At 39.2% G+C, this 288358-nt stretch overlaps 1 protein-coding gene across 3 annotated transcripts; it reads right to left on the bottom strand.

The window, feature by feature from the left end:
• Positions 1-8201: 8201 nt before the first annotated feature.
• On the bottom strand, positions 8202-205265 carry lingo2 (leucine rich repeat and Ig domain containing 2). Of its 3 annotated transcripts, XM_047585686.1 has the most exons (6): positions 204729-205265; positions 204578-204640; positions 173474-173546; positions 143147-143253; positions 86552-86641; positions 8202-11128 (listed from the first exon to the last, which is right to left on the bottom strand). In XM_047585686.1, the coding sequence occupies exon 6, from the start codon at positions 11114-11116 to the stop codon at positions 9275-9277; it is 1842 nt and encodes a 613-aa protein (XP_047441642.1). In that variant the 5' UTR covers positions 11117-11128; positions 86552-86641; positions 143147-143253; positions 173474-173546; positions 204578-204640; positions 204729-205265; the 3' UTR covers positions 8202-9274. The 3 variants fall into 3 exon arrangements, with proteins under 3 accessions (XP_047441642.1, XP_047441641.1, XP_047441640.1); XM_047585685.1 differs by lacking the exon at positions 204578-204640; XM_047585684.1 differs by having other exon boundaries at positions 204578-205265.
• Between the last annotated feature and the right edge of the window lie 83093 nt (positions 205266-288358).

Genomic DNA, 288358 nt, shown 5'->3' on the forward strand with positions numbered 1-288358 from the left:
GGGGTCAGGATCAATGAAGAAACCACCAACCATAGGGGGTTGAGTACACCCAAAGGGGTTTACCAAGAGTGTCCTCTCTTTTTCTGCATTCATTTGCACCACCAAGCAGAGCTCTTTTAAGTTTCCCACCACCCACAATGTATTTGTAGATTTTTAAATTAGACTGTCCAAAATTCTTGTGACAAGGCCAGACTGCCACCCCAGTGGATCTGCCCCTGACTGTCTATGACTCAGAAGACCTTGTTGTTGCTCATCTTGGACAAGGCTCTTCTCAGTTCTTGCCCTGCAATGGTTGAATGAACTCCCCACTGAAAGAAAAACAGCAGAGGTGATGTCAGTCTACTGCTGCAGGGTAAAAATAATAAAAAAAAAACAATAAAAAACAAAAACGCCTACATATCATGCCAGTGCTTGCTAACATCTTATTTTCTTATAAACCAAGTCAACATCTATTATAAAATCGATCACACAAAAGCACCAGCAATTATGAGGGCTTTTCAGTGATCAATGCCAAAGTGAAATGGTTAACTTTTAACCCTCTCATAGCAGTAAAAGGGTTTAAACTGTCTCATACTTAACTATTACAAAGAGACTAACGAGAGACAAGACAACCTAAGTGAGTTTGTTAACTTAATAAATAGTAAGGAGGTAGATCTTGAATGATGCTGGGGGGAGGGATAATGATCAACTAATGATACTGCAATACCAGAATCCTCTTTAGAAGACAAGTTACAAAGGAGTACCTAGTGATTTAAAACATCCCAAGGCCTCTGTTGAAAGTAAGGGATGAGAGAAGTGCTAAAGGGAAGGGTAATCAGATTCCACTGTATCATGCAGTGTGTGGGAAGTGAACAGAGTGCAAAGAGAGTCTGATGAGGAACTATGTACAGAATGAGAGACTTTGAAGGGAACAAAAATGTTGTCTCTGGTTTACAGTGTACTTTGCACTCAAAGTTGACAGCGCTTAATAATCTAGGTATCTGCTTTGTGAGGACATGGTAGGTTAAAAAAGACAATACCTGATTGGGGAAGTTGGACAGCAAGGAGCTGGGGCTTGAATGAACCGTGTACAGCATATGGTAGTGGAAGAGTAGGGTAGAAGTTTCCCCGTTTCAGAGACTGGAATCTCTGGCTGATAATGGGTCATTACAGTACCACTCATTGAGAAAAGCAAAACTGGATCAAAAAGGTTTCCTTCGACAGTAGTTAAGTATCTGGTCATTAAGAGACCCTTGCCACCTGAGTTTCTGAAGGGCATGGATGTTTCTAGTTCAGCCCCAGCTGGATGAGTGGCTAAATGTCTTCAAGACACTCTACAAGCCCAGCTGGCCTCATTTCAGCTTGACTTTTGGATATATTATGACTTGGATGACTGAGAACCCTCATAGATGTCTTACACAGAAGAAAATACCACCAGAGAGATGTGAGGCGCTAACATTGTTTACTCAGTGTCGTATGAATCACCCTGTAGTTTAACAGAATGCTTTACCATTGTAGTTGGAACTCCCTTGACACCCAAAAAAGTCATAATTTCCTCCATGGGTTGTCTAAAACACTGTTCTGAGATTTCAGCTCATGATGGCATGACATACACCATATATAATATGTTTAATTTGTCTGCCGTACAGGAGTCTGAGAACCCCTGCCAGCCCCTCATCCTCCCCCTCCAGTCTCCAGTCTTCAGTTCCACCACATCCCAAAGGAGCTCCATACTTTGTTCAGGAAACAAGTCTAGTTTTATGACATGGCGTATCATGTTGGAAGTGAGGGTCAACTCTGGCCATGAAGAAATGCACATTGTCAGCAACAATTTTCAGATAGGACTCAAGGCTATAAAGGAGCCCAGAGTTCAAGAAAACATTCACACCATTAGGACAAGGCAGGTTGGGTCCATATAGTCAAGCTCTTGCCACCAAATTCAGAACCTACCATGTGAGTCTGCAGAAATTGAGATTCATCAGAGCAGGCTAAGTTTCTTCCAGTCACTGAATGAGCATGCACCTAGTGCAGCCTTAGATTTCTGTTCTGGGCTGACAGGAGTTTAACCCGATGTGGTCTTCTCCTGTTCTAACCTATCGGCCTCAAGGTTTAACATGTTGTGCATTCAGAAATGCTTTTCTGTTCACCAAAGTTGTAAAAAGGGGCTATTTAAGTGAATGCAGCCTTTCTGTTAGTTCAGACTAGTCCGGTTATTCTCCTTTCTTGCTTTCAAGATGTTTTAGTCTGCATATCTAAATGAATGAGTAAACCCTAGAGACTGTTGTGCATTAAACATCTTATAAAATGTGTAAGTGAAAAACAAAAAACAAAAACGAAAAAACAAACAAAAATGAAAAATGCAGAAATATGGAAAAACTCACATAAGAACACATTTGTGTTCTAATGTTCCCTTTCCTTTTGCTTGAGGCCTTTTGAATTTTCTTTTAACTCTGATAAACTAAAGTAAAATCTTTCAACTAAGAGGAAAACAAAATGTTAAACTGCAGCTTGACCTCATGCTGTAAGAAGGCAGCAGAAAAAAACTGAATAAATTTAGCAGGGTCATTAGCAGTACTGCTATCAAAGATGTGTCATCAGAGCAGCACCATGCTGTGGCAGACAACAAAGAGGGAACGGTGACATGACATGAGATGCTAAAAAGTCTAGATGGAAGGCAGCAAATAGGACATGACAGTTCTGCAGTTACTAGATGGGAGGGTATTTGCCTCTTCAGCAGATGAGAACTACTCGTTGTGACATGTAAGTAGAGATGTGCTACCAATGTGATGACACATCATACCATATCATTACGTCAATCTTTCATTATTTTGACCATATACTACTTTATCTTTATCTAAAGCTGATGTACTGTAATCAACTGTAATGAGAGGTAGTCAGAAGCATGTGGAGTGAGTGGCTACATTATTTTCCTGGAATTAGTTTATTTTTAATTCTCTCATTATTTATAATTGAATTCATTAGTGTATTGTATGTGATATCAGGAAACACTAACTTTTTCAGGACACTTTTTAATTACCTGCTTTCCACAGAGAGCGACTTGCTGAATCCATGTTCTAATTAAATGATGGTAGTCCGATCATGATATTCCTCTCAGGTGGAGCAGCTGCACTATTAGACCAATTATCAGTACTGTACTTTCCACTGGAAACAGTAGATGAATGCTTAGGTGACTTTTAACTTTAAGCCTATGCGAGTACAAGCATGAGAGTTTGTCATGAGGGCTGAAACCTGCTGGAGTTTAAATCTCACCTCACGATATAAGGAAAAGTCTGCCCACATTTCTAAAAATAATTTTACTCTAGGTTTCAGCAGTGAGTTTTAGGTATTCACGTTTTTGAATAATTCATCAAAATATACTTCTGGTAATAAAATGGCTCATATAAAATTCATACTTGTAGATGATGGTGCCACTTGAACAGTATAAGCAGCACAAATAATTATTTTATTTCACTGAGGAAATACTGTGGAGAGGAGGAATGTAAAGCCTTCTGTCTCTTTGCTCCAATTTATAGGCCCATTCATCATTAAACAATTACATAGGCAAAGAATTCAATTTCTCTCCCCTCATCTCTTTGTTTCATGACCATGTTTCTCAGAAAGGGCAAAAACATAATTACAGAATCCAGCAACACATTAACAAAGAAATATTGACTGCTGGCTTACAGGCGAACATAGGGTGTGAATTGCGAAGGGGCTTTTGTTGTTTTCACAGCTTCCTTGCAGTTAGACAAGGGTTTATATTTTTTAAAAAGAAGAAAAAAAAACTCTTTTTTTAATCCCATAAATATACATTTGTTTTATGAGCAAAGACAAAAGAAGCTCGCAGATCAACAACGAGCAGGAGGCAGCCGTATGAACGCTTTTTAACACGTGCCAGTGAATTTAAGCATTGAACGCTGTCTCTCACTGGAACCGTGCATTCATTCCAGCCTAATGAATGTCTGAATGTGCGCAGAACATGCATAGCAGCACACGCATGTCTTCCTCTTTTGCAGCCAGCCACAATTTCTGGACGTCAGGTTGGAACTAGAGTCGGCTCACCAGGGAGCTCATTTGGCAGACCAGCCTGCCACCAGGGAGCGTATGAAAGCTAAACCTAATGAAAGCACACACAGCCAAAACCTGCCGGCTAACATCTGCCTCAGACTTCAGCTCAACTCAAAGCGAAACCACATAGCTCCCATTTTCTAGCCTCTCCTTTTCTTACTTAAGTTGCAGATCTATATGTTTCATGTGTTGCACTCTGTGGCCTGTGGAGCTTGGATATCTATCAGAAACTTTGTGTAATTTCAAAACTACAGGGATCTCAGTGAGCACATTCTGATTTAGTTCTATTTCTGAGAGTTGTTTTGCAGATATGTTTTTGCACAGAGATACACACTCTTTTTCCCTGAAACAGGTTATTGATTCATTCATTCTCAGCCAATATATCATGCTTACAAGATTTGGTAGTGGAGAGGAGTGTGTGTGCATGTGGAGGTGCACTTAGTTCACTCTCTACCCTTGATTCCTTTGAAGTAGCATATGAGGATTTTCATGAGACACCTACTCCTACTGTTCCAGAAATATTATGTCTACAGATTTTTGTTCTAGCAGTTTGGCTCTGGGGACAGCTTTTCCTGTAGTTGCTCCATAAGTTTGACATTTTTTGATTGGCCTCCCCACTCCCTCCAGCGCACTTATCAACTAATCAAAAGAAGTGGTGAGTTTGGATCTAGCCCTATCGGTGAATCGCAAAATGTTTGTCAGTACATGATTTTGGACTAAATGTCTCACAAACCATTAAGCAGGGACGGACTGGCCATCTGGCGTGCTGTTTGGTCCAATTGACTCTGGACTGGCCCAGTCATTGTTGTTAAACACCAACCCCTTTCACTTTGGTCCTGCCTGCACTATGCATTTGGCAAAAAAAAAAAAGGTCAGCGCAAGAGTTTGTTCCTGAACCACCAGCCCGTGACACACGCCCCTCCTTAAGTCCAGAATACATCAGGTCTATGGACTCTGGTCACATAGTGGAGCCCAGAGTTTGGACCAAACAGGGTGAAGCAGCATTTAGCTGTGTTTCTGCACACAGACGGAAAAAAACTATCAACAGGAGTGAAACCAGCTCCAAGTGTAAATGTTTAAATCCAGGCTAAAAACTTTTCTCTATTCAAGTGTTTATGGGTGGGCTCCCCTAGGCCTGGCCTTGCCTCCCTTTGGCACAGTGTTTCTGAGAGCCGGCTCTTTTCTCTCAAAGAAGAGACGACATTTTGGCTCCCAAACGGCTCTTTGTTCAGTATCGTTTGTAACCTAATATTTTTGCCCAATACAGCGAATACGTATGATTTGTGTGTTAATAAGCCTTTTTGCATTCAATGTTTTTTATGAGAATCATAATAACTGTCTCATATATACAGTTATTCTGTTATAAAAGCATTACTTTACTTTATGTACTCTACTTTTGTTCAATATCAGTAAAATCAGTAAAAACAAAAGCAAACAGATGAACAAAACACTTCAATCAAATCCACAAAAGCAAAATGGAGCCAAACTCAGTAAACAAATGGTATAAATGTCCTCAGTGCCTATTGGCATCGAGAAAAATTAGAAGCCTCCGCTTTGACAGCATGATGCGATTTCTTCTCTCCGTGGGTGTCTGCCCTGTTCACTGCTGTCTGATGTCTAATAAGCAGTTTAGGCTTCTGCGTCAATTGGATGGCATAGCTATGGTGAAAAATGCCGTAGCTGATGCACCTCCCCAGAAATGTAACTATGCGTCGCGGCGATGCAGGCCGCAAGAGTTGTGGCTAGTGTTAGAGTGGAGTTTTTACAGAGCGAGTCACACTGACGGGCACACAACAAATAAATGGCTCTTACCGTCGTAGTTGTGTGTGTAGGTTATGGCGTCCATGTCCTGCAGTACTCTAAATGAGCCTTTAGTGATTTAATTTGTAACTCAGTCAGCCGCAGTGTCTGTCCCCTTCATATTCACATAATGGTATGATCCTAAGTACACATAGACACATGCAGGGAATCTGTATCTGCATGGCTGGAAAAATACAAATTTGAAATGTAGAGGGACATCATAGTCTTCTGAGCTTTAAGGCACAATATTTTATACTTTTATTATGATGTTATAAAGTGGCGGAAAATGCAGCAAACTCATGTTCTGCACATATTTTAGGAACAATTGTTTGTGAACTTTTAGAAACACTATATCACTTTAAATGACTGCCATAAACTGATTATCTGACAGAATGGTTTTAGTGACATGTCAGTCTCAGTATTTTTTCAATCACTGTTCTGCTTTAACAGAAGAAGCATTAGCCATTTTAGGCGGGGATTCCCATCTGTTTTGCTCACTAATTAATCTGAAAATAAGAGTGGCCGGTTCAGTCAATAATTGATAAGAGCTAACAGCTTTTCAGATGCAATCGAGATGCACAAGTCAAATCCAAAAGTAGTCAATTAGTACAAACAGATACGGATAGGACCACATCATAGGATAATTCTGAATGCCACCATGGGAACACATTGTACATCTGTGTGCGTTTGGAACACACCTCGTGCCCGGAATAAAATGGAGTAACGTGTATTCCAGCAGTTTACTTATAAAAGGCTGAAATTCACATTAAAAAAGGTATGATATGTTGAGAAAAATAGGTATTTGCGAGCTGCTGTATATGTATATATGGTGCCACTCTAGCAAGCTTAGAGCTTATTATAAAAGAGGAGAAACAGGAGGCTCTACTTTAGAAGCCTTGTTTGTGCGTCAATGCAAAATCGTGCACAAGGGTTGTGTACGGCGAAGGAATTTCATACAATTTGATGAAATGAACACACTGGACAGAAGCATCACTGACCTACAAAGTTAACCTTGTTTCCTTTGTATTTTTGGAGGAGCAGTAGCATTTGGTGCTCTGATTTCTGAAGCAGCCCAGGGGACTGCAGGCTCTCTAACTACAGCGTCTCTGTGGCCCTTAATGAGACTGCACAAATGAGGGACAGCAGAAGATATATGTGACTTTCAACAAAGAAAGAAAAAAAATAGAAGAATCCAATAATTTTGGATGTGTCATACAAGTAGACCATGACATTAATGTAGGCTGGAAGTAATTATTGTATATTATCATCACTGCAGTTCCTTACCAAGTGTGCTTGTAAGTATGCTGTGTTGCTTGCTCTGCAACGGAAGCAGACCTGTCCTCTAACCTAGGTTTAAAATACATTTCAATTCAGAAGGTCCACATTTCATTATGAACAATGTAAGGAACCATGATGCACTCACCGCTTATTTTCAATCTTTTCTAAGTACGAATGTGAAGATTTGCCTACTGAGTAAGTTACGCTTATCAAATCTTCATAGTACCATGACCAGCACTTAATATCTGGTGTGCATTCACCATAAATCTTTGACTCTTTTAATGAACTAGTCAAAAATAAAATAACGCTGCCTTTGATTTCAGCTTCTCTGTTGTTATTTCAAACATATTCATGGAAAACTTACTATTATACTGTCACAACAACTATCAGGTGTTTTCTCACCATCTGTGGTACCGCCACTTGCTAGCATAGTCTCTGTGAAAGAAAGTGATAATGACAAGTGTAATGCTATTGAAAGCTGCCTTGCGGTGAGGTGTTGTCTGAGGCTTACCTGAAGTTTGTGTTAGCAGCTAGCTAAAGTTAAGCTGAGCTGGGATTGGTACAGAATGATAGTGGGGTCGTAGTTAACAGTTTTCACAACAAACAGATGTAAACTGTCACTCGATCAGCAGCTTATTAATGTGCCAGTTGTGTAATTTAGCATAGTAGGGGGCTAGTCAGCTTGTGTGAGGACATTTAGATATAGCACATTTAAATATAGACCTAGTAGTGCAGCTCTCCATCACTGTATCACTTTAAGCTATTCTCATACTGCATGTGAAAACGTTTAGCATAGAGGTATGTAAGAAGTACATGTAGTTCTGTAAAAGTATCCATGTCTTACCAAACAGTGGCTTTGTCATTTTGCTTGTGAGTATTTGTAAAGATTTTAAGATGACGTCTTAACAGTAACAGCATATTTCTGGTTTCACCTTTGCAATCGTAGAGAAATGGCTGCACTAATGAAAATATAAAAATGTCCAGTAGTGAATCTGAGGAAAAGAAGATTTCATTATGTTTTAGTCATTTAGTCAGACTCATTGATACAAATACATCTTCATTTATTTTCACATACATTTTTTTTTTTAATTTTTTTTTTTTTTACTTTTACTTTTGAAGTTTTCACAATCTAAATGATTCACCAACAAAATGAAGAACTACCACAACAAAGTCCAAATTTCCTACTGGGGAAAATGATGCAAATGTCACTGTAGAAGAATTGACACATGTAGTTTGCCAACCAGCAAAGGTACAGTCAAAGGAATAAAAAGAGACAAAAATGGGACAAAGAGGTGCTTCCTGTAGGTACAACCAATGATCAGTCATCTTTATGATAATCCAAGTATTATGTTAGATCCTGAACAGCTTTTGAGGACTGACTTTAGTAGTATTCTTAATATTTTTTTTTCATAAATAAAATCTTTTTTTCTTCTATTTTATTGTTAAATAATATATATTTATTTATATTTAGAAATCAATTGGGGGAACAGGGACAGATAATCAACCATAGAAGCCCTTCCTGAATCAATGGAAACTTCAAAAGTCTGAAGTGTTTTTGCTGAACATGTGGGGTTATATCAATTTTGGCTAATGCATCCCATGAATATTGCTATGAATAGTTCTTTTGAATGGATATGTACATACATGTACATAATGAAGCATTAGGTACACATATGCCAAGTATTGAACAAAGTAAATAATGGTCTATTTCATTGATTCGTTCAGTGGATAAGCATGGCGCAAGACTAAACAAAGTAGGTTAATAGCTTAGATACAAATTTGTACTGTACATGGTTCAGTTGAGTCAGTTCAGTAGAGATAACCCAAAACAGAAGGATTTTTTTTGGGCATATAAACTTCAAAAAGCTGATAAATGACACCTATTCCTTCCAGGTTTCCATGGCAGCAACTGTTTCCCCTCCTCATCCGAGAAGTTGTCTGCTGGCAATTAATGTAAGAGTTTACAGGTACTTTTCATATTTGAAACACAGTATCCAAATGTTTTGTCAAGATCCGGGATTTCATCATGTTATGATGCCCCAATGTTTCCAATGCCACTTTCCTTAGCAGTAGCAGTGAAAAGTTCAGTCTTCCTTACATCATACTTTAGGCAAATCCACAAATCAGATTCTTGGATCTACAAAACAAGTCACATCATTTTCATGTTAAAACGGCGAGGACCAGCTTGTCCTTCTGCCGAGTCAACATTAGTGCCGTTAGACTTTGACCGAGGCACATACTCAACATCAATGTTGTTTTTATGTTTTCCTTTTCCTCTGCTCCAAACGAAAAGGAGCAGGAAACAAAACAAAACCACTCCCAGGAACGTGAAACAACCCATTGCTGTTGAGACTAAAATAGTCTTGAGGTCCAAACCGAGGGTCACACCGGTCGTTCCATTGGCAGTTGTGTTGCTGGGATCTGTGTAGTACTGGGTCCTGTTAGCATACAGTGATCCCAGACTTTTCACCGCCAATGAAGTCATCAGGGTGTCATTCCCAGCAGTGTTAGAGGCAAGGCAAAGGTACACTCCGCTGTCTTGTACTTCCGCTGATTTGATCTCTAGTGTACCATTGTTGTGCACCATCACTCTACCATGACTCCTACTTGTCAGAACTCGTCGACGCGGGGACAACCATGACACAATGGGTCTTGGTGTCCCCTCAGCACTGCAGCGCAACATCGCATGCTGGCCCTCATCCACGGTAATTGTTTGTGTTTTATTCTCACGGATTTTTGGCTTGGTGCATGTCACATAGTAAGACAGGAGAGTCTCCTTAAATTCCTTAAAAGGTCGGCCACGAATACCTTCAGGTGTGCTGCATTCTGGTTGCAAATCCCCAAAGAAGATTGAGTGTCTTTTCTGTAGGATCCACATGAGACGACAGTCACACACTAAGGGGTTGTTGTCAATCAGAAGAACCTCTAGAGCCTCTGGAGACTGAAAAACACCCTTTTCCAGTGTGTCTAATCGGTTGTGAGAAACATTGAGAACTTTGAGACCCCGCAGGCCCTGGAAAGCATATGGTTCAATGCTGGTCAGTTGAGCTCCCACTAGGTGTAGCTCTCGCAGTCGAACCAGTTCGATCAGCATTCCCCCTTCAATGTGCTTAATACGATTATAGGAGAGGTTGAGGTGCGTCAGGTAGGACAGATGCTTCAGGGCTTGATAAGGAAAGGAGGACAAATTGGTGTTAGTTATGGAGAGCGTTGTCAGGTTGAGGCCATGCAGGGTATTAGCTGGCACGTGGTCTAGTGAAGGCCAGTTATCAATTTCCAAATGACGCAGTCGGAACAGCTTTTTGAATGAGTATGGATGCAAAGTACTAATGCTGAGGTATCGTAGATGGAGGCTGACCAGGTTGTGCAGGTGAGAAAGGGCCTCAGTGGGTACAACCGTAAGGTTGCACCTTTCTAAGGTTAGTATCTCCAGGCTTAGAAGTCCACTGAATGCGCGGTGAGAAATGTAAACCAGTTCATTGTCACCGACTTCCAAAAACTTTAGATTGTGCAAGTCCTGGAACATGTAATCCAGGAGGATGACGATCTTGTTGTCGCTTATATCCAGTCGAGTAAGATTTGTTAGGCCTGCAAAGACGCCCAGGGAAATAAGCTTTATACGATTGCTCTTGAGACTGAGTGAGTGCATGTTAAACAGGGCATTAAAAGCTCCAGGCTCAACATAGCTGATAACATTTCCACTGAGGTCCAATTCCTCAAGTCCAGGAAAGGCAATAAAGTCATCAGGGCTGATCATTGTCATCTTGTTCTTACTCAGGTCCAAGATCCTGGTTTCAGTTGGAATGCCATCTGGGATGTTGGGCATGCGCTTGCGGTGGCAGACAACTGCCTTGGTCTGCGCTGAACACTCGCAGCGAGAGGGACACCCCAAGGTAGAGCCTGCAAAGACCAGCACAAGGGCCAGTCCCAGGAATGGCTGCCAGCATGAGACGACCGTGTGCAGCATGACTTTGCTCATACAGTCGACCATTCTGTCACGGTTCTGCAAAACAAGAACACAGAGGGGTTACTGACTATGGTTTTGTACAATCAACTTATAACATGGATACATAACATGTATAACTAACATGGAAACACTCTACTATAGGTCCAAGATGCTCAAGATGAGAACAACATGAAAAATTTATGAAATGAAACAGATATCATGTAGCTTGCTTCACAGAAATAGTTAAATCTTAAAACTTCTCTTCCCATCTAGGAGTTAATCAAATAAAGGCAAGTTGGGCTGGGCTGCCAGTGTCTGGTTCTCCACTGATCTCCAACTAATTTAATGAACTTTTAATTCATTTTTTTCACCATCAGCTGAATCTATCTGTCATCTTTTCCTTCCTTTCTTTAGTTAGATGCTCCATCACAGCACAACAGTGCTGGTTAAAATGTGTCTTTGTGTACATAGTCAGTTCAGATTCTTCTTTCAGATGAATATAAAATACCACTCTTAATAGCCACTCTATGAGGTTACTCATATTTATGCGTCTAAGATAGAAACATACATCAGGAATGTTCCAACATAACTAATTTGTTTTTACACACACACACACACACACACACACACACACACACACACACACACACACACACACACACACACACACGCACACACTTTCTTACAATTTTACTTGGACATAACAGCATTCAGAAACATCAATAGCTTCAACTAAGAGGCACAGACAGAAACAAAGAAGTCACTAATGAAAAACTGCAGTTTATGCAGTTCATGGACGAGCGTGGCAAAACCCAATCAACAAGTAAAGACTGTTGCAAATCATTTAAGGCTGGCAGAATATTTTGATTGTGATAATAAGCATAGCCACAAAAACACATAAACAGTGTACACACAAATGTCTCATGTTGAATGGTTTTTAATCCAATTTAAAAATTCATTCAAACACTAAACAAACAAGTCAAAATAAATCAATTCAAATAAATCTAGTTTTAAAAGACTCCAGAACCAGAGTTGTGCAACGTCTGGGAAAATTTACATTAAAATACAACCTGGTTTATCTAAAATGGATTTCTGTATTCTGTTTTTGAATCCTACTCATATACAGTACATGTCATAAGCACGTGAAGTATATACTAGGGGTTGTACCGACTAGTCAACTTACTGCTGTACTGTAGCGCTTTAAGCAGGAAGTCGACTAGTCGCCGATCCCATGACAAAAACAACACAGATGCCTCCATGAAGACACGTGAAGAGCCTGGTCAGTCATTGCAGCAAACTAGCAGTGGTTCATCAAGTGTGTGGAAATACTTCACCATATACAGTATACAGATACACAGATATACTGCATTATCCTATGTTGCAACAAGCTGTGCAATTAAACTCTACTGATGGTGCAATACATATCTGCAGACCACAGTACTGATAAGATCATCAAGTTCTACTGTGTTCTATTAGTTCAAATTGTTGCTGTTGGTCAAGCATTTTTTAATATTTTTTTTTTATATATATATTTTGCCAAGTGGGAGCTGCATATTAGAAGTATCAAACTGATGGTGTTTATGGTGCTGACGTTGTATACGGCTGACAGCAGCCTGTGTTCAAGGTTCAAGAAACTTGCACAAAAGCCTCTGTAGCTTCCGTTGTGTGAGACGCTACAATGTGTTCAGTTTAGTAATATAGATTTCACTGTAGAAAGGATTACTTTCTATTGTGTTTTTATGTGTGACGTCATCGACTAGTCAACATGGCTGCAATGATTGCAAACCGTCCCTGCCTCATGGTGGTGTGCTAAATATAAATGATGACAATATGAGCATCTTCTACTACCACTTAAGATCCTTCACACATTATTGTTGCTGAGCCTCTTTGCAAATCCTCGAGGTGACATGATGTGGCTGACTGGTGGCCACAACAAAACAATAAGTCGCAGGAGGCTAAACACAGGTGATAACTGTTGACGCGCACACTAAAACTGTTTAACTCTCCTTTATTCTACATTACAGCGCTGCACAACCAACTTTGCTTACAGCTGTTTCCATGCATCCATGCAAAGAAAGAAATGCAAACAATCTCAGAAAAAACATATCAACAGAAATTTTCTCTCCCGACGTTCACCCTACCTACCCCATGATTAAAAGCCAGCTCAGGTAAACAGGTGGGTGCAATTGCTTGTTAACTTCTGTGTACACACCAAAATTGTGTACACACCAAATTGTGTACACACCAAAGTGTTTACACACCAAAGTGTGTACACACACGCCATCTACATGAATGTTCAAGACTCACATGGATGGCTCCTGCAGGAATAGTTCACCTTGGCTACTGTGGCGTGTATGTGAGAGAGAAAGAAGTTATTGATTTTAACAAGCAGTGTAAGCGGCACTGATGTTTACATGAACTACAGCTCGCCTTCACTGACTCTACTGTTACTCTGGTGCCAAGTGTGGAACGCAGAGTGCACAGGTGGAGGGAGAGGAACAAAGAAGTGGGATGTTCATGCAAATAAAGCAGTCAGAAGTGAGTTGTTTGTGCTCCGGTACTGTTTTAGTATCTGTTGTCCACAACTGAAGCTTCTCCTTCAGTTCGTTTTTAAATCAGAGCCATTAAACACAACTGTTCATTGTGTTTACACACAATGCATGAAACCGTTTTGTATTGTAGTAGTATAGTGAATATATTCAGTCCTGTGGATTCATGCCATGTCGCAACAACAAGACAGCAGGCAGTTTCTGGAGAATCGAGGTATTAATGTATTAACCAAATTAAGTGTTTTATGTTAGTAGCACTGATATTGCACTTCACCAGTCTCGGCACTCAAAACTTGACTGACATACAGCACTATCAACTTTTCTAGACTGAATGACCACAGCATGAATGCTTAGTTTTTGTTAAAATGAAATGTCCGAGATGTCGCAGCTATGCCACCATTTCTTCTGTTGGTTATTTTGACCGAGCTAGGTCCGAGACTTTGCAGAAATCAAAGTGTGGTCCAGACAAATAATTGCATCCATGCAACTGTGTTGGCACATACAGAGTTTGATTCTCATCTTCCCACATGATATTTCAACGTGGCTCTTGTAACAGGAAGCTACAGGAGCTACACACATACAGACGACCACCTCTCACACTCCTGCATCTACTCAGGGCTCCAGCTCTGCCTCAAAGTACAAGTTCTCCATATCTCAATATATCCTGACATGTAACCATTTTAATGACACAGCACACTATTCCTGAACTGCAGGAGGGTCACCACTGTAAAATCCACTTTCCCCTCATCTCAACATTGCAACTGTGGGACTCCAACAGCAAAGACTACACTCAGGCTAATGTTACACAAAGTCTAAGGTTGGGCCAAAGATTCTTGTGTGTCTGTCATCTTTTTTACCCAGTTTTTTTAATGAGGTTATCTGTAATAATTATTCAACGATATCCTGTCATTTAAAGGTGGCTTTTAGAAAAGTACGGTAAGTACAAAGACTGCATTATGTGTAAAGCATTATATTGTTCAAACAGAATATGAACGGGCAGAATCATTTGTCTTTCTTATAAAGACAACTCTCGAAGTTTGTTATTGTCCATTTATGATCTGAGGACTCTCAATGGTTTATACTTGTGTGTTTGTGTTTCATCAGAGTCTTCGCACACAATAATTGCCTCAAGCACACACACGCTGTCCGCATGAATTGAAGCACCATATGATTCAAGGGTTTACTAAGAGGGTGCCTAATCAGGATAATGACTGGATTTCTTAGCAACGCTGTGTAATCAGAGGAAGAGTAAGTGTGTGATGTGACCCCCTCACCTGTGCACTCCTGAATTGAGAGAACCATAATGAAAGTGCATCATCAGTTGCGGCTGCTGAAGTGTGTTCTGAACAGGAGCAAATGCTGCATAGAATTAGACACATGCCCTGAGGCAACATCCACAAATAAAATCTCAGCTATCTGCTCACGCAGGATGGATTTCTATGCGTTAATGTGCCCCTCACTTCTGGGTGCATTGCCTGTTTCCCACATTCCCTTCATCATTTAACTGGGAGCAACATGTAATAAATGTGTCCCATGTTCTGAGCTGTTTTTGCAGTGATTGTGTGCTGCTTATTCCTTACAGATACAATTTTTTATAGTTTTATTACTAATTTACTGATTTATTACTAATTTATATAGATATATTTTGAATGGTCTTCTTACCGTTTTTGCAAACATTTTTATTTCATCCAATTATTCTGGATACTGGCAGAAAGAACCGTTCAGTGGCAGAAATCCTGCAATGCACTGTGAGATAAGACTGCACCGTAAAGGTGTTTCTATAACGTGGCCCCTGACCCACATTAGTGCAGGGTTGGATCCTGAGAGGGAATTGATAACAGCTAATGGTATCTGACTCAGCATAAATCTGTTAACGGCCATTTCATAGGGGCGCTGAGGTCGCCTGTTCAATGCCATCATCCCCAGAACATGTACACAAGGGGCCTAATTTGAATGTGAGCCTTACGTAATACTTCATGATGTATTCCTTCACTTGGATGAATGTACAAGCGTTAGGGTAGGGTTTTGTCTTAGCTCATTTTTCTGCACGCATACAGTCTTCTATTGCCATCTCAGCCTAATTTCCATATAAATTGTTGAAAACATGTGGGGCGCTTCCATCCCATGTTGATGCTCTTTACTTTTCACCACAGCCTGGGGCTAACCACTGAAAGGATGAGTAGAGATGACGTCTGTCTTTCCCAGGGAGGCAAAACACGGTCCTGCATGCGCTTTTAGTCATAATTCCTCTAACGTGCCTGTCTCTGAAATGCTTTCTGTTTATATTTCAGCTGAACAACCATACGGTAAATAAACGCTTTTTTGCACGCATGTCAGATTAATGGAGGTTACTGAAGCTCGGAACCCTTGACTTCAGTGTTCAGTAAGTGAACGCTACAAGAGGGTTTATCAAAAAGGAATCTAAAGGTGAGATTGTAGCCACTGTTTACAGGGGATTACCTGAGGCTGTCCACTGATATCTTCTTTGGGTTATCTCAGATGTTCTGTGTCTTCCTTTTGTATGTCCTCACTATGACACTTTATTTTTACTTCCTGTGTACATCACTCTGTATTGCTGTTTACCACTATTTTGTGCATGTTTGCAATCAGAACGAGGCACAATTACATCAAGAGATGATGATGACATTTAAAACAAATGTAAAGCAGGAACATTTGAGTTTAAAGGTGATTAATTATCATACTTTGTACAACATAAAACTGCCACAATTCCCTGAAACAACGGCTAGATGATGTTTACAGCAAGGAAACAATATATTAAATACCGTGGTGATTAAGAAGTAATTATTTGTTTACTTGTAAAGGTCACTTGATGACAGTGACAAATGGAGTAAATGAATGTGTTCATTTTAAAACTGCAGCAAACAGTGAGATCATTATTATCATCAAGTTTGTATAATTAGTAGTGATTTCAGGATGAAAAGTCTGGCATTTATGTTAATTCATGAAGCCGTTTTCTTCCACGGGGAATAATAAAATAAAAGTATGTTTTCTTTGCATTTATATAACTAATTAATATTCTGTAATACACAGTGACTTCAGAGTCTACACGTGCAGACTATCGCCAGAACCCAGAGCAGATAATTTTGAGCCTAGCTGAGTGAAAACACCCCAGTTGATTTTGTTTTAATTTGACCAAATTGAGTCAAGCAATCAAGGGTCAGTTTGCTCATCAGTGTCTCTTCCCCCGTTGGGCTGAGTGGACACCCACTAGCCATGTTTGATTTCAGATTATTTACCAACTAATTACCCCCGCAGCTCCAATATGGAGCAAATGTAATTATGCAAAATGATGAATTAAATCACGTAATGGCAGATCTGAATGTACAGGAAGTCAACTGGTCTGACTTCCTTTTCCTTGAGGAAAAGAATCACTAATTCAAACCGCCATACTATATACAAAAACTTCTTTCAAAGATTTTGGGTTTATTTTGAACATGAGCAGCAGTTTGTTATGAGATTAGTCAGTTAAAGTGAAAACATTCTTCCTTTTTTTTTAACACTCTTGCAATGACACTGTATGTCACTGGTTGACTTCGTAACCACTACTCTGTTTCTTAAGCCGTAATCCTGGAAAACTGTTGGTTGTAAACACATCCCTTCAGCATTTATCTGAGGGGTAAGTTTGCACACCCTGAATGCTCACAAGGCACTTCTTATTTTGCCCAAGTAGTTGGAGGATTTAGATAACAACTTGGCCTCTGTGCAATCAACCAATAAAAAGCCATTTGTGAAATTGGCCTGCCTCTATCTCCTCTGGAAAGGTTTTCAGACTGTGTTTGATGTGGCCCCCAGGCACTGATCATCGCACAAAATGTGATTCCTCTTCACACTGAAAAGCCTCCCTATGTTTATGGTGCATGGTGGGAGACAGTGGCTTTCTTTACCCAGCAATTATCAACACCCCTTAAAAAGCATAATCAAAGCGTCAAATTTTGATATTTTGACTTTGGAAGATGGCTCGGAGGAAGAGCCACTTTGGAAGGCAGGAAAAGGAGGGAAATTAACTCTGAGAGCTCAAGCAAAGCCAGAGAGGAAGAGAGATGTGTGAGGAATAAAGCAATAATGAAAGCAACATTAAGTGTAATCATGCAGGGAGAGAATGTGCTACATACTGGGTGCAGCAGTTATACAGCAAGCTCTCTTGTACATTAGCATCTGACATGGCTGCCCCTGCATCAACGGGTCCAACTCATCGTAATGTAATTGGCTGTAATAAGGAATGAATGTGAAAGAAGGCTCTTTCAGAAAGAAACAAACCAGAAGGCTCACAATATTACTCCAATCCATTCAAGTGAGAGAGAGATCCATGCCACCACTGCATTTTTTTAATGTACAAACTACACATTTTTGATGCTGTGCTGAAGAATTGCTCAAGTTTTGCTTCTGAAAATCAGCAGAGAACATGCAGAACCCCAGTGTTTGATATCTTAATTTCCCCATATAAGTACAAAATAACACCATATCCTCACAAGGGTCATTGTAAGGGAGAGTTATTAAATCATCATTTTATTTTAATGAGCCTTATATCTTATAATGATGCTACCCTGAAGGAAAGATGTTATTAACTTGCAGGTTAGTTCACAGTCAGAGTGTGCAATTAACCCACCTTTTCAAAGAGCATCGCCGAGTAATCAAATGGGATCATAATGAGAGGGAAGAGACTGCAATACTCTTTGACTTATCCATTATTGAGAGGATCTTTGTAAAGGGCAGCGAGGCTTTAAAGTGAGCCTGCCAACATGCAAAATGACACTGTAGTCCTTTAATAAACCACTGTCAATCTGACTTCTCATGGAACAGAATGCCTCCACAGGATGTGACCTGCATGCGATTAAACGACACTGCCTCCCTCAATTCTGCCAAACACAAATAATGAAGGTGGAATGCAGCGCTACTTATATTAGTAAGAGGACGAGAGAAAACAAAAGAGCAATGGCAGCAGCGGTCTCACTGATTCTTAATGCATGCACATGGTGGGGAAAAATCAAAACGCCCATGTTAGTAATTGTTCCATTTTCATGAATATAATTTGGCAGAATTCATTAAGAGACAAGAGAAACATGATCATAGTCACATGACTGAGGGCTTTGGGACCTGGAGCCCTCAACAGTGAGGATCAACAGCCTCAGGGCAATAGGCTTCTATGCTCAAATTACCCTTCTGCTTGGCTTGCAGAGCGAAGTCAAAGCTCAATTAATCCGTGTTAATTAGAGATAAACTTGGTAGATTAAGTCAGTTGCTGTTTTTTTGTGTCTGATAACCCCTGGTTTTGGGGAAGAGTCAAAGCAACCGCATCAAACTGTCAGATCTCGATTCATCCCGCTGGAAAAAGCCTCTCAGAGGTGAGAGTTAATCCTCTATGTCTAATAACTATTAAAATCCGAAACTTTGGAGAACAGCAAGCGCTTGTAAAAAGGTAACAAAACTTGGTAATTAAATGTGGAGGATAAAAATGAAACGGTGACAATATGGGCTTAATAAGATGTGTGGAACACGGCATTGTCATGTTATTGCATTTGTGACGAGTGAAACAGAAAAATCAACCAATTTGTCAGTTCATTAGAGCACTGTGTTCTGAATTGCGGGTTTTATGGCGGTATTATGTCTTTTCTGAGTTAAGTGACACCCACTTTCCATTTCCATTAGAATACAGAATAAACATTAATGCATCTTTATATTGGTAGTGAAGTGATGCATCCTGCTTTATTTTACCACTTAAGCAGGTCTCCAGAGGGAGGTCTCCATTCCTTCATTCATTTGACCAGGACATTCAGGACTCATGTTTAATCTCACATTAAGAGAGAAAAATAGTCCACAGCACAGTTATAGAAGTGATTTATGAAAGGTGCAGAAGACGTTTCTTAAATAAACGAGACATCTAGAGATCTACTCATGTCTTGACAATTAATCGTCTTTTTTGTTTGTTTGTTTGTTTGTTTTTTAAAGATGGCCCGAATGATTAGATATATGATTTGGAGTGGAAGACTTTTTAGCATGATCAGTGGTAAATAAATCAGATAGCTTTTGGCAAATGTATTATTATATGGGCTAATGTTGGAGTTAATAAAGTATACAGAGATGTGATGCTGTTCACTGAATCTACTTGAAATTCCTGTGTTAATTGTCTTTTCTCCAGGGGCGATGACAGGAGAAAAAAATAAAATTGCTTGTTATGCATTTCCTAACCTCACCTATTATATTACAAATTAATGATCCACACACATGCACCGCTATCCTCTGTAACATGAAGACAACTGAGAGATATACCAGATCAGATTATGCGCTTCAGTAAGCACAGCAAAAAAAAAAAAAAAAAACATTAATCATGATATTTTAAGATATTAAAAAACAGATCTCTCTCTCTCTCTTTTTTTTTTTTGTCTGCATTGGCCCTCATAGATTAGCACTAGCTTCCAAGGAGGGCTGGTGATGGTCACACACACTCAATTAATAAAATATTTAGCTGCAAGACTATGCCTGGCAGACCAATATAATGCAGAATATACACTAAATATGTGCCATGTAATACATAGTACATTCTTCTGCACAGACACTACAAATTACACGCACCTCACTAAGCTGCACTAACTCTATTGAGTGAAAATGAATACCAGCTTACACATAAATAAAATGTTATGGCTATATGATGTTCCAATGTGAGACTAACAACAAATATGATTCAGGTCTGACATTTTTCCATTTCACTTTTCAGGCAACACTGCTGCCATAAGTCACTGACGCCTGGAGGGATTGTCTTTTTTCCACCTGCTGCTCCCACAGAGAGATTAGCCCACAACAGCAACCCTGAAGCTGTGAATGAAGAAATGATGTTTCTTGCTCAAAGGTACAACCAGCAGCGTGTGTACTGCTTGCCAACAAAAAGACTTGAACCTGGGTGCTGCGGGGGCTAGAGACCTGCTCCCTATAACATGCCAGACACTGATAAGTAAGGAAAGTATAAGAAGGAAGTCAGGCAGAAGGAAGGAAGGAAGAAGCGCCTTTAGAGTTTTCCTTAAGCTTCGCTTTCCTTTAATAACTTCATCATAAACTTTCATAACAGAATCTAATTTTCTTCACTGATCTCTTATATTTTCACTGACCCAGACTGTATTTTTACTCAGCCTCAAGTCTAAAACGTATTTTAAAAGTGTGAGCGGAACCATTGATTGAATGTCCTCCTTCCCTGGCTTTAAACCAAAAAACGAGATAAACTGTGCCGACTGATTAAAATGCATCTATGACTGCCATTAATGCATTGTGTGGGCTCCCGAGAGCCCTTGTGTATTTGCTTCTTGGTGCCCACCATTCCTCCACGTGTGGACAGCCTACATCAGGTCTGAGTCAGGGGATGTTTCATCTGTACTCTGACTCAATCTATACCTCGCAGTTAGCGGTGCTTGGCAAACCCCTTTACCCTTCCACCCACACACATCATTCTAGCCTATATTTACATCTAAACACTCTGATCAAAACTAAATATAACAGCCCGAGTCCAGAGACTGAAAATATTGCATGGTCAAAGTGACACTACAGTCATATCAACAATCAGCTATGAAAAAGCAAAACATGGGACTCTAAAAAAGCCTGCAGCAAAAATTGAGAAAGAACAAACAGTATTACGGCTGCATAATGAAAGCATAATGTATCCCATTGCCAAAAGTGTATCAGTTAAGACCAAGTACTGTGCTGAGGGATGGTTTTCAGTGTTACAATGAAACAGTGCAAATACGAAGCTTTGGAAATTCCTCAAAGGAATCACAGTTATTTGACAGCATTTCACTGTTCATCACAGGCAGCACTGTCGACAGCACATCTACATGAGCAAGTATTTCATGGACAAAAACAAGCAAAGAAATGCAGAGATAAACATACCCACGCATCTCTGTGATGTCCCAACAGTTTTTCAGAATACCTGACAGGGAATCTTGTACAAAGATCTGCGAGACATCTCTCCATCTCTTTTTCAAAATCAAAATGGATTCCCACTTTCTTCTTTTAAATCTCATTCTCTTGTGCTACTGCTTTCAGTGGACGTGTTGTTGGTTCCTCTGCGTATCTCTCTCCCTTCTTTTTTCCTATCCCCTCTCCTCGCCCAATCAAGAGATGTGACCTCTGACTTTACAGCTCAATGCTATTAAAATCCTTTCGGTCGTGAAGCTTGTAGTAAAAGGCATCATTGCCTTTTGCAGTCCTTGATGATATTAGCATATATGTATGTTTTTCTTTATTTTTGGTCTCAATTACAGTGGTGTGGAAAAGTGTTTGCCCCCTACCTGAGTTCTTACCCTTTTCTTCTTTTTTTTCACACAAACTAAATTTTTCAGATCATCAAACTAATTTAAATATAAGACAAAGATGACACAAGTAAACACAAAATGCAGTTTTTAAATGAATGTTTTTATTATTTAGGAAAAAGAAAATCCAGACCTACATGGCCCTGTCTTCGGCCCTCCTGTTAAAACATAACTTAACTGTGGTTTATCACACCTGAGTTCAGTTTCTCTAGTCACACCCAGGCCTAACTACTGCCACACCTGTTCTCAATCAAGAAATCACTTAATAGGAGACAAAGTGAAGTAGACCAAAACATCCTCAACAGCTAGACATCATGCAAACATCTAAAGAAGTCATAAATAAATGAGAAAGAAAGTCATTAAGATCTATCAGTAATCAATAAAGCCATTTCTAAAGCTTTGGGACTCCAGTGAACCACAGTGAGAACCATTATCCACAAATGGTAAAGTGCAGCAACGACTCATCCAAGAGATTACACAAGACCCCACAACAACATCCAAAGAACTGCAGTCCTTACTTGCCTCTGTTAAGGTCAGTGTTCATGACTCTAGCATAAGAAAGAGACTGGGTAAAAATGGCCTCCAATACCAAAGCCACTGTTGAGCAAAAAGAGCAGAAAGGCTCATTTCGGTTTTGCCAAAAATCTTGACGATCCCCAAGACTTTTTGGAAAATACTCTGTGGACTAATGAAACAAAAGTTGAACTTTTTGGAAGGTGTGTGCCCCATTACATCTGGAGTAAAAGTAACAGCACATTTCAGAAAAAGAACATTATTGCAACAGTAAAATCTGGTGGTGGTAGTGTGATGGTCTGGGGATGTTTTGCTGCTTCAGGACCTGGAAGACTTGCTGTGATAAATGGAACCATAAACTCTTCTGTCTACCAAAAAATCCTAAAGAAGAATGTCTGTTTGTGACCTCAAGCTCAAATGAATATCGGTTCTGTAGCAGGACAATGATCCAAAACACACCAGCAAGTCCACCTCTGAATGGCTGAAGAAAAACTAAATGAAGACTTTGGAGTGGCCTTGTCAAAGTCCTGACCTGGATCCTATTGAGATGCTGTAGCATGACCTTAAAAAGGTGGATCATGCTGGAAAACCCTCCACTGTGTCTGAATTACAACAATTCTGCAAAGAAGAGTGGAACAAAATTTCCTCCAGGTTTTTTTGTTTTCCCTTAATAATACAAAACTTTCATTTAAAACCTGCATTTTGTGTATACTTGTGTTATCTTTGACTAATATTTAAATGTATTTGATGATCTGAAACACAAAGTGTGGCTAACATGCAAAAAGACAAAAATAAGAAATCAGGAAGGTGACCAACACTTTTTCACCTCACTGTGATGCTGGTGTGAGGTATTTGATGGAAAAAAATATATACACAACATAATTATTTAGTTTCTCACTGGCATTTCAAACAGGAGAAAGATAATTATGTATTGATTAATTCCAATGTACCAATTGTATGTTCATACAAATGGAAATCTCAAACAAACACACATTACCAGCAAAGGCTCAAAAGATTAATGGATTGGTATTAAAAAGACATGTCAGAGTTTAGCCATCAAATTCATTGCAGGACTGTTTCTGTGAACATACAGTACAGTGTGTTTGCCCTTCTGTCACTATACACAAGATCTATGCATGTTTGTTTGTCAGGTATTATGAGGTTTCATAGATTGTAAAGCATATTGGGTCCCCTCACTAAAGGTATATATTATCTTTAGGAGGAGCAATGAGGCAACTGCAAATATTATAAGACGTGTAAGATGACATTACAGTGTCAACACTTCATGCATAAATTTAGCATGTTACAATGTTTATACATTAGACAAACATTGATGTGACAGTGCTGCAGATTCAAGTAAAAAAAACAAAAAAACATCATGCACATAAAAGCATTGCCTTGAGAACTACTCCCCAGGGAATTCACACATAGGGCTAATCTGACTGCAATTACAGCCAAAAACTGTTGACGAAGGGTTAATGACCACTCAGAGGACAAATCAAAGGCGGTGTTTGAATGATTAGGCTGTTTTATAGCGTGCCATTATCACCCATCTAATATGGCTCTCCTGTGGGATTATGGTCCATGCAAGGATCACAAAGCCTTATTGGATATTGATCAGGTCACATGATTCAGTTGTTGTAAAACAACAGCCACAAAATAAAATAGAAGATACAGCAGGTGGCAAAAGATAATGTCCAAAATGATGGTCCTGCTGATTCTTGTCTGGAACGCCTAAGTCAATACTGCATTAATGGCCCCTCATTCTGTTCAGTTTCACTTCAAACACCATGGGACAGGTTTCCTAAAGCTCCCCTCATGTTTAGAATATCAATGGAATGGTTTGGCATTATAAAAAGGAATATGAAGCCAATGAAGGAAGACAAGCCATTATTCAAAACAATAATGAGACTTTAGTTTAATAGTGTAGTATACAGTGAGCAGCCACATTATTAAAACCACTGACAAGAGAAGTAAATAACATTGACCATCTTGTGACAAGTGTTCTGCTGGGAAACCTTTAAACCTGACATTCATGTGGATGTTACTTAGACATGTAGCACCCTGCTAGGCCAGACCAGGCACCCCCACCCAATAGCAATGACACTCCTTGATGGCTGCAGAGGCCCCTTCCCTCAACCCATAGGACCCAAACTTTCTGTCTCCAGACACCACAGGACACCCTCAGGCCATGTCCATTCTCCGATGAGTCTAAACTGTTGTCTAATCGCTGTACGTGAGTATGATTTATAGAGGTGGCAAAGCACAGCTTAAGACTGACAAGTACGTTTTCATTCTTAGCTTTGTTGACAAATTTTCAGCATTAACATGTTTTTACTTCCTACCGTTGGAAAATACATTTTTCAACAAAACTACATGACGTGGTAAAACATTGTAGTCACAGTTCTGCTGAAATAGTTTTCTTATGTATGAAGATTAAACAACAATAATAATTAGATAAAAATACTCAGTACTGTTATCAACCACACAAATGAATAAAATAATTAATGTATATCAAATGTCAATTTCTTTTTTTGTCTTACAGAAATTTTTGAAGAAATTACATTTTAGTTGCAAAAAAAATTGATGAAGAAGGAAAAGAAAATGGCAACTATCATTTGATGTCATCATTTTAAGACTGTGTACTGCAGACATTTTGATAACATTATTTTAAATATCGAAACAGCTAATTTGTTTATCAAAATGTGTAACAGAGAGAGTACTAGAGAAAGTATAAGGACAGCAGACCTTCTGGGTCTGTAAAACTAAAAACTAAAACTATCACAGGCAGAGCTTTTGTTTGTCATTATTCATGACATGCTACCGTGCTGTGATTTCCCCCAGACTCGCAAATTTATTGGCTACATGTAAGAAGAGACATACTCTGAGTCGAACATCAAGTCTTTTGAATGCCTCTGTGACTGACACAGCTCTGATAGTGTAACTGTATGTATCGCCTCCAAGAAACAAGAAAGTTGAGCAACAAAACCCACCCCTCTTCTATATTTACTCGTATGATTAATTATCCTACCACAACACTTCCCCATCTCAACCTTCTGAATAATTCATGCAGGGAATTCTGGGTGGTCTAGCTATATCTTTTACAAACCTCCCATTTGAAATTATGTATGAAGACAAGTGGTGGGAGTGAAAAGGAAAAGGATGCAAAAAAGGAGATCAGTGAATTTTAATACACATCTGTCAGATCTGCTTGTCAAAGGTAACAGCCACAGGCTGCATGCAGTCAAACATGTGTGAGCAGGATTGTGTTTGGATTGCCAGTGGGTGCTCAGGTAATGTCACTGCTTAAACAGTGTTGACAGTACAAAACAACGTGGTAGGAACTTAATCAAAATAAACATGTTCAAGTTTAATTAAATCGCATTCTCCGTTGCAGATTGCCTCCAGTACAAACACTGGAATAAGATTAACAGACAAGGTTCGAGTAACTTTGTAAAAGTGCACTACTGTAAAAGAAAAAAAATATGCCAGCTACATTAAATAACTTTTGTTTCAAAGAATCTCTGCTCACATTTGAGACAAATGACCTTCCTCAGGTAGCAGGCTGTCATCATTAGGGTAAACTGAACCACATTTCCTGCTCTGTTGACTCCCTTGGGTGTTGGCTGAAAGAGGCAGGGGAACATTTTATGCACTAATCACTAGAACATGCTCCCAGTCCCTCTCGGATCCCGTGATTATAGTAGAGAAATATTACTAAATTCTTTGAAGTTATTCTTAAATGATAAAAACAACACTTTTTAATAACTGAAGCTCAAGTTTTTAAAAAAATGGGACAAATATATTTCTTTACTTTCTGTCATATAATGTTGAAATTCTCGTTAAATGCAGCCAAATATTCAAACTGGTTCAGACTGGTTTGAACTTTTGATTTTTGATCATTTTGTGGCAATGTAATGTTAGTTCATCACAGGTGTCTTTATATGATTATCTGTTCAAGGTGCAGCATACCCACGATGTCCAGTTATGGCCTACTTAGTACCAAGGAAACTCTCAAAAGCCAATCACTTGAATCCAATTGAAAATCTAAGGAAAGAACTAAAACTCAGAGTTCATAGAAGAGGCCCACGGAACCTTCAAGATTTCTCCATACAGGAGGCGCCTTGAAGCTGTCATCACCAGCAAAGGCTTTTGTACAAAGTATTTAATAAATATCAGTAAGCATGTTCAAGTAAGCATGTTCAATACTTTCCCTCTGTAATTTTACATTATTACACATAACTTAATTTCTGACCTTGGTTTCTTTCTATGTAAGAATTACTTGGGTTGTTACCAACACCTGCTGAAAATTTCATGTCAATAGCACCTTTAGAAATATGTTAACTATGAAAAATCGTGATGTCTTCAGTACTCATTTTACCTGCTGTATATTTACTGTTGTTGATATGCAGCAAACCTTCTGAAACAAATACAGCACAGAAATGGTACCATGTTTTTGCTAATTTCTCAGAGTTAATGTTCCAGTTAGTGCAGTTCTTGCTTTAATATACAGTGTCAAACAGGCAAATGACCTCCACCTTCTTTTTCCTTTTATTCTGTTGATTCTGTTTTATGTCTCCTTGAAGTTGCTTTCCTAGTGAAGGAGGAAGGATCCACCTAGGGACAGTGTGGCTTTCTACACAGCAGCGGTTTAGCTAACAATAGCTCTGGGTGATTAGTTTAAGCACCAGGAAGGAAGAGGAGTGGGAAACTAATATTTTAACAGCAGGTCTGCCAACGCAGAAATGTTGATGCACACTTTTTACCTCAAATTACACACACAGCTGCTCAATTTCAAGCAAAAAGTTCCCTACAGAAAGTTAAATACTTAACTCTGCCCACACACATAACACAAATAAGATACAGTTAAAATAAAAAAGGATTGAATACAAGGCCAAACAGACTCATAGATGTCATCCAAAGAACCTAACTGAATACGGCTGAAAGGTACTCTTTCCCAACGATGGGAAATCTGTAGGTTGCTTACTTTAGAGAGGATGAGTAGAGTTGTTTTCGTTCTGTGGATAATTTACTAAGTAAAACTAAACAAAAAGCGTCTTTCTCTATTGGCTATACAATTTACAATGTACTCTGCCAGTGTTTTAACTGCAGGAACTAGTAGACTGAAAACAGTCAACTGAGTGCAGTTAAATGTAACAGCATTTTAAAAGTTGGAAATGCATTTTATTGGTTAGTCAAGTGAATTGCAGCATTACAAATGAAGGCTATTCCATTTTATTTAAGGATGTGTTTACACATGGTAATGATAGGGCATAATTCACTTCTAAACAGAACGTTTCTCTGGAACATCACCCTCCCATTTGACTAACAGACTTCTGTACTGGCATGTTAGGTTATTTGGAAAGAAAGGCTGAACAGAATCTATGAACAAGATGAATGTTTGCAGCAAGAAGAAACGGTTTTAATGTTCACATGGTCACATGCCTGTTGTTTGAAGGCACAACCTTGAAAAATGAACTTATTCTTTAAGCTTGGGAAAATTCACCCAGCAGCTCTGAGGGTAGCAGCTTTGAAATATCTCAAAAATCTTATCAAGGAAGCTCTTGACACACAAGACTTGCCTGGTGTTGAAATGTGTGTAAATCCAGCAGCAGCCGATAGCACGTGACCGTAAGTATATACAAGAGTTCAGTGAATCAGATTCTAAAATGGTATCAAATGCCAGCATCTCTGTAATCACAGTGTTATTAATTTGGGACTCGGGTTAGCAGTTTTGAATTTTGCTCTCATTGGAACACAGGCTTGAGCCAGCCCAACTAAAAAAAACAACAACAAACAATTAAGACTATTTTTAATTCATGATAAGATGAAACATTAGAGAGACAGAAGGCTAATCTCCTTGACTGAAAGTGTGTGCAGGTTTCCTGATTCATTTTGTCTTCTGTTATGTTATCTACATATTTCCAAAGTGACCATGTATGCTTTGAGAGACAAATAAAAACACAGTACAGAAGAAAAATACTATGTAAGACCAAACAAATAAACCAACACTTTCCGTGATAAATAAGTGAACACTACTTTGTATTTATCAGTTCAGAGGTTGTGATAATTTGTGGCCAAATTTCTCTTGGGAAATATTTTATAGATTTGGAAAAACGTACCTAAATATCTCTGTATTCATACAGTAGATTCTTTAAGGATTATGAGTTCACACAAACACTTTCTCACATTAAGTTAGTTGCCACCTGGCCACCTGGGGCGGGTTTCATCAGGGGTCTGTTTGCTGGAGATAAGCGGAAACCAACTCTACTGCAGACAGAGCCTTTTGCAAAGTAATCATTAACATGGCCATTTCTCATGGCACTTCACCGATTTCTCCCACCGTTGTCAGTATCCTGAACACTGACAGCGTCTACTTAACTTAATGACTTTCTTGACTGCTTCCAGGTAAGTGATTGGGAAGTGTCTAATCTTTTAAGACGGCTGAAAGGTAATGCTTAAAGGAGGGAATGGCTAATAATGTTTTAATATGAAAACAGTTTAACATAATCATTGGATTAATCAGTTGCTCTTTGGACTTCCTCACAAAAACCTTATTATACTACCCTCACAACACTGCAGCATTACTGAGACACTCTATCAGCATGCAAATTGCTGTCCATGCTGCATTTGCTGAGCCCATAAAAATGATTATTTCCTCAGTTCTGATTTTATTTTTTAACTCACTGACGTCAAACATTGGAATTAAAAACTCAAGGATGCAGTACCCCAGGTAAACGTCTGCAGAGGAAGGATATGGATCCTGAGTTCTGAGCTTATCTGCCACGGCAGCTGTTTTATAACTCAGCCACATCGTCTGGCCTCAGTTCGGCCAAACCTCACCATATCTCGCGGTCCATCTGGGGTGTCTGCTAACAATGTTTACTCGCTTTAAGATTTAAACAGACTGTTCTGTAACAGTGACACGCAGACATTCTACAGCAAGTGCAAAATATTCTCCAACAAAGTTTATATTTGTCAGCAACTTTGACCTTGACCTATGAACAAATGCAGCAAGGCTCCAAGCAATATGTCACTGAGTAAACCTAGCAATACATTTGGAATCCAATGTACCATAATTTATGATGATGTAATTTAAGTTCTTTCATATCTATATATAGACATCCAACACAGTATTGCACAACATCGCAAATCAACCTGGAACATAATTCTTCTAACCTCTTGTTTCTTGGATTTTGAAATCTTAAAAAACAGATATTGAAATGTACAGCCAATGCACCGAAATAGCTGTAAATGAATGGAGTGTAGTGAGTGTAGATAGATAGATAGGCGTATGGCTTGGGGCAGGAAAGATTTCCTGTAGCGTTCTTTGAGACAACAGAGTTATCTGAGTCTCTTGGAGAAGGAGCTCCATTGTCTGTCTATCATCTGTTGGAGAGGGTGGTCAGGGTTATCCATGATTGATAACAGTTTGTTAAGTGTCCTCCTCTCCACCACCACTTCAAAAGTTTCCTGTGTGCAGCCAATGACAGAGCCAGCCTTGCTGATCAGTTTATTCAGTCTGTTGGCATCATTGGCTGCAATGCTGTTTCCCCAGCAGACCACAGCAGAGAAAAGGGTGCTGGCAACAACAGACTGGTAGAAGATCTCCAGCATCTTACTACATACATTGACATCAGTGCTAACCACACTGAGTTGCTGCGCCGACTGTATTACTTTATTATTATTATTTCATTATAATGGGACATTAGTCCAAAAAGAATAGAATACCACAATTTGAAGCTATGTGAATGTTACTTTTTAGGCTTATGAGTTTGTTTCTCTTGCCCAACCTGTAAGTTCATATAAAATAACTCTATGAATGGATATTTGCCTTTAATCCTTCACTACTGACCCCATTCCAACCCTTTTCATCAAGGTTTCAGTGCATGTTGCTACAAACACCACTGCCAAAACAGCACTACAAAGCTGTTCCAAGGTGCTTTTGAGGACACTGTGTCATTACGGCGATAGAAAAGTTCAGGGGAAAAGGTTCTTGTCTCCAATCTGGTGGTGGAATAAAGAAAGCATGAGGACTCTAAACTAGAGGGCACTACTGTGGCCTAATTATAGTCCAGATGGTCTGAATAGGTAGGACTTCCAACAATTAATTACTGAATGTCCATGTGCCACACATTGCCAGAATCCCCCCAAAAAAGCTTAGACAAACCATTCTTATTAAGCAAAGTATATGAGATTATTTATTTGTTTTTTTGGTCCATACAATTAGAATTCTAAAAATAGAAGTTAATATTTTAAAACAAAACCTATTTATGCATTCCTCTTAATGTATGAATTTATGTCTTCCATACTCATCTTTATCATTTTATAACACAAAATAATTCCTTTTTTTTTTAATTGTGACCACACTGTACCAGAGTCAATGCACAAAAATTAACTGATTATACAGTGTTTCCGAAAAGACAATTAAAGTGTATTCTGAGGAAATTTAAAAGACATGACTATGATTTTAAATTGGGATTACTGTAACATTCTGGCACCCTATTTGTGAGATGACAAAAAGAGAGCTCTGATTTTCCCTGGTCAAATAGTAGAAAGTTTCATCCTCTGTTTCACACAGAGTTGGACAAGTTTCCTCCCAACAATATGAAGATGATGTGTGGTTTTGTCTTGGCCACTGGCCACAATTTTTTGATGCGACAATTAATTTGATATATATCATGTATGACAAAGCCCAAGGGCCCCATTATAACATCCAGGATATCCAAAGGGTCTTGTGAAGACACTTCAAACCTATCTTCTTTCGACAGATACAGTACACTCCGTTCTGCTCTAATAAGAGAAGTGAGCTGTCTGCGTCTTCCCCTGCAGAAGTCTATTTTTATTAGTTGGTAGCATGCTCCAACTTGGAGAACGCAGGGTACACTAAACAGAGGGTCTGAAGTGCAGTAGAAGACAAGGAAGGGAGGGGACAATATAGAGTTGTAGCAAAGGAAAACAGCACAAGGCACAATGGGCACATAGAGTCAGGTGTTTATCAGTGTTTATCAGAGTTAAAGGTTTATCAGTGGCGTTAACATCTTGCCTTGTGCAACAGAGGCTATTTCCGATCTGATTTTAAGGGGATGCATTACATGTGTCATCCATTGATTCAATATCATTACTAGATGCTAAGCATAAATTAGTATTTAAATGACACATACGATACAAAAGCAAAACCGCAAGAGACAGGAGTAGTCACAACATCCCTTCCACCTCCATGTCAAGATGATCCTTAACTTAACTGAATGTGTATTGTGAGCCGTTTCCTTAGATGCACAACTGCTGTAAGTGGGAGCCGGCAGTGTGCTGCCTTTTAAAAATGTCATAAATTACATTATCTGAAGCCTCAGGCATTTTTTTCCTTTTATTAATGCATATGAAAGCAAAATTAAGGACTCCTGATGTCTAATGCATTAAAGGTTGTTCACGCCCCACAGCCTTCACTTTTGTGTTTCCACATTGATGCTGTGATAATTCACTTTCACTGTAAGAGTTCGGTTTTTGCTCAGTCACTTGAACAAAAGTCTTGACTTGACTCATCAAATTCTCAAGGTGCAGCCGAAAGCAATTACAGAGCCTCTGGGTGGAAGAGCTATAGCCAAGGCCTTTTTATTTATTTATTTTTTTGGCTCTACCCCTAATAAAGGCTCGCCTTACAAACAAGATGAATCATGCGCCTTTTTTTCCTTAAGCCTCAGCACTTTGTTGAAACCTCTCAGACTAGCATTGTATGCTCATTACACCTCGCTGCTCAAGACAATAATGGCTCCGATTTCCACACCGTTTTAGCAGGAAGAAGATTAAGCCTAGAATATAGCTCACTTGGAAGCACCATGAATAAGATGCTCCTGGAAGGCTCTTTGTCGCTTTCTGAGCTTTGACACGTTTGGATGGTTTTAGTTTGGAGTGTTTGAATCTCTGGATAAAAGTCATTTATGGTTTTTCTTTAGTCACATGAGTGACATGGTAATACAGGATGGAAGGCAAGGATTGCGGGTTCTAAGGTATTCATGTAATAACTGACGATTCATGTAGAAAAGATGAATTCATCACTCACTACCATTCTCCCTTGATGTAGCATCCCATTACTCATAAGCTTCACATGAAAAGATGAGTAATAGGATAATAAGATGGGTAGCATACACAAAAGTTCTGCTGTAAGATGGATGCGTCTCAGTAAAGCAATGCACTGCAAGCTGTTCCGACTTTCTAGAAAGGGCATTTGGCATCACGGCTTTCTGAAAGGTTTGGTAGCCCTGGTACAGATTTTATGGGATGCCATGGATTTCACACCCATCTGTGTAAGAGTCAAAAATAACTATTTGTCTGGAGACAGAGACAATCTCTGATTGACAGAATGTCATATCACCTCCCAAATCTAAATTAGGCTGCTGAATGTTTCTACCTTCTGACTGAATGCCGACATATGTACACTCCAACAATTAAAAATAAATTCAGCCTTAATAAATTAAAGAGGATTACATTGAAATGAACACAAATATGACTCCCTCTGTCCTCCCTCTCAGTTTGTTGGAGACCATCGACAGATGAATTAATATGAATGAATAATATGAATAATATAAAAATACAGTGTATTTATACCTGAGTCTGACATATTTAAGTGGCAGACTGAATATCAAATTCTTAACAAGAAGCTGAAATAAAGGTGTCTTACCACATTAAATCAGAGAGTAGCCCACAGATACTGATATGCTTGCAGACGAAGCCGGGAAAAACAGTCCCTGAGAAAGCAGAATCCTCAGTTTCATCTTGTGTGTTTTCCTCTACCTCAACTAAAAAACAATCTCTCTTGAGTATAACAGCTGCAGGAAACCGCACCACAACGGACTGACTGGACATTCTTATTAGACGGGGAAAAAAAAATCTATTTACTCTTGTAAAGAAAAAAATCTGTTACAATTTGCAAACACTACCTAATAGAAGCAGAACACAGACACAGAAGACTGGATAGGTCTGTTTGTCTGCTAATACAAGTGGAGGCTGCTAGCTAGTTACCTAGTCTGGTTAATTAACCCCCAGAGGTTTGGAGAGAGCAGAGGCTGCAATCTCAATAGGCCTACTGGGCTCAATCAAGACCACAAACTGAACATTGTATATGGCATAAAAGTGTTGTAGTAAACACATTCTCTTCCCTCTGTCAAACCCTGGGGAACTCTTAATCAAACCACAGTGCACACATGATGGTGCCTCCGCACAAAAGGAAGAGAAGAATGGAGAAAAAAAGACTTAAAAGTGAGTGAACCAGCAGGCCCTTGGCCCTTTATTTGAATTCCTGTGTGACATTTTCTTTACTCTTCTCCCTGTTGAGACTATTTTGCCAAACGATGGGAAGAAATCACAGTATATTGTCAGAATGATGATTTGTCTTTAATTATGTGCTTCACCTTGCATGGTACTGTTTCGCAAAGAGTTAATGCAATTAAGGCAGCTTCACCGATTTATGTTTTGTCTCTGTAAACACAGACTGTGATCATTAACAGTCTGTTGTTATGTTCTATTCTCCCATTTCAGTCTAATGTTACAGAAGTTATGTGTGTAATCTGTTCAAATAGTATTTTGTTGCAGAAAAATTGCAGTGTATTTGTCTTTTGAATTCAAAAGAATGTAGGATTTCCTTTGTTATCTATGCTATATGCATGTTTGTATATGCATATGCTATGTTATATGCATATACAAATATAGCAATATTCTATTGAATTTTGATGTTTGACACTTTTTAACATACTTAATGGAAAATCTACATTTATACAGCTCTTTGTGGAAAAACTTGATTAATTCAAAGGTAAGACTGATGAACAAATGAATGAATAATGTGTTTGCATTTACTGATCTACTTCAAAGAAAGCTTTGTAGTGAGATATACTGCTGCAAATGTGAGTTTAGTCAAATAGGCTGAACACTGGTAGCTTTTACTTTTTGTTCAAGTATGTCTTCCATAAGGAAGAGAGCACTAAAATAGCCAGAAGGATACACTTGTTTCTAAAATTATAACTAAAAGAGAACAGGTTGAAAGGAGCAAACAGCAAAGGTTCCAATCATATTACCAGGGCAGATATTTATCATCCATCGCGGCCCTCTTGTAAATCATGACAAGGTCTTGCCCTCAAATTACCCAGGACACAGGCAGAAAATAAATAATTAAAAGGCAATTTTCTGACGTGAGGTTCCTGAATGATAAATGATGAGGCTTGGACAGTGCCGATGAGGAAGTTCTCAAGTCCTTCAACACTTGGTTGAGGTGAAGAATAGGGTACAGAGCAGTGACGTGAGCACAGGAGGTCCAGTCTGACTGGAAGGAAGGATCGTTTGAATCTGTCCACGTTTATATGCCAAAAATACATGGGTAACAAAGGAGCAGAAAGGAGAGGGTATACTATCGTTATTTCTGAATTTAATGTGTGACATGTATTGGTATGAATCATATTGGATATTATTTTTTTTTTAAGGAAAAATAAATCAGCAGTGCCTGGAAGCAATGCAGAAGAAATGTCTTTCCTTATCTTATGTCTATTAAAAAAGAGAGAGGAAACAACATAACTGTCCAAAACTCAGATTTATTGTTATTTATATTATCTGTATGAATACACACCTTCTAAAGCAGTCCTCTAAATTTCACATAAACATAAAGTGACTAGTTGTTAGACAGCAGAGGTGTTTAAGACTTAACAATGTATTGTAGCAATGTTGTGTCAAAAAATACGATCCAGTGTTAATGTGCATAATAAACACAATCACACCTATGAGGGTAAAAAAAACAACAACAAAAAAAAAATGTCATTCATGCTGAATGTGAGAACCAAAAGGGGTGTTCTCAAATTGGGTTATCTATTTCCTTCTCAAACCAAGCTGAGTCCTTTGTTAGCTCGTGTTTTTGCAACTTTACACCTGACACGATGAATGTGTCAGAACCTCTAACAGCATCAGGAGAAGAGAGGGAAAACTGATGTGACAGACAGAGACAGCGCTGATGTGGGTGAGCCAGAGAAAGGAAGCACACACTTCGGACAGAAGGAGAGAAGGGTGAAGCTGAAAGTCAAGGTTATTTAGACATCTGGTCTTTTTTTTGGAAGCTGACAGCAAAGAAACGCTTCATGTAAGTATGTGGTTAGGATAGTTGGGTTTTCACTGCTGGTAGAGGGTGGATATTACTGATGCACAGCAACAACTATGAGAGGAAGAGAACGTGTGTAACATGCTGTGTTGTACCTTGTGCTAGCAAGAAACCATATCATAGCAGCAATATTATAATATTATAAAGAGCTTCATCCATGAACAACGGTACATTAAGAAGCTTATGCCAAATGTGTAGAATATAATATTAGCTTGGTGTAGCCAGATGCAATTATTATCAGAATGTAAATCTGGTACCATGACATTTGGATTTGATTAGGGGCAGTGTTTCTACCTTGCAAAGAGAAGAAAAAAAAGCTCTGCACACAATTATAGTCCTACAACCAATCAGAGGCATTCGATTGTAAACACATTCAACTCCATTTCGCTCAGATGATGTGTATGACCATGTTGCTGTTACTTTTCTATCACCACATGAAGCCCATTTGAGTGTTTTGATTGGCCAAGCAGATCTGTGCCAGGAAATAATCAGTTCCAACAGAGCAACTTGTCAGTTGGTATGTTGATGCACCAAAATGTTAGTGTGTGTGTGTGTGTATGTGTGTGTGTGTGTGGGAAGGGGGGGGGCATATCCCTCAATAATAATAATAATCCTCTAATTTTGCGTGTGAGGTTTACTACCAAGCACCAGAAAGGTCATGGCAAAAATACTGGTAAAGAGGAGTGGTAAAGCAGCTCTCACTAACTAGTCTGATTATGACTGCAGCCATGGGATTACTAGGGCTGAACCCACGGCTGGTTGGTTACTGCAGTTCCGGTGTCAACATATTTAGAACACTTTGCGTGCAGTGTTTGTGTGCACCTACGGTTCTTGTGGGCGACAGTTCTGTTTAAGCTACTGTAGTCCTCAACTCCTGTGGTGTGTTAGTTACAGAACCGTCACAAAAGCACTTCAGGTGCAAACAGTAACAGCTGGATATATCCATACATTGATTCATAGCAGCAGCCGAAGTTCGAACAATAATCATATCCAACCACAGCTTCTCCTGTCACCAGACGGAACAGATGCTCAAAATCAACAGACGTATACTGTCGGAAATCAGCCTTTTAAAATTAACAACAAGCACAAAATGCTTCACGTAAAGTGTCACATCATTGTGGCTTTCTCTAGTATCTTCAGATTGTTCCCTTAACAGGCAGTGCATTACAACTGAACTGGACTAAAACAGATGAGCCAACAGATGGATCAGAACGAACATAAAACATATGGTGAGGGACTGCATAAATATTGCAAGGTAACACAAAAGTTATTTTGAGGTAAAGCAAAAGTTGTCCTACAAAAAAAAAAAAAAAAAAAAAAAAAAGCTTGGTACCACATGTACTGGTATACATATACAAAGCTGACAATTCACAGATTGGACATTTCTATAACCTCTAACCTTAAATTAGATCATGACGCTTTCTCCAATAATTTCCACACATCGAAATATGTCATTTCTCATAGACGACATTCATTCATGTCCAGGTTTGTTTGTTAATCTGAAACTGAGCAAACAGAAATCTCAAAAATCTCATCAGAAGTGACATATCTAAACCCATGTAAGCACACGCACCTCATTAAAAACACAACAAAACAGACAAATATAAAGTTAACAGTATGAAACAGAATCGAGACAAACAGTGAATACATGATTTTTTGCCTGTTTCGTTTAAGTGCAGTTAGAAGATGACTTACATAAGACCAGAGTTAGACTGGTTGCTTGTACCTGGTAATCTAATCTTATTGCCATGTGCATCATTGAAAATGTGCCCACAGTTCACTCATGGAGCTTCATAAGCTAATATTAGACCAATCTTAAAACTGATATGGACTATTTTGGAAAGGCAAACATTGAGAATTTAGTATTTAGTGATGGGTAATTGTAGCTGTAGGCCACAACAAAAATCAAACACTGTCCACGGGGCTAAGATATCATAAGAATTTAAGCATTAGACACCCAGAAAGGTCTTTGTGACAATGTATAGTGTATATTTGAAGGCCAAATTCAAAATCAGGGTAAAGCAGAGTTCAATACATTTTTAAAAGCTCTCCATCATGGAAAACGTGAAAATAAACACAAAGGTGTAGCATGAGTTCAGGGCACAGCCCCTATCCTTAGTTTATTGAGCTTAGTTAGAGCCAGGTTCAAGAATACATCTCTGGAAGCCTTACTGTCATTTCCCACCAGCTAGATGTAAAAATACTTTCTTCTCCTTTCTATCATCATGCACCTTTCAAGACGTAACAACCTTGGTCACTGGCAAAAAAAAAAAGAAAAAAAAAAGAAATGTGATTTTCAGCAACCACCTGCCTGCAGATTTGCACTCTACAGCATTCATTGGATCACACCTTCTGTTATCAGCTCTTTGCCCATGCTGTTGTCACCTCCAGGCAGGACCGCTGTGATGCTCTCATTAAATGACTCTATTCAATGACTTTTTGACTATTACAGCTCAGCCCGACTCAGACCATTGCTCAACTGTCCATTTCCCTCCTGAGACAAATTAGAAATCTCTAGAAATCTCCTCAAGATGTTTGTCTCACTGTGATGCAGTTCCATCACAACAGCAAGGTCATTCTTAGTTCTGAAAGATGCCAAAATGTTACATAAACACAGAAGCCAGAGCTTTCTTTTTCTTTTTCTTTTTTATTGTGGACCAAAGCCTTAAGCTTTCAAAGTCTTTCCATGAGTGTAAACTCTAAGCTGAGGACACCAGTTTCCTTTTGCCTGTAACAGCTTTGGGATCATAACATATTGTAATATAAGCCAAGATAAAATGAGCCTCAATTTTCCTGTCTTAGTGGCCCTGCTGTATGTGATTCCATCAGCTGTGGCAGAGAACACTGTGCCATATTCACTCCTAGAGATGAGATTAGGTCGCCACTGAAACATGTACACAACCACCCGCGAGACTTCTCATTATGTCACTGTGACACGAGAAAAACTTCAAACCATGAAATGCTTAGGCATTTTGTTGTGATTGCTCACTCCAGAAAGCTTTTCCCATTACTTTGTAGCACTGAGAGAACTGTTTTTTTTTCCAACATTGAAGTCAATTCTACAAGAAGACTCAGTGAATGAATCAATGCCTAATTTGCCAGACAAGTCTTTGTGATGTAGAGAGTGACCACTACATGAGCCGCAGCAAGAACTCACAATAATTAGTTTAGGCTCTCACATAAAGTAAGAGATAAATGTTTTAAATAAATTGGGGGAAAAATCCTGTGACATGCGATGTGAGATAGGTTCTTTTTGTACGACAGTCAATGTTGATCATGTAAGTGGATTTAGAGTAATAGTTGAGTGTGAACTATGGACTGCATAATGATACAATGACATAACCTTGATGGCCATCGGCTCCATACTCACCTATGTATGAAACATCTTTAAATGCATGCTTTCCTTTTTTCTTCAGTATAATCCAAGGTTACTAAGGATGGGAACTGAGCTGCAGCTAGAGCTCTCAGATGCAGCCATCAAAGATGTCTCCTATGGCGTGTTTGGTGTACCCAGGATAAACAACCAAATAACTTGGATTTTTTTTTTATTATTATTAATTTCAGTTTAATTCCCCATGGCAATAATGCACCTGTACCTAAAATTAAAAATTTTGAGTTTTTAAGATGAGGCGTATGTGTGTACTTAAGTGGAAAATGGGTAAGTATTTAGGCAAAATCATTGAATGCCAAGATTAAGGGATAGGCTTAAGGTATATATATGTGTCTGACATTCATGGATCTATTTAATTCTGTTTTCCAATCTGTGATTGCCATGCTTTCTCATTAGATTGTTGAAGACTGTGGAAACAGAACAAAACAACAAAATATCACTAACTCAGACAACACAATAATATAAAAACATCATGTCAAGGCAATGTTAACATTCAGTGGCATTTATGTGATTAGTAGACGTTGAAATTAGCAGCTCTGCCTGCTGCCTTAAAGTCGCAACCCAGCTTAAAGATCTTTCCCATTTAATTTAATGCCATGTTGCTATACTATTTGCCTCTGCTGTTCCGGGGCCGTGCATCAACTCTGCTTTCTCACTGGACAGGATACTACAAACCTAGCCGAAGATGGGTGACCACTACCTCCCACCCTACTCTGCCGCTTCACTTAGCTCAGATTTAATTAACTCCAACCAGCCTTACTCCTGCAGTGATGGCTGCAGGGAGCTGTCCATTGAGGGTTTCCTATCAAGAAGCTCACAAGAATACAAACTAGGACTTCAAGCTGAAGGAAAACTGAATCAAAAGCTGGTTATGGTGATGCTACAGATAGGGAAGTGCATAGAAAGCAACACTAGGATTATGTTCTGTGCTATGGGCCGAATCTTTTCTCTACACACCCAAGCCTTTATTCTATTGGCATCCCTAACCATCTTCCTCCAAGCTCCCTCTCTGATTTTTCACTCCTGTGCTTAATTAGGCCCTACAGTTAAACAATGCTCTCCGCTTGTGAGGGTCTAACTTTACCAGTGTTGAGAGCGAGCGGCACAGAAGAGAAGAGGAGGTTCATATTCAGCTCGTATAAAACTGTAACACAAAAAACTCTGCTGACACTCCATATTTCACCCCTGACTTTGTGGCTCGCCTTGTGGGTGGAAGCAACTGACAAACAACACATGCACACACGGAGGTTGATAATACATATAATACATGTTTGACATAGTGGGGTGGTCCTGGTTCTATTTAAAGCCATGCGAGAGTGGCATCTCCATTTAAAATGACTCGTCCGTCTGTTCTGGCCTACGTTGCTCCTAGATACCAAGTGATCCATGAGGACTCCTCCACAAAGGTGTCAGCAGCACTTGACAAATGTGCTAGCCCTGCAAAATGCTTGTACAAGCACAAACATATCTGGACTATTTATCTTCCTGCTGGGAAATTTATCAGAATACGAAAGCATATCAACCGCATCCATTTTGTTTGGAATCAAATGTGACCATAACAGACCTACATTGGGAAGATGATAGATGGCAAAACGTAGAAGGAAAACTGAAAATAGCAATTTCACACTAAAATTATTTCATTGCTTAATATCCGGTTGGTTTCCTTCAAGCTATTTACATTTCAGTGGCGGAAAAGCAATTCTGAAGTTTGACATGCAGAGAAACAACTGTGGTCAGAGATTCATCACTAACTCAAATTCAAAAAGAAAAAAAAAAAAACCCTATGGATTACCTTTCATCTGTATTATCTCAATAAATATACAATTTAACGGTATTTTATGTATGGACCAAGATAAGTTTGAGATTCTTATGTTTGTTTCAGATTGTTCTAATCCATGAGTCCTGGGAATAGTTTATTGATCAAATTTATCTTTATTCCGAATTACAATAGATACACAAATAAAAGTGGAGAGCACAGCTGACTTTAGACTTGATTGTGATTTTAATTATATCATGTCAAATTAAGCCAAAGGACTGAAGCAGTTATTCATAGTTGCTTGTAGGCAGATGTTGATGTTGTTTGTCAGTTCTTTACAGAGATGACAACTTAGCCACGCAGTTTTGAGATTTCAAGCCTTATGCATCATTCACTTTTCTACTTTAACAACAAAAACCTGCTAACTAACTTGACTAACAGGGATTTGACAATTTCATAATTAAGTTGTTTTGTGACCTACTAATTTTTACTCACTGAATTCAAACTTCAATTCAAATATCCTCCCTTCCTGGATTGAAATGAGCTGGGAGTGATCATGCACCTTGATTATCATGATTCATTACTTCACCCCTCTGCGCATTATGTCTAATCTCACCTTGACAACAACGGTGGTCCCTCTGTTGCCCATATCACAGTGATGATTTCTGAATGACAAGAAAATCAAGGACTTCTTCCTGACCTGACTGAACGTTTACTGTATCTCTATACTATACTGGATTGAGTCAGTGGCACATTTTTCACTGTGTCTGCTCTCGGTGAACAGCTTGAAGTCTTGCCGAGCACATTAATCCTCTGGGATGAGGCCCTTTAGAATCATTTATTCACAGTTGGGGGTAAAGCGCAGCGGAGTCAAAGGTCAGTACTTGGCCATTCATATCACCACAACCCTTGGGCTTTTCCATCAATGTTCCCTCTCCATCTGGGTGCGACACCATAAAGGTCGAGACAGACGTTTTGAGCGGTGCTTTCCGCAGTTTTCTCGTCACTGCTATTTTGAACAATGCTGTCGCAGTTGGATTAGCATATCCCATCTGGTAAAAGTTGTTTACAGTAACATGTGCCAACAACGCAGCATTGGTAGGCCTTTATGCAATACAAGGTTTATATTAAAATCTATTGCATTTTCACATGAAGATAACATCGGTGATCAAGCTCGAAGTCCTAGTTTGTATGTGATAAACAGTGACACTAAGAAAATATGGACCACATAGACGGAGGAGGTAAATTAGAGCAAACAAAATATATGTATATTTAAACAGGCTCTAACGGCATTTGAGTTAGTCATTACAGTAAACATCAAAAGCCTCCAGCAAAAAACAGAAATCCCATACACATTCAATGCTATTTCTTCTTCAGGTCAAGCACTGCAATGCACGATAACTCTAAGGCTAAATGATGACTGCGTACTGCCAGGATGCTTCCTATTCATAAACAGGAAAACAATAACAGCATGACACAGTAGCAGAATATTTAAATAGCCTGAAGAACAATTCACATGATTTCACATAATTACTATCCATGGTTGTTTATTCAACATGGGAGCAAATAACTGCTCCTGGCAGAACATGAGGAAGAAATTAAATGTTTTTCCTTATAAAGACAGGATATTCAGCAGCACAAATCCGTTTTTGTCATAACATCGGTTCACCAATGTTCTGCACTTTTTCAAACGAGTCTTTGCAAAGTTTGGAAATTTAGTGATGCGTTCAAATTATTTATAGACACAAATAATGCCATTTTAACTGTTTGTAGGTCATGCTATTAATTTGTGCCAAATGCTGCACACTGATCCAAATTCATCTCTGTAAAACTCCTGATGGGTCCCGATGGAAGGATTGATAAAGAGGAAGAAAAAGACTGGCACAAAGCTTAAAGGGCCTAGTTAGGCTCCCTGCCATTCGGGTTTCACATTTACCTTGTACACGTACTAAGAACTTTCACAGCAAGATGAGATGCACTCCTCAAAAATCCTGTCAAGAGCAACAAAGTCGGTGGTGCTGCTTTTGGGGATTTTGTCCTCTTTTCACCCAGCTCTAAAATGCACCATCACAGTGGCAGTTCTGTCTCTACCCATCCCTCATATTTGGCATTGTTTGTGCTTTCATTATAACAACTCATCTTCATGTACTCTCAGTAATTTGCCATTTGCAGTTGCCTGTGGGGCTGTAAAGCAGCAACAATGATGGAAATAGACGATGATAACTATGGCTGGGATTTTGTCTTGGTCCACAGAAGTGTGCACTGAGGCAGATAAAAGGATATGTTTCTTCTTTAAAGTAATTGTGACTGCAACTGTGCGTCCAAATGAGTGAACGAATCTTCTGGGAATGGATTTACCACTGTCCCTGTTGAATGCAAATGGGGCAATTTGTGTAATGGTTTCCCTCACATTCTTTCAAAGTTTATTTTTCTAATTTTTTTCATCTCAAACTTGGAAAGACTATTGTGGTGGATTTAAATTGAGTCTGACTAACAATCAAGTCACCTTGCCATTGAAATCAGAGGACTTAACATGTGACCCAGGGTGGAATAGAGTGAGTCCTCAAGTCACACACTCACAGTTGCTTCTCCAGTTTTTGTGGCTAATTGAAAACAAGAGCTGAGTGCTTTAACAGTCAGACATCCAAAGGACCAAAGAACAACCATTTTCATCTCATGATTCAACAGAGCTATAGAGTGAGAGATGACTGCCCTACAGGACAGTTGAAAGGTCTTTTAGTGGACAGAAAATGTTAAACGATAATGGCGTAAGGTGTAACATAGGTGCATGTATAGTACTGTACATTAAAGTGGTTGGGGTTCTTAAGCTTCACGGTGAACCCTATACTGATGCTCAGGTACAACATAAAAAGGTCTCTCTGGGGATGTAATATACTTGAATTGCACCCTTGACTTTAGAGAAAAATGCATCATACAACAGTCCATCACATCCTCATAGAGGCGAAACCGTAGGAATACAGAAAATCTCTCAAGTTGATTTTCCATGTGTAAATGCTGCCACATCTCTATCACTGCATTATACCTCTGGCAACACCCTCACTCTCTCTGTCTGACTGCAGTAGAAATCTTAAGTGTCAGAGGACTAAACCTCAAAAGCACCCATCCTTGCCTTTCTCAGCTTTACTTACCCTCCCACTTTTATATTATCATTTAACATTCATTCCTTTGCTCAGATAAAACAACAACAACAATAAAACGTAAACAGGAGTTATTTGAACTCAATCACAAACCACAAACGCTTCAATTGGGGATAAGTCTTTCACTATCATAAAGCATCAAAGGTTGATATTTCTCGCACAGTTATTACCACGGTGCAACTGAGAGGTGGGTGTGGGTAAGCAAAGATGAATGTACTCAGTCAACACTCCACCCCACCATTCAATTCAGTGGAAGTGTCCTTGTATGTGTAGCAGCACTTGAAGGATATGCTTGTCTGAGTTCTGAGGCTACGCACTGAGGGAACAGTGCAGCAAGCAGACAATCACAGAGGAGCTGAGTGCGTCCATTAAGGCTGTCAGTTAGCAAGGTCCTTGATTAATTGCACGCTGCATACTAGCAAATTAAGGTAGATCTCAAGCCAACCCTGCCGAATAATTAGGTAAGAATAGATTGCAAGAGAGAGGAGGGTGAATACTGGATGCCTAGTGTCACTCGGTCTGTCTTATGTGTAATAAAAGGTCTTACACTGTGTGAGCAGCTATTGTGCATGTGTGTCAGAGAGTTATGTCTGAATTTGTGTGGATGACTGCGGTTTGTGGGAGTGACTGAGGAAGGACGGAGCTGATGGTGGATACATTTATGTCTGCTCTATATGGCGCTTGTAAACTTGTATGTGTGAGGTACTGTATGTTTATTAAATGTGTTTCATTTGCTTGCTCCTTTACTTGTAGTTTACATGTGTGTTTGTGTTGTTATAGCATGGAAAGAGCAAATCCAAACCAGCAGTATGCCACAAGTAACAATTTTTCCATGTAGCCCTGCAGCCAACATTACCTTATACTGGTCTTTACCAGCTGCCCTTTATGTAACTTCACTGCAGCTCTGGTTACGCCTGTTTTCACTGTTAAGTTTATCATCTGGTCCTGACGGAATGCATTTACCGTCACGTCTCACAGTTCCTGGAGAGGATGTTACAACCAATGAGTTTGGTTACAGCCTGAATCTCAACAATGGACTCTAGGGACAGGTGAACACAATTTAAGCACAATCTAGACATTCGTCGCTGTGGTGTCAGCAAAGCCATAGCCCACAGTCATCCCCAGCTCCCTGAAACAATTCCCCAGAGGTAACACAATCCCACCAGTTGTGGCCTTGATCTCAGACCCACAGTCTCCTCTCTTACTGCGGTGTTACTAAAAACTGAGTCTCTTTTCTCCAATCTACTACTCTACAAATGACACTGTTATGCCAGCACCCTGTCTCCTGTCTATCTGATGGAACTAATTCCCTTCACTTTTAATCAATGTAGCTGTCTTCACTAACCACATGACAACTCAACCTGACCAGTTACATATTTAGATTTAAGACTCATTATTCTGATATATGCTTATACACATTGTGATGTGGGTATTTGCAAAATGCTATTAGTACTGTGGATGAGCAGATCTTCTATGGACTCATACATGTTGACCTTTTGATGCTGATTGCAATACAAACCATATGTTGCTGTTGCTGAATACTATTGGAATCCATATTTTCTCTGCAGTTGAAGCTCCATTCAAATTTAGCAAATACATAGAAATAGTTATGATGTATTAAATGCAATGGTGCGGAAGTTACTCAAAAAACATAATTAGTTATTTATTGCTAGTTACTTCTGTAAATTGTAATGATATTACTTTACTAGTTACTGCATTTGAAAAGTAACTTAACTACTTATTACTTTACTTTCCCATTTTTTAATTTACCGAGTAGATACATGGACAAACATCATGGCCCTATCATCACATGTCCTGTTGGACATTGGCTTGCGAGTCGCGGGTATTTTATCTTTTATTTTTTTAAACTGATTCAATAGTCGACAGGGGAAGCATGTCCTCTACCATGAGCCCAGCAACCAGCCTGTTAATGTCGTTCTGTGTTACCCAGTTGCGGCTGGTGGAGTTTTCTCCAGTGGGACTATAACTCCAAAATAGACATATAACAAAAAACAAGCAAACATATACTAAGGTATCATACCAGTGTATTTACATGAACGGAAACAACAAAAGCAACATTATAATGTCATGTAGCCAAACAGTGCATTTTCCATGTGGATACCAGATTGTTCATGCTTCTTTTACTTTTTTGCTTTAAATCAGTCATATCTGTCTTAATCCATGCTGGGTCAGGTCCTGACATTTGAAAAAGGAGGCAAGGAAAGCAGAATAAAGCATTAGCCTCGCTACATGCAGTTAGCCTAGCCTTGTTGCTAAACCAGGTCCTGGAAAAAGACCGAGTGTGCTGTCTCCCTCTGTCTTTGGTCTGCTGATTAACTGTGATGTTCGGTTGATCAGGTCCAAGCTCATTCACATCGAGCTTCTCTTCTCAAAAGGTATTGGTTTAGGTGACCTCACTTTATTATTTAATTTCTCTTTCTCCATTTTGCATCTCTGTCCAATCGTCTTCAACTCCAGCGGCTCGACCTGTCAAATCAGGCGCACTTTATGACGGACGGCTGTGACGTCGACCCTGACGTCGGCCCCATGGCGGGAGGGTGGTGGTATGCAAATCAATGCGCAGGAGAGGTGCGCCCCAGCATGGTCCTATCTTTTGTGTTGAAGAGGAGTTACTGCGCATGTACAACTTTTACATCAATGGGCAAATATTTTTGTGCCCCAGGGCGGAAATACGTCACCAAAAACGATGAACGAAACAACTTTACTCATCGTTAACTATAAAATATTATCTTGTGGTGACCCACAGTAGTTAACGCAGTAAAGACATTCACCCAGAGGGCTTGTACCTTTAAGAGTTAGAGTTTATACGGTTACTTAGCAACCAGAGCCTTACGGTTTCAGCGTATTTATTGTGTGGAGAGTAAACGGACTCAACTCACCTCAGTCTCCGGTCTGATCATTGTTATTTACATCTCCACAATGTTGCACTGAAAATCTAAAAATATATATAAATATATTTCTAAATGTTTTTATTTTATTATTTCATTTTTATTTAAATTTGTTATGTCTTATTCAAGGTAATGTCGTGAGTGTTGAGAGGTGGGGCGGCGCCCTAGCGCCCTCTATTGACCAGCTACCACTGGTGTTACCTGCTTCTGCGCTCCAACACTTGAAAAAAGCTTTGCGTGTTTATGCGGAGTCGGCTGCTCATCGACTCCTCCAGATGACCGGCGAGCAGGATCTTTCGTCATAAGTTTTGTATTGCCACGCTAGGCTGACAAATGCTTGGCTCATTGACTTCGCAGCAGTTGAAAGAAACTTGTCGCCTGGGCACAGAGTGCATTTCACTCGAATATTTTTGTCCCTTCGACCTGAAACTGAAAGTAATGAGAATATCGCCACTGGCTGAAACCCCAAGTCTCCGTCTCCAGCAACGTCACTCGACTCAAATCGATCTCTATGGCAACGTGCTCAGGCAAGTAGCACGCACACAGGCAGCACGCACACATGCCTACACCACTTAAACAGATCAGAACTCTACACACAGGCAAACACGGCTTGGCTAAGTGCGTTCATATAGTCTAGTAAAGTAGAGTAGTTACCGATATTTTTAGTGTAATCCGTTACTTTCCTTCGTTACCCAAAAAAGTAATATCGTTACAGTAATCCGTTACTTTGTAACTCTACCCCCAACACTGATTAAATGTCTTAATTATAGTTGTCTTTGTTTGTTGATCCTATATATGATTTTGACTAATGCAAATACAAACATGCATCTTTTCATGTGTAGAATTCTTCTGCCATCTAGCTAGAACGTGTAGTTATAAAATGATACTGCATGCACTGGTATGTGTATATTAGGACAGCTTTGGTATTTACTTCAACAGTGAAAGAGAACTAGGGAAGATGGCTTTTTTAATACGTGTTGATCCTGCAGGGAACGACACTGAGCCTTTTCCCGATCGGGCAGCTCTTAATCTTCTTACGGGAAGGTAGGGGAGTCCATTAAAAACAGTGTCGCCTTTTTACTGACAGACCAACCACCGATCAGGCTGCTGACTCCAGGTGGGGTTTGTAAGTGTGTTAGAGCAACACAAACAGACAAGCCAAGACAAAAAAACACAAAGCAGGTATGTGAATAAAAAGAATGAGTGTACATTGTCATAGACTATAGTGGGAAACAGAGGGGATGGTGCTCTGGAATCTCTTTACATTGTTTTTCTGGTACGACATCTCAGAAGAACAGCGGTAATTAACTTGATCAAATAAACACCCGCAAATTCTCATTTAGTCTCTGTTCTTTGTACCTATTTTTTTTACATGCCCACATGTCCTATGTGACTGGTAATTTTAAACAATAAACAGGAGTTATGTGTTGCAATCAAATTACATGAAAATAGATGACTGATTTTGTCTTATTATGTTGTGCAAGGCTGCAGTGACCTAAACATATGAGCATACACAATGTGCTTTTTATACATAGACTATGCATAAAAAGCACAATTGTTATTTGTCAGTTTTCAGAAGATAAGGATAAATTTCTGCTCTGGTGGAAATCTACATAGCACATTGTCTGCAAAGGGTCTTAGTTAAGTCATCCAAGTCATTCAGTGCGTTTACATGCAGAGCTTAATGGAGCTATGCTCAAAATTCAACTTTCTGATTACAGTCCTTGTCCTAGTTTACATACAGCAGAGAAACTCAAATAACAGTTCTCCTCCTCCACACTAGGCGGCGATATGTGTCTTTTCAGTGAGTTAATACCATGTTAATACGGCTCGCTTTCCGGTTGACCTATTATGTCATACAATAAACAAGAGTCGTTCATGCGGCAGACCAGCATTTCAAACAACCACCAGACGGATAATACAAAATTTTTTAATCTGGTACGTAATGTGCGCGCTACTTCTGGTGCAAGTAAGATATGTGCTATCCCTCAGACGGTTCTTCTACGGGCTCTGTTTAGCTTTCTTGGATGTTTTTGTTCCGGGGTCACACGCCAGCCCAACGGTAGTGGAGCCTGCGCGCACGAATTATCCGATTTAAAAATGTGATTCACTTCATACATGCTGGAGAAAATCGAATTCCAATCGCATTATCTGGGAGTCTTAATAGGATAATGACAACTCCAATTTTAATCGGAGTAATCCCAAAAACAAGGTGAATTAGGGGCAACTGGGTTTGTGGAGAGGTCGAAGATGTTTCACCACTCATCCAATAAGTTTCTTGGAAGTCGGCGGGGCAGACTGTAAATGCTTGTAGTCGGGGGAAAATGTTTTAATCCTGCTTTAATGAATTGTACTCTAATGAGCCATTATCGTCCAGAGACACCAGTCTCAAGATGTGAACAGTGAAAGAGGTGAGACTTCTTGGGGACAGATGTTCAGACTGTATTGTAAATTGATGGCAGATTATATCTCAGTCCACCTCCTCTTTCAAACCATCTGTCTTCCCTGGCTAAATGAGTACTGCACACTAGCTCGCTAATGACTGATGTATGGTCACAGAGGCAGAAAATAATGCTGCAGTCGAAGAGATAGATGACAAACTCTAATTATATTCACCCGGCAGCTAGTCTCTGGTTAGTGGTTGGTCAGAAAGCTAAAGGTCAAGACAAATCACCACCTCTGTCCTCACTGTCATCTTCCTTGAGAGGCTCCATGGGGGAAATTCTTTGAAAATACTCTGCCCTGACATGGCTCAGTGGAGATCAGGCTGGGGCAAAAGAGTCAAAGTCTGACAGAGAAGTAAAACAAAGCCACTCTTAACAGCTGTCAATTGGAAAGAGGTGCTCAAAAAATGGAGACAGTTGCAGTGCTGCCCATTTATTGAACTAGGGAAAACCATACTGACATGACCTCATGGCACCGGTTTCACAGGCTCTACCGATTCATGCTCTTCGGTTGATGAACATTTTCAGATGATAGGACGATGAAAAATGTTTTCTGCATGTGTTAACTTTCTTTCGCATCATCAGTTTCTCATGCACTGGTTTACAAAGCTGATCAGCCAATCAGAGTGGTCTCATACTTTTTTACTCTTGTACATTTTTATTCTTGAACATTAACATTTTTCCTCCATCTCTGCTTTGGACCCACTACCCGACATTGGGTTGGATCAACCAGTATTAGAGAGGCCTGGAATTTGTGTCAAACATCTACTTCAGGGACAACCATTGAAAGGCATACTGATGAGAGTCAGAGCTGCCACAGGTTTTTGAATTGGGACTTTGTCATGTCTCTTTCACTTTCTCATAAAACAACAAGCTATTTGCAACACAGCCAGAGTGTAAATATGATTGTCAGCAGATCTCAGCACGTGTTTTTCAAACATTGATCAAATGGCTTTTGAGATGTGGATTCCCTAGGAAGTGTACATTGTTTTTTGTTACCTAAAGTGGGTGTAATACACCTCAGCATATAAATGGAATTATCAATGTCAACAGGAGAAAAAATAAAATCTCATATTGCGCCACAGAAAAAGCATTTGAAGGAGAGTAGGGTGAAAGTGATGTAGTGTGACAAAACAAATCCTGAAGATATGCCACAAGGGAGCACTCTAATAAAAGAACTGCTGAGGAGAGAGTGAGAAAAAATGGTTTAGAGTGAATATACTACAGTAAGACTTGTGTGCAAGTGTATTTTGTGCTTGCATCGGTGAGCCAAGTGGTGTGTACTTGCATGTGTTAGGTCCTGCTTACAGGGTCTGAGCCAACGAAGATGCAGCTTGAATTCTTGTTTCTCGATCAAAGCCCCTGGAGTAATCTCTCATAAGAACAGAGAGGGGGCAGGCAGGAGGATGCCCATTTCATTCTGAAGTGTATTAAATCCCTACACTCACAAACCAGTATACACCAGCGTGGCAATGTAATTTTGGAAGGGATATGGATACAACAAGCGGAGTAAAAGAAAAAAAGTATTCATAAGAGTGGTGTTGACACTAAACCAAGATTGGAATGAAGAATAAAGGATGGCAACACGCCGCAGTGATTGGCCAGTGAAGGAACTCCCCTGTGTCCGAGTAGATATGTCTCTCCTTCTCATCATGGTGGGGCAATTTTGTCCTGGTTATAGCTCCTCCATCTTCTCCCAAGCTACTCCTTATTTCAGCATTTCAATTTCCTCTCTTGTGCAGGCACTGAGCACTAACCTACTTCAGATATTCTCTCAGATGAGAGAGAGAGAGCAGCAGGGACCAAGAACTGCAGGGCTCTCAGTCCAGTCCGGCTTCCGGTTTCCCAAAGGTATGTGATGCAGGTTCAAAGAGAAAACACCTAAATGTGATCCTGTGGTTTTGATATGTGCCTCCAGAACCACATGCACCCATGCTGCCAACATGCTGTTCCCACGCTCCTCTCCTATATTTCCTCTGTTTTAAATTGTACGGCACTCAAAGCTAAAACTAAAACTAAATAGAATAAACAATAGAATAAAACAAATACTTAGCTATGCAACTCTAGATCTACAACTTCTATTGTCTTTGTACACATGGCAGTGGTGCATAATTGCATGTATCTGTAGCTAATGTTACAATGATACCCGTATACACCCCTGGTAAACAGATTGTCATTTATCATTAATTAAGTCTGTTTTATTGCTCTGAAAAGATCAGCAAGTCCAAGTCCCACTTGCTCACGACCAAATCAGTTAAAACCAATCTGCTGTCAGTTTACTTGAGCTCATTGACATCCTACCTTTGCTGTCACCAATGACTGTCTTGTCATTTAATCAGATAATGCGAGTCACAGTGGAAAAGTCTCTGATGTAGCTACAGAAAACATCCTGAAGGCTCGGAGCACAACGGAACTTTTTTCTCCTGTATCTTTTTACCCTGACATGTTAGTGCGCACATTCATCATTTTCATTCATCTCCTATTCCATAATATGCTCATCATCCTGCTAGAATTCTTGCCTTCTAACTTTCCTTGGTCTCATCTTTCCCAGTTCGTTTCAGTAGTCCGTCCTCAATAACTTTGCATCATTCTCTCTCTTTTCATTTTTCTATGACCTGCAATGGATCATATCCTCTTTCACCCTTCTCATCCACTTCGACACCCAGGAAATTTTATTTTTCCCTGTTGCCCAATACAAATGAAACATTTATCCACTTCTGAGATGAACCCTGTACCCAACCAACCAGCCCCTGGGGTTCCCCTTGAAAATGTCCTTCAAAGGCTTCTGCATAAGCTCTCCTTGCTGTCTTAAAGTGTTCCCTAAGAAACTATAAGTGCCAAAATGGGGAAAACCAGGAAACAGCAATACAAATCTAAGGCCAATTTGAAATTGTAATATCAGTGAAGACTAAATGTTATTAACATGTTGAGAAATGCGGCCTTAATGCAATATAAATGTTAAAATAATCTGTTCAAGCTTAACCCTTTGTGAATTTACAGGGCACTAGTAAAACTTACAGCTTTATGTCTTCATTTATGTTTTTATACATTAAAGAAACCGAAGAAAGGATTTACTGTCTAAAGCATCTGTAGAACAATATTCAACTGTACGTGAAAGGAATAGACTGTACTACTGAACAACCTTCAACTATAAACATGAAAACAGCCAGTTAAATGTGTAATGTATGCTAATGATAATCTAAAAAAAAAAGCTCATGCATTTAAACATGATGCATGGCTTTGTGAACTCATGTTGTGGACTGCTGTTTTAAGGGGAACACAATGCAAGGTGTAAGCAAGTTCCATGCTCTGTGGGCTGAACTCCCTTTGGATGCAACCCTGCACCTCTATCACTTCATAAGTGTGATGCATGAGACGGGAGGAAGTAAGATGGAGGCCACTTCTCCGGATTCTACAAAACCATTTGGGACTATGAATGTCCTCATACCTGCTGCCACCTCCTCCGAGTGGTGCCCAAAGTGATGTGAAGGTACTCCCCCCTCCTTTACTGAAAGTAGGACACTGCCATTCCCCAGAGAGTGTAAGCTCCCAGCAAGTGCCTGCTTGCTTTTCCTGAGCTGTAGTGTTTCCCAAAGTCTGCCCGACAATTAACGGATTTGGGCCTTCAACTATGGCTTCAGCCCTGAGTTTGATCTAGCCCAGGGCGGTTTGGGTCAGCCTCCCAGATTAAGCTTGCTTTGGGGAGACACTGCTTGCAATAAGGCTACAGAAATTCAGGTACTGCAAATAAGTCTTTTTAGAAGTTTCTTGGACTAGATAGAGAGCTATGGAGCAAGGGTCTGAATTCATTACTGGCTAACAGATGCTCTATAGCTAGTATTATGCTCCCAGTGGGAGTGAACTCAGTCTCCTTCCCTCATTACTGTCTTAACCGTATTTCCACAATTTAAAAATGCATTGCCTGTAGAACACCATCAAATCAAATATGTGATTCCATAAATGAAGAAAAAACTCCTTCAACGCCTTGAATGATCATCTTGTGGTAAATATGAGAAGGAACTACACAATGGAAAATATAAAGCAGGTGAGGGGAAAAGGTGCAACGTCTATCCCTGAAAAGCCCGGTCTCAACCCAGGCTTACATAACAACACGACAACATCTCTAACATCCACCTTTTTCCTTCAAAACCCATTGGGACATACTGAAGCAGCTCAGATCAAAACTGCACAGAATCCTAACGACCTCTTTGAGCCGTACTAGACTGAAACTACACTACACCACTCATCTAAGTTACAACTGAGCCAATCCTTGTTCAAACTCTGAGCTCCTCACTAGCCTCTTAGGAGTTCAGTGTGTTTCCACATCACCAGTCACATTTTTAGAACTGTAAGCTCATAACCTTAAGCTGAGGGGATGGATAGGTGTCGGATTTTTATTACAAATTAAAGATAAATGATACTGAGAATGTATTACATATTATTAATTGTAGTGGTTTGTAGGGATTCAAACACAGAATTAAGCTGCGATAGGAACAAATGCCAAGATCTCCTTGGCAACACAAGACTAACTTGTGAATCAGAGAAGGAGCACATACTTTCATAAACCTGTGACTACAATGCCACTGACACCGGATTCATTCTTGTGTGAGTGACTCAATTAAAGCCTCAAGATTATTATAATTTTTTTCAACTGAAGTACTGTATGGCTCAGGGAGTGTGTATGCATGTATGTGATTTCCTTTTTTCCAAGCTCTTTCTAGGCCCTGCAAATTGTCCTTCCTTCTTATAGATTGCAATTCAGATAAAGAAATGGATGAATACAGAGGCACACACAGTAACATTAATAATAAAAAACACTTACCTACATCAAGGGCAGCAGAAAAGGAAAAAAAAGAGAGAATAATATTAAAGCCTCTGGGAATATATTAAAAATGCAACAAATAGTGTTACCTTTAGTCAACAAAATCTACAGTATTCTCACTTGTTAATTTATGGCTAACGCCTCAGGAAAAATATATAGACTAATCAATGCGGATACACACAGGTTCCGATTACCGTTTTTTCTGATGTAACACCTTGTGGTGTTTTGTCAGTGGCAACACACAGATCACACTGTGATATTTTTGTGTGTTTTTCGGTATTATTGTGGTAGACTCCTGACTGGATGTTGTTAACTGCTGATGGAGTTCAAATACTTGAAATCAGACCACAAAGAATATTTCAAGTGAATAAGTCTGAAATCCCTTTCAAGAGAGTCATTACAAATATGCAAGTTAAAGCCCACAAATAAGCAACTGAAAGTTTTAATTGTACTGTACATCAGAGATGGTTCTGTAATATTCTCCCAGAAAGCTCTGGGCAGCAGGAAGCGTATGCATCATGTGGATTTACACTCAACCATTAAATATATAGGTGCCTTGGATCACATTTTACAGTGCAATAGCTTCCCTGGCCCATTCGGCCCAGCCAGCAACCAATGTGAGGAGAGGAAAGTGAGTGGATAGGTTGAAAAATGACATCCTCATACTTGTTCTCCCCCATACATCTTTCATGGGGCAGTTTTTCGATGGAGTGTGAAAGAAGCAAATGGAGACATTGGGTGAAGATGGTGTGTATGAGGGGTGGTGGATTGGCAAGGTTCTGCATTGTGATTCTCATGAGCTGTACCATCTACTGAGCTAATATCCATTCTTCAGGAATGAGACTTAATTACTACTGATTATTGGAAGTACTGAATTTTCCTTTCCCACAACCAGGCGCCACAGAACATTACCTTCAAAGGTCACACAGATAAGCCAGAGTAATTATTTAGTGGGTTTTGCACACGATAAGCACCTTGCATGTGACTCCAGGCAAATTCAATCAAACCAATCGTGGACGATAACATAACAATAACAACAATTAATCAGAAGAATTATTTTGAATACTAAATGATGAGGCACCGATTGTAAATTGTGTGCAAGTCCTGCATCCTAATGAGGATGAGCAGTTCTCAGTCTAATTCAATAAACATACACATGATAAATAAACAATACAAATGGTGAAAAATGTTTAGTCCCTTGGTGCTACCTCTTGACATCACTTTTATCTAGCCCATTCACCTCACAGTGTCACTGAATTCACATCGCACTCCCAAGACTTTAGTTTCTGAAAATACTCACAAATGTTTGTTTTTTTTTTATCTAAAAATGCTTTTATTTCAGATTCCAATTCAATTAGCTTCCTCCTGATGTGATTGACTTTACTCGTCTTCTCCACTATCACAAAAGAACAACAGCATGCAACTCAGAAAGGCAGTGCCAAAATCATAATTGCCCACACAATAATAATATTCGAATGGTGGCAGTCGCTGCTGTCCTCTCTTCTCACTCGTGAAACTATTTTGCAAAAACTGAAATATTTAAAACATGTTAAGATGCTGAGAGTAAAACGAGTTAGTTTGGAGGGACTGTGTGATCAAAGAATAGGGAGTAGGCTGCAGTAATTTCCAGTAACACAGCACCAAGTCAGCTGAGGAATCGCCTTCTGTGAAAAGCCTCCTGTGGTCCAAGGGAGCACACGACAGAGCGTTAATTACCCTGGCAACACTGGAGAACAAGGTAAAAGGCGTGTTAATGAAATACTAATAAGGTTCCAATTTGAGGCCTTCGGCTTTGCCATTCTCTAAAGTGATCTCAAGGACTCCAGTTCCTTTCCGTAGCTTGTCTCTGTTATTGCTAATTACTATCGCTCATATGACAGAAGGCAGTTTAAAAACCATTATTTCTAGGGAATGAATCCTTTGTGTGTTGTCCTTTGATGGAGGACACCAAGACCCGTTTACTTGATGTCAGAATTGAGGGACAGTGGGGGGAAGAAAAAAGGAAAAGTTAAACCCCTTATACTGGATGGAATGGGTTCATTGTCTGCCACACATTTTGCCTCCTCCATTCCATCATTGAACAGTTGGGGAGTAACCAACTGTTCAACTGTTCTCAAAGCGATAATGTTTATGGTAGTTAGCGATTCTAATTATGCTACTTTGCTGCTGTAGTATTTAGAAGGAAAGCTGACTCTAGTAACTGTGTTCCTATTATGCCTGCCCTTCCACTGACCAATATATATTTAACTTTTGGTTCTTATATGTTTATATATGAGATTTCTCAGTTATTGTACATGAAGACACAAACAGGAAAATCACTGGGGTAGACTGTGATAGAAAATACAGTAAATAGTAAAGGCCTTGTTCACCTGATGAAGCTATATTATACGGCGATTAGCCACAATATTAAAACCACTGTCAGGAGAAGTAAATACCACTGACCATCTTGTGACATGAAGCACCCACCTAGACCAGACCAGACACCCCCACATCAATAGCAATGACACTCCTTGATGGCAGCAGCCATCCCCAGCAGGATGTAGCCTGACACAGACACACACACAAATGCTGTTGGAGCAACTAAAGAAAACATAAAGAACAAGGTGTTGACCTGGCCTCCAAATTCACAAGATCCCAAACTGATCTGTTAGATGATCCACAGAGACCCCTCCCCTCAACCCATAGGACCCAAAGACCCCCACTAACAACATTCTGTTACCAGACACCACAGGACACCCTCAGAAGACTCATGTCCATTCTTTTAAGAGTCACAACTGTTTAGGAGGCACAAGGGAGACCTACACAATATTAGGTCATAATGTTATGCCTGATTAGTGTACATGCAGCATATTAATGGAATTTGTTAAGTTTAATGTGTATCTCTATATATACACACACCCATTTCTGTGTATTTTTACACTTTAATACATGTAATTTAGTGGTTCTGGAATTTTTACAGTACTGCCAGACTTGAACAACTGCAGAAAATACTTGAGCTCAGGAAGTGTTGTTAAGTCTTCAAAGTTGTCTAGTAACTATAAATCTAAGGTTAAGATCTTCATGAAAGGTAATGGAATTTCCACTATGGGCATCCTGCAGGACCAAACTGTCATTTCACAAGACTGTGCACCACAATGAACCACAAGCTGATAACATACGTCAAAAGGAAAACTCTCCAACTGCTGGAGTGTAGCAAGTAGAGGAAAAGCAGACAGAGATGGGAGGTATTCTCAAAGACATTTGAAGATACAGCAATTTCTCCGAGGCAATCATTTGATGCCCTCATCCCGTGATGGCTGAGTGTCACTACTTTTGCACTCCCATCACTCAAGTGCATCCAGCACTCCAAGAAATTGATTGTTGGAGGATATGGCTGGAATAGTGCACACATAGAAAAGTATACATCCACCCTGGAATAATACTATGTCTTTCCGCACTGTGAAGCTCTGCCCATAGACAGATTTCTTGCCAATAGTTTCTGCATTAGCTAAGCACTGTAATTGCAATGTTTCTATGCATTCACAGGTTGAAACAATTGGCATAAATTACCATTGTTCACTTGTTAAAATCAATAGAGCAAACCAGTGTCACTAAGGAAAGGTGAAATAGTCAAAAAGACAATTCAGATAAACAGCAAAATCTTGCAGAGCACTTGAACAATTGTCTTTGTTTTCTTCCACTCCTGTCTTACATCTAAACTGAAAGCATATATTTTGTTTCTTTAGACAGATTCAGAGATTAAAACATTGATTTCTATTTGTATATTCCCAAGTCTGACAGAGCCTTTACAGCTCCCATAGTACTGTATCTGCTCATATTACACAGAAGCTAAGCTCTCTGAACTGACGTCGAGTACAGCTCCTCCATATCAGGTATAGAAACGGATTAGTTCAGCAGATTATTTGCCTTCTCAGAGCAACTCCCCTATAATCATTCCACTGCAATGATTGTACCGTAATAGACTGCATCGCCACAGGTTCCATTTTTTCCTGATCTCAAACGAAACATTTAAAACATGACAATACACCGAAGAGACTGAAGGTCAGATGGGATTTAGTGTTAATCAACATCCTCCTCTTATTACTATGATTCCAACAGAAAATGGTTTTAAACAGATTTATTTCTCCAAAGCAGGAGCATGAAAGGGGCATTAGATTCAGACTCAAACAGCAAATGCAGAAGCAGCTCAGGCTAGTACAGTTTCTGATTGTCATGATCAATATCATATATGTGTTTGGAGGAGATGTTTGGTAGTCTTGCTATTGTTTTGTCTCCCCTTCAAATAAAACAGCAATGGCAGTTTATTTTACTACTAAAAATTCTTTGGTTATAAAAGTAGCCTAATTGAATATTTATATTGTAAATATAAACTATGTTGCTGGTACTCCTTTATCTTAAAGACATGTTGTAACCTGTAAATATGAGTTAAAAAACTCAAAGCTTTCCATTAAACCCATTCTTCCTTCCGTCTCTTCTATTTCAGATGAGTATTGGGTAGTCACTAATACTTTCTAATAGATAGAAAATAATGTTTACCAATAATTTGAGAGGAATACATGTCAAGCCATCATCTTATCAGTCAATGCTAAAGAATTACAAACTGAAAGTCAACTCTTAATATATCTCCTCATGTTTTATGGACCATATGAGGAATCTATCCTGTCTATAGTTATAAATAATAGTTCTTCTTTCTCTACTGCATCAAGGAGCTAGTGACATGAAGAATAAGTTAGCCCATCTCCCAAATGCATCTTAAGGTTACAAAGGTTCTCAAAGTTCTCAAAACCTTCTATAAACCTCAATTATGAGGGGGTTTCCACAAAGAGCTGTAGCTGCAAAAATGTAACTGAAAGTAGTATTCACTGAAGCAGGCGAAGCTAAATTTATCAATGCAAATAATTAGATGAAACAATTGGCTTATGGCATATACTAATAGTTGTTTTTATCAATATAGCATATTCTTTTTCAGAAAAAAATGTGTCTGTGATGCTTAAAAAATATATTGATTTATTTTCAGTAGAGGACTGTGACCAGACTGGACGTAATAAAATTGTCCAGACAATGTCAAATAAAGAACCTCTCATTCTTGAACAGCTCATGCAAGGCCTTTAGCTCAGTGACATGCAATCTGTTTTTGTTTTGAGCGATGAACACTCAGAGCACTGTGGATTATTGAAGTGATGCTGCCTAAATTGTTTGTCAAACCAGAGGGTGTTGTGTTAGTTTGCTCTCTAAGGCATTTCTCTGGGGCTCTCAGCCCGATACAACAAGCTGATGCTAGATTTATACTTCTGCAAAGTCTCCTTCAGGCTGTAAAGGAGAAAGAGTGTTCTGTGTATGCCTCCCAAATAGAGGAAGATCATGCAAGATAACAACCTGATTAATCATCTGTAATTAAACTGACATACATATAGAATACAATAACATTTTACCTAAATATTACAGAGCTGAGAAACTCTGTTTGAGACAGACACTTCAAAGAAAAAGCATGTTATCTGCTCTAAAAGGCAATACCGCATTTTTGCTATAAGCTACATCTTGTGGAGTCTTATCCGCAAATTCACTTCAAGACCAAGAGCAGCTCTTGCGTGAGGACTGCAGCAGCATCCTAAATCTAGTGTCTAGTGTCTAGTGCAGTTTTTTGCCGTTCCTAGAGAGTTGGGAAGGAAGAACTGGGCATCCGCCTATTTGCATTCTGCACAGGCTAAACGATTCAGGGCCTGTCAGGCAAGAGCTCTCTTCCTCTGAGGTGCCTTTGAGAGCTTGGGAGAAAGAGATGCATGTGAGGAGTTCTGAAGTGGGGTGAACTTCACACTCGCCTAATCTCTACTCTGGATCTGTCTGTCGTTCAGCGGAAGCACCAGCTAGCGGACCTGGCACTAATTCAATCACTGATTCTTGATTGGCAAGGGAGCAAGCTGTAGCCCAGGGGAAGCAACAAAAAAGTCCCTTTTGTCCTTAAAGAAAGATAGCGAGCAGAAAGGCTGTCTCCCTTTAGACTGAACCCGACCAGTGGCTGCCATCTGTTGGAGCAGGAACTTAAAAGATCAGGCTCAAGGAAGAGCCGACACTATAAACAAATACAAGTCACTGTACAGCTTTATCTTCACGGTGCATCCTCCACATCCTTCTCTTCAGTGTTCCTTTTTTATTTAAGCTAGCCCTAAAAGTGCATTTTATCATTTGGAAAGTTGAAGAGTTTTCTCTGTTTAATCATGTCTGAAGGATGTGAATGTAACTGGCAACTCGATTATGTATGAAAACCAGCATTTGCTTTTCGACCTTCTGGGTCTCTGGGCACTAATATCTACTATCTACTAATATACTACTAATATCAGTAGTGAGAGCAGATGCCATGGACGATCTCCTGTAGTCTTCTGCATGTCTGAAAATCTGGACTACTATCTTGCCATGGTCCTCCAGACATTATGTGTTCAAGCATGAAAACTGCTTTTATACATATTCATTGGGTTGGGAAAAAAAAAAAAAAAAAAAAAAAAAAAAAAAGGGCATATTTGTGGTTGCAAATTAGTCTCATCTAAACTCATTTCCTAATTGGCTGGAAAATTGTATACAATGGTGTCTCGCAAAGAACAGCTCTCTGCAAGAGAACATATTACCTTTTTGCTCTTAAATACCTTGTTATGGCAGACAGCCCTTTTTATATTCATATGTTTTCCTCCTTTTTCTCCTCCTTGCATGCAATACACATCCACTGTTATGTATAAAAAAGTTCAAACATACATTTTAACTACAAAACAATCTTAAAAAAATAGAAATTAAAAAATCATCCAAACCTAAAATACTGATAAATACTGATCAACAAAATTTACAAACTGTCCCTCATGTCCCACAATGTGAAAATATAAAAGCATACAATAGTTACACCTTCAAAATAGTTAGACACTGAATTACGTCAAATTGTTATCTCTCACTCCATTATTAAATTTACTTTGACGCCTCTCCAGAGAGTGACAATATTAGGAGAGAGATAATTCCATCTGAATGAATAATTAACAATAAAGTTATCAATCTTTTTTTCCCCTTTTTCGTCTCTTTAATCTCATAAAATCTGAATTATAAATCATAGGGGCTGTCGCACTGCTCATGTGCAAACTGTGCCATCTCCATCATTTGTCTGAAATACTTCATTATGCTGACTGATTAGAATTTATATTCATGTACCACCACTGGATGAAAACATTATGACAGACAATTAAGCTATGGAAGAAGTTGAAATGTAAATGAAGACAATATTACATCTGACAAACACAAATCAATCAAACTATATTTATGCAGAAATATCTACATATTATATGACAATATAATACTACCTGAAACCTGACTAACACCCAGAGGTGTTTTAAGCATTAAGGATTTACATGAAAGTTCAATTATTTAAAACACTTGAGGAGATACATCAGGGAGCAAGGTGAAATGCTGGCATTTGAGGTTAAAAGTTTCATGTAGAGGGAAGATGTGACTGAGGAAAGGTGCCTTACATACTGTATGACACTGCATCATAATTAGAACACAGCCTCAGGCTTAATTTTATTTAATGTTATTTTCTCCATAATGCATGATCAGAACAGAGGTCATTTAATGTTACCTTTCCAGTAGGACAGGTTTATACCTTGTTCTTTTATTAAATAAAGTAAATAGCCGTTAACCCGGGGGAAACACTGGACATGCCTGTACATGTTGCTTTGGCCAGAGAAATACACTATGTGGTTACTTTCACATTTCTTGCAGAACCTGTTGCTGAGTGTTCTTTGAATGAGCTTGAGGTATTGCTGCCACATTTTCTTGACACCACAGATCCATATCCAGGATGTGTTATATACGGTGGAAATGAACACGCATGGTGTATCTGATGAATTTCAAAGTCATCTCCAGAATGTAACCCATTTCACAGATCTCTGTGTAGATATTTGACATGTGCTTAATAAATAAATAAATAAAAATCAGTTGTTCCACTATGAGCCGATTCAACTTTTTCTGGCATTTTATATTGTACTATTCCAGAGACAACAATGCCTTTTGGTTACACAACAGCCTGACATTCCTTGGCAGTGTCTTCAAAACTTTATCTCTGCGCTTGATACAATAAATAGTACAATAAGCTTATTATGCCGGGCCTCCAAATGGTGAAACATGAGCAAATTAATAAGCTGTTTTCTCCCACAAAGCACATGCTGTTCTATTATGTAAATGGTAATAGATAAATACATAATAGAGCAGATGGAAGACAGAGTTAAAGAGAACCACTGGAAAGGAAGTAGGGGGCTGTGAGTGGAACGACTTGTCTAGTACTTCTGGTGATAAGTGAACAGTCACTCAAAACAGTTCAAACATTGCACAGTTGAGGAAGCAGAGTATCACCTCCATCAGGTGGAGAAGCCATCCTCAGGACTATAATGGGATATGGACGGGTGATAACACAAGTGATAACACACCTCTATGTTGAGGCTTACGTTAATGATCTGAAGTGAGGAAGACTGAAGGAGACTGATGAAGGTTTGTGTCAAAGGAAGTCACACATTTTTGGTTTTTGTCATTAGCATTAGTTGCAGTTAAATATTTTTTCTATGTACTCTAATAGAGTCAAAGCAAGGGTGATACATCTGCTATTGTTCTTAATATGTAATATTTATTATGTTAACTGTTTGAGCTAAGCCTGTGATCAAGACATAATGGCTGCATATTTCGGATGCTTTCCTATACATTTCTGTGGAACAGCTTAGTACAACTCGTTTAACAACAAGAGAGCACAACCTGATGGACGAGTGGACAGTGTGTCTATGGCACGTTGCAGGTTCTTTCATCACTGACAAGCTACAGATTTTAAATGTGCTCCCCGTATGCGTCATGACAGAGAAATTGCCGTAAGACGTCTGCTCTGCTTTCACTTCTATACAAAAATACTATCCCGAAAAGAAAAAGGAATACATAAAATGTTAGATTCTCAAATATGTACTGTATATGCTGGATTTATGCGGAAAGCATTGCCAGTGTTGCATAATGTATTGCACTTGGCTAGTTTAAGAAATGCAAATTGCTTCAAGTTGATGGAATCCAATCAAGTTGATGGAATCCTTCCACAGGCATGGCTATGAAATATTTCTGATTCTCCAAATGTTATTGAGGCAGGGGAGGAAAATGACACAGAGCGATAGATTCAGGTAGGGGAGAGAGGCGGCGAGAAGAAAGGAGGAGAGAGTCATGAAAGAGTAGAATGAGTAGAAAGTTTTGTCTCGTGGAATATGACACCAGCCGTTACTGACTCTTCCTTTGTGTTTAAATAAGGGATGAAAAATGTGTACTGCCGTGAGTACATGTTAAATGAACTCAAAGAAGCCATCTTGCAGCATTCATGCAGGGCACTGCTCTGATGTCTTTCAGAAGCATGAACATTTGGTAATAAGCGCCAAGCCCCTGCTAAAAAAAGAAAAAATGAAAAAGAAAAAAATAGAAAATTGACTGTGAGCATGGCTTGGCTTTTAAAGCCTCAAAGCTGTGAGTGCAGTTTCAAATGCTTGCTGGAACACTATTATCCCTGTAGTGATCTAGTGGACTGAAAGCAGTCTGTGGGCTCTTGAATAGAGGGGAAGTCATGTGTCTTGCAGATCTATTAGGCATCAGTTCAACATAGGGGGTCAAAAATACTAAATTATGATTTTCCTGTTACAAATTCAATTAAACTTGTCTGCCTGCCTATGTGCAGCAGTCCATAGTTCTGATCTCTTTCAGTTAGAAACTATCAAGACATCTTTATCGATCAGAGGCCACAATCCATCTTAGGCTATTTGGCATTGTCAGCTTTCTGCGGGGAGTGCAAAGGCTCACATGTTATTCCAGTCAATAACTTTTACAACCGGTAGTGAACTTCAAGTTATATTTGTATCAATATTTGTGGAAAAACATAATGCAGTACATTATTTAGAAATCAATGGCTCTAAACCTTTATCCTGCCATATTACTGCCACTGTGCAGACCCCTGCTGTTGCCATACAGATTCTGACATTATTATACTTTAGTATATGACACTATATTACAAAATAATATGAAATGGTAAGAGGCGGTCCTTCAACAGCCTCTGTAAGAGCATTTGATCTGTTGACTGCTACTTGACAATTTAGAAAGAATCCCTCACTTTTTGAAGCCCCTCTAACTGGGGTGACAGGATGAACAGTCCAGTCATCTCTTTGCATTGAGACTGGGTGACAGCGACTTCTTTTGAACATCAGCCCTGGCGCCACCCAGAGTTTTAGCCTACTAGAGAGAAAGGTTCACACAGCTGAATCGATAGCTATTTGGGGCAACGTTCTTGTCACTTCCTTCTCCTTCTCCTTCATCTTCCAACACTTGGACTGCACACTTGGAGACAATTTGCTACAGGACATGACTTTGATAGTACAACAAAGAAGGATGAGGACAAATGGCTCTTTGGAGGGGACTGGTGGAACAGTGATCAGACAGCCCAGTGATAAACATGTTCCATGTCACAGTGTCTAAAAGGTTGCACGTTTTCTCTCTTGCATCACAAGAATAATTTTCAAAAGAGTTTGTATATAAAGTATACACCAATCAGACATAACATTATGACCACCTTCCTAATATTGTGTAGGTCTACCTTGTGACTCCCACAGATACTTGATCAGTTTGGGATCTAGTGAATTTGGAGACCAGGTCAACACCTTGTTCTTCATGTTTTTTGAGTTGCTCCTTAACCGTTCTTGTGTGTGTCTGTGTCAGGCTGTATCCTTCTGGGGGTGGCTGCTGCCATCAAGTTGTGTCATTGCTATGGGGTGGGGGTGTCTGGTCTGGTCTAGGTGGGTGGTACATATCTAAGTAACATCCACATGACAAGTCCAAAAGTTTCTCAGTAAAAAATTGACCTGTCACAAGATGTACAAGGTTGTACTTCTCCTGTCAGTGGTCATAATGTTGTGGCTGATTGGTGTTTTAATTTTTGTTGTCACTGACCCGGTCACAGCTCACCTATTTGTTTTGCATGAACAATACATAGAATGAAAATGTTTTAAAGTATAATATTAATGTTACATATACATGGCATTCAAATTTCACAGAGTCGAACCACCATGTTGAACCAGTCTGACTTTCTTGCTGTAGTTGGCTGCTGGAAGCTGATATTTAAATATCTTTGTTGAATCTGCCATTCTGTCTCATAGAGCAGAAATTGCATGGCCCACCTCCTAATCCATCACACCATTATCTACAGAGTGTCCTGCGAGAGTAAACTGAGAATGAGATTCCATCATTCACCTGGCATCTCCCCCACATCTTTTTATTTTTTGCTTTACTTTTAACTGTCACGGGAGCATACAAAGAGTGAGGTTGACTAAAGCAGCTTTTATATAATATAAAATATAAACAGGCTCAGGCGTTTTATTCTACGTGCTGAATTAATCATGACGATTATCACAGGTCTGCAAGAACACAGTTCACTGCAATATACACTGTATTGCCAAGAGTATTCCCTCACCTGCCTTTACACACATGTGAACTTCCCATTCTTAATCCATAGGGTTTAATATGACATTGGCCCACCTTTTGCAGCTTCAACTCTTTTGGGAAGGTTTTCCACAAGGTTTAGGTTCGATTACCAGATGGAGAAACCGGATCCCTCCAGAGAACGTCTCCACTGCTGTAGAGTCCAGTGGTGACATGCTTTATACCACTGCATCAGACTCTTTGCATGGCACTAGGTGCTGTATGGCTTGGATGCATCAGCTCAGCCATGTAAACTCATGAAGCTCTCTTTGCTCTGTTCTTGAGTTTGAAGGTCTGTAGCAATTATTATTTAGTGACCTCTGTGCACTATGTGCCTCAGCATCCGCTGACCCTGCTCTGTCATTTTACGTGGCCTGACAACGACTGGACAACATAACATCAGTCTAGTGTTACAGGACTTGAGACTGATTTTCAAATATACATATCTGCGCTCTTTCTGAAGTGCATTAAAATAAGAGGAAGTTGCAAAAGAAAAAGGCAATAAAATATTAAAGACTCTCATGGGCAGTGGCACGCAACGACTCTGTTAACCTGACCCAACTACTTGGCTGTCGCCAAATACAGCTCCACAGCACTGAAATATTAACTGCCTGCAATCTGTGACACACGAGTGCTGAGAAGCCTTGGTGGGGCCAGACAACTGGTCCACATGTCACTGAAATGTAGATATATTCCTTATTATAGCTATCCTGTGCATGTTCAATAGATGGTTGTTTTTGTCCATAGTATGAGCTTTACTTTAGTATACATCATGAGAGGTTTCAATGAAATAAAGGACATCTTATTTTCTTTCATTTGCTTCTGTATTTGAATAAGCCTGTGATTGAGAAGTGTTTGAAACAGATTAAATTCCTGAAAGAACATAAAGTGTCAAAAAGTGTCCACGGAATAAAGCTGTGTAAATAATGATGCCTGGGGGCACTTTTATTTCCAAATCTGATACAATAGGCTAGTAAATAACATTAGTCAAAGATATTAAAGAACAGCTGTGTCTGAACTGCACAACTTAAATATCATTTAAAATGATGCCAGTGTTGCCATTTCCTATTTGAAGTAATTCTAACACATATTTAGCACATCTCTTTTTGCACATTTGTCATGTGTCATGCCAAGGCATTTTAGGCTTTTTGATGCTGTTTGTGGCCATCAGGGCTACTGCAATTTTGGGTATTTCTTTGTTGCCTTTTTCAGCTCCACTGTGGACAGCAAGCGACATGACTTGACCTATTACTCATAAGCTGTTAGCTGATATTTTAGGTTGCATAATCATAGAGAACACAAATCATATTTTAAGAATATCACTTTAATCACACACGTATACGCAGTTCCTGACTTGAAAAATAATAATAACACGCAGTTAATGCACACCCTTTTTTATTTTTTAAATTATGACTTTGACCCAAACTAGTTTGGGGAAATCAGGAAGTGATCAAAGTATAAGTAACACAGCAGTAACAAAAATCCCTAAAGAATCAGAAGAACAAAGCAAGCAGAAACAAACCGAAATAAATAAAAAGATCCAGAGACTTTTGTATGGCAAATTCATCTGTAAATTCTCACCAGTTGGCTCTTGTAACAAAACAGAGCTTAGCTGCATTTACTGTTATGAACTGAGCATGCATGTTTCTGAGCAGCTGAGATATTGATAAGATTAATTCAAAGCTGAGGGGGGAAAAAAATCCCTTCAAAGTACATTTACAACAGACATAAAGAAAAATGTGATTAATTTGTATTAAAACCCATTAACATGAGGTTAGCATGGAGAAAGGATACAGGAATAGGCAATTTAGCATTTTAAATTAGCATTTAAAAGACATTTTGGTTCCCTTAAACTTTCCACAAACAACAGCAAAAGTACAGATTTTAACCCTGTGACTACTGAACATGGACTTAGGACCATAGGGGCATGTTGTTCAATACACAGTCATATTACAATAAAACTAAGCACTTACTACCTGGCTTTAAGTAGAGTAGCCCAGGAATAGATCAACAAGGCACTACATCACTGGTAGTAAAGGGACAGATTAAAGTTATGCAATATTCAGCTTGTAAGGTAAGCATGAGGACCATTTAATGAGATGTCATTTCAGCCTGCAGATTGCCTCCCTTTCTCAGGAGGGTTTTGTAATTTATTGCTCTGAATGTTTTAAGAGCTCAGTACGGATGGCTCTCCCGCTCACCGTGGAGACGCTGTCCTCTTTTCCTCAACATGCTCAAATAAATACAGAACTGATACGAAAAACAAAAAGCTAAACAAAACATAAAAATGCCCTTAAAATAAAACATTGTGCGTTGCATTAAAATAAAGAAATAACGATTTGTCACATGTCAGTATTTGCCTGTAGCACAGATAATGTGGGCTGAGGCTTAGCTTTGTTAAAACTATCAACTGCTCTAGTGTGCGTCATTGTGTACAAGACAATTGTTCAGCCTACTCCCTGGTTGCCAAATTAAAGATAAGCAGTAAACCTACTACTGTGGGGTTAGAACTTTATTGTTACTCTTTTAACATTCGTGTCTGAAAGAAAAGGAACTTAAGCTATATGCTATATGTTTGTATTGCAGTCAATACTGTATTAATCCTGGCTTAATGAAGCGCTGCCCCTCTGTCTCCCTAGCCCTGTTCATGCTTCAGTAAAACTTTAGGCTCTGGGCTAAACAGATGATGAAGTTGTTATTACTGTGATCTGATCATCGCACGACTTCACAGCGAATGTAAATCAAAATGCCTTTTCATTTGGACTGCTCAATGACCATTACATAGATTTTCACTTGGAATCCTCCATGAGAGCTGGAGTGCGACTGTATTCACTCTATGTGTGCATTTAAGCAATTGTAATCACTGACATATTATACATTTTTCAAAGATGTAACGGATTTACTATGTGTGAGAGCACAGAAACAACTTCTCATTTGAGTTTTATGTGAGAACATATTATGTAGGGACATGGCATGATTGAGCAGGTTTCCGGTGATTTTGTTTTAATAGACAGGAAAATGTCAAGATGGGGACATGGAGAAGACCTCTGCAGCAGGATATATATCATTTTTCTTTTTCTTTTTTTTTTTTAAAGAAAAACTTGCCCTGAGGAAGGCTGACGAGATGAAACCAGACTGAACTCTGAACAACAAGGGCTTCTGTTAGGGGACTGCTCTCTGACTCATCCTCTGCAGCTTTAACAAGCCATCTGCAAAGGGCCATATCTTTATCCAAAGCAAGGCAGCCTTCACTGCCTTCATTTCCCTCCTCCTCTTGTTTATTGTGTGTCTCTTACATATGTTCTGACTGCCATGTTTCAGCCACGAATGCGCAAAAAACAACATTGACACGAGCGCAAAATAACACTACTGTGAAGTAGTCACGTTGGTTCTGATATTTGTGTCTTTTCTTTTCTCTAACTGACCGTCACTGCTTCTCTGAGACTCACTCTCATCTCAGTAGTCTGTGCTTTTACACAAACTACTACGGTATTACTGTTTTTACCATGTACTAATTGTTTCGGTTTTTATATGAATGAGTTTCAAATGACTCCTTTCATTGTGGGAGAGCTTCATTTGTTTCATTGCTAGCTTGACGTTGCTTGGCCTCTTACTGTGGCATGGCCAGCGCCCCTAGTCAGCTACAGTCACTGGTAATCTGTCAGGGTTTTACACTTTCGTTTTGGCCGGACAGAAACATTATCACTGTTTGCATTCATAGCTGGTCCATGTGGATTTCTGACAATCCTGTAAACAATGCTCTCAATCCTGCCGAAGACACAAAGATAAACAACAACCAGTCGCAATGACACAGTGCCAGGTCAAGTCGGGCTCCTTTCCTCGTTTTTCCATTTCCTTTTTTTCTTCTCAGTAAATACAGTTAAAGACACTGAGGTGTGCTGCCAAAAGCCTTCATTTCTTAGGAGAATGGATTTGACTCAAGAGTGCCAAGATGCCTTTCCCCCAAAACTCATTATCTTGTCCTCTTTGTCACAAAGAGCAAAAAGCCACATTTGTGAGCATTGTTTAATCTCTGACTAGAGGTCGTGCTTCATTAACAGGTCAGTCCTGCAACAGGGAACAAGTGCACACTACATTTATGCAGATGGAACAGGCTCATTTTCAGCTACACAAGTATGAGATCCTGCAACTGACATAGTGAGAGATTGCAGAGTAACTGGCAAACATTGATTATTTTGTAATAAATCACTGGTTAATGATAGAGTGATGAGGGTCAGAATTTAATCAACTGCACCACATAAGAAACAAACAACAGCTGAGATAAATGGATGTTTCCGTCAAAGCAACTCAGGAAGTTAATTTAGCTGGAGGTGTTTGGTATCTGCTTATTAAAGAACATTCTTTCATCAGCAGTTCATGAAGATGTTTATGCACGGACTGGAGAAGTGAAAATCTCACTAGTGCTTATAGTTTCATGCACAGCACCCATCCATCTGTTCATTTTTCCCCAACATACATCAGCGTATGTCATGTGTATGTGACAGATAACACTCTGGACATTATTTCTTTTCCCTCCTTTTATTTCAACTCACTTATTTCCATAGTCTTGTAAATACTGTGTAAATAGTAGATTGTTTTTTTTTTTTTTTTCCTGTTATATAGGATGTTGTGAGAGGTGTGAGTGGCTGTACACTGCTGCTGCAACTGCTAAATTTCCCAGTTTGGGATGAATAAAGCATCTATCTATCTATCTATCTATCTATACATACAAACAGTCAGGAGATTAAAGAACAATCACTGCTAGAGGCTGTTTTCTTTTTAAGACGAGTTCAGGTTTTTCTCAGAAACTGCTCACTCACCAATAAAATCAACCCCCACCACTTTAATGCAAATCACCAATTATTTACACAAAAGACATGAAATACGTTTTATTCCCTCCATTCTGGCCTCTTTCCTTTCACCTCCAGTGTGATGAGATTTCTCTTTACAATGAATGGAAATGTCTGGCTTGGAACGTTCCCCCACACTTTACAACTCGTTTCCCCACATATCAATGTACGCCACGGCTGGTGCTGTCACGGGGGTAATGAATGGCACCAATGAAAAGCAGCGGAAGTAAGATAAATAAAATAAAATATTGCTTTGTCACCGGATTCGTTCACACCGCTTTAACTGGCACACACATCTTCCTGCTGTCAGCGCAATATCAGAGCGAGGAGAGGTAGAGCGCATTATCAAGATATTAATCATCAGGTCGGATGTTAACGCATGCTGGAGGCCCTCAATCTCCATTCAACACTGCTGGCCCATCCAAATTCCCTGGGCACATTGCTGCTTATCTTAAAATCCCCCTTCTGTTTGTTGTGTCATTACTTTTCACCACGTGTAATTGCCTGTAAGCCCCTCCTGTTTTCAAATAAGTGATTTCCGGCGAAGCACGTTTCCAGCCAATCAGCATGATCCTCCTTTATTATGTTCAAGGACCATAAAAACACACTTGACCTGCCACATGGAGTTTCATGGAGGGTTTAGTACATGCGATATAAAGAAATATCACTCTCAGATTTTAGGATCTGTTATTGCTTTTCTTAGCAAGCTTCATAGCAAAAAGGGCAATTATTGTAGTAGTTATTGCAATAGTAATATCTTTCAGATATTTTCACTGACCCATCTTACATTCAGAATATAGAGTCTCCACATGCTTCAAATCCAGACTCAGGACTCATCCTTTTTTTTTGTTTTAAATAACTTACTTAAATTAGAAAAATATGTTTTAAATGTGCTTTTATTTTTTATTGCATTGGATGTTTTTTTCTTCGACTGTTTTAGGGACTTTGAGTGCTCTAAAAGCCAACCACAAATACAATTATTATTATTATTATTATTATTATTATTATTATTTAAATCCTCACCATACAGTGTGACATATCTTTGGTTGTTTAACTGAAGTTGGGTCCACAAGATCACTTCCTGAGCGTGCCTCTTTGAATGTCCAAGCCCAAGTTAAAAGAGCTATTTCAATGCAAGTTGGATCTGCAGCGTAAAGAATCGATCTCAGATCAATATTATGCAACTTGAATATAAAAAAAGACTTGGACTGTCACACCAAAAATGTCACATGAAACTGTGTCTGCATCTAGTCATACAATCAGGTCTTTGAACCAGTTCAGTGACCCCTGTGGTCCATTAGTTAGTAGCTCTGGATTCCTCCCACATACAACACTACTGGGATCAAACCAATGTACTTTCATAGACCATTATTGTATTTTTACTTTGTCAATAAAGGTTTTCTGCTTTGATTAGTTTGGATTATGTCTGCGCTAAACGTGTCCTTTCACATAAAAACCTTTTAAAGTTATAATGCAACTTGATTAAGTGGAAAGTCTAACTGCTTACCAGATGTTACACATTTGAAACAAGTCAGAGGTCTCCTGGGCACTAGCTTGAGATCCTTTTTAGTTTGTAGTAAAAGGCTTTCTTTTTTTTCTAATCCGTGGAGCTTCAACAGCCTCACATTTCCTAGTGTACATAAGATATCTGTTAAGCAGCCAAATAAAAAGAAAGAAAAAAGAGAGATCTCAGCAGGATCTCCCATGACAGGCGTCATTTCCATTTTTAATCAGGTCATACATCAATTAAGAATGTATTTGAGAAAAGTAACAATTCAATTATTAAAGACCTCTTCCATATGTGAAGACAACAAGTTAATGATATACTTTGAGTTGTATTGGAGGAAAAACACTTCACATTGTCAAAGTCAGCATAGGTTAAACCTGCTGTTTCATAAACACATTTTATTCACTGAGTCACCTTAAAATGCCAGCGCCAACAAGTCTGCATGATGTTTGGCCCAAGCACAGTTTGAGCCACCTAAGCTTCCCAGCAGGGAAACGGGAGCGTTTTGGCAGACTTAGAGCATAAAATGAAATAGAATTCTGCACAGAGTGGCTCAAGCATCGCCCCTAGGCCCACAGTTACTCCCCAGAGGTACAGAGAACTTTTAATATAATTAAAACAAGACTGGGAAAGACAACTTTAAAGATAAGGGAGCCATAGAGAGTTGGCTGCTTGGCACCACAGCTATTCATCCTTCTCAGTGGCGACTAAACCTAGTTATTAATTCCTTGAGGGCAACATGTGTGCAGTCAGGAATGGTTCACCAAGTGACAGTATTAAATAGAAGCTCAGTCTGACAGCTGCAATTTTATCCAGATTGACAGCACAATCACAACAGTGGGGCTGACAGGAACGGCCAGTAACCGTTTTTACTGTTTCATGCCAGACTGGACAACAAAAACACAAACAAGCCAAACTGCACGCGCAACGCAAGAAACACCTACACTCTTAAGTTATTCTTATGTTGGAAGTATATCAGAAGTGGAAAATAACAGCTGCTGGGTGACATGGAAAAGCAGTAAACACCATCTCCATTATGCCCACCATATTTTCCTGCTCCACATAAAGTCCGAGATTCAAATTCGCATTGTGGTACTAATAAAAAATGCACCTGCGCTTCTTATGTTTTTTTCTGCCTTCAACCACGTGAAATGTTTTGCTTGTTGGTGGTGGTAAATGAAGTGGAAGTACATGTACATGGTGAACTATTCCCTCCTGAACTCATATCCCTAAAAACAAAAACACTGAGCTCATCATTTTTTCTGGTGGTAACAAATCTTTATTTGAGTTATTTATGTTTGACGAGTCGGCCAGGACCAAAATGAATCGTAAAAGCTTGGGATGAGGACTTTTTATAAGCTACATATAAAGATGTGTTTCTGCCTGCAGACAGATGTATGTATTGATATGACGCTATAAAGGAAAACCATACCCAGGCTAAAAGCTCCTCGCTGATGAGCCCAACCCTTATGTTGCCGAGACGAATAAACAGAGACCAGCAAAAAAAAAAGTGCTGCACATAGCAATATGTGAAGTACATGCTGAATTTTGTTATTGGGAGTTAATCATACTTAAAATTATGCACTTAAAATAAATATAAGAAGGTAATGTATTGTAATTAGCTATGGACCGTTGAGCACTGTGTTTTGGTTTGGATACATTTTACTGGCACAGGGCACATAGGCATGACTACGGGTAACTGCCTTGATTATATTAGCAATGCTTGGGTGAATACATTAAAGACCCCTAATAAAAAAAAGCCAATAATTAGAATATATGGTCCTAATAATCTTGATGGTCGCTTAATTGACAGTGTTTGTGTTATGGACTACACAGACTTTATTTGGCTTTTCCTGGCTTTCACTATTTTCCTGATCATGATATTTATCCACATTCAAAGTAAAGTCATTCATGCATTAATTTTCTCTAACTGTATGTCCTCTGGAGGGTTGTGGGGGGGTTGGGGCTTATCCCAGCTGTCGGTGTGTGAGAGGCGGGGTACACCCTGTACATGTTTCCAGTCTATCACAGGACTAACACAAAGAGACAGTCAACCATTCACACTCGTGTGTCTTTGGACGGTGGGAGGAAGCACACAAAAAAGGCCCCAGTCAGCTGATGAATTCAAACCCAGAACCTTCTTGCTGTGAGGCATCAGTGCTAACGACCATGCCACTGTGCTGCCCCTGAATGAAATTAAAACATCAAAAAGATATTCATGGAAAAAATTGATATTTAAAGGGGGATTGCACGCACACCTTTGGAGCTTAGCGACAGCGTTTACAATGTACAACAATATTTGGCAATACAGATTCTGCAAAGACTCATTGTTTGTTTTTTGCTTCCACACTCTAAGATGCTCCCAAGCTGTGAAAGTGGCTTTCATGTATTGCTTGCCAGGAGGGCCGTGCGCAGCAGGTAATAATTCGTCTACAGTTTGCGATAATAATTAGTAATCTTCAGTGTGCAGCTGCGGGTTGTTTGCTGTCCCATCAAAAAATCCTCCTGCTTTCTGACATATCTCATTATGATACTCCCACATGTTTGTGAAAACAGTGGTAACAAGACCTCATGCGGTTACTAAAGCAGTATGGAGGAATATAAATTAGCTGAATGGTCACTAAAGATGAAGTGTCTTTAATCGTAACGTGGCATGCGCAACTATTTTTGGAGGGGGTGTTTCTTCTACTGAGTCAAGCACTCACCATGTATACCTCAATATAAATGAAATGCATGTGTATAAAAAGCAATAAGGGTCTATCTAAATAAACAACAAACAAATCATTCACGCATTGCAAATTTAATTAAGAAGGCTACGCACAACAGTGCTTATACGCCCAGTGCCAGTTAAGACCTTTTGTGACACAGAGCAGAAGCAGCACGTGTCGTTCTATAAAGGCTGATAGTGGATTATGGTGTTCATTTTAGGATCATGCACAGTGACTAACTCTCCATGTACTTCTCATGTGCACTGTGAACAAGACAGTGTCTAGTTTAGTTTATTTCCCCTTTGACACCGCTCCTGTCATTTTCAGACATCAAATTCTTAATTATGATGGCGCTAGTGATGATATTCAGTTGTCCCGAAATGAAATAATAACCACGGGATATCATCAGAAGTCCCGTGGCTTTTCATAGGAGCTGGTATCAGCTACAGTGTAACATCTCAACTCCAGTCAATTACTGTGCAGTTTGCAAGTTAGATAGTGACCTTATCCAGGCTGACAAATGGCCAATTTCTTCACACCCTCCTGCATCCGAGCATGCGTTGCCTTCTCTTATTTACTGCACAGTTTCTAAATGCCACATTTGTTGCCATTTATTCCCCGCAGAGCGTTCTTCTATTTCGTTTTATTCTTTCATTCTGCTGCTGTTGATTTCATTACTATTCGCTGCAACAAATGTCCATCAAAAATGTCCTTCTCTCTGTGTATTTATTAAAAATAAAACCAAACAGAGAGCTCTTTACCTGAAACACTTAGCCTTTCAGGTAAGGGTTTTTGGTGTCTTTCGAACATGATTAAAAAGTGCTCTAACGTACTATCTCCATACTGTCAGCGCTGCGTAGTGGAACAAAATGTAGTTCAGGATGAGTGGACTCTATGATTTTCACGGTAGAGTAAACCATAATCACCTGTACCAACAAACTGATAATGGCCTCAGCCTGGCAGTGTACCTAGCACATCTCCTTGGGGTAATGACCCCTCAGAGCCACTGAACTTGCTGTGTATGCTTATGCTGCACTGCTTAGAGTTTTACCTTCTTTTGAGTCCACATGAGGGGGCAGGTTCACCTTTAGTGAGGTTTTAAAATGAAGTCCTCTCTCTCACCAAGCCCATCACTCAAGACCATTCCGACTCCCAACTGAACACATAAAATGTAGCCTTATGAGCTATCTGCATCGTATAGTTCCCTGTAAATGGACGGAGGGTCCATCTACAACGGAAGAGGATTCAGGATGTAAAATAGGAAGGTGAGACAGCGAGGTTTCCTTTCCTGTGACAAATCCAAGAATACAATATACCATTATTGTCTTATTTACCATATCAGGGGACGCTGCAGTATTTGTAAGCCGCCGTGAACTTGTATTCATCAATTCTGTCTGTTGTAGTTCAAGGATCAATCTCTTTGCATATCCTTCTGCTTCATACATACAAATGGATGTGCATTTCATCAGAGGGATCAGAGTCCAGGGTCAGTCGCAGTGCACTGGCCCTGGAGTCGCTGTGTGTGGGGGGGTCAGTCACTTGCTCAAGGGCAGTCGGATGTAATAACCTTCAGCTATAAGGTCAAGTATGAATCCATCTGACACTGACAGGAATCAAACCAGCTACCTGGTTGACTTGCTTGAAGGCATTTGGGCCCAGAGAATCTAGCAGACCATTAGGGCCTAGTGAGCTTTTATGCCTGGAGGGTAAAAATAAAATTATTTTTGGTTTGTACTTTGAAAAGTATGAGCATAATAAATTTACAGATTACTGCTTAATGCAATTTTTATGCCAAAGCTGTTAAAACTGGTAATGAGGACGATAGCTTGAATGATCGTGTGTCGGGATGATCAATGAAGAATCAGTTGTTTTAACTGTGAAGCACAAGCTGCCCAAATGTTACGGTAATATAGTAATACATCTAAAGGATTTAATCCTGGCCAATGCTGTGCTCTGAACTTATCCTGAAAAGCAAGCAGAGATACAAACTGTAATAACATGGTGGTGGTGTTGTCATGCAGAGTAAAAACAACTATTACTACTACCACTGCTACCTGAAGTCTCTTTTTAGGAATGCTCTAGTTTAAAGGCCTGGTAACATACACTACATTCTCCCTTCAGGATGTTCGGTATCCAGTACATACTTTTCCTGAGCAGCTCCAGTGAAGCAGAGGTCCTTAAGTGCCTTCTCTCACCTTGTGTGTGTGTGTGTGTGTGTGTGTGTGTAATTCTTGGACAGGGGCCATAGGATATGTGAGAAAGAAGGTTGATGGTCCAGTGCTCCTGCCCAGGCAACCGCCTCCCTTTCAATCACCTCATTCAAAATGCCGTTAGCTCGTTAGGTTCAGTATTGCTCCTCTCAGTCTAATTTCCTGCATGACATAGGATTGTTTGTTCCATTAAGGCTGCTTTATTGCCCATTTACTTATCAGCATTTTCATCCAGTCATGCTGTATTCACCAGCACTGGGTTTCTTTACATTGGAGTTTGTTCTTCTGGTGAAACCTTAAAACAACAGTTGATTTAAAATCATGCCTATCACTATAAACTCTAAAGTACTCTGAAGCAGGAATTTTTCCAGGTGCCGTTTTGAATTCAAATCACAAATGGTCTAGTCAGCATCATAAATGCTGGCCTCTTCTTTCTGCATTTCTTCTCTACTTCTCTACTAATATGTGTTCCGCTCTGTTGCTTTTGTTTAGCTGGAGGTGATCTGGGGTCATCAACTTTACAACATGGATTTATTCGTGCCATATGGCTGTAGTATTCTTTGTTTTATTCAAACTCAATAATACCTGCCTTACAGACCAGTTGCAGTAGGAAATTATGGAATATTTACTCTGATGTAGGTTTACAATACAGTACATGGGTTAAAATTTTGACTGATCTTAAGAAACTCTAACGTGAGCACCTTGACAACATATGTCCTTGTCTCTTAAATATGTGTTCACTAAAACCAGAATGTCACTTCAGTAAAAATAAAAATAAAGAATTCCAGTTGCTGCTATCACCAAATGACAGTAACTCCAACTACACTTATTGGCCACAACATTATGACCTCCTGGAAACATAATGTTGTTAGTGGGGATCTTTGGATCCTCTGTGGATCATCCCACAGATACTTGATCAGTTTAGGATCTAGTGAATTTGGAGATCATGTCAATACCTTGTTCCGTTCTTCATGTGTTTTTTTAACTTGTTCCCAAAGCGTTTTTGTGTGTGCCTGTATCAGGCTGCATCCTGCTGGGGATGGCTGCTGCCAACAAGGAGTGTCATTGCTATGGAGTGGGGGTGTCTGGTCTGGTCTAGGTGGGTGGTACATGTCTAAGTAACATCCACATGAATGGATGTCAGGTTCAGAAGTTTAACAGCAGAACATTGGATGGTCAAAAGATGGTCAATGTTATTTATTTCACCTATCAGTGGTTTTAATGCTGTGGCTGATCGGTGTATGTAGCCAAACCTTTGCTATTTGAAACTGCAATACCCTCTTGCAGTAACTCTATCTGTGGATAGCCAGATACCTTACTACTATTGATCTGTATCCCCTCTCCCTTTCAACTGTGTTGTGAGAAAATATTCCATGAAATATTTATTTCCCCTGCATTTCCCCCCTCTTCATCCTTCACAGTCACACCTGCTGATCCAAGCCATTTTTCTGAGGCGTGGATTTAGCCCTCAGTTGCCTCAGCTTAGTGCATAATATTCAGCTGGTTAGAGCTGCATCGCTGCACATTAAAGGTTGTGGTGGGGAGAACGTAAACATGGCCCTTTTGGCCATTGTAGGCAGTGGTGTCATGGGTGTTGTTACCACATCCATCTTCACAGGTCTGATTATCATCTGCCGCTGAGAGCTAGGGAAACTATGGGGACACATTTCTGAGTGAACGCGGCTGATTGGGAACGACTTTTTTAAAGGGGGACAAAATTGATCTCCTCATTTAGAATTCATTCATTGCTTTCAAACCAATGTAACATGGTTTTGGCCTTAAATTGGCTTCGGTTTGTAGACATTATTTTCAAATTCAGGGTAAACCTCTGCAAAACAAACATAATAAACAATGTCACCCTAAGTTTAAAGCATGCATGTGTGTGTATACTAATGCCTGTACATGCATAATGTGGATGCATAATGTAGTACACTCAACAGGAGACTGGAAAAGCAGACTGGAAGAGAGAACTGCCTGACAGACCAATTCTACATTAACAGAGCTCTTTTTCTGCTGGCTGTGCACTCAATATTCTTCTTTTCATTTTATTTTATATTTCTTTCTCTCTTGTCTCAAACTCGCAAACACTGCACAGACCCACAGCCTGCATAAAACCCAGTATACACACAGATCACGGCTCCATAAATAATAGAGCACACATAAATTAAACATTGAAGTTGAGCTTGCGATAGCCGCTCACAGTTGGCCGACTAAGACGCCTCATTCTCCTCCTGCAAGACTTAATTAGAAGCCTTGCATTTCCTGTGTGGAAAACAACAGAAACAAACAACAACAAACAAACAAACAAACACAGGGGGGAGGCAAGCCATGGTGACCGTACCCTCTTATTTCCCACAATGCACTCTGTTATTACAGAGTGCAGTAATTGTGGGCTTTATGAGAGAAAAGGAACATCTAAACACCTAGTTTCTGACCTCTTTCATTCATCCCTGCAATCTTGAAAGGTTAGCACTGCCTGCCACTTCCTTACAAGCCTCCGATCCTGTTGTGCATATCAGTTTGCATTTACAGATACTGGACAGATGCCGCACAAATTGCCTGGTAACCACAGATAGTGGCAACTCTGAGGCCCAATGAAGAATTAGTTGTCAGGATACATTCTGCGATGTGGTTGTCGGTCTGATACACACCAGTCAGGCATAGCATTACGACCACTGACAGGTGACATAAATAACATTGACCATCTTGTGACAGTTCTGCTGTTAAACTTTTGGACCTGGCATTCATTCATGTGGATGTTACTTGGACATGTAGCACCCACCTAGACCAGACCAGACACCCCCGCCCCATAGTAATGACACTCCTTGATGGCAGCAATGTCATATGTGGTATTGTACTTTTTCTCTGGAAAACCTATTTAATGTATATCAGATTCAGTCTGTTTCAAACGCATCATCACATTGAAGGATCAAGGACTATCCACTAGCACATCCTTAGTGTAATGGTGATGTGATACTTGGAAAATTGCATAATGGAATATTGGCTTCTGTGAAACCAGAGGAAACAATCTTGCATCATTAACAAATTCCACTGACAACCAACTTACGGTTACAGTCGGCATGCAGTGAGTTCGATTTTTCTTTTCTTTAAGTTTCTATCCATATTTCAGGACTCTCCATCAGTATCACCACACGGACTACGAAGTTACCTGACTAGGGATACAGATCCAACTTTTTGCACAGCCTTTTGGTGCTGAACTCATCAGAAGTTGTGGCAGTTTAACCTCTGATCTCCTTGATATGACACAGCCTATCTTGCTTGGACACAAAAGTACACGTCCTTCTGCTAGTTCATTCTTAATTACGGCTTTGCTGATATCGAGACTGACATTTAAGATCCCTTCACGCCTGCGTTTTTGTGAAAGACCTGAATGAAGCCCATCTGGTCTAAGTGGGGCACCAGGGATGACAGTGTGCCAGCGTGTTAATATGTTCTCTCAGGGATGTGGGGGCTGCTGTGTTAAAATGATGATGATGATGATGATGGCGCTCCCAGTCACGTACACTCACTTAACAAACACTGTCTCCTCTTGATCATTCTTGACAGTAACAAAAAGGGTGAATATTCTCTAATCAAGGCCAGAAATTCTGATCGCTGCTGGCATTTTCCTAATCAGTCCATAATAGCATTTTGAGGACAGCGTCAGTGGATAATGGAAGGTTAGTCATACTAAACTATAAGAATGGCAAATTTATTCCCTGAAAGATGTGACACGGGCTCAAAACGAACTGGTGGCACAAAATTAAATGACATTAGGGTACATGGGGAACTCTTGAACACTGATGCCAGCCTGATGGGAACTGAGAAATTCTCATCATATCCAACTAATCAGGTAATTCAACAAACGACTGGTACTCAGGGTGGGTGAAATTCAGATGAGAATAAACACAAGTTTTATATTTTATCCATATACTACACTGTCTGGTGTGGCCTAGGAGGGCAGTACATGTATAAGTCATGAATGCCAGGGCCAAATGTTTTCCAGCAGAGCATTGAATTATCACAAGATGGTCAATGTAATTCACTTCACCTGACAGTGGTTTCAGTGTTGTGGCTACTGGTGTATAAGAAGGTTACAAAGGCAACCAGAGAACCCACTGTTGACTTTTATGTGTGTGGCCTCCAGCATACTTTTTGTGTGTTGTCTACTAATGCCAAAAAACTATTTGACCTCAAGTTCAAAGCAAAAATGTAGTAAGACATTAGCCTTACAGTTTATTTTCCAAGTAGTAATATGACAGACTTGTTTTTCCATTTACGTTGATACTTATTCATAATAATATATTCAAATGTGTATATTTTGGTTATTCAGAGTTTTGTACCAAGTTAGGAGAGATGTCCTTGTCCTGCCTTGCTGAAGATGTTTGACATAGTGTTCAAGTTATTTTGTTGTGCAGCCAAATTTCCGCAAAATATATCCCATACAACTTAATATTCTCAGAGATATATGCACACAAAAACAATATAGCCTCATTTAGCATAATTCGAAATGCAACCAGCAAACTTCAAATGACATGTTTGGAAGGGAGGGTTGAGGAAATAATGAGGATCAATAGACTTAGTGGAGTTGCAAGTCTATTACCAAGAATAATGAGGCATGTGGGCAGCAAAGAAATTATAATAGAGTGGATGAATCCATCTATTGCATATTGTATGCTATTCACAGTGATGTCTTACTGAAAAAAACCCTGTCCATACAACCAACGGTTTATGTAATATCTACTTAGAGAAATGAATTTGAATTTCTGAGGTTCCATATTAATCAGTTGGGAGTAAAACAACGAAATGTACATCATGGGTGTACACTATATATATTTTTTTCTTATATATTATCTCCTTTGCATCTTTCCATGGTGATGGCAATTATCAAGTATCAAGTGGAAGCTACAAAGCTACAAGAAAGAGTTGCATGAAATTTTATTTTCTATGTAGGTCAAAATTAGGTACAGTATAATGAATTAAACAGTCTTGTTGGTTTATCTCAGTCTTCTATCTGCAGTAAGCAGGCTTCCTTTTCCGAACCAGTCTTCTTACTGTGCTCTTGCTTTGAAACAGGAGCCTGGCTTTCCATTACGTTTCAGTGTGCTGTCAGGGCCTACCTCTGTCACAGAGATTATTTTTCACTTTCATATCTCAAAGTGTGCAGCCAGATCTAATAATACTGTATCCAATTGATGTTCGGGAAAATGTACCACTTCACTGTAGAAAAAAAAAAAATGCAACAACACATAAAAAACCCAAATCATGTCCTCAATTCGCAAATGTCACCACCGGCATCTCTAATCCCAGAATAAGCACTTGTATTTTTGCCTTAGCTATAATTAATAGCTCTGTCACTGTGTTTTCTTTGTGGCAAAGGAGAATGTTGAGGGTCACTCTTAAGACATTGTGAAATCCGTCCCCACCTGCATACAGCTAACCCTTTCCCAGGTGTGAAGATGGGAATGTCCTGCAGAAGTTTCCAGAAGTTGTGTTGTGATGAAGTTCAGGTAGTGCGTTCGCATTTCAGCTTTTTATGAAAAATGGGGAACAACAGAAGTAACTGATTTAAGAAGGTGGAACATGTTCAGGTCAGAACAAAACAAAGATGATGGGATGCAACGTGCTTTGACTGATGGACTGATGGGCACCTTCTCTGCTGTGGGTTACATGAAAAATAGTATCTTCAAAGCACTTGTTCACTTCACAGTGAGGAAGTCATTAGCAAAGCGTTTAACTCCTAATTACTTAATGACGTACTCCAATCAATGAGACAGATTTGAGCATTCATTTTATGTGCAGAAGTGGATTTTCTACCTAATCTTTAATTTCTAGAACAATTTGCGGCCGAATACTTGTGAATTTTTGAGGTTGCTTGCAGAAACGACTGAGTACGTCATAAGGAGAACATTATATTAGTTTAACAAGTATTATTCGCTTCATTTGTAACAGACTACACAGCATACACTCATCAACAAGTACTGTGATGGTGTCACTGAATTAGTGTCGGAAAAGAGAGTATTCTTAGAGTATTCTGTGTAATTGCTGGTGTAGATGAAGCTTGTGGAATTGACCCCCCATGATGCAACCTGCTGAAACTTCCACAGGGGGGTGAAAAATTTTCTGCACAGCTCTGTCGTTTTGTTTTCTCTCTTTCTTCATAATTGATTAGAGATATTACCATTTATGAGGCAACTGCTTTTAACAAGGCTTTAATGCAAACAGCAGCAGCTGGAGGATCTGCCAGCGCATCCAAATGTATGTGAAGTTAAAAACAGACACATCAAACTTTGTCTCAAGGAAACACTCAACACTGAATTAACAAGACATCTTGATTCAGATGCAAAACACAATCCCATGCTTGGCTGGCTCCTCCCACGAGGGGCCGGGAGATTAAGATTTAATGGTGATAGTGAGGGAATGACACTATCTGTCTGTCGACTCCCATCTATTCACACAACATCACCTCTGTTGCTTTTCTATTTCGTTCTCTCCCTCAAACAGAGATATAGACGCACCTCCTAACACAGCCGTGCAGACACTCGGGTTTGGGCATGCAAAACACGCACACACGCAAGTATGTGTGTGCGTTACAGATGACTGTTCGCACACATATACACACTCACACATACAATCTAAAATCTGACAAAAGCTCAGCTACAGGCAGATGAAGTCAACTGGAGTTTGACTTGTAAATTAAAACTCTTGTCAAGATGATCGTTTTGTTGCGTGAATGGTGGAATTGGCTTAGGAAATGATGGATCTTCACTCATCATGTCTGGCAAAGCAAACATGCCTGAAGGGGATGCTCTGTTCTGAGCCATTTAACATTGGAGATTGTCATCAAGACTGCTTTAAATAGTTTTCATATGGCACATAAAATGGCAACCATGCCCTGTTATGCATTTACTTTAATCTATATCCACTATCAGTAGATACTGTCAAATTAAATTACTGCAACACACAATTGTAGGCGTCTAAACCATCTTTACTATGTGCTGACTAAAGGGGGTAATATAAATGTACAATATAGAGACTGTCACTTATCATAGCCACACAAAAGAATTGCATGTCTAAATTATGGAGACCCCTTTAAGGATAGTCACCTTCACTGAATACCATGAATTAATGTCCTAATGGTATGTGGATCAAAAATGTATCTGTATTCACTTCCTTCCTTAAACCACAATTCTTCGTCCCTCGATATCCAAAGAGACATTAAGAAGTGAAATTAAAGAGGGATAGACTTTCACTTGGATTCGCAGGTCACCGTAGTTCATGAAAGAGAGGGTGATCTCATGGTTTACGTCTCGTATCAGGCTTATATAGCATAGTGCACTCACACAGAGCAAGCAAGGCTCCTTGGATATTAAGTTTCTTATATACATATGCATTTATGTCATGCTACAATGACGGTATCTTAAAATGCTAACATTCATCCAGTACAAACCACGTTGCACATGTCAGTAACAGTCACACTATTGATAACACAGGTGCATTGATAATAACTCCCACCCAGATGTGATTGCGAATGAGCCCAAAGACGAATAAGAAGTCAAAATGTCTTCTATTCAAATCTGATGTTTACATGTTTACTTGTGGAACAGCTGTTTTACAGACATGTGACATGTGCAGATCCATGAAAACATCATGTGATTGGTGCGTGGTGTCTTGTCTAATTAGCAGTAGTTGCTATTGTTTTTAGAGTTTTATTATTAAAGCAACAGCTTGACTGAGAAAGTTTGCGGGGTCATACCCACTTTTGCTACTGTGTTAGCCTTATAGTAGCTGGGCTAAGAGGTTTTCCAGTGGTTCTGTGTTTCAGTCTATCACGGCTTCAGTGACTTTTTGATGGACCTTTTCAAACAGTTCGATATTTCTATTTTTTCTGCCGTCTAATGCAATAATGTATAGTTCTTATTATTACTGTTATCAAAAATAAGCTCTCTGCGGAGCCGCAGACCAGTTGAGGAGATGTCACTTGAATGTCACCATCCATTTACGTCAAGACAGAGCATGCGCCTGACTTCCGATCGGTTTGGAAAAAAGGAATATTCTACTCCAGTGAAACTGAATGAAATTGCATTCAGTTATGGCCCATTTATTCCGAATGAAGTGTTATATGAAGCATATTCATTTGGTTTGGGCTCCTAAACGGATTGTAACATTGTAATATTTTTCTCCAAGTTAATCAAGGTATTTATAAATCGTTGATGCCTTCTTTAGAAGCTGTGAAGAGTTTATTGACTGATTGTAAATTTAAAGGATGCTCCCTGTATGACAGACAATCCTGGTTGACAGCCACATCCTTTTTTCTCAAATGGCACACACCCGCTGTTTTGACCCGCTTGTCATGACTGCATTGATGAGAGATCAAGGCATTATATAGCGATAATTTGTGGTTCAGCGGTCAGAGAAGCTGCAGCAAAGGACCATGACTCCACACTGCCACAGTGACATGAAGCACATAAAGCCAAGGAAGCTGGAGTCATGAACAGGTCCCGTGTCACAAATCTAAAGGTGTAGGTCAGGACAAAAGTCAGAGAGGTGAACGCCATTACCATATGATCTAATAGAATACTTACGCCTTAAAAAAAGACACTTGAGGACTTGGGTCAAAAGAATAAAATTTACACTTAAAAATAAATTAAAAATAAAACTTTAACAACTGTCATCCACTAAAGTTCAAGGTGTTTTCAGGTAGTGAGTAACATAGAATATGTTGCCTCACTGCAGCTGGAAGAAGCCACAGAGATTTTTTTTTGGCTGGTTGCCAACACTCAAAAAATGGGTAAAAAAAAAAAAGGATCCATTACTAGGATGTCATTTCCATCAGAAAATGAGCATTTTTTAAAGAGTCCCGGACACAAGCAATAACAGCCAGAGGGGACGCAAACGTGTTCACCTATACAACAAACACATAAAAACAATGAAAAATATAAAATTGAGCAAAAACAAAAATATAATTTATTGTTGAAGTTCATAAGCAGCATTATTATGATGTCACAGTAATACTTGAGAACAATTTAAATGCGCACTTGAGTTAAATAATTTTGTAAAAATGGTGATGGCCTTGGTGCAATGTATTGATTATATTTGAAAAAGCACAAGCTGTAAACAATGTGTACACATGTGGAAAGTCATGTGGAAAAAAAAACAAAAAAACCTAGTGACTGGGAGTTTGACAACATGATGGCAATCAATTAAGGGTAAACACCATCCATCTTGTGTGGGTGAGACAGCGCTGAGGAAGCTGAAAACTGTTTCCACTCAACCAACTTCATTTATCAAGACTCTGTTCTCATCATAAAACTCCCCAAAGTAAGGATTAGATATTTTTGATTTATTTGCTTATGTGATCAATCTAAAAACCGTGCGATCTAATAGAAGACCACAGTCTGGAAACAGATGTAACCGGTGACCCAAACAATGCACTATTTTTTGTTTGCACATCCATCGGAAATCAGGCCTGAAGTGAATCTTTAGGTTTTACATTATTGGAGGCGGCTGCAGGAGTTGAACTAGAACCTAACTGCATGTTTACATGCTGTCATCATTATGGGAGGATAGTATGAGCTTATAGAGAACTAAAGAACTACTTAGAGGGCAAAAAATGGATGAAAAAGAAATGGATGATGGCTTTTTTCCAGCGTCACACCAACCAAGTCAGTGGAGAGACTCTAAATGTCTGCTGCTTACCACTTTGAGAAGCAATCATCCCCTCAGCCATGGCCTATTGTTTTCTTTCTTCTTCTGTTGGTATGGTCGTCCCTGCTTTCTGTCTTTTATCTGCAAGAGAGGGAAGAATCAAAAAAATAAAAAAGATAAATCGAGGGAAGATTCATAAGCCATCATCAGAATCGATACCTAAAAGATCCCAGTTTCAGGCATTGCAAAACACAGGGAAATAGACGGGCACAGACACTGGCAGCACTTTTAAGAGGCAATGATAAATGGTGGCTTTTTGCACATTACTTTCAAATAATTACTTTTATGCAGTAGCTATCAAAATGATTTTGGTGAGAGGGCAAGAGTAGGGGAAAATGGACAACGGGAAGAGTTGAGACAGGAGCTTCTATTGATTATGACTTCCATTATGCTTTTTTTTTTTTTTTTTTTCAAAGCACCAGATCATGCATTTTAGTATTCAATGGCTGTGTAAAAAATGAAGGTATATAATTATAATTAATATAATTAATAATTATAATTCAGGATAAAATTAAATTTAAAAAAGGACCTTGGCTAAGTTACCTTTTATATTTTAAGTCTTGCAATGACGTAATAATTGTGTCATAATAATGAGTGAATAATTGCGTGTAAAAGTGTTTAAAGCAGGAGAGTAAATCTGTTTACATTTATCTCTAAATAAAGATGTGTAGTTCTTATAGTATCTGCTTCCCAGAACTGATTCACACAGTCTGAGCCACACAGCGCTACACACATTCGATTGGCTGATTAGAAATACTTATCAATGGTGCATTAAGACTTAGTTATTTACCACTTTGTTGAATTCTATTTAAAAAGCATCTTGGTACAAACACAGCTACATCATACACAATGTGACATGACAATACAACAGGCTTGAGAAAGAGTAGATTAAAGAGTCTTGATTGATGACCACCTTCAGAGAGCTGTTGTGTTCAGTCACTGAGTTTCACTCTTTCCAGGCATCATGCCCTCAGACACACACGAAAAAAAAAACAATATGGCGATTTTCAAATCACATGAGGCAAGTCACAATGTAGACCTCTTCTATTATTTGAAAGTACTAAGTAAGGGTAAGTAATGTGCTGAGTCTATGGGTTTTGTATAAAGACGTTTTAGGAATTACAGCAAACAGTGTGACCTGCAAAACGCACACTGGCCTCCGCTTGCTGCTTTCCCTGCTATAATGAGTCCCTTTATCCAAACTGCAAGAGGAAAGACAAAAGATGGTGATTATGCAAAAAGCGTGCCTGAGTTGGTAATGTGATGATGTGGCGAGAGGGAAGAGGGAAGGAGAAAAGGAGTTCTCTTGTGCAAGTCCAGAGGCAGATTCAGGAGAGATTCAAAAAAAAAAAAAAAGTTTCAGTTAGGACACTCTTGTTAAAATCGCTCTTGACACCCTGCACTATTAGTACGCCATTAAGAGTTCAAGGACAATAGCTGTCGTGTTTTTTGATCTCTTATCCCTTGGATCCTCTCGTTAAGCACGGACGGTCTCCTCTGCAGCGGTCGCAGAATATTGATGGGCTGTGAAAGGATGATTTTGCTGAATTCATAACAATCCCCTTTTTGCATGCCCTTGATGTAACAGATGAGAATGTCTTTGACATCCCAGATTGAAAAGTTAATTGCCTGAAGTTGATCCAAGTCTCCCAATAATATTAATACAGTATTAGACACAGATGATTGGTATTAAATTGTGGCACAAGTTTTAGTCATTTGCTGCAATGTCAACTACTGGATGGACATTAACTGAATCTATTAACACAATCAGGTCGATGTTTTCACATGCTCATTAAATTATCTCAACAACTTAGGGATAGTTCGGTACAAAGTTTTGGTTTTCCACCAGGCTTATCATGACTTTCTGCAACTATGAGAATGATCTAAATGAGCTAGGCTACTTGGTGGAATTCTAATGTCATGTCCTTGTGTCCTTTTCAGAATAAATTGGAAGAGCTTTGTATTTAATATATTTCATGTTTACGTTTCTACCTCTAGTGCGCACTGTCCTTTTATGAAGGACGACCAATATGCTGCTGCAACAATGCAAATTTCCCCACTATGGGATAAATTACTTCTCGTGTTCTGTGTCACTACGTAAACAACGTTCACTCTGTCTATTCAACAGACCTAATTACGATGTTAGCAATGTTAGCTAAAGAAAGATTGTGAACATAACGCATGCGCACTAGTGCTTAACATGTCTGTAGAGAAATCCAGATTCAAAACTATACTATACCATCACACATAATGGCACTGAATATCCTTTCCTAGACAATCTGTCATACTCTTGGCCTTGATTCACAAGGTTGCATTAGCACACCATTTGCCACCTGGAATCAAGATGCACACCAATCATGGCAATAGCCTCTCCCTTTAATTATGTGACCATAAAATGTCTTAATATGCAAGAGCACCTGGATGCTGTTAGAGACATCAGAGCTTCATCAGCATTTGTTTCTAAATGCCGTAGCCCCGACCCAGATAAACGCTTCTTTAATTTATAATATGGGTTAGAAAATGGTTCGGCACAGATTGGAAAGGGGATTCTTGTTTTCCTTCTCATTTTACTGATCAGCTCAAAGTAAACAAGAGGCGAAAGAAAAATAAGCCCATTGTGGAAATGCTGCATGCATATAAAAAGGACGTGATAATCTCATTGTTCAAAGACTTTGTATTTTTATTTGTCAGAAATTCAAAATATGTTGTCTTTTGAACCTGGCAATGTCTGGCAACGTATTTTCTATGCTTGAATTCTTGAATAAAACGGTTCAGTGGAAAGCCACTGTTCTTGACATTTTTCTAAAAGACTTTCACAGTATCATCTCAGAAGAAAACTAAAAAGTCATTGCAGTGGGATACCCATTACTGGCTTCAGCAAGATGTTCAGTCTTAGAGTTTATCTAGCAACTTGGAAGAAAATCTAACTACTTGCCAAAATAGCTCATCTCCCTGATCTATAAGTCGTTACTTTCAACTAATGATACACAGCTGATAAAGCAGAACCAATTACTTTGCACAGTTGGACATCTTTAATATGTTGCTCTCATTCTTGAGCATTTGGCTGCTTGTAAATACACGCCTGATTTATACTTCTTTACAGTGGAAAACTCAGTGGGCCCAATGACAAGAAAGCAATTAATCACATTATTATGCCAATTAAGGACTTGGTCTGCTCCACTGAAGGTAGAAAAACATCAAGGGAATTGAAAATGTAGGAGTGAGGCACTTGAGGAAGTTAATGTGAGCCATTGCATTACTTCCATCTCTGTACATGGACACGATTTCACATGTTTCTAAGTCCTGCTGCCCTCTTGTTCATGCTCTTACATAACTCTTTTTGCTGTAATTTAATTAATGTTCACATGTCTGCATGTTGTGACCAAACAAGCAGAAGCTGTACATTAATCCATTTCACAGTGAAATCGTAAAGATGTGGGGTGTGAAAATAAGGGATGTTGCCGAACCTGTTTTAGAGTGTTGACATCTTATCGGCATTAAATCCAATTCAACTTAAACAGAGCTCCTGTTTTCACGTAAGGGAAACTACACACCTACAGCTTTCAAGCCTATGTGGCCTGGGTAAAAACACTGATTTGTGAAGGCTAATTAGAAGCAAAGTACCTTTGCTAACATGGACCCAATGAACCCTCAAAACCGCTGATGTCAAGGAGGAGATTTTTATGCTAAAGAGTTGGTAGCCTAAATGTTCTTTTTGAAAATCAATAACCAATAACTAGCAAAGTCTAACATTTGCCATCTCTTATTGATTGGCTGATGGCAGCTTGGCACTGATAGATCACAGAGAGAACAGAGGGTGTGCTTGTATTGTTCTTCCATATTCACTGCTGCCAATGCAACAATTCATAGAATAGCATGGAATAGAATAGAATGCCCTTTATTGGCATTATACAGTATATAGACCCCTTCACGGTTTGTAAACAATGTGACGTTTTTTGAGGGGCGGGGCTTAACTGGATGCCAAACATCTCAAACAACTGTGGTTAGCATATTTCAATGGACTGTTTTGGCAAGAATGGACGAGGGAAACGGACAATTTAGAGAATATGCCAATACACTCAGTCTCCGAGACCGTGATTAGTAACTTTTTAAACTAACACTCACGGTGCATCCAGTTAAGCTCCGCCGTCACGTTATTTACAAACCTTGAAGGGGTCTAACGTGTTTGGAAAAACGCAATTATATACAAAATAGTGCAAACATTTGTATACTAAAACATATTGAAAATATACAAAAATTATAAAAATATATTTAAATAGCAGCGCACTCATGCTACTTGATGCCATTTGTGATTCTCACTTCGGACAACTTGGAAATAATGACAATGCTCGTCTACTGCTGCCTGTTTCTGCTGTGGTTGGTTGCTCGCCAGAACAGTGGATGGGTATCCTGTTTGCTGTCAGACCATTACCAATCTGTCAGAGGTCTATTCACCAGACCTTGACTTGCCTCGATGTCTGGAATGTATCTGCTGCTGTGTTTTTGATTCGACTCAGCACAGTTTCCTTGGCAATACCAGAAAGCCTTGATCTTGTGCTATTTCAGTACATACTTAATTTGAGATAAGGATAAATTAGTGATATTTACTGCTTAAGCTTGTAGGTGCTTAGACGTGATTTCTACTCTGCATTTATTTACACTCAGTCAATATTTTCATTTGTAGTTAGGTATAGTTAAGTTGCTGAGTGCTGAGGTAATTTTTTGATGTCGCATGTCACCTTTCTGCGAATTCCCGAAACGATAATTGGAAGTCTCCTTTTAATCACAAGGATATATTCACATTGTGGTTTAAAGTTGTTTTGGGGGTTCTCCATCAGTTTATGGTTGCCATTTACCTCATTATAAGACAACATTTCATTAAAACGCATTTTATGATGGTTCATATCCTGATGGAATCCATTTTATTATCACTTGTTGCTAAATTAGTGGGCTGCAGGAGAGGAGAGAGGGTCTGGCTTGCAGAAAAGCGTGTGCTTCTGTACATAAGTTATATTTTAGAATATTTATTTTGCATCAGTTTAAGCGCCTTAGGTTCAGTAAAGGTAATCAGTGTTTTAGTTATACTCCCTAGAAGGGATGGTTTGGTAGAATTCTAGGGAAACCGCAACACGCATGCTGTATTTTCAGTGGGTTTGTCGCAGTGGCTCTGTTGTTCTGGGGGGTCCTAATGTGCTCCCTGCTAATACTTATTAAGCAGGGAGCAATAATTTGGCTGTCAGGGATTAGCTCTCTCAGCAGAATCCTTGTTGCTGCTCAGATTAATTGAGAGCTGCCTCTAACGGCAGAGCCACCAAACGTAACTCTATAAGCATTTGCAGTAGCTAATATTTTTTAAAAGTATTAACAAAGGTTACTTTAAGGGTAACTGTTTCTCCCCCCTCTATCCTCAGATTCCCTCTCAATTATTACGGCTGTTTACTACAACAGGTGCTAAATGCTTGACATTAAAACAAAAGAGCAACAATTTAGAAAACAATTCATTATTACTGCTAATAACAACAAAACCTCAACTTATTATAGCCTCTCACCTCAAATTACGGCAAATGATGATGGTATTTTAACTAACCGGACTGTTCAAGAACCCAGTGCAGCTTTTATGTTCCATTAGATGTTCTGTGAAAACAAACTGCCCCCAGGGCAAACCTCTGCGTATCAATCTTTGTTGGGTAGTTTCAAGAATTTGTGGGGTTTTTACAGGCCTGTTATCTACCACCTGGCATCCCAAATTGCAGCAATGTGTCAACACCAGCAGCAATTGAAGGTGTTACAAATCTAAAATATGAGTTCAAGATGTCGAAACACAACCCACTCTACAAACAAACAGACTAATAAAAAAGGACCGTCGTAGTGATTCAATAAAAGATTATCACTGTGGCAAACACTAAAATAAAGAAAAGGACCCCTGAGGCAGAAGCAGCATAACTTTTCTCCTTCATCTACATCAGACGACCGGCACTCATAAGGTAGCCTCAAAAATTCTTATATAACTAAAATATCAAGATATTTGTTGAATTATATTTAGTGTCCGTCTCTTCTTCTCCACATGATTACAATTTTTTCTGTAATACCAAACCTAAATGTGCATGCATTTCCCCCTATCTACTCTATTTTCACACAGGGAGAGATCGCATTTTGTGCCTGTGTGCATTTATTTTGACAGCGGGCTCCTTAAGGGCCTTTGCGTCAAGTGGAACCATTTTGACTGGCCTTGACTCCAGGGTCCGCAGCATGACTCCAGACAAGAAAGAGCAGAGCGGCAGCGTTAGCGGTGAAGGAAACTACACCACCACATGCTCTCTATCCATTCCTCTTAGCCGGCTCAGTGGCCCATACCTTGTCTTAATGAGATGCGGCAACACACACAGACACATGTAGCATGTCTGCTCTAATTATACCAGAAAGCTTTGTCGTCTCCTGCACCCCCCTGTGGCATCATGGAATGATGGAATTTTCTTTCTTTTCTTTCTTTCTTTTTTTTTCTAACAAGGCCTGCACAGTACATGTACTGTAACAGTGCTGACAAAATAAAAGCTTGCAGCTCTGGAGCACACAGTATAAATAGAGTTTGTGACTATACCTTGAACGTTCTGTGAGAGACAGATACAGCTCTCTCCTTATCTTTGGGCATGTGTCCTATACTTTCACTGTAGGAAATCAGCAGTAAGTAAGTGATCAAATATCATAATGCAGTTTATATCTCATTGGCTTAGGGTGGTGAAAATACTGCTCAGCAGTCTACAGCAACTCCTTGAGCTGCCCTTGAGTTCAATTGCTATTCGTCATTAGAAATGTGGTGTTCACGAACCAACCAAATCTACTGCTGGAGCCTATCCCAGCTGGCATCGAACGAAGGCGGGGTACACCCTGGACAGCTCTCCAGCCTATCTCAGAGCTAACACATAGACAAACAACAATTCACACTCACACTCACACCTAGGGTCAATTTAGAGTCACCAATCAGCCTAACGAGCATGTCTTTGGAGGTGGGAGGAAACCGGAGTACCAGGACCTTCTCGCTGGGAGGCATCAGCACTAACCACTGAGCCACTGTGCCGCCCCAGGTGTGAGCTATTCTGTCTTTTTCTGCATTTTCTGTGTTTCACACAGAAGCTTCTACTTTATTTGAACCAGTGTTGGTGACAGAGATAAAGTGGTGAGCAGAGCAGGGGACAGGGGTTCGACTCCTGGTCAGCACAAAGGTGTTCGGATTTGTCACGCGATCTGTCTCTTCTATAGTTTAGATATAGACAGACTCAGATATTCCACCGAGAGAATGTCTGTTGATGCGACGTCTACATTTGAATGTAGACGTCCCATCTTTACTTTTTCGAGGATAAAGTAAGTTATTCTATCTTAAAAATAATTAAATATAAAAACGAGCCAGTCTTTTGAACAGCTCTTTGAAAGGAAAGGTTCCGCAACATCTGGCTCCCTTCAAAGAGCCCAAATCACATCTCTATCTATCATTATCTATGCTGATTCACAACTATGACATGATCAAAGTCACATTTTAGTGACACTTGTTTTTATGGGTTTGTCTTTGTCTTCAGTTTAAGCACTGCCTTAAAGTCAGGGCGACATCACTCGTCCACATTTCTTTTGCGGAACACATTAAAGATATTATACCAGTTTAACTGTTATAAATTAGTTCAGTACTTAATTATTGTTAATTAAATTACACACACATAAATAAAAAAAGAATAACATGGTAATTAAACACATTTCGCTTCATGGCACAATTAAGCTCTTAATAAAACAATATGAGGAATGTTAATTCAATATGCAATTTAGTATGCCATTTCACTATTCTGTCTTTGCTATGAATGCATTACCAACTTTCTAAAATGATGTTTAAACAATTTCAAAAACAAAATCATAATTCAGCTTTGCTGGACAAATACTGGTTTTCTTGCATTTCCTGTTATTTTTCCTTTACAGAAATGGTTCACTGTTTAACTGGACATACACTTTGTAACAGTTGTCCTATAATTAAGAAGACAAGTCTAGAAGTTAGGAAAGGTCAGGATAGCAGTTGCGAAATGAAAACTAAGTAGAAAAATATATAAATGAAGATACTGGTAATTAAGCTGCTGCAGTGTACTAAGGCATGTATAGACTTTATTTAACAACGTGTCATGTTTGGTTTCATGCTACTTTTAAGTGCTCATTATGCTGCATGATGTGCTACATTTTTTGTTCTATACTATGCTGTTTGATTACGTTATTAGTTGCTCTCTGTATCCTGGTAAAGAGCTTTGAAGGCGGATTCTTGACAGGTTGATTTTCATACTGAATAAAGCCTATGAACAAAAGTAAGATTGTGTACTCTTCAGTTCTAAAGGGTTTGATGTATACTTTAGCAGTGTGTCAGAACCTTGACTCCATGTGGTAAAACACCTATATATTCATGTTAATTATATTCAAAGCGGTGACAAGTGAATAGTCAACATTTTGACAGGCAGAGAGTCACAAAAAGAGCATCTTGTTGTATAACTGTAGCATCCAGTGTCATTTTATGAGCACTTCAAACCAAGCTATATATAGACTGCCAGGTACACAGCAGCCAAAGCACCTCTACTCCCCTTGGGGAAGCTCTCTACATTTGCTCTCCCCCCACTCACCCTCACAGTTACTGTACACCAGTTCTACAGTCATCTACTGTTGAGCAATTGTAATCATGTGGCCTTGTGTTTCTCTGAAGACTATGAAATGAAGCATTTCAGTATCTATTCTTCTCCTCCTACTCGTGAATGTATATATTGGTGATTAAATGGTGTAGGGCATGAAATAGTGCGGGATAAATGTGGACTTTTATAAGGTGCTGATCATCATTCGACAACCGCAACCAGGTGCAGCCACAGTCCTCTCGCTGCCTCCCCTTGAGCTATCCATAGTGGTGACTATGAAATATGGACAGCAGCAAATTGAGATTCATCAGGCACGCCTGCCTTGCTCACTGAAATCTATATTCAATTTTGGAGCATCTGTCATGGCAGTGGCAGGCTGAGGCATGCTGGGATTGAGAATCACTTAAGTGTTCTGAAATTGTATGTGGTGGAAAAAAAGGCTCTCCGTCTTTCTCTCTGTCTGTGTATTTGTCTGCCATTCTGCTGCCTTTCTTTTCTTTTCTTTCTCTCTAGGTAAATTGATGTAGGACAATTCATTACCTGTGTGGCAACGCTTGTTTTCCTTCTGCATCAGATTAATGTTTCTGTGTATTTCAGTCTGCAAAATTCAAAGGAATCCTCACACTTCATTACTTAGTGAAATCATCAGTGCAGTTCTTAGTGGTAAAAAAAAAAAACATCTCAATTCAGATAACGCAGCAGGGAAACTATATATCGCTTACCCTCAAACAATATTTCCATCTTTCACTTGAAACTGAAATCATTTAAGTAGCTTATTTATATGACACAAAATACAAGTGAAATCAGTAATTATTTATCACACGTCCACAGTGTGGATACATGCACAGGACAATGGCATGAAATCCTCCATTCTATGACTCATCTTGTTTACAAGAGTTCACGATTAAGAGGAAACAACTCGCTAATTATCAGCAGGTTTTCTCTGCAGGGTTGGTTTCTGCTCTCAGAGGAATGGGTCAAAGTGAGCTAAGAATTCTCACTATAGACCATCAGACATACAATCCACAGTTTAGGGTTAGTGTTGGGGTGCCGGTAGAGCTCAGCGTCTTTCACAAGGACACTCGCATGAGATTGAACCTGTGTCTTATTTGGCTAAGGACCTGAACTCCTACAACAAGGCTCCCCTTATTACACGCACTCCTTAATCTGACGATCCGGTAAATAAAAAAGCCATCTTTCACTATGTTATGAACCTGTTGCTGAATGAGCTTGAAAACACAATCCAGGCAGAGAAAAACGGTTTGAAAGTTGGTACAGAAATATAGATTTTTTGCAGCAATTTTTGTGCAACAGGCACACAAAGTACTGATGTTAACAATTTCCTCTAGTATATACTATATGCTGTCTACCAAGAAATGGATACTTGTAGCAGGCTGATTAGTAATAAAAATCTAACCATACTGTATATAATGGCACACAAATGGTTTGAAAGGATATGAATTGTTGGTTCACTAAGGGAATTCAGTGAGTGAGATTCTGAGATTCTGTTATCTTGTTATTGTTTCATGTGAAATGGCTTCCATCTTAAAGGCTTGTCATCAGTCTGTCACCAGCCACAATGAATGCATAATGACACCAGTGAGGCTCTTTATTAGCCCATGGTGAGCAATGCGTCATGTCAGCTGAAAGAGAGAGACCCCCACTCATTCTAAAACAGTGGAATCCAAGGAGATAGAAACATCAGGCCATGACGATCAATAGAAACGTATCATTTGGTTTATAGTGTGTACATTGAGTCACACTTTTCCAGCCACCTTATGATTTCTGTTGGCTTGTCATGTAGGTCGGGTACGACTGAAATAATGTACACACATCAGGCGTTACTTTCAAACCACTGACAGGAGAAGTGAATAACACTGACCATCTTGTGACAACACAATGTTCTGCCAGGAAACTTTTGGACCTGGGATATGTGGGTGTTACTTAGACATGTAGCACCCACCTAGACCAGACCTGGCAATATCAGGAAGGTGGTCATAATGTTAAGCTGATGTATGGACTAATTTTTCATATTATATATGCAGCTATCATCATGTCCTGTTTTTCAAACAATTTATAAGACTAATACTCTGGATGAAAGTGAAATGATAGGCGTGTTCTTACATTTCACATTTGAATGCTGCAGTTTGAAGGTTTTTTTGTTGTTGTTGTTGTTTTTACTGAACTTTAATTGGAGTGTGACAGTCAAGCCGAGCGAGGTGTTTGCTTTTCTGCCATCAGCTTATTTTAATATATCACACAACTGTGAAGTACAGTCTCATCTGTCCCCCGGCGGTAACATGCCACATCAAATCTCAGAAAACACCTTGCACTCTGTCACTCAGCTCATCATCACAGGTCCTACAGCACACAGCGTGAACATGAGCCCATCAAAATACAAACTCACACAAACTCAGAATTACAACATCTCTAAGAAACGGAATCAGAATTAGTGTCAAACACTCACAAATGTATAAAAGTATTAAACATGTCCAATCTCACAGTCCTTGCGTTGTTGATTCCAAAAATGTACAACTAATTAAAAATACATGTTTACATCCCTCACCACCTTATCTCTGTCAACTATTTTTAAACATGCAAAGTGGTTCTGCCAGGTGTAGAGCTTTGAGTGGCCCAGAACAGCCCAAACACTTTACTCATAGTTTCCACCCCTCCTGGAACATTTTCACCTGAAACTAACGTTGGGAAAACAAGTGAAGAAAGACACGTGAAGACGTGTGTACTGCTGCTAAAAATGGCGAGATGTTTCTATCTTTTGTACAGTGTTATGCTGTCACTTCCAGTTTGACCTGATGGAAACAGTGTTGTCGCACCGATGCAGCAAACGCAAAAATACAGAAGTGTGTCTGTTTGGCTTAACGTCACAGTAACATGGCGCCACTGCAGCTGACTTATAGGCTTATTTCTATCAAGAATCTGCTCATTTCAGAATCGGAGCTCATGACTGAATTCGCTCGCGTTGCAGTAGCCTTCAGTGGCCTCCTCTGCAGTGATGGTATTTGATGAGATGCCACATTGTAATGACAAAAACCATCTAACCATCTGTGACTAGTGATTACTGTGCTGGCTAATTTGAGTTTGTGCGACGTTACAGTGGGCTGAGATTGTACACACATAGCATACAAATGAACTTAACTTTGTATAGACCCATTATCAGAAATTAACTACAATATTTTTTGTTAACCTGTAAAGGCTGTAAGCATTATGGTTTTAATAAATGTCTAGATCCTCAATAGGGGGTTGCTGGAGCCTATCCCAGCTGACATCAGGTGAGAGGTGGGTAGAGCCTGGACAGGTCACCAGTCTATCACTGAGACAAACAACCATTCGCACTCACACTCACAGCTAGGGTCAATTTAGCTTTAACAAGCATGTCTTTGGAGGTGGGAGGAGAGAACATGCAAACTCCAGCCAGAAAGGCCCGAGCTGGACTCGAACCCGGACCTTCTAACCACCGAGCCACTGTGCCGCCCCCGTCTAAATCCACCTCTTTACAAATTCTCTACGTTTGTGCGTTTTAAACATGACAGACACATTGATGATAGATAATAATCATGTGCTTGATGAGGTAATTTTTGAAGTGTGCGTGTCACACCTGCCTATGTAATGTTCACTTTACCATCAACGTGTTAAAGATAATCAGTCCATCATTTATGAACTATGCAGAGATCAATTTCTTGACTGTTACGCTTGTTAAAGCATGGGCTAGGTCACAGAATATATTGGAAGTGATAATTCTTAATGGAAGGGAAGATATTGTACCACTCACTGCTTTTTCTGTTGAGTCTTGGCTATTCAGTGGATTAGAAACCGCATGCTTTCATTCTGTATGCACGTAATGTATACACTAAATCTAGAGTAGTTTTTTCTTATAACTTATTTATTTCCTCAGTGACTTCATGGGCCTACAGTGTTTACAAGCTACTGTGATACGTAGTGAGTGCACAGTATTTGCTACAGTGCTTCAGGCGTTGCTGAAATATGCCTCAATTTGCATGAACAGGTTAGTTAATCAAGGCCATAGATGTAAACTGGTCCCTGTTGAAAGTAATACCACAGAAGATAAATGATTTCAAATGTTGATAATAGCCAATTGAGGATAAGCACAAAAAAACAAAAAAAAAAAAGCTCATTTGATCTCATTGAACCAAAACTGCTTGAGTACACTACGTTTAGAGCAGGAGTGTCAAACATATGGCCTGGGGTCCAAAACCAGACCACCGGAGGATCTTCTCAGGCCTGCGGCTTGAATTTTCAAAATGGAAAATGTAGAAATTACATAGCAGACTACTGGTATTTGGGAAGATTCATTATCACAAGTATACAGAATGTCCTGTGTTCAACATGGTTCCTGAACACACCACAGTCTTGTGTCACAAACACTGACTGCATATACGGTCACGAATGGTATGGACAAGTGTCCGTCTGTTTGTTGGTCCAATTATTGATGTTCACGTTAACCTACTGGGTTTCCAGGTGGGTGGGACCGAGAGGAACGAGGCTGCTGGAAAGAAAGTCACCGCTAAAACTTGGTCAGATAAGCTCTACATTTTTAAGTTAGTGGGAGTCTTTTCACAAATTCTACTGAATTGATGCTAAACAGACTGCAGTGGGGAACACTGTTGGTTATCTCCTCGTGCTAGCAGTTTTTAAGACACCACATCTACCAGAATGCTCCTTCCCAGGAACTGTGAGTACTGTTGAGACACAGTGAACTGGATTCAAATGAGCTCCTACATGTGTGTGCGGCAACTATTTGGTTCTATAGTCTAACTGACTTAATTAAAAAGAAAACATAAATAGTTTTGATATGAAATTCAAATGTGGGGACCACATGGTAAAAACGTTGTGTGTGCTTCTAGGAGTATCTTTTGTACTAATTCACACAAATGTGGACTGTGGCTGTTTTGATGACTTGTGACTTGACTTGAGACTAGAAAGTTATGGACTTGGAGCTCGACTGAGACACCATGACTTGAATGACTTTATTGCTGTTCTTTAATGTTTAAATATGAAATAGAGAATAAATATCTGTAGCCTGTAATATTACCTGGTATAGGAGAAAACGCTGGGAATACTGTTGTACTGATTGGATGACGACCCTGTCAATCAGTCATCCTCTCTACCACTCTACCTACCGAGTTTTAGAGAAACACGCCTGTCTCATAGACTGTCACCATGTGGGCTGGAGTTGGAAAGGTGCCAAGTGTTTTTGTGTTTTTGAAACACTTGAGTTAGATAAATATAGTTTTAAAACAATAAATATGGCTTTAAAACAGAATAAATTAAGTAATGTGGTAAGAAGGACTAAGTTTGTAGATTAAAACACATTTTTCTTTTCTTTTTTTTTTTTTGACCTACTCTTGTTTTAGCTTCTGTGTCACAGATTTACAGAGTATGAAAGTACCAGAAAAGTCTGCACTGATTCCACACAGCCTGCAGTTTCCTCCAGTCCTCTGGAAGCATATTCAACCAACCATGGAAGGAGTTGTTTTTTGGTCCACAAATAATAATAAATACTTTCACAATTTATTAGTGTGTTGTGGTTGGATAAATTTGCCAATAATATTATTTGACAGGTACTAATATTTTATATTTTCTCTTTATTAAGACCGTATTCTGCAGGTAAGATTGCAATAATGTGACTTCACTTTGATTTGACTTGACATAACCTGCGACTTGGACTTGACTTCACTTGCCCTCCCAAAAAATGACTTGAGACTTACTTGAGACTTGCACATGGGTGACTTGATCCCAACTCTGCTCATTCCCGGTAACGAGTATGAAAGTGTGGGGCTTCAGTGGTTTTGTTAATACATGGGAGGTTGAGCTCTCATGGGCAGCATAGCTGTAGATGAAGCCAACCCAGTTTCTCTGCACCCTAGAGTCCTATATTCTGACTGCTGGCATGTGATTACTCAGAATAGTTTTGAGGTGGGTTACACACCCTCATCCAGAACTATATAGCAGACAGAAATAAAATTGCATTTTTTTTTTTTTCCAAATTCCAGTACATTCCAATAAAATGTTTTGTAAAAGATGTCTTGTTAAATGTAAACATTTCCTTAATGTTCTTGTACTTCTTTGCACTAAAACAAAGAAACTTTCGGATTACCTTTATTTATAGGTTATTATACTGTAATGTTTCTGCTCCAAATTGGACTGTATGTGGCCCCTGAACTAAGATCCATTTGACACCTCTGCTTTAGAGGGACAGCCTATTCCAAGTTTTCGACTACAACCTCTTCTACTTCTGTGCTATGACCGTAAACGAAAGCAAAACATTATGCCACTATCTTTTTCCTCTTGTTCTCTTGCTCAAATGACTGCTCCGGGATCTGTGCAGTCCCTAAGCAGAAGAGGAACAAAAAAAAAAAAAAAAAAGGTCACAACAGGGGAATGAGAGAGTAGTAGCGAGCCAAAGAAGCAACATTTCTCCATTCAGCAGTCTACTTAGAGATTGAGTTACAAGGGTACATTACTGCCTCCAAGTGCTACCCTGGTCGCTGGGTTTATGTCCCCACATCTGGGGAAAATGGCTTTTTTTGTTTCAATACAGCAACTATTTTGTCTGTGACACAAACACACCACACACCCTGAGACATAAATATGATTTACCAAAACTGTGGTATGTTTTATAAACTGTACAACTGTCTTGGATTTTATGGCTTGGTGTGTCTGTAATGGAGACAAACACAGAAAGGCAGGTGTAAGCAGAAAGCTCTCTCATCCGCAGTGCACAGTTATCTCACGGCTCTAGATCCCAATTCAAAGCAAAAACTGCCTCCATGTTTTCATTAGCCCGCATTAAATCAGCCACTTAGAGGGCTTTTTCTGCTGTCAACATACTAATGGAGATTCAGTAACTTCGTAATGTGGACTAAAAACTGCAACCAGCACCGCTCAGTCACATGTACAGCTAAAGCAAGTAGAAATGATGTCTGCATTTTCTGTGCAAACAAACTAATTTAAGTTTGAACCTAAGTCAAGGATTTTCAAAGAAGATGAAATTCGTCAACCAACGATCAGCTGATTTTCCAGAGCCCCATGATGTCACAGACCGGTCTATTTAAACTCCCGAATTCTTACATCTATTTGCTTTCTCTGTTTTGCAAATGAATACCTTCATAGTCACCTTAACAGCTGGTGTGTGTGAATACTAATTCAAATGGTTTCATTACTTCTTTTAGTCTCATCTGTATGAGATGGCCTTCACCATTGCTCATTGAGTTATTAACTCTGATGTATTTGCCGTAATAAGATGTGAAACTTTTGACCATTTTGAGCTGCTTGCAAAAATACATAAAATAATGCAAGCCCATAATCGAGAGATTGGCTGGTCCTCAAAACTATGAAGTAGATAAGAAATAATAAGAATAATAAAGGTACGTACAGACGGGCCCATAACCAGCAGTGTGTCAGAAATGTTCACTATAATGGCTTTCAAGCACGTCAGCATTTATAATAATAAAACGCAAGGCCATCTTACCCATAACAAACATCAGCTACACAATACGATGACGCATGTGTGAGGTAAACATACAAGATATACCGGCAGCCACAAACTGCACATATTAGTATTTATTAAAGAAGCAGGCATTTCAGTGGGTAAATACTGTTTAAATCGCTGCTCTTCAGAACAGAAGAGGAACACAGAGATATCCCTCTAATGTGGTCTTTATGTGCACATCCTTTCTTCACGATAAGAAAAAAAAAGACCCAATAAGAAAAAAAAAAAAAGACCCCCCACCCCTCCGCCCCCCCAAACTTCGGCATTATTTGGAAGCAAATGGTGTCATAGGGTTAATGTTGATTTAATAAGCCATTAATTTTAATCTCCGTCTCACAATACAAGAATGGAAAAATGATAAAAGATTAAAATCCATTGCACTTAAGGACGACAAGGCATGGAGGCAAGGTAGTGGCAAGAGGAGTTTATTTGTTCATAGCATTGCCCGAAGTCAGGCAGCTGGTTAATTGGCTCAGCATTCTGCTAAGCACTAAGAGGTAAGTGCACTGTTGTTGTCAGTCTGGATCTCTATAAAAGTACATGTGAGCGCTGACAAATCAGAAGCACTTAAGAAGAGCAATAAAAGTGGAGCTTTTGTGTGAGCAGTGTAGCCAAATTAAAACTAAGAACAAGCACTTTAAAGTATGGCCTTACACAGCAGACAAGTGTACAAGTCAAATCCACTAAGGTTAATGTGTTTTGCTAATTAGAAAAAAAAAAAAGGTACACTATTTCATTTGTAAACAGTATGGTTGCTCTAAAAGATCATGTCCCGTGCATACATTATACCTTGCCTTTCTGTTTGTTAACAATGCAAGTCACCAATTACAGGACTGTGCACTGGCAGGAAAAGAGTCTCATTTATTATCAATAGAAAGAGTCTAACAATGCATGTCAGCTACACTTCCCAGGTTCCCCAAGAGATTCTACGTGCATGCTACCCGTGCTTTGCCTGGCCCACTGCTTTGCTTTCCTGATAATTATCAATAGACAGAGGGGAGTCTCAGAAAATCCATTGCAACACCGCGTCCAGTAGGGTTTACTCCTCTGTGGCTCCTCAGCATGAAGTACCGGCACATTTTTTTGACCAGGTAAATCTGTCAAAGTTGAATGAATAATAATGAATGAATGAATGAATAATGTTGGTATTCAGTCTCATTCAAGTTATTTCTTTTACACATTTCTATTTGTATAATCGTTTATCATGTCCAGACTGCATCCTACAAGAGATTTGATAACAGCAAGAATAAATGTGAATCCCCTTTTCCTTCCTAATAAATTAGAAACACTGAACCTTTAATAGAGGCCACATCAAATTTGCTGTGGTGTCATGTGATGAACAGATATCTCCTGATATTCCTACAACAAATGCAAACAGAAGCGCAAGATCTAGTGAACCATTTCTGAGCTCACGAAGCGCAGAGAACCCTAACCCGTACAGAAAGTACAGATCTGGCCTTACAGGTCACTACATCTGGAGAATTCCTGGTCAACATTAGAGAGTGCCTTCTCAATTAGGTACTCAGAGAAACCACACGCTTTACAAAGCAAGAGTCTAAGGTCCTGACAAACAGCTCCCCTTTCAATGCAGAGCCAAACACACAGCAGATAAATCTCACAAGATCAGATGACCTACCTGTGTCCCCCGATATCTCGACCTTGCTATTATCAGCTCCTCCAGTTCAACTGCTGTAAATGTAGCTCCATGCTAACTATGCTACCATTCTCAAGGAGTGGTAGCAGCCACTTTCCTCCGTTGTGCTTCTTAAACCTAAACTTTCACTAAATTCCCGAGTAACTGTTCCGAAGGGTGTCACACATTTAAACTAAAACAGGAACAAATTAGAAACAACTCATGAGCTAATCCTACATGCTTTGTATCTTATTACGCCGCTCCTAAGACTTGAGGAGATTTTTTTTCCATGCCGCACATTGAGAGAGAATCAATTTGTCAGTGAGCAGCAGAGAGGGGAGGGCTGTGTTATAGGGGTGAGGGTTGAGTGTTGCACTTTGGGTATCAGGTGTCTCTGCACTTTTCTAAGGAGATGATGGTGCCAGCGTGTGGGGCCTGCGTGCAAATTAAATGGAGAGACAGAAAAATGCATTATTGATCAGGGTGATGCCAAAGTGTCTCGCTCACAGCACGGGATCAGGTTTAGGTACAGGGTAATTAATCCACACGCCTGAATAAAAGGAGAGGAACTGATCTGCACTACCCCCCTCCACCCTGTCTCTCTCTCTGCTTTTTGCTGTGTTCAAACGTCAGAGGAAAAATAGGTCGCTAGCTTGTAGGCACAACCGGTGTGAGGTACCACTGGGATAGCTAGAGCACACTTAAATTAACACACGCTGGTTCCTACCCATAAACACCCACAGACACACACACACACACAAATAGAACGGCGGGTGAGAGATGGAGACATAGAGAGTACCCGGGCATTTTTCTTCTCTGCCAGGCTGAGAGGAGCAGGTGTCAGTGCGAGTCTATACCATCCACTGTAATTACATACTGTTATGCGTGTTAACACTGTTATCAAATGCATTTCATGTTCATATACATGCATACACAGGCTATATGTTTAAGCCATTTTAATGGACTTGAAATAAAAAACTTCAACGAAAAACTTTATTTTTGCCACTGTGTAAAAGTTTTTTTTTAACATCAAAGAAAGGACTCACATTTTCTGTAGTAACAAACCCACGGAGAATCTTCAGCTGACTCTTAAGATCCTATTATTGTCTTTTGCTTCATCGTTTTGGTTTAATGAACTGCAACTTTGCTGTTTTTATTCGCTTCCACTGCTTTTATCAGTGCCAATTCAAGCAGCAGCAGGCAGCTGCCTTCAGCTAAAAAGCGAGACCAACTGTACTTACTTTCCCAGATGGATAAACAAGTGAATAGTAGTGGAGCATTTACTGAGTTGGTTGTTGGGTTGAAAAACAGAGCAAAATGCTGCATCCTGACCCACAGATATATATACACTAGATCCCGCATTCCGGCTTGTCAGACACGTCGATGCGGCCGTCATCTTGGGCAGGGGTTCTGAACAGCATTCAGGCTGTAGTCAGTGCATCTGACTGACTAAAATGCCAGACTTTCGTGCTGTTTGCAGATGTTCCTGTGAAAGAAACACCAAATCCAAATGCAAGCAACAGAAAAATTCCACAAGTGAGAAGATTTAGATAATTTAAATATTAACTGTTATGAACTGTTGAATTTGATGTATCTCTGAAGCTAACATAAATGTAACTACCGTATCTTATTACTAGCTTATGTAAGGACGAGAAAACAAAAGATGTTTTTGGTAGTAAGAAAGTGACACTTCAGTTGAAAATGCAGTGAGTTATGATGATTTTAATTGCTGATAGCTAATTAATTAATCGTAGATAGATCATTGAGACCTCTGTCTCTGTTCACTAATAAAATCAATAGGCACGGCTTCCCTCTGCCAAAGATGGCGGACGCGATGACGCACCATTCCAATGGACGGAGGTGCCGGAGGCGGCATCTATGTGTATATATCTATGATCCTCACCCATCAAGTGGCCTGGAAGCTAGCCCAAATTGCCCACAAAATGGTTGTGGTGGAAAGTTGGTCTGCAACCCTTGTTGGGTGGCCAGGGCAACATATACTGTCGCTTCACCACTATGATGAGCGAAAAAGGATAACAGACTGTAATCCGGACTGTATGTTTACATACAGCACACAGGGTTGATGCACATGCTCCGCCTCTTCTTCTTCTGTAGTTTCTGTAGATCTGTATTAGAAACAGCACCACACATAGGCCTGGGATATGTACTACAGCATTTCTACAACTAGATGTAGTTTTGCAATGGATCCACCTTTATGGAGGAATTCTTGAAATGACACCAAGGAAAATCAGAGAAAAAAAAGATTGTTTTGGACATGTGAACATGGCCATAGTCATATCCAAAACGCATTTAAAAAGGCAACTGGAGTTTTGAGAAGACATTTCACAGCTTATCCGAGTAACTTCTACAGTTCTAAGAGACTGGTGGGAAGTTTGCGGTTTAAATAGAAAAACTTGACTTGTTTCTGAACAGCATATACAGTATATGCAATGAAGAATAAACAGACTTGTACATTTTGGAAATCCAACAACCCATCCGCGAACGAATGTCCAAAAGCAGGAAAGCCAGCTCATCAGGAAATGGCTCAGTGGTCCACCTATACCTACAGGACAACGGACACTCCTTTGAAGATAACAACATTCAAATCTTAGCCAGAGATTTGAAAGAGGCGTAAAACAAAAGCATTTATGTAAAAAAAAAAACATCTATAAACACAGCAGGGGGAATGAGATATAATCTGCAATCAATTTACAATACGGTAGTAACTTGAGTCCCCAAGAAGTTAAGTTGCAAGAAATGTGCAAAGATGGAGAGAACAGCAGCACTTTCCCCCACTCCATCCAGGGCTGAAATGCCCTTGAGCCAGGGACTGAAATCTCAAACTCCAATTGCACTCACTAACAAATGTGGACAGATTGGTGAAATGCAGAGAACACATTTCCTGCATACAAGGGGACAAAAACTTTGATATATGAGTGAATTTATAGGTTGAGTTTGGCTGGTTTGCCATTTGTGGTGCCACAGGCTACATTTCCAATACAGACATGCATTATCTTTGTTTAACTTTTGTTAGCTGAAAGCTTTACTTGCTCCTCTGCCATTACTGTTAGTGTACACAAACAACACGTAGCCATGGGGGTAGTGTCTGACTAGGTATGCAGTTTCTTGACTCAAACAGATCTTCATAGTTATATAAGGTTCTGAAGTGCCTCTTGTTCTGTGTTTAACCCCCTGGGTGGGTTACATACATGTGTAATGGTACAGCAGGCACCAAGGGACAACTAATTCATTTAAAAATGCGTGCAGATTTTAACCAGCAGTGACAAAATGCAACCTAGTCTTCAAGTGGCAAATGAGAAGAAAAAGGACAACACATGAATGTACTGCAGGTTTTTACCCACAAGAGGCAACTCTGCACTAATGTTACCAGGACTCTCAGTAAAGTGAACTGAAGCAGGGGCCTGAGTGCACAGTCTCTCCCAGTGATTCTGGATGCAGCCTGTGCTGGAGTCTTGTGTTGAGAGCTGTAAAAGGTAACAGAGTGCGTAATTTCTCTACTTACTAAAAACTAATTGGTATTAGGAAAACAAAGGGACATGCTGGGAAGACTTAATTTGGATCAGAAGTCTGTATTAAAGCAAAGACACTAAAGATCTATGTGCTATGTACCGTTTACTGTACATTTGGTGATTAGCTACTGAGATAACTATACTAAAGCTATGATTAACTTTAAATGGAGGCATTTAAGAAGTATTTTGGAGTTTCATAATAAAACTAGTCCTTCAATGCTTTAAATCTATAGATGCAGCACAAACCAACGGTGTAAATATTGTGCTTGATCCTATGCTTCCAAAGGACTGAAAACTCAAACATTCTTTGTTCTTCTTGTCACATGAGCCATGTTGCCCATAACAATTTATTTCACCTTTAACAAGCAACGTGGCTCTTCCCTTCCTCTGCTAGACTGTCTCCTCACAGAATATATTTGTTTTTGTGTGCACTGAGGAAATCCCTGGCAGTGTTTGACTTCTTTATACAATGTATGAGCTCTTTGTGAGGTCTCAGCAGGCAGAATATTTCACCACATATTCACTGAGTGCATTTAGTCGTGAACGCATCCTTGTTTTGAAAGTTCTAGAAGTTTTATTTCTGTATGTACATTATTAAAGCAATCAGGTTGTCCATGTCTTCTTGTTTTTCATCTTTAGGCTTGATAGTAAAAATGTCAGGGTAAACACTAAATGAACCAGGACTTATCAGCTTCGGCCTGGACCCAGCAAACCACACCACAGCTGTGAATGCAACCTAAAAATAACAAAATGATCCTTATCGTCATCGTCGAAAGTCTATTTATGCCAGCTGCCAAAGTTCGCCCTTTAAATTCAGCATGTGTCTGCAGGTTTCAGTGTGAACAGATAAAAACGGATCAACCAGTGTCACTGGGGAAGACATATCATCATTAAAGTAATAGGTGTTGTGTGAATAGAAGGTTTAACACTTCTCAACATCTGCCGTGATAATGGACTCACTTATGAAAATGGAAAAACATAATTATTCCTTTTTTATCACCAAAACAGCAGACGAGAGGAGCAGCTCTGAATACTTAACGTAACAGTGATTTGCTATTTCAATTATTTGGAACCAAAATGCAACGAGACAAATAAACACAAAGCAACATGAATGCCATTGTCTGAACTTCCTGTCAGGGAGGAGCACCTGCATTTCTGGCGACATAAATAGCAACAGAGTGAGGTCTATGATATTTGATTTCCAGTATCTGCAAATCAAACGCTTTCGTTGTAGGCATTTCATTTCCACTACTGCTTAATAATCGAACACAGAGGCAAAGCTTTGATAATTAGAATACATTTGCAAGTCATTGTCTTTGTCATAGGTCCTGATACAAAGAGCAGATGCAGATGGACATCTTCATAGCAGTTATAAAATGCTCAAGAGCATGTCCATTAGTTTCCTCCTCCTGTGTGGGCTAATGCTTCTCTGTACCTCTGCATTCTCAGCACCCACACCCAGCATCTCTTTCAAGCACATTCGTGTATTTTAAGTCGCTAGGACTTTTACAAAAGCAGGCGCTTTCTTGTGCATAACAACCATGGTCATTCAAGACATTTCTTTGTTGATCTAATGAGCTCTATTAACATAATCTCTCTCAAACCACCTCTCCCTTTCACACACCCACACCCACACATCACCACACTAAACCATCCACCTCAGATACCGCCTATATTTTTTCCAGGGCAACTGATCCATCCATCTTTCAGCGTGTCACCCAATTAAAGCTTTTTGCCCATGATGAAATGAACCAATTAAGCGGTGCACTTCTGCTTGGGCAGAGATCCATCTCTTAATGGGTGAGATTCACAAGAATGCCATGTCCGTAACGCCTCTCCACCTCATTATCATACAGCTATTAGCCATCACTCACATCAACCAGGGCTCACACTTACACTGAGCAAATGGTCGTTCATCCATGTGCTTTGGTGAGTCATAATGGACACTTGAGAAACTGGAACACAACAAGGAAACACTGTCCCTCTATGAAAGTGTATGATGGCAGTTATAATGAGATGGATTCAAGAATATAAAACCTTGTGCTTGACCCTAGGAAATGAAAATTAATTACATGAAATGCAGCTCTACATTTACTAATTCTGCAGTGAATAATATTATAAGACAATTCATTTGCAGATGTGACATCTATTCTGAATCGTGGTCTTCTTCCTTGTAAAGATTCGATGCGTTAGGGATGGACATGTTGAAGTTTCTCCCTGCATTTGCTTTCTCTCTAGACTATCAACCATGAAATGAAGTTCAAATTCTAAACTCAGCGAGTTGTGACGGAATGTGAAGGAATATGTTACATTTGCAACATAGTGAAGAAAAAACAAAACAAAACAAAAAAAACAGAAAACAGCTGAACAAAATTCTGTAGCACCCCAACCAGTAATTTGGAACCAAGATAATGTCACTTCAACTTCACCTCAATCAGCTCTCCCCAAGCTAACGGATTCTTCTGTCCTAAGTGACAACTCATTCATTTGTTTGTATTTTTTTTTTTTTTTTTTAAAGCGGATGGAGCAGGACACGTCATGTACTCACCCTCCCATTGCCACTGATTTTGCACTTCACTGGAATAAACATACCGTTCCTCATTGTCCTAAACAGTTCTTGGTTGGTATTCTTGTGATATATGAATATGTCTTTATATTTGCTGTGATACCAGAAGAAGAATAAAAGCTAGTTATGTGCATATAATACTGTAATGTTCTGTCTGGAACAGCGTATGTTCTGTCTGGAGTTCCTTTAGACGGCATTCAGTTCCTCAAATTTGAGTTCTGTCTCGTCTTAACTATAATTCAGGTGACATCTAGTCTACTGGTGACTACATCACATAGCTTACAAAATTCATATTGCAATCCTTTATATTCATTTACTCATCGCCTTGACCACAGAAAAGCTAAATTCTCAAGGATTGCACACCTGCCGTGATCAGCCTACAAATATTCATTACAGAGGTCTCAATTTTGACAATTCGAAATGCACCGCAGATGTTTAGCATAAGATAAGGAAATAATGCTTTTTTTTCTGGGCAAAACATCGAAGTTAAAAGTTAAACAAGTTACAAACTCAGCAGTAATAAAATTTGCAGTGATAAAAGATTGGTGCAACTTTTGGCACTTATTTGGTGTTCACCAAAATCACCGATATTCCACCAACTGAGAAAACCCGGAGACTCGTGTCCTTTATTTCATGCTTTCTTTGTCTCTTTTGTGGTTGGAAAATAGCCCTCTCTCTCTCCTTCTGTCCGTGTAATCTGAGCCTGCATGGGCGAGATTAGCAGACCCCGCTCCCAGCCTCATGTGTCTGACCCCCTGGATGCAGCTCCAGGGGGTCACAGCTACTGTAGCCTCTGACAACGTGGAAGAAAGACATGATGTGAGAAAAGGGAACCTGGGAAAAGATTTCCTCTCCACCCCCCTTTTATTGATTCTGCCCCCGAAACAAGTCTTTGTATGGGCACGGCCAATGGTGGTGAAGCAGCCTTTCAGGTATATTTCATTACATCCCACAAATTAAAAAAAACAAACATATTTTGTATCCCAGATAAATGACCCTCTTTCTGTGTGATTTAAATATTTTAGCTGACAGATTAAAAATACCCCCAAAGCTTCACCTCTGCTCTCCCTTTTCCCATCCAACCCTTTCTTCGGCTCAGGGGAATCTTTTGTGAAGACTTCTTTCCAATTTTTCCCCCTTCCCACTCACACACTTTTCAGTTCTTTTTTTTTCTTCTTCTTTTTTTTGTTTCGCCAGATGGCAGGCTGGAGGTACACACTTCACACGAGTTACGTGGCTACGTGCTTTTCATCCCATCCAGCCTGTTTAAGTGTTAATGGGAAAAGTATCACTTGATTTGTATCTGCGGAGGACATACTTAAAACACTGAAGTGTGTTTGTAATATATCAGCAGAGAGCTCTGGGCATACGCTGCAAAACAATGCATCTTGAAAATCAACCAGCTCTTATTGTTTTTGAAATTGGTCATTTTGGAGTTAGGGCTTCTCTTCTCCTTATTTTCAAAACTGGAAACAAAAGTTAAAAGTAGGCATTCAACGTTTCCCAACCTCTTTATGTTTTGCCAGAATGCCAGTTTGGAAATTATTTATTTTATCTGGGAACTAATCACTGGGAGGAATGGTAGGGTGCAATTTGGATCAAAATCATTCAACTACATTCTACTGATGGGCTACCTGACTGTCATTATTCTAAAACATGGATTCTATTAATCGCGTGGGAAATTTGGTAAAGACCATTATACCGCTGTAGAATTCTGGAAAATACTATTCGGACTCACAACTGTGAATGTATCTACTGAACAGCTGTTAAATAGATAAGTTCCCAAACATCACAACTCTGCAAAGAATGTGCAACAGTAACGTCACCTTTCTAAGAAAAATGCTTCAAAAATAAAAATCAGCAGCTGCAAACAGCACATTCTAACCTTACTGCCATGTGAGTGTGAAAACAGCATTGGATGAATGCAGTGGCAATATTTATTCATCTACACATAACGAATGGCTGATATTCAAAACTGAACTAACACAATAACATGTCAACGGCGTCAATTGTTTCGTCACTTTGTCAGCCCGTGGAGGTGTTTGACAACAATGCCTTTGTTGGACCTCTGACCTCAAAAAGCAGCGCAGGTATCGGAGAACAGGAGACATATTGCATAATGTCATTTCCACATTCATGACACATGTGTGCATACTGCTCTGTATGAATACAACACATTGACTATTCATACATTGAAAACAGCACCTGACCTTGAAACAGTCACTGCTTCAGTTGCCCAATGGAAATTCCTCCTTCACCTATTGCTTTGACATTTCATATAATAGTTGCGCATGCATGTGCTTGTGTATAGTGAATGTCAGATGGCGTGTACTGTACGTAATATGTTTGTAGTTGGTATAGTGTGAGCCCACTGTACAACATTCATTCTACGTCTCCTAATGGGATAAGTTTTCTCTTGTTTACAGCAGTGCCATACATAGCACTCAAACGGAAGCTATGATTGTTTTTCCAAGGCATTTTGGCGCACTTCAATCTCCACACCAAAACAGGCTAATTAAAATTTCATTCCTCCCTGCAAAACACAAATGCGTGCTCTGCACGCTGGCTCTCAGACGCAGTATACCTGGAGCCCGTTGTGATTTAGTCTTTCAAGGGCATTTCGCAGGAGATGGCTATATTCTGGATAAAAATCAGATGACATTCCAATCAGGAGATGGTTCTGCCAAGCACCCAGCCATATGTACCTGCTGCCCCAGTGAGATTAATCAAAAATATCTGACACATACAGGTTTTTCAATCATCTCTCATGGCATCAGGCAGGAAAAGTTTTCAACACCTGCAGAGCAGAGATTTTTGCTTTAAGGGCTCTATGTGCAGTTTACCGGTACAGAAACACTAATGGCCTTTCTCAGCAGAGAAAATGTTTCATCATAGCATAGTATCTGGAATAATGCGCGCACATAAGCTGGCAGTACTGGACGGTTTTACCTTCACAATGGCTATTGTGCAAGGCAAACAAAGACGCATCCACATTCGCACATATCTTGGTAGGGACTGATGGGGCTTGTAAAAAGCTTTGAATGGGTTGTGAGACGCCTGCTGCTGAAGTGTGCGCCAGTGCATCTGGGCACTAGCAGCTGGATCTGTCGAAATTAGGCGGCAACGTTAAACGTTTTCACCTGAATTAACACAAAGGGATCCATTTAGTGGCTGGGAAAACATAAGCCGAAAACTCTGCTCTTCACATTGGTGCTAAGGCAGCAGAGACTGCTGCAAAAGAAAAGAAGCACACAGTCTTGGTTCTATGGTTGTAAGGTTCCTTAAATGAGAACATCCATCCATCCATCAGTGTCGTCTCGTATTGACATGGTTGACCTCGGCACTGACACAACTATTGTTTCACACATAATGGCATTGTATTCAGCCTGACAATTTCCAGCAATCAGAAAGTTATAGCGTCACCATATTATTTTTAGTCTGCTACAGTAGGCTGTAGATGCCATGTACTCCAAAGCATCTAAAGTGTGGAAATACAACAGTATTGTGAATGTGGCTGTCAGCAGCTGTTGATGTCCTTTCAAGTATTTTCTAAGAAAAACAGCATGTAGATTATGTTTATATAATAATTATAATAATGCCATCCGACATACGTCTGTATTCAAAGTAAATGTATTCAGTGGTTGACATTAGTAGGGTCTGCTGAAATATCATTTCATATGTTTGGACGATTGACAATGTGTGCAGAAATCCAGATCACAATGACAGGATCCCTTTGGTGTCACTTTACAATCACTGCTATACTGATGTTCACATTAGTTTCAAGAGAAAAAAAGAAAGTAAAATAAACTAACAAAAAAAGGTTTATAGTGCATGTTGGCTCAAAACCAATTATCTTTTTCAGATTACAAGAAATCTGGTCTCTGTCACAAGTCATTGAATGTTATGCCCTAAGTGAAACTTCATCAATAACACTCCAATAGGCACACTGTCTTAGCAATGAACAGCACATTAATGCAAATTGTATAAAAATACTGCAGCTTAAGTCTTCAAACTCGCAGTCTACTCACTGTATATAAATGACACTATACACTCATATAACGTGTAATATTTTGAATACAAGAGTGGATATCTCCTTACTTCTCCCATTTAGTGGAAGGAATTCATGCCCTCTTATAATGATGGATGCGACTGGCTGACGACTGCTTCCATTTCTATTTAATGGTTTGTAATCAAAGATGTCGAGCTGCAACTTTATCATCCGCAACAGCGAGGGAGTGCCTCACCTGTTGTATTTCTCCCTCATTACTCATGCAAATACACATAATGATTACAAATGAATAGTGACACTATGTCACCCAGTTAATTGGCTGTGGAAGTGGAAACCATTATGTGCTCTTTTTTCTTGCTTCTTTTTTAAAAGATGGCAAGGAACAGTCATGCACGGTCTTGCCAAAATTATTATGTATATATCCAGAGTCTCCAGGTTTGCAAAGAGGGAGATGACCAGGGCTGTTTCACTAGAACGCCAGAAGACTTGTTATAGATCTGCTCACCCTCTGTTTATTGTTTTAGATGAGGTCACAAGCCCTGGATGTTCCAGATGTCCTGTGTGACACCACATTAGGTCCCTTTAACAAAGCAATAAAAAGAAAAAAAAATAAATAAATCTGTTCTGAAACTGTCCCCGTTCAATCAATTAAACTGTAAAGTGGTTTAGCTCAATTTCAATTCAGACCCATAGTTATTACAATGATTTCAGAAATGGCAGACAAATTATCAGTGACTTTGTTTTTTAACAAATACAAACCATCTGACACAACATTAGTGCTGAGATCTACTGATCTGGCGGCTTTATGTGATAATGCTCTTAAATGTGTTCATGTATTTTCAAAATAATGGCATTTTAATGCTACTGCTGCTCAAACAGACATTTAGAAAATAAGATGTAGTAAATATGTTAAGCTGAAGAACCACAGAATGACAGCGAAATCTAAAATGTTTAAAGAAACACCAACTAACTGAAGCACAGAGACTCTGAGGGTGGTTCAGACACTCATTAGTCCAGATGTTTCTGTTGGAAGACACGTCAACATTGTTCAAGTAATATGTGGAAGTTTGCACTCCTGATATGTGGAATTACACTTTTGTCTTGAGTTGTATCATCGGTCTAAAGAGACATCTGCCAGAGGAATTGCATGCAAATCCAAATTTCAAATGAGTGGCATTTACAACAAACGTGAGGCATCTATGGAGCAGACAACACCGCACGATGGAAAAAAGAAATAATTCAGACATTCTACATTTTTAATAGTTTTGACGACTTATGCACAAGCCCAACTTGTCATTTTTAACTTCACCACACAAAGACACAGGCGTCAGGGGAAAACAAACCAACTCCTTAAATGTACTCAAAGGCCCTTTTCACCGCAGAGTGTTGTTTTTCCCTCAAATGACCATGATGTTTTGTGCTGCACTAGTCTGACCAAATTTGGTTTTCAAAACAGACCTCAGTTATATGGACATACAGCTGCTAGAAAAAAAAATCAAAGGGATCCATCACTGACCCCAATTTTCCAGGGATGCTTCATAATTCAGTTTGATCTGAATACATTTTCTTTCCTTTCACGGTAAACCCCACTGATTTGCCTCAGAATCACAGACAGTGCTAATGAGAAATGGAAGACTGAAACTCCTTCAAAGTCCTTACCACAGAAAATAAAGAATAGTTTTTGCAGACTATTTCTTCATGCTAATTTCCCTTTGAATATATGATGTGGACAAAATAATAGATGTCAACTTTCCAAAAACTTCTTAAGCTAGATGAAGGTCTGATGAAATGTTTCATAAATCCTTCATGAGCAAATATGCCATGCAGAGGTGAGCGACATAGGAGCTGTGCAATATTTGGCTGAGCTCCCAATGTATTTATGGACTGTTTCACCTTTTGTTATTTACTGTATGAATTAACTCATGAATCATTCACAGAGTATCTATGAAGGAGCAGGGCCGACATAATAAATAAATAATCTCGCTATAGGCCTGTGGGTGTGGGGCTCTAGTAAATTGTGAAAAACAACACAAACTTATGAAACTGCTGGGCCTCCTCCCATCTTAGAGGCAGAGATGCACACCTCACACATCCCTCTCCGTCTCTCTGCATTTTTACCGAGGGAGAGTTGAATGCTAAAGGTGTGCAGAAATGATCGTTACTGTGTACCGAGTTCTGCCTACAGTGCCATGGCAACGGAAGGCAAATGTGACCATGTGATGTGTTCAGTAGCTGGCAAACTCATAAGCTTCAAGGACTTGGAGTAAACAGATACATTTGCCCAATGGAGTGGAACTGATGGGTGTTCCATGTTCAGGGTTTATAACTCATTCCAATGTACTTCCACATTTCTCCTCTTTGGCAACCCTGTGTAAATCTGACATTTCTGAAGAGAAAGAAAACTCCCGTTTGAAATTATTAAGTGATATTGAGACACTGCAAAAGTACTGAAGGACAATTTATCCAAACGTCAATCAACCTGCTGTTTCAGGTTTCAGCCTATAGTAAGTATTTCCCATTACTGAATGTTGCTAGCACAACTTGGCTGTGAGGTCATAGCTGAGATGTCTATAAAAAGATATCCTGTTTCTAGGTACTTTCTAAGGTCAGTCCTATTTACTGGAGCAGTAATCAATGTTTCTACTGCATTCTGCAATGACAGTCATAGTCAACCTGGCAGGTGTTACCAGGCAAAACAGTTTATAACTACTGGATTTTGAATGCAGTGTTTGATTGTTTATAATCATGAATTTCTGGATATGTCATGTCACAGCAGGAATATAGTGTACAACCCAGGTGACTGTGGCTCAGGTGGTAGAGTGGGTTGTCCACTGATCACAGGCTTGGTGATTTGATTCCTGGCTCCTCCACTTGCCAAAATGTCCTTGGCCAAGACACTGAACCTGACATTGCTTCCTATGGCAGACAAGCACCCTACCCGGCAGCTCTACTGCCATTAGTGTGTGAGTGTATGTGAATGAGAAACACTGAAGCACCACTAATGTATAAGAGCACTATGTAAGTGCAGACCATTTATCACTGATTTAAACTGAAAAATATGGGGGTTTATTGTTGAATATTTTCCCTTTAATAGATAGGACAGTCTAGATGTAGTTGTAAAAAAAGAGAAGGACGAAGGAAGTGATGTAATGCAGGACCTTGGCTAGAACTAAACGCTGGATTTTGAGATTATATGGTAGGAGCCACTTTGAACCTGTCAGGACCTGTTTTAATATCACAGCAAATCATCTTAACACAAATAAATTATATTAATGCTGGTGAGGGCCACCTTCATATTACTCGAAATGATCTACTGCTCATTGTACTTGGTTATTGAAGACGTGGAAATAATGACTAGATAAATGTATTTGAGTCCTGCTCGAGGACTGAAATTTCCATCCATCAGATTTTAATGGGATTTTGCCAAAACCATGTTGCTTGTCTCCCATGTTTGAATTCTGTGATGAGTTGTTTTGACGTGCTCTGTCGTACTGCATGATAGAAATGTCACCGCCGAACCTTAAAAGAGACGTGATGACATGGCCATCAGACAACGATGACATGACTGTCAGGGAACACTGATTTTGTGTTTTGCATATCAGAATACGGAAAGAATTGGATACTAAAATCAAATCAGTAAAATTAATTAGAAATGTATTTGCTGATATCTCACTGTGAGGAGTTTTAAATATTAATCAATCCACTGAATGACCTCTTAAAAACATTAGGAATTTAATCATGCTGATAATATATCATTTATACTTTCTACTTCATTTCTCAAAATTTGATTAATTCCAGCTGATGACTTCTCAGTAAGGTGAAGTGAACTTGGTCGTGCTCCCACAAGTAGAGGTCTTGGCTAACTCCCTATTGCCTTCTAAATCATTTTTGCTGAAGGGCAGGAAGGTTAAACAGGTTCAACAGAGCAAATAAATAATGAATTGAATAAGGGTAATTAAGAAAGCACATAAGACGAGTAGCGCACGACCTCACGGACCCACACTTAGAACCTTTTTTCTTCTTTAAACTATGGCTTGGCGAGTCATTTTTCACCATTAGTCTTTCCTGTCAAATGAATTGCAATTTCTACTTGTTGTCACTTGTCACTGCAGTACAATAATGTCAGAAAAAGGCTTAATAGTCATCCCAAGGGCCTCCGTGTATTGATTCACTTGCTAAAGCATGCTATGAGCAACATGTTAAAGTGCACAAAAAAGGACACTAATCCCGAAATAACAATGCCAAAAGCATTATGACTGATGCAAATGACTGAATCCACTTCATCAAGGCTGTGGCAGCTTTACCTGGCTAATTGATCCCTGAGCATCTTAAAAGTTTAATGCTCTGTTTATATGCAGTAGTTTTAATTTACGCAACCTGCAACAAATGCGCCGATGCTGCCTAATGAGAGTATGTTTGTGATGAGGTCACACTGATTAAACCATTACATCATGTGTGCGATACACAGCGTGTGTGAAATGTGCTCACTATGCCAAACTGCATGCTGCTTGCATCATGATAAAAGCAGGTTTTAAGAGGTTTTAGTAAACTCTGCAGATTTTTCACTAGTGTGAAAAAAAAAAACCCAAAATTGCATCAAGGTAATGAATATTTAACACTACATCATGAAAATGCTTTTTATTTGGTGCACTTCACCGTACCATGGCTCTAGATTGTGCTATGCTTCGTGTCAAACCATAGGGTACATACACTTATATCATGTTTAGGATCTACATCTATTGAAACGATAATTAGAACTGGTTAACTGTTGCCCTACATACAATGCATCAAAGAGCCCCAGCTCATAATATTCAGGTTCAGGCTACATGCACATGTGCTAGATAGATGTAGACTAAGAGAGACAGAGATCTGAAACATAACACCAGTAGAAATATGACTCAATGCAACAGCTACAATAAATAGACAGATTTCACGGTGCCACATCTTAACCTCAAACTTAACATCAATTACATCAACAGTGAATCATTTTCCTTCCAGTTGTCTTATCCAAGTTCAATGTCAAGGGTGACATTTTAGTGTTTCCGTCACCAAGTGGATAAAACAGGTCTGTCCGTGGTTAAGGTACCTTGAGCTTTCACCTACAGTCCAACAAACTGCTCCCACAGCACCTTGCATGGCTGCCCACTTGGATGGCTAAAATACAGGGAACAAATTCCTTACCCCAGCAGTTGTCAAAGTGTGAGACGTGCCTCCCCTGGGGGGCACTAGAGGACTTCAGGGGACGCATGGCGTTAGAAAAAAATAAACCTGAAAAAAGTGTAAACATCTTTTTAGCTAACTACAGTGCATGCGAGGGGCAAAATGGGACGATTTTTAGTGGGCTACCTCAAGTGAAGGTGAGAGAGGACAAAAAGTCTGGGGCGAGCAGAAAACGGAGGACGTATGACCCTGATTATTTAAAGTTTGCTTTTTCATGTATTGGTCTTGACGATGCATGTACAGCTTTATCGAGCTATAATCAAAATTTGACTCTGAATGCTCCATTCGGCTTGGACTGCGAGATTGGTTCGTGGTTAGACAACGCAATTTAAATTTTTTTTTCACAAAATGTTTGGAAGAGGGAGCTCGATAAAGCTTTTATTTATAATTTTTAATTTTGCACAAAACACAAAAAATATGATGACAGCACATTATTCATAAAAAATAAAGTAATACAATGTCAAAATACTTATATAGTATTATAGTATAGTAATACTTAAATAGTTTAATCCACTTATTTGTATAGAAGGCACAAAAGGGCTTAAAAAGTTCTATCCTTAAAAAGATGATGTACATATACAGCTTTTATCAATGTATCCAAAGAATAAAAGGACAAAACAAAACCGATAAGTTGCTCTGCCTCAGCAACAACCACTAACTGCTAACCTCTCTTCCGTTTCTTCCTGTTGTGCAACCAATTATAAGATGCAACGTCAACAGTCCGGAAGCTCTGGATAATCGAAGTGAGCAGATCTGGTACCTACACTCATAGACATTAATACTATGTATCAGTGCCTACACTGGCTTTCTTGGATGCCTTTGTTCCGGGTCACACACCAGCGCAGCAGTTGTGGAGCATGCGCACACGCATTATCCCGTTAGTTGTCCGATTAAGTGTATATGTCGTGGAGAAAACCAAATTCCAGTCACATTATCTGGGTGTCTTAATCGGATAAGGAGAACATACTGTATATGCACGGTAAATGCGTCAATTTGATAAAAGTCATTTGTTAATCATACGTCAGTATTTACGCCATTGTATTGTCTACCTCTACCACGTTCCACCAATCAAACTAAGTTATTTGATTTCTTTAGATTCAGATAAATTAAATAAATATAAAGGCATATTTCATTAGATGTAATTCTTAAGTGGTAATGTATCTACAGTAAAAATCTCTGTGTGCTAGAACAAGAAGTAAAATCTTCTGTCGGGAGCATACATAGTCAAACCTTAGAAGAACTTCCTGTATTGTATTTTAATTAAAACACTTTTTTTTTCAGTTTCCATGTACACAGATCAACCCACAGCAGAAGAGTATACATGCATATTGAGGCATTACTGGAATGCAACAAGGAATCCAAAAGGAATTTTAACTGGGATAAACATGGATATGTTTATTGCATTACATTACACTGCGTCTTAGCCTTCAAAGCCCCACTACATTACAGTGACATGAGTGTTTTGTCATGAGTGTGAAATTTTGACTGGAGGTGTCTACAGTTTGCTGTCTGTAATATAGTTCCCAGAGGAAGTTGTGCAAACATGACAATGCCTCTTGTGAAGGTGAGCTCTGTCTGGTGTTTGACTTTATGCCTCTTGGGGTCCATGTCAGTAGAATAGACACTCAAAGGTCAGATGGGACTGAGTCAAAGCAGCTTTGACTCAGTCACAGTGATGTATGTTAAAAAAAAAAATTGTGGGACTTGTGGGAAAAGCCACAGCTAAGGTGTCAAGACAGTTACATTTTTAAATGTAAAATACATTTTTTAGTTCATTTAATAATTTAAATACACCAAAATAAAATTGTGACCTGTTCAAAGGTGCTATTTTTATGTGCCTGAAGCTTTGAAGATCAAATAAATAAATGAGCGCTGGCATTACTGAGAACGGGGAAAAAAAGCCTTGAGGAAGAGAAGAGGAGAGAAAGAATAAAGCCACACAGAGCTCATTGACCTAACGTTGACACTGGGTAGAAAGCGAGAGGAAAAATTATTATTTTATTATTATTTTATTCCTATTATTATGTTATTATTATCACCTCCTAGTGATGAGATGTACTGTGCAGAGAAATCCAGGCCCTATTGAGGTTTGTATCATAAGGGCAAGAGACGTCACTGTTGACGTCTGAAGGCTCGCTGGTTCAGAAAGTGGTTCGAGTGTTTTGATTTCTGATTTATGAACATAAATAAAGCACAATGGATCCCTGCAACATTAGTGTTCGTATTGGAGTTTCACTGATTAGTCACTGACATAGAGGGGCTTGTTTTCATGGCCATAGTCTTACTAAAAGGTGATGAGTTTCCCCTATATGGCACCTAATGATGGCTAATTAAGGCATTATTGAAACTGAGACCTGAAACTTTATTCAAAAATGGTTCACTACTCTAATCTACAACCCCTATATGTCTGTATGGTTTCAAACTGCGTCTAAATAAAAACAACTCATAGCTAAAAGGATGTTGAGAAGTGAGTGCGCACTGTTCTAGATATTATATGAGATCTCATTTCACTTGTTTAATTGAGGAGCCTTAAACAAAGATCAGCTTTGAAGGGGAATCAAACCCTAGCTCAACATTAGTAATGTTATAGGATTTTTAGTGCTGAACGGAACGCTGCGTCAACGAATAAAGTGGTTCATAATATATAAATAAATATATAAATAAATCACGTGACCAGACCACGTATCGGCCCAGAGGTTCCAAGCAACTCCTGCATGAGCATGACAATAATAGACCTCTACTACCATTACCCACATATGAATCAAAGACAGATAGATGACTGAATGAACCAACCACAGAAGATTCAATTATTGTGTTTTTATTTCTATTCTTGTCTTGGATTATTTCCATGTTGACACTGGACAGACAGCCAAGAGGCCATCACAAATGAAATGACAACAAAGACTTTGACCAGCAGGGGGGTCTGTGCGCAGATGAAGCCTCCAGAGATGTACCTTTTTGTGGAACCAGTTGAATGGAAAGCTTCAAGGCTTTGTGGGGCTTCATATGGCCATCACCATCACTTCCAGCTGTGAGCTCGTGTGAACTGCATTATAGCATGTTTGGCTTTGACTGGTGTTCAGTAAGAACACATCAATAAGTAAAATAAAATTATAATATATATTTGCAGTGTTTTTGCAGAATGCTACATGTCAACAAGGTAAAGCATTTTTGTTCAACATTTTTTTATTGCAGAGTAACAATGCTTTAATGTATTCCCTCACTGCTGTAATGTGGTAGTGCCTCTATTTGCATGGGCCTGATAAAGACTTCAGAAGCAGTCTCAGCCTTCACACAGATCCCCTCCCACTAATCGCAGTACATTTCTACACTCATGCGTCGACTTGGCAGCAGCAATGAAATCCCTTTCCAGTGGAGAAGGGAACGTGTGGGCGATCCCACGTTAGCAGGGGATGGCCAGACGAAAGTGCACAAACATGCTTTTGTTGCTGGAAGCAGGTCTCTTGCAAGAAGAGAAACAACTGATTTTGTGGGTGAATCACTGCAATCAGAATTCATTGTAGCGCATCCTTGTTCAATGGAAAACAGACCATTGGCTACAGCTAATGTACAGTTGTGAGACCTGAGGACATGTGTTTGAGCATCTGATAGATGTCAGGGAACAAACCTGGCCAATAAACACAGCTGACAATATATTTTCATCTATTAACAATGAGGATCCCACACATAGGAGTTGCAGAGAGCGAGCACTGTTTTTGTAATACTGTCCACAATCCATAATTTTGTGGATTTATTCTAAAGTAGCTTTAAAACCCTCTCAGAGCAGACGGTATCGACTGGAGTCAGTGAAGATGAGCCCCAAACAATTGTCAAGTCTAAACCGATTATCTGAGTAAATGGAAATGAAAACAGGTATGAAATTAGATGTTGTTAATCAAAAACGAGCCTGTGTTTGTGGATGAGTTTTTTATTTATTTTTTATCTGTACATAAGCTACAGTGCACATGTGTTATTACTCAAAGATTTTCTTAGGTTTAAATTCAAAATTTTGATTTACATTTTGGGGCATTAAGAATTTTCATCTTACAACATGTCCTCATTCCATTTATGTCACACAAATAAAAGGAATGAGGACATGTTGTACCAGGAGCTTTGTCTCAGCAAGATACTGACACCGTGATGGATGAGAATTTCTAAATGTCTGCCTTAGCGAGCATGAAGATCAACCGTGACAATAATATTTGTCAAGACTAGATAATTAATATATATAAAAATAACATTGCATCTTCAACCCAACTTCAGGATGCACTGAAAAATATTATAATATTAGCTTTGATCCAATCTGTTGTAGAATACAGGAATCTCATCCATGCAGAGGACACATTCTGACAGAAGTGATATATTACTGAGCAGGCCAAGCTGAGAAATGCAAAGCACAACTGTGTCACATGACCTGAAGGGGAAGATTTTCACACGATATGCACATAAAACTTTTACATATTTCTAGACAGTCCCAAAAACACATGAATAACTATTTCGCTTCAGAGCCAAATGTAACATACAGTGAGCAGAAGATGAATGAACCTGTATGTGCCATCCATATTTTATCAAACATGGAGGTGCTACAGTGAAAAAGACAGATCGTATATCAAAAAACAAATGGTTCAAATTTTAGTTTAACAAATCTAACCTCATCACTTAAGTCATGCTCATCAGCTAAATGCATTTGAAATGAGCATACTGCCAAGGCACTCACTTAACAAGCCACTCATAGAGTAATTAACAGATGGGAGAGCAGCCTGTGGTGTATTTTCAACAAGAAATTCTGATGTACATTTTAATTACTGACAATTTCCCTCCTATTAGTTGTGTTTCGTTTTAAACGGATTTTGATTGGAATATGTAGGTCTGCCGCGTCCTCCAGAGACAACTACAATGCTGCCTCAGTTCACAAAGCCTCATTCTCAGTCATGTATGACTTGGTGCTCTACGGCTTGAAGCTTTTGCAGAACATCCTATTCCAGTCTAACGGGTGGTCTGTTTGGTGATTTGCGGGTTTCTATTCTGTCAACTGTGTGTTCCTTATGAAAAGCTGAAATAATATTTCTGTGGAATTGGAAGGCTTCAAAACACAACGTCTAAAAAAAGAGGCAATTTTGATCTCCTATCATTACCGGTGTCTACTGCCTTTAAATCTACAGGCTTCTTTTTATCTCAGATCTGAACAGGAAACTTGGTCTAACAGTATTTTCACGTACCAAAAAAACAATGGAAAACAATTGTTGTTGGTGCGCCATTAAAGTCAGCTATGACTGACAAATAATGAACATTTCTGCACTGATTACATGTTACAACTGTTTCTTTTGCTTTTCAGTTCCACCTGCACATTCTGTTGCCATTCATGTTGGCAGCTGAAATGAACCTCTGGTTGTGCTGTGAATAGCAAGTCAGAATCTTAAATGCACTCCTATCTTCACAACTTACCTGTTAAATCTCGAGCATATGGTAGCAGGCACGCTGTATTGCAGACCTGCTAAAACCAAATGCAACTTGAATCGATGGCTACAGGCGAGGGAACTGCAACTTACAGAGTTTCAGCTTAAGCCTTGGCCTCAAACACACAGCAACAGCTTGTTTTCACACTGGGTTTGTTTATGTGCTGAAGCTGACATCAGCTGTCCCTGTTGTTTTAGTTCATGATATGTTCGTGTATTGCTTTTGCCATCTTAGTGGAGAGGTAGAGTCTACATATTATGCGACTGAAGGGGAAAACATTTGGGCTTGAACATTATTCTTTAATAAAAATGCAAACATTGAGACCTTCAAGTACTTATGGACTAAGATTTTTATTATTGATGAAGCCATAGATTTATTTGTATGTCAATAAATAAATGGTCTTGCTCTTATATAGCGCTTTTCTACCTACTCAAAGGTACTCAAACCGCCTTTTTACAGTCAGAGACACATCCACCCATTCACTCACACAAGCACACACACATTCACACACCAGCGCCAGTTGCACTGGGAGCAATTGGGGGTTCAGTGTCTTGCTCAAGGACACTTCGGCATATGGCACACTCGGGGGATCGAACCGCTAACCCTTCGGTTCATGGACAATCAGCTGTACACCGACCAGCCAGAAACAACTCAGCACAGCACAAGGTGTTGACCTGGCCTCCAAATTCACTAGATCCCAAACTGATCAAGTATCTATGTATGTAACTATGTCATGACCAAGATGAAATAGTAATATTTGTTTTTGTATCCAAATAACAGCAAAGACAGTGTCTGTGCTAAAGCCTTTGAAATTTTTGAATAAAAGTGTTTCTGTCGTACACTATGGTGGTTTCTGGATAATACATGTCATGTATTCATCGCATTTCCATTGCAATTATCATATAACATGATAAGAGCAAAAACTGGTTAGGTCAGAGTAACCCTAGCCTTTGATAACAAAATTCAGATCAATTCATCTATGAGTTCAAGTGAATGTTTTGTGTCAGATGTGAAGAAATTCCTGGTGTTTCGTGGTGTTTCTGAGTTATCGCTTTCACAAAAACAGGATAGACCTGAAAACAAATCACTGCTGATACAGAGGGATAAAAACAAGGTTTAACTGGAACTGATGTAAGACCTTCTTTAACTAAAGTTTCTCACTTCACCCCTAGGTCCATAAACTTGCTGAAAATCTTTAGCAAGCTATGCAACTAAACCAGTACAGTGGAAATGGAACTGCATTCACAGATGAAGGATGAGACTTCTAGATTTTTTCTTCAAACCTAACTATACTTTTTCCAAATGAGACTGTCCGATATATTCGAGCTGAAATGTGACTAATTAGCAGAACAACATTTGTCATTGTGCTGGTTCATTTCTGCTGAAAAAAAAAAAAAAAAAAAGCAACCCAGCAATACAGCGGTGTCTCAATGAATTGTCTTTCTCCTGTCAAGCTGCTTTACAATTAAAAGCCAATGTAACATTCAATTAACAACAAACTGATCTAGTAAGCAGAGATGCCCTTTCCCAGTATGTCCTTACTTCACAGCAATGTGCTTAAACACATTCAGACACGACAGCTTCACAGAACAGCCGTAGTTTTTATAGCTCACCCCCGAGTAGCTTCACTGGAGCATATGGGAAGCTCCAGCACTGGAGCTTTCTACTTTCCATCACTGGATGTAAAGGTTTTCCTGTACAATATCAGTGTCTAACTGTTTAGGCCCAAGGTTTGCTTCGTTAGCATACTATACTTCCCAGCAGTGGTCCTCCTTATGCGTGTTTGTTCTTGGATGGTTACCTTCCATCCCCTTCTCCCCTTAACTGACCGGAGGGAGTTGAGAGGCGATGGCAGGGATCATTACATCATAAAACACCCGGTGGCCATTGTCCTCGGCAACTGCCACACAACATTACCACAACGCTCTCCACAAACAAGTGGGCAGGTCGTGTGTGCCTCAGCGCAGACAAAAGGAAGGGGAGATTGAGAGAATAGGAAGGAGAAGGAAAGGGGAAAAGAGGGAATGGGACATCATAAACTGAGGGAAACTGAGAGAAGGGAAAACGACTGTTTGTCTCCAGGGTCCAAATCACAACTATTCTCATGCGGAAATACTTGACATTTGTATTTCTATGACCCAGATAATGTTTGCTTGGACACAGAAAGGCTAGATAAAGTTAAAGGTCGAGCAACTCTGGTAGATGTGGCAGACCGGTCACTGCCACCTCAGAGATTTCTCTTATTACCAGAGAGGCCTGGCATTTCTGACTTGATGTGATGGCAATGAGCCCCCGCCCGTCCGCATGGAGGATTTTATACAAACATGACCCCTTTGTTGGTTCACAGGAGGACAAGCCCTCTCTGATTTTATTGCTTGCACACCAACATCTTCCTTATGCTCTCAACCTTTGCAGCTCCACAGGGGGCGGAACTATCTCAAACAACTCAGTGAGCATGCACAGTTTCTAATGTGTTTTCACATGAAGTTTTGGCCTGTGAATGTGCACGGCTGTATCGTGATGCCAAAGGTTTTAGGCATCAGAAGTCATTTGAAGATGCTGCTTTAAAAATGGCACAAATGAATTAACACACACAGATTTGGGTGTCCCACAGGGAGTACAGTTTTGCGTAGTCTCCTCTGTTTCTGTCTCTACATTTAATCTCTAATTGACATGATGATTTTGTGATCAGGGCTCTGTGGATGCCACACCATCTACTGCAGGAGTCCTTGTACCTATTGTTACTAAAGGTACTTGAGTTATTCATGGCTGACTGTTAGCCTGAGTTTTCTGTCATGAATGATCAATTTAAACATCTAGAGTGCTTAAAACGTCAATGGATGTATTTGAAAAGTGCTTTAGAACTGCAAAGTTTCACTTTGCTTAGTGTCGCAAATGTCAAAACATAAACACAAAACATTGATAACGCTGGACTCAGGTGATGTTTAAACAATTAAACAATGTAAAGCTGCAAAATTAAGCCAATACAGAAAATCGCATTGCAACAAATGACCACTTGAGGCTGAGAGAGTAAGAAAATATCTAAAAACCTGAACCTAAAAAATGGTTTTGGTCTCTGTAGACATTTTTCTCATTCATGGCAGAAGTTAGGTGGAGTAGAGTAATGACTGCCAGAGTCATTAGACAGGGGTTCAAACCACTCTTTCTAGGGGTGGCCTCAGTACATCAGTAAATAGTATATCCACAAAACGGATACAATCACAGCTTTTTCAAGCAACACAAGAAAAAAATGAAGAGTTTAAATATGTAGTAGTATTGGTAATCAATGCAAACGTACACATGTTGGCTTTGGCTCAAAGTAATTTGTTTATCCACTGTATTCTAATATTGTTTAAAATCATCAATCAAATAACAACTGATAATTACAATCAGTCTATATATTTATATTACATACTATATATATTATACTACATATAAATATTATACTATACAGAATATTAGTCTTTTTATATTATAAATATACAAGACCAGCAATGGTATAAATATCACCTTCATGGACACTGGTAATTTTAGGTGTAATTGATTCAACCTGAAATGTGTGTGTACTATACATAGTCCGTTATAGTTCAACAACAGTCAACAGCCTTGAATAAACATGGTTTTAAGTACTCGCCAACAGCAGGAATTAATGCTGTTGTTTTCATTTGTTACACTGCATCTGTTATTATTGTGCACACCTTCTGTAGAAGAAATATGTTCCTCTCAGTGCAGCTTCATAGCTCTACCTTCGTAATATATGAGCAGGCAATCATTTTGGAGAATACACAGTTCACGTCTTTGGTTTGGTCCCTTACGAATGCAGCAGCAAACCTCTCTCACTAAACAGGAAAAGCAAACAAGGGAGAACAAATACATCTTTGCTCTTTGTAAACATTAAGACAAATACGAAGGCAGACAAACACGGAGTGGAACAAACTGGGTATGACAACAAACACGTTGGCCAAATAATGTCAAATAGGGAACAAAAGAAGTAAAGGGCAGGGGAAAACAAGGGTGAACTAGACAAGGCAGAAAATGGAGTTCATTTTTTTTATTCTGCACAGCCACTAATGCAAATAATGTGTCTCACACAAATTCCAGACATAAATACAGAGGAATTGAGGAAATAAATATATAAATGGGAGAATAAATTGAGAACAGGGCGAGACACAGAAAAACTTCAAATGAATGAAGAACTGAGGAAAATCAGAGCTCACTATCTGGTGTCAGGATGGGTTTGTATAAACATGTTCTTTTTTTCCACACGAATGCCTAATCACATCCCGGTGTCGTGTATCTGAAGTGGTGCTTTGTTTCCTCATGAGAGAAGTAATCTGTTGTGATTTTTTTCCCTACATAATTAGAACTATGGTACAATGCAAAGCATTCTTCATTGTTGGACAAGAAATATTATTTGCATTTAAAAACCTCTGATATACTCTAACATAATGTACAATCTGATTATTATTTGAAATAGTTTGTCCTTTCGGAAACCAAAATGGTTGTAAGAGCTTGTGGTTTCAAGGCCCAAAAAAAAAAAAAACGTATCAACTATTTAAAGCTTTACACATGCACTGCTGTCCTGACAGTTTACAGGAATCACCAGGGGGAGCAGTAAGTGAGAACATACATGTCTAAATCAGTCAGATTAGACAATAAACAATGCTGTCATTGTTTTCTGTATTGATACTAACACAAATTATGGATGACTCCTCCTCCCCTTGTACACTCTATTCAGGTGTCACCCATCACTTCCACCAAACAGTGAGAAGAGGCCTTTGTGGCAAGATGAAACTAAGGAGTGATTAACAAAACATTCATTCGTTGCCTGTAACCGCTTGTCCTCTGGTGGGTAGCAGGAGGTGGGTTACACCCTGGAGAGGCCGCCAGTCTATCACATGGCTAACACAAAGAGACAGACAACCATTTCTGCCCACATGCACACCTACAGCCAGTTTAGAATCAACCCAGCCAATTAACCCAATGAACACGTCGTTGGAATGCGGGAGGGAGCCACACAGAAAGGCCCGAGGCAGGCGGCGGATTCAAACCCAGAACCTTCTTGGTGAGAGGCATCAGTGCCTGTGTCACCTTAACAAAACACTGAAGAGGACAGCAACAGCATGCTAAAGCACTTTCACACTGCACTCGAACAACATGAATGATAAGTGGCACCTCAACAAAATGATCCAAGATTCCAAGTTGACAGGGCTTGCAAGTGCTCTCCATGCTTGTGAAAGCTACTGCTCAGGGGATTTATTCACTGAACTATTTATTCCTTGTGGAACGGACATGGCTTTGCATGAGGAATAACAACACATTCTATACCTACTGTCGCAGTATTGCATCAGTGAAACCAGCAGCCCACCTAAAGCCTACTTCAAAGACACCTTAAAATATATGTACACCGAACACCTATGCAACACCTCCCACTCATCCTCCCTGCACCCATAGCAGACACAGAGTCTCATCCTCTCCCTCAGTCTCATTGCACCACACATTTTACTCTGGGTACCTCTGTTTTCAGATCCTGACTTGTAATTACATGTAACTGTGACCAACAATCGCTGATGGACGTCAATAATGTCTAAATAAATGCAAATTTACAAAGACCAGCTTCAGCATGATCCACAGGCACCAGAGAATAGAATTGTGAATGATGTTGCAGCAGCGTATACTCCTGTATTATATCAGTAATTGTCTAAAACTGATTTGGATTGTGTTTATACCAAAAGGATAAAGGAAATCAATGCAGCAAATGGAGCCATCTCTTCCATTTATAAGCTCTCCATGTCGTCCTATTTGTGGAACAATTTGTCACCACCACCTTGTGTTGCAGATGCCTCTGTCGCACCCATCAATAAACCATCCCTTGTCACATGCTGGGCCATGTTATTAACGCCCATCTTCATGGTAATCTCTCAAAGACATCATTGATGGTGGTCCTCTGTATCTCTTTACAGTCTGGCCTGAGGGATACATCCTACAGCGAATGAGAGAAAGCTCTCCTACCTCCCTCTAAATCTCTTCCTTGTGCCCGAGATAAGAGTGGAATTGAGTTATTGAGCACAGTTTAAGATATAAGCTCTCACTAAAGGGGCGTTCAAAAGACTCACAATAAGAAGAGATTGAATGGTTTTTCCTTCACAGGGGGACCTGTCTCATCTTCACTGTACGTCTAGTGCAGTGCTCCAATTAACCCCCGGAGGGAAGGCTACAGCAGGTGACAGGAGGACACACTGCACCACAGCTGGCACTGCGACTGACAAACATAAACGTGAAGGTTATGGCGTTTAATCCTGAATGCTTTACATTTTGTTTATTCTTAATTTGACTGGCACCTGCTCCATGACCCAATTAGCCACAGTGCATTGATTCAGCCATAAAACAATGTAAACACTTCATGGAGTACGGCTTTTAACAACCTTGATTACAAGTCCACGCGCTGCGACAAAAGGTGGGTCATATCTGGTTGAATGCCAATTAGCAGGTCTTGTTAGCTTTAAAGGAGCGTTGGTGTGAGATTTCAGAAGTATCCAAAGAAGCCAAATTATCTGAGTGTGCAGTGCAGGTGCATCTGCTGAAGACTGTTAGGAGAATTAATTAAAAGCTGGAAGGCAGAGAGTTTGAAAAAATCATGGAATCCAAACAGTGCTGAAAAGGCTTTGCACTTCAAACCAACACGGATTTTATGGATGTAATGTATCATTACTGTAAATAGCCTGTAACATGTGCTACATCTTTGTAGTAGCATAATTTAGTTGCCTAACAATTAAGTCCATTAAAAGAATTTGCAATTATTTATACTGTTGTACAAATGTATACTGCTGCTCTTTAGAATATGGGCTGCGCTTTCTTTTTGCACCGACTGTGAATTCCTGGTGTGACCTTGTACTACTTCAGTGAACAGTGACAGTCCCGCCCTCTCAACCGAGGTCACAGTGACAGATCTCTCTACATTCTGAAATGGCAAACAATCAACAACAGCACATTCACCAATTAGATACAGGGAGTGTGGGTATCATTTTCCTGATTAATAGTGTTGAACTAGTGAAGATTTAACCACTCAGGCATTTAAGGCAGAGCAGAATTGGCAGAGAGCATCAGAAAGCCTTGCTCACAATGACCTTAAAGTATACATTTCCACACAATCCAAAAGGAATAAAATATTGAGCCTGGCTACCATAAAGATGCCTTTTAAGCTCAACCTTAACAAAGAAAAAATTGTAGTACATGTCAAATAATTAACTTAGATAATCATTAAAAATATATTCATAACCAGGAGGTAGACAACAAAAGGTCTATTTGGTAATCCAGCCAATTACAGGCAACAAGACAGCAGCTTTAATGGCCTGTCTTTCCAGTGAAAAAAGCACGTCAAGAAAAACATTCAGGAACTCACAGAGTGATCCACCAATCAAAAGAGACGGAAAGGCTGTGTGCATGAATCACATTTAGCCACAAAAAAGTCATGGCAGGTGTGAAAACAGCCTGCTGTAGTGAAGATGAAGAGCACAGAATGGCAGAACGGGGTGGTGCTGGCGCTGGTACTTGGGCTGTGCCTTGAAGTGTTCACATCCACCATTTCCTGCTTCCATATGAGTGCAGAGGAAATTTAGTTCACAGCATTTCTCTGAGAGGCACAGCATTTCTCACTAAAATATGACTGAAGTCCACTGAAAAGGCATGGACATGCAGTGAGGGGAGAAAGAAGACGATGACATTTGAGTAGTTTGTGTTGATTGATAAGGATAACAAGGTAAATTATCAGCTCAAGGGACAATAGACGCTTTGTATAGCTTTTATGATTCTAGCAGTGAAACTGTCTGTTTATTGTCAATCCAAACCAAAAGCAACCACAGTCTCCTTTGTGTTTGAAAACTTAATTCAAGCAGCTTGCATGTTCCAGCTTTAGAAATAGAATTTTATTTACATCTATTATTATATTGATGCAATTAGAGTAATTGCAACAAGAGGTCTTATTTATGCTTCACACTAAAAATGAGCAACATTACAAAGAGAAGCATGTGAGAAAGTGAAGAATGTGAGAAGCCAACAAAAGAAGGATTTAACAAGGTAAATTATTTGCATGATTAAGACGTGTCATTTTTGACTTCAAAATAATGTTTATCATTAGTGACAAAAACTGTTTTCTACAAGACAACAGCTGCGTATGAAGGGAGGAAATACCTCAGTGGCCGTAAGCTCTTCACATGAGAAAACAGAAAAAGACAAAAGGGGGGAATTCTACACGTATGATTCATTAGGTAGCATTATTAACCCACAGCATCAAAATAAAAAGAAGAAATGGATAGGACTTATTTCATTAAGGAAAAAACAGTGGTAGAGGTACATCCCTCTGCTAGAGGAAATGTGAACTACATTTTGAATCCTCATAACTTCTTTTCCCACAAGGCAAGTCTTTTCATGCTTTGAAAACCTGGAAATACACTTTTTGAACTTTTGTCCCAGAGCAAATTGTCTCATAATTCAAGAGATCTCCATTACAACCTTTCTGCACTGTACACAGTATGACTCAGTAAACCCGTGGTAAGGTTCAGACTGTGTGAGAAACCATAATCCTTTTAATACGGGAAGCAAAAACATGCAAAGCGTTGTTAAAGAAACATTACAGTGGCTTCAGTCCACTATGCAGGCACTCACGTTCTACTGCAGTCGGTGCAATCCCTCTGTCCTTATTGGAAACACGCCAACACATCCTCATACACAAACATTTAGGATGTAAACACTCTATATAGTATTCATTCTTCATTATTACTTTACTTTTCAGTTAGCTGTGTTCAGGTTGTGTTTAGAAAATTTTAGCTAGGGTTAAAATAAATAGACACCTTAAACACAGTTTTAAAATTTGACCAGTCATGCCGTGTTTCCAGTGATGTCAGGCTCAGATTATAAATATTCAAACACCTTCTCACTATTAAAAGACAGGATAAATAATGAATAGACTCTAAAATGAAGTCCCGAGTGAAGAAACAAAACAAAACAACAAAAAAAAACCAACCAAGCGAGCATCAAAATAATACAAGAACCTGTCATGCAAAGCCTCTGCCAGCATCATTAGACTTAAGATAGGGTATTATAAGTAACTGATGTGGCAGGGCTTGTTGAATCAACGTATGATTGCATCCACAATATAGATGTGTAATTTATAATAAATAGGCAGTCACATGCGACATGGGCGCCTCCAGGTGAGGCAGTGTGAACATGATGGGAAATACTGTGGTGTCATGCTGAGGTTATAAAAAGATTCATGATGTCAACCTGACGCTTGTTGGGGCTGCAGTAATGAAATGTGAGTTTACTCTAAACCCGTCACTGTTGAGATACCCGCCTTTTTATTCTTTGTTTGCTTGTCTTCAATTCATTTCCATACTCATTTAGTTGTGGTTTTCTGTAGTGAATTTATTGGACTGACAAAAAATACTGAATTGTTATGACATTACAGTTTGGGCTCTGAGAAAAAAATTGAGCTACAAAACTCATCCTGTTTTCATTGGGGGCAGCACCTGACCTCCGAGACAAGGAGTAACATTTTATTGTGTAGTTTCCTTTTACTTTTATTAGAAAGTCTAGACAAAAAAAAAAAAAAAAACTTTAATATTTAGTGAATAACTGCCATGTGAACTGCGTGTCCCTATTCTCAAAATATACAGCTTTGAAAATGCCTCTGTCTAAAAGTGTTTGCTCAGTGCAGCCAAAAGTTATCTACTTTAAACACGGAACAGTTATGTGTGAATACGACAAGCCACCCCGCGGTCCTATTACATAATGAAATCTACAGATCATGATAGCGCTTAACACTTTTATTTGACCGTCCTCTTCCTGAAACATATTTCCATTCAATCGACTGGTCGCTATCCAGGACTTTACAGGCTCCAGAACAGTTTCACAATAGGTAACCATGGTTACCTCAGATGAAAGTGAGTTAAAAGAAAAAAAAGAAAAAAAAGAAAAGCCAGTTAAGGACAAAGTTAGCTCACTGACCCATTAATCTCAGTTCACTGATTACTTATTAATTCAGAAACTGGCATTTGCAGATACACTAGAATTATGAAGGCCTTTAACACGTGAAGCGAAGAAGAAAAGAAATGCACAGGTCTTGGCTCAGTAAATACACTATGCATGAACTGTCCATGACTGTGGTCAGATCCTCGGGGAGCTGTCCATGGTCTTGAAAAGAGCACAACCGAGAGCCGTCCACAGTGCGGTCTGCTTTCCTCTGCCTTTGCTCTGCAACATTAGTCAGAACAGACAACGGCACTGACACATCACCGTTTTGAGATAGTCCTCACTCTCCTTTGTTTGTCTGCCACATCCCACTCACTATACCAGTCAAACTGTGCTTTGACAGGATGTGCACAGAATGCTTTGCAAAGTCCTAAAATCCCCAGTCGATTATAATTGCATGCTACCAATGCTCAGTGCTTCTGCTGGCTGCATTGTGTCTAATATTTCCTCAATTTTAGCTAAAAGATTCTTTTTTTTTTTCAGCAAAAAATTCCATGAGTTTCAGTTGAATGTCACAGGAAAATTTGTATCATTACCATGACATTTTAATGACGTATCATTACAATGTCACATCGTGTACTAGTAGTGCTAAAATGTGAGAATAAACTGTTAACCAAAGCAGTTCCTCAGCTGCACATACATATTCATAAACTCTATAATCATGAAAAATCACATTCACTTAACTTCAATTATAAAGCAGTAAATGTGCCCCACAGTCTGGGAGATCTTAAGGTTCTGATGCTGGTTTACCTTCTACAGAGACACTCACCGACTGTCAACATGACATCAGCATACAGAGTTATTTATTAAAATGTCTTGCAGCAATGCCGTGCTTCAAAATCTCTCTGTCACACATTTACAGTAGACGTACTGGAGAGCAGCTCAGCACAGTCACACTCTTCCTCCTTGTATTATTGAACAATTTCACTGCAGACACGAGATGCTGAAGGGAGAGTGGAAATCATTCACTTTGTCAGCTCATACCGAACCAACACTCCTGGAGATTTAAACCAGTAACTCTCTGATGAAGACTAATGTCTTTTTCTGTTTGACTGAGAGTGGAATAACGCTGATGTATATGGAATGCCTTCAAACAACACAGTGTCCATTACAGTCAATATGATTTAATATGAAGTAATCTAGTTTAACGATCCTTTTGTCTAGTATGCTTAAAGCCATGGAACAGAATCTTATTTATGTCCAGTTGTCCTCAGTATTTGACTAAATTCTGCAGGCAGGTCTCTTCTAATGTCTTCTGATGGGAAAAAAACACACAGGTATTCAGACACCAAACACATCTGAGCTTAAGGTATCATCATCTATCCTGATGCTGATCGAAATGATCCATCCTCACCAGAAATTACTTAAATACGGCCTTAAACATAGAGTGAATAAAGTTTAAACTATTATAGTTCTTGACTTTTGCCTATGCCTCAGTCTTTTATGTTTGTATTCTGTGTGTTAAATTAAACTTCAGTTTGGACCACTGTTTATGTGAAAGGCGGTACAAAGAGATATAAATTCTTAATAGATTCAAATATACTGATATATAAGCTCAGGCACAAGACCAGACAAGGCTAAGGCCTTTGAATATCTGTCTTAAATTTATCCCTTTAAACATTATATTGGGGGGAGATAATAACATACAATTATTATGTTAGGCAAAATATTTATACTAGACGCCCAATCAAGAACACACCTAGATATAAGAGTCTTAAAATATATATATCGTGTAGCCAATTTTTTATTTTTTTTTGGAAAACATGATAACATAACTGTAAAGTAGTATTACATGACGGTTGGTGTTTTTGTGAAGGGAAGGCCATCTCTGAGTAAAACCCTGCAAGTGAATGAAAGGGCAGTAAAAATTGGAAAAACCCCAGGAGGAGGGGACTACGTATACATTCTACATTCAGCCTGAAATGGGAGCAGATTTCCTCTGTGGAAGAGTGGGATCGTACAGAGCTATAGACATGCTCTTTCACATGTTTATCTTGGTTTCTTGATGGGATGCTGTTATCTGTTTGATTTCTTGAATTTTTTTCCTATATATGTTTCACTTTCTTATTTTTGTCCCGTCTTTTTTCTTTTGTGTGTGTCTTTGTTTGATGTGATGTGCTCTTATCTGTATGCTTGAATGTATCAAAAAAGAAAAAATGTCCAGGTGTGAGACATATACGTACATATATGTATATATTCAGTGTATTTACTGGTTTAAAAAAGCACTTCATTCGACCTACTGCCGCTCTTGTGATTGCTGTACTGATAGTGGGGAGGTCAGCATGATCTATGGGGTGTGCTGGGTGCTGGTTTAGCAAGAATAGCCTGTATGGACGTCTGCTTACTATTCTCCACAGTGATATGGGCACTAGCCCTCTGCAACCTCATGGTAATCATTTTTACAGCCTTTGCTTAATTAAAATGTCACATCCACTGTAGCAATATACAGCAGAGTTCTGTGCAAATTAAAAAGGAATTAGGCTGGCAGATGTGGCCTTAATGGCTTAATCATGCCTTTACGTTCGTTTCAGTAAAATGTGGCCATAGATGAACATTGTTTCAACGCTCACATCCATGAGTCATGCCTCAAAACGAATTGATATGTAAATTTAGAGACAGCTGCAACGGGTATGTTGAAACATCAGCATCTGACAATAAGTCAAAAAATGGAGCATATTGTAATGTAGGAGCCAGTCAGTAGGTAAACATAGCCATTAAACTCAGTGAAATTACCAGGCACTGTGCAGAAGCACTCTGTTGGATGCCTTTCACAGCTGCACTCATACTGTATGCCATTTAACTTGAATGCCTACATTTAGGGGAATGTGAGGAACCGTAGCCACAGTGTATTAGTATGTTCTGCATCAATAGGGCTTCTATTTCAACTTTATACTCTACATATAGTGCTAAGATTCTCAAATATTTTATCCTTCTATCCTCAATTTACACTCTACATACATTTAATTCCTGGAATGTATTATCAAGACACTGAAAAAAACTGAGTGTTAATTAAAGTTCCTCAGTTGTACCCATTAACAGAGCATGGCAAATTACATTTTTCTGATCTCTGTGGTCATGAGTGCATTGTGCTATCCCACCTTAAAGCCATCACTGACTACATCCCATGTCCTTTCTGTTCATATACAGAGCCAACAGGTCTGCAGTAAATGATGCAGTAAATATGACCTTCCACTTCATGGACTCGTCATGAACCTGAGCAAGGACCTTTTGTGCATTTTAGGTCCACCTTCAAAACCATCATCCTCAGACCTGCTGCAGGACAAGCCCTCAAAGCCAAATAAAGCTAGAAAAACACATCAGTCTCTGAGTCATGGACCTAAACAGCCACACCTCTAGTCACCTCCAGATATTGACTGACCATCTGGTGCAGTCAAAATAACTTGAAACTCATTGCTTTTGCTTCCTTGGAACCATCATCAACAAAGACCTCAAGTGTGAGCTGAACAAGATTTCTCTAACCCAAAAAGTGCAACAGAGCATGCATTTCCTGCAACAGCTGAAGAAGTTCAAATGGCCAAAAACAATGACGGTGAACTTCCACAGCTCCATTACAGAGTCCATCCTCACCTCCTCCACCACCATCTGCTATGCTGCTGCTACCACTGAGGACAAAGGCAGACTGTAGCGAGTCATTGGTTCTGCTGAGGAGGTGACTGGCTGTCATCTCTTCAGGACCTGCGTGCCTCGCTCAGTCTGAGGTGGGCAGCAAAGACTGCAGCTGATCCCTCCCACGACAGACACAAACTTTGTGAGACATTCCCCATGAGGCTGTGGTGAATCAGGGCCAAAGACTACCGCCTTGAGAAGACCAACACTTGACAGTCCTGCATAAATAACTCCATAAAGCTCACTCCTGTCTACTGTGATCCAGTGTATGCGTTTGGAGATACAGCACATTTAAGTGAAGAACAATATCGCAATATTGGAAACTGAATTTGCTATAATTACTTTAGTAATGGAAAACAGCCAGAAAAGAAGAAAATGTGTGATTACCATACATGTCTTTTACACTAATCACATAACCTCAATATAAAGGAAGGTTAATTGTAAATGCAATGGAAATGCAACTTGTGTTTTAGCATTTTAATCCTGCAGTTCCAACTTCTTACCTGATGTCAAACTGCTGTCCACTTATCTCTCCAGCATTGCCAAGGATGGATCCAAGTCTTCTCAATATTCAGAGTTACAAATATACTCTAAATTGTACCCTTACTTCCCATACAGTGCATGAGATTTTCTGGGTTGTTCTACCTAAAGTATGTTTGTCTTTCCTTTCACCACTACTGCCTTTTCCTCTGAAAGTGTAATATTCAGAATGAATGTAGGGAGACTAAATTAAGGGACCCAATTTGAAGCGGCACCACTTCACTGATAAGCTGTACCAGTGATCTGTGAGAGCACTCAGGGTCTGCTACATTATGACAATACAGAGGAATAAAGCAGATGAAAGAGAATAGTCTGGCAAGAGCAGAAATCAGATGGGCAGAGGGAGAAGAAAAAAATCTGAAGTCTAATTGTGTTATGCCTCACAGCAGCAAGGGAGTTCAGAGAGACGCATTTTCTTTCTACAAGTCGTTCAGCACAGTCCCTTCCCCAATGTGGTCGCATTAAATTCCAACCTGTCCCAAGCTTGTTTGCCACATCTTCCATAGATGCCTTTTTTTTTTTTTTTTTTTTAAAGGTTTTTAAGGTAAAGGTTTTTTTAGGTAACCAAGCTCCTTAGGTTTGACCAGAAAGGCTACTGGCATTTGAGGCTGTGTATTTAGGCATGTGGGCAATATGTGTCTGACACCCTTCAAGTCACTCTGTATCAACTGCCCTTTGGGAAGAAAATGTCATTTGGAAAGCTCTAAGCATTGGGAAGCAACACTGAGGCCAATGATTCACTAATCTATTTTGTCCTTTCACCCTGTTTTGTTTCTTGACGAAATATGATTAGTGTGGTAGGACTTGCATTCAAACTAGACGGGCCTGTCCAGGAAGTGAGCCAATTCAGGGTGCACATCTAATTTTCCTGTTCTGATCTTTATTCTTTACAATATATCTCTGCCTAAAGAGACAGAGTATTAGATTTAAAGTACCCATGAGGTTAAAACCAATGTATATGTGTTTTATATCATATGTCACTGGCCAACACTGACATTGCAGGAAGTTGTTTGGTAGGTATTCTTAGGGGTGTTATGAGTTTTCCATTTCCTTTTACGTAATTTACAAATGTTGATGACTCATCTTACACAGTGTCATTTGTTCTTAACAGTCTTTAGTTTTCCTTGTTGAGAACACATCACAAGACAATCTCCGTAACCGCGTGGAGAGAAAAAAAAAACAACACCAACAAAAACACCAAACAAACATACAAAAAGAACAGAGCCTGCGTGAAATCATGTTAGTAATTGTTGCTGCCATCTGATTAATCAGTATCTCCCTTTATATGTAACCATTTCCCACAGCTTTTTATACAAACATCTTTCATTTCCAGCTCATATGTGAGATGTTCCATCACAAGTATATCATCTATAATTGACATCCACTGGTTATAACTTCCAGTATCAGACTTAAGCCGGTTCTTAGTAATGGTCTTCTTTCCAGCCACCAGAAGTATCCTGATGTATTGGTCTCCTACATACACCGCACCCTCCAAATGACCGAGGTGCAATACAAGACAGGATTTAGGAATCACATATCCCAAAACATCACAGAGAACTGAGTGAACTTTACCCCAGAAGGGTTGTATTTTTGTGCAGTTTCAAAACGTGTGTGTGTGGTCTGGATCCATCTGGTTGCATAATCTCCAACATAGCTGCTGAACTTTTATCCATACAGAACCACCATGGCCTTTGGAATAGCTTGGTTATAAGCTTGTACAAGTAGCGTACAAGTAGTTGTTTTAATACTTTTGATATAATAGTTCCTCATTTGCAGATATCTAAATAAGTCCTGATTTCTTAGATTATGTGTATTCTTTAGTTCCTGAACACTTTTAATTTTACTTCTTTTAATAGTTGTACATATGGCTGTAATTCCTTTTTCTGCCCAATACTTAAATCTAACATGCAAATTCATACCATATATGTGGAATACCATATATTTAAAGTAAAAGATATCACTGGGTTAAGATGATGGGTATTTTAATGTACACATTTCAATAACTTTCATTTTACCACATTTATCCTATCATTTAATCCCAGTGGGTAGGTAAACCATCTGTCAATATCTCCCCTTATGTTTTTCTCAATCTGACCATAGTTACTATACAATTTAGAAAAAAGATCTTTAGTCATGTTTATTCCCAAATATTTGATTGATTTTGCTTCCTAGTTTATCTGCCATTTCCTAAGTTCTTGGTTTGGTGAATAGTTAAACATGAGGATTTGAGTTTTAAGTATATTTACTTCATAACCCGAATAAGAACCAAATCTTTCAAGAGTTTGTGTAAGCTGCTTGAATGAATTGCCTGGGTCTTTTAAATAAATCATAATGTCATCCGCGAACAAACTTATTACAGGTTCTTGTTTATTCATTTCTATACCTTTTATTGAACTGTCTTGTCTGACCATCTGGGCTAATGGCTCGATGTATAGGGCAAACAGTGTGGGGCTGAGGCAGCAGCCCTGTCTGGTTCCTCTCTCCAAGACAAATCTTTCTGACAGAGAGTCATTGACCTTTATTCTAGCTGTAGGTTTGTTATAGATAGACCTGATGCATTGAATTGACTTTGTGTTGAATCCAAATTTTCCCAAAGTTAAATATAAGAATTCCCAATTGACTCTATCAAAAGCCTTTTCCACATCTAAGCTGATCAAAGCTGCTTGTATGTTGTCTTTATGGATTTTATGTATAATATGCAATGTTCTTCTGATATTATTGCATTTGTCTATTCTTAACAAACCCACTTTGATCCTCATCTACTAAGTCTGGTACAAATGATTGGGGTCTAGTTGATACAATTGAAGTGTACATTTTGTAGTCGACATTTAGTACTAAAATCAGTATATAATTCTGGCAATTCTCCTTACACAGTGTAATTTTACATACAATGAAACACTTAACACACACACATAATTAGGTCTCTCTTTACCATTAGTAGCCCTGACAGTTCTTACCTGTGACATGTATCATACAGCTTCAACATATATGGGCTGTGACCATCACCAGAAGAAAGTTTTAAATAAGCAAAAGCCCTCAAATCAACTGTAATCACACACTCTCTTGCATAGTGTATCATATTGTTTGTCTGACATCTTTGCATCACATCCATAACTACTACTAACATCGGGTCTATTGGACATAAATGTTGGGAAAGACAAGGTCATCTATCCATGAAAAATCTCAGACAGCAGCAAGACTGGTTCCTTCCCACTTTCTACTTCCTACAAGCCAAGTACGAGAACAACTGTAACATACAGTATATTACACCACAGTGCTGACCATGGTTAAGAGCATACTTGTAAATATGTAAATGTAGCCCAACAGGTGTTGTGATAATTACAGAAAATCCTACTTGAACTCAAGTTGGGGCTAAAAAAAATCCCTCATTACGTGGCATATATTGTAAATACTGAGTAATTGGGCTTTCACTGTCAGGGAAGCAAAACAGTGGAGCAGATGACTCAGTGACATCAGAACTGCTAGATGAATATCCATTATAAATACACAGGGTGTGTTTCAAACGTGGCTCACATACACTGTTCTGTTTTATGCCTCAATTTATATAGATTTTAGTTGCATTGCTTGTCTTTTAAACAACCTTCCCATTTAACGTGTGTTTAATGTGTATGTGTGCTGGCAAAAGTGTTTTGTATTAACTAATACCTTAATATTGTAGGGTATACTTGTTTAGGTTCCTTTTTTATAATGTTTTGTTCTAACCCTTTAAAAAAAAAAGAAAGACAGCGGAACACAATCTATGATTACTAGAAAATATGGATTTATCTTGACATACCTGCTGGGCCTCCCAATGTCAGATGTCCCTTTGCAAGTTACAGAAGCTAGGAAGTCCTTCAGAAAATCCCCAGTGTGACTCTATTCACAGGTCACTTATTCCAGGGTCTGAAAGAAAAGAAAAAAAAATCACCAATCTGAGCGGACACTGAGACTGAGCTCACAAATTTAGCCGACTCAGCCGCCACAAATGCCCAGCGATCCAGGATAAACATCCTTGAAGAAATGTCAGTCCAAGGAAGAACATTAGCTCAACTACACCAGGGCAGTAGCCAAGAAAAGACTGGTATGACATATGCACAGTATCCTTCTCCTTGCCTGGTCAACTTGATCATTTTTCTGCTTAAACAGCTGTCAGAGAATGGCTCATTACACCATCATTTCAGCTGGAGAAGACAAGTGAGTTGCAGGGCTCATGCCATTCACAGTGAATATGCCTTACTGACACACACTGTTGAAATGCATGTGAGCAACAGTTTAAAGGAGCTAGTTAAAGCACAAATGAAGCTAGCCAAATTTTAAGATATCTTTTGTCACTTTTTTCCACAGAAAAGCAGATCTACTGACATTAGCTATTTATGTGTAATTCAGTCCTGCCTGGTAAATCTGCAGTCACCAAGGCCTTCTGTTGTATGAGTGGGAGCAGCATGTGCAGTCGAGCACAAAGCTGCCAGACTGACAATTCATCGCAAAACAGACACACGAAATGTGAAGCTATGGCTTACTTTTTCTTGAATCTCAGTATGTTTTGCGTTTTGTGAAACGTAATGGAAAAAAAAAAAAAGGATATGCATGTATTCAGCATGCAAACATCTGGCCTGTCAGATGGAGCCCTGGATCCATGGGTCATGCATTCACACTAATCAGATGGAGCCCCAGCTAGCAATGGATCAGCAATGGATAAAACTGTTAGGAGACTGTTAACATTATAGTGTATACAGTATGCCACCTTTTTCCACATTGTTAAATAAATTAGAGTTTGAATGCTGGTTACATTTGTTGTGTTATGCTAATGTGACAGAACTGTAACAACGTGCAGGTAAAACTCAGAGTGTTACTATTATTATGGAGCCACACAATCAGGTTGGTGTTTTAGAAGGGCCATCTCTTGATAAAACCCTGCAAATGAATGAAAGGGCAGTAAAAATTGGAAAAACCCCAGTAAGAGGGGGGGCTGCTGGAACAGCGAGTGTAGATGTCTTCTATTGTAGCTTCAGTCTGTTTGGTGGTGAGGTTAGCTAAATATTGCTAAGTAGTTCATTTATTGCAAGGCATACCATCATTGCAATATTAAACAATGTTAAAAAAATTGTCTAATTTAAAGTTATCACCACAATGGACTGTGGGTAAACTCAGTTGACAACAACTGGCCTTTATGCATTTGTTGATGGAATACATGCTAGCCCTTTCATTATTTACAATTTATACTTATCCCCAGTGGGGATCAATAAAGTACAATCTTATCAACAACTGCTAAAGTTGGGCTTTGCACTACAGTAAGGAATGATTATGTATAAGATTCTCCTAACTTTTCCTATCTTTATCTTTGTTTTGTTTGTCTCCATCTCTTTGTGAAAGAAAGAAGCCAATGAGATGTGAACGCAACTTATATTACCATGCTCAGCATGCTACGTCTGGATCATAAGAGATTATGAGATAGTGATAGATAAAAAAAAAAACAAAAAACAAAAAAAACTTTAGGTCCCAACAGTCTTAATGCCATCTGGAAATTATGCACTATATCAGCAGTACTAGCTTTTTCAGAGATGCTTGCTGAGTCACATCTAAGCTACTTAAATAGGCCAAATTTACTGTAGGAAAAATGTAGTTCCCTTGAACTAAAATAGTTTGATGCAGCGGACACTAAACATGTGAGCAGTGGTTGCTGACACCTAAGGAGCCCTCACCTCTTTCACTGACTTACCAATGCAGCTATTTTCATCCCACCCACTGTATAGCCTAATCCACTGTTGGAGGATTTGTGCGCTGTAGTACACAGCAATTGTGCTGCGGCAAAATGAGGGTGGCTTAATTGGAGCAAAGGCTTAATGAGGGACCCTTGAGGATTATCATCTGTGGCTTAGAAATGGCCCAGGTAGCAGGAGACACGGTCAAAAGGATCAGCTCACTGCTCTCAGATTGGAGTGACAGTGCTGAGCTGCAACTGTGCCAGTGGAATCCTTGAATTCTTCTTTTTTTATTTTTTTCCTCAGGATGGTCCTTGGAGAGAGGTGAACTAACATGAAAATCTCCGTGGAAAATATGGCTGCAGGACCAACAACATCCTGTAGCAGCTGGAGGACATGTAATGGAGCATTTACTCACTAATTTGCCTTATTCAAGCTTGGTTCATATTACTATATTTGGATTTTAAAAAATAGTAAATTGTGTTTTAGTAAATTAAATTTCCCATTGATATTAAGATGATCCAGTGTCAATGAAAGCTGTACTGAAATTTGTAAGTAAGTATAGTAGCATTTTTGATTTTTGATCAGAATAGAAACCAAAAACAAAGTGCAACAGTTGAATGGCTACAAGTTAGCTTCATCAGTGACTCATCTATTTGTCCTTTTCTTAACAAGCTGGCTAATCATTTGGTCTAAAAAATGAAATAAAACCAGTCATCACAAATCCCTACAATGCAGTCGTCAGTTTGCTTAAATTCATGTCCTCAGTCAAAAAACTGTATAAAACCATACAATGCAGAGCTCACCTTCATAAAACACAAACTGATACTCCAGGTTTTCAACAACTGGTTAGTGGAGTACAGAATATTTTTCTTGAAAATAGACAAAAGTTCAGTTGATTAATAGTTCCAATTATTTTTCTGTCAATTTACCAATCTCTGTTCATTTTACTATTTTAAAGTTGCTGTATATATTAACATTTGATAAACTGATAAAAAAAATGATTGCACCATGATATAAAGGTAAAGCAGACACTTCACCTGCTCTCCAAACTGTTTATTTCTCCAAGAAGCCTGTCTCCACTTGACAGCCGCAAATCAGATATGACTGACCAAGATAAATGGTTAGGCTCTAAAGTCAGATCAATTCAATCTAGCAACTGTCCTTGCAGGAACAAAAGGCCACACTGTCAACAAGGCTCAACTCACTTCAGTGCTTATTCACTGTCTTTTTGTCCTTGTTACGTAAATACCAGAAACTGAATATTTTGCTTTCTAAAAGGTGTCATTGTTGAGCGTTATAGTAGTTCACTCCCCACGTGCTTGCTTTTAGTTATCGAGTATTTTTTTTCTTCCAGTGAAGCCCTGGAGGCTATGAGTTTCTTATGTGCAATAAAACCCTTTCAATCACTGGCTTGTTTCCTTAAGCCTATGCAGTACATCACCGCTTCCCTGCTGGATTTATGACCTGACTTTACATCTTTTAACAGGAGTTATTTCACATTCAGTTCTGTAGGTTTCAAGGTCTGAGCTCAGTCAGTCTGAAGATGAGGCGTGCGTCGACATCTGCAACGCTGTTACTCAGCACAAACCCCAGGCAGGATTTTATTAAGACACGAAGGACAAGGCAAAGTTTGTGCCTTCAGTTCAACTGATGACACAAACGTGCCAAAGGAGGCTTTTAGGCCTGGCTGCATTGATCCAAGGCTCAATTAAATGAGATGCAAAATAAGGAGCACTATGAGTAAATTTCCAGTCTCGGCTCTACATTGTGTCCAAGTGTGTTTTGCTGAGGACTGACATATATAGCCTTCTCATAATGTCCCTGCTTTAGCCTGGCTTATGAATTTCTTTGTGAAAGCAGGCTTAGTGAATATAAACGGAAGCCCTGCCTTACAGTGTTACCATTTGATATGTATTATAATCACATTAGAGTATTTTCACTAATTAACACACATACATCTTACTGTGGTGGTATTTTATCTCCAAGATATATGCAGATGGAACTACCTGACTGCGTCAGTTGCACACATAATGACACACTTAAAGCAAAACATGCAGAATTAATGTAATGAATACAACCGTTCCCTTTTAAAGTGTCTGACTTATGGAGCTCTTAAAGCAACTATTTATAGAGGTTTGGTCCGGGTTTGGCTTATAACTGAACATATTTTCTATCTCAAAGATTGCCTTCTGCACTGAAGCAAAGAAAGTCCTTTCCAAAACCTTACCAGCTTTTATTTGTCAAACTAAATTTAAATGAACAAATCAAATCAACATGGGTGTGACCACCCTGTGCCATGCACAACATTTTGAGAGGTACACTGTCAGTCAAAAGTTTGGACACACCTTCTCATTCAATTCAGTGAGAGGGTTTTGACTGGTAGTGTAGGTTGTTCCAGCTGTGGAGGATCATGCTGCAGATAGGGTTTGGGAAGACTCGGATGCCTTCCTGGTGGAAAAGAATCTAAACATTGGGTAACAGTTGGTACTGTATATTGCTTATGGTTTAAAAATGCGTTATGCCATATCATAGCACGTTTCAAGGAAATGAATTTCCATTGCCAACAAAAAAAGATGCTGTTTTCAAAGGACTTGTGTCATATTTACTTTGCGAATCAATTAGATGGTGCGACTTAGCCACCTCTCCATGTACAGCTGCTCCCAGCCATCCTCCAACCGTCCTCTATTTCTATCTGTCTTCAGACAATAAACCTGAATAAACAAACGGCATATTCAGCACTTCTACTTTCTTTTTAAACACACAAAGGAAACATGAATAAAAATGTCAGCATGTTTGGAAACACACAGATTATTAGCTCAAAGGTTCACTAAAATGTCTCGAATAAATCGCAAAAAGTTCTAGGTCGCAGAGACATCTCTCTGCAGGCAGTCTGCATTAAACCAAGAAAGAAAATGTCAGTTCTTTAAATATACACAGATGGTGAGGAGGAGATGAAGGCAAAACCACCTGCCATGGTATATCAATAATGAAGAAATAAAGAAACACAAAGAAAAAGAATAAATTAACATTCAGCAGATAAAGAAACTATATCTTTGGTCCAAAGTCTGAACAAGAGCCACTAAACTCAACGTCCCGGGAAAAGATTAAAAAAGGCTGGAAAAGGAAAACACTTATGCTTTTGGTCGCATGCTGAGAGCTCAGTGGCCACCACAGAGTAATGCTGCATGAGTGCTTCCCCCAACAAAGGTTTATTGCATCATTGCTTCGTGGCACACATTGTCTGAGTCAGACTCCTGCAGTGTTTCAACCTTTGGACCTTGCTTTATGAGGTCAGTTTTAGACAATTGCAGAGGCACGACCGAAGCTGGAGCTCGCTCCCACTCTCTAATGCAAGGGTTACAGAAGACAGTGTCGGACTAAAGCAGTCGTTCTGATGCGCGCAATACAACCCTGACTTTAATTAAGAATGTTAAAGTAAAACCAAAAGACATCTTGGTTCTCAACTGAGTACGTTTTAGAATGGTTTGGTGGTCTCATTAGTCAACGTATATTTTACATGAGACTTTTCAATTAGGTTTACATACAAGCCTAAGTATTTTTGTCTAGAAAAAGATGATGGTTTTGGATAAAAGTGACCTTTTCTATGTTACCATGGTGACGAGTTCCGCCCAGGCTGGGGGATTTTTACATGCGCTTCACCGCAGGTTGTTTCATGAGTAAACACCAATTGTTTTAATCTCCTTCAAAAACTAACCACTACTGTGTTGTTCTAGTGAGGTCAGTTTGCTAGAAATATAACACATATACCACTGTATGTTAGTGCTTCTAATGAAACACATATTAAACGAAATAGAGCTGTTGTTTTTGAAAACAACTCTATTGGACAGTCAGTGCTTTGTACAATTATGTCTGATAAACACAGCAGTGTGAGCGAGCATAAATTGAAGAAAGATTACCATGCAGCTGATTCTACATCTTGTTATTTTAATCTTGTAAAAGTCTCTGATTTAGCATCAGTCAATGTCAGGAAGCCAGGTGTCGAATAAGAGTGTAATGAAGAAAAACTTATGTAAGCATGTTGACTCATTATTATTATTATTGTTATTGAGATTGATTGTTTTTAACCCAGCTGTAAATAGCTGTTAAAGAACTAATTCATATTTACTTACTTTACATTACATGCAATCACCTGATTAAATGCATGGAATTCAACTCCTTTAAATGCTGCATTGTGTCCCTCTGTGATTTATTAGTCCACCTAGTCCTTCCTGCAGACCCCTTCAGTATCTCTGAAAATGTTCTTTTTGTCTCCCTTTTGTCATGTACAACATGCATGTTTTACACAGTGTATTAAGGCACGGGAAGTCATTTAAAACTGCTGGTCTTAAGCCCTAACACCACCCACACAAGTGCACATATGACGTGAGACTGTGGGAGCTCTGATGTGAAAGCACATGCCACCAAATCCACAGTTAATTGGACACTTCCTTCACAACAGGCTGGTGGTAAACAGCAGCAAGGAAACAACAAGCCTGAGAGGAGGAAATAGCTCAGATAAGGAAACCAACAGCAGATGTGCTGTCCTCTGCATTACATTGTGTTTGGAACAACACTTCTTTGACTGCATAATCCTCTGCATTCTGCTTAACTGATTAGGCTCACCATGCTTAACAGCTGGTATCTTAGCCCAATTTGTCTGGCTTGGAATTGTTGAGCAGAATCATGTCTGTTGCATTCTTCACGCCAAAAGGACATTTGTGTGTAGAAAATGGTCAGCAGCCAGGTACTGAGGAGGGATTGCACATGATCAAAAAGGATTTCATGGAAGCAGATTGAGAGAAAGGACTTATGAAAATATAGCACTGCATTGTGCTGGATGTCTCAGTTCTCATGAGGCAGTCCACATGAGGTTATTTAACTGCAGGGGGATGAGAGGGTTTAGGAAGATATCCAGCTCATCAGAAACCGTTCCATCCTGCTGAGGTCTCAAAGGCAAGTGAACTTACTGTACATTTGACTCCCCTAGAGACCTACTGGGCATTTCATTAATGCAGCTTCTGTTGTTTTTCGATTTTTCGCATTTGTTTCAGTTTACATTTGTCCAGTTTTACAAAGCAGCAGCCAGTCGGTTTCACGATTGTAATTACAGGTGGAAATGTGCTGTGCTACAATGATATATTACATAAACATACATGAACAAGGTAACATGTCATGTTTTCATTAACTATAATTACTACCATTTCCTATTAACGGATAAGCTTGGAGAAGATGAGTGTTTTGTCACTCATCATGCTGTTTGTGATTTTTTCCTGCCCCACGGTGCCAGTGACGCAAGCACATGTAACTCCAATTACTCTTGAAGAAATCAAACTGCAGGGAGAACACAAGCTGACAAAGGTGACAGGAAACCAGCTGTATTTTATTTTAAGGTTGGAACCTTCAGTCTGGTTGATGTGGCTACACTCTCAATTTATTGCATTATAAGCTGCGATCTATAGTTGTAAACCTTGGCATGAAGTTAAGGTTTAATCGCCCAGTTACGTCAAAGCTGATGGAACTGGGGCACTACATTAACAACACTGAAGTGTATCAGCATTGAAAAGGAGTTGGCACAATAATGCTCTGCAGCTCAAGTAATCAGTGTAGAATTTCTGCTGGAAATAAGAGGCAGGTCGTATTTAGTCTGCACATAAAGAGCTCAGTTGTTCTTGCACGCAACATTACACAGCATGAATTTCCTTTTTTATTATTATTTTTTACGACACAACTTGCAAGGCATATAACCAGATCATGGTCATACGATGTAACAGTGTTAACTCAGTTCTGGCTAAAGATTCTTTGAGCTGAAATAGACCCTATCATAATAAAAACAGAGGTTGCAACAAGCTTTTCTGTCATTTCCAATGGTTACAATGTAATCCCAGGAAATAGACTGTATAAATAAAGATGCTGTGTGATGCTTTTCTGTCAAACCCAGGAACATTAATTTAAGATTAAAATATTTGTTTTGAAATCATTGTATTTAAAGGGTTCAATTAAAAAAAAAAATCTTTGATTACAGTCGTAGTTTCTTGGTTTGGTTGTCTTTATTTCAACCTTTGCATCTTACAGATGGTTTAGTATTTAAGATCATGTGGTAAGGCATTCTGCTTGGGTGTGGGTACCTATAAGGCCTGGTAGGCCTGTGAAGCCTAGTAACATTAATGTAGGATTGGCTTGGGTACCTGTAAGATCTTGGCATCCACTATCACTGTTGCCAGGTTGACCTTTTTTTTTTTTTGTATTAAACTATCAAAGCTCTGAATTCTGCTGTTTCATGGTCACTTTGGGGAACTATGCTTCTTCAGAACACTGCTTTCATTCTGTGGGATAAATGTCAATCCCTAACAGTCCAGAGTCTGCGCAGTATAGGCCGAGAGTGGAGCCATGCAGAGCCGCGATATCGATGACCCGGCCATGCTTCCTCCAGATACTACAAATACTGTGCTCTGCTCTGCCTCCACCAGTTACAAAGAAATGTTGGATTATACACTGTACTCTGTTTTTAAAAATTGTTTTTACAGCTCACATGGGACCACTTTACAGGGCGGTTGGCATGGCAACTGGTGGTCACCATTATGCCACATCCTGTTTATATAGCGACAAATAACGAAAACGAAACTTATCCAAAATCATCATACAGCATTAACTATCTAAAATAACTGAAAAAAAATCTGGAAAAACAATTTGATGTGTACGTTATATCTGATTTCAATCGGCAAATACATTGTAGCCTATTCCAGTGTACTGTTCCCTTCACCTTCACATTAAGGGTGAGGCTAGCAAGGCACTCGACAAATACTTAAATACACATTAAAAGTATACTACCACCTAAAGACTGCCACCCACCCCCGAACACACACACACACACACACACACACAAAAACAACAACTTGAGACTGGCCACTGTGACAAAAAATAATCCACCACCACTGCCTTTTTCTTTTGTACCTGCAGCACTTTCTATCAACTCAGAGCTAGTCTTGTGAAAATTTAATTTCATGGGTGACGATGAAGCAGATGGGATCCTGGTTTCTGGACAATTAGAACTGCATTATTTTCTCACACAAATCTGTCTTTAAGCGACACTTCGATTTGTTCTTTACCACTGTGTATGATTCTATTTTACTACAAGAAACTGCTCCTTTAAAAAAAAAGCTTTCCAAACAACCATCCATAAATTCGGCAAGAAATTTTGCATGTTGCATGTGTGCTCAGTATTTCAAGTAGTTATTCCTGACCTCAGTGCCCCAGTAAATGTGTTTCGACTCTGCCTCTCTGTGAGGCCCATGAACTATTAAACATATCTGCTATTATCATATTTCATAGTGTTCATGCAAATCCTAGCATTTGTGCAGCACTGTGGCATCAGGAATGCGCTATTAATTTATTTTATCCTGACTGTTTAATGTTTCATGACAGTCAGACAAGAAGTCAGGCCTATGAATTAAGCATGTCTGCCTTAAAAAAATGTGTCCTGGTTCACATTTGGACTACAGACTACAAACAATCTGAACAACTGTCCTCCTGTTAAATATCAAATTTAATGGCATCACACATGTTGCAGAATAAATTCAGTATATATTCATTATTTGATGCTGGAAACAATATACTGTATGTTTTATATTACTGCGCCTGTAAGTTAAAAAAAAAATAAATAAATGCAATTAATGTACACAGGCTCTGTTAATATGACCAGAAAGTGACCAAAGCGACAGTAACACAGTGGAAAGCAAGCGGAAACTTAAGTGTGGTCATAGTAAATAGTTTTATTCTAGGCGGTAGGGGGAAGTAATACAGCCTGTGGAGTAAAAGCTGCTAAAACTCCCAAAGAAGAAAGTGGGCAAGAACAAATGAGCAGAATCCGATAAAGACACGGGTCTTTTCGATGGCAATTTCAGCTTCAAAGCTCTCCTAGGTGGTTCTCTTGACAAGCCCGGACTTATCTGCATTTACTGTTGATATGAACATGTGAGCTATGAACTGAGCAGAGAGCTTTCTCAGCAGCTGAGATGTTGATAAGAGTAATTCAAACTTGAACAATGTCCCTTCTAGGTAAATTTATATCAGATAAAAAAAAAAAAAAGATTTTCTGTTAATGTGCCTTTACTATGGAAAGCACGTGAATAATAGTAATTAAATAAATATGCATGATAAAACTCACATATATAGAGTACACCAGAACATTTAACAACACATTAAACTCCCGAAAATTTGATTAAATCTCAAACTCTCAATTTGAGAGTACAAAACATAACAATGTGAATAAAAAGGTGGCTGCTTTTGTTAACAGTGCAGTACAACCTGGTCTCCATCCAGCCCTTGCTGTCGAAGAGGACAGCCCAATCAAACCATCCTGCCTCCAACATCCGTCTCATAGATAAAGTCTCTTTGGTGTTAGCAGAAATGTCAGACGTTATCTGCATCCTTTTTTTAATTGATTTCCCTCTGTCTTCCATCTGGACAGGTATTTCTTGGCTCTCCTCTGTACAGTGTGCCACTTGTGACAGCTGTCAGCGGACTGAAGGTTGTGTATCTGTCTGTCAACAAGATACTGAAATGAATTCTTGTCTGTTAAATATATTTAAAGTCACCTTTTTCACAGTTCCCTTCATCCAAGGTAGAAATCAATGGGCTTATCAGTGCAGGCAAGGGGGATTGCTTTTGGCTGATAAGAAATATACTTGACTGGAGTTGTGAGTCACAGATTTGAACTTTTTGTGTTTAATTCTTTTAATATCCCACAATCAAATAGCCACTATTGTAAAAGCATGCTGGAGCCAAAGAAGTGATCACAATATCCATTTAAACTGTGTCTAAAGTGGGCAATTAACCAAAATAAATAAATACAAATTACAAATGAATTCCAATGAATATGCGTCTTCAGGAGAGCTTACAGTTACATAACAGTGGTTGAAATAATGCAATAAAGCAACAAAACATTAGAACATTATTTTCTTAGTAATCATAGATTTTACTCTGTATTTTATTACATTAATAATAATAATCTTTTGTGATCAGCTGTACAGATGTCCAAATGTGACATCAATTTATATAACTTTATTATGTAGAATTAACATACCTGTTAACAATCATTCACTTTCAATGAGACAATTCAGCATTCATTACAAGGTCACTTTGTCTTCTCTGGGACAGTCCTGAAAGAACACTTAATATTCTATAGTCACCAATGTGCTATGTACCATCACTGTCAATGGTTTTTGTTCCTCACTTTACATAATTGACATTAAAAGGACTTAACAAGGCAGGGTAACCTGCTGTGAATAAGTAGTTTGATCCTTGTGACTTTAAATGCCATTGTGGTTTGCAAAAGCCACTGTGACACTACAATTCGTGGAAGACGCCACAGAATCCTGGGAGATGACGAGCCAAAGAGGCTCTTCTTCTACGTGGCCTCTCACACACATTTCATCAGTGCTGGTGTGTGAAGGCGCTCGCCAACACATTTTTATTCAAAGGCTTTTGTGCCAAAGAAAAAAACAGCAAGAATAACACATTCAGCACAGACAGACAATTCTCAGCAACGACAAAGACTAAAATACAGAGCATTCAAGCAGACGGCACAACACCAGACCAAATCTATGTCAAGCCAAGAACTCAAGCCTTTCTCCCAGCAAAAGAAAAAGTAATCTTAGCAAGTAGCAAGTAGTCCTCCTTTTCTCTTTTTATGGGTCAAACTTTTGAGCCACTATATTTCATAGGTAACAGGAAAAGTCTGAATTTGACAGTATTATATTTAGAACCGACAGAATTGATGCAGGTTTTGGGGACTTTAACATTAAAAAAAGCTTGAAAAATGTATGGTCACCGCAGGTCAATCAGAGACAGCCCCGAGGAAACATAATCCAGGGAAGAAAGCTTTTTGAAATGTAGCTTTTTTGAGGTTAAATGAACTCTTGACACATCATTTCATTTCCCATTAGGCTTTAGAAATCAACCAAGATCATTTTATAACCCCAGGTCATGGGAAATGCTGCAATCGTATTGACACAGAAAAAGCCAATGGTGCCTTCTGGCAACTGAATGGAAAATGCAATGAAAATGTTTCCTTTTAATACCACAGACCTTACAGTTACTAATGTCCCCAAGTAAATGTGACTGAGCAGCTATCATCCCTCTTTGCTTTTATTTTTTATGTATTTTTTTTTATTATTTTATGAATTTATTTGGTGCTCTTCATGGGCTTCATGTCCAAAGTTATTTTAATAATTTTTAAATGCATCCTTCCCAGACCACAACCTCTCACTTTTTTGTCAGTGTTCTTGATTAGTGTGAACTGTTAGTTGAGATTTTTCATACCTCGAACTGCTGACACTGTTGAAATCGATGCTCATGTTTACCGCTTGTGTTGACACGCTTCAGTGATTCATGATGCCAGTTGGAAGATATCGGCCACCCCAACATATGCTACTTGCAGTTACCACTAGTAGGCTGACATGAACGGTTATTGTAGCTGGCAGTTCATATTTACAGCACATCAGATAACGCAGCATCAACAGGCCACTTGCCAATAACACATGCTGGTGTAGGCAGGTGTCAGGCAATGGATACATGGACACTGGAGGTAGGAAGGTCCCACTGTAGTGTGTTATTCCTAAGCAATATAAATAAGATTACGTTTATTACCTTGTTGTGTGGGTTTTATTAGTTGTTAATAGATTGGTGGTAACACTGTATGTTTGTACAATGTATGGTACTGTGTGAGGTATGAATCCTCCACAGTTGCAATGTAGGAAATAACACCTTTTTTTAACATAATCTTGACTATAAACTGGAAGAGAAATAAAAATTGTTTAAAGAGGATTAATCAAGTTAGATATTGCTCCAGTGTCTTCCCATAAGCTGCCCATACAGTTGCTTTTAGTAAGACACATGCCCCGACAGCATGTGGTGGCTGGCAGTTGGTAGCTTCAAATAGTTCATATGGGCGGCCCATTTGTGTATTCACAACCTCAGGAACTGAAGTTCATGAGTTCTGACTTGTCATCCCACATCATCAGGAAAGGTGGATATGACTGGTTAATTAAAATCGTGTATTTTTGTTGTAACGATTATCCCAGACATCGGTGGCAGAGGCAAGGACCTTGAACAAAACCTTGTCCGTCATGAACAATGTCCACCACCCTCTACGTGACACCATAGTGAGAAAGGGAAGCTCGTTCAGTCACATGCTCCACAGACAGGTTGAGGTCATTTGTCTCTCTGGACATTAGACTCTACAGCTCCTTTCAGTGAGGAAACAACAGGACTGTGAGCATTGCTGATACTAGTGTATATTTTTACACAGCATTATATATTCATATTATTATATAACTTAAATATCTGTGTCTATGTGATGAAGATACTGGACACTGAATTTCCTAAGGAATAAATAATGTATCAATCTAATCTAATGCCTTTCAGCACTTTCTACACTAAGTTGTGTGGTTTTTAACATGCTAAACTATTAGCCTCGGTGGTGTCAGGATGTCAACAGTAGTGCAGTAGTGCTCTTGTGACTTAACCCTCATATTGTCTTCTCACTGACCTGGAAGAGAGTCATGTGTCCTTGTGGATTTATAAAATGTGCCATCAATCGCTGCTCTATACTGTTCCAATTCAGAGTATGCATTTGACCAAGTACAGTCCAGATACCCAAATGTGTACTTGCTCAACTTGCTTCACTAAGGATACATCAGGAGGTAACTTGTGTAGACTTAAAACGGCCAGGTATCCCAGAACACATTTTGCAGCCATCATCAAGTACACTGCTTGTCCAACACCAGAATGACTGTCCTGCATCCTCTTGTCCACCAGAGTATTGAACTCACCAAGTCTGGGCTGCCAAATACTCAAATCCTGTTCCAAAGGTATTGATGAAGAGCGTTTGAGCGTCTCTTCAATATTTGGTTTTGTTGCATTGAACCCAAAGTGTTACTTTACTTGCCGACACGCCTGACCCCTGATGAAATGACTGCTATTAAGAGGACACATATGATTAACTTCTGATGATATAAACAAGCTACACTCAGAGGGAACACAAGCTATTAAGGTAGCTAAAAGCAACTTGCCAGGATGAGGGACAATGGCAGACAGACTGGCAGACACTGAAGTTTTGTAAACAACCGAAAGCATTTCAGTTAGAATCCAAATAACTGCTTGCATCAGAGAACATGTGCATTAAGTTCAGCCAAAATTAACGTCAAACTCCCGTTAGTGTGACTGGCTGCCCCTGCAACATAAGATGCTGTTCATAATGAGCAGCGGCCTATTGCTGTCCAACCTAGTCTGTGAATGGAATGTGTGAATGGCCTGGAAGACTTCGCGACACTGTAACAGAGAGATACAACAGCCACAATCAATACTGCTGATTTGCTTGCTTGTTTGTTTTATTAGTAACATTACTTTGCTCTTACACCCACACATCCACAGTAACCTTTCTCTTGCCTTCACCCTCCTCACTGAGATTTGCTCAGACTTATTCTTTGTCTTGCCAAAGCACTGCATCAGGAAGTGCTGTAGGCCCCTTTGACAAGAGCCTGACATGTTGAGGATCAATAGAGGATTGAATCTTCACTGCAACAAAAGTCAAGCTACGTCTTCAATCGATGACTGGCAACTGCTAACTGGAAACAGATCCTGTTGTTCTGCTTTTTTTGCCCTTGCTTTTCTTTTCCACCACCACATACAAATTACCAGTCAAGAAGAAACAGACTTGACAGTGTGCATATCATCTACAAGCCATTAATCTGTGTTTATTGGGTGTTTTCACTGTTTACCAGTTGAGATGGATATTAAGATATATGTGCAGATTTCTGACCTTTATTATTTGTTATTGATATGAAATCTGTCCAATCAGTTTTTTTTTTCTTGAAAAGCAAATATTTTCATTCTGATTGGTTTCCACTGAAAGGACACAACACTCATTTATCAGGGGATTTAGCTGAGAGAAATGGTAATCTCTTAAGCTTAACCTTTTCTCCCAGATCTTCTGAAGCTACTCTGTGTGTTATCCAACTGTTGAATGATACATGGGGGCTAAGTCCATCTAGATGAGAACTCCAATTTATTTCCTGATTTGCCGGTGCGTTACTCTTGCCATTTTGACAGTGATTCTTTACAGTATTGATTGCAACCACGGACGCCTCTAAGCATTACCTGCCTGAATCATGAATGCATCAGACGCACACTCTGGAGAGTTTAGGGTATTTTTGTGTGATTTTATACTTTCTAATCTTGTAGTTTACTGTATCTGAGGAAATAACAAGAAACGGAAATCCATTACTTTGACACAGGATAAAGGTGAGGCTCCACAATAGCATGAAAACATTTGAAGGGAACAGGTGCACCATGAAACGTTGTAATTCCCCAGTATTTAAAGCTGTTATGCTATGGAAGGCAGAACAAACAATCTCATGTGGATACACATAGTATACGAAAGCCAAAAAAGTGACAATGTGTATTGCAGTGTTTGTAGTGCCGGATGACTGCAGCCCTCAAGAGCAATGTTGACAATTATTTATGGCCTGCTTCCAGGATGTTTCTCCATAATAAAACATTCTAATAATACTCTTCTGCAGGCCTCATTGATCAAAAAGGCACTCTGCTTTGTAATGAATGTCAAAGGTGAATGTACAAAACAATCCAACACATTGACACTTGGTCCAGTGTTCAAGCTTGTGACTTTCTGGTACTCCGAGTCCGTTCGGCCTTTTGCTACGCTGACCACTCAACCCTCACAAAAATCATTAGCCAGGGTGATGTGAAGAGCAATGATGGAATCTATAATCTCTGTCCCTTTATCTGGCTGCTCAATTTAACTGGGCAGGTGTTAATGATGATGGAAACGAAGGCGGGCTCTGACCAAAGAGCCATGAGCACGTGTAATGGGGTGAAAAGCTTGCTTTGGGACAAATGTAAATTATGACCCTCACAATCAATAGTAATAAGTAAACCAATGGGGCTTTGCTCCAGTTCTCATAATAAGGAGGAAACCAAATGATTCCTCCTCTTTATGATGCTTAATATCAGCTATTGACTTCAATGGATTTTCAGTATTCGTCATTATATATACAGTATGTAATATACTAAGGGCACATTAATCACACAACTCAAATACAAACATGCTATTGAATAAATACAGTAATTAAGAAAGCAGGCAATAAAGAAACTAAATTCAAAACCACCTTGCTAATTGAATGCAAAAAAGCATAAGTCTCCCAAATAAAAAGGGAATAACTTTGGTTTTGCCTCACGTAATTAAACACAGTTTACTTCCACAGTCACACTGAATAAACTATTGATATCTTATGATGATAGCTCACTAGTGAAAAAAACACAACAAGGACTAAACTGCTGACATGAACACCTATTCTACAATTCAGCTGTGACCGACTGCTTTTGACAAGTCGTTGAAAATGTAAGTGAGATGGGGAATGCATTGAAAAATACATTACAAAGAACGAGGCAGCAGCGAGCAAACAGCAAATCACTGACAGATTATTGGTGCAGTCTAAATTTAGTTCAATTATTTGCAAAAATTTCATTTAACTTTAAAACAAAAAATGAAATGGTCCTATTCTTATTCATTACAAACGCAAAATATTAATAAATAGAGTTTCTAAGCTAAAGATAAAATTCAGACCACACAACGACATTAGACAACCACCAAATCTTAGAGCCAGTCTGTCACAGTTTGCAATATGTGACAATGTCAGAGGAAATATTATTTTCTAAACAACTAATTTAACAGGGTAGCATGACATCGTACGCTTCCATTCAGGGTTTTAATTCATTATCCATCAGAGAATCAGAGGCTAATTATTCCCAACCATGTTTCTCAGCTAAATTGCCCATAATACTGGTGACTAATGTGAGGATCTGGTTCTTTAGAGACCACTAACAACTAAACTTTCCATATATTAATAATTCACTTGGCAGAGATGACATTGACCTGTGAAAAATGATCCACTGAATTGCTTGAAGCGACTGAATGTAGTCACATGACCAAACCAACGTTAATATTTAAAATACAACTACACTGCTTTGAGCAGGCTGGAAGAGACAATGATTTAATGTGTCAGTACCCTCAGCTACATTTATGCAACATACAGTACTGTATATCTTTCCTTTCAGTGTGTTTTTCTGCAATGCTTTCCTAATACTACCCTCGGTACACGGCCTGATGCCAGACTGTCATTTTTCCTCTACCACAAGTGCATATTAAAATTAAAAATGTACTAAATTAATGAATGATTTATTTAAATTCCTTAAGATTTTGGTTGGTGTATTGGCGGTTACCAAATGTCTGAAATCCACTAGAGTAAGAGTAAGAGTAAGTCATCTGTGGGTATTCAGACAGAGCAAGGGACTGTCTCGAAGGGGATGTATGACTTCAGATGCAGGGCTAATCGGACACACAAAAAAACTAAGGCAGGATTTTATAATAACTTTAGAATATTGGAAATTAATTAATCTTTTTGTCACCTGTAGAGTCAGGAGGTGTGGAGGGTCATGGAAAAGGAGAGGATGGACTCCTGTTATCCCCACACATTGAAGTGTGGGCAAAGACTACAGCTGGTAGTGAAAGCTGACCAGCCATAAGACATTTCTGTCAGACTTTCCACTTGTTGGTTAGACAGACATGGGGCCTAGCAGATTTTTGACAGTCACTGGATGAACATTTATGGCCCTCTGAGAGTGTAACTGTAGGTATACCTGTGTTTTAGCTTGTCTAGCACCTTTACTTTAAGAGGGTCTCTTGTGTGCGTGTGTGGGTGGGTGTGTTGGAGTCGGGGTCATTCCGTTTCTCATGGTTACCATTGCAGTTTGTCAGCACTGAATATCTCGTTGAGCTCTGAATGGAGCACAGTTTATTGGTAAGCCCAGTGTTGTTTACTGCCACTGAAGAAAATAAATCTCCTCTAAGAGGTGTAAGATGTGGTGTGCTAAGGGCTAAGGCTACATTTTTGGCTTTTGCAATTGTTGGTCAATGTACAGCACAGGCATCCAATTCCTGCTTTTTATTTTACAAAAAACAATTATCTGAATCGTGTGGCAAAAAAAGAAAAGAGATGAAAATACACAAACACCATGTACATTAGTCATAACATTATGATAACCTTTCTAATACTGTGCCTCCAAAACACTTGTGAGTCATCAGAAAATGGGCATGGAGCTTCTGACGGTGTGCTGTCATGTCTGGCTACAGAATGTTCAAAGTGGGGGCTTTTGGGTCCCATGGGTTGAGGGGATCAGGCTTTTTCCTGTGCATCCCATAGATGGGATGGGTACATGTCTAAGCAACATCCACATGAATGCCAGGTCCTAAAGTTTGCCAGCAGAGCACTGTCTCAATACAGTCAATATGATTTACTTCTCCTGTATTACTAAAAGCATTTAATGTAATGTTGAGGTTGTTTAGTGTATGGAGTTTATCTTTAAAGTAGGAGCATTTAGTATATCCTAAGGCCTGCATGGGATTTGCCAGCCTACAGTAGGCCTTATATAAAAGGCATAGACAGAGCCATCGCATCTGAAAGGTGATCTTAAACCTTGAAGTGCAATACCACTGATAGGAAATAATTTCATAATTAAATAGATATTAGGCCTCAGAGTGATATGTTTAAATATGTGCCAACTTGACTGGCATATCTGGTCTAAAGTGACTGGCTCCTCAAGCTATTTTTCTCCCTGCCCAACCTTCTTGTCCCGAAAAGAAAAAAAAAAAAAAAGTCAGGCTAAATGCCTAACTATTTTTTTCAAAATGCTAATCCTTCCACCAATGGCTGATGTTATGGTGGCTACATCTGTCTCTTCTATACAGTCTATGAGTGCCCCATAACTACTGATATTTCAGTATGCATTGGGCTGCTGGATTAGTTATTGTATACTGGAAGTGCAAAAATGACCTTTGTCTTAACAGAAAAAATAAAAAAAATAAATAAGACAAAAGAAGAAAAACTGACCTTTTGCTACCAACACATCCTTCCAAGCAGTGGGGCGACTGCTGTTATCTCTCAGCAAACACTTCGATAATAGCTCATAAAAGTATAACCTGATATGAACTGGTGGCTTCATGGCTCTTTCAAGTTTTTGCATGAATGAATGCACACAGAGGGAACAACAAAACCCGGGATAACAATATCATTACTATACAATCTTCTAACACTCCTGTTTGATCTCAAGAATCTCAGGTTAGCCCACACAAGAACTCATAAAAGCCATTCGGTATTAGCGCATAGGAGGTACAAAGTTAAAGGAAAAGGATATGTAAAGCTTGTCTGCCTCCATTCTCTTACAGAAAACACGTACACTTTCAGACAACACAGACTCTGTGAGGGACTTCTTGGTAATTCAAACTAACACTGGCACTCAAATGACCGGGAGGCTGTTGCTACTGACACTCTCTCCAAATGAGGCCCCAAATGCATCACTGTCATTAGTTGCTGTCTGCGTGACGTGCTCATTAATGTGCATATTACACCCCTTTCCTTAAACTTTTTTTTTCTCCCAATTCTGAGGAGGTAAACATCAACAAATTCATAAGGTGTCAAGGGGTTAGCTCATTAGTGCAACTATAAATGACAGCAAATGTAGAGATCCGAGAGGTCATTTTTAGAGCTCCATGAAGGTTAGATAGGAACATGAATAAAAATGTAAACTGTAGAGCAGGGATGGCTGGTATAAATGGGCTAACAGGGCTAAACCCTCCCAAGCTAACACAAAAAAAGATGAGAAAATTATTTTTTAAATAACTAGTGGATTGTTGTGAAACCAAGGGCAGCAACTGCACCAAAAAATCAAAAGAAAAACACAGAATATCTCTAAATGGGCTGATTTATTACAGTCCCAGCGCACTGGTCTGCTTCCATTCATTTAATTCTTGTAAATGATTGACAGGTGTCTTGTCAACACCCCCATCATTCACTGATCACTTGGACTAAATCCAGTCAGCCCTCAGGCCACTGGTCATTGGTCAAAAGTGCTGCTGGAGCCAGAGTGGGAGGAGGGAGAAGTGGATTACTTGATTTCTAATCCATTTCCTCAATGTCTTTGGAGGAAAAGTTGGAAGTCAAGATACTGAAATCACATCGGTCCAACAACAATAACTTTTGAGTTTCTTTACCTGAAAGAAATGACTGGCTAACAAGTGAAGCCAAGAATTCACTTTTCTGTTTTTGGAGGAGATACGGCATGGACCCAACAAGGAATTGTGGATTTGAAACATTTGTCGGACAAACTTAGAAAACATGGATGCAGCACAAATCATATCAAAGACACCTTAATCTGTCCATGTTATGAAAAAGATGATTCAGTTGAGAACCACTGTTAGTACAGTGTACCTGTAATTGATGCAACTACGTGTATTGTAGGTGATGTTTCTACTGCCGTTGTGTTAACTATTTAATCGGTATCATGCATCTGTTAGTCCACCCACCAAGTTTCACCACCAGCAACTGGTTGGAAACAGGATAACGACTTAAGAGTCTCCCATGTAGAACCACATTGAGTTTCACAAAAATAATAATTTCTTAGCAGGATTGTGAATGTATGTACCAGAAATGTGAAACTGAAATGACGATGATCCATTTAAAACTACTACTGGATGTATGATGCCTCAGACAGCTGCATGAGAATACCGTACAACAGAAAGTCCTTGACGGTTGAGGCATTTGCACCTTACAGGCAATTCATTTTCCTCTGTCTCAGACAATAAAGGGGTTGCAATTTCTGCAGGTAATTGCTGATGTTAATCACAGTCCCATTTGAGAGAGAGACAACCCTCTGCCATTCTTTGAAGCAAGCAAGGCCAGTGGTCAGCTGTCCCTTAACCACAGTGAGCTACACTAATTACTGCAGTCCAGCTGCCTACGCTCTCCAGGGCACTCACCCAGCTTCTCTATCCAAGCACTTCATCTCTAGTCTCTTCTGTAATCACTGTCAGTCCTTATCCAGTTGGGTAAGACAATTATGTTCTCTTACGATCTTGCCTCTCACAGTCTTGTTTTAAATTTCAGTTAATGCTTCAGGTTGCATCTGTGCCTCTGTAACACAAATAATAATGGATCAACTAAAAAGAGAAAATCCAATTAATATCAGGACACATTTACACTACAAATGAGGAATTAGCCATTGTGGTTGGCTTCATATTTGAAAGCCTATAATTACATCAGTGTTTCATGTGGGATACATCAAATAACATGACACCAAATTCAAATGAACTTAAGTAGCAACGTCGCAGACATTCCCATTATTCACTACTTTTAACACATCAGTGAGAAAGTAACCGTCAAAGAAAAGAATGCAAATTTAACTTCCTCTCCTCTAACAGAACCCTCTGCAAAATTCAATAGACACAGTATCTGTTTGAAAGGGAAGGGCAAATCTGGCAGAAGTCCATTGCAGATTTCGAGAAGGACCCGGCATCACACAATTAGTTCCCTGTTCCAGTGACTCTTCAGACTTATCCATCCGAGCTCTCTATTCAATTCACTTTGTTACATGGCCATGTCGCAGAGAAATGGTATTGATTCTTCTTTTGTTTCCATTTTTTAAGTGAACCATCCTTCTACAAATACCCAATATTCCAGTTCCTTCCTGTCTTTCTTCTTTTCGAAATAGTGCTTTCATCTGAGGCCAAAGGCAACTTTTGTATCAGCACATTTTTAGGACTGCACAGTATCATCAATGACTTCTTTGTGTAGAATGATTCTATTACCCACAGCTCAGTAAAACACTCTTTTTCTATCAACCTCCCTGTTTCCATTGCAAATGTATAGATGTAAGCCTGTAAACTGTATTAAAGTTCCTGAATGTTGCTCCAGCAATTTAAACTAATACTGCAACAGCTCCTCAGTGGCATTGATGATGTTTACAATGTGCATACGTCGATTTGCATAGAACATGTCGGCATTTCAATGTACGAAAAAAAGCCCCAAGCTAAACATCAAAAGTGAGGAAATTCATTAAACAGAGACTCAGAGGTTGTTTCCTCGTCACTCGACAACACATGCTAATTGCTAGCATGTCAGTGCTGCTTTTCGCTTCGTTCACAAGCTGGAAAGAAATTGCTTCTGCACATATAAGTGAGTGAAAGCAACCTTAAGCAGTGGTTTGCATCACCGCACAAAGGTTCTGGGTTCTTTCTATGTGGAGTTTACATGTCCTCACTGTTTTTGCCATGTTTCCCTGCAGATAGAAATCTATGTGAGGTCAATGTAAGTGTGAATAGTGACCCAGCTGAGCATAACACAGATGCATTTCCAGCTAATTAATAACAATAACCAGTGCTAGTTCAAACCAGTCGCTTTATTTTATTACTTATTTCGTAGAGCAATGTGCTTACCACAAATCACCGTATCAGAACTACTTCGCCCTCTCAAAATCCTTTATTCCTTACTTTTTGAAAGAACAACTGTGGGCCTACTGTTAAGCTACGCCAGTCTGCTCTGTCCCAACCTCCTGAAAGCAATCTATATAGCATCCACTGCCTCCAGGCACTTTGGAAGCTCACTTAAAGACATCAATACACCAGGAAATGAGACACAGAGCAATGGCTTCAAAGACTGAGAAGTTAGATGGCTGACTGAGATGCCCTTACATCTTATTTAAGGTGTTGCTGCTCAGTGCAGCAGAGTTCATTGAGTGAACCACTTGCTTTCTTGTTAAAACATCAAACTGTACAAGATGTCCAGTCAAAAGGCAGCGACAGAGAATGAGCAGGGCAAGTTAACTGCTCCTGCATAATGAACCGCTTCTTTTGCAGCCACTGGTAACTAAAAAATAAAGTTTCCATATGAGTTTTAAAAACATAAATAGAAACATACCTGATTTGGCTGTTTCACAATGCAAGGTTTCTCACCATGAAGACAGTATAAAACTGTTAATATTTAATTTAGTCAATTGTGTCATGGCCTCCACGCAAATCCTCACACAACACTCAACTTGCCCTCAGCAGTTTGTCAGTATGGCAGATACATTCTCAACAATGTGCTTAATTAACTCAAATTTCCATCACACTGTTAAACCACCTTTTCTGTCCTGTCCAAAGCTCAAGATATTCAAGAGTACATGAGGAGGATTAAGCCATAAGCTGAATATTCAGGGTACTCTTCACCTCCTGGAACATTGCATTGTCAATCAAATGTCAGATATTTGGTTGTTGCTGTCAAAACCACCTCATATTACCCTGGTAACAAAAAGACAAATGTCCTGGGAATACAAATTAGCTGGCGTGACAGAGAAGGGACTTTGTAATGGGTAAAATAAAACAGATTACTTATAACAAATGGCCTACAAGCTTTCTATTTTCCAACTCTAGAATGTATGTACACAACGTTAACAAACTTGCAGCGTAAATTTGCCCCTAGTGGATAATTTCACATTCCAACAAATAAGCTACATTGTCTATGCCTCCTTAAACTCTCAGTGATTGATCCTGTTGTCATGACATCCCAATATGGTGCCTCTGTCTTATCACTTGAGCTCAAATTTATGCGTTACTTGTTATCTATACCTTCTCTCAGACAAAAGAGTTCTGCTACACTCTGTCAGCCGCTTAGAGAGCCACTGCAGCACAAGCGGCAACGTCTGAGATAAAACGGCAGCAAGCATGAGCCATAAATTTTGCCGTGTCAGATCGATGAGATCGATAATCACTTCTCCTGCACACCTAAGTTACTGCTGAGACCAATTGTCAATGGCTCCAACTTGTTCTCAACAAACTGCACTTTCGTGTGTTAAATCCATTCTGGCAAACACTTATCAGCTGCCTGATGACGCACAAAACAACTGATCGACAGATAAAGCTAAATATGCACTTTCAGTGCGGATAGTTAAGGCCTTTAGAATACTGTTTAAAAGGCAAGGATCTTAACAAGGATGAGCTCAACATCTTTAGATATTTTTATTTCTGGACTCTTGTGCCTCTCCGTCACTCTATCTCTCTCTCACACACACTCTGTCCCATATCTCCATCTCTCATGCCCCCTTTGCCTTTATCTGCTGCTTACAGCTAGGTGGCAATGTAAAGTCTCACCCTATTCAGATTTCGTGTTGATCTGCATAACATCTAATGCATCCTTTCATCCTGTGCCACCGCCTCACACCATCACATGATGCCGCTGACTGTCAGTTCTCTGGAAGAGCCTCTGATGTGGCAGCTTATGCTCTACAGCTACATCCTCACCCCTGGTGGGGCCAAGGTTGGAAAGTGATGATGATCTGTTGAGAGAGAGAGGGGGGAGAGACAGAGACTAATGCAACATGCAGGTTTGCCAGAGCAGGTATGCAGCAGGTGGCATCAAAAAAATGTTTAGCCCTGGGCTTCAAGTTAAGCTCCAAGGTTTTGGATGCATTAAACCATCTTAAAGAGAACACTCTTTCTATGTGTGTCTGGGAGAATGTGCATATTGCAAATCATAGCAATACCTAATCCTGACTTTGATCTTTTACCAAAACCATAAAGGTTCCTGTGAAGTCTTCTTGAATAGTGCAGACATAGTAAAAAATACGGGATTACAATACCATGCAGGCCTGTCTGTATCATGCTGGCTGCCTTTTTGATTGTGCCATGGGCTTCATTAAACTTATCTCAAAGAAAAATGTAAGATGTTGGTCTTCATTTGAGAGCTCAGAAGTATCTTGGCAAATCCACAGACAGGAAAACAAATTGCATTATGTAACAATGGGGGTACATAAGTGAAATTCTAGGGGGAATGAAACAGTGATAGCTTGGTAAGGAGTCTTAGATCATTTTGCAGGATGATTCATTTTCCCCCAGACTTGACGAGATAATGTACATGACCAAACCGACCACTTCAATCAGCCTCTGTATACTTGGGGATTTTAAATGAATATCAGCTACATGACAACTTACAATACATTTGGTTTCCCATCAGATACTGTAATGAGTACATATTTTACTGAAAGAAATCCCCACCATCATGCTCCGATCTCTCGGTCACTTTTACTACGCTTAAATGAGCACAGTAAAGTAAAGGAGCGATTTTTTTATATGGAATCTAATCTAGTCTCTTATTAATGTGGGGCAGTTATGGTTCTGCAGCACAGCAATCCACTTCTAAGTGTAATACTGCATAATTTAGCACAAGTTAGTTAGAAACTTGTTCTATTATGCAGCATTGTTCAGACTCAAGAGCCAAGGCAGTGAAATAAAATTGTCTAAAAGAGCTGCTGGGTAGAGTTCTGCTTCACAATAGCACTGTGGGAGGCCCTTTTACATTGCAAAGACTAATTTGAATCATGAATATCTTAAATATTGACCAGTTAATGCTGGCTGAACTGTGCTACATCACTGATTAAGTGAAAATATACGCAGACAAAAGGTTCCTTTTATCCAGTTTTTTTAGTATTAATTACAAATCTTAATATGTTCTGAGTGATTTACTCAAATCATTTCATATATGTTCTTGGGTTGTTTTAACTGGGTGGAAAACATGAATTAAAGCTTTGTGAAAACTTGTTTGACCTCAGTGTATTCTATTGGCTTCCTAAAAACACAACAATAAAGGTGTAAAGCATGGCGAATCCATATAACAGGATTAGCAACTAAGAAAAGTACCTCCAGGGCTTCTGGCTCTCAGCTTTGAAGTTGGGTTCACATAAACTCGTGTAAGTTACTGCTATATAAAATAGTAAAAAATAGTGAATACAAGGCACCTCACCACATTTCACATCTCCTTTAGCTTCATCAGTTGCCTTGATGATGACAAATAGACAACGAGTAAGACTTTTTGTTGAATTTCTGAGACCGAAAGCAGGACAGAGAAGATTTGAGGGAAAGTGGAATTACATGCAGCAAAGGTACCCTGGCTGACTCCAACTTGGGATGCTGTGATTACACACTGAAAAACAAGCAGTTTTAAAGTGCTTCTACTTACTACAGATGTCCACTTACTGTTGAACAAGTAATATATCTCCAATCTGATTAATATCGTAAAAATCATGTTCAGGTGCCAGTCCCTCAGAATTGAAAAATATTTAAAGTCTTTATGAAACCCAGCAGCTCAACTCCTCAAAGAAAAATCCCAGGTAGAAAAGACAGGATATGAGCCTCCAAATTACTGATTATGCAACAGCCTTGTTTTTTCCAAAGGTTTTGTGTCAGCAGCAATTTTTTCCTACCACCTCTTTCAAGAAAAACTAATCTCTGGATACAGCAAGTAACATCAATCACGACATAGTCCATGGATCTATACATACTTACAAGGGCTGTCAATATATTAAAAGATTTAATTGTGATTATGTGATTTCCATAGTTAATGCATGATTAACGCAAAGTAACAGCACATTTTAAAATCTGTTGGAATGTACCCTGAAGGGATGTTTTTACTTGTCTGATTAACATAGCAATGGACAAATATGCTTCTTTGGGGATTTTTAACTGTACAGGGTGTATTACTACCCCCTCAGGACAAAATCTTTTACTGCAAACACACTTCAAATTCTGGTAAGTTTGCAAGGCATCATTTAGCACCGAATTCCCAAACTATGGAGTGGCAAAGGTCATAATAACTGACCGTGTGTGTTAAAAACTGTGTTGTTTAACATGTTCACGTGTTATCAGAGCATGAATTTTGTCAGGCCTATTGAGCAACCTTTTGGGGCCTTTTTTCATGGATAGCATGCTAGCAGTGTAGGTTAACTCTTTTCTTAATCACAGATCCAAAGCATTGGTTTGAGAGCTGTTTCAACTAGTAGACCCTGCTATCAGAACCAATATGAGAGCCTGCTGAATGTAGAGGTCTAGAACCAAGCAAACTATTCCTCAAAGCCTGCATAAACCATACACTTGATTTATTATTGGCGATCAGATGGCTCCATAAGTCTAGGATCTACACAGTGTCTTTATATAAATATCAATTTCTAGAGGACAATAAGACATACTAAATAGGTACTGTGTGTAACACAATGAGGTTACTGACCTTGTAGATTGCAGCTTACTAGACTGGTCTTACTATCTTGGCAACTAAAAACGAAAGCAGCTTTTCCTCCAATCAGTTCTCTTGATAGAATCATTAAACACTGAATTCTTTCAATTAAATAAACAATTTAAAACTGGGAAGTCTTTAACAAATAATGCCTATGGAACTAGGTTATGTGTTTAATGTGCTTCCCATTACTGCTTTAATGAGCTACTGAAGTTCAAGGGTTGAGCTTTTACAACAAATGCTACTTTGTTTTGCATTAACATCACAAACCCACAAAATACCAGAAGAAGCCGTAACTGGATGCACATGTACTTAAAATATATCACGTTTTGATTTCTATTTACAAATTACGACACAATATATTTCCTATTTTTGTCTTTCACGCCTTTGTGAAACGTCTGTTTTGACATACTGCGAAGAAAGATTTCACTGAACACAAAGTGGCCCACTTTTAGTGCTTCCTTAACGTTTCATCTTACTACTTTCCAAGACAGTAGCAACAAGACACATATTCCAAATGTGACTTTCTTTTAAATGTGGGAGATGAATTTGTGTTTGCAACTGCATGCTGTGTTTCGCACTCGCATTTTACATGTCTGCAAAGACTCGCAACCTGTCTGAAAAGCTATGGTTGGTACAGATCATTTTTACTGTCACAACAACACCGTTAACTGCAGGATAGTAACAGCAAGGTATGCTTGCATTTCACCTATTTCCTCAGAGCCATGAGGGTTTTACTAGATACCCCGTAAACCTAAAGCAACATTTCCACCTTAAATTTGATTAGTTCATTGGTAATTGGTAATTTAAATAAAACAACGTCTTCATGTCCTTAATAAAACAGTATCTGAGTAGTTACCAGTGTTTAAGGAAAAATGAAACAATTAACAAGAGATTCAGCAGTAATTGGCCACATCATGCTTCACTGCTTTCGATTCCACTGTGCCATGTCCTCCCCTCTTACCTCACTGTACAATTTGGGACTGCTGAATTGGCACGGTTGTTGGCACAGACCTGTGAGCATAGACCTGTGAGCACAGTCTTATCATGTTAAGCACAGTGACAGGGGCTGGTACATGAGAAGGGCTTTAATGATCCTGGATTTGTGGCCCCTGGACCTCAGTCATTCTGAACAGCCCTCATTTAGACCTACCAGTGTATGACCCACCTTCGAAAATATATAGAGTTGCTATATCAGTGTGCTTACATGCACAGCTTAATTGAGGTACGCTTGAACTTCGACTTTCTGAATAAAGTCCTTGTCCCAGTTTACATGCAGTGGAGAAAATCGAATAACTGACAGGAACATGTCCTCCTCCTCCACACTAGGTGGCGATATGTGTCTTTTCAGTGGGTTAATACAATGTTAATATGGCCTGCTTTCCAGTTGACCTAATGCGTCATATAATATACAAGCATAGACATATATATGTCGACGCTGCATTGAGTGCTGAATCATACATCAATGCTTCCGCCATTTTGGATGTGGTAAAGTGGAGCGATCGAAGCATAGACATATGAGAGACATATATACATTGAGATATGTGTACATATAATGTATGTTCATCAATGTGCCCCTGTATATATATATATATGTGTGTGTGTGTGTGTGTATGTGTGTGTGTGTATGTGTGTATGTTCATCAATGTGAGTATAAAAATGATTAATCAAAATCAGTTAAATCTAAATGTTAGTGCTCTTTACTCAGAAAACATCATATCTATCGTATAATCATTGTACAATTACACTCTCTGTATGATGTACGATCAATAATTCCAAAAATTCCATTATATACAATAATTTGACCCCTTCAATACATGTCCGATGTGATACACAAGGTTTTGGTATGATCATTTCTTATGGTACAGCTGTGGTGCAGAACTAATATTAGCCTAGTGGTTAATCTTTTAGAGACACAGATTAGAAGTTAAATATAAATATTTCAATATTTATCATCACAGTAACAGTGTATTAGTATCTATAAACACTCAGAAAAACATTAGAAATATATACGGTTTGGGACTTTATAGGGCCTACACATTTATAATCATCACTTTAAAAGTTACACATGTTGGTTTTGGTGCCTATTTGTTTTCCAAATATATTAGTGCGTGTGAATGGGTGAATAAGGCGATTAACTTACTCAACTTAACTTTATGAAGTTCTGTCCATTTCCTTTTATTAGTTTACTGGGCAGATCTGCCACATCCAATATGGCGGACCCGCTGACGTATCGCAGCAACGGACCAACCTGCTCGTTGTGGCGTCTTTGTCTATGTAAACAAGAGTTCGTGTGGCAGACCAGCATTTCAAACAGCATCCATAGGGATAATGGTACTAATGTCTACTCTACTTCTGGTACAGATAAGCTGCGCGCTATCCCTCAGACAGTGTACTACCAGCTCTGTTTACCTTCTTCTTCTTCTGCAACCGGCTTCCTTGGATGTTTTTGTTTCTGGGTCACACACCAGCGCAGCAGTTGTGAAGTGTGCACACACGCGTTATCCTGTCGTTGTCAAATTAAGTGTACACATGCCGGAGAAAACCGAATTCCAATCGCATTATTTGGGTGTCTTAATCGGATAATGAGAACTTAAATTTTAGTCAGAGTAGGTTCTTAGACTTAAGTTCTCCAGTTAGTGTCTGATTAAGGCAATAATTCGTTTTTTTTTGTTTTTTTTTTCACGTGCATGTAAACTACTGAGTGTGAAGATAACATTACTTAACAAGCAGCTAAAACCACAATGATAATCCCAAGCTTTGGATGCACAAATGTACTATGACCAGTGCTTTCAGTGTCAGCAGCTGTATAAGCTATAGATTAAGAGTTTTACAGTGATGCATCAGGGCCTCATTATTCCTTTATACCAACAGTATTACATTGCAGTATTATGTTTTATACTGATGACAAAGAACTGTCAAAATCAATGTCTTTTTTTTTTTTTTTTATCTGCTTCAACTTAATGTGCTTCGATTTGGAGTATTCCAAAAAAGCCAGATGTGAAAAGAACAGTGTGTTGTGTTGACCTATTTTAAAAAGCCACCCACGGATTCATCCGCCATCGGTGCACCTGTGGGTGCGCTTGTAAATGTACCATCTTCAAGACTGAATCTGACATAACGCAATGATGTCAGAAGCTCTTTCATTTGTGTTGCAGTTTCCTCCGTGTCCAACTTGCGTCTCTTTCTGATAGAATATATACAGATAAGCAAGACGACGGAGGCAAGAGGAGACAGGTTATCATTTTGGTTTCCACATCCATTTCCAAAATGAAAGACATTCATATTTTTAGCTATTCTTTTAAGCTAGTACAGTCTGGTCCTTCACGACATGTGTATTCATAAGAATATTGATAGCCACCACGTTGCTACCAAAATCGATAACAGGTCCTGAAAGAAACCCCGCTATTTTTCCCCAAGGAACACATTTATTCATGCTACTAGAGACACAAAAGATTAACTCACCATACTGGAACAGAGGAAAAGAACATGTCTGCTTTCTGCCAGGGGAGTGGATAGGTGCCTACACAGATTCAGCCTGAAACATAAAAAGGAAAGACTTCTGTAAGGACACGCAATATGAATGAATTGTGTTATTCCGCAAGACAGGCGCATCAGAAAGATTTGGAATGTCAGCATCCAGGAAGCTTGTGTCATCTACTCATTGTACTGAATGTCACAATGGATAAAAGCAGCAGCTGAATTCAGAAAACAAGATCCTAGACTTTATATAACTCCTACTCATGTTGCTCTGAATGTTAAGGGGCAGCTTTGTTAACAGATAGTATCTAGGAAATATTCAAGTTTACTGATTTTTTTTTTTAAGAGAGATCCTACAGAGGTTTAGGAAGGAACATATGGAAGTACCCAGCAAGCAGCATTCTACCTTGCAGTAGAGGAACTTAGGGGTTGGAGTTTCTGATTGGTTAAGTACTCCCAGCATTGACGTGGGTCTGTCAATCTTCACAGCAGACTGTAATATGTCTACTTACGTTGATTTCGGGAATTTTAAATCTGCCTTGCTCCTACCGCTCAACTCAATGAATCAATGACCCACTTTGCAGAGTGCTAAGTCCCTGATCAACCAAGTCACCCGCCTTATATTATTGTCATATAGTCCTCCACATTACCACCACCTAGTACACTGCACATACAGTATGTCAGCAGACTCATTTGCCTAATCTTCAAGGGTTTTCAGACCACAATGGAAGTGCAGACAGTCTGAGGGAATTTGTAGTTGCTTGAAGTTTTAGATTGTGTTCCTGGAAAATGGACAATGTGGGATGTAAATTCTGGATACATCTGATGCAAACGCAGCCTTCTGATATATTAGGGCATTGTAGACAATGTCACAAATATTCACTATGGAATCAGACAGGGGTTTGCTTCAGTGTGAAAAAATACTTGATTTTTATTTAATCCACTAGATTCACAAATACAAATATCACAAAATTATATTGCCAGACTCCTCATTCAATTTAGAAAAGAAGTGAGCCTTGCTGATATTTGATATGTGCACATAGACTGCCAGGGGATTTACAAACAAAAAGAGCCTTTTATCATTTCAGTTGAATACATTTTCTAGTCGTTTTCCCCCATAGGTTAGCACTGGGTGGTTGCTTTTGCTGTCATTCTAAAACTATAAATACAAGAACTATGCCTCTGTGTAACTGCATTAAAAATTACCCGCTGTCATTTTCACTGCTCACTGTGGAATGTTTAAGTGCTGTTAAGGACAAGCCTTTTATAAACCTTCTATAAAGCTGTTGGTTTTATATTACTTGTCATTTGCATTCTTTGGTTTTTGACTGCGTTTATTATTTTTGATGAGGTTGAGCTTGAAGTGCAAAGAAAGGTAACAGGGATCTGGCAGTCACTTCATTTCTGCCTTTCTGACAACAATGTGTCGAAATAATGAGCGCTCAGGCATAGGTTTACCCAGAAAGGTATGAGCCGGCAGAAATGAGGATGACAGGAAAAGTCAAACAGCCACAAGAGTTTTTAACAAGGAGCCTTCTTAATGAGGCTTACTATTGGCTGTATTCTTCTTCACACTCTAAAAGTTACGTACCGTCTCGTCTGTTTTAATCGCACGCTTGTTCTGAGTTGTTCAAGTGAAAGAGATTGAAATTCGGGCACACTTTTCATCCTATATTTACTGACTCATTTTGCCTCTGTTTTTTTCCCCCCACAAAGAGAGGAAAATATCACTGTCCTGGGAGGAGCTTTTCGAGAAGAGGGTTAGGAGGAGAAGGACAAGAGAGGGATGAGACACCACTGGGATGAAATCTTGTGTCTGCCAAGGTCAGCAGAAAACTCACTATGAAATGAAACACTGCCAAAACACACACACACACACACACACACACGCACACACACGCACACACACGCACACACACACGCACACACACACACACACACACACACACACACAGCCCATATTGGCTCTTCCCTGAGCAGAACCTGCTGAGAATTGTTAAATCACCACTGGGCACACACTTAGAAATATGAGGCTGTACAAGCACAAGCACAAACACTCCGTCCATCTTTGTTTTTTTGGTGTCATGACATTTGTCTCTGGTCATTTTGAGATCTCCACCTTTGCCCTTACTGCTTTGAGATGAAGCTAGCTGCCATTTGTTTTAGCAGCTGACATTCACGGGACTGCTAGTTCTTCTGTTTTCCAGAGTCTTTGAATTTCTTCCTACACCAACCGTCCACGTAGTATGTAAAGGGTATTAAGGTTTTAAACACACACTGTCGATTGCAAAACAGACTCTGCAGAAAACGCAACTCACTTAAAAAAATGACTTGTTTTGGTTTTTGGGTTGTTTTTTTTTTTTTTTTTTTGCACAGAAGATTGATTCACACCAATGCAAGACCTGGGATGTTGCCATTCTGTTTGGCCGCCAACCACGCTGTTTATATTTAACTAAAAATCACACCTTCCTCTGCACGTCAGAAGACTTGCACCCACAATTTATTTTCCACGATTTTCACTGGGATTTTTTTTTTTTTTTTTTTTACTGATCAAATGGTAAATGTTGCTAAAATTACAGTGTTTCAGAAAAAAATACATAGACATTAAGTCGAGTGCAAGATTTCCAGTTTCCAGCAGATTCACCCACTCTAAAATATATTTAGTGCCGCAAAACAACGTAGTGAAATCGAGCACACGCACTACGCAAAACGCACTCACAGCTGCCAAAGAGCCGAACCGACGCTTTACTTGACACAGCCTCTTTGTAGAGTTGATGCGTTGCTTTATGAGTCCATGTGTGAGCAAAGGATTTCTGAAGAAAAAAAAGGGCTTGTGAGTCTATTTACTGTGTCAAATGACGCATATAACTAAATGCAGATAGGTCCATTATGATGCTTTCTTTCTTTTTGAGTAGAACTGTCTTTGTTTTGGATTCCCAGCTGACTCCATGACATTAGTCTGTCTTGTTTATGAATCATGTTGTATGCTCTAGAGGCATATAAATTTTTATAGATGCAATTGACTGTGTTCACATTTATATTGACAATACTTCTTCCATCTGACTGACCTAATTCTGTTTAGAGATTCAGACCCAGCTGTCTGTTTTAGGACTTTGTTCATCATTGTAAACGTTTGTTGTGTTGGTCCTGCCATGTTTCTGTCTTTGCTAGAACCTCATAACATCAAATATCCAGCCAAGAAGAACATCCACACTTCCTCCACATAAGCATTATGAGGTTAACTGTATTCTTTCAAAAGTATGAGTCTGAGCTTCCCTTTTGCTGCAGGGTTTATTTGTGGCTCTCATATCACCACCATTACCCTTACCTTTGGTGAGCAAGAGTGTGATATGATATACTCTCCTGACCCTCATTTTACTTTATCCAATGGTGGCATTTCAGACCATTTAGAGTCTTTGTTATGTTGTAAACACAAACATAATCCCCATATAGAGCCTGACTGTTATTACCAGGAAGGAATGTCTGCAGTCTAAATGGTTATTTAACGCCTTAATATATTCCATAAAGGCCTTTAAAAAAAAAAAAAAAAATCATCCTTCAGCCCTCTTGCAACATTTCAATGAGAGAAAAAACCCATTGTCCTGGGTTGGCTTCATGTTGAACTAGTTATCAGTCTTAAAACATTCATGCTTATTCATAATAAAGAAGGCAGTTCAGACAGGGAAAAATGGGGAAACGTTTTCACATCACATGGGTATTTACCCATTATAAACAGAGTGCATTTTGTGATCCTTTCAAAGGCATCCCCTAACTACCAAAGTGCTTTTTGTGATTGCATTTTTTGTGCACAATTCCTCGTACAGTTCGGACACGGAGTTTTGCACAACATTTGGATTTTGTTATTGCAGTTCAAACAATCCTTTGCCTCTCCCTTCTTTATAAAGAGACCCTAAAGTTATTATGATGAAAAGGTAGATTTATAGCGATAAATTTCCCGTCTTCACGTTGCGTTCATCTTCATAATTTCTCTCCAGTTTCCTGCAGGCAACAGGTGCTAAATAATTGATGGGCCTGAAAGCAGTTTGGCTTTGTGAGGGAGCGCTGGCAACTCTCTTGGGAGAGAAAACGAACCAGCGGCTTTGAAACCAGCGGAAGACGCCGAGCCTCGTTTAGAATTACTGTGTGTTCCGTCATTCCAAACATTTGGTGCTGAGACAGTGCAATACAGTTTCATTACAATCTCGGAGCCTCACAGGCAGACTTCAAAGACCCCGTTTGTCTCGGCCTCAGTTTACTAAGACAATCAGAATATGGAAAAAAAAACTGTTAAAACTCATTTCAAAGACAACTTCTTTTTATCACGAAGACGTAAAGAGCTGAAATAATGGAACTGTGCTGCTTGCACCTTGAGGTAGGAAACTCTCTGGATGTCCAGCCTAAAATGGAACCCATGTTTTGTTATTGTCATTTTCAATAATTCATCTCCTTGGAAACACGAACTACTCACTTACAAAGCTATAAACAAAAGAGCCCCAATATGCTGGAACAAGTCTGTGGCTGATTTGTGAAGCAGCTTATTTTTTGATCCAGATTTCTTTACCCATGTATTTATTTAATAACAAGACAATCTACAGTCAGTACAAGTTGATCTTCTATTAATTATCGATCATGCAGTTCCAGGCTGTGGTCATAGACTTGATAACAATCCCTTTGTGTTCAGAAATCAAGGCCCAACTGCCCAGAGATCAGACATACATCTTCACTTGAACATAGTACGCTGTCTCAGTTGGCCTCATGATTTCTACAACTATAACAAAAAAAAAAACTTCAGTTTGCTTAAACAGCATGACAACTCTGACTGAGATTATAGTTGTTCAATAAAATATCTGAAGCAATCTTGTAAACAGTGTCACACTTCCCAGCGGGACGTTTGCAAAATACTTTTGTGTGGCTTTTTAATCTCTAGAATCAGTATGTAGGCCGCTTTCAAAGGCTTTCAAACACAAAGAGAACACAGGATTCAGTGAAGGCTTTTAAATACCACAGCAGACATAGATAGTGTTGGAGCTATCGCACATTACTCAAGGAAACTGTAGATATCCAGCAAAGCGTAGTGCAACACGACACATATGTCAAGGATGATTTAGAGATACTACACTCAGGTCTGGAGAAGTATTTTATTCAGAAGAGATGGGTAGCATCCACTTAATGTGAGAAACAGGGTACCAATTTATGTAACCTCCTAGACATCTCATTATAAAACTCATGGTACAAGTTCTATGCAACCAGTTAATATTGTTGTCATAGATTTTCACATTTGCTACCAATTGATGCAGAGTGGAGAATATTTCTAATGTATAGATTTAAAATCTATTAATTTGACTTGGCAGAAGATGATCATTCACCATTTACATTAGCAAAGTTAATGTTTCAAGGGCCTGTGCATTAATGCCATTGTATTATTAATACACAAAGGAGCTGCAGAGCCACCAGAGCATAAAGTCTAATATGAACCATCAAACACACTGTAAATGATTATAGAAGATCATCATTTTACCAAGTTTTGTTGGATTGACTGAATGTCCAAAGTTTCTCCTAAGTAACCACGGAGCTATTTCTCATTTGCTCTCTTTGATAAGTATATATAGTAACAGTGTAGTCCAAACCCACGTTTTGTTCCATTTCCATCTGATATGTCAGACTTACTGCAGTATTAATTCAAGATTTCTTGTTTCAAATCTGGCATCAAATTACATCAAACGCTATTGGAGAAGTTTCAAAGCAGCAAGTTTTAAGGTAAAATTATTTGAGTCTTGAGCAGCTGCTCTTATGCATTTTATAACTGGATCCTCCACAAAGTCTGATAATATGCACAGCAGTGAGATATAGTCTAGTATTGTCATTCCCTGTGGAGCACTTGACCTGTAAGGCTTTGGGTTTACAGTCATACCGCTGTGGTGCAACTTTTTTCTGGCAGGTCCTAGCACTAAATAGTAGATGAGCTGTGAGTAGGAGTAAAGAAACTTAGTAATGTGTCAATGGCATTGAGGGAAAAGATTGCTCACACTGGGTGTTTATGGAAAAAAAAAAAAGAAAACGCACAATTCACAGTGCATGTTGCTATGTATATCGTGTACAAATAAAAAGGTAGTCCTGTGCTGATCCCACAGTGGGGCAATCTAAAAGTAATAAAGCATTTACCGATTAGTGTTTACTGACTCAAGTTATCAGGATGATTGACAGATTAGTGGCATGATTGCTGGTGAATCACAAACCCTTTAATGGAATAAACCTCAATTCATAAAAATTTCAAGGAACTTTTACCGAGAATAAACATAACACGCGATTATGTACTTACGTATGTAAGCTCGACACAGCTGTTATTTCCCAGCATATCAACTTAAATACAGTAGCACTTTTCTCACCGAGCTCTGTTGTCTTTTGAGCAATTATTTGCTCACAGGCCAGACATTAGTCAGTTCAGTTATTATTTTCAGCTTGTGACTGTGCACCTCTTTAAACATGTTTCTACCAAGGCATATTCACATCATTCATCAGATCTTGCTCGTGTATTTTTAATGCTTTTTTTTCTACAATAAAAGTGCACTTTCCATCTAGTATTTTTGACTTATATGAAAAGATAATTAAGAACAACTGCAACTGGCCTCGTCTTTGATCACATTATTTTCCCTATTCGGCAAGAGATGTTTTTTTTTTTCTTTTTGACTGAACAGGATATTTCCCCTTAACAATGCTATTCAACATTATTAGCCAGAAAAGGAACTAACTAACAGAGTGACCCATCTTCTGACTGAAATTATTCCTTTGTGTGTGCTCAGAGTAGACGGCAGACAGAAATAATAAACACCTACACTTTGGCTCAAACACTCTCATTGGATTTATCAAGAGAGGTCGACCATAATCACAGAATTTTATTGTCTTTTTCAGCGGTCCTCGTACAATTTGCTTGACGGGGGAGGCAAAGCTATGGGTGCTTATATAACTGGGTTGCGGCGGAGGAACTGTAAATAAGGGATCACATTTTGTACATGCACACACAGTCTGGCACTGATGCCCAAGCAGCTACTATAACTGTCGCTCATGCTAATGTGGTATACAGTGAAGTGTGTGAGCACTTCACTGTGAGGCCTCTGTCCCTCCGCTGCCATAAAGCCAGATGTTTAAAAGCAGTATAGAAAAAAAACACATTCCCTATATATGTGGCAGCAAGTAACAACACGTTTCATCTTTACACCTTCTGAGTTAGTTAAGAGTATCTTTGTTTATAACTGAATTTTTAAATCCTAAGTATGTGTGCAGAGTGTTACTTAATACCTCAGAAGGTACTTTATGCTGCAGATTGGATTACAATATCTTTTTCCTTGTTTCTTTGTTATTTAGCTTTTTTCCCCAATAATAAAACAGCCTCTTGTCAAATTTCCTTTAGCTAAATCCAACTAATTACAAGGGAGCACTGACACGAGGTGTTCCAAGTCACAAAAGCCATGAAGCCCTCTCTGGGAGATTACTCAAGTTAAGTCAAGACCAGGTGAAGGCCACAGTTCACAAATTCCTTTAGAGTGTTCCTATAATATTTCATTCATGAGAATGCATGGATGGACAAGCTGAAAACACAAGGGTAAAGTGAGTCATTTTAAGGTGACACAGCACGAAGCTCGCAATTACTGCAGAAGTGATGGCTGATAGAAATCTTCTATCAAGGACAAACCAATCTGGATAAGCTACTAGATACTCTGCTTGACCTGAAGTGCTCAAATAGAGGATGATACAGTGTACACAGGACGCGGTCCATATCTAACAAATGGACTCAAGGTCTCCTTTTGGAATGTGTGAGTACCTCTCTTAAAATCCTTTAAGTTCTTGGTCTTGGTCAGGGCAGATTTGAGGGCCTCCAGTTGTGTGTGCAGAAACTGAAGAATCCCATCAGCTGCAGCAGTTGGGCAAATATCAAGACAGCCAATCAAACCCTAAAGAGACCCCGGGGAATAACCTTTGGGCAGGGACGAGAGCATCATCTCTGGAGGACAACTGGAATTCAAATAGAGGAAGACAAATAATCAAGACATAAAGGAAAAGCAATCCAAGGACAGCACCCACAGAATGACAGCCTTAGAGAAAGCGCAACCCATGATGTAACCCATGCAGGCAAGTCACAACACAGCAGTCACACACTGCTTCCGACTACAGTGGAGATGAAACAGCAAACGCCACACCAGCACAAGTGTTTAATAGGTCATCTCAGAGGTGTGGCCAGACAAGCCAGCCAGGCGTGTAAAACCATCCTCATAACCTGACCATGGAGAATCATTATCCATCTTGTATTTATAAAATATAAGAGATATCTGGTGGTATTTTATTATTTATCCGCATGTTAAAAATCCTGTAAGCCATTATAGATAATGTCCATCCATTGTTCATTTGCTGCATCAATAATTATAGCCGTAAGGATGAAAAATGAATAAATAAATAAATAAATAAAAACTGAGCACAACACACATATTATTTCCACTGGATTCAGTCTAATGAAGGCTGTTGGTTAAAAAGGCAACCAGCCTCTTTTACTTAATAAAGGTCTTTCCTAAAGCTTGAGGGTGTCAGCTATACACACTCATGCCATGATTATATTTTTAATCTGAAATCACCAAACAAAGACATGCCTCAAGTTTCACAATTTAATTGGGTCTTTGTCACCTGTCAATGTGGCTGCGGGGCTTCAACTACCATCATTAAACCTTTCACCAACTTCCATACAATACTGCCACATACTCTCACACCTAGCCAGTGTGCTCTGCATAACCGCTGTTGTGTAATACATTCCAAGTTTAGTAACATCACGCACAGTACCTTGTGTGGACAACCCGACTGGAGACATTTGAAAATGTCACTGCATATCAGAATAGAGTTGCTTCTCCCAATTACTGCGCGGCAAAGTTGCTGTAAACGACAAACTAGTAACCTAACTGTTATCTACTGCAGCATAACAACATGAGATTTTACTTTCCAATCAGCAGGTAATCTCCACTAACTCTAAAGGCAAAGTGCCACCTCATACTTGTAAACTGTGATAGTGAATAGTTGAATATTATTTTCCAAGGACAGCAGTCTCACATGTGCACTGTGTTCCAGCTTTAGCTTTCATACTCACCACCAATTTGTTCACTAACCAGAGAAAACTAGTGGTGTCCTTGTGTTGTGTGTAAAGAGGCAGCAGTGTTATGCCTGCATGCTCTTAATGCTCCCCGTGTACATATTCCCATGAATAAAACATGCCACCAAAAGGGTCTGTTCTACCATGCAAACTCTGCAGCTACCCTCACCCCAAGGTTTACTGTAAAAAAGCTCCCTTTCCCTCCCGCATGCAGGTCAGAGTGACCGTTATTTACACCATGGAAAGAAAAATACTGTAAGCTGATCCAGAGATTTGGTTCTTGATGTGGAAAAAGTGTTTTGTCAAGTGGCCGTTAAGGGTTCCATGGGCATGGACAATGCAGGAAGATTTTTAAAAAAAAAAGAAAAAAAAGAAGAAGTAATGTTTACAGCGTACACAAACGGAGAAACCAGCCAACAGGGCCCAAAGCATAATGCATACGTGCATACCATAAGTATTTCATTTAGTGCTTATTTATTACAATACAAATCCTCATCTGACGTCCATGTTTGTTTTTTGGTTTTACTTTTACAGCATTCTCATTTATAATTTAAATGTCAGCACAATATATAATATGCTAAACAAGCTCCAACAGCACAGAGTGCAGTTTAGTCAAACATAAATGATCTCAACGGGATAGTATACCATTTGCATTAGGAAGAATGATAACCAGGTAGCCACCATAATAATATCTATCAATGTAATATGATCAAATAAATACATAAATTAATTAAAAAGTTGTTTATCGTATATAAATAAATATGTAAATACACTTTATATAGCATAACTAAGACACTATTCTTGGATTTGCCAATAAATGTTCTCTATAATTTATTGATGCATGTCATTAAATACTCTAGTACTTTTCAGTTCATTTAATCATCCCCTGCACAGTCACCGAAAATGGATGTACGAAGGAGTGATGTAAGTAAAACTGCCTAAAGCCTTTTTCAGGGCGAGAAAGAGCATCTTGCCATTTTTCCCCATACCTTTATACAAAGAGGCTTATCTCTCTACTGCAGTGTTTTTCTTTTTTGTTCTCCCAATGTCATGCTACTATTCATCCCCAATCTGCCTCTGTTCTGAACAACAAATCACCGTTTGGCTCTTTTTGTCTTCAGGACTACCAACTGTCTGTTTCTTATTCAGGCCCTCAGCCTCCTTGCCACATTGTCCTCACTTGCTCATTGTCTTTGCCTCCGTCAGCCCCTTGTTATTTATGGAATCCAAAACTGCAGAAAAAGAAGCCTGGAGCTATACTATGCCACAGCCATGCTGCCCAGGAGATTCTGGAAAGACCTCGTCAGAGACAGAAAACCTTCTGTCACCTCTGCCACATCACCTCCTATGCACAGCACGCCGCCTGCTCTTCCTGTTCCAGCCTGATTAACATTTTTATGAGAGGATGAAGTGATGGCTGAGTGTACTGCCTCATTTAGTGGTGCGTGTTTCTCCAGAAAGTTAGCAAGACCTCTTTTCGTGCTAGTCAATCTGATGCACATTTGTGAGTAAGAAGTGTCTAGTGAAATTATTAAACAACAAACATCTGGCTGCTTTTGTTTTTTTGTTTTTTGTTTTTTACAATACAGTATAAAATAATGAGTGGATGCCTGCTAGACCTGGAAAAACATGACACTTTCCTCAACAGCCGCCTGACAATCATCCACTGCTGTTTCCGTAGCAGCTCTAACCAGACCAATCAAGCATACCAATCAGCCTTCGTTTATGTGATAACGGCTATCATAACAGTGACATGTGATGACCGTCATGCTGATTGGAATGTGTCAATGTATTAGCTGTGTTTATAACAGTATGATGCAACGGCTGATGCTGGAGAAAGTAATGTTTAATCCAAAATCTGTGGTGGATTTTCCAGGTCATATGACTCAGGTCATGACTTCATGAGCTTCAAAGGACGACGTGTGGGCAAAAAAAGACTTTTAATGAAGCCTGCAACTGGCATATATTCTTCTATCCTTATTTACATCGCTCTCCTTATTTATGTTATATTTTTAGGCAACCTTCACTCAAAGAGCCATTTGGATCCGTTTCCCACAGAAAAGAAAACACTGGGAGCCACAAAACCCGCTTTGACATCTAAAATGAAGATAACACTGCATATATCGTTTTTACCTCTATGCTAGGCCTATAGTGTGTTGCATTTATGAAATGAAATAACTGCTACAGAGAAAACGAAATTGCATTTATGTAACATGACAGGGATTTATCCGTGGTTATCTTACCTGGGGTCGAAAAGTTCAATAAATAGCGGGCTGGACCTGCCGGAGGGTGTCGCGCGTCGGCAGTTGTGACGTATATTTTGAGCGACAAAAAAATTAAATACATTTTATTTTAATGTTAAAAGATCACCATCAATTCAAATTTAGAATTATATTTAAAAAACTAACGCACTAAAATAAAAATACATTTGAATTAAATACTCGATAGCAACTGGTAAATGTGCTGCAATGCACTGTGGGAGTTTTTTTTTGGTTGTTTGATGTTACAACCGTGAGTGTGGTGTGGCATTCAGTGTCATTCAGTTTTTGTGTAACTCTCGCTCGTTCACTGATGAGTGACTAGTTGCCGCTATTCTGAGGCAGTTAGTTAGCGTGAAAAAGTGAACGGCTTTGATCAGTGTCCTTGCTCTGCACCGCTCGCCACAGAGAGCCGCAACAGAGGAACGAAAGAGCCGCATGTGGCTCCGGAGCAAAATCTTTGATTGATTAGACTAATATCAAATGGAAAATGATAATAATAATGTATATTTATAAACAGCACTGGGCTGAGTTTAATATAGAACACACATAGTAGGTAGGGGGTCCCTATTTAATCTCCCTATCAGTTTGGGGGTCCTTAGCCTGAAAAATGTTGAGGACCCCTGGTCTACAGAGAAAGTCACAACGCATCAACATACATCATGACATACCCAAAGAAAAGTTAGTAATCCTGTCCACAACAGTGGTGACTAAACGGTTAAATTCTTCAGTATACCACTTCCTCCAACCCAAAAACCCAATCTATCACAACAAGGGTATGTTGACACCCAACAGCCACGCTTCCGACTATTGTAATATGCAGGGTGTTGGATGACTTTGTTGTAAATCTTAAGCAGAGAAGTGCCCTTCCACCAAGGTCACGAGTGGAGCTAAAACAGAGGTTTCATATTCCCCATGTTTGGCAAAAAATGTAGGGACAAGAAAACCCCTTCAAACCCTACTGCAAAGCTTGGTTAACCATAAAACCTATTACTTTAAAAATAACCTCATGTGTTCCACATCGAGGACGGTAACACATGCCGCAGAGAAGGTTAGAGCTTGATAAGCTAGGAGTCATTGGAAATCACTAAATTTTGTCCTGGAATTTCCCACATCTTTTATCTTTAAGCGAGAGCTTTCTAAGGCATTTTGTGTGTGCAGATATATCAAAGTCAACCATTATCACAGCGCTATGAACGCAGTATAAAACTTCAGACACAGTGATTAGTTGTGGTAACTAAATATCTTCCATAAACAATGTGCCGCTAAGATGCTTCTACACACATTCCGTCGTCAGACTCGAGGACCAATAAGCACTCACTGTCGCTGAACCGCCGTCTGGCTGTAGCTATTGTCCAGTCTCACAGAAGGCATTTATTGAGCTGCTGCTCTGTTGCACAGCTAATTAGATGGGCTCTGTTGTTTCTGTAATCTTGACATGTATAGGCTTGTTTGTACGACCGAGTGCACACCAGGCACCTTTTAGCCTGGTCCCTACCGTTATGCACTTGTGCTAGACCTACCACCACAGACAGGATCCCAGAGATGCTGTTCAGCAGGCTACACATTCCTGAGCAGAACTGTCTGATCCAAGCACTGTCAGTTCAGACAAGGACTTCATATATTGTATTCATATATTGCATTGTACGTGTAAGCATTGTTATTGACAAGTGAAATTGGTGTCATGGCAACACAAATGTATACAAATACACTACCCCCGCAATCTACCTGTAGGATACGTATTGTATCTAGTTTGATGTACTTTGATTGTTGTTCAGTGATCTGCAACTCAATCCAAGTATAAAAGGAACCAAAGCTTGACAAGATGAGCAGTTTCTAGACATATTGGAAGTACAGTTTAGGGCCAAGAGTATAAAGTATCACTACAAAAACAGACAAATGTTAATATGAAGTATTATTTTCAATATTTAAATCACAAGGATACACTGGCTAAATGCCTATTAGTTTTATCTCCCTTTCACACATCTGCCCTCGTTCCTGCTTTACTCACAAACAGAAAGCTAGTAAACCCATTAGCATTGTTTCCTAACCACATTCAAAGCAAGTGTTGCTTGAGGATTCAGCCAATTTCATTTGTGAACATGCTTTTTACTGATCACAGAGGTCTCCTTTTGGTGTGGTATGCTTTTCGTTCATTGGTTAGTTTGTTCATTTTAATTGCGTGCTTTATCTGGAAGGATAGACTTATATATGTACATACATTCATGGCGACCAACCTGGGGGGGTGGGTACAGTGCATTGCTACAGTATTGTATATTTTAATACTCAGTCATCATCACGGAAAAGCTGACAATTTGTGACTGACAGCAACTTTGCAGATTGTACCTGTGCACTGTACTGTATGTGAAAGGGACACAGAGAGAGAGCTGTCATATAACTATATCAGATATGAGCCTCCACACCTCTGCTGCGCATTTCTTACATCTAAAATGCAATTAACTTGCTCATACTGTAAAGCAACTTTGAATGTTCTATTAAAAAAAGCGTGATGTCAAGTACTTCTACATGTAGTGCATTTTCCTCACTAGTCCAGAGGGAGCTGTCTTGTCTGAAGAACAAAAGGTTTGGTCCTAACCAGAAAAGAATAAAGCAATATTGTTAAAGAAGGATTTAAAACAGCAGGCTTTGGGGATCTATATTCTTTATGGGCCTCAGTGTGTGCAACTTGAATTTGTATCCATCTTAAAAGAAGCCTCCTGATTTTCCCAAGTAAATCACCCAAGTAAAAACAAGAGGCACTCTTCTGTGTGAAGCTGCATCTGTGCAGCTGTGAGCAATATCCGCCCCTGATCATATGTTGATCCAAGAGGAGCAGACATGCGTCTGTAAACATCACATTACAATATATTTATAACTTATCCACAACAGTGTATTTAAATTGAGCAGTCATTTCTGGAGATGATGCATGGCGGTCTCAGACTAACAAACAACATGTCATGGTGTAGTGATCCTCATCTGCAATCTATTCTACTCATTAACACCCTGGTTCGCCATGCATAAACAGCTGTCTGGCTCCACACTGGTTACAGTTTACTATCGGGAGCCTCAGTTCAACCATTTGGGCTGCTCAGTGGCTTTGCAGTTGCATTTTAATAACATTCGCATTTAAGAGCCAATCAGTGAGTTCTGACAGCTGTGGTAGAGCAATAAATCATAAAACGAGGAGAGGGAGAAAAAAAATCCTCCGCATGTAATTATACGTGTGGCTCGGTCAATGTGGCCTGACGTGCAAACTCTTGCCCACGTGCAGGTTTTTAATTGCTTACCTCATGGGGCAGCTATGTCCAAATGGGCATGCTGGTAAATGCAGCATTGTGAATTTGACAAAATTTGTGTAATTGTGATTTTACATCATCGTAATTGTTGTATATCCAGTATACGTGTATAAAGCTTGAGACAATTGTCCATCAGATCAAACACAGGTACAAAAAAATAATTAATCTGATGGTTTCCCTGATGATATTCAGGAATAGTAATGATGATGATGGCGGTTAATGGAACTAAAACGGCGATGTTCAATTAAAGCAGCCCTTTGGCAATCTTGTTTCCCATACCAACCATAACAAGTGTGATGTGAGTGCTGACAGAAATCCTCATCTCCTTTTTCCATATGCCTAAGCTCATCTATGCTTTGTGCATCAGCATCCAAGGCATCTGGCAGCATCATATTCCATCTTTAACACCACATCCGCTGCCATTATAACTGGTGTGTGTGTGTGTGTGTGTGTGTGTGTGTGTGTGTGTGTGTGTGTGTGTGTGTGTGTGTGTGTGTGTGTGTGTCCACTAGTCACACCTGGTCCTGACTCTTTCCCTCACCATGCAGTCAGTGAAAGCCAGGTCTATTTTTGCCAGACCAGCTCCCATCTCTGAAGCCTGGAGTTGACATACCAGTATACAGTCACATCTAATGAGAAGTACATCCCATAGAAAGAAGCTTACATTTCCTGGCGTTCCTCTCTAAATAAGAGTATATCATCAAACAAACTATGAAAACAACAAAATTACAAAAACTTATTGTTTAGTTATTATCACAATACAAATATCAAAATGAATTATTGGAACATATTTAGCATTTGTTCAATATCAGTATCAGAGATGAGTCAACAATTATGCAAAACCCCTCTAAAAAGTTACCTATTCTGAAGGCAGCAATACTAGCTTCTAGCACAGGGTTAACTCATTCTTTAAACAGACAAATTACCAAAAAAAAAAAAAAAAAAAAAAAGATGTCTGTTGACCTTTTAGTAGTGGTTTAGGTGTATCACCTTTATCTGCAGGTTCTGTATCAGGGTATGTAGGGACTGATATACAGAGCCCCAAACACTATGATCATTACAGATAACTGCGCCAATATGCATGCTAATTACATATTTGTATAATTTAGTGTATAGTAAATGGCAGATAAAATAAAACACAAACAAAGGAAGCAGCAGAAAAATACTGACCTGGCTGCAAGTTCAGCAACACAAAAGAACTGTAGATTTGAGTTCACTGGGATTTTTTTTTTCTTTTGTATATAAAATACATTTCTGATTCCACGGAACAGCTTTATAGAGTATGCAATTTGACCTACAGGCAATAGGCACCAGTTGAAGTCTCCGAATATCCACTCACCAGACACAGTAATTAAACCTTGTTGTGAAGGCCAGCATGCTCACCGCAGAACAAACACTTTGTAGAGAAAGAGGTTAAGGACATAAGGCAGAAGCAGGGGGAAACAAAGTAAGGGCAACTTATGAAAATCCATGCGTTAAATCACACTGCTCTCTATCGCTGCCAATGTGTTGACCAATTGCTATGATCAAATAACTTTTGCCTTGAGTGAGGGATAATTTGCCGCTATCATTACCAGCTCTGGGGTATTTAGAGCACTGAACAACATTACTACCATTACTCAACCTAATTTCACTGTAGTCTTGAAAGCATTACAGAGTGTTACGCTGAGTATACCTCTTACTTAAATTATAGATAATGTTTTGTTGGTTTTTCCTTGTAAAGCATAGTGTGGGTTTTCTTTCAAAAGGGTCCTGCAGAGTGTTAGTCAGAGGCTTGCATTATGGAGGAATGCAAACACTGGGAGAAACTGATGAATCCAGTTGTTTTTAAGTGTTTATCCCGTTACTAGCAATGTGTATATCTTCATTAAAACAACTACTATATAAGCTATTGTCGCAAGCTGCTCGGTTTGCCCTGTCACAACATGCTGCGTTCATAATGTCAACTCTTTCTGGATGTCTCTCACCTTAAGGATAATTTCTAACTCTTTTTGTGACATATGCTGTGAGGTTACTTTTGTCTCCAATTGCTTAAATGTTTACACTAGTAACACGTCTACATTATACAGTTTCCAAATAGAACTGAATAGACCATTTGGAAAGTGTTTATTATATAATGGTGGATTCCACAAGCTTTTAACAGTTTCTTAATGTCAGGCTGTTTCTATAGGAAAAGGAAATGGTTACATTAACAGATTCATTTCTGGTAAATAACCACAAGAACTCAGCTCAAATGTCCAATCACAGACGGAAATAAGCAGGCTCTGTCTCTACCAACTCTATTTTAAATATTTCCCTATTTATCGGCAAATCAAATTATCATCTTCCTGTTCATTTCTGTAATCAACTGAAGATATACTCGGGCAAATTGGATGTGGGAAATGGTTCATTATATTGGAACAAAGTCCTGATTTTATAACATGAAATCACCAAGTAAACTGGTATTTGTTTGTCTGATTATAAATGCAGTACATTATGTACTCAACTCCACATCCAACGCCCATGGATGGTGGTGTCTCCGGGGAAAATCATGACCTCTGCTAAAAAGGTAAAATAATGCTTAGCCTTAATGCAAGTTTACTGTGCACTGTTTAGAGGGGTAACCTCACTTACAGCAAAATTAATTATACGCAGTATAAAAGGACAAAGCTTGCAATTCATATCACATGACAAAAACCATTTCTTCACAGAATGCAGTGTTTATTTTATTATAAATGTGTGTATATGGTTGTCTGTGCAAGTCCTTCTAATATCTATTATCATTTTTTTCCTCCTAAATCTAATTTCAGAATGAAAAAAAAAAAAAAAAAAAAAAAAGCTGCATCAAAAGGTCAAAGCTAGCCAAATGTCACCACATCCCAGAGTGGCTAAGAGATCAAAGTTCTTGCTTCAGAGGGTCCGACAGACTGTCTAATACAACCCACATGGGATCTTTGGAGTAAGCCCTTGAAACCCCATGGCATCCGCTCAGTGCTCAACTTAGAGAGCTCATACTGGAACTGTCAGCAGGACATTCAGCGCTCAGACTTCCACCATGCTGCTTTCTGTGTGGATGTTCTCCCTATATTAGTTACAAAGTTCCTAAAGCTAGACCAAACTATTGATAATTGCAAATATGCAAGTACTGTATCATTATAGGTCCGCAGATATGTAACACACTTTCTTCTGGCATCTAGGTTCTGATTATTGCTTTAAAACATGAAAGTGGACACTGTCATCGTGCTGAAATGAAATAGTTCTGTGATGCTTTCAGGAGGAGGATTTTGAACATCTTTGTGTTTGGCAAAGGATTTAAAAAGAGCTCCAAAGTAGTAAAATCATGTTCAATTAACCAAGATTGCATTCATCCAGGGCCTACTACCCCGGTGAAGGAAATACTTCATAATAGGATATTCAGGTAACTGGGAAATCTTTCATCTGGGTACAACTCAGGATGGCTGAAAGGCTTTTTCGGAGAGCATTAGTGAAGATAAACCTATTGTGAAGTCTAAATGTTCCTAGGACACTACTAACTATTGGTTATTCAGCCTTTGGGCATCCATACTCTTGAGATTCCTTTTATTCACAACTATTCTGTTAAATGTTTTGATAGATCAGTAAAAAAAAAAAAAAAAACTGCAGCAGATATACATTTTGGTACACCTACTTGATATGAAGGGAAACTCCATACTAACAAAGATTTTCACTGTCTTTGTGCTGCAGCAGCTGCAACAATGCCATAAATACCCTTGAGAAGGAAATCTTAAAAGCAAGATCTTATCACAGAAAAAGAAGATATGAGACAGGCCTTTAAGTGGTGCAGTGGAATGGAACAAAATGCAGTATGTAGTATAGAAGTAGACATTAAAACATTTTATAACCCATCTGTGCACAAACATGGCAGTTAACATAAAATCTACGCTGGTATAGACTGCTTCCACTTTTGTGTAATAAGGTTTAGATACACACACAGATATCTAATAAGAACATTATTTTGAATTTTTGAAACCGACTGTCAGCCTGCTCACAGGTCTGTAGGCAAACAGAATGAAACAACATTTTTAGAGTTCCTCAATGCTGTGCTCGTAGTAACAACCAGCAGCAGCAAAAATAACCCAATAATAGAATTTTAGGTAAGATAAGGTAACAACAATGGCCTACATTAATGACTTAAATATGATAAAATATAAACCCAGTGTTCTACATCATCCAAGGCCAAGCCCCATCTCCCTGAAGTATTTCTTGCTGGCAGGCATTTAGTCTACTGTATCCTGTTCCCACACCGACAATGACCTACTTAATATCCAATGGAAGTACATCCTCTCTTATCAAAGTAGTACACACAAGGTTACCTGAGCTCAATGTCAACAACTAATCATTTTGAGACCTTTTTTTTGTGGCTGGGGGGTGGGTAGTCAAGAAAACAGTTTCATCATATTTTTTATCAAACATACTGGATTAAAAGAACAAAACTGAGGCCTAATTATCAGCTTCCTTTTGTTGTTTGTTTCCCCTTCTTGACCAGAAGACTTATCACTTCATCTCCATTTAATTATGACCAATTTGCAATCAATTTTAGCAGGATTAAAAGATAGTGATCCACTATGCAGTAGGTGGTGACTGTCTCACTCTGACAATTCAATGTATTGAAAGGCTGACTGTATTACTAAGGTGTTCACTCCTCCTCACCAGACAGCTGTGACAAGAGGAGATGCTCCCTCCAACGTCACATGCTTTTCTAATTAAGTTCCTGGTGACAGCAGCCAGACGCAAGTTTGTCAACTGACAACCAGTGGCACGTTTTTACTTATATACAGACACAGTGAAGTCGAATGCATGATAAAACAAGAGGTCCACATTATTATTATTACTTAAGGTTTCAGAACAAATGTGTTATTCATCCTTTATCATTTCTCATTCCTGGGAACTTGGAACTTGGTGATGGTTAAATATGAAGACATAACGACATTGCATACTTCATTTCTCAGTGTTGATCTACTCCTTTTAGATAAACTTTCCAAACAAACATGAGCAAAGGCTGTACCTGGGAATATATTTGTGTCAATAAACATCTGAAACTGTTCCAAAATTCGTAATCTCCTTGGCCCAGGTGCAAACATACTCTCTCACCGCAGAGATCACTACATTTTTCACCTCGGTTCAAAAACAGATACTCCCTGGAGTCAGCACAATCTTGGTGCAACACGCGGCAGGTGAACGTACTCAAAGCTAAAAACAACCAACTGTGACTTAAACTGACAAAGAACACTCATAGCAGGTGCAGTCTGGGTCTAGTGCCACTGGACAAAAACTGATCAATGATTACAGAGGCGCACTGCAACAGTTGGCTGATTAGCTACACAGTTTTAATCCCTCAAATGCTGTCTGCAATGTAAATTAGACTGAGAAAAACCAAAATATGCTCACTTGGGAACTGCACATCAAAAGATGTCTCCTTAAGCAGATCCAGTCATTACCAGTGGTATGACATGTGAGTAACTGAACAGGCAAAGCACTACCAGTGCTGGAGCATGACTTCTGCCCACCGTTTGATGCCTATGGAGTGCAGACCTTTGATCTAATTTTACTGTGTGCCTTGCCCTTCACACAAATGCTCATTATCCGTGGCACAGTCAGACTGCCGGTGCAGTGCCAATCGGATGTGCCATCAATTCTTGCTGAAGGAGTGAAGATTTCGCGCTGTATATGGAAAGAAATGGTGAAAATCTTGGGCTGTGAGCCGAGCCATCTGGGGTATGAAGGAAAAACCCAGCAAGAGATATGTCAGGGAAAATCTATCTGTGCTTCTGTGGTAGAAGGTCTTGAACAACAAGGCTGCATCAAATTCATCAATGTTTTAATGACCCGATTATTTGGTAATTTCGGATTTCAATCCACAGATTCTGGTGTACCTTAAGAACAACTCTGAACAATGCTTTAGATTAGCTTGCCAAATGCGGTTTATGTCTTGTTCATGTAGAGAACCTGAATAGAACTCCATTTCCTACTCCATAAGCTACTTTCAAATGATCAAGATCTGTGTAATCTGTCTTTTTTCTCTGCCATATTGTACAAACACGGCAGAGGCTAGCATACTGTCTTGCATACAACTGCCTTCCTAGAATACAAATGAGGAATAGGATGCATCATCACATCATTTTCCTTTCTCTACTTTCCTTCTCCTCTCCTCTCACTCTGTTTAACAGTTCACCATTACCCTCCATCTGCTGTTTTCATGTCTCATCAAAGATTTTTCTTCCCCTCCCAACTTTAAATATTCACTTCGCGTTCTTTCAACAATAGCTTACAAACACTTGGAAATAATTGAGTCTCAGTGGGCTGACAAAAAAGGGAACAGTGATCGTGCGCAGTGGAAGTGATCAAATATGGCCTTGAGCCAACCGTCTTTGTAGATGGTCTTTGTATTGCCATTGATCTGGGGGTGGATACACCCGAGGAGTACATTATTTATGCACTTTTTTTCCTCCCGACAGCCGTGAGTCACAAACAGTAATGGGATAAGATGGGTGTCGCACCGGAAGAGAGGAAACCAAGGCCGCTGAGTACATGGGCAACCCGGAGGACCAAAGGCGGTGGCCACAAAATAGAGGGCTTTCATCTCCTAACGGAAGAGTAATTGTCAAGATAATGCACTCCACAGTCCCACTGTACACGAGATGCCGTGTCATCACCACTATAGGCAGAGAAAGTTCTTTTAACAACCTCTCAAACTTCGATGAGTCAATCCTATGCCTCGGCAGTGAGACGTTAAAGCCACTTTTTTTTTTTCCTCCTGCAGGGCAAATAAGAAACTGTGTGATCATCAGCTGTGCAATCTGCCTCGTTAACCTCATGTGGAACGCTGATGTGCTCCTTCCTTCACTACATATTCATGTAAATTACAAGAGATAAAACTGTAAATCTGCTGATATTGTTTTAGCATTTTCAATGTCTAAAGCCATTAAGGTGGTAATTAGTTGAAGCCAAGCACTTCTCTCTCTTAAGTAACACAAACATGTTGAACAGACTCTCTGATGCAGTCATGTACAATAATCCCATTTTATTCCGTTGAGTGCCTGTAGAAATAATGCAGCTTAACATGTTCATTGCATCTAAATTATTCAAATTTCAGATTGTGCTGGGTTTGTGTGGAATGCCTTTAGGAAACACACATGTCTTAAATACGTTGGAAACCAACCCAACTCCAACTACAATAGCATGAAAAATAATGAACAATTCCAACACTCTAAATTGACAGCATTCATGCTTATGAAATATATATATATATATCATTCTTAACAAACATGTGCTATATTTACAGGGAGAAGCACATAGAGCTAAGAGACTATTTTCTTGTTCAGTGGCTCTTACTTACTGCTGAGATATAAGTATGGGTCATATCCACATCAAAGGGTTCTTCTACAAACATGTCATGCATGATTAAATAGTCTATCAAAGCCCAAAAAACTATCTATCAAAGTCAGAACTGAAATGTTAAACAGTCCTATTGCCCTTTTCTTGGCAGGGGCAGCATTTTTGTTGTAAAATCACCAATTTCTGCATTGCAGGCCAGATAACTTCCTATCTTATCAAGTAGCAGGCCTCTGTTCTGTACCGTGATGCCATTCTTTTCTTTTTACAAACAAAACCTGGAGCTGTGGATCTTAGCCATTTCTGTTCATTCTGTAATGACTCCAAAATTACTGTTGCTGCAAGACAATTCACCAAATTATTACATGAAAAGTCATTGTTTTCAGAAGTCAGTGGTACGCATATTGTAAATAAAAGTGTCTGGAACATTATGCATCATGCAATGATATCTTCACTTTTCAGTATGTAGGCTGCAGCTATTCCCGAAACCCCCTCAAGCTAAACATAACTAACTCACACAAAGAAAAGCACACATTTTCAGAGCCAGTGCTACATAAGCCCTCTGTTTCTGTGTATGTGTGTGGACAAGGTCCAGGCTCTGACCAGCAGGCCCACAGTTGGACAGCCTGACATCCCCTGAGGTGTTCCTTTTTCCTTCCTATTCATTCTCCCGTCACAAGCAAAGCCCCAAGAGCTGAAGGATTTTACACTAATACATGCTCATTGATTTATAATTCACAGCAAGCATGTCGGCATCCAAGGCTGGGAATTACACATGTTGACAATAGCAGTGGCTCTTGTGTACTTAGAAGTAAAGGTCAGTGTTTAAATTTGGGGGTTTAATTCCCAGATTTTCAAACAGCAGTCCTTGTGTTATCTGACATGGTAGGCAAGCCGTATTCACCCGGTTAAATTTCTCAGTAAGTGCATTTAATCTCTGTCGTGTGTTGCACACATTATAAGGGAGGCAGGAGAGAGCAAGTTGTTGGTGTGCTGTCATCCCCAATTTCATTCACAAAGAAGCGCAAAGTAATTTCTTTCCTGTAGCCTGTATGCTCGATCATGAGATATATGAGACCATGTATGATTCAGTAAGATTCAGTGTAACTGCAAGACGTACAGTGTATGTTCAGTTTGAAGTTAGAAAGCTTCCCTCTCATCACACCATGGCCGTGTTATTTACATATATATATATATATTAGGGCAGAGGGACTCGATTAAAAAAATTAATCTAATTAATTAGAGGCTTTTTATTTTAATCACATATAAATATTTGACCTGAGAACAGAGAAGCATTTTTTCACATGGATTTTGGTATCTACCATTGAGTAATGACTGAATACATAAGCTTAAGCAACAAAACATTGTTTACTTTTTTTCCAAGGTGGTACTTAACCAAAACCAACAGACTAGGGATGCAAATCACAGTAGCATAAACTGATTTTGAACTCAGCTTGATGTAAACATTAATAAAACTCAGTAACCAATCACACAGGCAGCTCCATGTTGTCCTTGTATGATGTTCAGGGACAGGTCAGGACAGTCTGAAGACAGAGAGCTCTGAGGCTGAAGTCCTGTAATAATGAAATGCACCGAGCACTTTTTTTTTTTTTTTTTTACGAAGCTCCGGTAGGCAGCGGCTAAAATACACGAGAATACTGTAAACCTGTGTGGATCTGGTGTGTTTATCAAGGCTTGTTGCCGTGTTGAGGCACTAGTTCGGTTTGAGCTGCGTTCGGGCTACATTAATACTCCTCAGGCAGTGGTCAGCGGCCGTTGTGTCCAGTGGTGTGTTCCTGCTATCAACTGCTAAAGTCCCCTGTCCCCTGAGCTGCCCGGAGTGAGGCCTAAGTGCTTTGGATACCAGGCTGAGATTGCTGCTAAACCTCCAGCCTAACCTGGGGATGCAGAGGGGGAGCTTCGGTTCAGCGGTGCCGAAATAAATATTTTATTTATATTTTTAATTTGATCTCATTTGTTTTATCTTTCTTGTGTTTTTGTGTTGTTTACTTTTATGTGCAACCAAGCTATGGTGACAAAGTAATTTCCCTGGTGGATCATTAAGGTCCATCTAAGTCTGCTGACTTACAGTTGAGATTACATAGAGTCACATAAACACATGTCTGTCATGATATTGTAGAGTTATATACATATTTGGAAATAATCTCCATGATATAAAATTAAAATTTAAAAAGGGACATTTTACAATAGATAAAAACACTTATAAACCCAGCAGAAGATGCACTAAATCGCCTTCCTGTATGTCAAGAGAACACAAATATCAGAATGAAGAGACATCTTCAGCCGATGAATCACTATGTAAATAGAGCCAATGGTGGGTAGGCAGTGTTTTCATAGAGAATGTCATTCTGTGATGGTAGATCAGAAATTTAAGTAGCAAAAAATCATTCCATTGGGCTTAATGTTTTATAAAACAATCCATAAATCCATTTATCTTGCAGCAGTTATTGGTATATTCGCATCATACAATACCTTATTAATATCTGACAAACTGGTATTCTGAAAGGGGCAAACATGTAATATACTGCTTGTGTTAAAAAATCTTGCCAATCTAATAAAATGTTTTAACCAGTAGTTCATATAGATTTTAAGTTAAATATTTTAAAAGGTAGGGTGCAATATTGAGTAATCTAAAGCAAGAATTCTGTTTAGCCAGTGTAATGTAACAAGGATGTTTGTCATGTCATTTGAGCACAATTGCATCAGGAGACATGACATTTCTATGTCTGAATAAACCAGCAAACATATAATACTTGCACAATAGCCTACATTTGAACGAGACAAATAACCGAATCATCAGACAGCATCCCTCTGTAACCAGAGTGTGAGACCACAGCAGGCAGAAGATTACGCACTGCCACCAGAACCTCTATCGCCTCCCTGAAAGACTCTGAGAAACGTCTGGAGCTTCCACTTGACAGTCAAACCTCTGGTAACATGCTGAGCAGGCTGGGAAGAGGAAAAGAGGGAACTGGAGCGATAAAGGGAGAGAGGAAGAGAGGAAGAGAGGCTGGGGGAGCAGAAGGAGTTCTTATCTATTCAGTGTGTTCCCCAGCCCAGGAGCAACTGCATGACAAAGGTTCTAATGAGTCTCTTGGACTAACTGTGAATAGCTATCTGAGATATGTTACCAATATAAGAAAGAGGAGCACGATAAATTAAAAGGGTGACATTGAGTAGTGGCACCTACTCCTAATTTACTGGCAATTTATGCAACAGACTAAAATAAGGTCAGGAGTGCAATCTATGGAGGCTCTTGTGAAATAGGGTGTCACTATCTTAATAGAAGAGTGCAGGTATAATATGAGAACTATAAACATGTCAAGAATGACATTTATGCTCTGGACACCAATAAATGGCAGCATCATGATTAACAATTGTATTAGATCCATCACCTAATCTATAGACTCTTTCCTCTTCTAACTTTTCAACCGTTGTCCCTTTAACTTCAATAAAATAAATAAAATAAAATAAAAATAATAATAAGTGCCATTTCCCACAAGGAGATAAAAACAACACAAGACTTTCTCTGTATTAATGAAAATTACAATAATAATAAGTGGTATAATATAATATACAATAATATATAATAAGGTATTCTTACTCGTCCCTTCAGACATCCATGCTTTAAGGGGTCTGCAGGGAAGAGAAACAAACAGCCATAATGTACTCCAGTCCAGCTGTAAGCCCAAAGGAGACTAGGATCAGCGACCTGCACTAACAAGCGTCAGCCCAGTGTCCTGCTGAGAGCCTTTCATAGTCTGGCAGAAGTGGGGTTATGGGAGCTTGTCCAACGTAAGAGACACAAGTGCTGTTGGAGAGTCTGCAGACCCCTCAGAGGCAGAGGTGGTATCCATGTATCCATGTGACATTTCCACTATTGTTGCAATAAAAAGACTACACTCTGACATATCCCCATCTACCTGTGAAGGATTAGCGGGGTTATCGTAGTGTACTTAATGACCTAACCTTTCTGGTCAATAGCCTGTCTCGTCGCAGATCAAGAATGCAATTTAAGCTGCTACCTGTCAAATACTATCTGAACAATCCCCCCTCCCCAACATCTTTTTTTAAAATTATTATTGTTGTTAATATTATTATAAGAAATACATAAGTGAAGTTCAGTCTCGTGGGAGCCAAACAAAAATTCATGCCTTAACTTTTTACATCTTTCACTGCTTCTTTACTAAAGTGTAAATCATTTCTGTTACCTTGACAACCAACAAAAGGCCTACGTCTGCTAATACCCACCATTTACCGTGGCAGTGGATGAAATTTAACAATGCAATGTGAGGAGCTCCTCCTTATAGACGAGACACAGCATTTCTGTGGTCACCAAGAGAGTGAGGAGGTCAGTGCTCTAAAAACCTTATTTTACAGGAAACTCAGCAGCTTATGGAGGGAAAACACAAAATGGTTGACTCCAACACTTGTGAAAAAAAGCACAAGTATCCACCTATTTGTACTGGATATAGGCAGGCTATCCTATTGTGTGAATATTTAATTATTCTTAATTTGTAAAATAAATAAACAAATAGAATGGTTGCTAATGGCACATAAGTGGTGTAGCTGTTGTGTTTGCATATTTGTGACTTGCTGGGTAGATGACTAATGGCTAAATTACATAGTATGACACATGAATAGGACACCGTCTCTTTACAGACACCAATGGCGAGGGACATTGCTGTATATCACATGTGCAGTGTGGCTGCAAAAAGCCTACGGATTGACTGGATATCAGGATATTTAAATGTAAGCGGATGGTAAGCGAGGAAATATCTAGCACTGGTATGACAATGTTTTCCATCATAAGACAATCATTTGAAGCAAAAGCCGCAGATGCGGATGAATCCCGTTTTTTTCGTTCGCTTCGACCTTTTTTCATTGTGAAGGTCTGATGCTTTTATGATGATATATTTTTTTCCTGATTGATAACAGATGAGCAGATTGTAGTAAAGATCCCAGCGTCATAATCAAGGAGGAAACATGCCAGGAGAGGGGTTGTGAGCTTGTGCTCTGCACCATGCACTTCATAGGTTTAAGGGATGACTTGTGCAAAGAGATACATCAAGCGAAGCGAAAGTTCAGATCAAGGTTATCATAGGAGGTCTCTTCATTTAAGCTGCAAACACTGCTTCGGGGTGTTTGATCCATTTTATTTTCCATCAAGAAGAGTCCTTTGTTTTTTATTTCTTTGTTCTAGCTCAACTGCCAAATGGCACGTCATCGTCTGCCCTCCGTTCTTAGCCAGCTGCATCACCTCTGACCCCTGCTAATGCTCCTTGTCGACACACACAAAAAGGGACTTTCCAAAGGTGGTGCAACACATCTTGCCCTCGGCAGCCTGCCCCGGAAGGTCATACTTCAAAGTGACACAGACAGCAAGGTCACTGTCAGTGGAAGCTGTTCGTGGATCGGTTCCCTTGCCCCAGACTGCCTCTTCCTGGTTGCTATACTCATAAAGGGCTATACTGCCACCAGCAGTCACTGAGCACCTCACGTCCTCAAAGGAAAACATGACAAGCAAGGTGCAGCCATTCCACTTGTGTTTTATTTCTTACCAAATCATTACTTTTAGTGATGTGAGTCTTTAGCTCATGGCCTCCAGGGTAAGCAGGAATATACAAACTGTCTGTCCTTATTGTCAAATGTGTGCTCCATACACTTGGCCATCGCTTTTGTGCACGTTATTCTTCATAAGATTATGATGAGTAATTTATCAAGCCCCCACCCCAAAATGGCTTTTGGGTTAGTCAGGCTTATCTCATTTAAAAATATTTTTCTGTGAAGCACATTCCATTAAAACCAAATTCTTCCCTCCTCCTTTTAGCAGCAGTAGACTATGATGAGTAAGCATATTCCATAAATGACCCAGCTGTTGGAGCATATTGTGTTTCGCCTCATCAGGGATTCAAAGGGACTGACAACAGATCAGCTGCATCCGTTCATGGCTTGGTCTCCAGCTGACCAGATCTCTATTTAAAATAAGGTCTTCTGTTTGTCTCAGCCAGCTGGTGGTGTGTTTGCTACAGATGTGTGGCTCATGGTAGCTAGCATGAGTATGTTAATGTCTCACTAAGGGATGACAACCAATAAACCTATATTAGTATGTAATGTGGAAGTGTGTGGAGAAGCCACATGGCTGTGTAGAATAAATGTAAAAAATAATAAAATAAAATAAAATAAAAACTTCTACTAATATTACTCAGAAATTAGTGAAAATTAAATTATTCTTTCAATGTAGTATTAATTATCTATCACATTTCCATTTAAATAAATTGTCCCATACATCGATGAGACTGAGTTTCAATCACAAAGTACATATTCCCTATTGTACACAAAGGTCATAGAGGGAAAAAAAGATACTTAAATTTGAAACCCAGAGTTTCAGTCTGTGATCATTGATTTTTTTTCCACGTCCTTAATGGACAGGCTAAAAATACACTGCGTCTGGGCACAGATCTTGTTTTTGACGGAGCTCGCTATACATCTGTCCTCCAACGAGAAATTAAGAATTCAGGCTGAACATGACAGAGCTTCATTTTTCACAGCTTCAAATGCAAAGCAAGTATAAAATCTTTGCCTCCTGCCATTTTGTCAGAATGTGTCACATTTGTTAGCATTTAATCAAACCTGAAAATGCACAACTGCTTTACTTTTTAATAGAGAAAAATTAAAAGCACCCTCAAAAAATGTTTCAGAAAAATAAGTTCAATGTCATTTGTTTCCATAACAAAGATTATTTGACGCCTCACTAAAGTACTGTGAGGAGAATCTTTATCTGCTTTTACTTTCACAACATTACCTATTATAATTTGAATTGCTGATAAAAAACCACAAAGTCACATACAATTTTAAATGATTTATTACATCTGGAGGCAGTTGTGTCATATTTCAGCTGCCCACTGGCATGAATGCATACCGATATAAACTGTTCTGTGAGTCATAAATCAAAACCCAAGAATTTTGGCCATACACGTTATGTCCTCAAATTTCTGTGCCATGCGGACATGTCAAGTCAAAGCACTGGATAGTCATGGGGTAGAGGAGGGCTTCTTCACTCTGTTGCGTCCATCCTGTGATTCAGAGGATGCATAATAACACTGAAAATGGAGGGCCATGCCTCGGACTCCGTTGCCAACATCAGAAATGGAAGAAAAACTGGCTACGCACTGCATTTCCATTAAAACAGAGAGTAGGTGATTCACAGGCACAAGCACTCTCACCTGTGAACACAACTACACACACCACGCACATATGCTCAACCTGCTTACACAGAGATGCATACAAGCACACAGAGTGCCTGAACCAAATCGTTTACCAAATCCAAAAAGGCTGAAGGGGGCAGACACAGCATTGCTAATTCAGCGTTAAAGGAAATACAAGGAAAAGCAAAGACGGTCTTAGTGCTTTCCTGTAACCATGCTATTCCATATCAGAGTGAATGCGTCAGCCCTACCATGGTTAACACTCAATAAAACATCAAAAGGGACGAAGCGCAGAGCTCTGGACAAATACACACCCACGCAGATACCAGATGCACTCAGAAACTCCCTTTCACTCTCACACCCTCCCTTACACATGTATGTAGGATGCATATTTTAACATGTAGTGTAGACTTAGCTCATTGGATTAAATAAACTGAGCAGGCAGCACAGATAACAGATTTGCATCTCTTTCAAGGCGATGCATAAAAAACAAGATAAAAACAAAAACAAACAAACGCAGTGTGCTTAATGAATGCTAAATGGGATATCAGTAGAACGCTTGTGCACCGCAGCTTCTTTCAAACAAGCCATACAGTCAAGGGGAACAATTGGGCCAATGTAGCCAGTCAACATGAGACACACAGGAACTGTCATCAACTTCCCATCAGGCTCCACTTCCCCCCAGTGGATGTTTTGAAAGAGGAGGAACGCTTCTTTTGAAATTTTCATATCCAGAGGCAAAGACATTTAATGGTCACTGTTTTGCATGTTACATGAGGAGGTGGCATTACAATCATCTGGCCAGGCCAAAAAGCGGGCTTTGACAGCTTAGACAGGTTATTCATTATTCAATTATTTTAAATATTTCAGGGGGCCGACAGGATGCCCGTCCAATAAATATTTAAAGCACTGCCTTACAAAAGGAGGTAGCCTTGCACTTGTCTGGTATTGATCAAGAGGGCAGCAGATTCACTCTTCCCAAAAGAGAACGTAAGAGTACACCTTTATCCTTTAGTCTATACACGTCTCCGAAAAGAATCTTAGTTTCCATTTAAAAAGAAACTTGTACGAGTAACACACATATACATACACACACACACATATATATATATAAAAATAAATCATCTTTTCACTTTTACAGCAGGAAAAACAGGAGGATGAACTGGACCCAAATCAGACAACCAACATACATATACGTAGAAACTGTGGGTGACGGTGTTATGTAGGGCGTCTGAGATGGTGTAATACTGGACACAATCATTTCTCTGGGAGCTGAGATAAAGGGGCAAAGCCAGGCTTTAAAATGCAGAGGCACTCGCCATTATGAATAAAATGTGGCCACTGTACAAAAGTAATTCCCTGCTCACAGATACTAGCTAGTGCGAGGGCGAGGACAAACACCCGCCGCAATTATGCCCCTTCCACTAGTCAGCCTCCCCTGGTGATAACCACTGTATAGCAGGGAAGCAATGAGATGAATTGCTTTGCAGGCAGGCATCTCCTGCCTCAGCAAACACACATGCACAACTATGCAGATGCACATACATTCTTTTATGCAGAAGGGAGTAACCTTCCAGTAGCCATCCAAAAAAAGAGAGAAAGCCATCTCCAAATCTCCAACCTATGGGACTTGTTATTGTGCTGTTAAGACATTTTCCCTAACTTTGCACTTTCTGTAAAACTGAGGAAATGCAGCCTTGTATAACACTCACCTTTCCCAAATTCCCTTCTGGCTTTCCCACTTTCACACTGAGCCATCCAGCTCCTTAATCTGCCCTTTACTTAAAAACCTGAATAATGTTGTAAAAATGTGAAGGTTTCCTTACCTTAAAATAAACATCCAGAACCCTATAGTCCACAAGATAAGCTGTCACGAGATAAGCTTGGTGCTGGTCCAGAACAAAGACAAATGGCAAAATTCCTCCAAGTCTCTTAAAATCAGAACCCAATTCTCAACCTTTTCTGATTAGAACTTACTTTTTGTGAAAAAGACGTCCTTCACTGAATTTGAATATAATCCATTTTTCTTCCCTTCTTTGGTTGAGGACAATTTGGGTTGCTTCCCCTTGATATTCCACCTTGGCAGAGTGAAATAACGCTTTGTATTCGGTTGGAAAATACGTGTGAGAGAGACTGAGCCAGAGCAAGAGACACCGTGGGATCTCTTCTGGTGTGCACTAGCAGCTCCACTGCAAGTGAATCCAGCCTGTCACAGGTCTCCTCCTGCCTTCGGGAATGAGATTCAGCATCCGCCGCTCATCCCCACAACAAGGGGAGGGTGTCCCCCCAGGATGGAAACTTTCACGCACCTCCACCAAACCTATTAGAAGGGATAGTGGATGCCAGTGAGCCGTGATTATATGTTATTTTCCTCGATATGCTCCCTCATCAATGGATTTTCTCCTGTTTTCCTTCTCCAATTTGCCTGTTATGTAGCTCTCTCCTCTCCGGAAAGGGGTCTCACAGAATGGATGCTGAGAAAGCAGCGGAATGAGGCGAGCTGCTTGTTCTCCCGCTCCGTCTCTCTCTCTCTCTCTCTCTCTCTCTCGCGCTCTCCTCCCTCCCTCCCTCGTACATGCACCCTTGCTGCTTCTTACTGCACCTCCCCACCCTTTCATTTTCTCTCTCCTCCTCTCCTTGCCTTTATACACATACACCGAGATATCCACTTCTCTGGCTTTTGACAATTACTGCTGTGCCATTTCCAGCCATGTCAGACAGAAAGGTTCACCGCCCATACTCCTTAGAGAAACAAATAATGCTTGATAAATATGTCAAATTAAATAGATGTGAAGAGCAGGAGGCGCAGCATGGAATACAGCACTGATCCAGGAGGCAATCTAATCTCCCTTCTTCATCCTTGTAACCTGATTACTGTATATTCCTGGAGTCGACATTGTTCTTGCATCTCTTTTTGGCAAAACCTTTTTTTTTTTGTTTAGTGGAGACAGTTCGGTACTTGATGCTGGTCAACTGTCAAGAGTGACTGAAGGGGAAGACTAAAATAGCAAGCTAGCGAGGAGCACATTGCATAGAAACAAGGACAGTACATGTGCACTCACAGCTGTACAATTATATAATTACCCACCAAAACAAATTGCCACAAATTCTACTATTGATGCAAGTACATGCACAGTGATTACTAGATGAGCTGTGTAGCACAACAATAAATAATTTAAAGCACACAGGAAACAAAGTTGTGAAATGCTTCTGAAAAAGCCTCCCACACAAACAGTATCTCACTTAGCCACATATAATTACTGACCAGCCATGGCATACTCATTTTGTCATGTACTAAGAGAAGAACAATACACACAGCTTTCACCCACCAACTATGAATAAGTAACACCAGTAAAACCAATTATTTTCTTAAGCCTGAACTTCACAGTCCAAGTGATGCTGTTTGCTTCCTGTTTAGTATATATGTGTATACACTTTTATTAATTACGATCAACCACAGAGTTGCATTTAAACCTCTCAGTCATGTATAACCGTAGGACAGTTATATAGATTACGTATTGGTTCCATTTTCTTTTGGTCTCAAGAAGAGGATGGCAACCTTGATATTATCAAGGCAAGGTCGCTTCTCATCAACACCTTGTCACCAAAGCTATGAAGTAAATGTTAAAGTGCTATTGGCAGAGTCACTCGACTTTTCTATTCTGCACATCACGTACATCGGCCCTGGGGAGTCATGTCAACAATGTCATTTCTTTCTCAGAAAAAAAAAAGATTTTTAGAGCAAAAGACACCACCACACCCCAGATGATTGCCCAAGAAGTCTTCCATATCTTTAAGTGATTTCTCTTTTTCAAGCCCTCCTGTCAAAAGGACAAGTCGCACCAACGGCATATGATCTAAGTCAACATGGGCTGTTACATGTCACGACTTCACAACGGATTCGATCCTAGAATAGCACGCATTGGCTTCTTCACATTGCACACGTCTAGAGTAGCAAGTCATCCCCCTCTTTCTTCACATTTTCTGTCTGCTTCCACACTATCAGAAGATCAATATACAGCAAGCAGAGAGATAGAAAACCAACTTCATCACTGATACAGAATTCCTGAACCCCAATTATCAAAAGTCCTGTCAAAAGAAAGCTGTCTAGTTGTGGTCTCAGAGGACATGCTCTGGTCTCGGAACCACTTCTCTGAAATGCTTGTAAGCCTTATCCCACCCCAAGTGTTGACCTTATTTCCCCTTCTAAGTGGAAAAAAGGTCCCATTTAAGGATAACTATCAGTATCAGGAGATCGGTATCCGGCCGATCCTGGCATTTTTAAAATGATCCGATGAGAATCTTTTGTATATACTATATGTTTGCCATAAACCAAATCACATCAAAACATCTTTTTTCTCTCCTCTTCTCTCAACAGTGGTTGTCTAGAGTCAAACCTGACCAAAAACAAAGACAAACCTCAATCACGTTACTAAATAAGTCTGTTAAAAAGAAAATAAAATATCCATCAGATATCCATAGATGAGGATATTTGGTGAGGTGGCAGTAGGAGATCATTATTCAATACTACCAATTTTATTCACCACCAAAAAGAAAAAAATTACTACAAGCTACCCTCTCCTTGCTACATTAGCTTTAAACTCCAAAGTTAACTTTAGGCAGTGCACAGTGCACATGTGATGTGGCAGAATACAAAAAAAGCCTTTATGAATCTGCAAGGGAGGAAATTTTGTTTATTTAAGACTTGATCTGAACTAGGGTTGGCCATTACTGAATAAGACAGGTGTCGGATTGGGGGGTGGCAAAAATTGACTGGGACATCCCTAGAACTATTTGCTGAACCGAGTCATAGATCAGGCTGTAACAGAGGGTTGTCGGGTCAGAAGACAAACAGTAGAGAGACCATAGTCCTCCCATGTTAAAAAGCTCAACTTTACAGTACTCTATACATAGCTCACTGAATTTGAATATGATTATTTTGCTATATGTGGCTCTTCAAGCATTGTATTAAATCTAGATCACATAAATTAATGTGAAATTAGTGGAACAGATCAGAACATAGGTCAAATTGATGTCCCTGGTACATGCTTGCATATTTCCACTATCCCAATCCTCTTGTGAGTGAGTCATTTTCACTTCAAGAAACTGGTACTGTCATTTCTCACATCACAGTGCATTTTCAAAGCAGCAACATGCATACTGCAGCAGGGGAGCTGACTGCTGAATGGAATATATGCACAATGGCAGGCTTTACCCTGACTGTCCACATCTGGTGAATAACTTTAAAATCAGTTTAAAATCCAAGCAGCAAAAGTACATGCTGTCATTAAAGAAGATTCAACTTCACTAAGTTGAAACTGAGAAGCCATTCTTACCATTTGTAATGAAACATTTTGCATTAAATTTGAAAACTACTGCATAACAGAGGACCCCTGGATACCAAGACAAACATCTCATCTCCCGTACCGCTTAATCCTGCACTAGGGTCGCAGGGGTTGCTGGAGCCTATCCCAGCTGGCATCGGGCGAGAGGCGGGGTACACCCTGGACAGGTCGCCAGCCTATCACAGGGTTAACACTGAGACATACAACCAGTCGCACCATTCACACGCACACCAATTTAGAGTCACCAATTAGCTTAACAAGCATGTCTTTGGAGGTGGGAGGAAGCCGGAGTACCTGGAGAAAACCCACACGAACAGAGAGAACATGCAAACTCCACCCAGAAATGAACCCGCCCTTCTCACTGGGAGGCATCAGCGATAACCACCGAGTCACTGTGCCACCCAAGCCAAACATGTCTAGCACATTATCATGTGCTGTGTTTTCAGACTATCCAATTGCACGCAGCAATTTTTTTTTTTTTTTTTTTTTTTTGGTCTGCATCAGTCAAAACATATCCAATAAGAAAATCTTAGTCCGGTAGCCTTACCAGACTTACAGTGGGTCGAATAAGTACTGAGCACATCATGATTTTTCATAGTAAACATATTTCTAAAGGTGCTATTGACATGAAATTTTCACCAGGTTTTGGTAACAACCCAAGTAATCCATACACAGAAAGAAACCAACCAAAACAAATAAGTTCAGAAATTAATTCAGCTTTATTTTCTTTTTCTGAAGCCAGTTTAGTTTCCTTGGTTCTGTGTTTGGGATCGTTGTGTTGCTGAAATGTCCATCCTTGTTTCGTCTTCATCATTCTGGTAGATGGCAGCTGATTTTTCTCAAGAATGTGTTGGTACATTTTTCCATTCATCCTCCCTTCAATTATATGAAGTTTGCCAGTTCCATATGCAGAAAAACAGCCCCACACCATGATGTTCCCACCTCCATACTTCACTGATTGTATGGTGTTTTTGGGGTGATGTGCAGTGTATTTTGCCCTCCAGACATGGTGTGTGATGGCATCCAAAGAGTTCAATTTTACTGTCATCTGACCAGACCATGTTCTCCCAGTATTTTACAGCTTGTCCAAATGTTGTGCAGCAAACTTTAACCGAGCTTCAACATGCTTTTTCTTCAGAAATGGAGTCTTGCGTGGTGAACATGCATACAAGCCATGGCCGTTGAGTGCATTGCTTATTGTTTTCTTTGAAACAATTGTACCTGCTAATTCCAGGTCTTTCTGAAACTCTCCACAAGTGGTCCTTGGCTCTTGGACAACTCTTCTGATAATTCTTTTCACTGCTCTGTCAGAAATCTTGCGAGGAGCACCTGGTCGTGGCCATTTTATGGTCGAATGATGTTCTTTCCACTTCTGGATTATGGCCCCAACTGTGCTCACTGGAACATTCAGAAGTTTAGAAATTCTTCTGTAACCAATGCCATCAGAATGGTTTGCAACAATAAGGTTGCAGAGGTCTTGAGAGAGTTCTTTGTTTTTACCTACCATGAGATGTTCCTTGTGTGACACCTTGGTAATGACACACATTTTATAGGCCATCAGTTTGGACTGAACCAGCTGATATTCATTTGCACTGACAAGAGGCAGGATGGCTTTCTGACCACTGATTATTCCCTGTTATTTCACATTATTATACATTACTTATTTCTGAACTTATTTCTTTTGGTTTCTTTCTATGTATGGATTACTTGGGTTGTTACCAACTCCTGTCGAAAATTTCATGTCAATAGCACCTTTAGAAATATGTTTACAATGAAAAATTGTGGTGTGTTCAATACTTATTTTACCCACTGTACGTCTGATAAGAATAGTGTTCGGCTATGCCAGACCAAAACAAAAGCATATCTTCATTTGTGGTGTCAAGACTTGAGACGTCAGTCTGATTTGTTCATGTTGTAACCAGAGGGCACTTTCATTTCAGACTTAATCTTCATATCAAGCCGAAATATTTTTTGATGAGTGTTCACCGACATAAGAATTGATTGCATTTATTACTCGCTGTCATGGCTGTCAGTTCACAGTTGAAATAATATAATAGTTGTTTTGACACACGATCATGCCATTTGATACCTGAAGCATGACATGCTATTTCCAGGCCATGGCCTAAACAAAATATACACCTAGATCCTCTCACTGATCTTAAATAGAGCACCACTGGCTGAAGCTGTCAGCTGCTCAACTACAAAAGACTCATCTATGTGGTATGGACAAAGGTCTAAAACTGGCAGCAGCGTTCAATATTTGTCACGAGTGTTTACTGTGAAAGGTAACTGTCTATACTAAAATATGCCTCTCTCTCGTTTTTGTATTCTCCTTGTTCCTCTCTCTCCCCCTCTGTGGTACAGCTTGCAGATAAGCCTGGGTAAGCCCTCTGGCTGAGGTAACAGCACGGACCTTCCTGAATCTCATTATCGAGGAAGCAGTTTCCAACCAACTGTGTACAGTCCAGACTCACGTTCCACAAGCCAGCAGCTACAACCCATTAGTGCGTTGCCTTGTCACTGGAACTCAGCATCTTTGTTTTTTAAAAACTTAAAAAACAAAAACAGTAATTTAACCTCCTGAGAATAGGTGAACACAATGATTATGTCACTGTATACTGATGTATGCAGTTCTTTGTCTATTTTGCCTTAAATGTGGAATCAAAACTATACACAAAAGAGTATTGTGTTTATTCCAGAGAGATTTACAATAAATTAGAACTTTTATTTTGCTTCAGTTACATAAAATTACCAACCAAGGGGCTTTCTCCAATCATTCTATTTGGTGGCAAGGTCACCATAACACCATACTACTTTAAAAAAAAAAGAAATAAAATGTTTTGACTACTTCCAGAACCTAGGAAGACGAGATAAAAGAAGCCATGCATTCTCTCTTCAGAAGCCTTTAATGTCCCAAACTACAAACCTCAGCAGTGATGGCAAGAAGAAAAGTGAAAAAAAATGATCTCAGTTCAGAGTCATCTGAACATATTTCTATAACTTGTAAGATAAGAGAAAATAAGCTGTGTATTCTCTCATCGACAGCCTTTAATGTACCAAACCAAACCACAGATTTCAGCAATGATGACAAGAGGAAGTGAAAAGGTGATCTTGGTTCAGAGTCATCTGAAGATATTACCATAGCTTGAGTCACTTGGGAATATTTACATAACTGAAGCCTGTGCCTCTTGAAATCTCATCATCACATTAAGTAACCATACGAGTACTTCAGTGATTTGTCAGAAAGTCGACCTTGCCGGTTCTTTTACCACCTCATTCCAAAGCACACTGACATCCAGCAAATTTTAGACTAGCACTGTATGCCTTAGAAGATAAAGAACGTGAAGCATGCATGCATTATTTAAGTGCTGTTTTCTAAACAACTTAATCACTGCATGAATCCCTGAAACATTTGATACAAATCAACACACATAAGATCGGTGACACCAATCGCCCACCTTGCCGAAGGCAGCAGGGCCAGCAAATTCCTGGAGCTTCCTGATGACTCACTGATGGCCAAGATGCTCCAAGCTTGGGTTTTACTTTGACGATGTTTGTCACAGATCATCGTCTTTTCTGGTCATCCTCCCTCCAATCTTCCAAAAAATAATATTTTGCTCATGAGTGAGACGATTGAAGGAGATTTTACATCAGTCCTGTAAACCACTATCAAAGCAGCAGATTCTGGGCATTGTTTCTCATGTGAAGTTTCAAGAGGAGATGATTCAATGCAGAGTGAAGCAGCTACCCAACAATCACACAAACACATTTCTCACCAGGGATCTTTTTCATCATTTGCAGCGCCATTGCCTTTTATTATTTAGCGTCGTCCTCACTGTAAATGCGATGCGCAGGTGGTTTTGATAATTATTCCTGAGCCAGTGTACATCAATCATAAAAACACACCAGGCACCACAGACTTCTGTCTGTGTGCATTTTGCATTTCAGCCTATACCACCACCTGCTCTGTGTCTGGTTAAAGGTCCTGGTACATTCAACATACCTGCTAGACGTGATGAAGGAGTTTCCTTTCTCTTAAAACACCAACAAATCCAACTTCCTCAACCTCAATCCTACATCATTTTCATAATCAGATCTACTAACACTCGTATAACCAACAAGAATGAAGTCTTATGATCAGGGCTGGGCAATTAATTTCTACAGGGGGCCACATGAAAAATCTGAAGTGTGTTGGAGGGCCAAACCAAACGATAACTTGAACGTAATTCTGCTCAATATTCATTTTCTCCCATTGTAAAAAGCAGTAAATTATATATGTTGATAAGCTGCTACTGGTAATCAGAATCATAAGAATATTCTGTAAATAGTGTTTTGGTGTAGGTTGAAGAGGAAAATGAAACACAATCGATCTGTAGTTTTGGATAAAACGCATTGGAATGTTGGAGAAGTTGTCCTCTTTGGAAAACGTCAGTGGACCAAGGAGGGACCATGTAGCTACATGAATTATTTTCTGTATCTCATTAAAGCTCAATAAATGTTTAACCCTTTAAGACCTGAATGTCCGTCTGCCCTCAAATAGAAGCTTGCTGTATTTGAATTACCGTAACTCCCCGATGGTCAATATTCAGGTTGCGCTTTCTAGAAAAAACGCTGCCATTACGGTAATGATGACGCACCGCTGCTATCGGCTGCAGGTTGGACAGCAAAGATCACGGAGCCCCAGCAAGAGAGACCTGTTTGGAGGAATTTGTTGGTAAAAACAAAGTTAGTTATACCCTTGAGATGTCATGAAGGTCTTCCAGGCAAAAGCACAACTAACCAGTGTTCAGTCACAATGAATATTATCAATAGCGCAAACCACTGTGACTTACGGTAATTCAAAATCAGCCGCTTTGACGGATGCCTATTGAGGGTTAATAGATGGCAAGAAGCTGTTTCAAGCTTACCTCTTGAAGAATTAAGGAACTAACAGTACCATGACGTAAATAACACATCATGGCTCAAAATAAAAGCAACACAGTCGTATTGCATGCACAGCATAAATACTTGTTCATTTGAGCTTATGACTGACGTACCTCGGGCCAGACGGGAATGCCCCAAAGGGCCGTATGTGGCCTGCGGGCCGTAAAATGCCCAGGTCTGCCTATGATAGTGATGAGGTCGCAAGTATCAGGTCATGTTTAAGTTACGTGCCCCTCTTATGAGAGGTCACAAACATGAAGTTGACCAGGTCATAACAAAAGGGAAGGATACAGAGAGCATGTGCGGTATAACAGAGGACAAAAGCTGTTTGGAAGTAGTAAAACAGTAGCTGACAGGCTGTAGGTGATAAGGAGGGTGGGTGTGAAACAGAGAAATGTGTGGCATGTGTCAGGGAGGGTCAGGCAGGAAGGACTTTCTCTTCTTTCTAGGGCACTGTCCCAGGGTTTGGAGGACCTAACTGGCCAGGATTCGGGACCAACCCGTCCACCAATGATGGGAGAGTTAAGTCTAAACCACGTCTCCTCCCCACCTGTAGACAACCAGTCATATTCATTTTGTTGAAACTGTTAATGGTAATGATAATGGTGTGAAACTACTGAAAATCATCCTTTTCTGGGACGTTGGCCAAGGTTAACCGAACAGATAAGGTCCATGCGCATGAATTTCTATGTTACAAAATATATTTGAATAAATAGCTTAAATTGACAGCAAGAAGTCGTTATAGTGGTCTTTCCAGAGGAATTAACAAACGCTGACATTTGCTGTTGGGCAGAAACATTTAATCTCCATATTTCAACTTGTGTTTTTTGTCATGAATTGATGCCCTACTCATCACACAAGAGTGTCACACAAAAGTTGTGAAAATAGCAGATCTATAAGATCAACACATAGCAACACGTTGTGAGCTTGTCGATGGGCTACTTTCACCAATAATTACAATAACACAGGAATGATTTTAGTCATACCATGTTTCCACGGAACAGCAAATACTTTCTGATCTACTAAGGATAATACATTACAGCAAAATAAAGTGGTAACAGTGTAATTAATGTTCATTACTCCAAAAAACAAGAACAAAAACAATCTTACATTGGCAATTGTGACTTTATTTATGAGAACTGGCTAAAGTGAAATAAATATCCACATGCCCAAAATATGACCAATGGATGAGGAATGCATACGCTTAATTTCACCTAGTCTGCCAGACCAGACCGTCACTGAATGTAAACATGACTAAACATGATGCTAACGTTACATTAGCTATAGAAGTGTGCTCTTAATTTAGACACATGGGGAACAGCAACAGGTCTGAAACGTTATATTTTCCTCCATGTTTCAGTCACTCAGGCATGGCTCAATATGACAACGTATTATACTTGCTTTGCCAAAAATCCCTGCATGTTCTACAGATAACATTATACAACAAGTAGTTCCAACCAAGCAATCTGATTGGTCAATAAGACATTTAGAACGTGCTCAAATCAGCATTACAGTACTGCTGACTCATCACTAAAAATATTGCTCTGTCAAGTCTGTGGCAACATTGTCTCCATCTCCATGGCAACACTGTAACTGTCAGAGCTGGAGCAGGAAACGGCTGAAAAATGACCGTGATGAACATGTTTTTTTTAATATAATAGAAAAAAAAATCAGCATCTTTGTTATAACTTGGGCAATAAAAGTAAGCATGTTTTGCTCATTTATGCATTTATGCATTATTGATTTAGTTCAGTAAAGTCTGAGACTGAAAACATGAACATCAGCTCAGAGTTCACTCTTCTGGGACGAGAAAATCATTTCTGTTGCTAGGTCGTTACTAAGGTTCGGATTATTTGCTGAAGTGGTGAACTAGGTTCCATTACACATAGGAGTCTACTGACATGACTGACTGTATTCCAGTTATTAGTCAGACCCCATTTATTTCCATGAAAACGGGAAGCACACCTGCAAAAAACTTTAAATTTTGAGAACAAAATGTCCATCAACATGAATTATGCGATATTACCTGAGAGGGTGTGCTTTAACATCATTTGAGCACCTCGGTCCTGACGCATCACCGTCGTGATGCTTAAGTAGGATGCAGCAACATTGCGGATACTTTTTAGCTTTTGACAGACAGATTACACGCACCATAGGCAGACATGTCATGCACTTTGAACGTCTGACAGACCACCCATTAATAGTTACACCCAGTTTCTTTTCTTCAACGAAAACTCACACGTCTCATCACGTTTTATTCATCAAAGAGCCATGTTTAGCTCATCATCGTCTCGTTATTGTCATGATAAAAAGGGGCATGAATGAAATAATTTTGTCATCATTGATGAAAACAACACTGCAAACCAGTAACATAACAGCATAATAACCTATAAGTAATGACAACTCCAGATTTTTTTTCCATTTCTTTAAGTGCAAAGAAGAACAAGTACATTAGTAGAATGTTTGCAATTACTATCGTTTAGAAAAATGAAATGTCTTAAGAAAAATAAGTGCCATTTGGGCACATTGCTGTCTGCTGTTTAGTCAGGGGTCTTCTCTTACTAAAACAGTGGACAAATTAGGGCTAACAGTTATTTTATTAAAATTCTTGCCGTGGGGAAGATTAGACCCATTGGTGGTTGTGTTACACCCTGTACTGTTTCTATAGTGTCAAATAAATAAAATGGACTACTTGACAGAAAAATTGACTCTTGACATGTGCATCAGTATTATACCAGCTACCTAAAATGAGATAGACTACACTCTAAAAACTGCTGGGTTAAAAAATAACCCAACCTCTAACAGAAGTGTTCAATGATGAGACAGAACACGTGCTGGGTTATTTTGACCCAAGTGCTTGGGTTAATCCGTTTAATCCAGAATCCTGGGTTACTCATTTGACCCAATCCAATGAGTAAAAGTAATCCTATTCAGGGGTTAAACATAACCCCTACACTGTGTTGCCTCATTGCATTACTACTTTTATATTTTAAATCAAACTGCCATGCTTGTTATAGACTAATAAATTATGTGTAATTTATTGTGATATTGTGATATAAAATCAAACTAAAATAAAGACCACTGCTAACTGGCACTTTCAATGACAATTTAGAAACAAACATAGTGTAATCACGCTATGAAATTCAGAACCGAAGGAAATTAAAACATGTAAATAAACTAATAAAACAAGGAATAAATGAATATAAACAAACAAAACACAAATATATTCAAGTTTAGATCAAAACAACATTATCAAGTCAAACTCACTCACTCTCAAACACTCTCTAGACTAGCGAGAGTCAACTCATTTCAGTTAAAGGGCCACATTCAACCCAATTCAATCTGCAGGGGCCGAACCAGTAACACAAGGAGCGATATCCCACACGATCACATAACACAGCCATTGGCAACACCATGAGATCTGCCAACTGCATCTGAGGAGAAGAGGAAATACATGGCAGATATCGGGCTCTGTGCAGACCACAGTGTTTCATTCAAAATCAACAACCCTTTGAAAGAGCGGGGGTTTGACCCGTCCATTCTTCAGGTCATCAACAAACTACAAGCGTTAAATAAATACACCATGTCCCCCATTATTTATCTACAGTGTTCTGTGCTTAAATGTATAATGATGATGTTGAGAGGGGAAAAAACAGGCATGTAGCTCTCAGAGCAGGAGGTCCGACCTGGGACTTCTGGCAATGTGAAAGACCACCAAACTCGGGATGTTCCATGTGAAAGGGGTTCACCACTGTTGAACAAGTCCTTGAAAAAGTAGTGTGTAGTTCCAGCACCGCCATGGTAGCCTACTACATTACCCCATAGACATAAATATGCATAGAAGCTATTAAAAATGTAAGTGAATATTCAATTTAACCTATCAGAAAAATATTGTGTCTGAGGTCCTCTTCACTCTCCTTCTCTCCAGTCACTCAGATCCAGACAAAACCAGATTTCAACAATGAATGAGCGGGAAAATGAATGAATCAGGAGATGGTTCAAATTAACCCAACCAGGTGTTCAGCTATAAAAGAACCCCTTTCAACACACTTGAGCAAACGCAAAATAAACTAGGAATGTGTTAATAGTACCTCAAATAACCCAGAGATATGACCCAGCACGGACGACCCAGAAATGAGGAGGGCTTTGACAAGATATTGTTTTTTTTTTTTAATTTTTTTATTGCAAGTTAACAAAGCAATGTTTGCTGTCTGTTTACACTGTTATTTTTCATAAAGAGTGTCAGTCCTGTTTACAGTGTAACATGTTTGATGAAAGACCAAATTTTTCTTTGCGATGATGTGATGTGGTTGTGGGTGACACTGACTTATCTTTCTTTTTTCCCCTCTAACACCTTTATATCATCACTGACCCCATTTGGGTGAGTTTATTATGATGGGTAAGACTCTGGGAAACATAGAAAGCATGGCCAGTGCATTCAGACATATCTGCGTCACTGAGTATTGCAGGAATGTCTCGCAGGATTGCTAGCTAACTAACTGCCCCGGCAACAATAAAAACAAAAATGGTTACATGCAACCACAGCTTTGGGAAACAATTTAAGTTTTATGTAGGGTCTGCAGTTTAAAAGAAAACTGACTGTATGTGAAAGTCTAAGAAAATGATTTGTACAATTTACAGCCATATTGAAATCACCGCCAGACTGACTGGGTCATACACAGGAGGCACAGTTGCAGACAGCTAGCCAACCACTGTGGTAGGACATGGTAGAAAGAAAAAACAATCCCTTTCTTCTACCCTTTGGAAAGGTGTCGCTTCACCACCCCAAAGGAGAAACTACCCATGCTCATGACCTCGGTTGACTGCGACTCACATCCATTTATCAATGGCAGTATTTGTGCATCCTGGTTTGTTTCTTGCTGTTTATCTTATGGGCCTTGTGGCTTTAGTGGCGTAGTCAATAACATTCAGAATCATTAAAGACCGTAGCTCCCGCAAAATGTTGTCTGATGCTCTTAGCCTTGAGGAAAATGAAATGGCTTGTCTCCACCCCATTGATCAACAGTGGAATTGAAAGTCTGACATGTTATGGGAGAACTAATTAGAGGGGGAATACCTCATTAGGCCTCATTAGAATAAAGATCAGAAAGACACCCAGCACATTCCTATGCTGTAGAAACTTTTTCTGCACTATAATATGATAATAAATCCCTAGTCTAATTGATTTTGAGATGTAGATGTCTCCATTTTGTTGCAACTTTATTTTTTCTTCCACAAGGAAAATTCTTCTCACTGTCCAATGGGGGCAAACGAGTGTAAAAGTCTAACCAATTAACCTATGTTTATGGTAAAGGACAGGACTGGATTTTAAAAAGATTGACTCTGATCATATAACTGATTTGAAATACAAACATGCACATCGATGTGTCCTACTTTACAGTCAGGTCAGCTCAAGTAATATTTCTTAATGGTTTAGTAATAGATAGATAGATAGATAGATAGATAGATAGATAGATAGATAGATAGATAGATAGATAGATAGATAGATAGACAGACAACCAAATATTCTTGTTTTTAAAGCTATATTGTTATTATTTCTTATTTGAATATTGAAAAAAAGTTGAAACTCCAAAGTGACCAACAAAAGACAGCCTGTCACTAAACGAGCTTCTCTGTCTTCTCTGTGGACCGGAGTTTTGTCCAGGTCCTTGAACTTAAAGTGTGATCTCCAGTTAGTACTCTGGAGAAACACATTCAATGAAGCTGATTATTAATCCTCTATATCTTTAGCAACCCATGCTAAAGGCCATGATTTAGCAAGCTAATTAGGGGATTCAGAGTGGCCTAGTGTCCAGTCCTCCACAGATTTAACCATTGAGGTGATTCAAGTAGCTTCTCCATCAGAGTGGCCTACGCACCAACCTTCGGTTATGTAATGACGTTGATTTTAACTTTAGAGTGTAGTATTCTGCCTGGGGTGTCCAAAATGATTCTAACTTCCTGTCAGTACACCTGGGTTGCACTTAGTGGCAGAACAAACATGGATAATAATGAGGTCATTTGATTATTCCTGAGGGGTCTGCAAGTCAGCTGGATTTAACTTCAATCACCTGTAGATCTATTAGTCACTGCCCACGAATGAATTTAAATTACACTCAGCTCATTTAGACTGACAGCTTGATAAGGTTATGTGAGGTTATTGTATTATAATTTAAATAGGAAAATGCATTTAGAGATGTCTGCTGCTATATACACCAATCAGACCTAAGATTGTGACCATGTTCTTGATATTGTGCAGGTCTGCCTTGTGCCTCCGTTACAGTTGTGACTCATCAGAGAATGGACATGGGTCTTCCCACAGATACTTTTGGAGTGAATGTGGAGGCCAGGTCAACACCTTGTGCCATTCTTCATGTTGTTCCTAAAGTATTTGTGTGTGTGTGTGTGTGTGTGTGTGTGTGTGTGTGTGTGTGTGTGTGTGTGTGTGTGTGTGTGTGTGTTTGTGTGTGTGTGTGTGTCAGGCTGCATCCTGCTGGGGATGGCTGCTGCCATCAAGGAGTATCATTGCTATGGGGTGGGGGTGTCTGGTCTGGTCTAGGTGGGTGGTACATGTCTAAGTAACATCCACATGAATGAATGCCAGGTTCAGAAGTTTAACAGCAGAACATTAAATTGTCACAAGATGATCAATGTCATTTACTTCTCTTGTTAATAGTCATAATGCTATGCCTGGCCTATTTTTCACAAAGGTATTTATATCAGAAGTATATTAGCTACATATTACTTTGGTCAGCTCGCTGTCATCGCTGTAGTCCATAAGCTCTAGTTTTAATAAAAGCATTTTTTTTTGTGCTATTGTAATGTTTTAGGACTTGAAGTGACACTAATCAAAATCCTCTTGTGTCTGTCCACCCTGACAAATTTCAAAAAATCACACAGAAGAAGAAATGTTTGCCCAAAATAGAAAGATTTTCCTCAGTGTCTGTGGAAACTTGGCTTCAAAGGCTATGTCACACTGAGTCAACGGCTGGCCCCGAGCCACCGTTGGGGCCATTAGTGAGCGTCTGTGGCCTTGTTTTTGGAGATCTGGCCCTGTTTGCAGCTTGTCTGCTGATCAAGCACGTTAAATTTTCACTGGAAATACACAATATGCAAATATTTTCACAACAACATAATAACCTACTATGAATAACCTGTATACCAACAGATCAGCATGACCAAGGAGAGGCCATAAGATAAGATAAGATAAGATAAGATAAGATAAGATAAGATAAGATAAGATAAGATAAGATAAGTTGGCCACCTATACAACAGAACGGTGATGCTACAAGTTGCACTGCACAAAACCCACACAAAAAGTGTGTAGCTCTTCCTAGCTTCCTAGCCAACCAGCTAATTTTTCTTCTGCTTAAACATTTTGAATGCAATATAGACTACTGCCACCTGCTGGAATGAAAAGTTATTTTCAAAGCACATCCTGTTATCCTGTTATTTTCATACTAAGCTGTCTTTTTAACTTCATAACTTAGTTAACTTCATAACTAACCAGATAAATCAGTTTAAACTTGATGGGCACATGGTTATCTCCTTTAAGACAAATGTATTTTATTTATAAGTTGTTGTAACACTTTAGACTTTTTACAGTCTTGTTCTTAAGCCAAACCAGAAAACAGTCAGAACATCTAACAGTCCTCTGTGGTTTATTTTTTCTACTGGAATCCACAACATGGAGTCAATGAATGAGTCATAACTCTGCCTCGACTTGCATCATACATCGTATTTAGCACCCTGTGCGATTTATTGTAGTAAAATATCACAAAGGATGTACTTTTTATGTGTGATATACTGTAGATGCAGATATAATCAGTGTGTCTTTACAAGCTGCTGGTTGGTTGCAGACAACATTTGGGCTCAAACATATAAAGATGTACAAAATGAATACACTAATAACTCATAAGAATGAACTTATATTACAGGTGCTTTGCTCGAAAGAGTTGAGCCCCAAAAGATAGGGTAAATTTAATGCTGCAAAGCAAAAGAAGCATTTCAAAAAGAGAAAAATGCAAAACAGATAGCAGGTGTTCGGATAGGATTCTTTCCAGCTGAGTGTGATAGTCTGACAAAAAGACTCAGAGTGATGAATGACCTTGCTTTTCTTTGCATGTCCGTGTGTACACATATTCCTATCTCTGTGAGGACACATTTTATTTGAAATTATGGGAAAGATTTCTTTGTTATAATGATATTTTGACTCTCATCTTAAAATGACTGTTTGAGGGTTCAGACTTGGTTCAGACGCAGTTCAGTTAGTTATAGCAAGACGTGGTTGTGTGCCAGTGCTGGGGTTTAATTTATTTGATGAAAAGAAGAGAGAGAAAGGCAGACATCCTGAGTACACAGGAAAATGTCGAGTTGTCATGAGGAACTTTTCTCTCTGATAAGCTTGTTCTTATTCTCGCTCCCCTTTTGATGCATGTTTCATCCAAATAATGGTTTCTTTTTAAACTTCTTTTTAAGCTTCACTGACAGACATGTGGATATATTTTTTTTTGTGTAGTTTTTTGAAAAAAACTTGAAATGTGGCAAGTTGTGTTGTGTGAAAAGAGTGACACATTTTCAACAAAGCAATTAACACGAGTGCATGAAAATTAGTTGACTGCGGGATTAACTCCTTTTAAGATCATCAGAAGTGTGGTAGTCTCCAGTCATCAGTGTTTTTTTCAGCTGTTAGACAAGACATGTTAAAACAACATGTCAAACATCTATTACATTTTCCTTTTGTTTGTTGTTTTGTATCACCGGAGAAAAGAAAGAATACAGATATGAATAAGAGCTGCGCTAATTCAAATATTCATTCACAAATTGTCTACTTTTTGTCTACATTTTTAACTACGATCAAAATGATCAGATCAGAATCAGAAAAAAAATGTATTTATCCCCGAGGGGCAATTAGGAGGCAGGGACTAAACCTATTTTTCAGCCTCCTGCCCAAAAATGACATACACCATAATGATAAACGGGTTATATCTTTACAACTCTAAGGGCTGTATGAATAATTTTCGTCACATGTGATACAAACACCAGTGAGATTGTTGCAAAAAATGTCAGAATAAATAGATGTGTTACTGTGTCAGAGAAAATTCAACTGGAACAAAGCAGAAAATATAAATATATTATTTAGAGAAAAACCACCGCTGATATGTGGTTTAAAAGCCCAGTTCAAATATGAATTAGTAATGTAAAATCTGAAGAGTAACTGTGCAAAAGTAGACAGTAACTTCTCAATTTTAGAGGTGTTTTATCCCTTTTATGTCCAGTAGGTAGTAAACACAACGATCACATATGGTCAGCGACCCCACACTCCAACCTAGAAACCTCTTCCTTTTCATGTACACAAACGCCATGATTCATTTCAAACTAACGCAGAGTCATGGGAGAAACCATTTGAAGCGTATTTTGGAGCTTAAATACAACTTTTAATCACTAAACAGCAAAGGTTAGACACACTTTATGATATTGCAAATGTTATTTCCGTGACTATTTGGGTCCTAGTTTTTGCCGCACAGTAAAGAGACAGACATCGTTGTAATCAGTAGCATCTCTGCTTTTATATGGCACCATATTTGTGTCTCCATATTGAAGCAGTGAAGTTAGTAGAAGCACTAAATGAGATGTTCGCTGTATTCATGTTTCCGCCAAGTTGCCATAAAATTGCTTGGGGTTTTATTTGTGTTTCGTTTAGGTGGCGATGCCTCATAGAGGCTTTTAGATTAGGTTCTCTCCATCATTTTGGTGTATTACATGTTTGAAATGGTACATGCTATTATGAGTTTAGATCATCTGTAGCGTACGTGTCTCACCTCAGCCCCCTGTATGGGGGACACTTTGGTCAACACAACACATATACAAAGGTGGGTGGCAAAAGCAGCAGATTGTGTACAATCGCAGACCTGCTGCCAGTAACAGTATGAGTGGTTGTTTGCTGCAGATGTATCCATGTAAGAGTCGAGATTTATAATAGTATATATGATAAATATAAAAAATGTAAAATAATGTTAAATAATGTGTTGCATGGATTAAGTGAAAAGTTTTAAAAAGTAAATATACTAAAGCAGAATGAGCAGAATATTATTTCTATTCTCTGTCTTCACTGTCATATCTTTGTGCCTTATAGGCAGAGGTCAGCAAAGTACATGTGTGGGCAGTAAAATATGACTATGAGGTACATGCAGCAGTGAGTCAGATAATGACACGTCCTCAGACAAGAATGGACTGTGATTACTAGTCCAGCAAAAACATTCATTTATTTTTTTTATTTTATTTTTTTTAAAAAGGTGTCTAACAGTGACAGAAGCATTTGTCAGATTTTTGTCAACTTGATGGATCGGTGAAACGTTAAAAGGAGAGAACCCAACCCAAATTAATAAATCGCCCGCACTGCTTGGATTATAAAAAAAACACACACACAACATATACAAACACGTATTGCAACAGCACTAGACTAGAATAGAAAGGTTTAAGGGAGAACAAAGTGCAGGACACTCATGTTACTGCACTAGTCTTAAGGCCAACATCATGAAGAAGACCATCCTCATTCACAGCTCTCTCAATCTATCTGCAGCTTCTTTCAGTATTCATTCATGTCATATTGCTTGTATTTTCTCAAGCTGTCTGGTTGACCTGTCTGTGGCTGTGTTTCCATTACCCCTAGAAATGTGAAAAAAAACTAATTTCACAATAAAAAAACTGGTAATGAAAACACCTACATTTCGAAAAACCTGTCGTGAAAACATTTATTTTTATGTGTTTTTTCTGACATATCGACATAAAAGTGTAACACAAAAGTGCAATGGAAACACTTTGGCAATATCCCGTCCCTCAAGATGACATAGGGGGTCATGTGACCAGTTCATTTAAGTCCATCTACCTCAAAGTGAAGTCTCGCATGACGAGAATTTGAGAGAATTATGAAATCAAAAGCTGCTCATTCAATGGACACATGAACAAAGTGCTTTATCGAAATTTCAGAAATATCGCTTTTATTTGGCAGCAGCTTGTGCTGTAGCTTTTAAACTACAGTAGTTTTCCCCATAAATAACAATAAAACTCGCAGATACATCAAGCTATTTCTTATTAATCTGTCTCCACTCAGGGACTGCACAGGATGTGCTTTGCTGTAGAACACGACACAACTTTTACAGTACCATTCTGATAAAGAACAGATAAACACATTCAACATCTTTAGCAATACGTTGCACTATGTACTGAATATTCTAAGAGTGTAGTATTTAAAAGTCATCCTGCCTCCACTGCCTTGGCAGTCAGTCAACATGACCCCTCTGTGACCTTAGTATTAACCACCTGGCACAGGCTGGATCCCACCCCACTCCCTGACTTACCGTATTATAATCTATAATTATCTCTAAAACCTTGAAAGAGGTTGTCCTGCTCCCGTGTGTACAAGATTCTGCCTGTACTGCTGCGTCAGTCTGTCAACAACTGCTGAATAAGTATACGTTGAAGCTGTGGGTGCTTTGATGTCGTGAGTATGTTTCTTTAATCGAGACGCACCCAATGAGATAATAGCTCCATAGATAATAAAAAGAATATAATGTGTTGGCCATTAAGGATTAAACATTTTAAATTGCAAGCGAATGGACAAGTAAACCCCGGAGACTGTCCTGTCCTTCACAACTGCCTGCTGTCTGCTTCAGGCACGCGTTAACGCTGCTGTAATCCTCTTTGACTTTTTGCCATTTAATACATACAGTGTATTAGGAGCATGCATAAATTCACCCCAAAATTGCGATAGCAGAGTTCCTTTATGGATTGAATTAAGACTATTACCTGCTTTGAGTCCTGCAGTGTTTTTTTTTTTTTTAGCAACTGCGTGACTCAGAGAAAATGCTGAATTTGACACTGAGCTGGAGCGTTGTGCTTATAATCCCTCCTTCACCCAACAGGATATTTTGTATTTAAAGTGAAAACTGTATCACAAATGCACACACCAAGTCTTTAAATAGTTCCTCCCATGTTGGGAACACATTTTAAATGCACTTCTGCGTTTAATTATTTAAAGCCACACAAGGCCCACAATCAAATATGTAATTGTTTTCATTTATCACCAACTAATTAACTTGTTTATCATTTCTGTCTATTTAACATTGCTTTAGAAATTGGCATATAACTAATCTACCAATTAGGGACCTCTAGTCTTCTGTGTTTCCTGATTGGATGAAGGAAATGCAGAGGTATGATTTATTAATTCATTCAGAATAATTAATTTTTACTTGCTTCCCAGTATCAGACGTTGATGTACTTACCTTTCAAATTAAAGCTTGCTCTTCTAACCAAACGTCTTTCTTTGTTAAATGCACTCATGAAGATCATCCTGGACAAGCTAAATTATTTAATGCGTCAATATACTGTATAATCTCAAACATATGTGCTAGGACTGTGCTATGCTATTATTACTTACACTACAACAAAATTAATATATTTAAAACAGAATTTCTTTTCAGTTTGAAAGGGTGAAAGGTAATGTATAATCAGGACAGGCAGAACAGGGACAGAATGTGGTCACAGGGACATTAAATAATGAAAATGTCAACACTCAAAATAGACGTGAGACAAGATGCAAATTGTTGGACCAAATTTTCATATTGCCCTGACCTTATCTTATTTTTTTTTTTCTGCACATTACAAGAGACACTCACTCCACTAAGGTTAAATGCAGCTTTTGCACACAATCGGGTTGAATGGCTGTTTCTTGGAATAGCGTCTGTACATGACACAGTTGTTCCCTAAATCGCTCTAACAGTAGAATGTTATAGGGTATGCAGATTAAATACTAAGCTTTCTAGTGTACATTCCTCAGGGTCGTGTTGTGGTGAACTTCATTTTAACAAACATGCAAAGTTTCCTGATGTAGCACAACACACAAAAAAACAGAGCTTCTTTTGAGCTGACTTATGAAAAAATAAAAACGTCAGACAGTACGTACACATGACTGGCTGAAAATGGAGCAAAAAAAAAGTGTAAGTAGATTTGCATTTTGTAATGAGTTAGCAACTTCGTAAGGACAATATTACACTATAATTATCATGTTCATGGAAAAGTGTGAAGCAATCAGAATCAAATATAATAAGATCCTTGTCTGACACTTCTGTGGGTTTCCATGTGCCGGTATCGTCCCTTCCATTTTTGTTTAATTTTACTGCTATCCAATCCAACAGCAATTATACTGACATCACACAACAAAATAGATCAGTGACCTAACTGAACAGTTCCCCCTTTCACCTACTCCCTTTTCACTGAAATATTGTTGTTTTGAGATGATTATTATGCAGCAACGACACTGAGTTTATAGGTTTTAGGTTGTTTTGCATATTCATGGCAAAGAAAACTTGATTAGAAGATTTTATTTCTTCTAAAAATTGCTCTACTTTGACAAAATAAATAAATAAATAAATAAAATAAACAAGAAATATTTTTAATATCTCTTCTTCTTGAAACACTCCTGCTTCAGAAGCACATTTGCATAAATTCTATATTTTCTCTGACAGAGAACTGATCTTAACTGCAGCTCTAACATGGCCATGTTAACTATGTTTGCCAAACTGGTGCATCTTTGGCAGTCCGGCAAAAACCTCACTTTATTCCAAACACAAGAATTTGTATCTCACATATTCCCTCCGTCATTTCTGATGCTTTCAGTGTTGTTCCCTTTTGTTCAGGGTCAGTGTGAAGCTCATTCACACTTTTTTCCACATTTTTCTCCTTATTTTCTGCAATTCAGTGTACTGATGCACTTATATAACCAGATGCAAGAGACACTTTTGCATTGTTTTGTTTACTATAAACTGTGATGATGAGCATCTTCTTGCAGTAAAAAGGGACAAAAAAGACTTTTGAATGCACAAGGACAAACGACTCTGAGAAGCTGGAAAGTTTGAAGCTTACAAGATACACATTCAGCAAGATCTGGTTATTAACATGCATGGAACATGAACACCAATCAGCCACAACATTATGACCACCGACAGGAGAAGTACCATATTTTCCGCACTATAAGGGCGCACTGGATTATAAGGCGCACCTTCAATGAATGGCCTATTTTAAAACTTTGTTCATATACAAGGCGCACCACATTATAAGGCGCACTGTCAGATTTTGAGAAAATTGGAGGTTTTTTAGGTGCGCCTTACAGTGCGGTCAACACTGTAGTTTATTGGTTATGAGAGGAAGGGCAGCGGAGCGGTGTTATTTATCGCGGGAGAAAAAGCTCTTTGGCATCATCGCGGTGAAGAGATGAATGACTGTGGCCATCTCGCTTTGTTCCCTCAGAAACTCTGTTTAGTCTTCTTTACTTGGCGCAGGTCATCTTGTTGCTTCCTCCACTTCCGCACCATTGATTCGTTAATGTTAAATTCTCTCGCTGCTGCTCTATTCCCGTGTTCTACTGCGTGACTGATCGCCTTGAGTTTAAACTCTGCGTCGTAACTGTGTCTCTTAATAGGAGATAATAGGATTTTGGGGTCTTTACATAAACACACAAATGGAAATGAAACAGCCCGCCTCGCGCAGTCATATATCCCAGCATGCACCGCGCACTTCTTCTTCTAAGGGGGAAAATGAAGTCGGCGGCTGCTTACCATGGTTGCGAGACCTGTTGTGGCTCAATATTGGTCCATATATAAGGCGCACCGGATTATAAGGCGCACTGTCAGCTTTTGAGAAAATTGGAGGTTTTTAGGTGCACCTTATAGTGCGGAAAATACGGTAAGTAACATTGACCATCTTGTGATAACACAATGTTCTGCAGGGAAACTTTTGGACCTGGCATTCATGCATGTGGATGTTTCTTAGACACGTACCACGCACCTAGACCAGACCAGGGACCTCCACCCCATAGCAATGACACTCCTTAGTGGCAGCAGCCATCCCCAGCAGGATGCAGCCTAACACACACACAAACAAAAATGGTTTAGAAAAACACGAGAAAAACATGAACAAACAGCACAAGATGCTGACCTGGCCTCCAAATTCATTAGATCCCAAACTGATCAAGTATCTGTGGAATGATCCACAGAGACCCCTCCCCTTAACCCATAGAACCCAAACATCCTATGTTGAGCAACAAATGAGTAAAAATCAGGCTGGTATTGGCGATACTGATCCAATACCAATACTTTGTGTAAATACACCTTAAGCTTCATAAAGATTACAAGACATCAGAGTAATTTATTCATTTTAAACTCAGAAGTAAAGTGAGGTAGCAGCCTCATTTACTATATAGCCGAGCTAATACAGCAATAGAAAAACAATCATACAAAATATGTGAAAATGGCGTTTCAAACATGAAAAAAAGGAGTGAAATAATAACACCATTAAAATAAATTATTTTTTAACTATTAAGAACTACTATAAAATGAAAACTTGCATCTTAATTCTGACACTGCTGTCCAATTCTGTCCTCCTCATAAATGCCTTGTATTCTGTGGTTTAACCTGAGGTGTTTCACAAGGCTTGTTGTGTTGCCACAACTCAATAGTTTAGTTAAGTTCTACTGTGTTCCTACATTACCTTGAATGACTGAAGTATCGTAAGTATCAATATAGCTTAGAGCATAAAGACCTGGTATCAGAAGCATCGATATTTCAGTATCGATCTGCACATCACTATTGGAGGCACAAGGAAGACCTTGGGGAATACCATTGTCTGGCACGCACATCTGAGATACGTACGTACAATATGAGCATCATGTACCACCACTTGTACAGGTCTAATCTGTTCTTAAAGGATCTCAGTGAAAACCTGAAGCTTTTACAATAGCTCCATGTCCCCACAGCGATGAAGAGAATCCCAGAGGCTTTTACAAATACCCTGTCTTAATCAGCGAGAGAAAGTGAGCATCTGTTTTCTTGGAGATCATATCCCCCTCTTGCTTACCTGATTCTTTCACTTGTTGCCGGAGCCAACAAGAAAAAGATGATCACGATTAAATCGAAGAAACATATCCTAGAATAATAGTAGTAATCCTTGGCTTACTATGACTACCCCAACTGGCTGGCATCAGTAATAGCAAATCAATAGCAAAACCCTGTGAGAGCGATCCCATGTAGCATACCTTAGTGTCACTGCAGATTTGGCACATAGTTAATTTAAATCTGCAAAAGTGCACCCAATAATCATAGTGGCACTGATGTAAAATTGCTTTTCGTGACAGAGAGATTTATGAAGGGCATAATGTGAAAATGTGTCACTTGAACGCATTACTCCTAAACAAGAAATGAGGGAAAAAGCTGTACATACAGGGAAAGGGTTTTCAATTACACAAGCTTGCAGATGTATGGTTAAAGCTAGCTTATAAATATTAATGCACACATCATCCGTGTCTTCGGCAGGAACTGTGTAATCTGGGAGAACAGATTCTGTATGTTAGCTATTTCAATCCTGTCTGTACAATGGGAGAAAAAAAAGCTTCCTTATCCACAGGGCTCATAGTGACACATCCAATAACAACTACACTGCAAAATATATTCAATAAAAGCTGTTTTTATATTTATTAATTTATGTAATGAGAAGTATAGAGAAGGAGATTATGTTTACTTTGCCACATTAAGACAGTATCCCATGCTGTGAATTAATGGCATTAGGGAGTCTCATCTGCTTCCGGGTCACATTTGCAAAAATAGAAATTTGATATTTACGATGGACAAAAACAGGCCAATGAGTGAGCGTTAGAGAGGAGCATACTGTAGACTGTGCATATAAATTAAGCATATACAGTAAGTTGGGCGCTATGGGCATTCAGATAGCTTGGTATTCAATAAGAGTGTGCTTGTATACAAGGGTTAGTGTAGCTCAAGCAGAGTGCTGATGTAATGTGCTATCAGGTAGGTTGCTGTGTGGGATGAAATGCCTGAAACAAGTTATGACCACAATTACAGAAGCTAAAGTGGTGTGGTGCTCAAAGGTTGCTCTAAATATCACTCATTTCTTTTACCTCTGCGTAGCTAAATGAGGAAGGCCGTCTTGCTATTTGCATCCATGCTTTCCACTGCGCGAACAGGATCAAGTGCCCTAAACAGCTGTCTGCTAAACAGGTGAATAATGAAGATTTAGATAACCAATTAGGGCTTCAAATACAAAACTGCTCTCCTCACACCACTTGAGCCAATAGATCATGGGTTTCGTGCAGGTTCAGCTCCTCTCCATCATATGATCGATTGCCATGTGCACTTTCCCAGCTATCATCTGGGCTCGTCTGTCAAAGGGAGCTTATACCATGAAAAATTACCTGTGCAGCGATGTATCTGTAGGCAGTGCTTCACCTTTGTGTCTTCTGTTTGGCTTGGTAGCCAATAGGAACATACATTTTTGCCAAGAAAGGACAAAGGCAAATACGGCAGGTAACTTTCAGTGTAATGTAGCATTTTTCCTTACATGCATTCTAATTTTCCATTGAATCCTCATCACCAGTAGGGCAGCCTACGAGAGATGCCTGCTGTTATTTCTTATGGCTTAATAACTGCATGGCTGCTAAGTTGGAAAGAGGTCAATAAGAAAAAGTGTCTGTGAAAGCGCTTCCTATTAAATGTGTCAGGGTTTGCTAAATACAGAGTGCGCCTCGCCACTCTGTGAAGTGAAGAAAAATTGCATTTGAATAAGGTTCACCTTCAGACCTCATTCGATCTGTATTAGAAGAGGGGTGAAGTGATTAGTCAAAGGCTGCTTTTGTTTGGTTCAGAACTGACACAGGAAGACTGAAGACCTGGGAAGTCTGACAGGACTGAAGTCAAGATGAGTTCAGTCTCGACACGGAGGAGATAAACTTAAAAGCTCAATTATGTTGAAGTAGAAGAATGCAAGTTCTGTTTTGCTCCTGATTTACATAGCTTAAATATTTGGCGAAGTAATAGAAAAAACATTTTCAGTCTCCTCACAGTTTAAGCTCTACAAGTGCTGTGAGGGAAATTAACATGGAAGGGAAAAAAGGATTTTCTATCAAATGTCTAACAAAGTACGCCTTTATCCAGGCTACATATAAACCCACACAGAATCAACTTCAGAAATGACGGAACCTTTCCTCATGCATTCTTCAATACAAAAGAACCATACTGAGCCAGGACTAGGGTTACAATCAACAGTAAATATGGTAGATATATTTACTAAAATTGTTAGGAGTCTAATGAGTTCAGCTTTACTTAGAAAATATACCAGTGGTCCGTTGGTGGATCAGCCATCACAACCTGTACAAATAAACTTCTTGTTTCCAAAGATTCCCAATACGTCAGACTGAGCTTTGCAGGAACATTCACATAACAATAAACCAAACATAGATTTAATGAAGAGCTGCAACGTGCTGGAACATTAACACTACTTAACTGCTGTTTAGTGCCTGAGATAATAATAACAATAAATCCTCTCTGCTTGTCAAAATGAATAATAAAAAAAGAATTAACAGTCATTACTGAGAAATGACTCACATCATCAACCGCTGCAATGGCAGGAACCCGGATGACTTAAAAAGAAACACAACTCAGCAGGTAGTTCCTTCATGTGCTTCTTTGCTCTTTCCCTGTAATGTGCAGAAGCTTTTTAATTGGCTAACGTGCGTAGGTTGCACTCCCCTTCAGGCAAAGTGGGTGGATTAACTGCTGAATAGCTGCTGTTGTTACTATGAAGAGCATGTGTTTTTTCTTAAATTTCCTGAATTATTATTTTTGTAATGCACCATCTCCTGTTTGAATTGCATTCCATTTGTAGTGTAAGTCTTCCCTCCAATCCCAGGGTCAAAATTGTTTTATTTTTAACTTTATATACAGCAACATTTTTCCTTAATCTTGCTGAGTTGTATGTCACAGACAGTTTCCTAAGCCTTTCCTATCCCTTTGACAGGTAAAGATCATATAGCTAAGTACGTTGTTATCTTTGAATGTGGAATTATTTTAACCTCACACAGCCCAGAGAATTTAATGAGCAAGCCTTCTGTTTTGTGCTCAGCGCTGAGCTTCATGGCTCCTCTGCTGATTTATTTATTTTTTTTTTTTCAACCATTTTGGCTCGCTTCCGACAGTGGTAGGTATACGATAGATAGTGTGCTCCAAACATAGGATGCCAAACCACCCTTAAAAGCTTGCATACTTCACGTAAGTGGTGTGGATAGATACACTTAGTGTTAGAATTTATTTTTCCAATATTTCTCCAAAAGGCACAAGACAAGTTGGTGTGGGTTTTGAATAAATATTGGTTTGGAGCCAGCGTTAGAAAACTGCAGCCTCTGATTTTGTTATTATTATGCCTTTGGCTATTTCTTCTCTCATACTATGTCCATAATCTTCTAATCAACCAATTTACCCAGTGATTTTTATTACACACCACTACAGCAATATGCATTTCCTTGTACCCCCATTTCAAGATCCGGAGGCTTGAAGGTACTTCAAACAGTGGCTGGATACACCCTCATAGTTATCACATTTTCTATTTCTATGCACTTCATGCTCTGTTTGATGTTATTCATGAGCTGTAACTGAAAGTAATACAACTGCATGGGGCCAGAAAACGCTTTTGAATGCAAAGTGTGGGCTGCTGTGCCGCAGAATCATACACAGACCTGCTCTTAATAATGGATCCGAATTAAATGCTGCCTATCAGACATTTGTGCGACTTTCTGTTTACGCCTTATGAAGTGTGGAGTGGAGGCGGGGTTTTCGGCTATCTGTGAAATGTCATTATGAGTTTTGTTTTAAAGTGTGGCTTTCAGAAACAGAAGAAGAAACTTATAGATTTAAAAATCGATGATCAACTATCAATTCTGAGAAAATACACATGTATACAAGGTATGGTAACGATATTATCATGACACTTAAATCACAATATTATCAGAATGCAGTGTTATGATGATGCTGAATATTGTGATAGCATACAGTATAACAATTGTTTCATTGTTATTGCTGCAAAATTAGCAGCAATTATAAGTCAAGTAACATGTCAGAGATTTCATCATGGAGGGTGTTTCAAATGATCCAAGTAAATGGAGACATACAGTTCTATAACCAGCCAGAAATATCTTTTTGTTAATATAATCAAATCTGCTCAAATGATGTGTATGACTACTTTGCTGTTACTCTCATGTCCAACACTGTAAAACCCTCTCCCAATGTTTTGAGAAGCCTGGTAGATCTATGCCAGGGAACGACTCCAAATCAACTTTTGTTGGTAGGGGAATTCAAAATACAACAATCAAGCAGGCCAGCTGACAAAACAACAACTGGTCCAAATCAACTGAATTATCTCCATCAAACGGCTGCACCAACCATTATGGTGAATTGTACAGAATGTGTTTCTTCAGTCACATACTATCATTTGCTATGACTGCAGAAAGTAAGAACAAGTCATTTGTGTAGGCAAATCCAAGACATTTAGTGTGCGTCTGCAGATATGTATTTGCACATACAATATTAATAAGTGTTGTGTTGGTTTCACTTACAGCTCCAGAAGAAAGAACGCAGTCAAGGGTGGTACAGGCAATTTTTGAAACACTGCTTTGAACCCAGAGCGTCAACTAGAGGTTGTATAACCACTCTGTGGGTGGAATAGATTAGCCACTACTGCCATGCAAGGAGGCTTTGTCATTTTTCTTAAAAAAAAAAAAAAAACTACTGAAGAAGGTTTTTAAGGTTTCTATCTCATTATCACTGCCACCAAAACAATTCCCAAATCCTGCTGGGATTCCTGAGGCTCAGTAGGCTTGGGAGTGTACTACATAATGTGCTTATGACAAGGTGAATGTAAATCAGAGACAAAACCTTTTTCTGTATTTAATTTCCCACTGTACTTCGTCCTCATAAAGTGCAAATACCCCAAATAGCTTCTACTAAACATTGCCTTTGTTGAGAAAAACTTGTGCCTGGGCTCTGGCTGTTCTGTGGATGTTTTTTGTTTTGACTGCTGTGGAGGAGCACATAGGCATTTCTTAGCGCTTGGTGGCCACGCCAGCAGTTTGTCTACCTTTCTAGAGCAATAAGCCAGGAGGAAGGACTCCTTGAATGGATCCAGTATCATCCCGTAGCTATGCAGGATGGACATAAAATGCCCTCACTCTCTTAAGCCCTAATGCACCAATCCTCTCCTAACCAGTTTACGCTCACTGATTGTTGTTTAATGCAGACGCCAGTTAGGCACTCCGGGAATGTCTCCCTTTGTGTTCTTCTATTGCATTTTTCAAAATCAGCTTTGTGCCAGTGTTGCCAGCATCAAAGTGCAATATGCCTTAACACCCTGTTCATGTCAACATGACATACAAAGCTGATTATCTCTGGCAAGAGAGTCATTTGGTCTTGTCGCTGCGGACCTCGCAGCAGCCATATTGTCCTTTATGACATTGTTGGCCGAACATGTACCAAGCTTGGGGGCTTTATGCTGGCTTGTGCCATAATGAAAGTTGAATCCCACTTCAAATGTCCTTAATTATGATTTTGTTTCCCACTGTTTGATAGGATGAGCCTCCAATAACACAGAAGCAGAGATAAGTCAGCTGGGACATTCACCAGTGCTTATGCTCCCATTTCAAATCATAGACGGCCCCCACATCAAAGGTACTCGAAGACCGTCTCTCTGGTCAGAGCAAACAATAAACAAACATATGATGAAGCCAATCAGTGATGCTTATGCTCCAATGAGATGAGCTTATTCCTAAAGTTGTGGAAATGGATTGGAGCCGACTTGTGGAGTGGGACAGGAACGCAGGGATTACACTGCTCACCTTTGATACTGCAAACTTTTGATACCAAGTTTGGTCTCCTTTCTGTTGAGCACATGAATTTTAAACACATCTCTCTGTTCCCAATAACACCTCGAGGAGGGTAGTATTCAAAAGAGTCATTCAGATCGAGCTGTACCCACAGTGTGTACAAACAGGGTTGCAGACTGTGCCAGTGACTGTAATTTCATGCACTTTTAAAAAATGAAGCCTTTGAAAGGCAGAAATTCCAGACGCTGATCGAGTGCTGATATTTTGATGACTCGATGAAATAGATACCATATTATGATTATTTTGTGAAAATTTTAATTTGTACTTGCAGAGATGAGAGCAATGTTATTTATTTATATATGGTCTTAATAATATGTAGATTTTTCAAATTACTTTTCCTACATGTCAGTTGGTGTTTTTATGTGTAAAAGTACTTTTTTGTGCGTGTGTGTATTGCCCAGCTTCTCTCTTCAGTAACTTGAAGAATGTTATTTTGCTCCTTCTGTACTTGTGACTGATGATTATTTACTTGCAGAGCCTGTTCTCTCAAAAGTCCTTTGAGACAGGCTTAGTGATGAAGGGCTAAGCATAGTGTGAAATAACTTCATTTACCTTGATGCAAATTAATATGACAAAATTAAAGACTTCAGATTACATAATGTAATTGCTTTACTCTTTCAAAGAGGTTAATTTGTTCATAAACAGACAAATGTTTTTATAGTTGCTGTAGGATCATTTGCCAAATTGCTCCTGCAGTGGAGGCTTTTGAACTTGGTAATATACAGTACATGTTTGAAATCCAGGCTGAATCAGTGTATTTGGTTATTTTGATTCTCGAGGTACCCAGAGTGTGATTGAAGCAAACTGAAGCTATAAAGTGATTTGCGCATGTTCCACTGATTTATAGCTGAGTTTATCCAGAAATGTTAAAGTTGGGATTTAAATATGAACCTCTCTAGGTGTTACGCATCAGAAGCTCACATGAGTAGTGTCTGATAATGATGGGCTTGTTAAACTATAACAAGTTCAGTTGCCTTTCTTTAACATTTTTGGATATATAATGACCTGGATCACTGAGAACCTTTACTGACATATTGTGGCAGTGACAGTTTGCTATTGTATAGACAGAGTGAGCTTTTCTTGCTGTCAATGCTCTCTCAACTGACGGTTTCAGACCGCGATCAGCAGAATTTGGTTACCATTGTATCTAAAGTCATGGATGGTGTTTCCCTTTGATTTTCATTCAGGAAAAACTGTACTTGAGTTAGATTTCACCCATTTCAGTTGCATCCACTGGTCTCAATCATGTCACCACAGAGTTGAGACTTATTCCACTTGGTACTGGTCCACTTTGTGTTGCCAAAGGTTTTCTGCTAATAGAGGTTTTCACAGTGCGTCATCAGTGCGTCATAAATCCGGAAGTCATCACTTGGCAAGGTAAACAAAGCACACAGACTTTAGTAGATCATAGAAAATGGTGAATTATTGCTGTGTTTTCGGCTCTACCTATCAGACAGACCCTGAATTGCATAAACTGCCAAAAGTTATTAGAAATCAGGGAGAACAATGCCAAAAGGTGTCAGAGGAAAGGAGGCATGTGTGATTACTGAAGCTAAACCAGGGTCTACGAGGCAAAAGTCTGGGCAACATCCGAATTTGTTAGGCCCATTTCTTGTCAGATAATTAAAATGTTGATAGCAGTGGCTCTTAATTAATTTTCTAGTGTAATGATAATAATATAATTCATATCAAGCCTGGGTGACCTTTGATGGCCTGTCCTTTCAACAGATGGCACCAATCTGGGTCATCCTTTTGATAAAGGTCAGACTTTTTACCTGGAATACAGTGAGAAATACAGCAGATTTGAGCTCTACATGTTAAGAACAGTGTTGCTACTGTAGCAGGATATTAAAAGTAATTAGAATCAGATATAAGTCAATAATGCCACATGTGGTAGCTTGATATGAATTATTTAATATTATATTATGATGATGCACAGTGACAATCCTCCATATCCCTCTTGTTTGTATGGGCTTATGACTGCCAGACTATCAGTATTCCAAGTGCACGGAATCATAAAAGCATTTCAGTGTAGACTGATAAGAATCTCAGGTACACAGTCTATATTTGATGACATGTTTTGATGTTCAGACAATGGGAAGGAGAAGCAGGGGCTTTGCATCTAACCTCTCCACACAACTCCTTTTAATGAGGCCTCATTGGACTGGCAGTCTGAAAGAGGTCAGTCTGATGTTGCGCGAGGTGCAAGGAGAGACCACAAATTTCATGCAAAACTAGGCCAAGGTCAACACAGATTGTCAGCGGCACTTTCTACAGACTCTGAGCATATAGCATTTAAAATTCTCTTGAGAGGTAGACCTCTCAAGAGAATTTTTGTTTGTATCAATTCACATGATGCAGTTGAGCACAGTTTCCATCAGAAAAGAGCCAGAGTGGAAGCTGCTTCAGGAAGTATTGATTGCCATAAGTGAAAATATTTTTTGTGTGTATATTTGATATATATATATATATACATTCACATAGAATACTGCTTTATACATCACCTAACCTGTAATTAGTAATCAGTATTTCATTCAACATTTTCATAATGCATTGGCATAATCACTGCCCAGCTAACATGTTATGTTCCCCAGGTTAGTAATTATAATGGACATAAGATGTATTTTTTGAAATTTAATGATGCATTCTTAATAGTGGTTGCATGGAAATTCACAAAGGACTAGACAAAATCATGAAGAGTTGAATAACAATAAATGTAAACGCTGCAGCAAATACTGCCAATACACTATGGTTGTGCAAAAGTATACCTTTATATGGACCACCTCTTATATTTACGTAGCATTTCAAAAGCAAACCCAGGATCAAGCAAATCTAAATCAACTATAACAGACCCTGCTTTCTGTGGCCCTCACAGTCAAAAGCTAAGTTTGGTGTGAAGACCTATTTCTTTTTATGCTAATGTAGCCTTGTGGCTCTTGATATTACTTATCCAAATAGAGATTAAAATGTCTATGTGTAAATTCTGTAAATATGTTTAAAAATGTTGGATAATAACATGTTAAAATATTGTCATTTTATATACAGTTAAAAGTCAGAGACAAAAGGGTGGTGTTATTGTAAAACAAACAAAAAAACAATTCATATTGGTTGTTGGCACAAATGGCAGACCACGTTTGTTTGTGGGGCAGTGAAGCATCTTTTCATTCTCTCATCTCTGTACCGTTAGTCCTTAGCCAATCCTGTCCTCACCTCGTTCAGGTAGGAGGGGCTTAGCGTCACCTACGTGCTGCAGTAAAGTTGGCAACCGCAGACAGAGGCTGCTTTATCGACATCCGAGCAGGAGAGCTGTAGGCTGAAAAAAGTAAACACTCATAACTTCCAGGACTGATGGAGAGTCGTTCTGTGCTTCATGAGTGTGAACTCTGAGAAGATGCCAGAGGTACATTCATGTGTTTGAGTTTCCCTGGTCATTTTGATTTATTTTACATTTGGGGTTATCAGGGATCATTATTGGGTCAAAACTGTGAGATTATATGAGTTTGAGTACGTTACTGTGATCAGTGCATACTTAAAGTTCAACAGTGAACCAGTTAACTAATTCGCAAAGGTCTAATTCAAAACTTTATAATAAATAGTTCTTGTTGTTTCACCTAAATCCTGTGTTGTAATTACGAAGGTGCTACTTTTTGGGTAAGTCTAAAACAGGTTAAAGTGAACTTATGCTTTAAAGGGGAAGTACCAAATTTTGTGTTTACTTCTTAAATATTATTGGAGGTACCGCCAAGTTAGTTTATAGCATCATTATCACAGGTATATTGCGCCATTTCCAGATGAACTCAGGCCCCGTCCTATTGTATTATAACAATACACCCCATTATTTGTCGATCAGTATTCATTAGCTACATGGGACTGGAGTTAGGCTAAGAAGATACACCCTTGTCACTCAGTCACTCCAGTTCAGTAGAAGAGCATGATGGCCCTTTGTAAGAGTCCTCGGGCACCACATTTCCAGGCTGGACCCAAAACTCTTCATTTAGACAATCCAAGCTTTTGAGTAAAAGGCAGAATGATGCTTCCCCAGCCACATATTCATTTAAGTCATTTTGAGAGTCAAATGGCAGGATCACGTGGTTGGGAGACTGGTGCTAAAGATGTTAGTCCTCCACAAATTCCCATGTAACCCTTTTCAAATTTATTATTCAAGCACTGTTGTGGGTTCCAGGAGTAGTAAAGCATCATTGTCACTGTCAGACTAAATTATATCAATATTCCACATCCATGCACAGATGCAAACACAGACACTTACCTCATGCAATAAAAAACTGAAAGGCTCAGGCACTGCCACACATATTTTTTGTCAGCATCTCTCTGGCATTCAGCACTAAATGCTTATAACAATGACATGAGCCAAAGAAAAAGTGTTTTACCTCAGTCCCTAACCACTTCCTTCATGACTGCAGTCAGATGTTTTTCCCTGATGTCCTTTTTAAAGAAGCACATGACCTTTGTGTGGGGCATCTTCATTTGTTGGCTGTCTTTCAGTGTCTGCCCGCTAAAAGGTCACCTTCTCTTTGACAGAATGGAAAAAGGCATCACATGTAGTTGGTGATGGTAGACTAACTTTTAAATGTGGAGATTTCTCAGCCTAGTTTTTGTTAGAAAACTGCTGCAGTCATGACAAAAAGTGAATATATGTTGTGGCAGGCTTATAATGGAATGCTGACATTTACTATGGGGGTTTTCTTTCTTTTTTCTTTTTGTTTTATTTACTTACTCGTACTCACTCACAAGAAACCACTTATAAATATCTTCCTGTGCCAATTGCCTCTCATGCTACACAGTAAGCGTAGTGAAGACTGACAGCTGTCATTTGCAGACTATGTCACACATAGTGAGGCAGCCCACAAAAATCTAAACCAGGACTTACAGGTCGACCAATATGTTTTTTTTTTCAAGCCGATGCCGATGTTTTAGACGTTGATGGCCAATGTCTGCTGCCGATTTTGTTGCCGATATTTTTCTGGCTGATAATTGACAGTTCCCCTTGTTTTTGCATAATAAAAATGGCACACTAATAACAAAGGATTCAAAACATTTCTGAAGTCAACACAACCTTTATTGATAGATAGAAAACAAAGAGAAAATATATATAAAAAATATAAATTAACAATTTAGTGCACAATGGTTGTTGAAGGAACATTTATGTAACAGACATAATTCTTCTCTTAACATATACTTATATATAAAAACTGAAAAAATGTAAATTAACAATATAGTGCAGAGGCGGAGTGACGTAGCCCCCATTCACGCTGCAGTTTGTGTGACCTGCTGCCTGTGACGCTACACAGTATTAGCCTACACACACCCCGTTACTATCACCGCCACAAACAGTTCAAATTCTGCGACTGCGATAAAAGAAAAAGAAAAACCGAACTCACAACGTCGAGGGTGATGGTTTTAATAGAGTACCCTTTCGTAATGTTAAGTTACCTATAAGTTACAGTTGGTCGAAGGCTTGCTAGAAGTTCCCCACCGTTTAAGGCTCCGTTTAATAATGCACCCATAAAAAGGTAAATATAGGCTTATTGTCTATGACTTTGAAAGATGAGAATTTAAGCCTTACCTGTTCTCCCAGGAGAGTTGTGCGTTCCAAAAAGTTTTGGCTTGTGTCCTTCTCACGCGGCGGCTGCGCGATCCACCGCATCAGTAACAGTGGGCTGCCCGCGGACGTGCCAGAATTTAAATCGGCAAATATCGGCCACGACCATCGACCGATGCCGATGGATTAAAAAAGGTCAAATATTGGCCGATAATTTCTGGCCGGCCGATAAATTGTTCGACCTCTAAGACGCATCCATCGATCAGATGCACATTACTTATGTCTTATTTACTGACATATTAACAACATTTTATTTTACAGTAATTGTCCTGTTAATAATTATTTGTCATTACTGTTGACATGTAGGAAAAAAAGGTTCATTGCACATATGTACATGTGAGCCTCACATTATGTTTCTTTCAGGAAGAAACACCCACTCTCTTTATGCACCAAAATGTGTTTTGAATGAAGATGAGCTGAGACTGTCAGAAGAGGAAACTGCACACAAGTATTTCAAGCTCGTGCTCGAAGGTTTTGAAGGATTCATGGTTTGAAAGAATGCTTATAATGATGTACTGTTAACTTTATTGAACACGAAACCTACTTGACCTACTCAACCTTTACTATTACCTTTTTTGATAAATATGACAACTGTAATCTTACAGTGGAAAACGATGAACTATATTGGATTATTAGATTTTGCACATAATTTGTAGATGCACATGTGGAGGATGCAAACACTTTTGCATGTGCTTTGACAATTATGTTAACATTGTGTGTTTCAAAATCATGAACCTCTGACAGGAGTAAATGTAGCAGAGCTGCACCCTGATGCTGACTGCTAGTGTGCCAAGTTTTATCCCTGCAGCCTTTCCTCATGAAATCAGCAAGGGTCAGTAACAGTCACAAAGAAATAACAGCACATGGACCCTCCTGTAGTGTTCCCTGGCATACATTGTCATTAAACATAATTATGAATTAAGTAATGCTTTTTTACAAGTAAGGGCAGATATGTTATATATTACATTACCAAGTTTGAGCACCAATGGGTAAATGCATATTTTGCAGTGTAATGAAGTGAAATGTAGTGAAAATCAATTCATGCAACACTCTGGATCAAACACACATTTTATTTATGAAGGTAATTGATTGTCACTTTTTATTATAAAAGCATAGGAACTTGTAAAGATTTCATACAATTCTATATCAAAAAGCCTTATGTGTATTCTTTGGGACTTGCAGTGGAAGGCTATTTAAAGATATCAAAGCGCTTCTGCTATATGAAATTAAGTAATGACAGTCAAAGGACGATCAGGAAGACAAAGGAAGCTACATGTGGGCTTCAAGAAACACCAGCTGAGGGGGAAAGGTCCACACAGGTCCCTGACTGAACACCACTAAAAATCTGTGGGTCAGTCTTGAACACGCTGTGCATGAGAAGCAGCTTAAATATATCTCAGAGCTTGAAAGGATCAGCAGGGAAGAGTGTGGTCTCAATCATTAGCAAGATGCAACACCTGCTACAGGATGTGAAAACATTTGCACGTACCACAATGACAAGTTATTGTTTTCCTGTTCCTGATCCAGTCCTGTGAAAGAGTGAAATAAAGACTGGAGAATCTATAGATCGACAGATAGACTTTCAGTTCAAGAAAGTTAACAACATCAACATTTTTCTTATTTTTTCTCATGACAGCACTATTAAAATCCATTCCATTTTCTCTGTTGTGGCTTTGATCCAAGGCTATAGCTTCACCAGTGCTGCTTGCTGTGCATGCTGCGACACTCATTCCTTAAGGAATCTTTTCAGTCTTTTCATCTTGGTTTCACATCTACTTCTTTGCAAGCGAACTTGGAAATGATAATAATCTGAAGGTTTTGCTAATAAAACATTTGAATGAAAGACTGTTGCGTCTAAGTACTGCATTTTAGATATCAAACAATGTATCTCATCTTCTTCTACCGCTTAACCTCAATAGGGTCGCAGGGGTTGCTGGAGCCTATCCCAGCTGTCATCAGGCGAGAGGCAGGGTACACCCTGCACAGGTTGCCAGTCTATTGCAGGACTATTAAACAATGTATTTTCCTTGAAAATAACTTGTTTGTATGGATAAAGTTTTGCATCCTTACTGGTACTAGCAAGTCAAGCAGTGTGTTGGTAGGGATACGGGACGAGCAAAGAGCTTACTCAAGGAATTATCCGGTATAATTGTTGGCTTATATGTAAGGTCTTGAAATCTTTTTGAGTTCTATTATGTTTGCAAAGCATCTATGTGTTCTGGCTACCACACAGACACTTTTAATACTGTCACAGACAAAAAGAGAGGAAATCTTTGGCTATGCTTCCCAATTTCCTATTCAGCCCTCCACAAGTAAGGAAGACTACCCCCAGGAAAACCCCAACGCTGTGAAAAGTCTTTGTAAGCTGAATCACTTCCAGACAAGTGGGGCAGAGATTTGCCACTGCGTACAATGGATGAAATACTCAGTGGGGGATGCGAATTGGATGTTCCTTGAGTACCAGAAATCATGAATTATAAGTAGTACACAAAATGCTTTTCCATCTTCCTTTTCCCCTGCCTTCAGAATTTAATAGTAATTTGATTTGGCTAAACATGTGTAGACATACAATTTTGTACATGTTCTTTGAACAGCACTTACACAAAGTGGACATTTTCATGAGATGTGCAAATTCTCAGTGGGGCTCACTCAATGTCTTTTTTTGTCTATTGGATTAAACGGTGTTTCCAACTAATTTACTTGCAGTCGAGGCAGTCAGCATCATCACACAATGTTTTTGATCCCTTGGTTCCTAATTTCTGTGTGTTCCAGACATCCATTATCCACTATTTTACACATGTGACTGTTGCATGCTTCGTACTATTAGATGTATTATCTGCTCTTTTATTGCCTTTCTGAAATGTGAATTACTGTCAAGTCATGTCGAAGGCTCTGTTGAGGCAATTGTGAGTGGGATAAATAAACATCTTTCATCAAACCAGCTTCAAATTATCATGACGTCAGTATAGTTCCACCTTTGTGTTTACCTTTTCACATCCCAGTGTCCTGTGCTGTGTTTACTCCATTTAGCCTTTTCAATCTTCCTGTTATCATATCCGAAATGGAAAAATGGTCCTCATGACAAACAAGTGATGCTGTGGTGTGAGGACAACATATAGCAGGTAAAATAAGCATTTAACACATCACAATTTTTCACAGTAAACATATTTCTAAAGGTGCTATTGACTGAATTTTTACCAGGTGTTGGTAACAACCCAAGAAATCCATACATAGAAAGAAACCAAAACTCTGATTTTTAGTTCTTTACATAGATTTTCAATTGGATTCAACTCAGGTGATTGGCTGGGTCATTCTAGCAACTTCATCTTCTTTCTCTGAAAACAGTTGAGAGTTTCCTTGGCTCTGTGTTTGGGATCATTGTCTTGCTGAAATGTCCATCCTTGTTTCATCTTCATCATTCTGGTAGATGGCAGCAGATTTTTCTCAAGGATGTCTTGGTACATTTTTCCATTCATCCTCCCTTCAGTTATATGAAGTTTGCCAGTTCCATATGCAGAAAAACAGCCTGTTATGACCGTAGTGGTCATAATTTGCATGTCTTGTTCTTTCTGTTGTGTTGTCCCTCCCTGTCCAGGGGGGGAGCTGTGCCCTTGTGTTTCCAGGATGGGCGCGTGCAGGTGGAGGCCGCTGATTGGAGGAAGTCCGGAGGCCGCGGATTCAAAAGTGGAGCCGACAACACACACTCTCCCTCTCTCGCTGGTTCGCCTTTGGCAGCATTGCAAACCGCATCGCGACCTTCACCGACGCAATCCATACCGACCTTCTTGTGATTCTTGTGATTCATTTATGTTGCGGATGAGATCTGTTATCTCTCCTGTAAATATTGTAAATAGTAGAAATAGTTCGCAGTACCATATTAGTAGGGGTGAGTAGCCTTTTACTTTTGTCCATCTTTTCTCTTATTTTGGTGTTAGGGAGTGAGGGTAGAAAACCTGTTGTTTTGTTGACTTCTTTTCTTTTGGCTAGGCAAGTCAGTTTTCAAACCCAGCTCATTTTGTTTATTGTTTTAGGTGATGCTCACCCCGAAGACTTTATGTTCGTTTGGGTAAATAAATCCCTTCGTTTTGGACTGCATCTCTCCGTGTTCTGTATTACTTTACATGTTTATGTTATGTTAAGGTATCCCTAGGCCGGGGCATAACACAGCCCCACACCATGATGTTCCCACCTCCAAACTTCACTGTCAGTATGGTGTTTTTGGGGTGATGTGCAGTGCAATTTGTCCTCCAGACATGGTGTGTGTTATGGCATCCAAAGAATTCAATTTTACTGTCATCTGACCAGACTATGTTCTCCCAGTATTTTACAGCTTGTCCAAATGTTGTGCAGCAAACTTTAACTGAGCTTCAACATGTTTTTTCTTCAGTCTTGCGTGGTGAGCATGCATACAGGCCGTTAAGTGCATTGCTTATGGTTTTCTTTGAAACAATTGTACCTGTTAATTCCAGGGGCCTCATTTATCAATGAGGTAGAATTATTGTGTATAGAAAGGGTTCTAAATTCTGACATAGAAATGAAATTTGTGTGTACAAAAAAATCCAGATTTATCGAATGTGAGGACACTGGTCCCCATAAGTAATCTGTGGTGATATATCCCACCTGTTCTTAACTACCATGCATGTGCATGGTTCGTGTCATTTGCATTCAGAAACGCCCCGAATTAACCATATATGGTAGCAACAATCCCTTTTAAGAATGCGTGAAAAAAATGCAAAATCACAGCAAAGAGAAAGAGCCTGTGCGTGCCAGAGCCGGAAGCAATGGAGGAGTGGGAAGAAAATCACTGTTGCAAAACAAGACCCCACCAAATCCATAAATGAAATAAAGGATCATCTGACCAATATCGCAAATACTTTACTGCATCGCAAATGTTAAATAAATTTAATTAGAGCAAATTAAAAAAAGGAAAATTCAATTTCTCACATTTCTCCAAACACCAGCTAACAGGCAGACTGACCTAAAATGTTTGTATCATCCTCTCTCTAGTTTGAATGAGTTTTTGAGGTTTACACTGAAGTGCGTTTCTACAGCAACATTTAATAGAGACGTAGTTGCATCTCATCTTACTTGTGTATTGGATGAAATCCTTCCCCGTTCACATAACTGGAATTCATTGTGTGGTTTATTGCTATGTGGCTCCAAATTATGTTTGGAAAATCCAGTAGTGTCCCGAAATCCTTGTTTAATTTGGGCTTGTTGGTGATGTCTGTATGGGAACTTTAAACTGAGGCCAGAGAAATTATTTCATCCAACACTGCCGGGATGATTCTGCTTAGTGTCAGCTATGAAATGCTGCATATGTCTCCAAACTCTCGCTAAAATGTTCCAATGGCCAAGCGTCCCAGTGCACTGGGTTGGCTTTGATTTAAAACAAGAGTTTTAAATGATGGCATAAATCCATCAGTATGCTTTTGGGGAAGTGGTGTTGAACAGATCAGATTAATTAACACTCTTTGAAAATGCACGGTTCTCAAAATCCTCCAATAATACAAGATAAGCAATAGTAGTGTACTTGAACTTTTCTTTTCAGGTTGTCTTTTATAGCTTGTCATGTCAATTATTCAAAGTGTCTGCTAATTACAACTGAGTATTTTTATAAGAGACCAGCAATATGTGGTAATGTGTGAAGTTTGAGATGCTTCTCAACATTGACTGTCTTAAAGGGTTCTATGTGTAGTTCCACTGTTCTACCACTAGATTTATTGTGTACGCACGGTCAGAGTTGTGCGTAAATTTACACACTTTTCTAAGCACAAGTACAAATTGATAAATGCCATACTTTGCGTTGGAATGTGCTTATGCTTTCTTTACGCACACATCTGTACGTACGCACGGTTGATAAATGAAGCCCCAGGTCTTTCTGAAGCTCTCCACAAATGGTCCTTGGCTCTTAGACAACTCTTCTGATAATTCTTTTCACTGCTCTGTCAGAAATGTTGCAAGGAGCACCTGGTCGTGGCCGATTTATAGTCGAATGATGCTCTTTCCACTTACGGATTATGGCCCCAACAGTGCTCACTGGAACATTCAGAAGTTTAGAAATCCTTCTGTAACCAATGCCATCAGAATGTTTGGCAACAGTAAGGTTGCAAAGGTCTTGAGAGCGTTCTTTGTTTTTACCTATCATGAGATGTTCCTTGTGTGACATCTTAGTAATGACGCACCTTTTTATAGGCCATCAGTTTGGACTGAACCAGCTGATATTCATTTGCACTGACAAGAGGCAGGATGGCTTTCTGACCACTGATAGATTTCAGCTGGTGTCTTGGCTTTCCATGCATTTTCCACCTCCCTCTCTGTGTGTGTTCAATACTTTTTCCTCAGTTATTATGTTATAATTAACATAATACATACATACATACATACATAATACACACTTAATTTCTGAACTTATTTGTTTTGGTTTCTTTCTATGTATGGATTACTTGGGTTGTTACCAACACCTGGTGAATATTAAGTCAATAGCACCTTAAGAAGATGTTCACTATGAGGAATTGTGATGTGTTCAATATTTTATGTTGTTGTATGTATATTTAGTTTATGCATTTACAATGAACCCTATAAAATGTGACAGAACATTACATTTGCAGCCTATCCTTGGCTCTGTAGACCTTTTTATGTCATTGCTTTAGTTTTTCTCATCCAAATTGCAAAAAAAGAGACAAAGTCATCACCTATTTTCTTCTGGTGTTGGAAGAGATCAAAACAGAATTAAAACAGGAGTTAAAGTGATTGACATTCAACAAGTATACAGTGAATGGTAGTGTCTATGTTTCTACTAGTTGGCGCTTTCATTCAAAGTGTTGTACAGGCAGTTAAAATAGATAATCAGCAAAGAAAGAAAGACTAAAACAACTGAATAATTTTAAAAATAAGTACATTTTAAATATTTTAAAACAGGTCAAGACTCATATAAAGCACTAAACAAGTGGGTCTTTGACATTGGTGCACAGAAAGAAAAAGTATGCTCACAAACTGTCTTTTTTCTGACCTTAGGAACACTCAATGCACCAGTTCCCTGGGATCGAAGGAGGTCACAAGGTTATCCAAATAAGATCAGCTCTAACCTAACAAGACAGCCAATAAAGCCAATGAATTATATTACAACTTTACTTAAAAACTTGCTACCTTTATCATAAGACTAAATTAAACATTTAAAGAACCTTTTAGCATTTCTATCCAAAGTATTACAGGTGCATCAAGGAAGTAAGGAAGTGAGTCAAAAAGCAACATGCATGTGTATCGCTTTATATTCAATCATTTAAAGACTGTAGATCTTACAGCACACTGTTGGTCAAAGGAAGAACAGAGCAGTGGTGTTTAAACTGGAGAGTTTGTTATAATGGCACCAAGATGTCTGAAACTGTGAGCCTCACTTGTCCTCAAAGTCAGCTGCAGTGGCCTGTCTAATTGGTTTGGCCCCAGCACCAATATCTCTAATCTAATGGGATATTGTGTTTCCAACTGTGATCAATACACGACTGTCAGCTACTTAAAAAGGCCATGTGACTTTTGTTTGTTCCATTGTTCCAATGTTCCATTGAAATGAGCCACAGTGAAAATCGACACACCAGAAATGATAATGAACGTTATTTATGGTTGCATTATTAGACAGAGCATCTCAGTTCACCATCCATCTCACACATAATCGGCAAATGTGGTGGTTGACAAGGATGACTTGAAAATGCATCTTAAGCAATTATGGAATCAGGCCCAGAAGAGCACATTAGCTCAGATACATGCAACAACCTTCAGGGAAAGGCAGTAAATATTTAGTTAAAATAATATCTTGTTATTGGATGAGTAAAACTCTGTAAACTCATTTGCATAGTCCCTTGGGAAAACTACAACAGAGTGTGTTTTTTTAAACTCCTTTAAATAGCCACTTCTCATGAAAACCCACACTCCACATGCCCTACAGCCGAAGCTGTCTGCCAATGAAAGTTTTTGTAATGACACATTAAGATTTGACAGGAAGATATATATAAAGGGATTTGAATGTAAGATTTTTGAGGGTTGAGACAATTGATCAGAGAAGACAGGACAGTATTCAGAGCTGTGACTTACTTACCGACCTCAAATGTGGGAGGAAATAGTGACATCACTAAAATGCTCATTAGGTTCACTCAAATTAGCTAACAATAAGTGTTGTGATTTTTGTTCTATGTCCCCAGGACTCTTCTAGAGAACCAAGTGGGCGTGATACTCCAGAGGGTGACCAGACAAAGAGGCTACAGCAACTTTGGGATAGATTATGTGGGATAAATTAAAGGATTATCTACAGGATTATCTAAGGCTGAGCCAACGAATCCTAACGTTTTGTGAAAGTCCTAGACAAGTCTCACCACTTGGCAGCCATCTTGGTAATGACCCCATGCAGTTATTAACAAGATCATAGCCCTATCAGATTAAATAGGGAGCAAGCCATGACACCAATGTCAATGGTAACCAGAAATACTAGTGTGAAAAACAACTCAGGAGCTGAGTTCTACAGAATATTTGAACAAATGTGAAGTTTTTCCATCAACATTGAAGTGACGCCAATTCCTCCTATGGATAAAGTAACCTGAGAAAAACTACTTACACTTAATGTTTGAAGTCCACCTGCACCTCCTCCTGTCACCACACACCTACAACTCTCACTTGTACTTGTGTAGTTTAATTATATCAATGTTAATATCCTTGTTTGACTGTTGTGAAGCAGACCATTTGTGGAAGGGGCAGGTTATGTATCATACAACAGTTGTCTGTGGTGTTACAGAATCAGCCCATTCCTATTTAGGATCCTTTAAGTGTCTCTTCCATTTAAATGTTACAAGCTCAATTACTTTGGCCAATATGGATTCATGGATTGCATTGCATAATCTTTTAAAAATAAATTATAATCTCATTAGCACATCTTCAGTTCTCATATTCTGATTAATGTTGACTTGAACCTTTGCCAAAAATCCATTCACTGGGATATTCTATAGAATCTGTTATTGCTTACGGCTAAAATAATTATAGTTTATGGAAAAGAAATCATGACAAATTTACTAGACAGGTTTATTATCTACATCAGACGCAAGTATCATTAATCACACAGAGGAGAATTAAGCATTTTGTCAACACCACAATAAGCTTTGTAGGCCACACTAAAGGAACAAGTATAGAGACGCATAGGTATAACAAACATTGAAAAACAATTATGATATGTAGGAAGGTGACTTCAATCTAGTTGCTTGGCCTAAAGCCTTTAGATGACTTTTATTGAATTATAGATCTCACTGGATGATCTAATCCTTTATACTCTTCATAAAGACACTTCAAGTTTAAATTTTCATTTATTTCCCAGCAGAACCTGAGTTTTCATGCGTCACCCCCTCCGCAGTAAATCAGTCTGTCATTATGAACAGAGCGACCACTGACAAGCTATCAAATCACTTAGGCCACCGCAACCAGCAGGTGACCCCATCAACAGGCGAGCGCAAATGGTTTTAAATAGCGTTTTGCAAAATGTCACTTTCCACACATGACTGAGCATTCTCCACACCCATAACCCAGACTAACACGCCCCAAGCCTGCTAGGTCTGGCACAGGAGGTACTAAACGACTGAAGCTACACGAGGAGACTTCCAATAACGCTTAGCAAGCTGCTGAACTCACATTCAGTCAGGTGAAGGTGACAGTGGAGCGTTCTAAGATTCGTTTTGAGGAATTGCATTGAAATATAAAGGGAACGTAAGGTTTCTAAATACAGCACTGTGCACCACAGCGCAGTTTTATTGTAAAAATGTCAGAATGGTCTGTATCCCCAGTTAACCTCACCCCCCACAAATGTGCTTACATATAACAAATGTGCTTTATTCAACAAATTGAAGATTAAAAGTACAACATTATGCATTTGGTTAAAGCATCTAAACCTAAAAAATGTCAAAATATCACGTTTTAGCTGCCAGGGGGAGTCTTATAGAAAAGCAAATGAAATAAATGTCTGTTTGTATGTACAGTACATGCATGTTGTATAAAAATATCATCACAACACATTCTAAGCAAAACTATTGAACATCTGCCAGTTAGGTGAATGCTCATGGACTGAAAATAGAAAGGTAAAATAAAAACTGCAGCCAGTGCTTTTGGCACACTTCTCACATTTCACACCACTATCAGTTTGCTGGAGTCTGGTTTTCTAAAGTATCAACTGTTACATTGGAAGGATTTTCACAAAATGCAGAATGACCAACTGCTACTAACCTCAGATTATATTCTGCATACTGCATACTGCACCATGATACCTTTTAGATAGATGAAGTTATTGGTCTCACGTTTGGAAAATGCACGGAGGGTTATTTTTAAAGTGCTTTGAGGTCACATCGACTTTGTAAGGTGAGGCTGCTATGTGGTCATAAGTTTCATATTTATCAGGACATTTCTACATGTTATTATACAGCTAAGTCACTTGATGTTCTCTGCTGCTCTGCTCAAATATCTACTAATCATATTCCACTTATCCTTAGAATGCCAATAATATGCATATGCTTCCTGTGTGAATCAGAGTGTTTTTTCAGGACGCAATTACATCTGCAATGCAAAGCAACAGTGACTGCAGCAGCACTGATGCTCATTTGCGGGGCTCCCAGTGAAATACGACATGGGGAATGTCTTTCATTTACCCAGCATCTCTTTTGTTATGGGTTTGTTGTGTTTCACAGTTGGGTATCATTGATTTGCATGCCAAGCGATAAAGAATGAAGCCACCTAATTCTCCTGTTATCAGCATTTCTCGGTCACTCAATCAAGCCTTATCGTAGCGTGCTGCTGGTCGTATAATGACAGTAATAAATTTCAAAAACAAACGCCTCCCACGAAGTTCATTTTAAGTTTCGAGAGTCTCAATGGTGAACTACACAGAACGCGAATACACCTGTGCTCAAAATAGAACGTCAGAGAGAGAGAGAGAGAATAACAAGAAATCAGTTGCTACTCACGCAATTGACCCTGGGCGACATTCATATTTTAGTAACTCAAGTGGTGTTTCAGAAAACAGATGACAAAGGAAATAGGCTACTACAAAATTCCTTTTGTATCCCCTGTGCCTTGTGATTGTCTCTTTATTCTACTGTAATCTCAAAGTCTGCTAAAAATGTTTTTATAAAATTAATGTAAAATATTAGGTCATGAGCAGAGGCATAAAAACCTGGATCTGAATCTGAAAATCCATTCTCGTAAATGAGCACTCCAGCAAATTCACAGATCAAGGAGCACTGTAGTTTGTAAGCAATACACTGGCATGGTTGCTTTTCCTCTAGGTTACCAGCCAGTCTAAGTCAGTGTTTAACAATACAGGAGGCAGGCCCAATTCAGAGTATTTGCAGCACAAGTTTGGAGAGACTAACAGATGAAAGAATGTGAGATGGCGACCTGGCTTAATGCCAAAAGAAGAAAGCTGGGGTGATCTGTCTGCTGGGAAGCAAAATGTTTCCTTTCTTTTCAGAAATTGCTGGCAGAAGAATGGACAAATGAAGATGTTTCTAGACCAGATGCTAGGCAGCGATGAAAAAAAAAAAAACTCAAAGCACAAAGCACATGTTCATCAAAAAGCACTGGAAATTGCCCATGCTAAAAGACACCCAACCAAATCAAGTGTGGCAGAGCAGCATGTGTTCTCTTCTACATGCAGATAGAGAAACATATTCTGTATGAGCTATAAAATGTCTTGACTTACTTGACACAGGTTGTTGTTCTAGCAAAATAATTAGAATGCAAATGGCATAGGTTTCATTTGATAACTGGATGTGCAGCAAATTATACAAACATTGATGTCTGCATTGTTAAAATGCAGAGTTATTATTCCTGATCTCCCTGCTCCTTTGCTTTATACTTAAATAGAACAGATACAGATAAAATAGTAGTAATAATAATAATCTCCTTCATTGTCCCTCCTCATTTGAAGAGCTACAATATATGAAGGGCAGCGGAGATGGCATCATCTACACCTCTAGGCAACTTGAAGTAGGTCAATTGCCATGGCCAGCATTACTCTTGACACTTCAGCACAACTGTTGCTAAGTCTATGGGAATGTAGTCATTAAAGCAGGAACAGGGACAGGTTGAAACATCCATTGACACAAGTGACAGCTGGGTGTCTTTCGTGACCTGTGTGGCCGTTCCATCCTTCAATGAAAATGGTGTTGCTGACCCTGTGTCTGACTCAAGGCTCTGAAACAGTGTTCAAAAGGTGTTTGTGGGAGAAATGGAGGTCTCTTACACGTACGCCTATTGATGCATTGCAGTCAGTGATTCCTTAATGTGTGTCACAGTGTGCTCCAGTGTGTGCCTATGCTTGATTTTAGCTGCCTGAGTCATAGTCCTTAATGAATCGCTAATCCCCCAATACACATACCTCTAATTATTGTAGCCATCTATCAGACTGATGGATGAGTAGACTAGCTATCCACTCTGGTTTCTGATTCTGTAAATTGCAGCTTGCAAATCTGGCACTACAAACACACAAACAAAAAGATCCATTAAAATCACGATGCTATTAACCACTGACATGTCCAAGGCTTTAGTAATCCCCCAAAGAAAAATGGCATATAAAGGGTTAAACATCAGAAATGAATCAAACTTCTGGGGTTTATTCATTAATACACAAGACGAGATGTTATAATCCCCTGTGCCATGATCTGAGGCAAAACTCCTTTAGAAGCGCAGTTCAACTGAAGAACAGACCAGCAGTCAGCTACCAACTAGTCTAGCCGGCAGCAGTAGGTAATCAGAAATGAGATACAACCAGAAAACCGTCTACATAGCCTATTCCACAGCAGGAGGTAATGAGAGGTGGTGGGACATGCAACTACACTTCAACCAACACCTCTCCCTTCTGCTAGGATCAGAAATAAAATAATTATCAGACACCAGCTAATTAGCCTAGCCACGGAAGTAAAACACCAGAAAACATCCGCTAATTAGCCTAGCCAACATGATTAGGACTGAAGTGGATTAAAAGATATATGTAAAAAAAAATAAATAAATAAAATAAAGGGTGTCATTGCTGTGGGGTGGGGTGCCTGGCCTGGTCTAGGTGGGTGGTACATGTCAAAGTAACATCCACATGAATGAACGCCAGGTCCAAAAGTCTTCCAGCAGAACACTGAATTGTCACAAGATGTTCAGTATTATTTACTTCACCTGTCAGTGGTCATAATGTTATTCCTGATGGGTGTACTTGGACACGAATTTGAAAAGACATTTGATCGCTCCAGTGCCTATTAATAGGGTGGGAGAGAATGACAGGAAATGTGTGGTCTGATGGACTCAATGGCAGAATAGCATTGGTCCAGTCTGATTGCCTCTGGTGCGACATGTGAAATGCAGGCAGTATTTCAGGAGGATCTACTCCAAACCTCACTGATTGAAATCCACTGTAGTAATCATGATAGCATCATGGTCTGAGAACTGTTTGGAAAGAAGAAGAAGGTCAGTTAAATCACTGTCAAAACCAGAAGACCACATCTTTGTAGGTGCATCAAGCTTTGCTGATTAGCAAGAGCAGCATTTGTCACGTTTTATTTCCCAAAGTTGGCTGTAGTATAGTCTTCCAAAATGTTGGCCATGGACTGGATTTGTCATCAATATGGAGCAAAATGGAGACAGATTTGGGCACTGTTGCAGTCAGGCTAGGGTGCCAGCTTGTCATCCACTTTTGTGGAAGTTGACATCTTTCCCAGCAGGAAATATGGTAAATTCTCCTCAGGTACCCCAGAGAGGAGTGTAGAAACATTATTTACACTATTTACTCTATTTACAGAGGCATCGTCTTTAGTGTCATACAGGGCTACACTGTCACATCTAATAAATCTACACCTGTTAGCCGAACAACTTTGGAAAACACAGACAAGGACTTGTGGCATGTCGGCATGAATTAGTGCCATATTGCAAATCACCGTGTGATTAAGAAGAAGTGTCATTATCACATGGATATATTAAGAGTAAATAGACATTAAAAGTCAAGATATCTCATTTTGCACTTCATTTTGAAATATATTTTAATTCAGCGTATGTACTTGCCAGTTTGACTGGCGGCGGCTTCAAGTTTTGTTGTAAAGAGGCTTGAGACAGAGGTCAATTCCATGGAAGGTTTTGTTATTCATTAACTCCCAGTGGACCACCATAAAATACAATAAGCACCAATTACAGCTGTCATCAACCGACACCAGCAAACAGCAACTCCCTGACAGAGCCAACTAGCTGCCTTTTAAACATGCCTCCTGCCTCAGGTGGTTAACTGGTCTATTTAGAAGGGACATCACCTAACAAAATAATTTATGTACATATTTACATCACATCAACACCATATATAACAAAAGCCCAGCACTAATTTATTTACATAAAGATTTACACTCACCATCATATCAGTAGTCAAAAACATCCAAACCAAATGTCTAAATCCACACTAATTATGATTCTATAGCCCCCTGTCTTGTATAAAATGGTTTAACCTCTTAGTGTGAGGCCTATTTTTTATGTGAAAATGACATATAATAATAAATGTGTTATATCTTCAAAACTCTAAAGGCTGTATGAATAATTATCATTAACCTGTGACACAAACACCAGTGAGATTGCTACAAAATAATAAAGATATGACACCTCTATCGACCAATCAGAGCGAAGTAAACACAAAGATGATCAGCGACCCGATCTAGAAACCTCTTCCTTTTTATGTAAACAAGTGCCGTGATTCATTTCATGGAAACTTTTATATGAGTTTCTCCCTGTCATTTTGGTGTATTACATTTTCGAAATGGTGCATGCGATCATGTGTTTAGACCATCTGTAGCACACAGATCTGATGTCAGCCCTGTACAGGGGCAATCACCCAGGCGGCAACCTCCAGGTCTGCGCAATGAAGCGCATGTGGAAATGCAAAACATTGTAATTCGTCAAGTGGCTGCTTGAGGCTGGCTGCAAAAGGAAGCAAATCCTCATAGACCTCCATGTTAAAAAGCCCAACTTTACAGCATTATTAAACATAGTTACAGCCTGGTTCAAAAAATGGTTTTGGTCTCAATGGTTTATTTAACTATTCATGACAACTGTACGGGGGGTGAATTTCTGTCTAGCTCATTGGTTTATTTCTTATTTAAAAAAAAAAAAGATCTAAAATGCTACATAATTAAGGGCATTCCTGCTTTGAGTGACAGGTGACATAGGGGCGCTGCCAGAGGCTGCTAGCTCCTATCCTTGGTCTCTCTGCTACTCCTCACCTAAGCTAATGTCAACCTTTTGGCTCCGTTTGAGGTTTTGGTCCATTTTGGATTATTTTAAATAAAAAATAATAGTTGTCTGCTTTGCTGCACCTCCTACAAGATCATCCTGTAAGTGAATTTGGAGAATTATTTTTATGATCGGTGTCAGTACCCAATATAGTTAGTCGGGTAGCTGAAGGTAACTATCTAAAAAAATCATAGCTTCATAAAGAATGCAAGACATCAGTGTGATTTATATATTTACTTGGAAGTATATAGAGGTAGTGACCTCATTTACTATATAGCCGAGCTAATATAACAACAGAAAAACCAAACAGAGGACACAATCATACAAAATATGTGAAAATGGTGTTTCAAAGACTAAAAAAAGAAAAACTTGCATCTTAATTCTGACACTTCTGGCCTCCCTCCTCTTAAAAACCCAGAATTTGTTGTATTGCCACAACTCAATAGTTTAGTTACTTTCCACTGTGTTCCCGTTAATGATACACATTACCTCAAATGACTGACGTATCAAAAGTATTGATATTTTGATTTGAGAATCGGTTTTAGAGCATAAAGTTCTGGGAGGTATCGATATTTAAGTATTGATCTACACATCACCACTTCCTGTTTTACACCAAACTGTGAAGACAGCCAGAAGGAGGTAAGTACTGACTGAATGAAGATTTAAACACAAGAAACTAAATAGGCCAGTCCCCCCATTATCTCATCTCAACTGCAACAACACTACAAAAATGTAAAAAAAAAAAAAAAAAAATGTAAATCTGTATCTAACCTAAAACAACCTAAAATAAACAAAACATAAATACGTGTGTAAATATCCATTGAATCTAACTACTGCATGTATGTGTGTGTGTGTGTGTGTGTGTGTGTCTGTGAAGGAACTGTAGAGAAGTCACTGGTGTTCCAGCTTCAGTGCCATCTCCTAGTATTATTAATTGACTCTACAATTAAAATCATTAATTTAATGTACCTAAATTCATGTCTTCTTATACTCTCAATTTCCATTATTATCTTTTTTCTGTTTCCTTTTGTTGGCAAAACTGAAGAATCAAACAAATGTGAAGTCCTGGAGCATAGCCACCATAAGCACAATAAAAAAATAAATAAATCATCCATAATTTTTTAGAATTCTGTGTTTTATCACTACTAAAAAGCTTGTGGACAGCAACATGCTTCAAAACATGCTTGGCTTTCAAAGCTAAGTGCCATTTAATATTTACCAGATTCTGAACATTGCTGCGCAAAAATGTCAACAGGCATGTGCATGAAGTACTTCATCTCCGAGATAAATCCTCCACGTCTGAACTCCGTTTGTGAAACTGAGCACATGAGAACAGCCCACAAAACACTAGAATGTTTTTTTTTTCTTTAGTGTTTTTTGTCTTTCTGTTGTGAAAAATATCACAGTGGAGTGCAGACATCACTCTCAACAAAACTGAGTCATACTGCTGGAACTCTGAAGGATTTTAATTTGTCCATTTGAAGCGATTACAAAATGTGGAGGTTAATTTAAAATATTACTCTTTATACACATCACATAGCTGTGTCACATAGTCAGTGTAGAACTGGAAAACACACAGTGAAATCATAGATGTTCCACTTTCAAAGCTACTGTGAAATAAAATAGAATAACCTGATATAATATGAAAAGGTTGATTTGATTTGATTCAATAAACATTTGAACACAGCAGACTGCAAAAACCAAAAGAAAATTGTTCTTAGCACGACAAAATATATAGTGAAGGTCTGATGTGGCTGACTACATTGGCTTGTCCATTGTGTGATGTCCTCACACTCCTTCTTATGTCTCTCTCATACAGAGGAAAGCTCCAGACTACTCAGTTCAATAAGGGTTTTCATTTATTCCATATATAACGGTGTCAAAGTTTACTGTTTGTGTACACTGTACATACATTCATACCTAAGCTGTGAAATGTTTTTTTCACTAGAAAGCATTTCCAGTTTTGAATGACAAGAGAACACAATGTGGGCACCATAGTTAAAATATTCTGCCACTGACTGCTCTTGGCACGGAAATAAAAAGAAGAAGCATCAGTGACAACTGCTCACACCTCATCACGTGTTTTAAAAAGGATTTTTAAATTGAACATGGGGATATCCCACTGCCCAAAATCAACTAAAATCAACACTGATGATAAGAGCCCTATGCTCGCACATCACTTGGTTTAATTTCCCTGTCATGGCTGCCTGTGATTAGTAGCTGGTGCGTTAACTGTATTCATTTCATATGAGAAGAAACTGCCACGCTTAACAGCTGCTTGCTCAAGACAACGCTGCGTGTACACACAATTAAATTACCCTAACTTACCACCATTTATTTTATAGGCAAGCTGTACATGACTGTATATTTATTCCCAGGCTACTTACCATCTTTATGGAAACCACTGGAGGAAGATCAAACTCAAGACTGATTCAAATTAGTATGTAGGATTTCGAAAATCCTATAAAGAAACAGGAGTTATAATTATTTTTAGCATATTCAACTGGTGGCCTGGCGGCCTTGTCTAAAACCCACAAAATCCTCTGGCGGTTCCAGATGGAGAACAGAATGCACCAAAGTGATTAGAGGACAAAAAGGGGATTGCATTAGACCATATTGGATTATCATGAACCTTTAGATTTTTAAAACAATTTCAATCAGGAGTTCTTTAAAAGCATGTTCCAATGGTATGAAACCCACCAGCTGCAAATGGTTTTCACTCCGGAAGAAAGACATAATTAATGACGCCCATCTAATGACTATTAGCCATGTGGCCATGGGCAGTGGGGCAAAATGATGATTTTAATGAAAACCATCAAATTCAATCAATGGTCTGTAAATTTGTTTAAAGCATTTGATTGAGTGCTAGTTCAAGCAGACACCGAATAAGTTAGGACTCAGTAGAGAGCAGCTTAACAGGGCGTATGTCATCTGAAGCACAGTGAGAGCACAAATCCACACTACAAGCAAGGACCAACTTGAACATATACACCGTTCCATTTGTGTCAAAGGTTTTGGAGACATATTCACGAGGCATGAATGGCCCTGCATTATCCTTTATTTATTTTTGTATTTGTTTTAGTGTTTGAGTGTCCTCAGTGTATGTGGCATGTGGCCTGGCACTCTCACAGTCTGATGGGCAGAAAATAGTTTCTGTTAGTGCTTGCCTGCCTTTCATTCTGAACACTGACAAACACTGCTTGTCAATTCAGAGAGCACAGCTTTGTGAAGAAGTTCACTTCTGCGAAAGTAGAAAAAGTCAGACACATTTTGACAACGCCGTAAATTTACTCACTTGTTCTGCATAGCTCAATTGCAAGACAGGAGAAAAAAATGTTTGTGTAGTTTGTTTTCAGCCATGCTTGTGATGTGGTTCCAGATAGCAATACAACAAGTGCTTGACCCATTGCCATCTTGCACAGACATTGATGGTACTCGAATGAATGTGTAATGACCCTGATGATCACAAGTACTCTATAATGCCATGAAGGTGACATTTGTTGTTTTGAGTGAAATAACTTGAAATCCTTTGAGTTGGATAACCTTGTAATATTCATGTCCCTCATAATATGGAAACATCTGCTCCTCCTCCATTGTTTTCCTTAGGTCCACATCTGGTTGAAAGTGGAATTTATACAATGCAACCTGGCATCCTCTTAATTGAGTGTGAGCAACAGCTAATCAGTTTTCAGATAACCAACTGATGCAGTCTAATTGCTAAACATCAGCATGTTAACATTGTCACTATCAAGTACTCTGAGGTTATCACTTAGTCCAGAGCTAAAGCTTGGTTCCAAATATGAAAGCTGGGATTCTGATGTTGACACAGGATTTTCAGACCTGGGTCACCTTTGATGTGCTTTCACATTGCCAGTAGTCGCGGGTCTGATCTCCCGCTGTGAGAGCTGTGTGCCTGTTTTTTCCTCCCTCTTATACATCATTGCGTCAACAACATCATCATTACACATTTAAGTCAAATCTCCTCTTCTCCACGGATGCAGAACAGTTTGTGGGACTCACAGTCTTGCCAATGCATTGCTATGTTCATTATAAAAGTGTACCATATCACTATACAAGCTGTACTGTATATAAACACAGCCGTTCACAAGATTCCCCGGTGCGGTTTCCCAAACATGGTGTAGGGCTAATTCGCCTATGAGCTTCCATTAGCGATCAACACATTTGATTAGTGGGTCAATGCGGCATTCCTGTTCACACTGAAACCAAGTCGAGCCGAGCCAAGCCGAGCTGAGCCGAGCCGATAAAATCCTGGGTCGATTGCCAGGTCATTCGACCCTTCACACGGCATGAAAAAACTGGGTCAATGTGGTTTTTCGTTCACTGTGAAAATGGCTTAACAGAGTATGGCTAACATGTCATGTTGCATGCTATCAGTATCTCAGTTAGCATGTAGCACAAAGCAGTGCTATAACCTTGTCTTAATTTTCTTAATTAGCTGAACTGAAAATGTATAATGTGTAACTTACATACATGTAATGTCTACATTTGACTATGTACTGCAGTTGAGAGAGCAGTCTTGCTAATATATCAGCTAAGTAGCTCCTCTGTATCTTCACTAGAAATAGTGAATGCTCTTACTTGAATAGCGCAACTCTAAATGGACATGGATGCTAAAACTTCAAGAGTATTAGCACATCCATGCTGGTGCTTCATTTTTCCTTTTATATGTTGTGTTTCTTAAATTAACAAAGATTATTCATTGATTATGGGAGCTCTGGTCCACATGGTGAGTTTTTAATTATCCATCCTCTTACTGGATGTCCAATGCTGTACCTGCAGTTCCTAGCTTTGGGTTTGCAGATGGGTAGTACATCCCATTGCATTGTGTAAAAAGGAATGGAGGCGGAAGCAACTGCAAACAATGTCACTTCTGCATTCCTGCCTGTGAACAAAAGCGACAAGCAGGCAGAGATTTATGAGGTACAATCACATTTATCTGCGACAACTGGGACAGGGCTTGTGTAAGCTGACTCTCAACTGGCTCTGAAGTACTGGAAGCACCAGAGAGCGGGGTAAAGACACAAGAAGTGATAGGAGGGGGCTGCCATTTGGGGTCTAGAGAGAGAGCACGTGAATATGATGCAGTAAGCAGTGTGCAAATTAGTCTAGAGAGCTTCAGTGGTACAAGTCAAGTGCTGAGTTTTTTGTTTTCCAGTTGCTCACATAGCCTGTAGGAAAACAGGGTGACTAGTCAAAATTTGCAGGCTGTGCCAAGCCCCCCTGTCCTACTTGTTTGTCCCAGATCTGCTGATGCAGTCCTCTTCCTTTCTACATTTTTTTTTCTCCAGCTGTGGGCATTTATTATTCAAACCATTCCTTTTGAATTCTCCATCTTCCGTGCTTTGCATGGGGATTAGCAATGCAGCACTTGTTCTTTTTTTTTTTCAAAGCAATATCTAAATATCATTAAAAAGGATAATCAAAGTGGCATTTATTTTTCTTTCCATTCGGCAGAACAGTATCCTAATTCAGTACTTTTTCCAGGGCTTAAAATCTCTCTCAAAGCTCAGTATGCTCAGGGCTGAGTGGATCTTGGCCTGTGTGAGGATGTGAGAACCACTTCCCGAGGGGAAACAAATGCAGCTGCATTCGTGCTGCACCATATGGGGCAGTTTCTGAATCTTTGCATTCAGCTAAATTGTTTGTGTTTATATTGTGTCATTTAAACATTTTTTTCTTAAGGCCCTGCATGTGGTGGGCCTGTATCAATGGAATAAAGGATACTATACTCCACTGTAATAGACAGTTCAGGGTAGAAATGCAAGGATGATATTGGAAAAGGTATTGCACATTATTCACATTGTGCACAGATTTATTGGCAGATGATCATGCCACTGTCCTCACTCATGCCCTTTACATTCCGTTTCTCTCACCTCAGTGATACCAGACTGATCATCATAACACGATGCCAATAGGGCTTTCTAAAGTGGTTCTCAGAAGTTCATTAAAAATCTTATCTGAAGATGTTTTAAGTGATGTGATTAGGCTTCTGGAGAACCCCAGAGTTTGTGCGAAGCATCCCACTGGTTGATATCTCATCGTCTTTATAATTAATTTCTTTCCCAAGACACGCTATCAGGCACTGTTTGGATATTTCTAAGACGCATTATGCAGCAATTACACTGAGAATTAGACTAGGTGAAGATTAATTATTAACCTGATACATAGTCAATTTTTACAGGCCTAAAAAAATTGATTCCTTCTATTTTGGCTTTTTTGGCTGCATCACAAGGTGATGTGCACACTGTCTTTATTTAAATAGTTTTCTCTCTTAATACCTGCCTTAATGCATCAAGCTTTTAAATCCATTTAAAGTAACTATTTACTATGCAGCCTTGTCAACGTTAAAATCCCTTTATTGCTACCAACACTATTACCAGGCTGAATTCATTGCCCTGAGGGGTGGATCATGGTTAATTTAACTTGTCCTTAAATTTTGCAAGACCGGCTATATCAACCTTTGTAATTTCCTGCAGAGCAATTGCATTCTCTCAAAATCCTGTCACGTACTTACTACAACAACTTTGCAGCTCACAGTAAATTATTTCCGACTGTCACTGAGCTATTTCAGCATTTTCTACTTGACCTGAGCAAGCAAAGCGCAGCATTCTCCCGTGCTCTCTCACTCTCATGTCAACTAAACTGCACAGTTATTCCTTGTTTCCTACCACGGGCCCATTTTCCCAAGGCTATCCATATCGCCTGAAAGTCATCGTACAATACGCACCTGCTGCCATGATCAACAGCAAGACTGCCACAGGGGGAATGTAAACAGCAAGAAGCCCCTTTGGCTGTGTGGTTTCCTGTACTTTCGCAAGTCAATTAAGCAGCAAATGACCCCTTGAATCCACTGTAATAAGCCAAGCACCACAGAATTGCCTTTAATATATCATAATGATGACAGTAATTGGATTGGACGGTTGATTGCATTTTCTCAAGCTGGAAAGATACTTCAGTAACAAAACAATAAAAATAAAAATTCGGTCAATAAACCTATGAGATTCAGTCCTTTTAGTAAGTCAATGGACGAGGAAATATGGTCTTTGTTTGCATCTGTGCAAACAAAGACCATAAAAAAAAAACAAAACAAAACAAAAAAAAAACATACCTACAAACCTCATGCATTTAATGCTCTTCCCATTTTGTAGACAAATCACCAATTTTTTTCTTAAAACAGATAATCTTGACACTTCAGGTGATGTTAAAAACCCGCACTAATCCAATGCAATTTACAAAAACATTGCTGTACTTTCATGGCCAGTCTGTGCTGTCTCGGCTCATGTTTATGTAAAAGGAGCGGCAGTTATGCTGAAAAAAGTATGCCCACGATATTCACGTCTTTAATAAAGCAGTTATTTGCTGACTGGCAATAATTGTATGAAGCCCAAAAATAAAAACTATACACAAAATTTGATACAGCGAGCACTATGGTTTATAAATTCAAACTGTGTGTGGCAGCTGCTGCCTCTTATCATGTCACTGTAGGTTTAGATGTATCACGCACTTTTTGAGGAGTGGGTGCGAGGGACAGTGATGTTTACATGCAAGGTTTTACTGATGAAAAATGACCCCCTGGTTGTAAGTGGAGGATGCTAAGTTAAAGCCATAGTAACATCTGTGACCTCCAGCAGTCTCATGAAACAAAAGTCAGGTAATCGGGTCTACAAAGTGCCTTTGAGAGGATGGAATGGACGGAAGTGTGGATGGATGGAGGAGAAGTGAATAACATTGACCAACTTGGGGTGGTGTTCAGCTCAGTGGGTAGAGCACCCTCCCCAGTCCTTGTCGCCGACGGCCCCAGTTTGAATCCTGTACTGAGCAGCCTTTCCTGCATGTTGTTCCCCCCTCTCTGCCTCCCCATTTCCTGTCACTCCCCACTTTCCTGTCCATTAAAGGCCAAAAATAATAATAATAATAATAATAATAACAACAATAATAATAATAAAAAAACATTGACCATCTTGTGATGCAGCGTTCTGCTGTGAAACCTTTGGACCTGGGATGTTACTTAAATATGTACCACCCTCCCCTCAGCCCATAGGACCCAAAGACCCCCCACTAACAACATTCTGTTACCAGACACCACAGGACACCCTCAGAAGGCCCATGTTCAATGTTTGGCATTGCAAGCGTGATGGCCAAGAAAGTATTTTAAGCCAAATCGTGATCTTCCCACTATATAACCTAGTTCTCCTCTCTAAACTGGTATCAACAACTATTGTATGAGAAGAATGCTGAGTCATGTGACTCATGAGGTGTGTTACTACTATGCATTTTGTGTTTGTTTTTTTGTTTTTTTAGTCGTGCCATTCAAATTAACTAGTCTGGATCAAAGACTGACAACCCTTAGCTCATTCTCAGGTGCCATTTTATGGCGTGTGAAAAGTTAAAAGCATAACAACCACCACACGCAGAAGGTGCTGGAAGTGGCATTATATCTGTAGGCAATTTTATAATCTCTGTTGACAAAACCAGAATCAGAATGCCTTTGCTGACACAGCATGTTCCACAATGCCTCTACTTGGAACAAAACTACAAATATTTTAAAGAAGTTCCACTCACACTCCCTTCCTAGAACCCACATATAAATTCCACATCCACATACCCTTACACTCTCTGCCTCACACCCACTCACTCATTATAAATATAAAGTGCCATTTAGTCTAAAGTGACATTAAAGTTGATGGTGAAAGGGGGGATGGGCAGAGCGGATGTAGAGTTCAGTGCAATGATGATTGTTGGATAAAAAATGTTATGGAGTCTGGCTGTGCATGTCTCAAGTGACCTATAGTAGAAGTAGTTTCAGAAGTATTAATCTGCCTATCCCTGCCTTTGTAGTGGCATGTAAGTTGTGTCTGAGAACAAGGGCAAACAGTACAATCCTTTACAGCTGAGGCATGGCATTGCTGCAAACTCAGTGTAATGGGCTCTGATTTGACATGTTAGGGACTAAAGGCAACTGTCTCCCTTGTAAAGCTACTGTGTTGAAGCGGTGGACCAGAGATACCATTAAGTTTGAAATGTTCAACAGATTTTGCAGCCCTTGCTTTCCTGCAACACAGCTGCTGCCTAAAGCGAAACAGAAATGCAGGTAGTCATCAAGGTTCCATAAAAAATACCCCTGTGCCTGGTAGAATTAGTTCAACTTCATGTTTTAAGCATTGTCAGAGAGGTATGCTAAGAGGATGCATCCAACAGTAAACTCATCAGAAAAGAAGCTGTGGGCGACAAGGGCTTATTGCAGTGTGGGTGATCCTCAAACAACCAACAAGTCATCGAGATGAGAAACGCCTTTCACTGTGCAGTTCAAGTATTATAAAGAGAAAACATTGTGGAGCTTGTGCAGCACAAGCCCTGGTGAGGACTCTCCTGGTTTCTCAAATACTGTGGAGTGCCATCCAATCAAATTATTGGTACATTTGATTAGAAATAAGACATTAAAGTGAAATAAAGCTCAAGTGCACTGGCATCTTTTGACCTATATTGTAAAAAACAGTATAATCATATGAAAGAACTAAATGTTGAGTCCAGTTTTAGAATCCCTTCGCTACCAAGTTAGAAAGTATAATACAATGACTGGCAAGAAAAGATGTGGTTGCAATAGGAACCGATAGTCAAGCATGCTGAGTTGACTTGATGATCACATTTGTCAAAGGCCCCACCATTGATTTTGGGAGATAATTATCTTGAGTATGTGACCAAGGTCATTCCACTGGTTTATTGGAAGTGGGAAAATCTTCAGCTGCAAACTAGCCTGCTCCATTACCATTTCATGAGCTTATAATGACTGAAAGATATTATCTTCACCACCAAAGCATTTTCTATTCCATTAAGATCTGTTTGATTAATTAATCATTCAAATTTCATTTCCATTGTGTGCATTTATAGCCGGGTGATGAATAGTTAATAAATATTTATATCCTTATTTCATGATTTTATATCGAGTGAGCAATTAAAACTTTTATTATGATATCATTTGAAAATGTTAAATTCCACTAAACAGCAAGCAGGGGTTTTAATAGAGCAGTTTCAGGGAATAAAAAGTAATCGTATATGAATATGTATATGTATAGTTCCTCAGCTTGATCAGTACCCAGACTTTTATTTTAATAGATTTTGTTTTTGCTACTGATAATGCATGCTACAATGGGCAGGTAATATTTTTCTAAAACTTGCCTGAGAACAAAGGTTTGACAGGACTGCAGGTTTGCCAAAGTCATGCCACATCATATAATTGCAATGTCTCTCAGTACATGTTGTATTATATGAGAAGAAAATAAGAGGGACAACAAGAAATTTCACATCAAAGCTACCTGGAAATCAGCCATCTGACTGTCGTGTTTTAGGAATTTGGATGCATTCTTTTGATGTACCTTTCAAAGCCACTCACAGCCTCAATGTCTATTGTCAGCGTGTGTTATCCAGAGGCCTAACAAAAGGTGGAAAATAGATCTAATTTAATGCACAAGTCAGACCAAACAGACTGTCCCAGAAAATCACTTTGGCAGCAGATAGAAACCCAGATTAATTTCAGTGTTGCTGATGAGAGTGGCCACTGGCTGCCTACACCTCTAATTTGGATGATCAAACTTGAATCATGCATGTGGTGAGTGTCAATGAGTGCCGTGCATTCTTTAAGCGTACTGGCGTCAGTAACCAAAAATTATTTTCATCAACAGCACTGACTGCAACAGAACACACAAGTTAACGAGAAAAAACATTTAATAATACTAATAATAATGAAAAATGTAGTTTTGCTAATTCTTGAAATAATTTTTACAATACAACTCACTAAGACATATAGGTAATTAGAACAGACCTTGGTTACATGAGGACTGTTTTACCATATGGATTAAGAATGTCACAGAATCATCTCACATACCTGTCATACTTACTATATATAAGTAAATAAAAGTAAGTAAAAGGGTTCTTGTAAGCTGCACAGTAATGTTCACTGACAAAGTGTAGTAGGCTATTGTTATAATGATTATTTTACTCACTTACAGCACTTTGTTAAAGTCAACCTGATATTATAGATTGAGATTAGATATAAACGGTATCCATGTTCAGGCTTGTTTTGCATGTGTTATGACCCAGCTCTGTTAGGGGTGAGGGAAGCAACATGAAAACACATGGAATTGGTCTATTGTGAAATGATTAAGGTATTACAGAAAGCGCAGCACCCATGGCTGCACAAAGGGTGTTGAATAAAACAATTTTCTAAAAATTAAATCTCAAAAGAAAACTGTAGCTCCTTAACCAAAATCTAAACACATCAATAAACAACACCCCAATTCCAAAGGTGACTATACAAGCAATATCTAGCCAAAGTGAACCAAAAGGTGTTTATTAAGTGAAAAGTCCAGCTCTCAGGCAACAAAACAAAGCGCTGAAATAGCAAAGTTTTCACTGGCTAAATATTTGTGAGGTAATTTGAACTGATGTACGTGTTCACCCTGTGTTTGCATGGGTACACCGGCTTCCTACCACCATCCAAAGACATGCTCATTAAGTTCACTGGTGATTCTAAATAGACTGTAGGTCGGCGTGTGAATGGTTGTTTGTCTCAGTGTTGGCCCTGCAATAGACTGGCAACCTGTCCTGGGTGTACCCCACCTCTCGCCCAATGACAGCTGCTATCTAGAGGACAAACAGTTACAGAAAACTAACAAACCAATTCGAATGAACGATAAGCACAGGTTAGAGAACCCTGTTGAGCACACCAGTGTTAGGCAAACTGTTGGGGTTCTTCCACCTGCATGCAGAGTTACTGTATGTCAGCTCAACATTTATATAGGAACTCCCAAACAAGTTTAGATTATTTAAGTCTTGGTACAATTCTGGGAACTAATCGATTTTGTCGTTTTGATTCCTGGTGTTACCATATCTTTAGAGTTGCTTGTTTTGTATGCCCACCATCTACCCTGACCACATCCCTATATTTCTTGTGCAATAAAGAAAAATACTCAAAAGACAAGGTGATTTCAAGAAAGCTGGGATTCCAACAAATACAAAGTAAAAATTATTAAACAGCAGGTTCTTAAAAAAAGATGCGCAAAACGTATAGTGTGACAAAAGAGTATTAGCTGCATTTAGTCACCATTAGTTCAGTCTTTGGCGTATCAAGGAGCCAATCATGGAACTGCTCCAATCAAGGAATAATTAAGGATTTGTTCGGTGACATACTTTTCAAAACCCTTAGTTTCTCCTCCTGGTATAATTCAAATGCTACCATTTGAACAGTATAGATAGCATTTTGGAGTTAAACAGACAGGAAACCACATTAATATTTTACATGAAACTGCATTAAAATGTGATGAATAAAACATCAACACATGCAGCTAAGGTTCATTTGACATATGGTTTTCCGTATGCAACATGATACACAATAAAGTCACCGATTCTCAGTTACTGGTTAAGTTGTCCCCTGTACCGATTGACACACTTATGAACCCCTATCATGTATAATTTGATTATTTTTGGTCAATTTGCCAGCATAGTTATTCTGTATTACCACTTGCAGTTCATTCTGATGCCCTGTCTTCCACATGTTTGTGTGTTATTTCTGTGGAATAAAGCTAAAAACCATGTTTTTAAAGGAGGGCGTCCAGGGTCTTTGCTGCCCAGGACTATTCATTCAGATAATTGCATGTCCCTTCTCCTGGAAATGTTTACTTGGACTGAAGGAGCCACTTAGACTGCCACAGGAAAAAGGTGAGGAATGACTGTCAGCATGCAATTTGAGACTGCCCATCATAGTGATGGAAATACTTTGCTATTTGTGCCATATGATCTACAAATGGTTAGGCAGATATAAAAACAAATAGTACAGAGGTCTGTGCACTCATTTACTACGTGCAAGTTTACTATACATACACACACTTGGCACTGAAAAATAAAAAGCCTTTTCTAGATCATCAAAGAGACCTTTAAAACTCCCACTAAGAATGACCATAGACACACGCACACAAACGCTGCTGATGATGAGAAGATGGCATTGAATACTTCACAACCAGGACTTCTCCAGGGCTTGCAGCATAATAGTGGCATTTAGTACAAATTATCTTCAAACTGGGTTACCTGAAGTCACTGGAAATACAGTGGTGTGTTTAGTGATCTGAAGCAGTCTCACAAGGATGTATCTCAAATCTGTGATTAAAGGGTGACTTCAGAGGCTCCAGCTACATGAAAAAGTGTTCAAAAAATGCTGTGAAAGAAGCAGAGACCTGCAGGAGTGTGGTTACATGGGGTTGACATTTATGTGAACTGACGTTTTCGTAGCCTATTACAGTTTAACATTAGGGCTCCAGCCTTTCTAAACCAGCCATTACTCTTTATAGATTCAGCACACATATGGTATGGTATGTAGTCCACTGCCGGTGTGTTCGAGTGCAACTTTTTGATCCACACTCAGGCGACATGAATCAGTGTCAACGTTTTTGTTTGACTGGTAGTTGTTTGATGTCGATTTGGCATGTCACTTAATTCTTTTTTGTCATGTTCTGAATGTCTCTCCTTTACTTCTAAATTCTCGTTGGAAAGTATTGGGCTGTTCGATTTGCCTGTGTGATACTGAGCAGGTAGTGGCTCTATCAGGTGACAGAAAAAACTACCGTAGACAACAAAAACTGAAACATCGAGTTGAAAACATTAAGAAGCTCAGGAAAGCTAAAAGTAACTGTTGGGCAGGTCTGTCAGTGTGTCACTGCAAACATTTCCCTTTACAATGACCAGAGTCATTTTAACTACTGCCTATATAAAACTCACTGCAGTAGATTGAGGTAAAAATTACATTTCCATTAAATATAAAAAAAACACATGCTGCTATTTTAAGCCCCCCTTCTGAAAGACAAAAAAGGAAAGTGGACTACATTGGTCCACACTGTCCTTATGCTTGATTTATCATGTAATCATAAGGTTGTTGTTCACCAGCCTACTTACAGATAGATAAATAGACATTGTGTGCAGACAGATAATATATGGCCCACACAATGACAGCTTGATATTAAAAAATCAGTGTGCCTATCCAATATCAATCATGACTCCCTGACATGTGCTGCTGAACCACTCGCTTACATAATATGAAAAAGAGAGTTTATTAAAGGCTGCACTGACATTATACTGACTTCATCAATCCCAGTCAGCCTTTAATTATTTAGTGAAAGACTCCTTTTGTGTGATAAGAAATGGGGATTTTGATTGCGCATGATTAACACGTGTTGATGTGCCTTCCTTTGTAGTGTCTGGCATCTAGCCTCTCTCTCTCTGTAGAGATGCAAACATTCAGTTCATGTTGAACAAGACACAAGAAAAGAGTGGGAGCTGAGAGACATGCAATTGCCTGGTAGCTAGGCAACCCTAGAGAGCTGCTCTGGAAGACCTTGAGATGTCTCCCATAATATCGAAGGCAAGTATTCAAATATTACTGTTTGGAAGCTAGCTGGGACTCTGGATTTTCTTTTATTGTGTATTGTTTTGCTGTGTCAGCGGAAGTTGATGGGATGAATCAGAATTTTGGGGAAAGAATACATAAGATAGGATTATTATGGGGGGACTTTAGGTCTTATGGGTTGAAGGGAGGGGCCTCTGTGAAGTAACATCCACATGAATGCTAAGTCCAAAAGTTTCCCCGCAGAATGATGAATTGTCACAAGATGGTAAATGTTATTTACTTCACTAGGCAGTGGTTTTAATGTTGTGGCTGATCAGTGATCAGCCACAAGTGACATCTTGCACAAGCCAAATTTTAAAACTAGCTTTTATACTATATATAAAAATAAAAAATCTCTGTTTCTCATTGAATACCTGTTGTAAGGTCTCCTCGCATGTCTCACCTCTGTTTCATTATTCATAGCTGTTTGGCCTACAACATGGACATCTGAAACCCTGGTCCTGCTCACGCACAAATCTCAGGCTTTGTGGGACTCAATGGCTGCCAGATAAAAGCAAAGCAAAGTGATTCACCTGTGGCAAGAGGAGCCCTTTGCTTTCAGGGGTTGCTCACCCACACACAATGCGGGTTCAAAGTGTCCTCACTGCAAGAGACGAAGGCAGAAGTCCGAACACAGACTGTGGCGATAGATTTAGAAAGAGAGGAGATGAAGAAAATGTTTGAGACAGGAAGGGAAGAAAGAGAAGATGGAAAAGAAGTGGCACAGGAAATGGAGAGAGAATGTGGCAGAGAAAGGGCTGTAGATGGAAGCAGGGATGGAGGAGGGAGGTGGGGGAGAGAGAGCATCTGAGTGCACCTGTTATTAGGTGTGTTTGTGTTCCTGTGCATTCTCTTCTCTAAAGGAAAAAGTGGTGTATGGTACTGTACCAGTCAACTCATGGAACAAAACAAGTGATAATGATCACGTGCCCCCACCTTTCAGTGGTTTTCTTTCATGACAACTGAATGATTGCCATCTGGAATTTAGAAACAGTGATATCAAGTCTGGTGTGAACACATATATATTAGGGCTCCCAAAATGAACATGTTAAAGTGGATTAATGCATCATCATTTGATTAATCCATCATCATGTAATTAAAATTTTCATCATAATTAACATGTCTGCAGTGCTGGTTTGCAAATATCTGGCCACTCCTACAACCACTGTTCCGTGTGAGAGACTGTTCTTAGTTGGAGCAACATTGGAAATAAGAAGTCTTCAGCTCTCCTCTCAAACAATGTCGATGTTAGTTTGTAACTGACTGAAAGAGGAGGAACAGGGCCACATAAATGTGGAGAAATGTCGTTTTTAAAAAAAGAGTGTTTAATAAACAGTATACTGTGTATATATATAATTAATATAATTTTTAGTCAGATTAATCACAGGGTTGTTGTAAATTAATTTAGATTAATCACAATTCATTTTCATTAATTCTTTTATCATTTAATAATATATAATGTGTGTGTGTGTGTGTAGTGAAGGTATTTTCATCAGTTATTATTAAGTAACTAAATAAGTAAGAATTCCTTTAACAATACAATACTACCACCAAAATCTTCTGGGTGTAAGCTGTAAGTGACAAAGGAAAAAAGGACCCTGTTGTTGGAGGAAGCAAGGAAGGCAAAGAGCAGAGGGGATATAAGTATTTGTAATGGGTGTGTATAAACTTCATGGAGAGAGTGCTCTGGGACTTGAGAGGGTTTAAAACCGACTCTTAGGGCGTATTCACACCAGGCTCATTTAGTCCACTTATAACAAACTTTTTAATACAAATCAGTGGACTCTGGTGCAGACCAAACAAGTGAACCGAGACCACCTCTGCAGCTGGGACTTGGTTCACTTGTTGGGTCCGCATCAGAGTCCGTAACTAACCCTGGTGCACTTCGTTTGTGGTGTGAATGCAATCTGAACCTTTTCCGAACCAAATGCAAAATCTGAACACCTTTTTGGATTGTAATGGCCGTTTGTAACAAGTCACAACACAAGGGGGATGTTTTCAGGATAACAGTACCTTTTAATGTAATTAATATCTTATGGAAAAACTGACCCCGTCTTTGAAACCACCAATACAACACACAAAAGCCCAACATGAGTGTAGAGCATCCCTACATGAGTGTACGTCATTTAATTAATAATGTCCCTTTTTACATTATGTAAATTCAGAATAATTCCCAATCCATCGAAAAAACTTAAATTTGCCCCATTCAACCCACTCTTAAACGTTTAATGTCTAAATCATATTAAGTTCGTTTAACTTCATGGCCCCCAATGCTGTGAAGTTAAACTGCCGCAGGTGTCGCCCAAATGGGGGCACGGCCTTTCCAGTGATGTCAGGTTACTCTCTTCCATGGCAACGCCAGGCATAGGTCTAGCATTAGGGAAAAGACACTCCAGGACAATCCACAATGATATCCAAGTAGTCCGCTCGCCTGTGTATTCTTGAAGGCTATTTATGTTTATTTTTCCCGGCTAATAAGCTACTGTTTTTAGGTCCTATGTTAAAGGTCCACACGTCATCCACTGTTCTTTCCTGGTCTCCTGCTTCTCCCCCCCTCCCCCCATGACACATCCTCCTTATATCACCTTGTTTTCTGGTTATAAAAAAAATCAATAAACAATAAATCAACAGTCCCACTGACAGAAAGACCACACATACCATACCCCTCCATGGAGGGAAGAATTTCCTCCTCATATGCATCAAGGGATGAGCCAAGAATGAGCCGTGGGTCAGCGTACAGAAGAGACGCACTGACTGCTCAATATATGGTCAGAGGAGAGCATATATCAGCTGTTTGGCTTTACCTGGACTCCAACGCAGTATCGGCTTACAACGAAAAAAAAAACAAATGCAACGTGAATACAAACTAAAACAAGTTGTTGTTGTTTTTTTCAAAAATTGAGGAGATGGAGAAGCAGCTGGAAATACAAAGACAGAAACACACTACCACCTTCACAGCTCCTGCAGTCTGCCTCAAAGTGACATGTTGATTTCTGGTGAGGTGCGCATCAGTTCCACAGTTAGGGTCTGCGCTGACGCCGTAGCTACTTCGTCAAATTTATGCAGAAGCATAAACTGCGCATAAGGGTTGATGGTTGACCCACCATTGACGTTCAGTCTAAAATATCTCAGATATTATTAGATGGGAATGTGATCTACTGACATTAGCTGTGTTTCCATTTCAGTTTTTCCCAAAATAAAAGCAATATTTCTGAAATTTCCATAAAGAACAATTGTGCTTTGTACGTGTTTCCATTGAAAGGTGTTTTGTGAATGAGCTGTAACTCTCGTAAAGTCTTGTCTTGTAATATCCTATTATTCTGTTAAATTCTTGTGTCGTGAGACTTCACTTTTGAGGAGGATGGACTTCAAATGAACTGGTCACATGACCATGTCGTCTTTTCTATTACAATTTAGGTTTTGTGCATTTCTAGGGGTAATAGAAATGCAGTTCACAGGATGAAGGATGAATCCCATTGACTTTGATAATCCTGTCACTTTTCCTCTAACTGCTGGTTCCAACCTGGAGGTTAATCCGTGTGTTTTTCAGTGAAACACATTCAAATAATTGTCAAGAAATTTGGAACAAACATTTATGTTGCTCCCAGTATGAATTCTCATGATGAGGTGCATTGTAGCCTTATCTGTATTGGCATAGGCAGCATGCTAACAAAGGAAACTAAGACACTAAACATGGCAGTTTTTATACCTTCATTTAAAATCATTCATCTCAAAGAAACCCTATGGAGTTATCTAATTAACGATCGATAATAGGCTCTACTGCACATAGATATAACATGCATACACAAACATGTCTCTCAGCCTACAGTGATAACTTACCAACTCTCATCAAAAACATACAAACATGATTCATGCTCATTTGTCATTTTACACGTAATGTCATGTCTATTGAGTTTTAGTATAATGACGTATAAATCTTTGCATTCTTTCAGCCATCAAGTCTCATCATTTATTCCAGCATCCAGCTGAACCTCCAGACAGACACAATACAATATGTCTTAATTATCAGCCATTCAACAGAGCTTGTTATGGAGCACAATACACTATTGATCCTTTGGTCACAATAGTTAGCTGCAGCACAGTCAACCAGGGATCACTGATCATGATAAATGGGTCATGGGAAGTGGGAAGGAATGAACATCATATCACTGTTGCTGGGGAAAGATCGTCTTTCATGCACGTCTTTAATTATACACACAGTTCCAGGCTACGGAGGTCGAAAGTCTGTGCAACTGACTCACTTTATATGTGACTATGCAAACTTTTTGTTCAGTCGAGGCAGCAAACCCCATCTGTCTGCAAGATGGAGCACTAAGAAGATAATTAAATTAAAATTTAATGTAATGTAAAATATTCACAATGTGTGACTACACTGATTTGCAAAGAAAAAGTAACAACCTCCATTTGGTTGTTTGTATCAAAGCTTTACAAAGCTTCTGGGACCCTCAGACAAGACCCTCAGCATAAGATATAATAAACATTTTTCACTAATTGCAGAATTTCTCAACAATCCACATGAGTCACAATGATGCAACAAACTTGCAAGAGACACTAATTAAAGAGAACCCAACTGCAATCATCTCTTTGAATCACTCTCATCTGATTTCATATCTTGAAACAGTTGATGGAGAGTACAGACTGCAGGCCAGGTGCAGCTGTGGCAAAAATGTCCTATGATAAATAAAATCATTTAGTATGAATGTTAACATCTGACTTCACTGCACCTCTGGTTTGACACCTGTATTAATGAAGCACACACTACACATCAGCATGTACAAATAAAGTCATGCATCTTGGAAATTACCTCTCACCCAGAGCCCCACAACAAATAACTATCCTCTATGAATTACGTTAGGTTTAAAAACGGGAACTTTAATACATGTGGGCTGTGAGTCACTGAATATGTGTGGTGTGAATAACATTTAGGGAGATTAGTTTCTGCAGTATTCTTTTTTTCCCTTAGTGATCAAACTGAAATCTAAACACAGTGACACATTTGTCATTGACTCCATGTCAAGGACTGCATGATGTGTTCATTATACCACAGAGAAACATGAAGAGAAATCAGATTGTAGGTATTCAGTTAATGTCTGTGATGCGGCCCAGAAGGAATGCTGTGAAGTCTGGGTTTTGGTTTCCTGCTCGCTGCTATTTTGGTAGATGTTTGGCTACAGAAGAATACAAGTCTATGCCGTGTTGCGACACTTCAGTGGAACTTGCGCATGACAACCACTGACTGAGTGACAAACCTGCAATAATCTATATTATCTAAGCGTGGCCTTGAACTGTTCATACCATTGATTTATTATTTAAAAAATTCCAGCTAGCACTGACATAACTTCTGCATTCAGCACTAGGGTCTAAATAACATATCAGGATCTAAAACTAGATGTATAAACATTATTTATTTATTTATTTATTTATTATTTTTTAGACAAATGCAGTCATTACAGTATATGGCACACAACTAAAGACACATTTACATTTAACTAAATATTTGATCTTTTAGCTTCCTTCATACCTCTGGTCATTTCATAACAAGTTCATGATCACAAATGGCAAGTAAGTCTTAGCCTGTCACACAATATGGGACACACAGGCAGAGCTGACATTTTTTAATAATGCATGTAATTCAGGTTGCCATTCCGGTGGAGCCATTGTCATTCACCAGTAAACACTCTTCACAGCCAACCATTCAAGCGCGCAGAATAAGCGCACTGTGGGTGATAAGGGTGATGGGATATGTATGGACAGTTTCTTTTGTACTAAAAACATTTGCAGTAAGAATTTTTGGTAACACTTTCTATGAAGGTTGTATTTATAATGCCCTATGAATGCACTCATAATATTTTATAAGGTGTCTATAAAGCATTGTAATTCACAAGTCGTCATAACCAACTTCATGATGCATTATGACAACTGGTTATGAATGATTATAATTTTAATCTGAATAGTGCATTATAAATATGTCAATATCTGCCAAGTCACTTGTTAATTTTATGATGCATCATAACTACTTTGCTTTGCTAAATGTGTATAGTGATGCATAATGAGTTTTGACTTCTACTATAGTGCTTTATATCTGTAGCTATAAGTATATGTAATAAAGTTATAATAATGTATACATCTCCCTACAGCACACTGTTATAAACAGCTATGCAATATCATAAGTGCTATTTGTCAGCGCTAAGTAAAGTGACAAGAATATGACACTATTATTAACAGATATAAGTTACTATGAGTAATCAAAAGGTGCAATGAACTAAGTCCGGAGTCTGGCATCTTTACCCCATATGCACAATGTTAATATCATAGGTGTTATTTGTCAGCTTTAGGTAAAGTAGAACAAATGAGGTGTTGTAGATATAAGATTATAAACAAATATGAGGCACAATGAAATGAGAGCGTGGACAGTAAAGACAAAAGGAATGCATTTAGTTCACTTTATTTTCATTTAAACCAACACACAAACACATGAAACACGTGAAACAGGCCACAAAAGTGGCACGGCGTGGTACTATACGATGTCATGGTGGTTATAGGTGGAACAAAACTCACAATGCCACTGAAATCTATCTTGGGTCATTATGAAATCCTCCCAGCATTATTACACACTGACAGACACACTACAAGACAGTAAAAAAGACAAAATATTAAGACAGACACACACAGACAGATGGACAGATAGACAGACAGACGGATAGAAAGACAGAGATGTGGCTCTTAAAAGTGCCTTTGGTTGGTGAGGTAATTCAGGGTCAGAGGTCAGGAGATGGTTTGACAGCAACTACAAGGAGAACAGAGGCAAATCTTTAGTGCTCTGGCTGGGTTTGTTTTTTTTTATGCAGAAAGATTTGATTGAGAACAAATAAACAGATCACATTTTTTTCTAAATCAATACAGAAGGTTTGGTGGGGTCAGAGGTCAGGGGTCATGGACTAAGGAATGACATTTCTACAATAGTAATAATAATATTAATAAAAGTGATATGAAAATAATATCTGACGGCATTGCCAGCGTAGTGGTACCTTGGCGTACAAAGGATAAATAAATGCAGGCATTTCTAGCGATCCTAGACCTAGAACCTAAACCTTAAGCCACCTACGGATAATCTGCGGCGCCTGCATGATATGCGTAACATAATGTCTCATTAGGCTGCTTTAAACCTTCTGTATTTATTTAGGAAAAAATGTGATCTATTTATTTGTTTTCAATCAAACCTTTCTGAATAAAAAACAAACGCAGCATAACCAGTTGTCATAATGCATCATGAAGTTGGTTATGACGACTTGTGAATATGTATAGATGGTAATAACGACCATTACTTGCTGCTTTATAGACACCTTATAAAATATTATGAATGCATTCATAGGGCATTATAAATACAACCTTCATAGAAAGTGTTACTGAACTTTTATATTTGCAAAGAGACAACATATATATATATATATTTCCTTATTATATATTGGTGGATGATGGTTGCCTTGTATTATAAATGGATTGGGTGCATGGCCAGTTTTGGGCATAGCCCACCTGGGCATTGGCCTAGTTTGCCTCCAGCTGGGGTGGTGGTAGGGGACTAAAGAGGAGGAAGACTTATTTTGTAATTGCTCCAGATCTTTCTATCTAAAGTGCACAAACTGCTGCGTGTATCTTATCCTAATAACACTACATGTCCATAGGTATGTCCTCATTTCAAGTCATGCAGTAGTCAGTGAGTCTGCAGTCTAAACAAATGAAACCCTATAAAGATAATAACACAAAGATAATTAAAGAGGACCTATAGCATTCATTTTCAGCTTGATATTTTACTTCTGGGAATCCATTAGAGCAGCTTTGCATGATTAAAAAAAATCTAATTTATCTCACACTGCCTGTTATACAGCCTCTCAGTTCAGCCTCTTCCTGAAAACACACAACGTTAGCTTAGGGCTCTTTTAGCCCCCCCACCCCCCACCCCCATTCCCCCACCTCACACCCCCACCCCCAACTCCTTCCACTTTCTTCTGACTGGCAAACTTTGTGAAAACCACTGACTCGTTCTGTTGCCGATGTCGGTTGTGAAAGCAACATGTAAAGAAGTAAGACAATCTCTCATTCTTGGCTGGAAATGGCAACTTCTCAAAAACCATTCATGCAAGGTTGAGGCTGAGTCTGATCAGGGAAATGAGAGTGGACAGTACAGACATCCACTACTGGAGTAGATTAAATGCCTATGATACTACGAAGCCACACCGTTTTTAAATAACATTGACCATTTTGTGACAATTCATTGTTCAATTCAAACTTCTGAACCTGTCATTCATTCATGTGGATGTTACTTAGACATGTAGCACCCACCTAGACCAGACCAGACACCCCTACCCCATAGCAATGAAGATGATCTATACAGACTTAATGATCCACGAGGGAAATTACTTTGTCACCATAGCTTTGTTGTACTTAAAAGTAAACACTCTTAAAAAACACAAGAAAGACAAAATAAAATAATTAGATTAGATTAAAATAAAATAAAAAAATAAAAAAATATTATTTAGTAAAATTAACGGTGTAATCAAGAAAATGTACAGAATTAGCATTATGAAAAAATGTACAAAAATTGATGGCAAAACAGTGTCGAAGGTGATGTGGTTGTTTGGCCAGTTGCATAGCAACAGTGGCACAGATCGTGTCACATGGTGTTTCCTTGTCCTTGTCGCTGAGGGAGAGTCCTGAAGCCAGGCACAGACGTACTGTGGTTGGTACGAATCAGGGGCCTCATGTATCAAGGTTGCGTACGCACAAAAATCTGATGTACACCCACGTCCACACGTCAACATTCAGATGTATCAAAAGTGAAATGACAGTGGAAATGTGCCCTACGCCAACTTCATGGCTGGCGTACGCACGTTTCCACAAATCTTGTTCCTTTGGTGACACTAAGAGGCGATGCTGAGGAACTGTCAATAATGTGAAATCAGAGCAATGTGTACATCAGAGACACAGTAATGCACAATTAACACACACGTGGATGGGTGGATATAAAAGCATGCGCAAAGCGATGAAGAAAATGGCTGTGCGCAGAGCTGCAGCCGGCCCTAGAACGCAACACAGCGCCAAGCCAGGGGTTGTCCGTGCCCACACAGGTGCTGATCACTCTGGGGGTCCTGGCAACAGGGGCTTTAGCTCCTGTTAGCTTTAGCTGACCAGTCCAGAGTGTGTCAGTCAACCCTGAGTCGAGCCATGCCAGCTGTGTGGGTCGGGAAATTCAGAATGTCATCCAGGTACATCAAATTCCCATACAATGCTGTTGTACAGGCCAACATTAAAGCACAATTTGCAGCAAGAGCCGGTTTCCCTAATGTAATCAGAGCTATTGACTGCAAACACATTGCTATAAAAGCGACCTCAGAGGATGAATTTGTTTTTGTCAACAGGAAACATTTTCATTCCATAAATGTTCAAATAATATGTGATGCGCAAATGCAGCTCACTAACATCGTGGCAAGGTGGCCTGGTTCAGCGCATGACTCGTTCATTCTGACCAACGCTGGGACTGGGATGTGGAAAAGAAAAGTGCTTGGATCCTTGACTTTGACAGATCAGAATTTTGTTGTGCATACGCCAGTTTATGGATTTTAGCATAGGCCATGTTTCAGTGGGAAATCCATGCAAGTCTTTGTACATGAGGCCCCAGGTCTCCAAAACACTTCTCATAACACACTCCCTCTGGGTCCCATCAAGCGCACACAGTCCATCAAAGACCTACCAAAGACCTCATGTTCCCTATGAATACAGACGGCACTGGTGACCTGAACCTCCTTCTCCGCTCCTCCACCTCCAACTCCAGCCACCAGCTGATCTCTGGAATATACCACTGGACACAATGGCCGCTCTGCAGAACGGCACAGCCCAAAACGCAAAGTCCAGAAAAAAATAACAAAATAAATACAGCACAAAAATGACCAAAAACTGTGTTGACTGGTTCAAGGTACAGAAAAACAAGAACAAGTCAGACAAAAAACAACCAAAATACAGGTCCTCTTATAGTTACTGTGATTTACAAATCCAAATCCAAATAGGTATTCATAGCCACCACCTACAATGTGAAAATCCCTCTCTACAGATATTTAAAAACTATGCAGTGAAAATATAGAAACCATAGTAAACTAGCGTGTTATATTAATATTCAGCGTAGATCATGCTGAGGCTTGTTTATGCAGCCATAAAGAGAGGAGAGGAATAATTCAGTGAGAAAGGCCAACATATTAAACTCACAGAGATCCAAACATTTCAGGAAAAAAAACAACGAACCAAAACAAAAAAGCCCACTATGCAGTTACTCAGCAAACTAACATCACAGAAGAAAATGTTACAGGATTTCACACATACAATTCCCCAACAGAGAACTCAAACAGAGATGTACAACATCTAAGAATTACCATGCTGCATACAAAGAGGGTCAGTGTGGCAAGGTCAAGAGGCAGCGAAGAACAAGTTCTGCCCTGACATCATAAGTCAGTCTTGGCTCTGTGTGTACCCTGATGTTGTCAGGGCAACCAGTCAACTAACTGTAAGTGCCTCCAGCTAATGGGCCAATTGCCAACTGTCACCGGAGTCAATCAGGGGCCCACACACCTGACAAATATCAATCAATAATTACTGGCCTCTCCAGCAGAGGCAAACACAACCAAACTAAAAACACAAGAGGTGAAACAATCTACCTCCACACACAACAGGAATCCCATAATTATAACCAAACTATAATAAAGAGCACTGCTTTATATTGCAAATATATAAAATGGAATTATTTGCGTGTTTTTATCTGACATGTAACTGTTGTCATGTATTAATACTTTTTATTAATGAATTCAGCTACACACTACTAAGATGACATGTATGGTCAGGTTAGTTTGGACTGGCTTCCAGGCTGAGTTCTTCCAAATAATTTACAGTTTACACTAATTAAGTATGTTGTTCTAGAGACAGGTAGTTAATATTAACATGGTGCATTTATTATTTATGTTGCCTGGTCTTGGGACCAGAGAGTTTCTTTCTGTGTCAGACTGAAGGACTGATACAGAAACGTTTGAAGTAATTTGTGGTGTGTTGACCCCCTTCATGATTTCTTTTTTCTTTTTGCATGTTTGTCACAATCATCAACAACAAATTCAAATATTAGTCAAAGATAACACAAGTAAACACAAAATTCAGTTTTTAAATGAAGGTTTTCATTATTAAATGAAAATAAAATCTAAACATACATGCCTCTATGTGGAAAAAGTGATTGCCCCCTAAACCTAATAACTGGTTGGGTCCGCTCTCTGCTGAAAATAAGGGATGCTGCCTTCAGGGGAGTGAGCTGACTGCAAGAGTAAAGAGAGCCAAAGCCACATACACCCTGAAGATCGCTTCTCCTCCAGGATCCACACAGCATGTGGAAATACATTAAATGCATCATAGTCTACAACACCAGAGATGTACAATGCCCTAGGAACACTTCCCTGCCCGACAAAACAGATTCTAAGCCCGCTTTGAGGACCCTAACACCTCCTCGGGCATCTGGCTCACCCCACCACCTGGAGAAGAGCCCCTCAGCATGAGACCAGCTAAAGTGAGAAGAATCCTCCAAAGGATTAATCCACGCTAAGCTGCTGACCTGGACAATATCCCTGGACACGTGCTGACGGACAGTGCAGACGAACTTTGTGGGGCGTTGACTGACATCTTCAGCTCTTCCCTCACCCAGGCAGCCGTCCACATCTGCCTGAAGACCGCCACCATTATCCCGGTTCCAAAGAGCCCTACAGTGACAGGGCTGAATGACATTCAGCCAGTGGCCCTCACCCAATAGTCATGAAATGCTTTGAGAGACTGGTAATGACCTACATCAAACCACCATCAATGTCACAGAGGACCCACACTAGTATGTTTTGTGGAACAACCATTCCACAGCAAGGGTTTGGGATAACTTGCAATGAGAATTTTCCAGCACTGTGGAGGAATCTTTACAGAATTGTTGTAATACAGACACAGTGGAGGGTTTTCCAGCATGAACCACCTTTTCAAGGTCATGCTACAGCATCTCAATAGGATCCAGGTCAGGACTTTGACAAGGCCACTCCAAAGTCTTCATTTAGTTTTTCTTCAGCCATTCAAAGGTGGACTTGCTGGTGTGTTTTGGATCATTGTCCTGCTACAGAACCCATATTCATTTGAGCTTGAGATTACAAACAGACATTCTTCTTTAGGAACTTTTGGTAGACAGCAGAGTTCATGGTTCCATTTAATGAAATGTGCTGTTACTTTTACTCTAGATGTAATGGGGCACACACCTTCCAAAAAGTTCAACTTTTGTCTCATTAGTTCACAGAGTATTTTCCAAAAAGCCTTGGGGATCATCAAGATGTTTATGGCAAAACTGAGATGAGCATTTCTGCTCTTTTTGCTCAGCAGTGGCTTTGGTCTTGAACTCTGCCATGGAGGCCATTTTTACCCAGTCTCTTTCTTATGCTAGAGTCATGAACACTGACCTTAACTGAGGCAAGTAAGGACTGCAGTTCTTCGGATGTTGTTGTGGGGTCTTGTGTAATCTTTTGGATGAGTCATTGCTGCACTTCACCATTTGTGGATAATGGTTCTCACTGTGGTTCACTGGAGTCCCAAAGCTTTAGAAATGGCTTTATAACCGTTTTCAGACTGATAGATCTCAATGACTTTCTTTCTCATTTGTTCCTGAATTTCTTCTGATGTATAGCTGTTGAGGATCTTTTGGTCTACTTCATTTTGTCAAGCAGGTCCTATTAAGTAATTTCTTGATTGAGAACAGGTGTGTCAGTTACCAGGCCTGGGTGTGAGGAGAGAAACTGAACTCAGGTGTGATAAACCACAGTTATGTTTAACAGTTGGGCCGAAGACAGGGCCATGTAGGTCTGGATTTTCCCTTAATACTTAAAACCTGCAGTTTGTGTTTACTTGGGGTTCACTAGGGTGGAGATGGAATGACTAAGCAGCACCTTCCCCTCATGGTCCACAGTGGAGTTGCCCGAAACGTTCACCACTCCTTGTGTAAGTGCAAACTGGTCCTTAGTCTGTAGTTTGATATAAAATCTTAAACTAGTATTTACAGTGCACTTATGTCCTCCTTAATAGGTCACATTTAAATTTAAAACTGAATGACACAGAGGATCCTCTCATTCAGCCAATACTATCACCTTAGGTGATTAGATGACATTGCGTGACATTAGCTTGTGCGACAGCAGAGCTGGCGGACCAGGATTTTCACAGAGCCTGGGAACATGTGATGAAGCCGGTGAGTGTTGATGATGATGATGGCGGTGGTGATGATGGTAGCGTCTGTGCCAGTGGCTGTGTGCACCGTTGCAGTGTGATGAATATCCCTATCCCAGATGGCTGGCTCTCCACGAGACGGAGCGTGCGAACCCTCTCAACCAGCGTGAGGCTTCAGCGGCCAGCCTCTGTCTCCCCGCCAAGGTCACCGTCAGCAGAAAGGGAGAAAGAACCGGGAACGAGTTTAATATCTCCTCTGCTGACAGCTGCAATTTAATTGTTACCTTGTGAAACAGATACAGCACTTTCAAAGAGAAGGAGGTAAAGGCTCTATCTTGATGTCTCTCCAGTGAGTGCCCCAAATCCTTAGGCCTTTTTTTAGACTTAAAGAACAATTCTATTAAGTGCTTCTTTTACAGTTGAAGAACAATTATTGTAACCACCTAGAAATGTTAAAAAAGAACTGTGCAGGCAGATCTTAAGGGTTCTATTTCCAAAATCCATTTATTGATGACTTAAATTCTCAAAGACTGTGTACATGCTTGCATGTTGATGACTTGGTAATTAGTTGGTAAGTGCCAATTTGCTGTCCATTTAGTTGATCCTCCTGCATATGCACCGCTTAAATGACCCTGTAGGTTTCTTTAATGCCAGCCTCGGGTGTTAAGGCTGTATCACTCATCAAACCTACAGTTTGCAGTGAGCATGTGCAAAGATGAGATCTCAGCCCAGCACAGCTTATATCAAGATGCAGAGTTTTATTTTAAGTAGCTTGATAAAATGATGAGGCTCATGAAAAATCTCTACATTACAGCACGTTGACTCATTCACCTCCACCATTTCTGAAAGCGCGAGATTGGGCCTCAAAATGAATGACAGAGTCCATGTTCATTGTTATCAAGTGACACACTGTGGTTCCCTAATGTGTTTTTAATAGAGTGGAAATCCATTGCATAGCACAGAGGAGGAAGGTTTAGGCCACACAGGCTTGTTTAAATCAATCACTTTCTATGTATAAATCCAATAATGGAAGAGTCCAGTGTTGGAAAACACTGATTACCTTATGCTGTGCTACTTATATTATTAATACGTATAAGTGAATTAATGATTAATTTCCTTCTTCTTTATTCCTGAGTCCGCTGAATTAAAAATGAAAATCTGAGTAGCTAAAACAATTTTTGACGCCATCAAATGAAATACAATTTCAACACTATGGCTCACCATAGAAAAAGAACACATCATTCGTTCAGTCATTTAACAGACTTTAAAAAGAACTTTTTAATGGCTCACTAAACCTCATACCCCCATTTAATATTCTGTGACTAAAATGGAAAACTCTGCACACTGTACTGGTCCACTGTCCGAATATTTCATTTTATTTAATTTTTTTATTCAAAATGTGCTCAACCAGCATTAGATGGATCAGGCAGGAAAATAGACAAATTATGTTATGACTAATGCTGATATACTTAAGCTTATTTTCTCATTATGTGGGAGGCTGTCAAGTTGGTCAGTTTCATAAAGCTTCTTTGTGAGCAGGGAGGTTGATTCAGAGAAAACCTTGGAAAATTCATGCACAAGAGAAACTGCCGCACATAAAAGGTCAGTGAAATGAGGTTATCCACAGATGAATACAGAAGCCTGTGCAAGGTTTTCCTTATAAAAACAACAAAAGAGTCTTTTTGTCATTTTTTTTTTCTGCAAAATTTACGATTGCTAGTGCCAGTGACCCACGAATAGAGGAACTCTGTTATACCCTTGAGCAAGGCAGTCATCCCATAAAATACGCCGGTGACACTGAAAACAGCAATGTTCTCAACCCTGAAAACGCTGTCTGCACCCAGTGACACATGAAGACGATACAAATCTTTCAGGGGACAAATCGTAATTCTGGCAGCAGTAAAAGGACGGAATGTCTCAGAGCTTACACAAGGAGTGTAAGTATGACAAATACAGCATCAGATTTATCTTTTGAAAAGTAGTGTGAAGGCTAAACCCAAAACACTGAAGAATCTTCTGTCAAAACTTGACCCACATTAAAGCTGCAGTGATTCAGTTATGATATATCTACCTTTAAAAGACATTATCACTAACATTGAAGAGTCCCATGCACTTTTATATTTCCCAGCATTACTATAACACCTTATTTACCAACCTGTGGTGCTGTTACAGGAGGACCACATTACTCTTATTCAGGCATCCTTATGTTGGTTGTTTGTCACTTCCATGATTGATTTTAAAATTTGATTGATAACCTTTACTGCTTGTCAAGGCTCTCTGCTCCCAGCTATATTTTGGACCTTTTAACCGCCTATGAGCCATTGTTCAGCCTTGAAGCCCCAGGCAAAGCTGCACTGATGCTTGGCTTTGTTACACTGGCTCAAACAGTGGTCTCTTTCAAATCACCTGTCAAGACACAGTTCTGCTTTTTGTTCAGATTCTTCCTTAGATAGTTTCCTTTAAGTCATGTCTTTTTGCTTGCCTGCTTGTTAGGTTTCAATACATTCAGAATTCCAAAAACATTCTAGGTAGATGGATCTTCTTCCAGCTTAAAATTACACCACTGGCAGTATATCACAAATGCAATGTTGGGTACTACCCCTACCAATCACGTGTTTTTTCATAGAAGCTTTAACAAACCGGGTTAAAAGGAGGACATACACAATAAAACACATTAGAAATGTAAAAAAGGAAGAAAAAGAAAAAAAGAACTATGCTTTCATCAAAAGAAGGAGTGAGGAGAGGAAATACACAAAGCCTAAACAGCACGTACTGCAAGACAATAATATTGTTATATTATGTAGCAAACAGTGTGAGGTAAGATTAATAACTAATGGGTCATAGTAAAATAGACTTGTCAGTCCGCTTTCGACATGGCCAATTACTTCATCTAAGACTGTATGCAATTTGTACAAATGTAAACTAGACTGTATAAAGATGGAGGGGGAACAGGTCCTCAAACGTGAATAAGTGAAGCTAAAGCAAGTAGAGCTCCCCCTGCTGGCTCCTGTGTAGATCATAAGCTCCACCTCCTCCATGCTAGTTGATAGAACGGGCCAAACTAAAACACTTAAGGATGTTTCTGTCATTTTGGGTAGTTAATTTTCTCATACAAGTTTTTTCTGTTTAGTTTTAGTTAGTTATTTGACATTATAGAGACAGGATGTGACATCATGATCAGCCCTACTCCTGTAGGAGTTGGAAAAAAATCTCATTCAAAATAAGTACAGTTTATGATGAAGGACAGTGTATGAACGAGGATCTATGTCTCTCCACTCTTGGACTGTACTGCCCAGACTCTGGCTTCAAACTCACAGTATGGCGCCGTCTGTACCTCCATCCGAAAGTACAAAGATAACATCAAGACATGCCACCACACATATGCAACTAGCATATTACACTCCCTTTAGTGATTTGTCCAGTAGTGTCTTTGCATTCAGAATAAAACTTTTGCTGAATATAACTTTTTTTTCCAGTTTGTTGTTTATTGACCTGTAGCGGTGACCAGAAGGAAGCAGTGTAAAATATGGATTAAGGGGGTGGCAGGGATCAAGTGCAATGGTGTGTGCTCTGCATGCAGTGACTGTGCTATCTTGGCATCAGTTTGGGGGTGTATTGTCTATATTTATATAGTCTATCATGTAATGAACAAAATTAATTGTTTTGAATGGTCTTCATTCGTTATGTATCCCTGCATACCATGTATCCTTAAAAGGGATGCAGGGAGGATGGCGGCCAATCCTAGCGGACTTTGGGTCAGAATCAGGATACAGGTTGCCAGTCTACCACCTAGACAAACCATTCACATTCATCATGCATTTATAACGTGCACACACCCACACAGAAGGGCCCGGGCTGGCCAAGAGAATCATCGTGCTGTGAGCCAGCAGTGTCCCACCACATGGGTGGCTGTCAGTGTTGGTAAAGATAATCCCGTTTTACACTGCTGAAATGTTAACCCAGACAATACAATACAGCATATTGCATTAAAGTAAGTAACTTCAAATTGTATTATTGTATTGTCATCACTCTTGAAAGCAATTCATCACATAGCCTTGCTAAGGAGCCAGTAACAGATCTGTGCTGTGTTTGAAGCTAACAAGAAACAGCGTAGGCTATAGGCAGGATTAAACATGAACAGTTTGCTATTAAACGTTACCTCTGGTTAAAATACTAACAACACAAAGAAGAAGATGTGTACTTGACAAATCCAACGCAGTACAATGAACTGTACAAATCTTCTCTCTTCTGTACTAGACCATTGTCCCGTTATTATGTTAATGTTTCATAGCCTTGTTTTAACATGCAGATCTAGTGCATTAACCTTTGGGCTTTTACTTCCAATAACTCATTCAGCTTTTATTTAAATCTTGTGAAATCACCAATGTATTTGTACGTCAGTACTAATTACAAACGAATTACAACCGAATAAATACAGTACACACTAAATGAGAAAATAAAACAGCAGACTATAGCGCAATGTGTTGTAAACTGAACTATGGGGAAACGAGTGTGAGCAACTTTCAATGTGTGTTGTGAGACTATATAGGTACATTCAGCATTAAAACGAAAAGCAGTTTTCCCAAGTTCAGTATTTGCACCCAGCTTTATGCATTAGCCGCCCACTTGGACAAGTCAAATAATGATTGTTGGACCAACATGACAGAAATGTGATGGCAAGTTGCAATTTAGGTTTCATGCAAAATGTTAAGGTGCCTATTTCCACCCACTCCTTTACCATTAAAATACATTTTTGGTGTGGATGTAAATGTGTTTGATGGGAGTGCTATAAACTCAGATCAAAGACTGCTGACATTGCAGTGGTCAGACACCATGCATGAGATCAAAAACTATTACATGCACACCATCGATGCGTAATGACTTTTTATTCGAGGCCAAACAGAAACTTATGAAGGAGAA

Source organism: Mugil cephalus, chromosome 5 (assembly GCF_022458985.1).
Source record: "Mugil cephalus isolate CIBA_MC_2020 chromosome 5, CIBA_Mcephalus_1.1, whole genome shotgun sequence".
NCBI classification, from domain to species: Eukaryota; Metazoa; Chordata; class Actinopteri; order Mugiliformes; family Mugilidae; genus Mugil; species Mugil cephalus.

Coding starts and splice junctions, on each gene's coding strand:
- lingo2 (XM_047585685.1), bottom strand. CDS start 11,116: ATGGTCGACTGTATGAGCAAAGTCATGCTGCACACGGTCGTCTCATGC.